Source organism: Mustela putorius, unplaced genomic scaffold (genome assembly GCF_011764305.1).
Source record: "Mustela putorius furo isolate JIRA1106 unplaced genomic scaffold, ASM1176430v1.1 tig00537227_pilon_pilon_pilon, whole genome shotgun sequence".
NCBI classification, from domain to species: Eukaryota; Metazoa; Chordata; class Mammalia; order Carnivora; family Mustelidae; genus Mustela; species Mustela putorius.
The window spans coordinates 33410955-33657502 of record NW_025422368.1 but is presented as its reverse complement, the minus strand read 5'-3'; the positions used below and the strand labels follow the sequence as shown (position 1 = coordinate 33657502).

Genomic DNA, 246548 nt, shown 5'->3' with positions numbered 1-246548 from the left:
TATAATCAAAACTTCTAATTTTTTAATTGTTAAATTTCTTCCAAGTTCGGCTATTGTGAGTTCCTTCAGGTCGGTTGCTGTTTCGTTTTGAGATGCCCACAACTACTTCTCCTCCTCCTTCTCCTCCTCCTCCTTCTTTTTTGTCCTCCAAGCCCTTCATTACTTTCTGGCAACACAAAATCCTCCAGGCTTATTTTGTAGTTTTCCTGCCCTTGCCGTGAAATCAATCACTTCTCCTAGGATCCCTGACCGCTTTTTTGAATGGGGTATACAATCTGTAATCTGGACATTAGTTATGTTCATTTCTGTCGGGACATCACCACTTCTAGGTCCCAGCAGTGGATCAGTATACAGACACACATCTATATCTATCGTGGTCTCTCTGTCTTAAAAATCAACATGATTATTCATAGTGATACCTCTGATCTAATATAACTCCTTAAGGTTACCTCTTTATTTGTAACTTCTTTATCTGAATGTGGAACCTGTTGTTCTTGTGTAAAATATATTTCCTTATTTATCCAACTTTAATATCTGTTCAAAGGAGTTTCAAAATTTCTAACCCATGCTTTTCTAAGAAACAAACTGATCAACTAGACCACAATGTTTTGTACAGTTGTTTTGTTTTTAGTCTTACAACATCCATTTGCAATGCTGTTTTCCAAATTTACTTCTGTCAGCATCTTTCTTTACCACCTTCTTTAGTGAGATTTTGCCATTCTTTAGAACACATTTGTTGGTCACTGTCTGCATTCCATCTTGGGTTCAATCTGCATCTGGTTGCATTTTTTAAAAAATTGCTCACAGTGAAAGTCTTTCCTTTGTACAACATAGTCCTAGCATTTTGATAAATGCACAGAATCAGGTATTTACAACAGGACAGTTATATCACTCCCTCCAAACCCCCCGGCACACCCCAGTTCATTTGTTCTATCCTTTTGTAGTCACATCTCCCCTCCACACAGTTGATAATCATTTTCTCTTTACCAGAATAGCATATGAATAAAATCTTATAATATAGAGTCTTTGGGGTCTGGCTTCTTTCACTAGGGAAGTTGCATTTAAGATTCACCCATGTTGTCATGTGAAATAGTAGTTCATTATTTTTTTATTGCTGGGTAGTATTTCACTGAGTGGCTTTCTTGATCTGTCCACCTATTGAAAAAATCTCAGTTGTTTCCAGTTTTGGTGCTTATGAATAAAGTTAATATAAACATTCAGAAACATGTATTTATGTGAATGTAGTTTTCATTTCATTTGTATAATTACAAATCAGGAGTGGGATTGTTGGACCCTATGGTAAATGTTTAACTTTATAAAACCCACCAAACTATTTTCAAATGTTTCTGTACCATTTTATGTTGTTGCCAACAATGTGTTCTGCATCCTTGTCAGCACTTGATATTGTCAGATTTTTAATTTTAGCTATTTAAATAGTGTGTTGTATTATCTCATTGTGACTTTAATTATCTTTTACTAATGACTAATGATGTTTTACATCTTTTCATATACTTTTTGCATTTATATATCTCCTTTGGTGCAAAGTCAAAAAGCAAATCAAAATAAAGCTATAATTTTTCTAAATCTACACTGTACAACAGGAAACTGAAAACATGAAGGTAAACACAAAAATGGTTTTAAGACTATTAAAAATAGGAAAAAAAATTTGACTTTTTTATATTGCATTTCCAGTATTCTTCATTTCTTTTTAAAAGTCCAAATTTCTATCTGATACCATATGCATTTAACATGCATTGTAGAGTAGGTCTACTGGTGAATAAATTCTCATGTTCTTTTTCTGAGAGAGTCTCTATTTTTTATTCAGGTTTTTTTGTTTTTTTGGCTGGGTATAAAATTCTATTTTCTTTCTTCAGCCCTTTAAATATGTCATTTTGTTATCTTTTAGTTTGCATAGTTTTAGAAGAGAAGTTGGCTATAATTTTTAACTTTGTTATTTTGTGTGTAATGTGTGTCTCCCTCCTCACCCCCTCATGCCCTCACCAATCCCAGACTAACTTTACAATTTTTTCTTCATTCTTAGCAGTTTGAATATACAGATAGATTAGGGCATTTATTCTATTTGGTGTTCTTTGTGATTTTTGGATCTGTTATTTGGTGTCTTGCCATTACATTTGGTCCATTTTCAATCATTATTTTTTCAAATGTTTCTTCTGTATTATTCTATATTTAGGATTCCATTTACATACCTGAGGCCATTTAATATTATCTCACAGTTCTTAGTAGTTCTGTTGTGTTTATTTTTTCTCTTTGGCTAGTTTGCAGAATTTCTTTAGTGCTACCTTCAAGTACAACTATTCTTTCCTCAGCAAGTCTAGTAGCGTCATTAAAGACATTCTTTCTCTTTGTCACTATGCTTATTTGTAGTATTTCCATTTGATTCTTTCCTATTGCTTCCAACTGTGTGCTGAATTGCCCATCTGAACTTACATGTTGCCCATGTTTTCAGAGTTTTTAACGTACTAATTATAGCTGTCTAAAATTCCCCATTAGATAGTTTCGACTCCAATGTCATGTGTATTTCTGGGTGTCTCTTGAGAGAGTGAATGGACTCTCTTGCTCTCTCACTTAATCTATAATTTCTTTTCCCTGAAAAACAATGTCCCCCAGGTTTTGGCATTCTAAAGTGATGCTATCGAATTAGTAATGACTAGTGATTCATGACTCTTAAGCACTCTAAAAATCACTAGTGTGAATTGAGATTTTCTGTAACAGTAAAATATACGCAAAGGCTTACCACAAAAAATGAAAAATATTTAATAATTCTATATTGATTTCATGCAGAAATGGTAACACTTTAAATATACTGGTTTAATTAAATATATTATTAACATAGGTTACGTGTTTCTTTTTAAAAATGTGGCCATTAGAACATTTAAATTGCATATGTAAAAGGAGATATAAATAAATGGCAGGACACATACCATATTCATAAATTGGAAGACTCAACATAGCCAAGACGTCAGTTCTCCCCAAACTGACATACTGGTTTGATACAAATGATATCAAAACCCTAGCAAGTTTTATTAGAGCTGTATATAAGCTTATTCTAAAACTTACATGGAAAGGCAAAAAAATAAATAAATAAACTATAATAGCTGGAACAATTTTGCAAAAGAAGGATAAAGTGGGATGAAGCACTTCACCTGATTTTAAGATTCAGCTACAATATCAAGACTATGTGGCATGGAAGGAGGGATAAATGTGTAGGTTCATGGCATAACATAGAAAACCCAGAAACAGAATCACCCAAGTATATACAGCTGATTTTAATAAAGTTGTAAAGCAGTTTTCTTGACTGGTTAAAAGTTGAAAAATGGGGGCGCCTGGGTGGCTCAGTTGGTTGGACGACTGCCTTCGGCTCAGGTCATGATCCTGGAGTCTCGGGATCGAGTCCCACATCGGGCTCCCAGCTCCATGGGGAGTCTGCTTCTCCCTCTGACCTTCTCCTCGCTCATGTTCTCTCTCACTGTCTCTCAAATAAATAAATAAAATCTTTAAAAAAAAAAAGTTGAAAAATGCTGGGTCTGACTTGCCTTCTTTTGTAGAGTGGAGGGGAGTAAGAGACTATGTTGCAATGTTGTTCTGTAGGCCTTGGGGTCCCTAACAAGTCTGTTTTCCTCTTCCCATGCTCTTTTGTTCTCCTTTGCTTGTGTTTGGCATTGTATCACGGACTTACAGTTGTACCGAGAGGGGCAGATCAGGGAGAAATGAGTCTATGCCATCTTGTCTGGACCAGAGGCCCTCCTGTACTATTCTTGTAACTTCCTATGACTTTATTATTTTTTCAAAATAAAAAGCTAATAAATGTCCATATGAGGCTGACATAGTTCTGTTGGGCTGCACTGAGTGGGTTCCATTGAATGATTAATGTAGCTCCCAGCTGAGTCCTTTAAAACTGCTATGGAAATTATTGTCTTCTCTCCCTCCTTTCTCTGCTCTACTTCTGGCATCTTCTTCCAGTGGGATATTATGTTAAAGACCTTATGTCGACATAGTTTCTATTTTCTATTTCTATTTTCTCTGCCACTCTGAGGATTTCAAAATATTTACAAAGTCATTTCTTGCTTGATCATGGCCTAGATCTATCTGGTCACCTAACCTATAGATCAGCAGATTTATAGATCAGCCTTTTATGATGTGAGATTAACTTTGAGGGAGATCTCTTTCCTGCTTGAGGTCTGAGGAAGTAAGAACTGTTCAAGTTTTTTCCTTTATTTTTATCCCAGATATCAGTTTTTGAACAGTTATGCATATATATATATATATGTATATATATATTTAAAAGATTTATTTGACAGAGATCAAATAAGGCAGAGAGGCAGGCAGAGGCATGGGGGTGGGGGGTAGCAGGCTCCCTGATGAGCAGAGAGCCCCATGCGGGGCTCGACCCCAGGATCCTGAGATCATGACCTGAGCCAAAGGCAGAGGCTTAACCCACTGAGCCACCCAGGCGCCCTGCATCTATATTTTATATATTTAAAAATCACTCATCTTTAATTGAAATTGAAGTTTAAAATCTTGAGTATTTGCTTCTTTAGTTGTCTCCTCTATAATTTGTTATGTTCACTGTTTTCTAGGGGATTATAAAAAAGGAAAATAAGGTAAAATTGCCTTTTTCATTTAAATCATAATTCCTTTCTTGATACTGGATATTTGGCACTAAACAGAAAAAACACACAGCTATTAATTTAGTTTATTATTACTTCAATATATTTTTTTAAATTTTATTTATTTATTTGACAGAGGTCACAAGTAGGCAGAGAGGCAGGCAGAGAGAGAGGGAAGCAGGCTCCCCACTGATCAGAGATCTCGATGTGGGGCTCCATCCCAAGACCCTGGGATCAAGACCCGAGCTGAAAGCAGAGGCTTTAACCCACTGAGCCACCCAGGTACCCCTACTTCAGTATTTTTAAGTCAGATCTTGCATGTCTCAAGAGGAGTATATATCAAAGGTATAAAAAATTGATTCTAGGATTTCCTGTATTCCTCTTGAATTTAGTTCTTGTTTCTACCCAGTACTTCCCCTTGTACTTTTTTCACATGGAATTTTTGGGTCACAAACTTTCTGAGCTATCTTGCATGTATGCAAACAATTCTTGCTTTATAAGCCTATTTCTTTGGAATTGTGAAGCCATTGCAGAGACGCCAAGGCAGAAATTATAAACTTCCAGTTTCCAGGTAAGGACTCTTGCCACATATGAAGGGCTAACCCTATACCTCAGGAGATAATTTATTATTTTTGATTTTACCCTTTTCCAGGTGAAGGAGAAAATATTGCGTGTTTCCTGATCTCTGGTGTGGTTTTTGTGGTAGAGGCGGGGCAAGAGTTATGTGATCAAAACAGTTTCCTTCAGATGAGCAACAGAAGTGTTACATTCTTGCCTTTCTGATTCTAATCTACTTCACACCAGCTGCCCTTTGCCATTCTTCCCGAGATTTCAAGCAAATGAGTCAGGCCGGGATGCCAGAAGAAGGGGGAGCAGAAGATGGCCTCTGGATGGCAGGAAGGGGATATTTGCAGAGTTTCAAGTATTTGTCTTTTCTAGTAAATAAGATTTGACCTTTATCTCAGATTGGAGACAGATGTAGGCCCTGCCTCCCATGGTAGAAGGCTAGACATAAAATCCTCTTGTGTGTAGCGGGCGATACTGAACATCCAGGTTCTTAGCACTGAACGACACTGCTAGCTTTGCCTCGCCTCTGCGCTGGGGGCTGTCATCCGTTGTCCAGTGAGCACAAGTGGTGGCCGGCGAAGATGGAAAATGGCTGTGGTCGCTGGAAACACACACAGACTCGGTACCTTTTTAACTTTTATTCTTGCCTACCATAGAGCATATTTTCTGCAAAAATTATGAGTTAAATATAATTTAATGGAGATAGGGTACTTAAAATATAATCGTGACAATTTAAAAACGCTCATGAATACAGAAGGAAAAAGAGCCAGCCAGTAAACCAAACCCAAACAAATGGAATAAGAATACAATCTCTTCAGTTTCCAGACAGTCCATCTATTCTTCTTCTTTCCCAGGGGGCAGCTCCGTGGAGCCACTGTTGAGATCAGACTCCAGAGTAAAAGGTAATTTTTGCACAGCGTGTGCACATCTGATTCACAGAAGCCAGTCTGTGTTCCCGCCCTGGCAGCCACGGCCAAGCAGAGCGCATCAAAGTCTGCCGCTGCTTGGAGGTCTCTGGGACACTTGAGGCCGCTGCCTTAGTGCAGCTGTGCTTAATTCGCTTGGCTGCTCTCCTTGTCGGTCGTGTTCAGCTGCAAGTACTCCAGAGTGCCCCGTTTGTAGCTGGCCACCCGTGTGGGTTTTCGGCTTCTTATCCCCGCCGCCTGTCTTTTCTGTAAAGAGTTCGCGATCATGTCAGAAAATTCGGCTTGCAAGCGCTGCTGATTCTCCCTGGGAAGAGAGGGGGGAGGGAAAACGGAACTTCTCAGCAATTCGTACAGACTATTTCGTAGCTCCAGAACAATCAGTTCCGTTTACCAAATACTTATTTGAGTGCTTAGTCCGTGCTAACCACGGGAAGCCCAGAGAATAGAGAAAGAGCCTTGCTTTTGATGGGCTTATAAGAGCTATCATCCCTGCTCTGTGCATTTGTGGAAAAAGCAGGATACATTTCAAACAGAAGATTCTATTTCACCTTAGGTGAGCCTGGTGATGGGTACTAAGGAGGGCACGTACTGCATGGAGCACTGGGTGTGGTGCGTAAACAGTGAATCTTAGAACATTGAAAAAAATTAAATTAAAAAAAGTCTATTTCAATTTCAAAGTGGAATGACAGGTGCTCGGCTTTGGAAGAGTGGTTACGTTTCCATATGCCACTGCAGGGAGGGCAAACAACGCCAGGACAGTAGCGGTGGGGCCCTGCACCAACCCTGAGGACTTGCTCCCACACCTTCTGGGGTGTGGATCTTGTCTGGGGAGGCCTCTGAAGCGATGGAGGGTTTTAGGAGTTTGGAGTGGACCTGGGGGCTCCAATAAGGGGCCAGCTCTGCTGTGGCCCCAGGGAAGATCTGGCTTGTTTCGGCTTTCCTAGAGGCTTGCCACATCTGGGTCCAGCATCTGAGAATCTGCAAGCCAGGGTCTCTTGACCATATCAAAAGCCACCCCAACAGCCATGTGACTGACTGCAGCAACCAAATGTGCAATGGGGTGACCCTCTTGGTCACCATGAAGAGAACTGAAACCTGTTCGTTAAACCTGAAACTTGGTCTTCCACACTTGGTCTTCCTCATCTGTGGGAGAACATAGCTTCTATGTGATAACCCAGAACCACAGGCCTGGGGGGAGAGGCGGGGGAGGGGAGGTCCTGTTTCCATCAGGCAGCCTAGCAGAAAGCTGCCGGCTGGGGTCCAGTTGCAGAGTGCCTCTTGACCGCCAGAACGCCCTCCTCTGGTCTGAACCAGATCTGCGGGAGGTGAGCTCTCCGCTCTCCTCCATTCTGAGCGTGCCTGGAACACCCAACTTCTGGCAGCCAGAGAAGGGAGGTTTCTAGACTTCTCATGTAGGTAGTCCCTGGCCGTGTATTCAATGTATCATTGCCACAGACAGAGCACTTGCCAACAGTTATGGCTGTACACAGCAGGAATGATAAAGCCAAGACTTCCGCAGCCCTGTCCCGCCCCACCACACCCAGCAGCTTACACAGTAGGAGGGGTCGGCAGGTTGTACTCCTGGCCCTTCACCCCTGTTAGCCAGTAGGTCGTCTCAGTTCCTCTTCCCTGGGGAGAAAAGAAAGGTGGGCGCCATGGAGGTCAGTGAGACAGGTCTGTTCCAGCCCACTGCGCTGACAAACATCCATTTCCAAGAGACCCCTCACTTCCATGTTTCTCATGAGTGTCCACACTTTAGCGGAACCCAGGTTCTGATAGGATTTGCATTCCCTCCAGACACATCTTTCTTTCCAAGTGTCTTTTTAAAAATACATCTCTCGTTCCCCAGATGTATTTTTTTTTCAAAGTACAGTTCTCTTTTTTCCCCAAAAGATATTTCAAAGTGTTGTTATAGCAACATCAAAAGAACTCTCAATGAAAAAAGAAGAAAATTTGTGTCCAATCTTGCTTCACTAAGACATCCAACTGGTTTTCGTCACCCACTTTTTCTTCGAGCCCTTTTTGCCACAAGATTTCATCACAAACCTGCCAGTTTCCCCACCTGAAGCATGTAAATTACAAACACGTGTTCATCCTAAGACATGCTTATTAAGTGACATTTGCTGGACCCATCTGGAGACTATAAAATGAATGGAAATGTATTGGAAATCCTGTTTTCGCTAAAGCTTATATTTGAAAAGGAGATGGGAAGGCTATATATTTAAAAAATTACTCTTCTTTAAAGGTTTATTTATTTGAGAGAGAACGAGAGTGCATGCATGGTAGGGAGAGAGAGAGAAAGAATCCCAAGCAGACTTCAGTGTGGAGTCTGATGCGGAAATTGATCTCATGACTCTGAGATCATGACCTATGCCTAAATCAAGAGTCAGACACTCAACTGATTGAGCCACTCTGGTGCCCCTAAAAATCATTCATCTTTAAAACCGGTAGTTGGCTGGCTGGGTTTGCACTCCAGTCATGCACACACCACTCTTATGTTGGGGGGAATGCTCTGTGCAGAATTGTATGGATAGTGAGTGTGATATTAGGGCATGTCTACACGAAAAGAGGCTTTTCCAAGTTGTAGTCACATTGTAAAGGCCAGAAGCACTGTGGCTTCTGGAGACAGATCATCGTAACGATCAGTAGTTGTCTTCAGACCATTTGTGAAAGGACTCGAATGACACTGGAAAAGCAGTCCAAGAGCCAACTAGAGACACTTGGAGAGCAACAGCCTGGGGAAGAGAGACTGGTGATTCTCCATCCTTGGCATGCTTCCTGATCACCTTGAATACTCACTAAAAATCCAGATTCCTGATCTACACCCACAGAGGGTCTTTCTCAGCAAGCCTGGAGCCGCAGGTGGCAATCACAGGTCCAGAGCTCCCGAATGGTAAAGCAACCCCGGGAGAGGTGGTTTTTGAGAGAAGCAGCAGTGAGAGTAAGGGAGGGAGGCATGGGGGCTTTGGCTTAAGTTAAATAAATCCCAGGGCACCTAAGCGGCGCAGTGGGTTGAGCGTCCGACTCTTGGTTTCACCTCAGGTCATGATCTCAGGTTGTGGGATCGAGCCCTGTGTTGGGCTCTGTGCTCAATATGGAGTCTACTCGAGTTTCTCTCTCCCCCTCCTTCTGCTCCTCACCCACCTCCCCAGGCTCGCTCTCTCCCAAATAAATAAATAAATAAGTGCCATCCCAGACCTTAGCTCTCGGCTTTGTGGGAAGATGTGGAAGCAAAACCTGGAGGTATGTGGAAGAAATGGTGGTAGCATTTTATAACATATCAGTCTTAGTTCAAAATATGAAAAAAGCTCTGAGTTTGCATTCCTCTGGCAGTGGCTTCTTGTACAGGGGGTAATGGGCGATCACCGTGGAGAGTCCAGAAAAGGATTCTTCATCTCTTTGCTCCTTGACATTATTGACCATGGGATGTCCCGTCTCCAAGGAGATGACCCACAAGTGAGTGCTTTTTCTGGGTCCCCTCCCTGTGGACCCCTTACCTTTAAGTATGTTTCCCCTCTCACTTCGTACAGGAACTGGCATTCGGTTCTCTTCAGGATGGCTATTGTGGATCCGCTCACATGAATTCTCAAGGCTGGAAATGCAAAACAGTCAATGAAAATCTCCATTTTGAAGTCTATTCTAGGAACACGTTTGTTTCCACTTGATTCAGGACACTTGTTACAGGAGTTTTTGACAACTGAGATATTTTGGTGAAAGGGCCCTTAAAAATATGACCTGTGAGGGGTGCCTGGCTGGCTCAGTGGGTTAGGCCGCTGCCTTCGGCTTGGGTCATGATCTCAGGGTCCTGGGATCAAGTCCTGCATCGGGCTCTCTGCTCAGCAGGGAGCCTGCTTCCCTCTCTCTCTCTCTCTGCCTGCCTCTCCATCTACTTGTGATTCCTCTCTGTCAAATAAATAAATAAAATCTTAAAAAAAAAATACGACCTGTGAGACAAATACTATCACACATGGAATGAAAGAGGACCTGGCATTGCTTTTTGGCACTCCTTCTGAGTGAAGGGGCTCCCTAGGTGTGCTCAAAAGATTCTCCCTCCTGCTCAGAGAGGTGCCTCCTGTATCTTGGTTTGGATTTAGTTTGTGGTGCTGAGCTTGACAGCTGCAATTTGGTTTAGGGTCCCTGTTGTGAAAGTTCTAATTAGCAGCTTAAGTGTTGGCAGCAAGGTGGCGATTCAGGAGAGAGTGATAGGGTCATGACTTTCTTAGGTGTTACTCTTTTGGGGTACTGTCATCCTCCTGACAAGCAGTTGGTGAAGTCACTGACATTCATGGTCCACCATTGGTATACCACTGTTCCCACCATGGGGGCCACAGACAATGACAATAGTAAGGATAATGGCAGTCCTATATTATACACCTGCCATGTATCCGAGGATTACTAAATGTTTAACATATATCATGTCAACTCCTTCTGGAGACCCTTCCAGCAAGACTGGTATCCCATCCTCTATTTATTCCTTCTACCTTCTGATGCCTAGAAAGATGAGGTAACTGCCCCCCACCCCCGGCTTATACAGAGAGTGATCTGTACAGTTACAATGGTAACCCAAATCTGTCCTTTCCTTTATACCATGACTTTCCTGTACAAACCAGTAAGTTTGTCAGTAGACTGCCAAGATACCACTCTGCACCTGTGTTTTTGTCAGCCCCACCTACCAAAGCTTGCTTTCTCTCTTATCTAGATTTCTGTTTCATGGTCCCCAATATTTATTGAGCATTGGGGCATGTGGGTGGCTCAGTGGGTTAAGCCTCTGTCTTCTGCTCAGGTCACGATCCCAGAGTCCTGGGATTGAGCTCCACATTGGGCTCCTTTCCCCTTTTCCCCTCTCTCTCTGCCTGCCTCTCTGCTCGCCTGTGATCTCTGTTAAATAAATATATAAATAAATAAAATCTTTTAAAAAAAATTTATTGAGCATCTACTACACGGAGCTCATGGTGCCTCCACCTTTTCAGGTGAATGCAATATAGGCTTCCGCATATAATAAATACTTATATTTTCCTTTACTAAAGCCAATTTTCAGGAAAACAAAAGAGGAATAGGAAAGCGAGCCAGTGTATGTTCCATATCTAACCCACTGAATTTTTTTTTTAACTTACATGGATTTATGCTAAATTTTATGACTATTCCAAATAGAGCATGCCTGAATGCATTGCAAATGAACCAAAACGAACAGAAATAGTCTACTAATGAGCTAAAAAGGAAGAACACAGAAATTCTCAGGCAGTGGCAACAATGAAAGCAAATGCTGCAAGAACTGGACTGACTGCGGCCCATGTCCAGTCCATGTGGAAGGTGACTCTTCATCTCACTAGTTCTTTGTAGCTCCTTATTGTGCATTTTATGTTATAGTTCCCCTCTCCTACAGTACACAATCGTTACAGTTCCCCTCTCCTGCAGTACACAATCCTCTATGAAAAGCGATCTCCTTTCTTACGGAGGCCGGTGGATTCCATCCTTGAGGCTGTGTTGACGGTGTCTCCAAATAGGCAATAACGAGGCATCTTGATCCCCACGACTCCAGCAGCGCAGGGACCTGAAATGCACAGAAGCAGGAAGTGGCAGCAGAAGCAATCACGGTGTGGAGTTAAGGTGGGGAAGCCTTTTCTCAGCGTCACAGTGCTGAATCCTTCATTCTATGGAGCTGTGAGAAGTGAGCTGTGACTTTTGTTAAATGGATATAATCAATGAGGAAAGCATTACAGCCAGACAAGCTTCTAGAAGATATTTTGCTACAGATAGCACAGAAAAGTACATTTGCACAAAATAGGAAGGCATCCAGAGCTCCAGGCTGCTAAGGTGGGAAGTCCTTCTTAATATGTTTAATAGGAGGTTCTTGGGGAGGATGAAAACTCTCCCGCGGCTGGCCTACTGTGCCAGGCCACACAGCTCTGAGCTCTTAAAGGCTGGAGGCCATGCTTCACTCAAAGGCTCAGGGGCCACATTTTGTTTAATTTACTCAGACTAGCATTCTCAGACTGGCGACACAATGATGGGAGACCCAGAAGACAAGGACTTGCATGATTGTCCCCGGGCACTTCCTGTGCCGCTGCGTAAATGCAGACGGACTGCAGAGCCTGCGGCACAAGGGCATTCTTACAAGAACCCAGAAACCAAGGAGAGACCAGGCCCAGCAGCATACTGGGGAAGGAAGGAGGGTGGTTACCCAAGTATTTGTGTGGAGTGACCTAATGTGAGGAGTGACAGATTTTAGACGTTAAAGAGTAACTCAGAAATTGCAAAACCGGTTTTGGATAAAGGGAGCTTGATTTTCTAGTTGGCTTATTGGGTTTTGACCTACATGAGTTTCTTTGTAGGTTTATCCTATAGATTCTCTGTGATTATGAACACTGAAAAAAAAAATAAAAATACCAGATCTTCCTTCGAGTACCGAGCCCTTTGTTAGGTTCAGTGCAAAACATAAAACAACCGAACAACAGCAACGAGAAACAAAAGCAGCAGAAGCCTACGGAAGGGCAGGAGCAGGAGAGGCAGCTACTGATTCAGATCTCTGATCTGTGCCCGACGTCCGCTAGGTCCAATTACGTTGCCTCTTTAACACGGGAGTGAAGCCGGGAAGGGCCAAGTGGCAGAAGATTCCTGCAGAAGTCTTGCCTTCAACTATCAATAATTTAACTGCCACTTCTTAATTTCTGAGGGCTAGCCCCCTCCAGGTATGTGTGCCTAATATCTCTGCTCACTCCAGCCCAGTGTGGTGAACTCGGGGCACTGGTGGTCGCCTCAGGTTTGCGTTGGTCACAGTGGGAAAGAGATGGGGCTGGAACCCAGAGCTCCGTCCTCCCTGACTCGGCTCAGTCACTGTGCTGCTGGCCCTCCGTCCAGGCCTGGCAATCTGTGATAAGTCAGAAAAGGGATAGCCTGCTGCTGCTGGCTGGGGAAACGACCCAGAAGTCCCCTCATGTACATATGGAAACATCTCGGATAGAGAGCTGTGGACATGATTGTGGCAGAAATTTTTAACTTCTATTTACTTTTACTTTGAAAATCTCCTGGATCATTATCAAATCAGTAAGTGTTTACTGCTAGGCTCTCTGCCAGGCATTGTGGACAGAGAATGACTTTTGCAATGCAGTTGTCTGGTCCTCACCACACAGCCTGGAGTGATCTTGGGCTTTCTGTATTTTGTCTTCTGTGAGCCAGGGAAGACAGAAAAAAGTAATGACAGAAAGTGTAGGGAGATGTGATTGAATTTAAGACAAGGAAAGGCTGTCTAATAATTATCACTAGTAATGGAGTGAGTTGACTTTGGAAACAGTGAGGTTTCAGGGAATCCTGGGATTATTCCAAAGGTAGCTATAGTATTACTTGTCTTGGAACCTCTAAAAATAAGTTGTGCCCCATAAAGGATTATTCTAGATGACTCCTGAGTTCCTTTCCAACTTCATTTTTCTATAACGTTTGTAGCTCATTTTCTCAAATCTCTACATTCTAGGGTGAGTATCTTTCTTGGTCTTTGAAGTGATCCATTTATTTTCTATACCATAGACGGGGAAGGGGAAGACATAAATGCCCTTGCATTGTAGGATTTTACCAGCTTTTTCCTCCCTGTACATAATCCAATCCGTGAAAGATATTATATTAGTGTAATGGGGAAAACAAAATAAAACAATAACAGATGTTAGGGGCAGGGGAGAGGGAAGGAATGGGGAGGAAATAAATGAAATAGTAAATATAGGGACTCAAATAGGAGGAAGTCTGGAGGCTGTCATTTTAGTCTGTGGTTGGTGTTTATCATTCCAGGAGCGAAAGGTTGCTACAGAAGGTGTTGTTCCCTAGAACTCAGGAAGGAGGTTCGACTTATGTCAGGCTGTGTAATGGGATGTCATATTTGGCAGGCAGATTCAAGAGGAAACTTCATGGGAAAATCGATCCCATCTGGAGACCCTTTATCCTTTCTGATTTAGTTGGTGCACAGAGATTCATACAGTTCCCATTTGGTACCCTGCTTAACTCCGTACCAGAGTGAACTCCAATGCGAATCCATATGGGGAGGCCGGGAAGATGCTCCAGCTCGAAGGTCCCCATGAAGCTGAGGATGTCCAAGGCCATCTTGGCAATGTCGATTGCATGCCTGTTGCCATTCCTTTTGGGTAAACCACTGGCCACCATGTAGGCATCACCAATGGTTTCCACCTGTGGAAATAGCTGCTTGTTAGTGGTCCTACCCCTTCAAAAGGCAGAAGAAATAAAAAACAAGCAGTTGATGGCATATCAAAACAAAAGCTTTTGAGAACTCAGTGTGAACATAGCCCCATACTACTTTTCCTGAGACTAGCTCAAGAGCAGGTCTCTGCTAATTTCTTTATGGTTTTATAGTCTATTTAAATGAATGGTAAAGCAGCTATAAAATATTTTGACCTATAAAAGTACTTCATAATAATATAAACCACCTAGATGTGGTGACACTTTTATAATGTTTACATAGTCTGAATGGTTGTATATAATTTCAGGAACATTTGTAATTACCAGAAAAGTCACCTTTAACACTGAACATTTTTTCTCATGTCCTATTTGACAAAAAATAATTGTAGGCTCCTTCAAGATGTAATGTACATTATTATAGTATAGCAATTTCAAACCCTTTTCACAGTAAGTAAAATTGTATCAACAGTATCCTATAAACATAATTCTTTGATAAATGACCTCTCTTAATTTTATTTTCATAACCATATAGTTCATGTTTGTTGGCCGTCAACTTCTCTTTGCCAACCATCTCTAAAATACATAACCATTTCCTATCCAACAAGAACTATATGCCTTTCTGACCTACCACATAGGGTGAAGACAGTGCTAAGACAAACCCTAAAAGGGACATCTCCTCTGTGGGTAACAGGCATTATGACAGACTGTTACACGAGTGACATCTAAGTTTTGCTTGAGCAGATAGTATTTCAGGCATATTGTTTATCTCAGTAGCTTTCACAGTAACCCGCTGAGTTCGGTGTTATGATCATCCCATTCTACAGATAGGGAAACTTTAACTTGCCAAAGTTAAATGTACTTTATAAGGTCACACAGGTAGGGCCAGTTGGGATTTGAACAAATAGCTCTAAGTTATGTGCTCCATAAGCTCTGCTGCTTTCCCAACATGAAAATGTGGGAATTCAATCAATTCTCCTTTACTCTTCTCAGACATTATGAGCCCAAAATGTGTCTGCACTCCAGTCAGAGTACTGAACTTACAGAATGTTCTCCCTGTTCTTCTTTAGTCTTCTATGAATGCTGCTTGCTATTTCAACAACAGATTCCTATTCTTCTTTATAGCTCCAGTGTCTTCTCTGCTTCCTTGGCAATCAGTCTACACACTGTCCATTTTTTTAAAAAAGATGATTTGAGAGAATGCCATCTTCTCTCAGTTTAGTACCCAAAGTTCATTCCTGATGAACTTTATGTTGTTTCTTTCAAACTGCTTCTTAAAATTACAAGGGCATTCCGACTTCTGACCCTTGTTACTCTTTTACTTCCCTGCATCTTTAGCTTCAGATTCAACCATGAATTCATGAAATCTTAAATTAGGACAAGATCTGAATAATAATAGGAACCAACCAACTTTGGCTGCTGGCCAGGGGTAGTACAACCATTTCAGCCTGTTAGGTGAAGTGGTTACCTTGTACACATCATGGTGATCAAGAATGTGGTCAAAACTCTTGTAGATGTCATTGAGCATGTCCACCACTTCCATGGGGGTGCTGTATTTGCAGATGGTGGTGAAACCTACAATGTCACTGAAGTAGATTGTCACTTCCTCATACAATTCAGGCTCCACAATTCCCTTTTCCTTCAGAGACTTTACCACTAGCCTAGATGAGAAAGGGGAAAAAATGACTTCAACTTCAGTAATTTTTTTTAATCTTGCATAAATTTTTGAGACAGTAGTAACAACACACAAGGAATTCTAGAATTTGGGTGGGGGTGACCAGGAAGCAAAGACTGGTTGCACATACTGACTGTTGCAATATATTACTTACACACACATTTGAACTCAGAGGAATATACACAGGTTTAGCATCAACTTGATACTTGATTATTAACTCTAATAAGCATGTTAATATAACTCTAGCACAGATATAACCCTCATATGTATACACACTTGCCCACTTTTTGCCACTCTATTGACATTCATCTTCTTCTAGATGCTGACTGTCAGAAGTTGAGGACAGTGTATCATTAATGTAAGAGTTTGAATCACTGCAGCTGTCAGACCTGACTTTTTTTTTTTTAATTTTTAAAAAGATTTTATTTATTTGAGAGAGTGAGTGAGACAGAGCATGAGAGGGTTGAAGTTCAGAGGGAGAAGCAGACTCCCCATGGGGCTGGGAGCACGATGCAGGACTTGATCCCGAGACTCTGGGATCATGACCTGAGCCAAAGGCAGTCGCTCAACCAACTGAGCCACCTCGGCGCCCCAGACCTGACTTTTTTCATTAGAGCCAAGTTTTGCCTCCCAGGCATATTTTACACGGTACTGTTTAATATCACCATAAAAGAATAATGCATTTAAAAATTAAGTTTGATATATTCTGAGCAAGAACTTATTTGATATATTTTTTGAGGTAGATTTGGTCCTTTAAAAAGCAAAGTCAGTCACTATGTAAACAAGTTAAAATTATGGTAAAACGGCAGAGGTCAGATAAAAACAACTTAGAATATCTTTGTTGCACAAATCAAAGGAGTAGTATATCAGACTCAGAATTCAGAGAGAACCACAAAGAAGGAACTCCACACCATACTTTCTTGACATGCCAAGTTGTCCTTTCATTGAAAAATGGGTGGGGCCAACATGAGACTTGCTGCTCCCTGTCTGCCCTTAGGATCTCTCTGTAAAGGATCCAAGTATGGAACCACTAGAATCAGAACATGGCTGCTGGGAAGTGCCATGGAGGTCACTGAGATCACTGAGGCTTAAAAATAAAGTATGATGCTCACAAGGCCCCACAGCCACTAAGGGCAGATCCAGTACTCAGTAACATCTGCCTTTCGGTCTTTTTACTGCAGGGCATCTCCTCCACAACCCAGACCTTGGGTATTCATGGAGACAAGGAAGATCTGGAGGTAAGCTGATTGTATCGCAGGAGGCATGTCTGCCATTCTCCCAGAAAACAGTTCATTAACTACAAGGACATGCAACACTCGTGGTGAGAACCTCCAAAGCATCGAGGGAAGGCTTTTCAATTGGTGCAATGATAAAGCCTGGGACTTTTGAGAAACATCCCGGTGATGTGGTTGGTTCGATTCTCAGGGCTCTTCTGGGGTGGTTGTTCTTGACCTGCTCAGTATAAGGGTGCAAATTTTTTGAAGGCTACAAAAATGTAATGATAAAATTGGACATTTCACCATCTTTACCCTTCCTATTACTGCTTATATCTGAAAAGTCATATGGCTTGGAAACTAGTACATTGCCCAGAGAGAGAAACTAATGTTGTAGGATAAATGAAGAGCGGTGACTCAACCTGGCGAGCTTTGGTACAGGCTGTTGCTGACGCAAACAGATTAACGAACACAGTGGATGTCTTGGAGAGGCCCCCCACAAGAAAAAAAAAACTTCTATTTTACTGTCTCAAAAGTCAAGGGGCACTTTAAATAAGTTAAATAAGTGTTTAAATAGTATCTGGTTCCTACATCCTGTCTTTGTTTATTTGCAATTTTGCCAATAAATATTTCTTTTTGATTCTTGTAGTTACTGTTGGTGTATGTTTTAGTTTTCTTGTACAAATATACATGCTTTTTACATGTACATTTTTTAAAAGTGACGTGCACTGGAGGCACAGCGTGTTGCAGGTGTTGATGAGAACCATGTTATGTCAACTTTGACAATCCAATGAAAACATCTACCCACGGAGATGAAAAGTAGAACACAGGGAATACAGTCAGTACTGTGGTAATACTGTTACATGATGACAGATGGTAATTAAACTTACTGCAGTGAGCACTGAGAAATGTATAGAATCATCAAATTACTATGTTGTACATCTGAAACTGATAAAACACTGTCAACTGTACTCAATAATTAAAACAAATAAAACATCTACCATCTAGTAGTCGAAGGGGCACATTACACCAGGAGTAAGATTAAAAGTCTGAGGTGGCGAGCCAGCTATTACGAATCCTCTGAGTATCCTTTTGGTTAAGACTACTGAGGAGGACACCCTGGGAAGGCAGCCAGATGATCTGGATGTTGTTTTTTGTCACCACTCAGCATGAAGGGCCAGGCAAGGAATTCTGCATCATACAACTAGCATTTATGAAGCTCTGATAGAAACGGCCATCTCTGATGGGAATATTAAGGGCTCCAGCCTATGCTCGGGGTACAACTCCCAGCCTGCTCCTTGGCACTCTGGGGACACAAGGATTCTGCAGTAGGCTCCCTTAGGGCACGCGTGACTGAACAAAGCATGTGTGTGTCTCCTACTTCTTCACTCAGGTTTACCAAAGAGAAACTGTCTCTTTATTTAAAAGACAGTTCCCATGGACTCAAAATCATTCCTTTCATAACGCAGAGTTGATATTCCAAATGAAGCATGGGTTCAGAATAAAATAATAATTAACACAAGTTAAATATAAAAGTCAGACATCTCACCAACTGAGCCACCCAGGTATCCCTCTTCTAGATATTTAGAGTACAAACCAGACCAAGTTTTAACAAAGTATTTTTTTTAAACTCAGTAATTTGCTAAAAAATGTGTAAAAGGGAATGATCCTATATACATATAAAGGAAAAAACAATATTAGACAAAGATGCTGATGCTTTCTTTCTGCTTGAGGGAGTAAGGCAGACCTGCGGAATCCTGTGAAACTTACCAGGCAGGAGGACTTGCCTTACCTTGGGAGCAACATAAAATTAAGTCTGTCGGCTCTGTCCCTCTCTGCCTTGTACAGCTGGGTCCTTTCCTCCACCAAGTGTTCCAGATTCCGAGAATAGAGCTGCAGACGTCGGATTAAAGTGTCCATATAACTTTCACTTTTCTGGTCGTGAAATAGGCTGTATGTGGTAATAGATAAAGAGCATAAACATCCAGCAACACAGTGGGAAAATATGATACGACAGTTAATGGAAGAAAAAAAATAAAAATGGCCAACACACATTTAACAAAATCAACCTCTGGAAAAATCAAATAGAAATAGATGTAAGGTTTTTCTTTTTTTCTTTTCTTTTCTTTCTTTCTTTTTTTTTTTTTAAAGAAAACCAAATGTTAGAACAATGGTAATCAATGGAGGTAAGGAGGTAAAACATACACTATGACCTTTCTGGAGGGACGGACTGGCAAAATGTGTCATGAACTTAAAATGGACACACACTGATCAGTCCACCAGCGCTACTTCTAGGAACTATCCAAAGGAAGCAACAGGAATGTGCTGAGAATTAGCTACATGAGAAGCCGCAGCATTCTTTACAATAACAAACATATTAAGGAAAAATGGCAAAATGGCAAAAATGATTGTTTTTAACTTCTGAAAACCAGTGGTCATCTACTGACAAATGGGTAATGTTTCTTCTTTCTTGTTTGCTTAAACCTGTTTTCTGAAATTTTAATAATTTACAGTACAGGGAGAACTTTTTTTTTTTTTTTTTTTTTGAAGATTCTAGCAGTGGTAAATGCAACGATAAGAGAAGGATCAAGAAAAGCAAAGCCAAGGGGTGCCTGTGTGGCTCAGTCAGTTAAGCATCTGCCTTCAGCTCGGGTTGTGATACTGGGGTCCTTGCATCGAGCCCTGCATTGGGCTCCCTGCCTCACTGGAAGCCTTCTCTCCCTCTCTCTCCTTCTGCTGTTCTTCCTGCTTATGCGCTCTCTCCCTCTCTTTCTCTCTCCTTCTGTCAAGTAAGTAAATAAAATATTTAGAAACAACAACAACTCTGAGCCTTCTATTACCTCCTTAGAACAGAGAGCTGGGCTCCCATAGCAAAAAACCCAACTTGAATGATTTGTTAGGCCAAGGAGACTTAGACCAGATGCTAGCTTTTGGCAACGCCAGGCAGGTCTTGGCGCAGGGCTTGTCGGGATGTACACTGAGTGCCCGCAGGGTTGTTCAGGATCGAGATAATGTTTATAACATAAATGGTGCCATTGAATGGGCTGAATAAACCCTACCACTTACTATTACAGCAACAATTCTAAGTTACTACTTCCAAGCTCAAGGAGAAGATGGCCTCCGTCATAATCCCCTGGGTGGGGAGGGGTGTTTGTTAAAAATTCGATAGGTTTCTGAGTCCTACCACAGACCTAAATGACTGGAAACCACTAAGCGTGGGATTGTGAAATGGTGTTTTTTAACAAGTTCCCCAGGGGTCCTTCCTTGAGGCTGGTATAGCATCTAGTCTGGTAAGGGAGCAGGTGTAAAGGATGAAGATAGATTACCATCCTTCGTGATGAATTGATTCAATTAAAACAGTTTTCTCAACCTTGACTGCATATTTTAATCACTGGAGAAGCTATTAATCCTCCCGATGCCAGCCTGCTCCCTAGAGCAATGACATCAGACTCTCTGGGGCAGGACTCTGGCACTGGTTTTTTTAACCCCCACCCCACCCCACCCCAGGCCATCTCGGGGTGCAGCCAACTTTGAGAACCACCCTATTCAAGGCCAAGTACTGGGGGCCCAGTTTATCTTCGTGAGTTTACATTTCATCTGTCACACATACAGTCTCATTTGATCTCAGTAAAAGGTCTGCGAAAGAATGAAAAATGGGCAAGAATTACATCGTTTATTACTTTCTGCTCCTTTCACACAAATGAAAGATTAGATGTACCAATCAATGACCACCCTTCCATGATTTCACTCGACTTCATCTCAGATCTGGGCTTTTCGGCTCATTAAGTATCTGAATCTTTGACTTAATGACAACTATGGAGAATTAGAGCTGAAAGGAATTGCCAAAATCGTCCTATTCAAATACGGTTTTACTAATAAGAAAACTGACATCCAGTTAGGGTAAGCATTTTGCTCAATGTCCCACAGTAAGCTACTATTAGATCCTAGTCTAGAAATCAGAACTAATGTTACTTCACGGTTATTTTTCTCACTCTGCACTGTATATAACTGAAACATGGAAAATCTAGAATTGAACTTTACTGGGTAATTGTGTGCTTTTTTGTTTTTGTTTTTGTTTTGGATCCTGAATTATAATCTGATTCAGGGCATAAGTCTTAAGTATCAAAGGTCAAAGTTGCTGATTTTAACATCTTAAGAAACTTCTTGAGCTTAAGAATTATTCAATGGCTTTGCAGATTCATAGGGTCAGGGAACTTATTTACATTTAAAGATTTTACTTATTTATGAGAGAGAGCATGAGCACACGAGTAGGGGGGGAGGCAAAGGGAGAAGCAGACACATTTCTGAGCACAGAGCCAGACACGTTGGGGGGAGGGGAGGGCTTTATCCCAGGACCCTGGGATAAAGACCTGAGCCAAAGGCAGATGCCTAACCAACTGAGCCACCCAGGTGCCCCAGGGAACTATATTTTTAACAGACATATTTATGATCAGTCAGAATTTATTTTTTAATCAGGCAAGAGCTGCTCTCGAGTATTTAACTTTTCAAGTGATTATTCCATGAGAAAATGGTTTGTCCCCATCTCCTTGTATTTTTTTTTTTTTTTTAAGATTTTGTTATTTATTTCACAGAGAGAGAGAGAGAGCAAAAGAGGGAACACAAGCAGGGGGAGTGAGAGAGGGGGAAGCAGGCTCCCTGCAGAGCAGGGAGCACAATGTGGGACTCAATCCCAGGACTCTGGGATCATGACCTGAGCCGAAGGCAGACACTTAATGACTGAGCCACTCAGGTGCCATCCTTGTAATTTTTTTGAGACCGGTGTTGTGGCCTGAGACTTTTCATTAGAACAGGCATTCCAATCTAAGGTGCCACTGAATGCCAACTCTTATTAGAAAAATCTGAAATTAGTAAGGAAATTTGAAAGTTTCGATAATACCCAAATATCTTGGCCAGTGTAGACTCAATTTTCTTGAAATCTGGTCTCTTCTCTGGATCTTCCTCCCAGCAGTTTTTTACGAGTAGATAGACCTGAAAGAAAGAAGGGGTGGTCTGGCTTAGGGGGCAGCATCCAATCCTACTGCCTTCCCTCCATGGGAGTAGTTGATGCAGGGAATATTTGCAAAATAATTCAGCTCTGACAATGAGGATGAGATTTCTGAGTTCCCCTGAGTCTGTCTCTGCCCGGCCTGCCCCCCACCCCGCCCCACCTTGCCTCACTGTTCTAATAGAACGAATGGAAGGAGGCATTTCCCCCCTGAAAGGACATGTGACAAAAACTACAGATCTCTCAGTAAGAACTACAAAATGGCTGTTTTCCCACTAGAGTGGTCTAGTTCAGGTGTTAAACATACACACATCCTAAATTAATGAAAAATGTGATTTGGACCAGGCTAGATTATTGGGAGAGACAAAATGCTTTACATTTGCAAGGTTTCTGTTGCCAAGGACAATAAATTGTTGGGGTTAGTGGGTACGTGGCAGTGATTCTTATAGGAGGCTCTTCCACAAGGGTTTATATGGGGAATCATGTAGGAAGGTTTCCAGTTTCTTATGCCCAGACCCTGCCTCAGAAGATTCTGACTTCCAGTAGTTCTTCTGTGTCTGAGTCAACCACGGTCCGGAATCAGATGACCCTCTTTCTGACCTACCAGCAGGGTCAATAGTAACCTAACAATACCTCACTATGTCTGTGTCATTCACTTCACTCTGTCTCATCATGTGTCACTTTATCATCTCATGTCAACACAAGAAGGATGAGTACGGTATAAAAGAATATTTTTGAGAGAGAGAGACCATAGTCACATACCTTCTGTTTCACTATATTGTTACAATTGTTCTATCATTATTGTTGTTGATCTCTTACTCTGCTTGATTTATAAACTAAACTTTACCATAGGTATGTATTTGTAGGGGAAAAAAAGAACAGTATTTATAGGACTCAGTGTTATCCGTGGCTTCAGGCATCCACTGGGGGTCTTGGAATGTATCCTGTTTCTAGATGCTAACATATCCATTTGTAAATCAGTAGGTAGGATTTACAAGCCTAATAAGGGTGTCACACGGATATCTTGATCTTTTAGGTCCTAAAAATTGAGAATGTGATACGGGTTTCAGGAGCCAGCTCTTTCTTGAGTTGGGAGAGGTGAGAAAGGACGGGGAGTGTGGCAGGCTGATAATGGTACCCAAAGGGAATGTCCCAGATCTGGCCTCTGGAGCCTGTGAATATCACCTTATTTGGAACAAGGATTTTTGAAGATGTGATGAAGTAATGGGCCTTGAGATGGGAACCTTACTGTGGAGTATCTTGGGAGGTACCTGCAATCCCATGAATCCTTGCCCACGGGGGAAGTGGAGGGAGATGAGACCAAAGAAGAGATAAGATTGTAACCATGGAGGCAGAGATTGGAGTGTTGGGGCCACAGACCAAGGAATGTCAGTAGCCCCCAGAAGCTCCTGAAAGAAGAAAGGAATGGAATCTCCTCCAGAGCTTCTGGAGGAAGTATGACCCATTTCAGACCTCCGGCCTCCAGAACTATTAGGCAATAAATCTCAGTTGTTTTAACCCACCGAGTTGCTGGCAATTTGTTAGAGCAGCCCAGAAACTCGTGTAGGGGGAGGCACTCACTTCGAGTTCTTTTTCCTCTGCCGTTTCTAGGAACAGATCTGGGCGGAAGGGCTTTACTCCGTAGGCATTCTCCACTCTGAAAATCTTCTCTGATGGGATGAGAATAATTGAAATTACAAGAAAGAATGCAGCGTGAAACACAGTAGCAGCAGCCAGACTGAGTTGGTCCCCGCCCCGCCCCACAGCCATGGGTGCCCAGGGTGAAGGTCACAGAGCCAAGGCCAGCATTCCAAAGGATGACTGCGCCACCAGGTAAAGGGGTCCGATGCCCACTTAAACCTGGGAGGTTAGCTTAAGTTAAGGTTACTAAGCCTTTAAAATGTAACTCAGATACCACCTTTAGCAGTTTCCCCTGAGACCCTAGCCCTCCCTCCCTCCATCCCTTAGACACCCACCCTCCAGAGAGTCAAGACCCGGGACGTAAGTGCTCAGTGAGTAAGCAAGGACTGGATGAAAGCGAGGAAGCATTTGCCCCCGCGCTGAAAGGACATGTACAAAAACTATAGATCTCCTCTCAGTAGGAACTGCAACACTTATGTCCCACTAGAGTGATCTAGTTCAGGTGTTAAACAGACACATGTCTTTTGTTAGACTCAGAAGGGAAGGGGGCGGGGACTATAAAGAGCGTCTTTAACTGACAATAATAATACTGCCAGTGACAACACCTGGCATGTTACACTCTTCCGAGCGCTCTAACATTCACACTGTTGACCCCTCCGAGGCCCTGTGCTACGTGCAGGGCAGATATGCCGTCAATTCTGCAGATGAGGGGACTGAGCTGTGGTCACAAAGAGGTGAGGTCAGCCTGGAATGCAGGCTCCCTGAGAGCGCAGATGAATGAGTTCGACTCCTACCGTTCTGGTCCCGGCAGCTCAACGTGTAGAAGGTTTCTCTACGCAGGATGATCTCCTGGGCAATGATCCCGTAGCTGTACACGTCTCCTTTTTGGGAGATGTTGGCTTGGCGGAGGTGCTCCGGGGCTGTCCACAGGTCTGTGCATTCAGCATTGAGATTGCAAAGTCAAGGGAGATGAGTGGCCCATGGGTCTCCAACCCACTTTTGTTCTTTAAGTCTCTGTAACATGTACCCTGAATCCGAGTGGCCTTGAATTTATATGTCCCAAACTTTGGGGGAGTTTATGCTAATGCTGGTGACAGTGGTGGGGCGGGGGGACACACACCCTTGCCTTTTAAGTGGACTATGAAATGTCAGGATTTGGGTGAGGTCACCTAGCAATGTCTTCCACAAAACTTCTGGGATCAAAGTGCCGAAAACCCTCCAGCCTACCTAGAGCAGCTCCTGGGGTACAGGAAGTGCTCGGGAAATATAGGTAGAACGAGAGTGGTAGAATATGAGCAGCTGAGGATTTAATAGCTTTTGGGGCATACATCTATGAAAACCTTCATAAATAAAAAATATATAAATTTATATGTTTTTATTGTAAAATATAAAATGCATTTATATATTTTGTGTCGTAAAAATATTATGTTTAATATATATGAATGCATGTTTAAACACATTTAAATATAGAGCCTATCACTGATCTTTTGCAGATGGGACCTATTGGCAGCCTCTAAATCCACCATTGCTCACAGATGTGTTTTCCTGGATTCCCAAGGTATCCTTTAAAAAATAATTCATGCAATTTGGATGCCTGGGTGGCTCAGTTGGTTAAGTGTTTGCCTTTGGCTCAGGTTATGATCCCAGCGTTTGGGGATCGAGACCCGAGTCAGGCGCCCCGTTCAGCCAAGAGTCTGCTTCTCCCTCTGACCCCCACCCCACTCGTGCTCTCTCTTTTTCTCATAAAAAAAAAATAATAATGCAAACGATTTTCTCACATTTTGTGCCTGCTACTTCTGAACACTTCCCATGTAGTTCACTTTACACCAGTGAAGCGCTTCTGTGTTCCATGCTTGGTTCCTACAGACACTTGGGTTTTGAACCCTATTACATAGCTTATTTAGTAACAATAAGGGCATACCATTAACTTTCCTCCATCCCATGTAAATTTTCTAGGATCACCTAGCTAGCTCCTTCTAAACTTCTTGCGATTCCTGTCTTCAGCGGTTTCAATGAAAAGAACCTATGGACCCATGTTGTGAGGTGCAGCGGCACGCCTGAGCTGAAGCAGGTTTTCCTCATTTGGTTTGCCATCTAAATGTTCACTACCTTTTTGAATTTATGTCTCCTTAATTTAGGTGACTTGTGATTCCTATACGATTGATCCTAATGGTTTGGGGTCATAGGAAAGGCAAGTAGATCTACATGTTAACATTTCAGGTAACCAACAGCACAGACAGGTAGGTATAACTGGCTGGTGTTCAAGAGAAGAGCATCTGACCAGCAATCCATCTGATTTTGTGTTGTGGTGAGTCCCTAATGAAGGAGATTTGTTCCTCCACATGTAGATACTTATGAAGGATTTACTGGAGTGAGTCCAATGTCATGCTCGATGTGACTGAAGAACTAAGAGAATTGTAATTTTTCTTTCACTTATTTGTTTTTTAAAATTAATTTATTTTCATTTATTTATTTTAAGTGGGCTCCATGCCCAATGTGGGGCCCAGTGTGGGGCTTGAACTCCTGACCCTGAGATAAAGAACCGAGCTGAGTTCAAGAGTTGTACGCTTAACCAACTGAGCCGCCCAGGTGCCCCATGATTTTTCTTTTATGAAGGGAAAACTGAAGGATTGCCAAAGAAAATTAGAAACAGAATTTAAGTTTTGGATCTAGGTGGTATTTTAAGGCATTATATATGAGTGCTAGATTTCTGAGGCTGTTTGACCCTGAGTTATAGTAAAAACTGGATAAATATTCAACATGAAAGACCCTATAAACACTGCAAATCACTTTGCTTTGTGTTACTTTTTTTGATGCTTATTACAACCCAGAAAGGGATAGGTAAGAATAATTTTACTAGTAAGAGGGTTTTTCCCCCTTATCATTATAATTTCTTATCATTATCACAGATAAATGAATGAGAGTTTGGAAATAGGTCTTCAGCCTTGAATTCTATCTTCCTGGGCAAATATCTTGGGCTCTTGGAGCTTCAATTCTGTCTCCTACAAAGGAAGAGGTTGATTTCTATGTCTCTTAAGACTCTAACCTTGTCTATTTTTTCACCCAGTTCTGCTTCCACAGCCAGTAATTTCTTGGTGATTTCCTCCCTGATAATCAAGAACCACACAGATGAAGGAAACCCACAGAGAGGGTTTGCTCCACTCAAGAAGGACTTGTTGGAAACAGACAAGGGTGAAGTGTTGGAGGACCAGCCAGCTCTTTCCTCCTGTGGCTCCAGGTCTTTATTTTCTGACCAGCATCAACACCCCTTACATGGACTTGTGAGAATTTTTTTCAGGGAAACTAGTAAAAATGTCATTCATTACAGACCTTTTTTGGGAGGCAAAATGGAATTGCAGCCAAAATCAGTGATCTTCACCACCATTCTACTGTCTACCACACAGTTGGTGGACTTCAGGCGGCCATGGACTTCGGTCTTACTAGAGTGCAGGTATGACATACCCTGTAATTTTTCGGATAACAGGGAGACAGATAGGACACTCTTCAGCTTCTTGATTATTTAAAGAAAGAAGTGACATTCTGAAACCATTTCAGCATGCCGATAGAATCACATGACCAGATTTTAAATTTAGTTCCCTTAATTTTACTTTAAAAATACTAATGCCTTCCTATTTGCCTCAGCATTGCATCTTAAGAGGCCATTGTCTAAAGACTGTGGTTAAATGGTTACATCTAATATGAAACAAAGTGTTGATCCTAATTTTTTTTTTAAGCATTTCTGCTGACCACTTATTCCATCTGTGATCGTGGGTGTATCTCTGGTCTTCTACTTCAGTTAAAAAAATATGAATAATACATCCTTGCCTTTCTGAAAGGATGAGCTAGGCTTGTTATGTTTTAAAATATATTTGGTCTCTTTCTATTTTGAGAGAGTCTGTTTCTTTCAGTTATGAAAGGGGAAGTCCTCCCCTCCACCCCACCCTAGGTTTTCCGGCTGCGGTGTTTCCCTCTGGTGGCCAGATGTGTCCTTGCAGAAATTGGTTTTCAGCCTGGATCTCAGGAATGAAAAGTGGCAAAGAGGGTGGGGATTCTATAATGTTTTAAAAAATGGATTCTGATCCTAGATGACTTTAAGGCGATTTAAGACTGTATCGAACAGCTCAATCTTGGGACGGATTTTTCTTCATTCTTGAATGAGGTCCTGGTCACTGCTATCCACTTCCTTTTTCATATCTTATCTGGGAATATTCACGTTCAAAGTCATTATTGCCTTGTGCAAGAGGGTTGCCTGCCCTTAACAGAGTCTTGTAAAAAGTTGAATATTGATTTTGCTTTCTAGGAAGTCTAAGAAAATGAGTGCCCCAAACTCAGAGAAGAAAAAATATGAACATAAAAAGTAGAGCTTGTGTATAGAACATTTACTTGTACTAAGCATCATACGAAGCACATGCATTATTTACAAAATCCTCACAACAACCCTCTGACATAGGTTCTATTTTTATTATCATTTTACAGGTTAAGAAACCAATGCTCAGAGAGGTTGAAAGCCTGCTAGATCTGTTTTCCTTTTTCATTTTCATAAACTTCATGTTTGCAGGTCTCTTACCTTAGCAATATCATACAAGACCGAGATCTTAAACTCCCAATCCATGAATGTACCATCGGGGTAGGAGATGGTGTCATTTAAAACTTCCTGAATGACAGAAAAAGAAAAGAAGTTGTCGCAAGGAGGGATACTGTGGAGAGACGGTTAGAGGTTAATAATGATCTAATCACGGGGACCTGGGGCTCAGAAACAAACTGAAAAAACTCTGTCACCCTGGGTTTCTTAAAATGTATTTCTTTTCTTCCCTATGAAACATCGGGCGGCTCTCACAGCAATGAAATGAGCAGGAGATACCCCGAGTACCCCAAATCCTGGTTCTTCTACCTGCCAGGGATAAAGGAATGAGCAGACACCGCCTGGAACGTGGGTTGTTGGTCCAATTCGCAGGTGGCTGGGCTGCAGGGTCTTGCTCACTGAAATCCCACTAGTGTGTTTTAACCAGGAATTGCTATTCAGGAATCCCTTCCTTAGGCTTATGTTCTATGACCAGTTGCATCCATTAGCTTACAGCCCTAAGTTTTCTTTACGTTTACCAGGTCTCCTGTCAATAAGAGTGAGATCTTGTATTTCGCATGCATTGTTTCACCTAGAATTTTGCACTCACCATTTTAATACGACGATGGTTCTATCAAGATACAGGGTTTTAGCCAAGATATTAATTATTCTTCACAGTAAAACTCGAACAGCCAAACAATAGCTCCATCTGACCTTTAGTTTTAACTCAGACACTGCACCAATAATTTCCAAAGAAGGGGCCAAAGTCATTAATCATTTCAGATAAGGCTGCCTTGGCTGTGGGTTCCAGGCCAGGCTAAGGGAGGGAAATTAGGAGCAGACAGACTTTAAAGTAATTCTTTCCCTTAGCACCTGACATATTTTGTATTTTTATTTATGATCTTTTCTTCCTATGAAAATGTAAACTCTGTGATAATCTTTGCTCTGTATCTGCAATATCTAGACCAACGTCTGGCATGAATAGATGGCTCATAACTATGTGTTGCCTAGATGAATCAATTGTTCCTAATAAGGTTAGCCAACGTGTTGTATATTTATGAGACGGGAAGCATATTGTCTTTATCTAGGGAGAGACTGGTCCATTTGTTTTCTCATAAAAGTAGTTTCGGATGGGATTTGCCATGGATGGAAGCCTAAAGGGATTATGTTAGGGAAGGAACTATAAAATTTGCATCGGCACAGCCTTTGCTATGAGATTCAAGACACAAAGGAGTGACTTCCTGGAGAAGGGTCTGCTGTCTGCTCCCAACATGAGTTAGCAATGCCACAAGGGGGCCTAGGACCGCTCAGGTAATAGTCTCTTCCTACTTTAGGGCAGAGCGCCGAAAAAGGCTACCTAAATATTGACTGGGCATTTTAGGGATTAAAAGGCCAAATGAAACCCTTGACTAAGCCCTGTGAATTGGTATTCTAAAATTTCATCTCACAGAAATCAAATGAATCAGTTTTGGTCTAGCCCTCCTATGAATAGCATTTCTATAGATGGTCCCTGACTTACAATGGTTCAACTTACAATTCTTCTACTTCGTAACAGTGGTGTAAAAGTGGTATGTATCCAGTAGAGACCATACTCCAGATTTTGAATCTGGATCATTTCCCCTGGGCTGGCAATTCATGATGCTAGGCAGTGCGCCAGCCACTTGATCATGGGGTAAATAACTAATACACTTGCAACCGTTCTCTGCTCATAAAGCCCTCCCGTTTCTCATTTTCAGTACAGTGTTCAGTACATTACATGAGATATTCAACTCTATCATGAACAGGCTTTGTATTCGAAGACTTTGCCCAGCTATAGGCTAATAATGTAAGCATTCTGAACACATTTAAGGTTGGCCAGGCTAAGCTACACTGTTTGGTTGTTTAGATGTATTAAGTGCATTTTTGACTTGAGATATTTTCAACTTAGGATGGTTTTATGGGATGTAACCCATTGTAAATCAAGGAAGCTCTATAATTTTGAAAGACCTGAAGCTGTTATTATTAGGAATGTATATTTATTTTATATCAGCATCAGTTTAAATAATAATTTTCAGCACTGATTAAAATGATCATATGAGTTTTCCATGACCTTTTGATAATGATGTATTATATTAATATTTTTTTCTTTCATAGAATTAACCATATCTGACAATATTATGCTTTTTATACACAACTGGCTTAGAGTTACTAGTATTTTATTTATAACTTTTCCACCTAATTTCATAAATGTGGTTAGTCTTTAATCATATTTTACCATCAAGTTTATGTTAGCCTTGTTGAATATTAAATGAATTTAGAAGATGTTCATTTTTCATTTAACATTAGAATAGTATTTATGTGGACAACAAGAATTATTTTTTGAAGTTTTAAAGAATTAAGTTGAATCTGGTATTATCTATAATGGAAATTATAATTTCTTATATCTTTTTTTTTTTTGGTTAAAGAAAGGTAGACTGTCATGTGCAGCGCCTCATTTGTTGGGAGGTTCTAGCCAGGGAGTGCAGCTATTTGTAAACCCTTGACTGAAGGATGGTCCTCTCCTTTATCGGGGAAGGTTGTTGTCCTCTCTGATGGAGCGTGCAGCTTTGGGAGGGATGCACATGGAATGGTAAGGAAGGAAGGGGACACCTGTCTAGCCAGCCAGATCAGCTGAATCAACCCTGGTGATCAATGGGGTGACAGATGTCACAGCCAGATGGCCCTCACATCCTCTTGTAATATTATTGTCCTAAAGTTTTTAGTTTTTGAGTCAAATTTCCATGATTATTTATATTGCTTCTGAAATTTTTCTTTTTTTTAAGATTTCATCATTTAGATAGTCATGAAGTAATCTTTCACAACTGAAAATACCTTTTTTTCATAGTTTTATTTTTTATTCCCATTTTCACGTATTTTTGTTTAAAAATTTTAATTAGAAGTGGGAGAGGCTTTTATGGGCTTTTTTTTCAGTCAAAGTTCTTATTTAAATTCTAATTAGTTAACGAACAGTGTAATATTAGTTTCAGGTATAGAATTTAGTGATTCAACATTTACATATAACACCCAGTGCTCATCAAAACTCCTTAATCCACATCACCCATTTAACCCATCCCCACCCACCTCCCATCTGGTAACCATCAGTTGATTCTCTACAAAGTCTTATTTTAAAAATCCTCTATTTTAAAACTGGATTATTAGGTTTTTGGGTGTTGAGTTTTAGAAGTTCTTTATAGATTTTGGATACTAGCCCTTTATCAGAGATGTCATTTGTAAATATCTTCTCCCATTCCATAGGTTGCCTTTAATTTTGCTGCTTGTTTCCTTCACTGTGCAGAAGCTTTTTATTTTGATGAAGTCCCAATAGTTTATTTTTGCTTTTGATTCCCTTGCCTCAGGAGACGTGTCTATTAAGAAGTTGTTGGGGCCAATGTCAAAGCTTTTATGTTTTATATTTAAAAAACCTCATGAAAGTAATTTAAAATTCTTTTTAATAATAATTAAACTTTGTAAGTTGCCTTTCCTTAGGCCATAGTTATTCTTCTAAATTTTGCATTGAATAGATTATTTTTTAAAGAGAAAATAGCACTTAGGGCTATTATTTTTTTCCTTTAGGGTAGTTTTGAGTTTATGCCACACATTTTGAAAGCTACTCTACTTTTTTTGTAAATTGAATCAAAGCTTATTTAAAAAAATTCTAAGTAATTAATTTTAAAAATTTATTATTTAAAAATTATATTGTATTGTGACTATTTGGACCTCTTTGAAGTTGCTGCTGCCCCGATTCTTAGTATTATGGCTTTGTTATAGGGCAGACAATGAAGTTATTTTTAAGACAATTAAGAAATGTCTGAATGTAGCCCAAAGGCAGTGACCACACATCCTTGCTTGCTTGGATCCCGTTACAGTTTTTATCTGCTGTTCCAACATAATTGCTATAGTATCCCTTTCCTTCTCAAAGCATTCTGATAAACTATATGGTCACTCTACTCAAAGGTATTTAGAAGACTGAAAGCTCTTGTAACATACGCCTAGAAGGTGCTCAAGGTGACGTGCAAATATTTCCATGCTCTTTGATCCAATTATCCTGGATTCCTTCCTGCTCCTGCCCATTTCCCCATTCCAGTCCTGTTTCTCCTTGAAACCTGACTTCGTTTCTTGTATGTAAATGGTTCTCATGTATGCTTTCTTGTATGTAAATGGTTCTCATGTATGCCTGCCCTTCCGAACTACCCAGCGATTTGATATTCCTAGCTTGAAGCTTTGTTCTTCCCAAGAACTTGGTTCAGTCCTGTCTTACTTGTTCTTTCTGCTTTGGACTTGCTCAACCAGAACACCTGACCACATCTGCCAACTGCTGGGCCACCCTTAATCCCTCCCAAAGGAGAGAAAGGTGGGAATTTAGCCTGTAGCAGAACCAGGACTTATGGACAAGTCTCCGGTGCTTATCTGATGCTATCATAATGACTATCCATTTTTCTCTTAATACAAAAGCAAGTTTGTAAGTATAATAAAATGAATTTAGAGGTACTCACTCACTTTCCCACATCTGTTCTCTGGCTTTTCAATCTACACTCCTATTTTTGGCTTGGTTTTTGTGTTTTGTATTTTGGTAAAGATGTAATAAGACTGGTTGAGAGAGTCTAAGTGATCTAATTGGAAAGCATATGGACCTACCAATTTTCCTAATAATTCTCTGATATTCTTTCACTGGGTAAACAATTTAACATTTCTACTCAATACTGTTTTTCCCATATGGCTGGCCAGTTAGGAAACTGGAAATGATCACGGTTCTTACCCGGAGGGATCCTCTCTCGCAGTATTCGATCACCCCGTAGATCATGGTATCAAGCTTCACTGTGCCGTAGAACTTGGTGAGGTTGTAATAGTCAATCTGAAGCAACTAAGATAATGTGTTTAATTATAAAGCAAGTCAGTCAGAGACCAGGGCCACTGTAAGAATTAATACGCTAATAAGACATGCCCGCCGTCTTTGGGAAGACGTACTGTTCCTGGTATATTGGAATGTCAGCACATTCCTCATGGACACTACGTCTTCCTCAACAGTTTTTCTTTTATCAGCAAGGAGACTGGAAGATGAACCTTTGACAATGCTCTAATAATATCAGGGCCGTTTTCAAGGACATGCTAGTAGATTTCTAATATGTTTTACACCAGTAAACACCACTCTTCAACTTCTGTTGGCAGAATTTTCGACAAGGAGAAGTAGAGTCTCTCCCATTTCTTGGTCTGAGGGTTTTTTTTTTTTTTTTCCTCCATCCCCCATAAGCATCTGTATTCACCGGGGACTTGAGTGCTCGGGAAAGATGGAGTGAAGCTATTTCTCACTTAAGAATTTCAAGTAAGGGACACATACCTTGTTCAATTCTATCTTCTGTTTCTCGGTGAAATTGCCATCGTTGTGCTTGAAATCCTTTAGAATGACTCGCTGCAAAGATCATTTGAATTAAGGAGATAATGTTGTAGCATGACCACTATGTGCATATTATAATAATTTGCTGTGTGTCTATCTTCCCCGCATACTTCAAGCTCTGGAGAGCAGTGACGCGATTTTATTGATATTCACATCCTGGGTGCCTAGCCCCTGGCATAGGCTCAGGTCTGCATGTTTCTTTAAGAACGGTTAAATGAAGAGGGAGGGTCCAGGGAGGAAGGAAGATACAAAACCCCCTTACAGGATTATATCCCCACTGTAGCGGAGCCACGGTGTCATCCTAGGGTGGTTTGGGCAGCTCTCTTTTTCCTTCCTACTCTCTACCCCCCTTAAAAATTTTATTTGTCCTTCAGTTTGTTCAGGACTGTGAGTTTTCTAACTGTGAAGCAGAGCCCTGCCCATCCCTGTGAAAAGCTCCAGAAACAACCCGGTGGGTCAACCCGCACCATTACACGGTCAACGTCAGGGACCAGGGCAACAATGAGCAGAAGGCCTGGAACACAGCCTGACTGAGAGTTCAGAGAAGCAGAGGAGACTAGTCACCTTTTTGTCGTATTTGCACTGTCGGAGTCTCTGAATTGTATCTCGTCTCTTGTCATCATCGATCTGGCACAAGAAAAGACTGATTATTATAGAAACTTTCTATCTTGTCCCATCTACTGCAAAGGCAGAGAAAGAGGCTCTGTTTGGTGGGTTGTTGGTTCACAGTATGCTGGGCAGGCTCCCAGCAACACTGTGACAATTGCCTTGTTTCCCTGTCACTACGCACCTTCCCTCCCCACCAGGGTCTTCCCTCCAGATATCTACCTCTCCTGGCCCGTTCTGCTGGGAATCATAGTCTGTGGCTACAGACAGGTGCTCCCAGAGGAGCCTGTTGAGCCCTTGAGTTTCAAACTCACACCTCAGGGCCCAATTAGCAATGCAAGTGAGGACACTGGGTGGGGTGCCTCAGGGGGCAGCCATCAGCTCTGGGTTTAGCCTCGAGTTGCCAGATCACCTGATTTGTCAAAAGAAGCTGGTAATATGGATTTTCCTATGCCATTTCCCAAATTTTTATATTTGGCAATTAATTTTAAAAGATGTTAAATAGTGAATGAAACAAGATACACACACACACACACACATACCACTGCAGGCTAGATATGGCTCTTGGTCTGCCAGACTTCTGGTGTCAAGGCAGAAAAAAAGATTGAGAACTACAGCATCTTTTAATTTGGTTCTCATAGAAACCTGTGATGTATAATGATACTGGTTCAAACTTACCCCACAGGACCTTTTGAAATGGGAGCAAGATAAACTCTATCAAATTCCAAGCATGATGCCTGGCACAGTGCCGATTCATAAATGTCAGATGTCTTCTCTTCCTCTTCTCATTTTACTAGTGCGCCATATGCGGGTTAAATGACACTAAGTGTCACATACGGGCACGTTAAAATCCGAGCTCGCTGCCTTGTCTCATATTCTTTTTTCTGGGCCCTCGATTAGGTTATTTAAACCATTTGAACCTCAGTACTTTCTCTGAAAGAAATTCTAACTGACACAGATATTGGGCATCAAACATAACAAAGTTTGTGAATTTTTTTTTTTTTTTTGCAAATTTAGGTATTTTATCCTCAAATGAGTTATTTTCATCATTGATTTCATCTGTCACTCTTCCCTTTGACCTTTCTCACTTCTCTCCGTGTCTGGCTGCTATGGTTTTCTGTCCCTTTCTGAACTCGTACAGGGATGTAGTCTTTCTCATCCCATTCCTTGGTCTTGTTTCCTTCTCTCTGCCTTCAGCATGCACCGGGCACTTGAACCACTTCCTGTCTGGTGGTGTGGCATTTCCCCTCTGGCTGACCTTCTTGGGCTTTCTCCCTGTTCCACCTGACTCACAGCACTGGAAAACCTCTCCTGACAGCTCGTCCTAGTCCACATGCTTCCCAGCTTGCCTGAAACAGCGTGACCGTGACTCCCCATGCCCCGAATCACCTCTCAGGTCCTAAGCTTATTGTCCCAAAGACTCTCTTGGGCAGGTGACTGGCTAATCTGATGAATTAGTGCATAAAAGTTCTGTAATGTCTGATGAGGGATGGATGGGTTCTATGTCTAGGAATATCTATATTTGAAGAAAACAGACACACAGTATTTTAGGCTTCACTGAAAAGAACAATTATGAAATGTGGGCTTTGAGGCAGCAGGGGAGGCTCATGAGGAGGGGAGGCACAGCTGGATGTATGCGGAGGTGGGCCACGTGGGAGCCCATCCTGGTCCCATACCAGAGATGGAGGAGCACGCACTTCTTCTAGAGGTCTCCTTCCTGCTTCCGGGGGTACTGCCAGTTCATCACTTAGGTCTAGAAATTCTCCCTCGGGGAGTCCAATAATGTTATGGTCATTTGCACCTTTCTATGAATTACTGCAGGATGGATTTTATCCTGATGCTTGCCTGAGGTAAAGTGGTCTTTGCAAATAGGAGTTTTATGTGTGAGGTTCCCAGCGCCACAGAGGGTCATTCAGAACAGAGCATTATTGGCGACAAGGGAGACCTAGTCCTGGTACAGCATGAGGGGCTCCTAGTTCTTAGAGGATGACTTGTAGGGGACGGATGGAGTGCCAGGAGCTATGCACACACCCTACCCAGGCTGCAGTTTTTCTTTTGCTGATTTTAGGCAGGGAGGCAACTCAAGTCACACTCTCCTGTTGACTTGGCCCTGAGCTGGGGAACCCCGCTATGCCCTTCATGTGGAGGTGCTGGGTCTCCTTCTTCTCTTAGTGTGCTTTGGTATAAAAACTCTGTAAGAATATGGTGAATGGTAGGTTTTAGGATCTTAGACTTCACAGTGAGACACACTAGGTTCAAACTATGACCACGTTCTCCAGGTTCTAACCCTGTTACCTCACAGGGCTTGGGGGAAGACAAAACGGGTCTAAGAAGGGTTCAGTAAGTGTCCACTCTTATTATTTGCAGTAATCCTGTTCATCCTGCACTGCTTTCTAACCCCACATCCTTTGGTTTCCTCATCAGCAAAGTCGTGATAAAATGTAACTCGTGAATTCCTTGTGGTAAGCACCGCAGATGGGACCACTGGGCTCCAGCACTGGCTGCCCTGAAGGCAAGTGATTACTCCTGGCTGCTGTTGCATGTCCTGGCCGAGGGAGATGCAGACAAATGTCAGCAGAGGCCTTTTTCTTCCACGGCCAGCAAGATAAGCCATACATCCTTAGCATGGGCAGAGTCGCAGCCAAGGCTTAGGGGAGCACAAAAGCTCTGTCCGTTTCTACATTGCTTCCATGACAAATGCACACCATATGCATTTCCCTTCTGCATCAGAGGCAAAGAGGAAGTAACACACCAAATCTCGGCCTCCATGAAGGGTTCATTGGATCCACCAGCTGACATTTAGGGCACTGGAGGATCAAAGGGAAGACGGGAAGCTAAGAATCAGAAAATGTCTAAGTCTTAGATTCCTAAGCAATTCCAAGCAAATGATCCCTGCTTGGCCCATTTCTTACTGTGCTACCAGTCTTGTCAAATACCTGGCAAGTTGCACCAGCCCTAGGATGCCTCAACAGGTGAGGTTTGCCTTACCTTCAGGCTAATTTGGTTGGTCTCATTGGTCTCCAGAGGAAAGATGTTTTCAGGAGGAATGTGGGACCATTTTTTCTGACGAAGTTCATATTCTTTTTTATATTTTCTGTGAGAGGAACAGAACCAGTCAATAGGTATTTATTAACATTCATGTCATTTAGCTTCTGGACACTAAGAGAAATTTACAACCCTGATTTTCTCAGGTAGATATGTGGTGAGAGTTGTTAGCCCAATGGTATGACTCCGTGTTCTCCAAACTGGTGAATGCTGACCATTAGGTCAGCTGTAAGGATTTCTGATGATGGTTTATTTTTTTCTTCCTTCCTTCCTTTCTTTTATTTCTTTTCTTTCCATTTCATTTCATTGTCTCCGTCCTTCACTAAGGCAGCCCTTCACTATTACAAAGAATCAGAACAGATGATATGGAAAAAGTAAGGACAAAACAGACACAATTCAAGACTGGTAAGCCTGAAAAGCAAATATGTTAATTTTTAAGCCACCAGAGAATACACTAAATTCCTAAACAATCCTGTTCTTTTTATGCATTTATGCCTTTAAGAAACAAGTATATAAAGAAAATAGAAAAGCACAGAGAAAATGTAACATGTATTTAAGCATTCAAAATGTCACTATTTTACGTGTTTCCCCAGATAGTACAGATAAAGCAGAATTCTTGGGTTATAAGATACACTTACAACTTTGCAGATATGGTCAAACTGTTTCCCAAAGTGGTTATACCACTTCCAGCCTTCCAACATGAGAATTCCCATTTCTTCCAGATTCTTAACATTTGGTATTATCAAACTACTTTTTTTTTTTTTTTACCATTATGATGTATGTGAGATGGTGTTTATTGTTTTGTGTTTCATTTTTTTTTTATTATAGAGAGATTCAATATATTTTCAAATACTTTCAAGCTATTTTATAGAATAGTTATATAAATTCATTCAAAATTTTGCCCATATGTCATAATTTCATGAGTTCCCTATATATTCTACAAAACAGATCTTTAGTCCTTTAGAGTTGCAAGTATTTTCTTCTTGTTTATTGCTCATTTTAACTTTATTGTATAGAACATTTAGTTTTTATTGTGGCTACATTTATTTTGTTTCTTTTATGACTTTTCTTTTTTATCTTAACTGAGAAATATTTTCCCACTTGAGATCATAAAGTCTTTTTCTATTAATGTCCTCTTAGTTTTGAAGTTTGAATTTCACCTTTAAGTCTTTATTCCATTTATAATCCATATGGAGTGAATTCTATATTTGTGTGTGGTTTCAGGTAGGATTTTAATTTCATTTTTTCCATGTTGCAAGCTTACTATACCAACATCATTTCCCAATTGACTTGTAATGTCACCCCTAGCATATTCCAAATTCTCTTGCTTGCTATGTCTGCTTCTGGAATCTGAATTGGCCTCTTTGTCTTTGAGTTTATCTTTGCTTGTTTGCTTATCGTTATTTCACAAACTTCTACCTACGCACCTTCTTAGGTCATTCATGATGCCCTTCTTAATGGATTCTAAGCAGAAATGACTATTTTCTTCCTATGCTTCCATCTAACTCTGAGTATTCCTCTATTAATCACATATAAAGCAGCATATCATTGACCAATGATTATGATCCTGGAGCCAAGAAAGCTTTTGGCCTTAAAGGCTCTCATCTCTTCATTCCAAGAGAATCTACATTCCAAGAGCCATGTGTCATTCATTTGAAACAGAGGTTGCCATAAATCATTCACTACTTTCCATATATAAGCAGTTGTCATGGAAAACTCTAAGGATAACATGTATCTACCAGATCTCCTTGTGGACACACCATTGGGAAGACCTGTCTCTGCCTGTTTCCATCTGTTACTATCTCTCACCTTTGATTTCCCCTCTACCTTAACCTGACACTCATTTGGACTTGGTTTCTGAAGGAACAGCTGCCTCTCTGACTTTGCTCTTGACTGGCTTTATTCTCCTCAAATTTTGGTTTCTGGTTATCTTCAACTAAATGGTCATCATACACAGTATATGTGTATTTACAGCTCAAATTTGGGGTAAGCAGTTACAGCAGTCAAGTTCTGCCTTCAGACTGAACAGAACAATTGACTTCCTTTCTTGGAGAAACCATTACCTGACATATAATAGACTGGACTCTCTCGTGAGACAGTACAGTGCTATACAGATCAAAGTGTGTGACACGAAGAGAAAAATTATTGTCCGGTTCAGTTAGGAAATGGAGGTGATCCTGACAATATAATGGTATGGAAAGTTTTATGTATTTAACATACACAGATTAGTGTAGTGTGGCATTCACCCATTCATTTATATGTTCAACAAATATTTCTGAGTATACACTGTGCCTCTAACACTGTGCCGGGCATTTCCTCTGTCCAAATTGAGTAGAACAACCATGAAATTGAGGGTCAGAAGGCTTGAGTGCTAGTTTCGGTCCTACAGCTACCTGGTGATGTGACACCAGACAAGCCATTGGGTTTTCTGGGTCTCTTTCCCCATGCTACAATGGGAGGTTTGAGGCAGGTGATTTCTGGACTTTTCCAGCCTGAACACTATATAATATAGAGATTTAAATTTCCCACAAAATACCAATAAGACAGCAAAAGAGCTATTTTCACATATAGGATGCCTATTGTATGGTGGTCACTATCCACAGCTTATTTCAAGTTCTCACAACAGTTCGGATGAGGATAGTAACGTGTAATAATACACTAAAACCCCACAACTAGTAAGTCACAGAACTGAGACAGATATGAGTTCAGGAGTCTCAAACTGATCCATTCAATACTATTCTGCCCTTGGTGTAGTCTTTGATGCAGAATGCCTTCATGATCTTAGATCTGTCTAGACACCTTCTTATGAATATACATTATCCTTGAATGACATCAGAATTACCCATCTCCCCGCCCTCCCCCACCCCAGCCCACTCTGTGGACACAGCAAGACAAAGCAGGTGGTGGGTACCTCAGCACCAGAAGAGCAATGAGCAGGAGCAGAACCACAGCTCCTGTGAGAGTGAAGACTGCAATCAACAGGACTTGAGGGCCTGTGGCAGAAAAGACAGTGAAAAATGCATTAGTAAGGAAACACATTGAAAGGAATAAGGAAACACATAAGGAAACACTTGAAAAACATTTCAAAGATTCTAGATGTATAATCTAATTTGAAGAAGGGAGAAGGAAAGAACTTTGAAAAAAAAAACCCTCATCTTTTATGAATCTCTTAATTGGTAATATAGGTCCTGTATCTGTGGTCTCTGAGGAAAACTACCTGGATTATGCTAGGGGAAGTGGTTTAATGTCGGCGGTCCTTAGAGTCTGTACCCTGTGTCTCTTATGGGAATCACCAAAGGTTACAAGAACATGATATAGTTTCCAGTGTGTAAATAGTTTTGGTGGAAACCCACCTGATGTCCTTGAAACCAATATACCTAAGAAGAATTCACAGAGGAAGAAAGAGTCAACTATTTTTTTTAAAAGATTTTATATATTTATTTGAGAGAGAGGGAGAGAGAGAGAAAGAAAGAGGAAGAGAGAGACTCCGCAAGCGGTGGGAGGGAGAAAGACAAGCAGACTCCACTTGCTGAGCGTGGAGACTGATGCAGGGCTTGATCTCACAATCCTGAATCATGACCTGAGCCGAAATCAAGAGTCGGACACTTAACTGACTGAGTCACCCGAGGCCCCAGAGTCAACTATTTTTTTTAATACCAAGCACAATCAGAGGAAAAGACAATCATTGTGGAGTATTAAAAGTCAGTGTTGCCTGCTGGTTCTTCCCAAGGGCTCCTGGGTCATTGACAGAAGTCAATGAAGGATGTAAGTGATTTAATTTATTGGAGCACACGTATGCAGGTGGAGTTGTAAAGATGAAGGAATTTAAGAGACTGACAGAAAGGCAAGTGGAATTCAGGAAAATGGGGATCCAACCCAAGGAAGCATTGAAGCAGAAACTGAAAACGCAGAGGAACAGGCCTAAACTGAGAAGGACAACAAGAGTAAAACTGTACAAGAAAGTCATGGTTCATATATGCTACAATGGACTCTGGTTAGAATAGGAAGTTAGTGAGTCCAAGAAGGAAAAATGGAATGGACTCTAAGCAATAGAGGCTTATTTCGCTTTATATAAATAATAATGATGAAAATGTTACTAATTTTCAACTTACAGAATCAACTTATAGGTAAATGACAGAGAGTTTATATGGCTACCAAATAAATATTATCAGCTATGACAAATTAAAAATACAGGAGAATCTGGGAGGTAGGAAGGAGGTAGTAGGAAGGATAGAGATAGTAATATCTTCCTCTTACCAAGCTGGGAAGCAAGAAGCTTTTATTTTATTTTATTTTTTTAAGATTTTGTTTATTTATGCGAGGGAGAACAAGTGGAGGGAGAAGGAGAGGGAGAGGAACAAGCAGATTCCCCATTGAGCAGGGAGCCCAACATGGGGCTTGGTCCCAGGGCCCTGGGATCATAACCTGAGCTGAAGGCAGATGCTTAACTGACTGAGCCACCCAGGAGCTCCATGAAGTTTTTTATATAGTTTGGTAGAACAATACTAGAAGCTTATGCATATTAACTAAAATTACAAAGGTACCCAATAAATGTACTGACAAATATAACTATATTGAGAAAAGGTTAGAAAAGAAGTAGGGCTGGTGAAGATGAACTAAATCTTTCATCAATACAAGAAATAAACAGATAAGATCCAAAGCTTATGAATAATGAATATATGCATATTATTTATAAATATGCAATTATGAATATATGCATACTATTATACATATAAATTATGAATATTTGAATATTATTTGGAAATATGCAATAAACTAAAGGCAGAAGTGACTCAGAGACCAGATCTGACAAAGGAGGGACCAGGCACACTCACATTCCATTATGAACATTTTTACTATTGAATTTTAACAGCATGTGCATGAATATTTTTCACTAAAAATGTCTCCATGCTTTCTATAAGGGGTGACTTGGAAGGATTTATGCTTTGCTAACTAACATACCCCTTGGCCTCTGCTTCTTATCTTGTTTTCTGCTAAGAGGAATTTTTTTTATTATTATGTTATGTTGGTCACTATACCAGTACATCATTAGTTTTTTTATTTTTTAAAGATTTTATTTATTTATTTGACAGACAGAGATCACAAGTAGGCAGAGAGGCAGGCAGAGAGAGAGAGAGAAAGAGAGGAAGGGAAGCAGGCTCCCTGCTGAGCAGAGAGCCCTATGCGGGGCTCAATCCCAGGACCTGGAGACCATGACCTGAGCCGAAAGCAGAGGCTTTAACCCACTGAGCCACCCCGACGCCCCACATTGTTAGTTTTTGATGTAGTATTCCAAGATTCATTGTTTACATATAACAACCAGGCCTCCATTCAATATGTGTCCTCCTTAATACCCCAAACCAGGGTCACCCATCTCCTCACCTACCTCCCCTGTAAAACCCTCAGTTTGTTTCTTGGAGTCCACAGTCTCTCATGGTTTATCTCCCCCTCCGATCCCCCCCCCCCTCCACTTTTCCCTTCCTTCTCCTAATGTCTTTCATGCTATTTCTTATGTTCCACATTTAAGTGGAACCATATGATAATTGACTTTCTCTGCTTGACTTATTTCACTCAGCATAATCTCCTCTAGTCCCGTCCATGTTGATACAGAAGTTGGGTATTCTTCCTTTCTGATGGAGGCATAATATTCCACGGTATATATGGATCATATCTTCTTTATCCATTCACCTGTTAAAGAGCATCTTAGCTCTTCCCACAGTTTGGCTATTGTGGACATTGCTGCTATGAACATTGGGGTGCATGTAGCCCTTCTTTTTACTACATCTGTATCTTTGGGGTAAATGCCCAATAGTGCAATTCCCAGGTCATAGAGTAGATCTATTTTTAATTTTTTGAGGAATCTCCACACTGTTTTCTGAAGTGGCTGTACTAACTTGCACTCCCACCAACGGTGTAAGAGGGTTAAGGGGGAAATTTTTAACAGTGAAGATGTGAGCTCTGGATTTATCTCTCATCATGGCAGAAACAGATTAGTATTTTGGATTTGGATGAGCATATCTGATGGTGCGAATTCTGATTATCACTGTAATCATCACTCCTATCACTCCCCGCCACCAATGCTATTACCACCACTCTCAAAGTTGGTGCGAGAAATAAATTTCTAGGTATCAGCGATTCTACTCATCAGTCTACTGAAATGACACATCCCCTAGACTACAGCGTGAATTGGTGGAACTGGAGGACTTCTGTCTGCTGGGTCCTCCTGCATCTCAATTCCTATCTACCCCTGACAGCACACACATCTTGTCACACTAAAAATACTTATGATATTTAAATATACTGTATACTATTTAAATATAATGGTTGTTAATTCAACATATTTTTCAGTTTTGCTTGAATTAGTCAAGTCACAGTGGGACATTAGTTCAAAAATTAAGCTTTAGCTGCCTTCTGGTGGCTGCTATGGTTATTACAGTCTATTTAATTAGATTGACAGTGATGGTAAAATGAGTTTATAAAACCAAGTCATACAATCTGATAGTTGGAAAGAATCTTGGAATCAGTTAACAAATCTCCTGATCTGAAGAAGGAAGAAACTCACACTTAGTAAATTGACTAAAATTAATACAGTGTGGCTATGTGTTGAGTAGAAACTCAGGTTTATAGTTATTGTCCTTCCTTCCTTTGTTCCTTTGAAGGCACTTTGTTGGGCAGATGTGAATAAAGAATAGACCCAAAACCACAATGAGATACCACTTCACACCAGTTAGAATGGCTAAAATTAACCAGTCAGGAACAACAAATATTGGTGAGGATGTGCAGACAGGGGAAACCTCCTACACTGTTGGTGGCAAGCAAACAGTATGGAAGTTCCCCAAGAAGTTAAAAATAGAGCTACCCTACGACCCAGCAATTGTACTACTAGGCATTTATCCCAAAGATACAAATGTAGTGATCTGAAGGGGTACCTACACCACAATGTTTATAGAAGAAATTTCCACAATAGCTAAACTATGGGAAGAGCCGAGATGCTCATCAACAGGTGAATGGATAAAGAAGATGTGGTATATATACACAATGGAATATTACTCAGCCATCAAAAAAGAATGAACTCTTACCATTTACATTGACATGGATGGAATTGGATGGTATTATGCTGAGTAAAATAAGTCAATCATAGGAAGATAATTATATCATTTCACTCATATGCAGAATTTAAAAAAATTCATAGGGGAAGAGAGGAAAAACAGAATGGGAAGAAATCAGAGAGGGAGACAAACCATGAGAGACTCTTAATCATAGGAAACAAACTGAGGGTTGTTGTAGGGGAGGTGGGTGAGCGTATGGAGTAACTGGGTGATGGGCATTAAGGAGGGCACGTGATGTGAAGAGCACTGGGTGTTACATGCAACTGATGAATCACTAAACTCTACAACTGAAACTAATGATGTTCTATATGTAGGCTAAGTGAATTTAAATTAAAAAAAAATTAGACCCTAAATTTAAACAGTGTATGGTTTAAAAAATGTGTAAACAAGTAAGTATGATATAAATCTTATGTTAGAAGTCTGGTGGGATGTAAGCAAGATCAATAGCCTCCTGGGATGCTAAGAAGCTTACACAAATGAAATTTAAGTTAAATGTTGAAGATGAGAAGCTTCTCATCTTTAGGGGGAGTGATACATTTTAATCAGAGAGATTAGTATCACTAAGGACACGGGCATAAAGTTGCAAGACTCGTCACCCTCCCTTTTTTTTTCTCTCCCTCTTTTTTTTTTTAAAGATTTTATTTATTTATTTGTCAGAGAGAATGAGAGAGAGAGAGAAAGCGAGAGTCCACAAGCAAGCAGAGGCAGAGGCAGAGAGAGAAGCAGGCTCCCCGCCGAGCAAGGAGCCCAATGAGGGAATCGATCCCAGGATCTTGGGATCATGACCTGAGCCGATCATGACCAGCAGCTTAACTGACTGAGCCACCCAGGTGTCCCTCACCCTTCCTTTTTTTAAAGAAGTAGGTAAAAATTGAAAGAATGGGAAAGGGATTTCAGGTAAGAAGAAAGATAAAGCTGGAGAAGAGGGAAAATTAATGGACATTTTGTGCTCTAATAAGTCACTTGGACTTTATGGTGAAAGGGGAGCTGCCAATTGAGTGTTAGCAAAATATAACGATATGATTGGATCCACGCTTTCATTCTGGTGGCAATGTTGTTTGGATGGAAGGTAGACAGGAAGCTGAACTGAAGCAGGAAGTCAGGTGGATGTTATTGTAACCCAGGAGGCAGATGATGATGGTGTGGATGAGGAACAGAAACAAATGCGCCTTGTCCATTGCTGTGTCCCAGGTGCTTCGAACACTGCCTGGCACTAGTAAATCTTTGTAGAATGAATGAAATGACAGTGATGGTGTTATCTCAGATGAAACATTTGGTTACTTAGGGGGCTGTTGTGTACCCAGATAAAAGACCAGAGGAATATCTTATTGGTATACTATTTGAAAGACTGAGTTACTTTATTTTTAAAGTTTAAAATTAAATGTAGGAACAGGTGAGTAATGAAAAGCTCCGGCTAACTGAATTTTCTGGTTAAATGAGGATGAAGTGAAGTTGCTCAGACTGATACAATGTCCCTGTAATAAGAATAATATAACATGAATATTTAATGTGATCTCTTTGGGGTAAATAAGGAGAGCTCTCTCAAAAACTGCTTTTTGAGGGGTGTCTGGGTGGCTCAGTTGGTTAAGTGTCTACCTTTGGCTCAGGTCATGATCTCGGGGTCGTGGGATGGAGCCTCACCTCGGGCTCCCTGCTCAGTGGGGAGTTTGCTTCTTCCTCTCCACAGCTACCCACTCATGTTCTCTCTTGCTCAAATAAATACATAAAATATTTTTTAAAATTTCTTTTTGAGAAGTAGAGCATTTTACAAAGAACAGATCATTCTACTGAGTAAAAAATACCTAAAAACTCTTTTTTTTTTAAGATTTTTATTTATTTATTTGACAGACAGAGATCACAGGTAAGCAGAGAGGCAGGCAGAGAGAGGAAGAAGCAGGCTCCCTGCTGAGCAGAGAGCCCAATGTGGGGCTGGATCCCAAGACCCTGAGGATCATGACCTGAGCCGAAGGCAGAGGCTTTAAGCCACTGAGCCACCCAGGTGCCCCAAAACTCTTAAAGAAATACATTAAAAATACAAACTAATATTGTCACTATAATTAAGGGAACATAAAAAATAAAAAAATAAAAATAAAAATATATAAAATAGCAAAAAAAAAAGAAAGAAAAAGTCCCAACCAACCAACCAATGAACCAAACAAGAAATACAAGAAAATAAGAAATATAAATAAGAAAAAAATAATTGTAATTCAAAAAGCTACAAAAGAAAAAAGCAGAGAGTTGCAGAAACCCATGTAAGTTTGGTTTAAACCTACAAATCTTGAAGTTGGTTCTAGAGATAATTAAGAAAAAAAGCTTGTTAATGAAAAAAAATCAACTTTAAAAGGCAATGTTAGTTTTGCTTTTCTTTTTCAAGATTGCTTTGGATATTGGGAGTCTTTTGTGGGCCCATACAAATTTTAAGATTGGTCTAGCTCTGGAAAAATGCTGTTTGTATTTTGATAGAGATTGACTTAAATGTGTAGATTGCTTCGGATAGTATGGACACTTTAACAATATTTGTTCTTCCAATGGAATGTCTTTTCGTTTCTTTGTGTCATCTTCAATTTCATCAGTGTTTTACAGTTTTCAGAGTACAGGTCTTTCACCTCTTTGGTTAGGTTTATTCCTAGGTTTCTTATTATTTGGAATAGGATTAAAGACCTAAAGATGAGACCTGAAACCACAAAAGTCCCAGAAGAGAGCAGAGATGGTTACTTCTTTGATATCAGTCATAGCAATTTCTTTCTAGGTATGTCTCCTCAGGCAAGGGAAACAAAAGCAAAAGCAAACTCTTGGGACTACATAAAAATAAAAGTCTCTGCAGAGCGAAGCAAGCAATCAACAAAACTAAAGGCAATCTACAGAATGGGAGAAGATATTTGCCAATGACATATCCAATAAAATGTTAGGATCCAAAATACATTGAGACCTTATAAAACACTGAAACGACAATCCAATTAAAAATGGGCAGAAGTGGCACCTGGGCAGCTCAGTGGGTTAAGCCTCTGCCTTCAGCTCAGGTTGTGGTCTTAGGGTCCTGGGATGGAGCCCTGCATCAGGCTCTCGGCTCAGCGGGGAGCCTGCTTCCCCGTCTCTCTCTGCCTGCCTCTCTGCCTATTTGTGATGTCTCTCTCTGTGAAATAAATAAATAAAATTATTTAAAAAATATTTTAAAATGGGCAGAAGACATGAACAGACATATATTATTGTAATTATTATATGTAATATATATTTTATATAGAAATTTATATATGTATATTATATATTATGTGTATATATGTATATGTATAGATATATATAAATTATATAATATATAAAAATTCATATATAAATATATAACAGTATAGTATATGGTTAACATAATTATAAAATATAATTAAATAAATATATATTTATATGTCACATCTTTATATGAAATGGAATACCAGTCAACCATAAAAAAGAATGAAATCTTGCCATTGGCAATGACATGGATGGAGTTAGAGTAGAGAGAGTTAGAGTTAGAGACGATAATGCTAAGCGAAAGAAGAGAAAAAGAAATACTATATTATTTCACTCATATGTGGAATTTAAGAAACAAAGTCAACAAGCCAAGGGGACAGAGAGAAAGAGAGAGACAGAAAGCAAGAAAGAAACTCTTAATTATAGAGAACAATCTTATGGTTACCAGAGGAGAGGGAGGTGCGGGCATGGGTGAAATAGGTGATGGGGATGAAGGAGGACAGTTGCTGTGATGAGCACAGGGGGATGTATGGAAGTACTGAATCACTATTCTGGACACCTCCAACTAAATAACACTGTATGTTAGCTAACCGGGCGCCTGGGTGGCTCAGTGGGTTAAGCCTCTGCCTCCGGCTCAGGTCATGATCCCGGAGTCCTGGGATCAAGCCCTGCATCCTGCTCTCTGCTCCGCAGGGAGCCTGCTTCCCTCTCTCTCTCTCTCTGCCTGCCTCTCTATCTACTTGTAATCTCTCTCTGTCAAATAAATAAGCAAAACAAAACAAAAAACTTGAAAAATGATAACAGTCAACCTGAAATCAGCTCAGGATTGCTTATTGTTTAGAAGAGTGGGAACCTCACTTTCCGCCTCTCTCCTTGCTTCTTTGCTTTAGCCAACTGCTCATGGCTACTGAATAAAAATAAAAGAATCATTTTTAACCATATTTGACTCATGGGATGCAAGAGGACTGAAAACATACGAAGTGTGTCAAACACATTAACACAATCAAGTGCATCAAACCAGAACTTTTCTCTTTATATCATATCAGCTTCAGTTTCTGGCTACAGACCAGGACTGGGAGAGAAATAGTTCTAGTTTATTTTTTAATATTTAAAAATGGTAAATTAATATACTCATTATGGAAAAATTTGGAAAATTAAGAAAAACATAAAATAGCAAAAAAAGAAAAGAAAAGAAAAAGTCCCAAACTACCAACCAACCAATGAACCAAACAAACCGACAAATACTTAATATTCCTAAGATCCTATTACTCAGAAGCCACCACTGTTAACATTTTAGCATATTTCTTTACAGGCTATTTCTAACATTGTTTTACAAAGTTAGAATTTCATTAAATAAAAAAGTTGTTTATTTTCCTGTTAATTTACCTTATAAGTTTTCCTATGTCATTTAAAATTCTTTGTAAATAATTATTTTAATTGGCTTGTGATATTCTATTTGGGATATATCATCATTTGCTAAATCATTTTGTTAATGTTTCTTCCATTTTTTTTTTTTTTTGCATCTTTGGGCATAAATATTTGTCCAAATTTAAACATTTTTTTTCTCAAGAAATAGATTAGTAACATGAAATTACTTAATATTCATTGTAAGAAGCCTTGGCTAAGCCAGATTTTCCTGAGACATTGTTGTCCAGGACATACCTGGCTGGTCCTGTCCAGTGATGGCAAATGTTAGGTGGTTGCCTCGGTAGTCACATGGGTGAAGTCCTGCTCATGGTAGGGCTTTCCATGACATGATAGGAACTCATTTTAAGTAGGTGGGTAGCCATCATGATAACCCAAGTATGTATCTGATGAGGAAATGGGGGAGACTTTTGAAGCCATGCTCACTGATGACCAATGGCTGAAGGCATCTTGTGTTCCTTGCTGAAATATGTATACTTTGAGTTTATTGCGATAAAATGGAATAATTGGCATTAAGAATACATGTCTTGGCATGCCTAGGTGGCTCAGTGGGTTAAGCCTCTGCCTTTGGCTCAGGTCATGATCTCAGGGTCCTGGGATAAAGCCCCGCATCGGGCTCTCTGCTCAGCAGGGAGCCTGCTTTCCCCTCTCTCTCTGCCTGCCTCTCTGCCTACTTGTGATCTCTCTGTCAAATAAATAAATAAAATATTTACAAAAAAAAAAGAGAAAGAAAGAATACATGTCTTTGTGTTCATTTTGCCAACTGTCAAGTTTAATTTTCTATAGGATAAATTTTGTTGGTAGGTAGGACATATATTAAAGAGAGGTATAGCTAAATTAGATTAGGGATATTTTTAGTATTTAATCAGAAAGGTAATATTCATTAGGCAGGGAAGTAAAGTCCACATTTTACAAACTTGGCAAATCTAATTTAGACAACAAACAAAACAAATGAAAACATAAAAGCACATGCTAATTGCATAAACCATTGAAAGTACTTACCTTACCCTGAAAAGCAACTTCATGGAAACAAAATTCACTAAAGGATATCTTACCCTGGCCTGGGAGATCATTAGGAAGTTTGTGGTTCATCCAGATGAACATGGGGTTGTTAGCCACTGGGGTAGTCTTATTTATATGGGTGTCATAGCTCAAGAGAACCCTGTACTGTGTCAGGGCATGAAAAAGAAGAAGGATGAGCAGAAAAAGACATTTTAGAACGACTTCTGATGAGACGGTCTTGCCCAATGACACTTGAATTTCATAGTAACAATTTTCAGTGAAACAAAGTCATGTTTAGCAGCCAGGAGCTAGCTAGTTAGCAACCATTTATTAGTTCACAGCATGAAAGTAGAGTTAAGCTTCAGGTGGCTCAATTATTTTTGTTTCTTTATAATCATATGCTACTTTATGCTCAGACCAGTAACTCCTACTCAACATGGATTCCTTGGGTCTTTAGAGAACTAGTTCAAGTCTTTCATATTACAAAAAAGTTTAAATAGAGGCCAAAAGAAATTAAATAGTTAGCTCCAAGTCACAAGATAAGTGAAGTACCAATGTTTTTCACAATATTAAGTTGCTACTGAAAATAGTATCTTGAGAAAATGCACTACAGCTAAAATCCATTCATTATCCATTTTGGCAAATCAAGAGGCTCTGAAATAATTCACATTTAAATTAGTCAATTACATAATTTTCAAATATCTTCTATCCTTTTGTTCTAATGTGCTATCTTATATGTGATACTAATTAGGTTTCTGAGATAAAAGTTTTCTTTTTCAGCAATCTGCTGATGGGATGTATTAGCACATCCTTTTATTGCTGCTGCATATAATGACCATTGTTCTAAATTCAACACCATTCCCTCAAAACTTCCTGGATAGAAGTTTTCCATCTTTAGAAATACACTTTTAACTTGTGAGCATGATCTGTAATTGCATATAATAAGTGTAGTAAATATCCTAATATTAGAGGGCAGTACATTGATCTCTATCATTGAGACTTCCTCTGGATACAGAATAACTTATTTATATCCCTGTGTTTTGAGAATGAATACCTGGTTTCCCTATATATACATATAATACAGCAGTTGATGGCATTAAATTATCAAAAGCTTCAACTACATTTGCCTTCATTGAAAAATTCAGCTAGATTTTCCTTCAGACAGAATGAGTGCACAGAACATTTTTCATACTGAAGAGCAGTTATGAGGCTGATGTGGGATCTTTCTACATGCATTTGCTTCTCTCCAAGAGCATCATCCCAGACATAAATAACTCAAAGAAGAGCATAGTTCTCTTTATAGTTACTATAATAACAGGAGCATTGATGAGACTTTATTTTAAGGTATTCCCATGAAGTATATGTGAAATAGAGCATTAAATTCAAGGTTTTTATAGTAACTGAAAACTACGGAGTACTTTTCTGAAATGTTGCCCCCAAATTTCTGGTTTAACTTTCTCAATCTAGACATCTTCCATCTAGCTTTCCATTACAGATATTTTTTAAGAAAGTGGGCCAGGGCGCCTGGGTGGCTCAGTGGGTTAAGCCACTGCCTTTGGCTCAGGTCATGATCTCAGGGTCCTGGGATCGAGCCCTACATCGGGCTCTCTGCTCAGCAGAGAGCCTGCTTCCCCTCTCTCTCTGCCTGCCTCTCTGCCTACTGTATCTCTGTCTGTCAAATAAATAAAATCTTAAAAAAAAATAAAGTGGGTCAATATATGCACTAAATATATGACTTAAAGATGTGATAATGATGACATCAGAAAATCACATGAAAAAATGAATAATTTTTTTCTCTTAGATTCCTAGTTATGTCAGGACATGATGTCTTAAAAAAACTTTCTACTGATCATTTGGTTGGCAGAACAGGGGCTTTCGTACTTTGTGATGGGCACAACTTTGGGTGACATAAAGACAGGTGTTTTATTTTTAAATTAAAAGCTGATTAGTCATCAACTATATGGCATATAAGAAGCCAAGCACTGGAGGCATACAGAAGTAAGACCCATTCCCTTTCTTTAAAGAACCTATATGTAGGTGAGGAGAAAAGAGATAATGTGAATAAGAGCATGACATCATAGGACTGTTTATATGTGTCAGAAAAATGCAGAATTAATGATTTTCATGAGTTCAGATGGAGAGAATAGAGAATGTTTCTTTGAAATTTTTATCTGTGGAAATGAATAAACAATTCTTAGGAGAGCACAGTCATCCTCTCTTTGTATTCCATCAATAGTTTGGTCTTTATACCAATGTATTCTGGGTGGGTATTTTATATAGCCAATAGAGTGCAGACATTCTAAATAAGGTATGGGTCAAAATGTTTAAAGGATACAGTCCTAAGTAGGTCATAATTGTGACTGAAATAAATAACTTGCAGATTTTAAACACAACTTCTCTGATTCCTAAGTAGGTCATAATTGTGACTGAAATAAATAACTTGCAGATTTTAAACACAACTTCTCTGATTCCTTTGCTATAACTCGCCTTGTAGTTATCCTTCTTCATCTAGTCCCTTCACCCTAATTTCCTGAAAAGAAGTTAGACATACTTTGTTGGTTTCCACAGAAGTATACAGAAGCACCATAGTGTTGTCAATATCTCCACAGTCGTCCAAAGTCACAGGACCTGCATGCCCTAGGGCAAAGTCAGAAAAAGCTGGAGTTATTCTTTGACTTTTTGACTGAAAAATGAGTTAGATCCTTACACAGTGTATAAAATAGGTTCAGACTACTCTATTTTACTGAAAAACTATGTTAGTGAGCTAATCAGAAGGAACATTCATTGGCTCTTGGTCCTGAGATCTCTGATGATATTTTTAAGAGACATGCTATTTAGTATTTAGTTAGAAGAGAACATTTTTGCATTGCAGTTAGGATGAAAATATAATCAGCCAAGTAAATCTACTTATTAGTGAAAAGTTTTTGCTAAGAATATTTACTGAACCAGTAAAAATTCTCCATTTACCATGTGATTTCTAGGATTATTAGAGTCAAATTATTAGAATTCAAATATCTAGATTTCAACAAAAGTATCACAAGGCAGACAAAGAAACACGAAAGTGTTGCCCAATCAAAAGAAAAAGGAACAAACTATCCCTGAAAAAGACCTGACGGTGGATCTAATGGACAAAGGTTTTAAAACTGTCTTAAAGATGCTCAAAGAACTAAAAGAGGATGTACATAAAGTCAGGAAAATGATGTATGAACAAAAGGGAAATATTAATAAAGAGAAGGAAAACCTAAAAAGGAAACCCAGAGGAAATTCTAGAACTGAAAAAATACAATAGCTGAAATGAAAAACTCACTAGGGAGATTCAAAGGCAGATCTGAGCATGTAGAAGAAAGACTCAGTGAACTTAAAGATAGGACAATGGAAATTATCAAATCTGAGGAAGAGAAAAAAAAGTGAACACACCATATGCACTGTGGAAGTCGAAGAAGAAGAAGAAAAAGAAAAAGAAAAAGAAAGAAGAAGAAAGAAGAAAGAAGAAAGAAGAAGAAGAAGAAGAAGAAGAAGGAGAAGAAGAAAGGGAGAAAGGAGTAAATAGAATATCTCAAGAAATAGTGGCCAAAAATTCTCAAATTTGATAAAACAAACACTTTCATCCAAGCATTCTTTATCAAATGAATCTGTCAAAAATGAGGGGGAAAGTAAGACATTCTGAGATAAGCAAAAGCTGAGTTTGTAACCACCAGAACCTGCCCTGGGAGAAATGTTAAAGGTTGTCCTATAGGTTGAAGTGAAAGAACACTGGACAATAACTTGAAGCCAAACAAAGAAATAAAGATCTCAGTAAAGGCAGATATAGGGGCTGTTATAACATCTAGCATTAATACAACAATAGTCTTTAATTCCACTTTTTGCTTTCTATATGATTTAAGAGATGAATATGGTTTTAAAAACTACCACTATTGTAACTTTGGTTTATAACTCTACTTTTTTGATATAATTTAAGAGACTAGTGTTTAAAACATCATGAGTTTATATTTTTGGACACACACATATAAAGATGTAATTTTGCATCAATTTGCGTCAACATCAGAAGGAGGTGGGTATGGAAGTATTAAAGGAGTAGAGGTTTTGGATATTATTGAAGTTAAACTGGTATAAAGTCAAATTACAATGTAATAACCTTAGGGTGTTAACTATAATACCCACAGGAATACAAAGAAAATGGTTGAAGAGTATAAACAACACAGTAAGACAGGAATTCAAACATTCCACTACAAAATAAATCAATTATATACAAATGAAGACAATAATGCAGAAAATCAGAGACAAAAAGCTCTAAGACAACAGACAACAAAGAGCAAAATGATAAAAGTAAATCTCCACTATCAGTAATTACTTTAAATATAAAATAGATTAAATTCTCCAATCAAGGATAGAGACTAGGCAATATCTTAAAAAAATAATTCTATATAATATCTATAAGAAATGCATTTTAGATTCAAAATCACAAATAGGATGAAAGAGAAAGGATGGAAAAGGATATTCTATGCAAATAGTAACAAAGAGAGTGACAGAAACAGTAATATATTCATATGCTAATATCAAACAAACTAGACTTTGTACAAAAAAAAAAAACCTACAAAGTATTTCTGCAGACAATTGGAGAAGATAAAAATAAATGGAAACCTCCATGTTTCCATTTTGCTCCATATTGTTGGAAGACAATATCATTAAGAAATCTGTATTATCCAAAGTAGTCTACAGATTTAATACAATCCCTGTCAAATAATGATTTTTTTCTTTTCTTTACGAAAAGCCATCTTAAAATTCATATGGAATCTCAAAAGACCCTAAACAGTCAAGACAATCTTGAAAAAGAAGAACAAAGCTGAAGGACTCACTTCTTAATTTCAGGACTTGCTACAAAACTACAGTAATCAAAACAGTATGGTACTAGCATAAAGTCAGATGTGTATACAAATGTAATAGAATACGATGTCCAGAAATCAACCCTTATATATATGGTCAGGTGATTTTCGCTAAGAGTGACAAGACCATTCACTGGGAGAAAAGAGAATCTTTAACAAATGGTGCTGGAAAAATTGGATATCCATATAGCTCAAAATGCATCCATGACATAATTGTAAACCTACAAGTATAAAACTCTTAGAAGAAAACACAGAACAAAAGCTTTTTGACACTGGATTTGGCACTGATTTCTTGAATATGATACTAAAGGCACAAGCAACCAATGAAAAAATAGCCAAATTGGACTTTGTGAAGATGTAAAAACTTTGTGCATGAAGACATTATCAACAGGGTAAAAAGGCAACTCACAAAATAGAAGAAAATATTTGCAAATCATATATCTGATTAGCTATTCATACCCAGACAAAAGCCAAACAAGTCAACAAGTCAAAAGGGGGCAAAGTCTTGAAGAGAGATTTTCTAAAGAACATACACAAATGGCCTATAAGCACATGAACAGGTGCTTGATATCACTATTCAATAGTAATTAGGGAAAGGCAAATTAAAATTACAGGTTGAGTGTTTTTTTTCCCCAAGATTTTATTTATTTATTTGACAGACAGAGATCACAAGTAGGCAGAGAGGCAAGCAGAGAGAGAGGGAGAGAGGAAGGGAAGCAGGCTCCCTGCTTAGCAGAGAGCCCGATGTGGGGCTCGATCCCAGGACCCTGAGACCATGACCTGAGCTGAAGGCAGAGGCTTAACCCACTGAGCTACCCAGGCGCCCCTAAAATTACAGTAAGCAAACTTCAAACTCAGGAACACATGTTGGGAACTTTGGGGTAATATTGTTATGAGAGGTTTTGGTAGTTTGAGGGTAATACAGGGTCCCAGATCCCTAAAGGATAGAAAAGAGATATGGAAGGACCAAAATCAAACTGCAGAGATTTCTCTTCTTGCTAGTCTCCAAGCACAGTCAGGACATCACTGTCCAAGATGACTTGTGAGGAGTTTGTTCATAAGTACAAAGTCTAGGCCATATGCTCTTTCTTTAGTACTGAAAGGTTCTGAGATCCTGAAGCATAAACTGGGGTCCAGATATCAATAACAGCAACCCCCAAATGTTTGCAATGGTGTTTGTGTCCGAGTAAACTCAAAGATTTAGCTGTCAATCTATCTATGACCAACCCTCCTCTTTGCTTCCCAAAGTCCATCCATAAAGCCTGAATTTCTTCAGCTTTCTGCAGAAAGTGTTAAGTTTTGTTGCTGTTGTTGTCTGCTCTTAGGAAACCAGTACCTTCAAAAGTGAGGTTCCTGAAAGCCTGAGCAAATTTGGGGGTGGTAATAGCTTCTCCATTTTCAAGATATGTCTTCAGCACATGTCCAAATAGCAAGATTCCATTCAAGTAGGCAAGAGCAAAGTTATTTTCTGCCTGAATGGGAAAGAAAAATCTTAAAATGAGTTCCCCAAAAGAGATTCTGGTCTTGAGCCTGGAGTAAAACATTCTTGGGGTCAGTAGAGTAACTGGAAAGGTAAAGAGATATTAGGAGAATGGTAGGGATGACATTAAAGAAGTCTTTTGGAAACTATGTCCTTGAGCCAGGGCTCTTTTATTAGCCCTGTGTCAAAATTCTGCCTTTCCTTGGCAATCAATAAAACTGGAACACTGTCTTTAGGGAAGTAACTAAAAGAAATGGTATTTTCTTCCCATGATCCTGAAATCTTTCATTTTAATGAGGAAGAACAGCATGAAGCACTGTCATAATTCTTGTGAGATTTTATATAGAAGAAATATTTGCTCGTAGTGTAATAATGTTCTCACAAAAAGTAAAAGAGAACAACAGTAAAAACAACTTTTGCCCTTCAGCACCCTGAATGGGGCAGGAAGGGAGTTGACTGGATAATATCATTGAATTTGCTTTGAAGACAGTTCTCAACAGTTGCATGGTGGTTATCATAGAGTTGGGCTGGAGATTAAAAGTCTTATGCCCCTGAGACCAAGTGAATTCTGTCAGCTTGGGCATTTTAGACTGCTCACCTGTGAAGAATCACACTTTTGCCAGAGCCTAGCAGCTGGGCAAGTGATATTGGACTATTACACTCAGAAGTATATTTGTTAGAAATATAAAAAGAAAAAAAAAGAAAACGTCTCTCATTGGTTTCAATGTCTTTTGCTGAAATCATCTTTTCATGAAACCAAAAGAATCCAGTTAAGATCTAACCCCAGAGGTGGTTTCAGCTCCTAATTTTGGCAGGGCTGTAAAACAGAGGGTTTAGAACTGCTAGTCCAGGAAAAAACTGTGAGACTCCCCATGGTACCCAACTTCCCCTATAGCTCTTTGGGCCTGGCCTGTGGCTTGCCATCTCAAGGTTGTTGATGGTCCTCAGTATCTTTTTCTCTTCCTTTCTCTTCCCAGTCCAAACCTGCTCTCAACTGACACTGAGGGCAGAATATATCTGATGAAGGTGCAGTGACTGACAAGGCCCAAGTCGGTATTAGGGTCAGGGGCTCCTGCATTATAATAAGGTGGCCAGGATTTAAAGTCCAGTTAGAGGTTCTTTTTTCTAGGATAAATGCTACACCAGATGAAATGCTAGACTCTGCTGGACAAATTCACACAATGGTCAGCTTAATTATAATAGGGGACAATGTCTCAACCTAGGAGTACCTACCTCTAAAGGTATAACTTTGACATTCCTGACAGCAGAAAGTTGCTTTAGGGTGTAAAGAACGTCATTTTTTTTTTTTTTAAAACACTGTTTAGTTTCTACCCTCCTTCAATTAGCAGGATTTCTTCCTGTCTTCCCACAGTGTCACTTCCATTCTGATGTAACAATTGTTATAATTGTTGTGTTGGTCCAGAGCCCAGCACAGTGACCTAAGGTAAAAGCTTTAATATCAGTAATCTTGCACATAGTTGATCTCAGTTAAAATTTGTTGAGTGAATGGGAGTAAAAAAAAAAAAAAATTGCTACTTTAGAATTTGGGTCTTACATAGGAGAATAATATCTTACCCTTGACAAAGAAAAGAATAGTACTCATGAAACCTACCTGTGATAAACCCCTGGAGAAAGAGCTAATGGAGGTGAAATTCCCAGGAGGCAATGTCAGGACAAGGACATTCTTCATATAGTCAGGGGCTGTGACATTTTCCGTGAAGTAATGGTTACTGTAATAAAAAACAAGTTCCTCATGAAAACTAGGTTCCTCCAAAAATCATACAGAGCTTCTACAACTCCCACAAACTATAGCATCAGCCTTGAAATAGTTGAAAACATTTTTTTTTCTGGTATCCTGGACAACTGTCTACCTTCCCAGATAGGGTTACTGATGTATGATGTGCTAGGCTGGGTCAGAGGGCTGTGCTTGCTTCACACCCACAAGTGGGAAGGAAAATCCGAACACAGAGACTTCTTTGAGGGAGGTTTTTTGGGCTCTGGACATGTGAGCTAGTGCTTGCTTTCAAGGCTTACTGACTTTTAGTTTATATGTGGAAAGTTTCTTCTATGTGCTCATAATACTTTAGATATACTGGGACAGGATACAGAGAAATTTTATGAATTAAATTTATGGTGAAACATGAGCATGAAAAGACTAAACATTTTCTCTAATGCTGTAAGCTCTTTGACGTTAGAGTATTGGTTGTGTATCCCCAATCCCAGGCAATAGTTGGCCCACCATGGACTGTCAATACGGTCTAAGATTGTGCTGTAATTCTAAACTTCCAAATCATTTGAGTGTTTTAATATGCAAGAATCTGACATGTTTGAACTTCTGTAATAGGATAACCATCATTTACTATGCAAACAATAGGTGAACACATCTATGCTCTGGGGACGAGGTTGAGTATTTTGCTCATATTATCACATCTAATCCTAAAAGCCCTCCTATGAAGTGGGCCTCTTTATTCTCATTTTACAAGAGAAGTTTTAATCTCAAGATTCTAAATAACACCCAAGAGTCAAATGAACTCCAGATAGACAGTTTTAAAAAAAAATTGTTTAACTGAGGTGTGATTTTGGGAAACCCAAGAAATAAATTAATCAACTGTCCAGAAAAAAAAAAAAAAGAGTCAAATGAACTGAAGTGTGAGAATTAGAATTTGAAACCCAGTTAATGTCAACTTTCAAATGAATCTTCCCCAAACATAGCCAGGTGTCCTTCGAGAACAGTGACAAACGGATGCCAACACTTTGTCAGCTGGTTGAAGATTTGCTAAAGGTAAGATTACACCAACCTGGCTACACCAAGGACTCCTTCCAGAGGGCAAAGCAACTACTGAAAGAAGCTGTCAATGTGACTGTAGGAATGAAATATCAATAACTTTGCCCTCTTTCCTGTATTTTGCAGCTACAGTTGATTGATTAGATTATCTTCATGAAAACTAGTAATCAAATAGACCTGCAGTTCCTATGCTTCATTCCTCTGTATGTACTGAGACAAGTACATACAGTGTGCGGGAGATGACTAGGCAAATATGGGAGATATCAGTGCAGTAACAGTGTCCAGTCTGAGTACAGACAGGTAATGATTAATGATGTGGTCAGATAAGTGAGGTCATACGATCTAATTAATGGGGCAAGGGGCACAGGTGCACCAGAGACACCTTCTATAAACTTACTCTGACTCAGACACTAACTATCTTGGCATGGTTTGTGGGCTTTCCAACCATATTAGAAGATGAGTGGTAAAATATAACACTGTTAATTATACTCAAATTTAAAAAATAAAAATTGAAATATAAGGAAAGGAAGAATGAAAGAAAGAGAAAAAATGAAGGAAGGAATGAACAAACGAAAAAAGGAAGAGGTTTGTATTCTCCAGAACTTTCTCTCCTTAGTTCCAGAGAATTACAGAGGATAAAATCACCACTGTGGCTGTACCACAGAGGGCGAAAAAGCAAATTCATTTTTTTTTTGAAGATTTTATTTCTTTATTTGACAGAGAGATAGAGAGAGAGTATACAAGTAGACAAAGTGGCAGGCAGAGGGAGAAGAAGAAGCAGGCTCCAGACTGAGCAGGGAGACTGATGTGGGGCTCGATCCCAGAACCCCAGGATCATGACCTGAACCAAAGGCAGACGCTTAACCAATTGAGCCACCCAGGTGCCCCAACAGCAAACTCATTTAACTAGAACTTTCTTCTTACCAAAGGTGGCAAAAAAAAAATAATCTAGGATCAAAGGTCATTAGCAATAGAAGGCAGAGATATGGTCCACATTCTCAAAAATAATGCTACTGGGTTATTAGTTGATTTATCACTGCCTGGAAAAATACCTTACAATCAGGCTGGAGACCAGGGTCTGTGTAGATGAATGGGCATGTGGGTTTAATGGGTCATTACACTTCTGTTTTAGACATGATAGTGATGTCAAAGGTATAGATGCCTGCTAAGGCTACAGTTAATTAAATCAAAATGATGGCGTGTTGAAAGAATAAAACACTGATTAAAATATTATCATACTGAACCCCATGCGAGTCTGTGAGAAACAAGAGAAAAGAGAATGCATCTTCTGGAAATCCTGGGAGTCTTTCTGAAAAGAGAAGAGTTCTTTCCCATATTGTACCTACTTGAATAGATCCACTAGAATAATGACAATGTCTTCAGCCACTGCCCGGTCCCCCTTGAGGTTGCCAATGATGTCTGGTGAACCACACATAACAATCACTGGAGGAGAGAGAAAAAGACAGGGAGGGAAATACACAACGGTCTATATACAAACAGATGGGAACCAGTTACCTGAATCTGAACCCAGTATGTCCATGCTACATTTATGTTTTAAGATTAATATCAATTCTTCAATTACTGTCTTCCGATTTTTGTTTTGTTTTGTTTACAGGTGTAGAGTCAGAGTAGAGCTGTAAAGGATCTTAAAGAGAATCCTCTGGTCCATTCCCTTAATTTTATTGATTTAAGGAGACTGGAAGCCAAGATGTCAGAGGGTTAAAAATGAGTCGATGGCAGAGCTCTAATTGTCAAGTTTATGAATCTGGTTCAGTGTTTATTCCATTTTACCAGGTTGGACTAGTTATAAAAACTATTTCATTGATAAGTGAAGTGCACCTCAGCAACTGTGAAAAAGATAAAGTTGAGTGAATAAGAGAATTTACGTAGGGCTCCTAAGCAACTTTCTTTGGGCTTTGTTTATAGCTGTTGCTGCTGCTGTTACTGCTTCTTTTTCTTCTTTTTTAAAGATTTTATTTATTTATTTATTTGACAGAGAGAGAGAGACAGTGAGAGAGGGGACACAAGCAGGGGGAGATGGAGAGGGAGAAGCAGGCTTCCAACTGAGCAGGAAGCCCGACATGGGGTTCAATCCCAGCACTCTGGGATCATGACCTGAGCCGAAGGCAGATGCTTAATTGACTGAGCTACCCAGGCACCCCTGTTTATAGCTTCTTAACTCAGAACTCAGTCTTAGGGATTCAGTGTTAGAGTCCAATCTGATTCTGTGAGCTTTACCACTCTTTGCCACCAGATTTCCTGAATGTGTGAAAGAGGAGTTGGGGGACACTTCACTGGAACTTTTTATTTTATTTATTTATTTTTAAGATTTTATTTATTTATTTATCTGAGAGAGAGAGTGACTTTTACCACTCTTTGCCACAGATTTCTCCAATGTGTGACTATGAGAAAGAGGAATTGGGGGACACTTAACTGGATCTTTTTATTTTTTTTTTAATTTTAAAAAGATTTTATTTATTTATTTGAGAGAGAGAGAGTGAGAGAGAGCATGAGAGGGGAGAAGGTCAGAGGGAGAAGCAGACTCCCCACAGAGCTGGGAGCTGGATGAGGGAGTTGATCCTGGGACTCTGGGATCATGACCTGAGCTGAAGGCTGTGGTTTAACCAACTGAGCCACCCATGTGCCCACTGGATCTTTTTATATACTATATTGTCTAGTTGAATTGTAAACACCTTAGAGACATGAATACTTCTTTTAAGGGGCATTTATGCTTCTTTTCCCCCCATATCTTGGCAATGTTTTGTACATGGAATTTTCTTTTTTGTTGTTGCTACTGTTGTTGTACATGGAAGATTCTCAATATGGCAAAAGCTTAATAATGACAGCAGATGATGATTGGAGTCATACTAGGAATTCCCAGTGCTTGCCAAGCAAGCACCTTCCCTTGTAGGAAAGGTCCGCAATTGATTCCTTTGCTCCTGATATATTCTTATTTGTAAAGATAATTCTTGGAAAGTGAAACAAAGTAAGGATGATTTTATCCCACATTTGACCTGTAACTGGGAGATCCCTGGGCCCATAAGTACAGGGACAGAGGAAAGTGAGATGATCTGCTAACCTTGTAATTTTAATTGAGGCCAGATATCAATAAACATCTCCTCTTGGTCATCATGGGACCAGGGTTCAGAATATGTGAGGATTAGTCACAAATCCAATAACAGATGGCACTGAGGTCAACGTAAAAAGCAGTTTATCGATGGTGGGTCACGATGTCATTTTGGCTTATAAAGGCTAGGCTTTCATTATTACTTTCACATTATATTTAATTACCTTCCTCCTTTCTCTCATAGGATAAGGTTTTAATCAACAGGAGGAACAGTATGGTGGAGTTGCAGGCAACTCGAGATCTCCTCAAGTGAACAAAATATATGGAGGTAATGACGGCAGCATTATTATCTACAGTGGTAAATCTGTCAAAACGACTCAAAAAACTTCAGTAGTTGTGAGGAAGAAGTTGGCAAAAAATTATTTCCACGTCTCCTTACCATTGCTTTTCCGGTTCTGGTTCGTTAAGATATCCTGAAACTGGTCATTTCCCCTCAGAATTTCCTTGAAGCTGAGTTCCTGAGAAAAATAGGACACTCCAGCCTCCAGAGCATTGAGGTACCTATGCAGATAAAAGACAAACTCTAAGAAACCAGCTTAGTTTCTTCATGGCCTCAAATGTTGTTTGCTCATGGCTTACAGATCTCTCCTGGAACTTGTTCATCTAAAATTCATTCACTATCAACACAACAGATGATATACAATATGGTATCAATGGTCTGGATTGCGGACATGTAGTTTAGTAAAAGTATAGGAGAAGTTTTAGGGAATCTTCATGTATCTATACAAATGGTAGATATTTGGCAGGTCCCTTATAATGGTTTCCTGCTATGTGCAGGAGGAAGGCCGCTCTGCTCTATAAACCCCATTATCACAGACAAGTTGAAACCCATTGAGTCTATAGTATGAAAATTCAGAGTTGATAGAAATCTTTTATCCTCCCAGGGAAATGGACTTTCCTGGGTTCTAAGTTCACCCCAAAGTTTCTAGGACAAGGCCTTAGGGTTGGTTCTTGCCATTCCCTAGATGTATGTTCCCAGTGGTACCCTTAGTCTTTTGCATTCTTGGGTGGAGAGAGTGCGGAGCTAAGCAGCAGCCTGGTGGTGCTATGGTAATCCAACCAGAAGATTCTTTCTGCCACCTCTGCTAGAGCTGTGTGAATCTAGTAATTTTATTTTAGCCATGGTGCCCAATGTCCCGTTCTCCTTCTGCCCCACTTGGTCCTCTGAGAAACTATGCGAAAACTATTTCTAACCAGTGGTAAGTATTGGCAGATGCATATTCTCTGGTATTGTGTCTTGGACTATAATGTGAAAGCAGTAGCCACTGGTTTTCATGGTCCTTATGTGCAAAATGGAGGTCATAATACTTATTCTCTTTTCTGTAGAGGATTTACTGTAGGGAGTCCACAAACGTAATGTGAACATACTTAGAAAAGCAGTGTTGCAAATATCATACATGCTAGTTACATTTATAGTTTCCTTTGACCCCTTTGCTTTCATGTGTGTAAGAAAGTGGGCTAGTGTCCATTCCCTGTGCTTTTATAGATGGAAGGAGCATCTGATAATAACCAGCCAGGATTCTGTGGCTTCTCTCCACAGCAAGGGCCAGAAGCATATTAAAGGTCTTGCTTACCAGAAGCAGTCCTCGGTCTCGGTGCCATTCTTGAAAACATATGCAGTGTTCCAGGAAAAATCTTTGAATGGCAAATGATTGGCCTTCCAAAAGTTAACCAAGAAGTACAACAGCTTCCTAGCTGGAGACATCAGCCTGGTTAAAGTCTCTTTATAGTCACATGACAAGCCAAAACTCCCAGCTGAAATCATGGGATAGGTCAAATCTGTGTCAAGGCTATGCCAAGAGGTAAAAAAAAAATGTCAGGATTAACATAAGCAGCACAAATACGGTTCTTCTTTAACCTGTTTCAGCCTGTGATTGGTAATAAATGGTAAGAATAAAATAGGGTCTTCAAGCCGCTTTCTCCCTTAATAAAGAGGTGTCCCTCCCACACAGGTAGATTTTAAAACAATATTTATCAAGCAATGTATTATGTTTTAAGAAACTCTGGGTATTTTCATGTATACAGGGTGGCGTGGTTACTTCAATTTATTCTGAAACGAGTTGTCATAACATCTAGGCTGGGACATATGCCTTTGAAGAGTAGGGCTAAGGAACCAGAGCATGGCCATCACAACCACCACAGATATTCTAAAACCCCAAAATTGTCCCCCATATTTCTCCCTCTATGCATTGCCTCACATCTGGCTCTTCTTCGGACTACTTTGAGAAACACATCACCTGATGACTTCACAATTTCCCTTCCCTGTTTAATACATGGATCTTCTTGTGGTCCTTACTCACCCATTGGGTTCTGGATTAAATATCTCTTTACCCATGAGAACGTTTCACTGATACCTGAAGTGGGTATGTGTTTAAAATCTATCTCTTCCACTAGACTGTAAGCTCCATGAAGGCGGAGATCATGGCTAGCTTGTTCACTTCCATATCTCCAGTCCTTTGGGGTCCTATGTAGGCCCTCAATGCACACTTGATAAAGGAAGCAAAGCAATATCCCCTTTTCCATCTTGGGCCTTGCACTGAAGGGTTTCACTTGGTGTCCTGCTTGCATCTCAGACTCCCCATGTTCACAGTCAAAAAGACCTTTTATTTTTATTTCTCAAAACTGCTTTTTATCTTTATTTCCCTATATCTTTTAGTGTTTTTTGTCTGCCTTCCATCCCTCATTCCAATATCCAGTTGTCAAATGCTATTGATTCTACCCTTAAATATCTTTAAAGACCATCCTTTTCTTTCCATGTCAACTGCTTTCATGCTAGTTCTGCCCTCTTCCTCCCCCTCATGACTTTCCCATCTGTGTCTCCTGAGGGCTCTGGTCTTTCCTGTGCACTGTGGGCCCCTATTCATCCCAAAGTTGAGCTGCCGCTTATGGCACTTCCCTGCACAATCTTAATTGTTTCTGATGCAAATCTAATTAAATATACCCCCCTCACCTGGAACTCATGACCTCCCAAATACAGCCCTACTTCATGTTTCCGGTTTTCTCTACTTCATGTTTCTTATTATTCCTCTGCTCATCTCTTGCACTCCAGTTAATACAGACTTTCACGAAATTTCTATACTTATCTTGCTTCTTTGCTCTTATACCTACTTCTCCCTCTGCCTGCATGGGATGCTTAACCGTTCATTTCTACCCATTAATATTTCACCTGTTCTTCAACACTCAACTCATACACCATCCCCTGCATGAAGTCCTTTTTTCTCTCTTGAGCTTCATTCTTCCAACCAGCGGAGGCTCTTTCCTTCTTTCCACCCCAGAGCAGCCTGTGTTTCTTTGGTGGAGTGTGCTGTACTCTGCCTTGTACTGGTTCCCTGGGCTCTTGTCCCCTTCTCTATTTCACTGGGCAGGGGCTGTGTTTTACTTAATGCTCTCTACTCCGGCAAAACCGAAATGCTTCTTTGTATAAGGGAGGCCCTCACAAATAGTGAATCAATTTTCCTGCTCCTCCTTTCCTTCCGAGCGCATTCACGGCATATCCATAAGTGGTTGGATAAGACAACAATTGGGAATGAATGCAAGGAAGACTAAGAGCCTGAATTTGCCTGTATTTCGGTTTAGAAGATGAGCTGAGACGGGACACCTGGGTGGCTCAGTTGGTTAGGCAGCTGCCTTCAGCTCAGGTCATGATCCCAACGTCCTGAGATCGAGTCCTGCATTGGGCTCCTTGCTCGGGAGGGAGCCTGCTTCTCCCTCTGCCTCTGCCTGCCATTCTGTCTGCCTGTGCTTGCTCTCTCGCCCTCTTTCTCTGATAAATAAATAAAATCTTAAAAAAAAAAAAAAAGAAGATGAGCTGAGAAAGGGCTTCTGTGGTGTTTCTGTGGCACGTGGTGGGTCTGAACACCCGAGTGTGTTTGTCCAGCTGAGAGGACGTGTCAGAAGCAGACTTCATGACAGAAATTTCAGAAACTTAATTTTACTTTTTCCGGAATCTATTGCAAGGGAAGCGTAATTTTCTCCGTGTAGACAAAGGAGATCCTTGATTCAGGGGAAGACTGAACAGATAAAAGAAAGGCATGGGAGAGGGATTTTGATTTGGGGAAGAACAAAATGTTCTGTGCTGATGAGAATTACACTGAGTGAAATGAAAGGAAAGGATGAGGGCGATTTTCCCAAAGGCAGAGAAATATTTTCATCGTGGTATTAATATATTGGCAGCTTCTTCCCCCTAAGCTGATAAGGGCGCTGGGCAAGGTGCCTTCATATATTAAGTATATAATCCTCTGTGCTGTGAAGTCAGTACCTTGCTCCTTCACTTATTCCTCTGGCCTAAGGAGGAGAACAGACCCCCTGCTAATGCTCCGGGTACAGCACTTTTCCTGTGTGTTTCCATACACTGTGCTCACACCTTAGCAAAGATGCCCCTTTATTAAACTCCTCAGATTATCCAAGTTCATTGTCTTCTCTGTCTCCTGAGGACTCTAATATTTTACCTGTCCGCTGTTGCCTCTCAGGCTCAGATGTTAGTAACTGGACCTGAACAGCTATGGTCATTCACCCCACGGTAAGCAAAGGTCAAGTTACCTGGATAAGTATTTTGCTACAGAGAAGTAGCAAAATGCGAGGGCCCCAATACCCCTCATGGCACTGCCTTGACCAGCTGCTATTTGATAAATCACTTAAATTGGTATCATGGCCTGACTTCGACTCACAGTGGCATTAAAGCAACAACCAACCAAATTACTTACTACATCTGGAAGGTAGAGTATGTACATGAGGGCCCCATGAGGACACAGCCCATTCGTTTGTTTTTCTGTAGGGAAAAAAAAAAAAGAAAGAAAAAAAAGAAAAATGAATCTCTAAAATGAAAACAATGGGGGCGCCTGGGTGGCTCAGTTGGTTAAGCGCCTGTCTTCAGCTCAGGTCATGATCCTGGGGGTCCTGGGATCAAGTCCAGCATCGGGCTCCCTGCTCAGTGGGGAGTCTGCTTCTCCCTCCCCTGCTCCCTGCTACCTTCTCTCGCTCTCCCTCTCTCTCTCTCAAAAAAATAAATAGAAGCTTTTAAAAAATTAAAAATAAAATGAAAAAAATGAATAAATGGGTAGGAAAGAAATGGTAAGGGAAAAAGGCCCCAGAAAATTTTAAAGTGAGCCTGTCAAGAAAGGAGCAACGCAAGGTGCCTTGAGGTGGGCAAGGGGCGCTAAGGGGTAGAGAAGTCTGAGGAAGCGACGATGCTGTGGGCGGAAGGAAGGAGATTCTGTTGGAGGTGAACTTGGATTCTTCGTCAAAAGGAGAACGCAGAGTGGGGGAGAAGGACTGACTATAACTTGAGCAGTGTCTGTGGGCCGGATTGTGGGCAGACTAGACTTGCAGGTGCTTTGGGGGAAGAGGGCAGGTTGCAGTCTTAAGGAGAGCTACAAAACAGGGCTAAAGAGAACGAAGTGCAATGTGACCAGCCGGGTGATTACAGACGGCGTCTCGAACTATTTCTCAAAAGGACCATGATTAGGAACATGCCATCTCTGGCCTTAGGATACCAGGATACGCCTCTGTCCATAGAGATAGAGGGATGGAGGACACAACTTGTGCATCATAACGTGGAGTCTGTAAACTCCCCCTCCTCATTCCCAGCCCTCTCAAGACTGGGAAGGACTGCTGTCGTCAGTGTCTCTTCCTGACAGGAGCCGACCTGTCTGGTCAGGGTCATGCTACTGATTAAACTTCTGTGTGGTTCTATGCCTAGAATTCTGCTTCTAGGAGAGCCTTGTCTTGGGTTTCTGTGGTAAAAAGGCTGCTTGCATACCTAATTACCTTTCAAGAGCTTGGAGTATTCTTTCATTCCAGAAAGCCCTGGCTGGGATTGGGAGCTGGGAGGAAGAATTAGGCAAGAAGCCCTCCCTTTCTGTCTTTTTTTTTTTTTTTTTTTTTAAGATTTTATTTATTTATTTATTTATTTATTCATTTGACAGAGAAAGATCACAAGTAAGCAGAGAGGCAGGCAGAGAGAGAGGGAAGCAGGCTTCCTGCCGAGCAGAGAGCTGGATGCGCAGAGAGCTGGATGCGGGGCTCAATCCCAGGACCCTGAGATCGTGACCCAAGCCGAAGGCAGAGGCTTAACCCACTGAGTCACCCAGGCGCCCCTCCCTTTCTATTTCTACCCTTTAACATTACTGTTACTACTTTAAAATTCAGGTTTCAGATTCAGCCCTGAAGCCATTAACCTGTGGCCCCATGTAGGGTGACAACTTGAAACAGAGATCTCTGGTGTAAGACTTTGAAATACCTCAGGCACTTCCTGAGGGATACACAAGAAAACCAGTTAATGTCAACATTTAAAATTTTTAAATGTTTTGAAGACAACTTAAAACAAAAGAATTCCCCTCCTTAATACTGGAAGTGCACAAATAGAACATAGAAAGTTCTCCCCACTTTCCTGGACTCCCAGAAGGCCCCTCATCACTTGGGAAACATATGGGGCTGAAGTCAAATTACCCTCTCGCCAAAACACTCAGCTATGCGACTAGAGGTGACATACAAAAGGCTCATGGACAAGTGCTCATGGACACTGTGACTTTTGTGTGCCGAGAGGCATGAGCTCTACCTACGACGAAAGTGTTTACTTACAGAAATTTCCCTGAGTAGGTCAAGGCCTTCACAGGTGCTACTCCGGCAGTCATTTGACTTATAAATCACACTATCCGAATAGATGAATGTAGCATTCACAGTCACATTTATGCCTGTTTCCAGAAATGAGGGAAAAGAGAAAATGTGTTATTTTCCCATAGTTTGTAGCCATGAAGTTTACTTTTTTACCAGTTGATCCTGGGAAAAAATAGATATTCCTCTTCAGGCCCAAGAATATTATATATAAGAATATATTTTATATTACTTCCTGTCACTTCTTTCCTCTGTCTCATTTCTTTCTCTCTCAACAGCCCTATTGAGGTATAATTTACCCTCCATAAAAATCACCCATTTAAAGTGTACAGTTCGATAATTTTTATTAAGTGTGTATATTTGTGCAATCATCCCACAATCTGGTTTTATGACATTTTCATTCTGTTCATGGCTCTCTTCTTTTCATGCTTGTAGTCCCAGCAAGTTTCTTCTACACATCTGCAGAGTTTTAGGACAGCAAAGATACAGACAGTCTGATACTTGTTCTTTCATGTTCCCAAAGTGCTGATTCTGTCTGCTGCCAATGTGCACACTGGTGCCTCTGTGGTCAGCCCCCAAAGCTAAAGTGAAATGTGTCCATCAGGGTCTAGGGTCTTCAGATAATGGGTCATCTTCAGGTAAGGGCAAGAGCACTGATGGTGATATCCCTCATTGTTAGATTGCTAGAAATTCTGTCTTGGAAAGGAATAAAAAGATAACACAACCATATGATCAAGGTCTGTCTCTTCCATTTCATTTCCTCCCAATAAAAAAAATATTCAGGACAGATGTGTGATTCCTAAGCAGTGGCATCCTTCATGTGGCCAAGCATTTGCACAGGAAGTCTGGAAATCTCAGTTGCTCGTCACACTGCTGGTTGAAGGATGCGTGACTTTCTGTGTGTGCTTGCATAAGCCATCTGAACTTCTCTAACTGGGTGCCTTCCATACATAAAATGGGATTAAAACCATAACTGTCAAACATAATAATTTTGATACCTCTACAAGAGTAAAACACATCAACAACAGAAAAGGCTGTTGTTCTTCTGAACGTCCAAATAACAGTGTTTTTCAAGACTGAGAATGAAATAGTCTTCACACTCTTTAGCTGCCTCAGAGATGTGTCTGTCAACTAGGGAGCATTTTACCTCTTGCCTTTTTGGGGTAAGGAGGGTTGATTCAAGAACACGTGTCCTGATACTTTGTTCAGTAAGAGATCTAAATAAGAGTTGGCAGTAGGTCTAGTCAAATAGAAGAGGTCCATGCAAGAAGACCAGTCAGAGAGAATAAAAAGAAGAGGTGGGGCTAGCGATGGATAGAAGAGCGATTAACACCTGAATGTGGCCCTGTGCCAGCCATAAGACAGAACACTTTATACCCTTTTTGTTCTTGAATTCTCACGGCAATAGGGAGACTATAGAGTATATGAAGCTGGGGGGGGATAGTACAAGTTAGGCTGTGGGGGGCCCAGGAGAAAAAGAGAGTGCATGTTGGGACCAGGGGAAAATAGTACCGGAGATGGGCTTATTAGAAAGCAGCGGGAGGAGTGGGAGGGTGGAGTGGAGGCCAGCACAGAGTCACACAACATAAACAGGGCTTGGGAAGATGGCCACACCCACAGCTGTTAATGTCTAAGCTAGCTCTTCCTCCTCTTCCCCCATGAGGGCTCTGTTCCCTCCTGCCACCAGGAGGGGCACTGAAGATGACCCACTTCAAAATCCAGTGGTCCAGGCAGCCCGTGGCAGACAAATATAAATCCTGCACAGGATCTAGAAGAAGGGGTGCCATCATCTAATGAGTGTGACCTCAGGCAAGTGATCCCCAGTTCCTTATCCATTTATAGATAGAACAGAATGGGGCGATCTCTGTTACTATATGCCTAGCATTGGGCTCTGGATTTTTGCATGCATTATTTCAATCCTTAAGCCTCCCTTAAATCCTAGGAGGTTAGTTAAAATCCCTAATTTAAAAATGAGAAAATGAAGGTCTAGAGAGGTAGACTGACTTGCTTAGGGTTACACAGCTGGGGTTTTGAACCTAGGACTGTCTGATTCTAGAATTAGACATATTGTAGACTGGTAGTTCACAATGTGTGGGCCACAGAACCCAGAGGTACCTTGAGAGTCTTTCAGGAGGGCTAGAAGGTCAAAGCTAGCCTAAGTAAATTAAGACATCTTTGTTTTTTCCACTCTTCTCTCATGAGCATATAGTAGAGTTTTGAAAGCCTACATTATATTAACTGTATTATCACAACAGATTAAATGCAGAAGCAGATATGAGAACCCAGCCATTTTCTATGAAGCCTGACATTAAAGATGTACAAAAATGTAAATTGATACCATTTTTCCTACCTATTTTTATTTTTTGGCTTGAGAAATAGAGGTTTTCTTTAGTAAATTTTATTTATGTGAGCAGTTAAGGTGTTTGTAATTATTTTAAATTAATTAATAAGCAAATATTTAAACCATTTCTCAGTCTTAATTTCCAATATAGTAAATGTCAGTAAATGTAACTATATATACAGAACTCTACAGAGCCTGCAATTATTTTGAAGAGTATAAAGAGGTCTTGAGACCAAAAAATTTGAGAGCCATTTCTGTAGAACATATGTTGCATGCTACTGTCTCTCAAAAATTTTCTGGTTATGTGAACTGTTTCTGCTTTTGTTTTTTAATTGGGTAGGGGAAGATGAAGATCCCTTCTCTTTTATCTTCCCAAATACCAACTGATTTCTCAAGAAAACACTGAAAAATTTTCAGACAATGTAATGACTTCAAATCAAAGCTTAACTTAAAATAAACAGCTCCCCCAACTGCTATTCCTCATCTTTATCCTGCCTGCACCTCCACCCCACCAGGATACCTCCATCCTGGGAAGATGAGTGGAATGCTATAGAATACAGAGAACCCTGTCTCCTTATCTAGGGCTTTGAGGATGGGATTGGACCATAGTGAAACTGAATATAGGTGCTGGAGTCTAGGAAAGGGACCCCTCAGTGCATGAGACCATTTGGCAGGGATGAACAAGGTGTGCTTAGTCATGGAACACACATCCTTGAGGAGCTGATGTCCTTAAGTTGAAGGAACCTCTTTTTTCCATATTTTCCACCAAATCCTATCTATTCTTCAAAACCTACAGGAGTTTCCTAAGTACTAGGAAAAAAATATTTTTTTCTTCTATTTGGACATCACCCACATTTGGATTCTTAATTTTCTGCAATTTAGCTCTTTAAGTGTAGTGACTTAGAATTTCCCCCAGAGAGTAATGCTCAGTGTGTTTAGAACATGAATCTATCTTTCCATCACAACCTGCACTTCTGGAGTTTCCTATGCATGAACACCCATCTAACAAAAGGCATCACCATGTGCAAAAATCTGGGCATCATTGTTTATCCCCCCCAAATTCTCCACTTGTTTAATTTATTCAACCACCTCACCATGCCTAATTCTATTTGGTAAAGGAGATGAGTGGAACTTAGAATAAACAACCCAATAAAGCATTTATAATTACTAGTGAGAGATAGATCAGGAATTCAAATTCAGGTTATATGAGTCCAGACAAGTTATGAGTCCAGAGATCAGATCTTAACATACACTACACTGTATATTTTATACCCTGGTAACTTGTTCAAGTAACAGCAGCAACAACACGACAGCAATAACATAATATTAATGTCCTCGACCAAAACAACAGTGACAACGATGAAACAACTGCTACTCTCTGAGTTCTTAGTATGTTTCAGTCTGTTTATTAGGTACTTTATACGAATTTCCTCATTTAATTCATACCATAGCCAACTACCGTTTATTGTGATTTCAAACAATAAGGGGATTGAGGTTCAGAAAACTTAATTTGCTCCAGGTCACTGGTGATAAACAGTTGGTTAAAAAGCTGGAATATGAATCAAAATCCGATTCCAAATCTCTGCTTCTAACCACAGTGTTCCACTGCCTTATTTTAATGGAAAGTTAGTTCATGATGGCCAACGATCTTAGGGTGGCAATACGATATGTTCTTTGGAACCAGACAGATACGGGTTGGAATCTCATTTCCAATAGGCAACCTGTATGACTTCAGCAAAGTTAGTAAGCCTCCACTGTGAAACTGTGCCAATAATGCCAATCTTACAGAACTGTGATGACTAAAAAGCTTATATATCTTACCTAAAACATGACAGGTACTCAATAAAGAAGGAAACCAAGGCTCAGAGAGACTAAGGGAAATTGCTTGTCCAGGGTCACAAAGCAAGAAAACTCTAGGACAGTGACTCCAATCCATGTTCTCAGATTTCAGATCAAATACTCCTTCCATGATGCCAGTCTTGGTAAATAAGGGGCTTTAATTAAATGACCTTATAGTTTCATTACAGCTCTAGATCGGATCCATCTATCTACACCAGAATTGGTCTGAGGCAAGTCAAAGAAATGTATATTGCACAGCAAAAAGTTATCACACATATGTGATGTATGATACCTCTTGCTTTTATTACCATAGCATTTTATTGCATTTTTAGTGGTTATTCAAATCTTACTTATGATAACTTCTCAGAACACACACGTCCAGTCTAGGAACAGCGATGTATAGCACGAGGGCTTAAATACCTTCCAGACACTATGTAAAGTCATTGGCAGAGGTACCAAATAACATATAACATATACATTGTGCTAGCCACATGGCATTACCACAAGGTAATGAAACCATGCAGCTTGGGCACTAAAAAAGAGCTGATTACCACAGAATTTTAAATGGAGGAAATGAAGACATACCTTCTTTAGAACTACAAATAAACATTAAGATGTATGCTCTAGTCATTGAGTCAGTAATTATACTTTTGGCAATCAAGTCTCAAGAATAGAAAAAAAGTATACATAGATCTATGTGTGTGTGTGTGTGTGTTTATTATAGTATTTTAAAATAATCATGAAAATTTAAAAACAAAAGGAAATCATACAATAGGGAATAATTAGAAGGTTTGACTCCAAGGAATATTCTATATCCACTCACATGATGTGATGAAGATTCACATGAAGATTACACAGTTTTAGGAAATTCACTTGCGGAATAATGTGACATAAAATCAGAAGGATAGAAGGTTTTTTCTATACCATAGTGATCCCAACCATGTTCTTAAAAACAAGAAACTAAGAGGCATATATTAACAGACACTGGAAATGAAATATCCAGGTGGCTGAAAATTATCAGGCATGATTTTTTCCCTTTATGTATTTTATCTGATGTTATAAAGTTTATTTTAATAACTACTAGATACAATAAAGAACCACAACACTGAATTTGGTTACAAATTTGATTGTGTCTTATAATAAGAGCCAACAGAGATGTAAGAGTGAACAGATGGATTAAAAACCCCAGAAAAAGAGTCCACGTCTGTACGAATTTAACTCTCTTAATTCATCTTCTTGACTGTAAGCCTGTAAAGTCTCAGGTCCAGACCAAATACCGCCTCTGAGCAGCTTCAGAAAGGAACAAAATGCCCTCCTGAAACTGAGCCATCAATCGAGTTTTGTCTGGGGCAGTTCACTGCTGTGAACATATGCAATTCCCTGGGTTGGGGCCATTCCAAGAGCAGGGTGGATTATGATGGAGCACAATGCGGTAGGACCTAAATCCTTCTCTCTAAGAGCCTACTGCCTTGAAACAGAAAGGGGTTGTGGGGCCAGCCTTAGAGGAGAGTGGGTGATCAGGCAAATGGAAGGTCTTGGCTAAGCAACCATTTGACCCCAGAGGTGGTAACAGGAAGGAGATGGACTCTTTGACCATGTTCTTACCAGCAGTAAGCAGACGCTGTTTCACTATTTCCACTCCCTCATCCACCGCTTGTCTCAAGTTATCCAAGGACTCTGGGAAGGCTGAGTTGTTCATCATCAGGACGCTGATCTCGTAGCTGCCATTGTTGCAGTTCTGACTGATCTCGGAGGCCCAGTACGTCAGTCCTGGACGGAGGAGCAGTGACCACAAAGCTAAGCCCAACAGTGTCATCTTCGTGCCCTTGCTTACCTCAGAACCATACCCCTTGTGCTCACTTGTTTTACTCTGTACCTTTAGGGAGGCAGGGACTCCAGCTGGGCAGCCTCTAGCTGGGTCCTTTGGTCCACTCTTCCCCACGCTCCTTTCTGGTCATGCCCCACTGGTCACGTGGACTATGGAATACAGCCTCCCTGCCAGCAATTAGGAGCTACATTATGATAGGAGATAAACCAAAGTTCACTTTGTGTGTTTGCTCACAGAAAGGCCAGAGTTATAAACAGGGAGATTGCCTGGGCCTCACCCAATAAAAATACATCAATTTGTGACACATCGCTGGGAAGAGGAAAAAGGGGAAGCGAGAAGTCTAGTATGTACATAAAAAGATGTGTAAAATGAAAAATAAGGGTCAAAGGGCTTAAATGAAAGCACAAATATCATGGGCTATTGGTGTTTAGGTTATATCTGCACACCGGAACTGAATCCTTAACTAGGAAGAACTGCGTTTCAATCACTGGTCAGCAACTGTTTACTGAGACTTGACTGGGTGCTGGGCGTTAGCAAGGCACTAGGTATACAGCTACAGGTGGTGTGGGTACTTTAATGTCTTCATGGAACATGCATTCTGGTGGTGAAGACACACATTAAATAATTGTGAATAAACAACTGAAAAAAAGGGCAGAGTGCTCTGGGACACAGGGCAGATTAACAGCGTATTCTAGAAAGTCAAGGAAGTTTTCCTGAGAAAATGCCCTTTAAGTTAAACCCTGAGGGATGAACAGGAATTAGCTCAATGGAAAGAGGAGGAGCATATGGAGGGCAGGGGGACAGCATGTGCAAAGGCCAGAAGAGGGAAGTAACATGGATGTCTGAGGAACTGAAAGAAATACAGCATGGTTGGAGTAGAGAGAGCTAGGAGTCTAGAGGCGATAAAGTTTCTCAGTGGAGGGGCACCTGGGTGGCTCAGTGGGTTAAAGCCTCTGCCTTCAGCTCGGGTCATGATCCCAGGGTCCTGGGATCGAGCCCCGCATCGGGCTCTCTGCTCAGCAGGGAGCCTGCTTCCTCCTCTCTCTCTCTGCCTGCCTCTCTGCCTACTTGTGATCTCTGTCTGTCAAATAAATAAATAAAATCTTTAAGAAAAAAAAAAAGGTTCTCAGTAGAGTAGAGTAGACAAGGGTAGGCCATAGGGTTTCCTATAAACCATTAAGGATCTGGAACTTCACCCTAAAGGTCAAGAAAGGAACATGATCTGATGAATTTTGTAAAGACCTCTTAGGCTGCCATGACAAGGATGACCTAGAGAGAGTGGGGACATGGAGTAAATTAGGGTAGTGTTTCTGTGGTCCAAATGCAAAGTAAAGGAGACCTGGATGAGGCCAATGGCAGTGGAGATGGGTTCAAGAGGTATCTAAAAGATGCAGACAAACCATAAGAATCTCAGGAAGCAAACTGAGGGTTGCTGGAGTGGAGGGAGTGGGGGATGGGGTGGGTGCATGATGGACAATGGGGAGGGTATGTGTTATGGTGAGCCCTGTGTATAGTGTAAGACTGATGAATCACAGACCTGTACCCCTGAAACAGATAATACATTATATGTTAATAATATAAAGATACCATAAATTAAAAAAAAACTAATTAAATTTAAACTAACACAAGCTGAGAAAAAAAATAAGTAACTAAAATGTATATGAAATAGTTTTAAGGATGCTCTTAATATGTATTTTCACTGTTTCAAAAAATAAAATGTTTTAAATATAAAAACTAAAGGCAATTTCTTTAGTGTGAATAAAAAGATTTCCTACAAAAGAAAAAAAAGAGAGAGAGATATCTAAGAAGTAAAATAGATGAGACTTGGTATTTATTGGATGTGGGAGCATTAGAAAGAGGAAGGAGTCAAGAGTGGCCCCTGATAAGCTCAGCTGGGTAGGTGGGAAAGCTGTTAAGCAAGCTCTAGGATTCTGGAAGAGGAGCAGGTTTAAGGAAGAAGATCATGACATCTGTTTTTGGACATGCTGATTTTAGGGAACCTGTGCAGATGCGGAGTAGCCTAGAGTTTTGGGAAGAGGATCTGAATCTAAATGGAGGTTTGGAAATATAGTCAGAGATGTAGTACAATTGACAAAATAATGTCATTATTTACACCACTGACTTGATGACCACTCAAGCCAAGTTTATGTTTCAAACTTAAAGCAAGTAACATCAACAAGATGGAGGGCTAGGAAGCCCCAGCTTTCATCCCTCCACGAAAAAAAATTAACAACTGCCCACAGATAAAAATAGCTCTGGGAAGGCTTTGGGAGTGCAATGAAGAAGCTGCAGCAACCCAGTGGATCAAAAAAATCAAGATGGCCCCATAGGAAAACACAAGCATTTTATGTGTGTCATTCCATCCTCCAGTGTGGCCCTGCTCCACATCAAGAGGGATCCCCTTGGCCATGACATTTTACTGCAGGGAAAGGAGAGCAAGAGGACCCCAGCAGCCTTTGCCACTGGTAGAAAACCTGCAGTTTTCACCATCAAGGTCCTCTGTGGTGTTTGCTGACACTAACTCCAGCTGACAGAGATGCCTAAAGTACACACTGCTGTACTGAGAAGTACAGAGAAGGGCCTGTTGGTGCACCCTCACTGTGACCGGAGCCACTGCACCACCCTCCCCAGTGCCTTGGTGCCTGCACTGCAGACCCCAGGACCTTTTTTTTTTTTTTTCAGGCCACAGTATCTGCCACTGAAGACCGATTTTAATTTATTTTGACAAATGGAAAAGCAGCACACCGCATTTACTTGCACTTCTGCAGTGTATCTCAAAGCAGCTCAGTTCAGGAGGAACAAGGGTCTTGTCAGAAGACAAAAGAATTCTCTTCCTTGTTGGAATTTTTGTAGCTTCCAAGCACATCTGCAGGTGATTCTGTAAAAAGCTAGCAGCATTCTCGAAAGCATTCCATGAGGCCGCTTCTCTCTGCATTGATTGTGATGGCTGGTGAGGTCAGCTTGAACACGGACCTCATTGGCCAGGACCTCCCCTGTCGGGTAGGAGAGCAAAAGAAGGCTAATGGAACTTGCTGCTGTAGTTTTGGTATCAAGGATACTTGCAGTCTTTACCAGTGCTGACCTCAGCTGACAGAACTGCCTGTTTTTAATGAGTACATGCTATAAAAAGAAGCACTCATGATAAGAACACAAAATGTAGGGATAGGAGAGTAAAAGTATAAAATTTTGCATGCAATTAAAGTCAATAAATACAAAAAAAGAAAGAAAAAATAAGAGCAAATCACTACAAAAAAAATAATCACATAGCAAAGAAGAAAAGAGTGGAAGAGAGGTACAAAACAGGAGCAAAAAAACAGAAAACAAAGAAGGAAATGGCAATAATAAATACTCTCATATCAGTAATTACTTTTTTTTTGTTTCAGGTTTTTAAATTCTACTTAGTTTAACATATAGTATAAATATTAGTTGAAGGAGTAGAATTTAGTGATTAGCTTAAATATAACACCCAGTGCTCATCACAACAGGTGTCCTCCTTAACCCCTCCTTAACCTCCTCACCCATTTAGCCCATCCCCCACCCATCCAGCCACCCTCAGTTTGTTCTTAATAGTTAAGAATCTCTTAGGCCTGCCTCCCTCTCTTAAGAATTACTTTAAATGTAAATATGCTAAGCTCACTAAACAAAAGGCACAAGTGCCTGATTGAACAGATCAAAAAACCCCACCAATACTCATCACCATGCAATGTACAAGAGATTCACTTTAAAGACACAGATAGGCTGAAAGTGAAGAAGAGGAAAAGATATTCCATGCAAATGGTAACCAAGAAAAAGAAGGGGGCTATACTTACATCAAACAAATTATACAAAGAAGGACATTATACAATGATAAAAGGGTTAATTCAATAGGAAAGTATATTATAAACACATGAACTCAACACAAGAGCACTTACATATATACAGCAAATACCAACACACCTGAAAGAAAAACTCAACAACTGACAAATTGACAACAATCTAATAGCAGCAAGGGACCTCAATATTCCACTTACAATAATGTATAGAATACCAAGACAAAAAAATCAATGAAAAAACAGCTGATTTGAACAATACTACAGACCAAATGGACATACACCAACTTTCCGTCCAATAGCAAAGAATTCATGTTTCTTAAGTGTACAAAGCTCATTTTCTAGGATATATCAATGTTACATCGAAAAAACAAGTCTTAACAATTTCAAGAAGATTAAAACCATTCTAAGAATTTTTTTCTGACCACAGTGGAATAAAACTAGATGTCAATAACAGCAAAAAATAAAATAAAATAAAATAATATTTTAAAAAGAGAATAAGTAAATAATGGAAAATTCATGAATGTGTGAAAATGAAACAACACACTCTAAAACAACCCTTGGGTAAAAGTGGTAAGCAAAAGAACTTAGAGTATCTTGAGACAAAAAAGAAAACCAAACCCATACCAAAACTTATGGGATAGAGCAGAAGCAGTATTAAGGGGGATTTATACCAATAAACATTTACATTAAGAAAGATCTCAAATAAACAATCTAATTTTATACATCGAGAAACTAGAAGAACAAACTAAACCCAAATTTAGCAGACAGAAGGAAGTGATAATGATGAGGGAGCACAGGGCTGGCTGAAGACAAAGCAAAAGCTGGCGTGTTGCACCCCCCTCTCCATCCGCTCCCCCTCAGTCCTAAGTGTAGCATCCCTCAGGCAGCCCAGACTGCCATGAACAATAAGCAAATAGTTAACTTGCAGAGCTCACAATCCTGCTAGACAGGAGTCTCCCTTGGCTTGCAAATGTCCTAAATCTCACTAACAAAGACGATGGATAGCAGGATTGTGACATCCCACCAAAAAGTCTTCCAACTATCTTAATGTTAATGGCTGGCCTAAAGACAATATTGATAAAGCCACAAGGGCAAGGCCTGCAAGGGCAAGGCCTCTGGTAGGCCTCCGATATCCTGGCACCTTGTAGGCCCTCTTTAGCATATGAAAACTCCCGTTGAAACCTCCCTTCTCCTCACCTTCCCCCAACTGCAAGGTATATAACATGCCTACCCTCACAACCTGGGGCAGCAGCTCTTCCTGTCCCCATGTTTTAATAAACCACCATTTTGCACCAAAGATGTCTCAAGAATTCTTTCTTGGTCATCGGCTCTGGACCTCAGCCCACCTAACCTCACCTAGGTTCTAGAACTTCATCAATAAAAATTAGAGGAGAAATAAGTCAAAAAGGGAATAGAAAAATATCGACAGGGCGCCTGGGTGGCTCAGTGGGTTAAGCCGCTGCCTTCGGCTCAGGTCATGATCTCAGGGTCCTGGGATCGAGTCCCGCATCGGGCTCTCTGCTCAGCAGGGAGCCTGCTTCCCTCCCTCTCTCTCTCTGCCTGCCTCTCCATCTACTTGTGATTTCTGTCAAATAAATAAATAAAATCTTTAAAAAAAAAAAAAAAAGAAAAATATCGACAAAACTAATAATTGGTTTTTTGAAAAGATAAAACTGACAAACCCTTAACTAAGGAACAAAGAGAAAATGCATATAAATAAAGTAAGAAGTGAAAGAGTGGACATTACAATGGATGTCTCAGAAATAAAAAGAATCAGAAGGGACAATTATAAGCAGTTATACACACTAGTAAACTGGGTAACCTAGAAGAGTTGCATAAATTTCTAGACACATACAACCTACCAAAACTGAATGAAGAAAAAATGAAAAGCGTGAAACAAATAACAAATAAGGAGATTGAATCAGTAATTGAAAACCTCAACAGAGAAGTCCAGGACCAGGTGTCTTCATGCATAAATTCCACCAAGTATTCAAAGAAGAATATCAATCCTTCTTAAACTCTTTCAAATACAGAAAAAGAGAGAACACTTCCAAACTCATTTTATGAAGTTAGCATCATGTTAATACCAAAACCAGATAAACAGATCAGAAAAGAAAATTACAGACAGCATTCCTGATGAACAGACATGAAAAATCCTCAATAAAATATTAGCAAACTGAATTCAATAGCACATTGAAAGGACCATACACCATGATCAAGTGAAATTTATCTCTCTTATGGAGGGATAGTTCAATATATTCAAATAAATGTGATTTACCACATTACCAAATAAAAGGGAAAAAAAAAACCATGATCATCTCCCTAGATTAAGAAAGAGCACATGACAAAGTCCACTGATTCATGATTACAATTCTTGGGGCTTCTGGGGGGCTCAGTCAGTAGGACATGTGACTCTTGATCTCAGGGATGTGAATTCAAGCTCCATCGCTCCATAGTCCCACACTGGGTATAGTTTACTTAAAAAAAGTACATGATTAAAATTCTCAATAGAAAAGTATAACACAATAAAGGCTATCTATGAAAATCTCACAGCTAAAATAATTAACAGGGAAAACGTGAAATCTTTCCCTTGAAGGTCTGGTACAAGGCAAGGATGCCCACTCTTGCCACTTCTTTTCAAAATAGCACTGGAAATCCTAGCCAGAGCAATCAGGCAAGTAAAAGAAAAGACATCCATAAAAGAAAAATTCCCTTCTATTTCTCCTTTACTCTCACACTACACCCATATTCTGACCCCAGGTATGTGGTCTTTCCCCACACAAAGTAATCTTCCCACATTGCAGGGCCTACAGGGAGAATGGACTTCCTTAGGTCATGAGAGAGATCCTGAGAGTGATGATAAGAAGTCAGTCTTCAGGCCTTTGGGGTAGGACAGTGATTGCCTGATGTAACACTCTGATTTCCCTGATTTAGCCTACCTGGTTCTACTGTACATCCCAGGTAGATTAAGAAATGCATTCTGGGTACTCAATTAACCAAACCTTAGTAGAAGGGATTAGTAAAACTGAATGGTACTAGTTGTGATTCTCATCATTTTATAGTAGATAGGAACCTGAAGGAAAGGCTGGTTCTGGAAATGTATTCAATTATTGAAAACAAGCACAACTTAAACTTCTCTTACCAGAAGCAGAGGGGAGAAAAAGATGGGTAACCAGAAAAAGGTAGGGTTATGGGAGGATCTATTCATGTAACAATAAATGAGTGAGAACAACCAGTATTTTAGCACTCAACAGGGGTTGGCCAAAAGGGATGGAGAGTACCATAGCTGGCTGGTGTTTGCCTCAAAGAAACAGAAGTTGGTTTTTTAAAAAAATTGTTAAATTATGAAGTAGATAATTCATATTAAGGCATAGTCTACAATGAATATATACAAATTAAAAAATTAAAAAGTGAACACTCATGTACCTACATTATAGTTTAAGATACACCATGTCACCAGGGCCTTTGCACCTGTGTGTACCCCATCCCTAAGGTGGCACCTCTCCTGATCCCAGCATAGCCAGGAGGCTGAGGGAAGAGCCCATAAGGAGATCAAGATATTGAGGCATTTGTTGATCATGGCATATTAGTATGGGGATGAAACGTGCTGGAGAAGTTGGGACACAAAAGGCCCATGTTGGTGGGATGGTTGATGTGGAATAGGGCAGCTTTAGTCATGGTGTCTCCTGAAGTCTCTGACTTCACCGAACTTAGCTTTGATTTAGATTGAAGGTGCTGGGATTATTTTATAGGTGGGGCAGGTGGTGGTGGGTGACTGGTAGAGGTCAGAAGGTCAGGTCAGGAATGGGTGTTCCCTGGAGGCTTAGTGGACGTCAGGAAGACTGGAACACCAGGCTGCAGAGAGGCACATGGCCATACCAATGTAGATTAACCTCTGCTACAGGCAACGGTTTTATATGTTGTGCATCTGGCGGCCAAGCTGGAACCCAGCAGTGGCTTTCTATCTTGTTGCTCTTGCCACTTCCCAATGGTAGGAGGAAGAGCAGACCTTTTGCTTTTGTTCATTTGATCTAGAAATGAATGCAAGCCATGTCTAGGGTGGAGAAAATGAGGTAGATAACTGTCCAGTGCTTTTTAATTCAGATATGAAAACAGGAGCATGTGGTTCTGGGAATCCTGTGATTACGGCATGTAACCAGGAAAAGATTTCCAAATGGCAAGACCAAGATAACAGCCCTTCCCGGATCCTAAAACCACTAGCGCATAGATCATAATTAAAGGGAGGCAGGTTTGCTGGGAGCGTTTCAAGGGTCAAAAGCAAATAATAAAACACTGGGGCTGGCAGAGTTAAAGATACACTCCAACGGGAAACAAAACCTCTCAAAGACAGGAGAAAAGAAGGGAAACAACTCCATAGGGGAAGGGAAAACTGAATAAGCTGCTTGCCCGTGGCACTCTCTGTTTCTAGCAACACTCTGGGTCTCTCTTACAGGCTTCCTGCTAAGCCCACCTTCTCACCTTCGGGGCTGGAGTAGCCCAGCACCACCGCACTCCACAGCAGCCCGAGGCTTCCTCCGTCTTGTTAGCTCAGCAGAGAGGCAAAAATGAGTTTTTCTAAAGGAATTTTACCAACTAAGGGAACTAAAACATGACCATTTTCCTAGTAAGTACAACATTAGAAGTTCTGATCTGAATTTATTGAGAAGAAATGGCAACAGTGACATATTTCTTTTCTTTTTTTAAGTTTTAGTTATTGATTTGACAGAGAGAGAGCGAGCGAGAGAAAGCACAAGCAGGCAGAGAGGCAGGCAAAGGGAGAAGCAGGCTCCCTGCTGAGCAGAGAGCCCAATGTGGGGCTGGTGATCTAGGATCATGAGCTGAGCCCAAGGCAGACACTTAACTGACTGAGCTACCCAGGCGCTCCAGTGACGTGTTTCTCACCTGATGACGAAATAGACTCACGAGATTAACTGAAACACACACCGGATGCCGGGAGCCAGAAGTCACAAATGATTCTGCTCCCTTTAGTGAAGTTGTTTGTTTAGTAAGGGTCCCTTGCATTTGGGTCTAAATTTGCCAAGTTTACTTATGAAGTTATATCCTCAATTAAATGCTATATAATCTGATACAAATAGCTATGAAAAATGTTGGAAATCTTAAAAGCAATTTACTAAAAAAATTGTTGTGGCGAGATTGCTATAAAACACTGGGGAATAACATAAAAAAAAAAAAAAAAAAAAAACTAAAAATAATCTGCCCTTACAGAAGTCATCAACTGTCTTCAAACAGCAAACACTAAAATCTGCAGCAAATACCCGAGGGGTTTGGTTTACTTAAGAAAGCTGATTCAGAGCTCCAATCAAGAGGACTCCTGCTCCAAGAGAAGTCCTTGGCCTAATGTTAACCAACTGGCGAATAAGTGAACGTGAATATGCTTTGACATAAAATTAAAAATTTAAAAATTTAAGGTGTAAATATATACTTTTAAATGATTCCTGCCTTCACTGATTTTTTTTTTTTCCCCTGCAAAGCAAATACTTCCTGGTCTTGTTCACACAGGATAACATAATGCCAAGATGTATTAGGTAGCAAAAAGGCTAAGAGGTTTTGCTGAGTACTCAAGTGGTTTTGGATATGTAAACCATGGGAATTAGAGGGGAATACAAATTGCTTTCTTTTCTTTTCTTTTTTTTTTTTTTAAATATTTTATTTATTTATTTGACAGCCAGAGATCACAAGTAGGCAGAGAGGCAGGCAGAGAGAGAGGAGGAAGCAGGCTCCCTGCTGAGCAGAGGCTTGATCCCAGGACCCTGAGATTATGACCTGAGTCGAAGGCAGAGGCTTTAACCCACTGAACCACCCAGGCACCCCACAAATTGCTTTCTATAATAAGATGCAGAAAGTTTGAATTCCCCAGCGCCAATCCAGGAAAAAGGGAGTGAGGAGGAGAGACGGGAAGAGGAACAGGAAGAACGGCTCACAGCTGGAAGTGATACAGGAAAAAGGGGCCAGTGAGAAAGGCCTAGTGGGATGAGGCTAAAGACTTGTAAGAACAAAGATGTATAACATAAATAGAAGTTGCTTGTGTTTTCCTTGAAGACAAGATGCCTCACTTTATCCATGCAGCTGACTCTCTCTGAGCGTTCTCTTGTTGTTTTCAAAATTATAGTACGCAAGACCAAATGTCTGCCTTTGGGATCACCGTATGCTAGTGGGAATCTAAAACTGAAAACCCAAAACTTCAGTCAATTCTGTGCCATCCACCGCTTGTCTGCTTTGTGGGAATTACGGAAAGGTGCTTGGATCTGCATCCAGACTGACAGGGTAAGGACAGAAACAGGATGTCTGGGTGATCTGCTGATGCAGGAGTCTGAAGTCAGAGATGATCACGGTAACTCAAGACTTCAGGATTTACCACAACACTGGGGAGGATTTTTAGACTTTCTACCAGAATGGAATGAGATTCAGAGGAACCTTATCTAGGTCACAAGGTAGGGTGATCCCTGAATCACTATCACAGACCAGGGCTGCATCTCCCAAGTTAGCACCAGAGCTTGAGATGGGTCAGGCTGACAAGTACATTTCTTTTTCTTATCAGAGTCCTTTCCTGCGTTATTCCCCCTACCCCATCCTAAGAGAAACTCTATTTAATCCTTGAGCAATGTTTCCTCTGCCACCTTCCTAAGACCATGTTGTACAGTATTCCTTGGCGCTCAGGAAGGGCTGGCGTAGGTGATGGTTACACACTTGCCAGGAGTAGTTAGGAATCTGTTCAATTTCCTTGTGACTCTTGGGTCCCTCCAGGTGGCTGTGTCTGTATACTATGAACGGGAGGTAAATGTTGGAGTCAGTAGTAGTCGTGTTTCTCGGCTGTAATCACGTTGTCTACCTTCCAGAAATGGCTTGATTTGTCTTCTCTTACCTCAAACACAACAGACAAAAAAGGGCACAGTCCATTTCCTAGGCTGCCAAAGAGGGGTTGGCTGGGCTGATGTGTCAGTCCTGAAAAAGGAACGCTGTATTTTCCTATAGAGAAGTCAGGTATTACTCTTGTTTTTTCTCCCTGGGGTGGCTGAGGGAGTACTTTCTCATTGTTATATGGGTTAAAATAATAGCTTGGGAAAGAAGGAAAGAAGACAGTGATCAGTTCCCTGAAGTGTAAACTCCTCATAAACAGAGATGGTTTTATTTATTGGTGCTCCCTTAGCAGGTGGTTGGAAAGGCAGGAAAAGCATTTAAAGAACAGAATGGTATATCTGAGATAAAGAAGAGCTTGAGTTCCAGGAAGTAATTTGATATTCTTAAACAAAACCCCCCTAAACCCACAAAACTTGGGGCTGGATTTTGAATCTTGTTTTGGTTATTTCCTAAGCCTATGAGCTCAGGCAGATAATCTACATTTGCTGATCCTTGTTTTTCTCATTTCTAAAATAAATTAAATTTCTCTTCCAGCCAATAAGCCTAGCGGGGACCCTTGCTGGAATCTGGACATGGATCACTGTGCCAGATGATTGATGGGATCTGCCCAAACAATATCCACTTACCTGGTATTGAAGAGCCACGTTGGGGGTAATTCATTCTCAGGGACACTGCCCATCACTGAACCATAGAGCTTAGTGGCCATATTATTCAAATCTGATTCTGCACCGGCCCATAAATACATGTTTTAGTTCAGGAGAGAAAAAGGCCTGGAATGAAAAAGTGAAAGAGCAATGTGACAGTTAGCAGAATATTCAGCTTGAGTTATCATTTCCTAGCGGCCCCGTAATAGACTCCGTCACATACTGGAAAGGGATGCTATTCCACACTTGGTCAAGATGGACACACCGCTCGAGGACTCTGGGGATCCTGGATGGTTGTGTCAGGGCCTGCTGGAGCTGTGGCAGCACCTGGGTGGGGACTTCTGTGTGTTAGCAAATTGTACCTGCCAGAGGCCAGGACCCACTAGGGACCCTCATACATTGTGCACCTATAGCAATACGCAACATAAGTAGGCTTACTGGACAATATGCAAGGCATGCCCAGCAATTTTCAGAAACATGGGAGCAACAATAAGTAAAAATTAACTTACTACTGTTGCTGTGAACTTTGCAGATTCCAGTGTGGAGAAGTTTAGGTTAAATAAATTAGAAAATGGTATTATAAAGTGCTTATCACACCCTAGGTCCTCAACAGCTGTTGGTTATTGTTATTCCAAATGCCCTTCTCTAAACAGCAGAACTGATTAATCTTCCCTTTGCGTCACTTCTGTGCACAGCAGGTATTGCTTCTCTCACTTCAATTAAAATCGTGTTTAACTGAACTTAACTGAAATAGTTAAGCATATGCCAGCTTCACTATATTAGAAAAAAAATATGATAGTGAAAAGAAACTTCAATTGTGTCCAAGAAATGATGATATGCCCAGATGTGGTTTAGAAATGATCCCTAAAGCAAATATTTGGAAATCGACTACGTTTATGTAGATAGACTTCTTTATTGCCTGAAATATATTTACAGTGAACCAGGATATATCTGAAAGAAAGAAACAAGTTCTGAAATGTAGAGTGGTAGATATTTCTTTTCATGTTATATAGGAGGAAAAATTAATTTGTTAAATGTTTAAAATTGGGCAAAATTTGAAGGATTTGTTCATCAACAAATGCCTGATGAAATAGGACTGGATTCAAAGTGGTAAGAAGATAAGAGGGGAAAAATTCTTCTTAATGCTTTAAGATTGCAAAAATCAGTTGCCCCTGGGGCGCCTGGGTGGCTCAGTGAGTTAAAGCCTCTGCCTTTGGCTTGGTTCATGATCTCAGGGTCCTGGGATTGAGCCCCGCATCAGGCTCTCTGCTCGGCAGGGAGCCTGCTTCCTCCTCCCTCCCTCTCTCTCTCTGCCTGCCTCTCTGCCACCTACTTGTGATCTCTGTCTGTCAAATAAATTAAAAAAAAAAAATCAATTGCCCAAAGACAGAACATATCAAGTGTACTAAATGGAAGCACATCGCACACATACGATTTTTCTTTTGAAACTTGAAAGAACTTTTATAGTTTTGCTACTGGAATAAAATATAAAATATCAGTTTTGACTTTACAGTTATTTTATTTTTGTATTTCAGAGCCAAGATTCTTTTCTCTCTGGTCTCAAACATCTTTATAGGCTTTTAAATTCTCAGAGATCTAGACAGTGATTAAATGACCCTGATAAGTAAGGGTATAAAATAGACATGAGAAAAAAGCCAAGCCCATTTACAGCCATCACCCACAACATCCCAGTGAAATAAGCAAGAGTGTGTGAGGTTTTTCCCAGAGAAGCAGAAGCTGAGTCAACAAAACAAAGTACAAAGCTGTAGATTTGTCTGGAAAGAAAATACAATCACACTCATGATGGGAATGTGGGACTGTGAGAATTCTTGGGAAAATTTTAGAGCGAGAGCTTTAAGGGGTAGATGGAAACATAAACATGAAATTAGCAGGAATGGTAACGATGAGGCAAGAGGTTTGGATTTTATTATGAGGAAATGGAAGTCAGTCGAGTTTCTGGTGTCAGTCTTCTTGGTGTTATTTATTGTCATATAATGCGTGTGGTGCTGCTGATGGAAACTTGAGTTTAACTTTAAAAAGGGAGTCAGAGATGACAGCAGTTGAGATACAAGTTTCAAATTCTCCCTGTTCAAATTGAGGGATTCCTAAAATGGTATATGCAGATGAAGAACAAGAAATGCCCCAGTGGAACATGTGAAAAGCATAGTGAAGGATGGGGAGGATTGAGGACCTAGGATAGAAGCTCAGGAAAGATGAACAGAAGAAAAGCATGAAAATAGGGGGCAGGGGACAGAACTGGACTTCATCAAACCAAGCTTTGCCTCATTTCCTGATAAGTGTTCACTTAAAAGATTTCTCTATGTGAGGCAGACAACAAATAGCATATCTATATTTAACATAGATATTATTGGGCTTGAATAAAAAAGCCTGAAAAATCATGGGAGGGTCACTGAAATATAAGAGGGAGGAAGCTTAAGTGGCATAAGAATTAACAACTTCCTTTCACTGAGCACCTACTGGGCACTTGCTACTCCAAGTGTCCTGTTTATAGTCATTATTTAATTGACACACCAATCATTATTTTGGAGATTTTATTATCTTTATTTTGTGGAAGAAGGAAGCTCTTTGGGTCCAAGATTACACATGTGCTAAGTGATAGAGCCAGAATTTGGATGGATTTTGCCACACTCCACAGGCAAAAGTCTTTCTCCTCTGAGCCTATTAATGGAGACTGGAAGTTGGGAGCTGACTGCGGGGCAAGAAATTACACCAACTCAAATAACAAAGAAAGAATTTAGAATTTAGTCAAGTTGTGGAAGCAACCAAAGTATCCATCAATAGATAAATAGGTACATAAATATACATTATATATATATGGTATAGCTATAAAATACAGTTTTATATAGGAAAAATAGAATATTATTCAGTCATAAAAAAGAATGAAATCTTGCCATTTGCAGAAGACCTAGAGAGTAAATTGCTAAGTGAAATAAGTCAGAGAAAGACAAATGCCATATGATTTCACTCATATATGGAACCTTAAAAAAAAATTATTTATTTATTTTGGAGAGAATTTGGGGAAGGGAGAGAGAGAATCTCAAGCAGTCAGCACTGAGCATGGAGCCTGACTTGGGGCTCTGTCTCACGACCCTGAGATCATGACCTGAGCAGAAACCAAGAGTCGGATACTTATCTGATTGAGCCACCACATATGTGGCATTTAAGAAACAAAACAAACAATAAAGAAACACTAAAAAACAGACTCCTAAATATAAGAATCTCTTTTTTTTTTTTAAAGATTTTATTTATTTGACACAATGAGAGAGAGACAGAGAGAGCACATGCAGGGGGAGTAGCAGGCAGAGGGAGAGGGAGAAGCAGGCTTGCCACTGGGCAGGGAGCCCGATGCAGGGCTCTATCCCGAGACCCTGAGATCACGACCGGAGCCAAAGGCAGATACTTAACCAACTGAACCACCCAGGTACCCCCAGACTCTTAAATACAAATAACAAACTGGTGGTTACGAAGGGGAGGTAGGTGGGAGGATGGATGAAAAGAGGCAAGGGGATTAAGAGTACACTTATCTTGATGAACACTTAGAAATGCACAGAATTGCTGAATCACTGTATTGTATACCTGAAACTAATACAACTCTGTTTGTTAATTATATTAGAAAATAAAATTAAAAAAGAAAACCTAAATAAGTTTAATTACAAATAATAACTTTAAACCCATTCTTTTTCTTTTTTTAAAAAAGATTTTATTTATTTATGTGAGAGAGAGAGCATGAGAGGCGAGAAGGTCAGAGGGAGAAGCAGACTCCCTGTGATGCTCGGAGCCCGATGTGGGACTCCGGGATCATGATGGTAGCTGAAGGCAGTGGCCCAACCAATTGAGTCACCCAGGCCCTCAACCCATTACATTTAAGCATCAATATATTTTAATGGAAAAAACTGTATTTTCTAAAACCAAAAAAAGTTGATGGGAATTATGGCATTGTTTTATATTTTTGTAAATCTTTTAATAGAAGACAGCTGGATTCATTTCTTCTTTTTTATAAGCAACAGAAATTTATTTCTTGGAGTGCCTGGGTGGTTCAGTAAGTTAAGCATTCAACTCTATTTATTTATTTAATTAACATATTTAATTAACATATAGTGTATTACTAGTTTCAGAGGTAGAGCTGGACACTCGACTGACCCACACAGGCATCCCTGACAAGTAACAGTTCTTAAATGTTCATTGCAGTTTGAAATCTTGAACCATATCAAGGTACATTCATATTCTTATATATTAAAATCTATTGGGCTATCATATATATCATGTATCAGTTAATTTGGAAAATATTGTTTATACTCATGCAGATCTTTCAAATGTTAACACATTTCATTATCACATTTCAATATCAAAATATCACATTTGGTGTCACCTGGGTGCCTCAGTGGGTTAGGCCTCTGCCTTCGGCTCATGTCATCATCTCAGGGTTCTGGGATGGAGCCCCGCATCGGGCTCTCTGCTCAGCAGGGAGCCTACTTCCCCTTCTCTCTCTGCCTGCCTCTCTGCCTACTTGTGATCTCTCTCTCTCTGTGTCAAATAAATAAATAAATAAAATCTTTAAAAAATATATCACATTTGTTATATCATCCTTGATCTCATTAGAAAAGTCAGAATCAGGAAGATGTCAAGCTCATAGTAGCTGATCCAAGTTTTCCAAAATTTTAATTTTCACTTGTGTGCTCAAATTTCATCAGTGGTAACAAATACTGTCAGTGTGTTCTTAAGGTGACAAGCTCATTGGATTTACTTTTTGAGAAAACGTCTGCTAAACCCCAAGTCTGAATAATCATAATTTTTCTTTCAAATACAAATGGTTTCCACAAAAAGGTGAGTAGTTCAGCTTGCAACTCGGTCACACAAATGATATGTGGTGAGTGAAGAATGCAATGACCACTAGTATCATTTGGGGATTTGTGTTGAGGTACAGTAGTCTTACCTACTGTTGTTTCTGAGCTATTAACACTAATATCAACAGAAGAGAAAAAGACAAAAAGGCAAATGTCATCTTAGTATTCTTTTTTTTTTTTTAAGATTTTTTATTTCTTCATGTAACAGAGAGAGATCACAAGTAGGCAGAGAGAGGGGAAGCAGACTCCCCACTGTGCAGAGAGCCCGATGTGGGGCTCGATCCCAGGATCCTGAGATCATGACCTGAGCCGAAGGCAGAGGCTTAACCCACTGAGCCACCCAGCCGCCCTGTCATCTTAGTATTCTTATGAAAATAGTTTTCCCTTTGCTGACCCCTTAAAGTATCGTGTGGACCCCTACCCAAATGCACCAGACTTTGAGAACCACTACTCTATGTGATAATCCTCTTGCCACGTTGCGGGTCTCATTTCCTATCACTTCACCCACTTGAGGGCCTTGGCATCAGCTGTTCCCTCTGCAGGCAGCTCTTCACAAGATGGTGTCCCTACTGTTAACAGATTACAGCTCAAATGGCACCTCCTAGAGGCATTTCTTTTGATTACTCCGTTTAAAAGATATCTCTTTCCCTTAGTTATTCTCCATTATATCACCTTGCTTTATTTTCTTTATGAGTTATAACCATTTAATTATTTAATACTATCTTGTTAATGAATTAATTTGCTTCCCCCACTAGAATTTAAGCTCTGTTAATTCAAGGAATTAATCTCTTACTCATTTCTCTATTTCCATCTCCTCAAACAATGTAGTCATACTTTGGTAAACATTTATTTAAAAAACAGATCTTTTAAAGGACTCTGAGGAATTAAAAGGGTGGACTTGGCGGTAATTTGAAAAGTACAAAGTCATATAAAGTTAGTTTATTGTAGTTTTCAATATTAATTTCTTGATGACTATAATCTCCTATTTCCCATTTTTAAATGATTACAATCAGACTTTCATATTGCCTTCAAACAAATATAGAACTTATATTCTTCTATTTTCCCCTTCTCATTGTTACACTTGGGTGAAGTGCAAAATATTTTAGGATATAGATGATGATAGAAAGACACTTAATATACACCTCTTTACTCGTTAAAAAAAAATTTCTTCTGTAAAGGTTAAAAACTATGAACATAATCAAACAGGAATATCTGAAATCTTTACTATAAAGAGACTTCTTATTCAAGAACATGGTTAGTCTGTCCTTTTATTTCTATCTTTATGGATGTATCTAAGTGAAGTTTTATAATTATATACACAAGAATATCATACATTATAATTATTCATAACTTGTATATATTTGCTAATTGTAAGTAAATAGCAAATCATATTTAAATCTGTAATTGTTTGTGGTTAGAAATTAAAAGGTTTTGGAGCCCCTAGGTGGCTCAGTGGGTTAAAGCCTCTTGCCTTCAGCTCAGGTCATGATCCCAGGGTCCTGGGATCCAGCCCCGTGTCAGGCTCTCTGCTCGGTGGGGAGTCTGCTTCCCCATTCTCTCTGTCTCTGCCTGCCTCTCTGCCTACTTGTGTTCTGTCTGTCAAATAAATAAATAAGATCTTTAAAAAAAAATTATTTTATATTGATCTTATATATATTATATATTGATCTTATATCTGACAACCTTGCTAAACTCTTATTACATACTAATTAATGTAGTTGATAAAATAAATTTTCTGTATGTGAAAACATTGTTAACTAAATAATATTTTTCTCTTTTTTCTTTTCTTATTATGTTGTTTTAAACTGGAGTGGGGAGATAGATTGTGCATTTTAGTTTGCCTATGTGGGAAGGTAAGGCAATTTTTATATGATTTCCCCTCCTTTCTTATTTCCTGTTTTTACCCGACAGTATACATATTGCATTGTTTTTTATTTTAAAGATAATGCTTTTTAACATTTCATCACTAAGTGTGATGTTTACTCAGAGGATTTAGTTTTGATTTATTTTATTTAAATTCTTTTATCATGTTAGTGATATTTTCTTATATTACAAGTTTTCCAAGTTTTTAATCATAAAGCAATGCTTTAATTGTATTATGTTTCTGCATCTATTGAGATGATCAAGTACTTTTTCTACTTTTATTTTTTAATGAGAAAATTATCAGCATAGTTTATCATGTTCAATTTTCCTGCAATATTTGCATTCCTGGAATATATCCCCCTAGGTCATAATATATTTATTTTCTTCTTTACAGATTGTGAGATTTGGTTTGCTGATATTGTACTTGGATTTTTGCAGCCATGTCTTGAGTGATACTGGTCTGTAATTAACCTTCATATGAGAAAGGACTATTTTTATCTGGTTTGGGGTGTCAACATTGTTAAGAATCTCATGAGTTGAGACATTATTTCTCTTTTTATTCTTTGAAAGAGTTTGTATAAGATGGGAATGATCTGTTTTTAAATGTTTATGGAAGTTATGTTTTGTAAAACAAACTCAAAAATGTAAAAATAACAAAGGGATAGCTAGATTTCCCCTTCTGCAATAGAATTAAGAACTTCTACTCATCAAGTACACTCTAATGGGAGTGAAAATACAACTCAGAGAACTAACTGTACTATGTGTAATTGCCAAAAGATTAATATGTGCAGATTACCTTAAAACATCTACAAACACAGGTGCCTGGGCAGCTCAGTTGGTTAAGCATCTGCCTTCAGCTTAGGTCATGATCCCAAGGTCCTGGGATGAAACCCAACGTCAAGCCCTGCTCAGCAAGGAGATTACATCACCCTCTCTTAAAAAAACCCCAAACATCTACAAATCAATATGAAACAAGCAATAAAATATTAAAATGATCTATATAACTTGATTCTAATCATTGTCTCCCTCTATTCTGTTCCATTCATCTTTCATAGGTAACAATTTTTGTTAGTTTTACTTTAATTATCTCAGGTTTTAAAATGCATATGTATATGTATTATATTATGAATATATATACTGAATATAAATATATATATATTCTTATTTAACCTACTTTCTTATCTACTGACATCACTTAATTGTAAAAATCCTAGAAGTATTTCCACATCTGCACATAGACAGCTTCTTCATTCTTATTTTTAAAACAGCTGCACAGTATTTCATCCTGTAGATTTTTCATTTATATTGTATGAGCCAGTCTCCTATATTATGAACATGGATTTCCCATCTCTGTCTATTAGAAATATCACTACAGAGTGACGTGCATGTGTTATTGCACAGTTGTATAAGTGCTTATGAGAAAAAGATTCCCAGAAGGGAGATACTTGGGTCAAAGAGTAAATGGAAGCTATAGTTCTAGTAGATGTTGCTGGATTACCTATCTTGGCCTTAGGTCATGTGAGGCAATAACCCCTGGAATATGCGAGAGTACCTGGTTCTTCATAGCCCCCATACAGAATCTGTTGTTCAACTTTTAGACTTTGGGTTACTTAATAGGTGAGAAATTATATTTCAGTAGAGTTCTAATCACATTGCTCTTATTAAGAGATATGTTAAGAGGTACCTGGGTGGCTCAGTCGGTTAAGCAACCCGGGTCCTTGGGATCCAGTCTCACATTGGGCTCCCTGCTCAGTGGGGACTCTGCTTCTCCCTCATCCTCTGCCTCCCCCCTGCTCGTGTTCTCTCTCTTGCCCTCTCTCAAATAAATGAATAAAATCTTTTTTAAAAAGTTATATTAAGAATCTTTTTAGATGTTTAAAAAAATTCACAAGCTATACAATTTTAGGGTGACAGGACTCTGAAGTCTCCTGTCTGACTTCCATTGATCTTGTCAAGAATTCATCTGTCTAATCATGATTCTTTTTTTTTTTTTTAGACTTTATTTATTTATTTGAGAGAGAGAGAGAGAGAGAGCAAAAGCAGAGGGAGAAGCAGTGGTAGGGGGAGAGGGAAAGGGAAAAAATCTCCAGCAGACTTTATGTTGATTCCCCTGTGGGGCTCAATCCCAAATCCCACCACCCTGAGATCATGATCTGAGCCTAAACCAAGAGTTGGATGTCCAACCAACTGAGTCACCCAAGCATCCCAATCATGATTCTTTTTAAAATTTTCTTTCTAAAGGTTTTTAAAAACCATCTTTTTGTCTTTTGGGTTCTACAGTTCTACCACAAAGTTTCAGGCTATTCCTTTTTGTTTTTCTATTTGGGATTCATTGATAATTCTGATTAGGAGCATTGGTTTCTTTGATCATTCCTGGATTGTCCTAAGCAGTAGCTCTTCAAATATTCTCATTCTCTCTATTCTTCCTTTTTTTAAAAGTTCTATTAGAGGTATACCTTCTTATTTTAGTTTCTATAGTTCTTTTTTTTTTTTTAAGATTTTATTTATTTTTTTGACAGAGTGAGATCACAAGCAGACAGAGAGGCAGGAAGAGAGAGAGGAAGGGAAGCAGGCTCCCTGATGAGCAGAGAGCACGATGTGGGGCTCGATCCCAGGACCCTGAGATCATGACCTGAGTTGAAGGCAGAGGCTTAACCCACTGAGCCACCCAGGTGCCCCTAGTTTCTATAGTTCTTAATACCACTCTCATATTGTTTTATTTTTCCATATCTGTACTGCATTCTGGGTAATTTCTTCAAATTCATCTTATAGCTCTCCAAATCTTTTTTCAGCTATGCCAAAGACTGCTTAATCTGTACATTAAGAGTTTAACTTTAGGAGCTGTATTTTAATTTCTCTAAGGTTTAGCTTTTCCCCCCTAATTTACTAAATAAGTTTTAGCAGTTTATCATGTTTTTAAACCCCTCTTTTATTTTTTTTTCTTTTTAAAGATTTTATGTATTTATTTGACAAAGAGAGCACAAGTAGGGGAAACAGCAGGCAGAGAGGGAGAAGCAGGCTCCCTGCTGAGCAGGGAGCTCACTCAGCACAGGGCTTGATCCCAGGACCCTGAGTCAAAAATGGCCACTTAACAACTAAGCCACCCAGGCACCCCTCAAACCCCTTTTATTAGAAAAATAAAACTTACTACTCTTGTAGTGTGTGTGCAGAATCTGGAGTGCTATCCCCTATTTCATTTTTGATACTAGTAATTTGTATTTTCTCTTTTTTTTTATGAGTCTTGCTAGAGTTTTATCAATTTTATTGATCTTTTCAATAATTGTTACCTTGATTTCTGTACTATTCTGTTTTTAATTTCATTCATTTATTGCTCTTATTCTTGGTTTTTTTTTTTTTTTTTATCCACCTGCTTTGAATTTACTTTGCTCTTCTTTTTCCATGTGAAAGCTTTTTTACTGGAGACTTCCCCTCTTTTCTAATGTATTCATTTAATCTTATAGGTTTCCCTTTTAGTAATGCTTTAGTATATCCCATAAATTGATATATTTTCATTTTTTAACAATTCAATGCATTTTTAAATTTCCTTGAGGTTTCCATTTTGAGATACAACCATGTAGAAGTGTTTTCAAGTGTTTAGAGATTTTCTTGTTTTCTTTCTATTGATTTTTAGTTTGATTCCATAATAGTCAGAAAAAATACTCTGTATGATTTAAATTTTAAAAAGTATTTTGAAGTTTGTCTAACGGCCCATGAACACTTGAAAGTAATGTTTGTTGTTGTTGTTGGGTGGTATGTTCTATAAATGTTGATAAGATCTTGTTGTGTGATGGTGCTATTGACTTGCATATCTTTGCTAATTTTCTGTCTAGTTGTTCTAACAATTATTGAAGGACGGATGTTGAAATTTCTAGTTATTGTTTTCCCTTTCCTTTCCATTTGTTTTTGCTGCACATATTTTTCAGCTCTATTATGTGGTGCAAACACATTTAGCATTAATATGTCTTCTTGGTGGATTAGCACTTTTATCATCATACTATGTTCCTCTAGCACTGGCAGGGTTTTTGGGGTTTTTTTTTTGGCTCTGAAGTTTACTTTATCTGATATTAATATAATCCTTTATGGTTTCTTTTAATTAATGTTTGTGTGATAGAAATGTTTGCATCCTTTTACTTTCAAACTAACTACACCTTTACTTAAAGACCTAACTACACCTTTACTAAAAGAAACTTAAAATGAGTTTCTTTTAGATATCAAAGTCCTATTTTCAGATCTACTCTGCACAGATTACTTTTAATTTGTTTATTTGGACCATTTACTTTTGATGTAATTACTGGTATGTTGGGGCTCATGTCTGACATTTTTTTGTTTGTTTTCTACTTATTCTGTTTTCATTTTTTGTGTTTTATTTCTCTTGTATTTCTGTGGGTTTCTTGAAAGTTTTGTGGAAGTCTATTTTGGTTTATCTATAGTTTTTATCTCTATGTATAACTTTTTTTCAGGTTGCTCTAGGTATTACCTACAAATAACTTATCATAGTTTACTAATGTAACTGTTTGATCAGTTCAAGTGAGTAACAAAAACTCACTCCCATTTACAATTCTTTTAGCCTCCCCCATTCATAATATAATTATCTTAAATATTTACTTTGCATATATATTTGGAACCAAATTACATAGTGTTATAATTTTTGTTTCAACCATCAAACATAGTTTAGGAAACCTAAAAGAAAAAACTCTATTGTAATTATTCATATTTTTGCTTACCATATTCTCTCTTCTCATGTGATATTTCATGATTCCTTTAATTGTTTTAAGTTTAAAGAACTTCTTGAGTCATTATTTTAGAATGGGTCTGCTGGTGACAAATTCTACTAGTGTTCCTCAATTTGAGAATGTCTTGAGTTCCCCTTCATTCCTAAGTGTATTTTCGCTACAATTCTGCGTCGTCTGTTCTTTTTTTTCAGCACTTGAAAGTTGTGCCACTTTCTTCTGGCTTTCATAATTCCTGATGTGAAATTGTGCTGTCTTCGGAATTTTCTCCTGAATACAAGGTGTCATTTCTCTCTCACTGGTTTTTTTTTTTTTTTAAGATTTTATTTATTTTATTTGACAGACAGAGATCACAAGTAGGCAGAGAGGCAGGCAGAGAAAGAGAGAGAGAGGAGGAAGCAGGCTCCCTGCTGAGCAGAGAGGCCGATGCGGGACTCAATCCCAGGACCCTGAGATCATGACCTGAGCCGAAGGCAGCGGCTTAAGCAACTGAGCCACCCAGGCGCCCCTCTCTCTCACTGTTTTAAAGAATTTTTGTCTTTCAGTGTTCAGGAGTTTGACTTCAATGTGCCTGGGTAGAATTCTTTTTTGGTTAACCTCTTTAAAGTTCACTCAGCTTATTAAATTTTGGTTTATGTCTTTTGCCAAATTTGAGAAGTTTCAGATATTATTTCTTTGAATACTTTTTCAGCTCTCCTTTTTCTTTTCCTTTTGGGATTCTAATGACAAGAATGTTGGATTTTTGCTATATTCCTATAAGTTCCTGAGGTTCTGTTTGTTTTTCTTGTCTATTGTCTTTCTGTTATTCAAACTGGGTGCTTCTATTGATGTCTTCAAGATCATTGATCCTTTCCTTTGTCCTCTATGTTTTGCTTTTCTGCCTACCCACTGAATTTGTTTGTTATTGTAAAAATACATTTGTTAATGTATTTTTAGTTCTAGATTTTACATTTGGTTCTTTCAGCAGGCCTTATTTTTTAAGAGCAATTTTAGGTTCATAGAAAAATTGAGCAGAAAATACAACAATTTCCCATCTGTCCACAGCCCCTCCACCTCACCACATGCATAGCCTTCTCCATTATCAACATCACACCAGAGTGGTACATTTGTTATGAGTGATGAACCTAACTTACACATTATTATTACTCAAAATCTATTGTTTAAGTTAGGGTTCACTCTTGATGATATACATTCTATAGGTTTGGACAAATGTACAGTGACAAGTATCCACCAACATAGTAGTATACAGAATAATTTCACTGTCCTCAAAAAATCATCTGTGCAGTTCTTTCTTATACCTTCTATTTCTTTGATGAAGTTTTATTTTTAAATTTGTTTCAAGTGTGTTCATAATTTTACATGAAGTATTATGGTGGCTGCTTTAAAATACTGGACAGATGATTCTAACATCTCTATCCTTTCATTGTTGGCATCTATTGATTATCTTTTTCATTTAGTTTGAGATCATTCTGGTTCTTGGTATGATGTGATTTTTCTCTTGAAATTTGAACATCTGGGTATTATATTATGAGACACTGGATTTTATTGAGACTTCTGTTTTATCTGGCTTCCTTAAACATCACTCTGGCAGGGAAAGGGAGAAACACAGCCTTATTACTCCTCAGTGGTGGTAGAAGTCTAGGTGTTCACTCATGCCTCCTGACAGCCTGACAATGGTGGAAATCTAGATTCCCTACTCGATTTTTGGGGGTTTTTTGGTGGCAGGAGTGAGGTGAGGTTATAGTTTTTCTATGATACTTTGGCTGGAATAGAGCACTTACCATCTAAAAATGTTCTGTCTTGCTAGGCTGCCCTTTCCTGGTCCTCCAGCTATAGAGAGCACTTTTTTGGGCACTTGTTTTGTTTGTACTGTTAGGGTTTCCAAATTGCCAGCTTCTTAAGTTCCATGTCTGGATATATAAGCCAAAAATAAACCAAAAACCAAATAACATAAAAGGGAAATGTTCTATACTTCTGGGTAATTACATCACTCACTCAAATTATGAATTGCTATGTTTCTCCAAATGGATCTTTTCTAAAAATCAATAAAGTAATATGAATATATGGTATTAAATCAAACAGGAAAAAAAATCTTATGATGTCCCTACATTTCAGTCCCACTTGACATAGGAAATTTTAAGTTTCAACTCATGATGTTGTAAATTGAAAATATTATTGCCTCTTTCATTGCCTCTATGGTTCCTGCATATCTTTCATTCCAACAGTGTGAAAGTGATATTGTCGAGATTGCTAACATGTATCATATGCCCTGCAAAAACAAAGAAAAAGAGCTCGCCGTGTGACTAGCATAGCAATCTAGATTTTACTATCAATTTTATATGAAGCCACCTGCCTTGGACACAAATAAAAATATCTATATTCCTCACATTGTTCGAATTTAAGACACGTGAAAAGGTAAAATTTATGGCTGAACAGAGTTGACATACCTCGCTTACATCTAGAGCTGGTAGAAGAGTCAGTCACTAAAGGAGAGGTTTAGATCTTGTTAGCAAAATGAAGTGTGGTCTTCTATGCAGAAGGACTAAAATGAGTTAATTTTAAGTTCTTTCTTGATTTTAGTAATTTTAAATTAAAAGCCAATGTATAAATTCAAGACTGTTTAGAGCAGCATCTATGGATGAACAAGTAAAAATAACTTTTACCCCTTCCCTAATATCACCACTCTTCTCAAAGTAGCAGTGACTACCAGTTAAACTTTTTCTGATCTTTTAATATTTACATTTAGGTACTTTTCTGTTTACCTTATTTCACCTTTCTACCCTTAATTCCCTTTCTACTTATGTCAAAAAACTTTTTTTCCCAGAAGGAACAATACCACATCCAAAACTCGGCAGAATTTTTTTTTTTAAGATTTTTCTTTATTCGACAGACAGAGATCACAAGTAGGCAGAGAGGCAGGCAGAGAGAAGGGGTAAGCAGGCTCCCCATTGTGCAGAGAGCCCGATGTGGGGCTCGATCCCAGGACCCTGAGATCATGACCTGAGCTGAAGGCAGAGGCTTAACCCACCGAGCCACCCAGGTGCCCCTGACAGAATATTTATACAGCAAGCAGATATACTAGATGAATGCTACCTTTGCATGTATCAATATTCAAGTTACAACAAATTATTTTTATTCAGTGGTATCTTAAATCATTTTGATGTGTATTAGAAAATGAATTGACCTTCCAAAATAATGGATCAGTCTTTTTTTAAAAAGTTCATAGTTAAAAAAGGAAAATAAAAATGACTGAAAGAAATGTTCTAAGTAAAGCCAAATAATCAAGTGGACAATAAGCAACATATCTTTTTGCTATTTGTGATTTAGTTTTAGCACAACATCATTATCAGTTCCCCTAAATTTTGTAAAAATATGATTTATAGTTCTTTTGGTAATTAATTTATCAATTCTGTTCAGTTTTATAGTTTTTAAGTAAGAAATGTGAGCATAGAAAGTAAATCTATCTCATTGTTGGCATTTATTTGAGTAACAAGAACATAAAAAACAAACTAATGCAGGGAATCTGTAAAGAATTTTTTCCCTTCACTCAAATTTTAGAGTCCTAGGTTGATGTAATCTTTTATAGACACAAAAAGACAAATGGAAGAGGGGCCCCTGGGTGGCTCAGTTGGTTGAGTGTGACAATTCATTTCAGCTTAGGTCATGATCTCAGGGTCATGGGATCTCAGAATCATGGGATCAGGCCTTGTGATGGCCTCAGTGCTGGAGTCCACTTGAGATTCTCTCTCTCCCCTTCCCCCTGCTCTTCCATCTGCTCAAGTGCATGTGTGTGTAGGCACACTCTTTCTCTCTCAATAAAAATCTAAATAAAAGTCTAAAAAAAAAAAAGAAAGGTGGAAATACAAAAAAAAAGAAAGAAAATACTGAATGAATGAGATAGCTGAGGAAATGGACAGTGAAGAGAAATGAAAAAATACTCTTAGGCCCTCTTACACTGTTGGTGGGAATGCAAGTTGGTACAGCCACTTTGGAGAACAGTGTGGAGATTCCTTAAGAAATTAATAATAGAGCTTCCCTATGACCCTGCATTGCACTACTGGGTATTTACCCCAAAGATACAGATGTAGTGAAAAGAAGGGTCATCTGTACCCCAATGTTCATAGCAGCAATGGCCACGGTTGCCAAACTGTGGAAAGAACCAAGATACCCTTCAACGGAAGAATGGATAAGGAAGATGTGGTCCATATACACTATGGAGTATTATGCCTCCATCAGAAAGGATGAATACCCAACTTCTGTATCAACATGGATAGGCCTGGAAGAGATTATGCTGAGTGAAATAAATAAAAGTCAAGCAGAGAGAGTCAATTATCATATGGTTTCACTTATTTGTGGAGCATAACAAATATCATGGAGGACATGGGGAGATGGAGAGGGGAACGGAGTTGAGGGAAATTTGAAGGGGAGATGAACCATGAGAGACTATAGACTCTGATAAACAATCTGAGGGTTTTGAAGGGGTAGGGGGGTGGGAGGTTGGGGGAGCCAGGTGGTGGGTATTATGGAGGGCACGTATTGCATGGAGCACTGGGTGTGGTGCATACACAATGAATTCTGTTACGCTGAAAAGAAATAAATTTAAAAAAAAAATATTCTGCTAAGTGAAACAAGTCAGATACAAAAGAAAAAAAAAATGTCACATACAAGGGAATGCCCATAAGGCTTTCAGTGGATTTCTCAACAGAAACCTTTCAGGCCAGGAAAGATTGGGATGATACATTCAAAGTGCTGAAAGAAAAAAAAAAAAACCGCCAAAACAAAATAGCTTACATAGCAAAGTGGTCCTTCAGAAATGAAGGAGAGAGAAAGATATTCAGAAACAAGCAAAAAAAAAAAAAAGGAGTTTATGACCCTTAGACCAGTCTTTTTTTTTTTTTTTTAAGATTTTATTTATTTATTTATCATAGAGAGAGAAGCGAGAGAGAGCACAGGCAGGGGCAGAGGGAGAAGCAGGCTCCCTGCCAAGCAAGCAAGGAGCCCGATGTGGGACTTGATCCCAGGACACTGGGATCATGACCTGAGCCAAAGGCAGTCGCTTAACCAACTGAGCCACCCAGGTGTCCCCCCTTAGACCAGTCTTATAAGAAATGCCAAAAGGAGTCTTTAAAGCTGAAATATGAGGGGCGCCTGGGTGGCTCAGTGGGTTAAGCCGCTGCCTTCGGCTCGGGTCATGATCTCAGCGTCCTGGGATCGAGTCCCGCATCGGGCTCTCTGCTCAGCAGGGAGCCTGCTTGCCTCTCTCTCTCTCTGCCTGCCTCTCTGTCTACTTGTAATCTCTCTCTGTCAAATAAATAAATAAAATCTTTGAAAAAAAAAAAGCTGAAATATGAAACACTGTTAAAGTAAGAATAATGTCAAAATTTAGAATACTCTAATCCTGAATATGATGGTGTGTTAATCACTTAACTCTAGTATAAAAGTCAAAAACAAAAGTATTAAAAATAACTGACTATAATAATTTGTTAATGGATATACAATATAAAAGGATGCAAATTGTGACAAAAAATGTAAAATATGAAGGGGGAGTAAAAAGGCAGAATTTTTGTAAGTAATCAAAGTTATTATTAGCTTAAAATAGGCTCTTATATCTATGTTATGTTATGATGTTAAAATGTTACGTAAACCTCATAATAACCACAAAGCAAAAACATACAGTAGATACTCAAAAGATAAAGAGAAGGTAGTCAAAACATACTACTACATAAAATCATCATTGTAACCGTCCTTCAGAACAACGTATTTCTTAAAATATAACCCATAATAAATTATACTAGTTACCAAGCATGCTTAAAGAGAGCCTTAAGAAAAACATGTACTAGCTACAGGCCTCTGGGGGAGACGATGATATACGTCCTTGAAGCCAAGCAGCTGGAAACACTTGGTTCACTCAGGGTGGAATGCCGAATGCTTCATTTTTCTGATATCTCCCCTTCCCCAGAGAGCACCTGCAGTTAGTCAGACAATCCCTTTTGTTTGGGCTTGCTCAACTACAGGTTATATACTAGGTGACCAGACATGTTTTGCCTGTCTTCTTACTTATCTACAAGACTTGTGGTCAATGTGTAACCTACTTCGGCTTCTTTGCTTGTTGTACCTACTTTCCAGTAAATATGAGACTGAAGGGTTGTTCGGGGGACAGTCTCTTCTACTGTCACCCCCCCCTTTCTTTTGCAGCTGACTTGTTTGTGCCTCATTCTCCCATGTGCTGTCAGGAAACCCCACATCAAATCACAAAGAATGATAGGAAGAGAAGAAAAAAGAAACAAGGGAACTGGAAAACAGCCAGAAAACAACTAATAAGATGACACTAGTAATTACTTATCAGTAATTACTTATCAATAATTACTTTACTTATCAATAATTACTTTAAATGTAAATGGGTTGATTTCTCTAATCAAAAGGCACAGCATGACTAAAAAAATTGTAACAACAAAGAAAAGCCAACTATATTCTGCCAATAAGAGACTCCTTTCAGCTTTAAAAACACACAGACTCAAAGTGAAGGGATGGAAAAAGATATTCCATATAAATAGAAACCAAACCAGAACAGAGGCAGTTATATTTCTATCAGACAAGATAAACTTCAGGTCACGCTGCCAAGAGATAAAGGAGTCACTGTATAATGATAAAGGGGTCAATTCATCAAGAGGACTTAACAACTATAAACATATATGCACACAACATTGGAACACCTAAATATATTAAGCAAATGCCAACAGATTTGAAGGGAGAAATAGCCAATAATACAATAATAGTAGGGGACTTCAGTACCCCACTTTAAGAATGGATGGATCATCTAGACAGAAGAGCAATAAGGAAACTTTGGACTTGAACTATACTTTAGATCAAAGGTTACCTACAAGACAAATATAGAAGATTCCATCCAGCATTCCCTAGGATAGATCATATTAGGTCACAAAACACATCTTAGCAAATTTAAAAAGATTCAGATCATACCAAGTGTCTTCTCCAACCACAACAGTATGAAACCAGAAATAGAGAACATAAAGAAAACTGGAAAATTCATAAATATGTATAATTTAAACAACATACTCCTGAGCAACCAATGGGACAAAGAAGAAATCAAAATTAAATCATAAATATCTTGAATCAAATGAAAATGGAAGCACTACATATCAAAACTTACAGATGCAGCAAAAGCTAATCTAAGAGTGAAGTTTATAGTAATAGATGCCTATATTAAAAAAAAGAGAGCTCTCAAATCAACAACCTAACTTTACACTTCAAGAAACTAGAAAATAAGGAACTAAGCCCAAAGTTAGCAGAAGGAAGGAAATAACAAAGATTAAAAAAAAAAAAACAGAAAAGATCAATAAAATTAAGAGGTGTTTTTTTTTTTTAAAAGATAAACAAAATCAACAATTTTGGCTACACTGAATAAGGAAAGACTGAAATGATATTAGAAAGAGGAGGTGTTACAACTGATACTGCAGAAATAAAAAGGATTTTAAGAGACTACTATGGGGCACCTGGGTGGCTCAGTTGGTTAAGTGACTGCCTTTGGCTCAGGTCATGATCCCGGAGTCCTGGGATAGAGTCCTGCATGGGGCTCCCTCCTCAGCAAGGAGTCTGCTTCTCCCTCTGACCTTCTCCCCTCTCATGCTTTCTCTCTCTCTCAAATAAATAAAATCTTAAAAAAAAAGAGAGAGAGAGAGAGAGAGACTACTATGAATATTACATACCAACAAATTGGATAACCTAAAAGGATAAATTACTAGAAACATACACCCTAATAAGACCAAATCAGAAGAAACAGAAAATCTGAATAAACTACTAACAAGGAGATTAAACCAGTAACCAAAAACCTCCCAAGAAAGAAAAGTCCAGAATCAGGTGATTTTCACTGGTGAATTCTACCAAACACTTAAAAATAAATACGAACGCTCAAACTCTTCCAAAAAAATTGAAGAGGAGGGAACACACTCAAAACTTATATTACAAAGCCAGCATTACCCTGATACCAAAGCCAGATAAGGATACTACAAGAAAAGCAAACTATAGGCTAATATCCCTGGTGAATACAGAGGCAAAATTTTTCAACAAAATACTAACAAAACAACAGTATATTAAAAGGATCACATACCCCATGATCAAGTGAGATTTATCCCTGACATGCAAGGATAGTTCAACACATCAAATCAATAAATATTATACTGATACAATGAAAAATAAAAAATCATCTTATGTTCATCTCAGCAGATGCAGAAAAAGCATTTGACAAAATTCAACATCTTTTCAGGATTAAAACTGTCAACAGATTAAGTTCACAAAGAACATATCTCAATGTAATAAAGGCCATATATGACAAGCTTATAGTAACATCATATTCAGTGGTGAAAGCTGAAAGATCTTCTAACATCAGGAACAAGACAAATGTGTCCACTTTCACCACTCTTATGCAACATAGTATTGGGATTCCTAGCCAGAGCAATTAGGTAAGAAACAGAATTAAAAGGCATCCAAGCTTTAAATTTTATTTTGTTTCCACACCAATTACATATTTGTATGCCTCCTATACTCCTAGTTTCAGAAAAAGTAGCTAGCTACTTTCTTCCTTGTATACTTTGGACTTACTGCCATTGTAGTTTCCTCATATTGTGTGTGTGTGTGATCTTCTTCAGGGGCTTCCTGGCATCCTCAGAACTGAGTTCCAAAGGGCTTCCAGCACATTCTGCTGACCTGTGACCAATCCTTCACAAAACACCAGAAGCTTTATTCTCCTGCTAATGATCATAGTCACTTATCTTCCCTTCATTCCTCCACAGCTGAAAGCCTTTGTATCCCCAGGACCCAGAAAGAAATGGTTGGAAGGTAAAACTGCACTGTCACCATGGACAATCCTTAAATGATTATTCTGGCCTGGATTATTTGTTTATGTTGTTTGGTGATATTAATTGGTAATTGTTTTTCCTTTGCCATTTCCAGTATGATTCTTTTATTTCGTCTCAATTTACTCATTAGGCACAGCGATATATACCCATGTCCTCTGTCAAAAATATAGTTCAATGCAGAGTACTCTCCTAAAATACAGTTATTGGTTGTGTTTTTCCAGCAAGTTAATTGGCCATAATATATTTTGAAGAAAATTCTACTCATCTGTAATCCTTTTCTCCCTTACTTACAGATTTATAAAGACTTCACTGCAAAGTAACTGATAGTCAAATAATTACTTAGCAAATTTCTGTACTTTTAATCTTATTTATTGAATTTCCAGAATGCGTAGCCATTACTCATTTAGTCCTTGAAAGTTTAACCCGTTTTCAAAGTCAATTTTTAAACTTCCCTGAAAAAGTCAGTAACTGATATTATCAGGCACAATTGTTGCCAAATCTTTCTGCTATATACCACTATGACAGTTCTTACACTTTTATATCTTTGATTTTTTACACATTAACTTTTTGCCATTAATGAAAGCTAGACAAAAAAGAATGCTTTACTCAGCTTTATAGCCTCTGTTACTAGGGCAGTCTCTTATTTTTTAAGATTTTATTTATTTGAGAAAAAGAGTAAGCGAGAGAGAGAGAGACAGAGAGAGAGACAGAGAGAGAGAGAAAGGAGCAGGGGGAGGGTCAGAGAGAGGGGGAGAAACAGGCTCCCTGCTGAGCAGGAAGCCCAATGCAGAACTCAATCCCAGGATTCTAGGATCATGACCTGCGCTGAAGGCAAACGCTTAACTGACTGAGCCACCCAGGCTCCCCCCAAAACTTACTTTTTAAATCATGAGATCTAGTACATTAAGACATATAATGCCTAAAACCTTGCAAATTTCCCTTCTCCATAAATATTCAAATAGAAGCTACTCGTTATTTTTTGGAGATAGGGTAGAAAATATCACTTCATTATAAATCCTGCTAAACTAGAAAAACTGTAAGGATCTATATAACATTAAAATTTGCAGGTTTTTCAGATTCAATTTTATTTTTTATTTCAATGTTTAAATTTTAAATTGTCTTCAGTTTCTCTTTAGGTCAGTCATTGTAACTATTAAGTAAATGTGCTGATTGATTTTTCATGTGAATCAACTGTGTTCTTTAATATGTAATTTTTTTTTTTTTTTTTTTTAAGATTTTATTTATTTATTCGACAGAGAGAAATCACAAGTAGGCAGAGAGGCAGGCAGAGAGAGAGGAGGAAGCAGACTCCCTGCTGAGCAGAGAGCCCGATGCGGGACTCGATCCCAGGACCCTGAGATCATGACCTGAGCCGAAGGCAGCGGCTTAACCCACTGAGCCACCCAGGCGCCCAAGAATTTTTCTTTCTTTTTTTTTTTTTAAAGATTTTATTTATTTATTTGACACAGAGAGATCACAAGTAGGCAGAGAGGCAGGCAGAGAGAGAGGAGGAAGCAGGCTCCCTGCTGAGCAGAGAGCCTGATGCGGGTCTCGATCCCAGGACCCTGAGATCATGACCTGAGCCGAAGGCAGCGGCTTAACCCACTGAGCCACCCAGGCGCTCTTTAATATGTAATTTTTAAAAAATACAAAAAATCCTTCCTAAATGAAGTTTTGGAAATCCTGAGAGTCATACACACTATCTTGATATTTCAAAGTAGATTAATAGATTTTCAAATCATTTAAAAACAACAACAAAAAAAGAGAATTCTTTGATGAGTCTGTATTTCCAAATCTTGGTATTTACCAAACAATACCAGATTCATTGTAAAATTCTGGTGTGTGCACACATCTGCCTCTTTGGTATTTGACAAAGTATAAGCCTATACCCAATAAAGACTGTTGGGAAGTTGAGAACTCATCAATAGGAATATGAACTGGTTACTACTTAAGAGAGTTATATATTCCATGTACAAGGTTATGAATTTTAATCTTAAAACCAGACTGCTTAGTTCAATTCTTGGCTATACTACATCTATCATCTAGATGACCTTGGCTAAATTATGAATCTTTATGTCTAAGGGTCATAGATGTAAAATAAATTGATATTACCCACTTCATAAGGTTATAGAGGGGATTAAATAAGTTAAGATTTGTAAAGTACTAAGACCAGTATCTTACACATAAATACCATAGTGTTTTTTATTAAAAATATAATTAAAAAATAAAACTTCCTGTTTGATACTAATGAAAAATGCATCAGCAGAAATTTTTAATGGAATTGGAGTCAGAGCAAATGTTTTGCTCACTTAGATCTTATTTCACACTATCTTTATTTCACCCTATTAATTAAGAACAGTTAACAAAGAGACCTGTGTGAAAGACAGCTACCAATTTGATGAGCAAGATGCCATAGGATGGTTCTACCTGAATCAAAGGGTTAAATTTTATCGAGCAATCTGTGTGCTCCCTGAAATAATCATGCTATTTCTTTACAGAAAATGATGGATTAGGTTTTTAAAGATTGAATTGCAGAACTTACTAAAACTTTTCAAATTTAATTAGTCAAAATGTCCAAACTTAACCATTCACCTGGCTGCAAATGACCTCTTTCCTCTTAAAACTGGAGAGGAGAAGTGAGTTGGGGGTAATCTGAGGGGAGACCAACCATAAGAGACTGTGAACTCTGAGAAATAAACTGAGGGTTTTGGAGGGGAGTGGGGTGGGGGGTTGGGTGAGGATGGTGGTGGGTATTAAGGAAGGCACGTATTACATGGAGCACTGGGTGTGGTGCATAAGCAATGGATTTTGGAACACTGAAATAAAAAATAAAAAAAAAATAAAGCTGGCCGTCAGCATCTATCTAATAGAGACAAACTTTGGCAGAAAACATATTAATATCATAATCAAAACCAACAAATGTTAATATATTTTAAAATATTTTAACAATAATTTTTAAAAGCTGTTTATACTCATTGTACAAAACTGGAAAAAAATATATAGAAGGAGTGAAAACTTCGCCCTAATATTACTCCTCAGAAAAAGATAAACTCTAACATTTGGTAGATTTTTATGTATTTTTTTTCATATGCATATTTTCCTCAGTTGAGATCACACTCTGTGCTCCATTGTCCATGTGGCCTTTTTCATCTGAAATTATAACCTGGTTATTAATAATAATGATATGAATTTTTGTAACTATTAAACTAATGTTGTTTTTTCTATGAAGCACTATATTTTATCATTTTCATTAATATAACATTTAAATTGTCTTTTTTTTTTTAAATACTGCTGCAGAAAAATTATACTGTGTGGAAAGTTTTTTTTTGTTTAAGATTTTATTTATTTATTTGAAAACAAGAGCAAAAGAGAGTGTACAGCAGCGGGGGAAGGGCAAAGGGAGAGGGGAAGCAGACTCCCTGCTGAGCAGGTACCCAGCCTCAGGACCCCCCCATCCCAGTACCCTGATATCATGATCTGAGCCAAAGACAGATGCTTCCGACTGAGCCACCCAAGCACCCTGTGTGGGAAGTTTTCTACCTGTATTTTGGATCCTTTCCCTACAGCAGATCCCTGAATGCAGAATAGTTAAGCCTTACCATGCTTATTTCAAATGTTAGTTGTGACTCAGCTAAATAGATTTCATGTCATATGATTGATATTTAAATGGTTTCTAATTAGAACCTAAAAATACAGCTAATAGTTTTAATTGTTATTTCAGCTTTGATATGTGAATTTTGTCCTCTTTCTACTTAAGAATTCAGCTTCTCAGTTTGGAAGTAGATACATTCACAAATCTAGTCAGACTTAATACCTGTTTTTAAATTATGTAGGAGAATCAGATTTTATATTTCTACAAGTTTCTATTAATTTTTCGAAGGCCTTAAAAAGAAGCCTAACTCATGCCATGATGTGAAGAAAAAAGCTGAAATGGAAGATTTCGGTTCCCATATGTTTTCACTTGAATTATTTGGATAGATTACAGTATTGATAGGGGAGTCAATAACTATAAAGATTATGGGGAAGATAAACAACATTATCCTTACCTTTATATTCACAATCAATAATGCATTTCTTTTTTTCTTTTTCTTTTCTTTTTTTTTTTTTTTAAATTTAAAGAGTGAGCATGGGAGCAGGGCGGGGGGGGGCGGGGGGCGGGTGGGCAAGGGAGGGAAGCAAACTCCCTGCTGAGCACAGAACCCCATGGGGATGGGTAGGAGTGAGGGGTTCCATTCTACCACCCTGAGATCATGACCTGAAAAAGCAAGAGCATCAAGGATGCTTAACTGACTCAGCCACCCAGGCACCCTCAAAGGATTTCTTAAAATTGTGCTCTCTTAACTACAGTAACCAGCTTGGGCTTTGATTATATGAATGATTATATGAATGACTGCGTCCACTTTGGCCCTAAAGTGGGATTTATGCAAGACTTCATATTCAACAAAAATGGGAAATGGTAAGAGTAATAAATTTGGACCATAAAAATGTTCCAATCTGGCTTCTGTTAATCGGTGCGAAACCAGAGAATTCACAGATGAGATGGTGACAGCTGTTCCCACCTATGGCTAAGCAGCCAATAAAAGTTCCAGAAATGTGTTTCATTCTCATCTCAGAGTCCCCCTTTGAAAGAAGAGTAAGAACTGATGTGGAATCTACTGGTGAGGTAACTACTTAACAACTTTCATCAGTTTCTATTTAAATTAGCAAAAGTGTGGCTCTGTCTCTAACTTGGTCAAACCTACAAGCTGTTTGGAACAGAAATCAAAATTTCTGACAAGAAGTTTAAAAAAAGGTAAAGAGCAAACCATGTTCCTTAAGAATTCAAGAAACTGAGGAAGGAATTGAAATATTTATGAAACATGATTCACTTGAAAAATGAGGAATACAGGTATTGTTTATGGGTACAACCTTGGAGTGGGTAAGTTTATAAGCCCCAGAGAAGGCTCCATATGATGAATATGGACAACAATGCTGTATTATAATCATCAAACTTGCTAAGAGACTGGCACTTAAGTATTCCAACCGCTAAAGAAAAGGATAATTATGAAACATGACTGAGGTGCTAATTATCACCATAGTGGCAATCATGTTAAAATATATAAAAGAATTAACATGTTGTGTGACTTAAATTTACACAAAGTTACACATCCAAATATATTTGTATCAAATGGCATTTTTGAAAAAAAGAAAAGAAAATGGAGAAGAATAATTCCATTAGTAGAGGAAGAAAGCAAGTGACGGAGGGTAAAGAATGAAGAAGTGGTAGAAGGCATATTCTTTGCCAGCCCCCAACCAAGAGGGTAAGATTCAAATTCCATCCATTGGAAGTGAGCTTTTGTCACTGACTTCAAAGTGTTCCTTAATGAATTCCTAAAACTGCAAGTCAAAACAACACTTACATGGGAAACATACTGTGGTAAAGTCATTTTGACAACAACAAACATTTGAGTCCAAAGTAATGTCAAGCTGCTCTATAAACTTCACATGCTGTCGAAGGTAAACACAAGAAGATTGCCGTTCCTACATAAATTCGCAACATACATTTTTCTGAGCTCAAATTACAGTCCTAGATAGCATTTTTTTCTGATCTTGATGTGGGTGCAAAAGCTATTTCCATACTTCAAATTCCATTTAATTATGCAGTTGAGGAATGTCCACCTATACTTCAATTGGAAGTAGTAATTAAACTGCAATGTAGTGACGGGGCTGCAAGGTCAAAAATGCCACCTGACTGACGAGTATGCTCAACTGAAATCAGATGGTTGTGAGTTAATGCCCATACTTGGCAGTGCCTATGTGGAAAGTAAATTTTCAGAATTAAAATACATAAAATCTTAAAACACATTAACAGATGAACATTTGTAATTTATTTTGATGAGAATATCAACTTTGGAATCCCAAATAAGCAGAAGGTCATCTTCCTGGCTTCAGAATTCCATTTTTCTCCTAGTAGAGCTATACTACCAAAATATTTTAGTCAATTACTAGCTTTTGAAATTCATTAATCAAGATTGTGGAAATTTATTTTCTCTCTTTTTATGTAAATATTTACATAATATCCTTGGCTTTGACTCTTATCCAGCTATTACAGCCTGAAGTAGGTAATATCTGGGCCTTCATAGAAATTTCTTCTTAGAAGTTTGTCAATCCCTGACATAAAATATTATCAATATATGTAGTTCTCTTATTAAGTATGTGCTTTAGGGTACCTGATTGACTCAGTCAGTAGAGCATGTGACTTTTGGTATCATGGTCATGAGTTCAAGCCCCACGTTGGGTGTGGAGACTACTTAAAAAAAAAAAAAAAAAAAAGTATGTGCCCTGATTGTAGTATTAAACATGAACATATTTCCAAACAAGTCATTGTCAAGAGACTGATAAGTTCTAGTGATGATTTTTCTACGCTCCTTGTATTTCTATGAATATTTTATGCAGAAAGCAGGAGTTACATTTATAGCTATTTAAATTTTATTTAATAAACATTTACTATTCTAAATGATAAAATTATCTTTTCTATTAAGAATGAAGTATATAAAAATTTTTACATTAAAAATGAAGGCATAATATTGATACAGGATAGGATAGAGATAAAGAAGCTTAAACAACTAGAACAGTAGAGAATAAAAGACACTTGAAAATATTGCATATTTTATGATAAATGGAAATTATATTTTGCTGTGGTAGAGCAAAACCAAAAATCTATCTTTTGTGTTAAGAAAAATAAAGTTGAAGGGTACGTGGGTGGTTCAGTTGGTTAAGTGTCTGTCTTTGGCTCAAGTCATGATCTCCAGGTCCTGGAATCCAGCCCTGGATCAGGTTCCCCACTCAGCAAGTGGGGAGTCTGATTCTCTCTCTCCCTCTACCCCTCCCTCTTTCTCTTTCTCTCTCTCTCAAATATTAAATAAAATCTTCAAAAAAAAGTTTATAATATTATGAGACATTTTCAGCAAATACATAGTGATTCTGATAAGTTATTTCCATCAAAAGTTAAAAAAGAATTGATAAAATTCATTAGCTAGGACTAGAATTAAAAATAATTTTAATAATAATTTTTAAGACCTCGAATAGCCAAAGGGATATTGGAAAAGAAAGCCAAAGTTGGTGGCATCACAATTCCGGACTTCAAGCTCTATTACAAAGCTGTCATCATCAAGACAGCATGGTACTGGCACAAAAACAGACACATAGATCAATGGAACAGAATAGAGAGCCCAGAAATAGACCCTCAACTCTATGGTCAACTAATCTTCGACAAAGCAGGAAAGAATGTCCAATGGAAAAAAGACAGCCTCTTCAATAAATGGTGTTGGGAAAATTGGACAGCCACATGCAGAAAAATGAAATTGGACCATTTCCTTACACCACACACAAAAATAGACTCAAAATGGATGAAGGACCTCCAGGTGAGAAAGGAATCCATCAAAATCCTTGAGGAGAACACAGGCAGCAACCTCTTCGACCTCAACCGCAGCAACATCTTCCTAGGAACAACGCCAAAGGCAAGGGAAGCAAGGGCAAAAATGAACTATTGGGATTTCATCAAGATCAAAAGCTTTTGCACAGCAAAGGAAACAGTTAACAAAATCAAAAGACAACTGACAGAATGGGAGAAGATATTTGCAAATGACATATCAGATAAAGGACTAGTGTCCAAAATCTATAAAGAACTTAGCAAACTCAACACCCAAAGAACAAATAACCCAATCAAGAAATGGGCAGAGGACATGAACAGACATTTCTGCAAAGAAGACATCCAGATGGCCAACAGACACATGAAAAAGTGCTCCATATCACTTGGCATCAGGGAAATACAAATCAAAACCACAATGAGATATCACCTCACACCAGTCAGAATGGCTAAAATCCACAAGTCAGGAAATGACAGATGCTGGTGAGGATGCGGAGAAAGGGGAACCCTCCTACACTGTTGGTGGGAATGCAAGCTGGTGCAGCCACTCTGGAAAACAGCATGGAGGTTCCTCAAAATGTTGAAAATAGAACTGCCCTATGACCCAGCAATTGCACTACTGGGTATTTACCCTAAAGATACAAACGTAGTGATCCAAAGGGGCACGTGCACCCGAATGTTTATAGCAGCAATGTCCACAATAGCCAAACTATGGAAAGAACCTAGATGTCCATCAACAGATGAATGGATCAAGAAGATGTTGTATATATACACAATGGAATACTATGCAGCCATCAAAAGAAATGAAATCTTGCCATTTGCGACAACATGGATGGAACTAGAGCGTATCATGCTTAGCGAAATAAGTCAAGCAGAGAAAGACAACTATCATATGATCTCCCTGATATGAGGAAGTGGTGATGCAACATGGGGGCTTAAGTGGGTAGGAGAAGAATCAATGAAACAAAATGGGATTGGGAGGGAGACAAACCATAAGTGACTCTTAATCTTACAAAACAAACTGAGGGTTGCTGGGGGGAGGGGAGTTGGGAGAAGGGGGGTGGGGTTATGGACATTGGGGAGGGTATGTGCTTTGGTGAGTGCTGATTCACAGACCTGTACCCCTGGGGATAAAAATACATGTTTATAAAAAATAAAAAATTAAAAAAAAAAAAAGATTTCTGGCACAACACTGGCTTAGAGAAAGCAACTGATAGAGGAACTTCTTTCTCCAGTCTTCCTTTCAGACATTCCTAACTGGGACCTACACCAGTCTAATGACCTTTTTCCTAACTCCATAAGTAAAGGATTTGACCCCGCAATCACTGTGCTGGAGTTTGTTGTACCTGTGCATATGAATAGTTAAATAAAAACCCATTGTATGAGAAAATAATAATAATAATAATAATTTTTTAAAAAAATTATTTTAAGATTAATTTTAAAATTAATAATAATTGAAAAAAATAATTTTAAAAATAATTTAAAAATAATCTGAGCTTTTAACCATTAAATTAAGCTTAGTTGTTACACAAAAAAATAATTTTTAGGTGGAGAAATGGGAAGATACATTATTATTTCAATTATGAAAATTTGGTAGAAAATTATGAGAAAAAGACTTTAAAAAGGTATTTCACAAAATGTGATTGATTTCAATTAAGCTACCAAACAACTGCCCGTGGAATGCAAAACCTTTCTATAACATCGAGGATCAATGGATTCAAACTTGGGAAAACTGCAAGAACTTGTCCTTAGCCTCTTGCCTGTAGATGAGGCATGGAATGTAGAATCACCACCAAGTAACACTGGATACGCACTTCTCAAGGACAGCCATATTTGCGTAGAAACGTTGTTAATTCATGGCCTAGCAAATAGAACGAGGAGCATAGCTATTTTTGAATTTCATATGTCAGCCAAAGAATTTTAGATATGGAATATTATTTTCTATCACAACAGAGAATCTCCAACTCTCTTAAGCCAAAAGTACTGGTTTAATGAAATTTAAAAAAGAAAACAAGTTTCCCTTCCTGCTTTGTTTCCATCTGTGATGCAGACTGAAAATGCATACGCCCTGGTATTCTGAAGAAAACTATGAACACTGCCATAGCATTTACTGCATTTAAAGTCATTCAGGGAATATGTACAAATGCTATGAGCCATCAGAATTTTTTGGAATTATTGAAAGAAACAGAAGACAATGAATTTAATCATCTTGTGTTCTTTGCCACTCTTGGTTGAACTGTGGAAGAGTTGCACAAAGATTAGCTGCATTGTTAATTCCAATTCAATATTTTCTTAAAAGAAAAAGGACTGCTTGGCAAATACTCACAATTAATCACAATTTCCCCCACAATTTTCTAAATAATATATTTCTAGGTGGAGAGATGTACATTAAAGATTTGTTTCTGAATATTCTATTAGTTCTGTCTTTAAATATTCCAAAAGATTAAATACTTAGATGTGTTGGGAATGGCAGGGATGAATTCCCTAGTGGAATATAAATTTGGTACATTATAGAGTGGTCATATAACTTTTATCATCATGCCTTCAGGTTTCCTTTTTTCCCCCAGAGACAGAGAGAGAGAGAGAGTGAGCCTGAGAGCACACAGGGGTAGGAGTAGGAGGGGCAGAGGGAAAGGGAGAGAGAGAATATTAAGGTCTGCGCTGGGCATAGAGCCAGACACAGGACAATCCTGAGATCATGATCTGAGCCAAAACCAAGAGTCAGATGCTTAACCAAATGAACTACCCAGGTGCCTCTGCTTTTTGACTTTTTAGTAAACCTCTCTTTTCTTTCTTTTTTAAAATTTCATGGGAAGAAAACAACCCAACTGTACTGTATCAAGCACCCTCATCTTAGACCTGCACAGATTTCATGGCCCTACTTCTAATCACCCCAACAACTGCATGGTCATAGTACCTCCACCAACTCCACTAATAAGCAACAAGTCATCTTTTAATATTTCTTGAAACCTAGTTGTTTTATAGGAAATTTCTTGGATCAATATGTATCAGTAGTATTCTTCATTATTTAGCAATGCCCCATTAAGTTCTGTTTCACTTAGGTGAGAAGATAGGTCAGTGTTAAAGAAGACTTTCATTTAGCTTCACCTGAGTAAAAGCGAAGTGTACTCACATACACACCTAAATCAAATCAGGAAAGAATGCTCTCTTCTGGGCGCCTGGGTGGCTCAGTGGGTTAAGCCGCTGCCTTCAGCTCAGGTCATGATCTCAGGGTCCTGGGATCGAGTCCCACATTGGGCTCTCTGCTCAGCAGGGAGCCTGCTTCCTCGTCTCTCTCTCTGCCTGCCTCTGCCTACTTGTGATCTCTCTCTGTCAAATAAATAAAATCTTAAAAAAAAAAAAAAAAAAGAATGCTCTCTTCTGACCATGCATACCTGTCCTCATCGGACTACCATAATAGCAAGACGTTCTTTTGTATTGCATTAAGCCTCTGAATGTCTGGGATTTGTTCAGTATCAACATTTGTAACAGAAAATATTGTTCACAGTTATGATTGATCATAAGGGTCAGTTTGGAGGAAGAAGATATCTGCTAACTTAGAAAGTGTATTTGTGAAAAATATTACCCAGGTAAACCAGATAAAAGAAGACAAAGAGAAGATGGATAGAATGCTGAAAAACACTTGCATTTAAAAGGATAAGCAAAGAAATAGAGATAGAAAAGGAGATTGCCCAAAAGTAAAGGTTACAAACATGGTTGTGAAAGACAAAAGATTAAAGTTCCCAGAAAAAGACAGCTGTTAACTGTGCAAAATGCTATAGAGAGAGCAAACCAAAATATTCTGTTCCTCTGCCTCTCAGGCACACATATTCTTCCTTTCTCCATATCACACAGCCAAATAGAAAGATAAGATTTTTGATGTGACCCCCTGAAATGGCCTACCTTTCCCTTTCTATTTTTAAAGATTAAATGTTTACTATGAAACTTGAAGTCAACCACAAGAAAAAATATGGAAAGTCCACAAATTCAAAGAAGTTAAAAAACATCCTACTAAGGAATGGAATGCGTTAACCAGTAAATTAAAGAAGAAGCTAAAAAAAGATACGGAAGCAAATGAAAATGAAAACACAACAGTACAAAATCTTTGGGGTTCAGCAAAGGTGGTCCTAAGAGAGGAGTATATTGCAGTACAGGCCTACCTCAAGACGCAGGAAAAGTCTCAAATATACAACCTAACCCTACATTTAAAGGAGATAGAGAAAAAAACTTCAAATAAAGCCTAAACCCAGTAGGAGAAGGGAAATAAAGATTAGAGAAGCAATAAATTATAAAGAAACTTAAAAAAAACAAACAGTAGAGCAGATGAGTTAAACTAGGAACTGGTTCTTTGAAAGAATTAACAAAATTGATAAATCCCTGGCCAGACTTATAAAAAAGAAAAGAGAAAGGACCCAAATAAATAAAATCATGAATGAAAACAAAGAGAACATAACCAACACCACAGAAATGCAGTCAACTATAAGAGAATATTGTTAGCAATTATATGCCAACAGATTAGGCAATTTGGAAGAAATGGATAAATTCCTAGAAACACATAAATTACCAAAACTGAATCTGAAAGAAATTAAAAAATCTGAATAGACCTATAATCAGCAAAGAAATTTAATCAGCACTCAAAAATCTCCCAACAAACAAGACTCCAGGGCCAGATGGCTTCCCAGGGGAATTCTACCAAAAATTTAAAGAAAAATTAATACTTACTCTTCTGAAACTCTCACAAAACATAAATGGAAGTAAAACTTCCAAACCCATTCCATGAGGCCAGCATGATTACCTTAATTCCAAAACCAGACAAAGATCCCACTAAAAAGGAGAATTATCATATGGTTTCACTTATTTATGGATCATAATGAATAACATGGAGGATACTGGGAGTAGGAAAGGAGAAGTGAGTTGGGGGAAATCGGAGGGGGAGATGAACCATGAGATTCTGTGGACTCTGAGAAACAAACTAAGGGTTTTGGAGGGGAGGAGGATGGGGGGATGGGTGAGCCTGGTGGTGGGTATTAAGGAGGGCACATATTACATGGAGCACTAGGTGTGGTGCATAAACAATGAATCTTGGAACACTGAAAAAAAAAATTAAATTAAATTAAAAAAATAAAATAAAAAGTTCGTTTGAATTAAAAAAAAAAAAAGACTTACAGACCATTATCCCTGATAAACATGGATACAAAAATTCTCAACAAGATACTAGCTAATCAAATCCAACAGTACATTAAAAGAATCATTCACCAAAATCAAGTGGGATTTATTCCGTGCAGCAGGGGTGGTTCAAAAGTCACAAATCAGTCAATCAACGTGATACAACGTGATACAGCACATTAATAAAAGAAAACTAAGAACAATATGAATCTCTCAATAGATGCAGAAAAAACATTTGACAAAATACAGCATCCATTCTTGACAAAAACCCTCAAGAGGGATGCCTGGTGGCACAGTTGATTAAGTATCTGACTCTTGGTTTTGGCTCAGGTTGTGATCTCAGGGTCTTGAGATTGCACTCTCAGGGTCGGGTTCTGCACTCAGTGTGGAGTCTGATTGGAGTTTCTCTCTCCCTCTCCCTCTGTCCCTCCCTTCATTCAAATAAATAAATAAATAAATAAAACAACTATAAAAAGCCTCAAGAAAGTAGGGGTATTAGGAAAATATCTCAATATCATAAAGGTCATGTACAAAGACCTAAAACTAGTATCATCCTCAATGGGGAAAAACCTGACAGCTTTTCCCCTAAGGTCAGGAACAAAACAGCAATATCCACTCTCACCACTGTGGTTAAACATGATACTGGAAGTCCTAGCCTCAGCAATCTGACAACAAAAAGAAACAAAAGGTATCCCAATCAGCAATAAGAAGTTAAGTATTCATTCTTTGCAGGTCACATGATACTCTATGTAGAAAATCTGAAAGACTACACCAAAAAACTGATGGAACTGATACAGGAATTCAGGAAAGGTGCAGGACATAAAGTCAATGCACAGAAGTCTGTTGCATTTCTATACAACAGTAATGAAGCAGCAGAAAGAGAATTCAAGTAATCAATCCCACTTATAATTGCACCAAACCCCATAAGATATCTAGGAATAAACCTAACCAAGGACGTAAAAGACCTGAACTCTGAAATCAACAGAAAAATTATTTAAGAAATTGAGGAAGACACAAAGAAATGGAAAAACATTTCATGCTTATGGACTAGAAAAACAAATATTGTTAAAACATCTATAGTATCCATCTATAGTATCCAAAGCAGTCTACACAGTCAATGCAATCCCTATCAAAATAACACCAGCACTTTTCACAGAGCTAGAACAAATAATTCTAAAATATGTATGGAACCAGAAAAGACCCAAAATAGCCAAGTCATGTTGAAAAAAAAAATCAAAGCTGGAGGCATCATCATTCTGGACTTCAAGCTGTATTACAAAGCTATAGTCATTAAGACAGTATGGTACTGGTACAAAATAGAGAGCCCAGGAATGGACCCACAACTGTATGGTTAATTAATCTTCAACAAAACAGGAAAGAATATCCAACCCATCTGTTCAACAAATGGTGTTGGGAAAATTGGCCAGCCACATGCAGAAGAATGAAACTGAACCACTTTCTTACTCTATACACAAAAATAAATTCAAAATGGATGAAAGACCTAAATGGGAGATAGGAATCCATCAAAATCCTAGAGGCAAACAAGGCAACAACCTTTTTGACCTTGGCCCCAGCAACTTCTTACTAGACATGTCTCTAGAGGCAAGGGAAACAAAAACAAAAATGAACTACTGGAACTCCATTAGGATAAAAAGCTTCTGCACAGCAATGGAGGGGTAGGGAGAGGGAGACAGGGTTATGGACACTGGGGAAGGTATGTGCTATGGTGAGTACTGTGAAGTGCGTAAACCTGGTGAGTCATAGACCTGTACTCCTGGGGCTAATGATACATTATATGTTAATAAACAAAATAAAACAAAACAAAACAAAATAAAAAGCTTATCAAACACCCCAAAATTTAAAAATCTAGTTAAGAAATGGGCAGAACACATGAACAGGCATTTCTCCAAAGACATACAAATGGCTAACAGACATATGAAAAAATTCTCAACATCACTCATCATCAATGAAATACAAATCAAAAACACAATGAGATACCACCTCACATCAGTCAGAATGGCTAAAATTAACAAGTCAGGAAACAATAGATGTTAGTGAGAATGTGAAGAAAGGGGAGCCCTCTTACACTCTTGGTGGAATGCAACCTGGTGCAGCCACTCTGGAAATCAGTATGAGGTTCCTCAAAAAGTTAAAAATAGAACTACCCTATGACTCAGCAATTGCACTACTAGGTATTTATCCAAAGGATACAAACATAGTAATTAGGAGAGGCAGATGCACCCCAATGTTTATAGCAACAATGTCCACAATAGCCAAACTATGGAAAAAGCTCAAACGTCCATTGAATGATGAATGAATAAAAAAGATGTGGTACACATATATAATGGAATATCACTCAACCATCAAAAAGAATGAAATCTTGCCATTTGTAAGGATGTGGATAGAACTAGTATATATTATGCTAAGTGAAATAAATCAAAGAAAGACAAATGCCGTATCATTTCATTCATATGTGGAATTTAAGAAACAAAACAGATGAACATAGGGGAAAGAAATGAGAAATAAAATAAGATAGAGAGGGAGGCAAAGCATAAAAGACTGTTAACTAAGGGGAACAAACGGTTGCTGGAAGGAAGGTGGGTTTGAGGTTGGGGTAACTGGGTGATGGGCATAAAGGAGGGTACTTGTAATGAGCACTGGTTGTTATATGCAAACGATGAATCACTAAATTCCACCCCTGAAACTAACACTATACTATATATATATATATACATATATATACATATTAACTAACTTGAATTTAAGTAAAATCTTGAAAGAAAAATAAATAAAGATAAATGTTCAAAGATCCCACACCTACACAAATCAAACAAACACATAATTTGCTATTTGGAGGGGCAAATATTATTATTGAATTCTGAGTTTAAAACATTAATGAATATTTATTTTATAATGTTCACATAACTCAATATCATGTCTCAGGCTTTTAGTTAAAACCTGTGTAATTTTTAAATGTTTCTTTCATTAATCAAGAAAACTTCTAAATCATTCAAAAAGTCTGTTCAACTTTTGGTTTTGTTGAAAACTAAAATAAGAAGGAAAAGGAGAATTGGGAAAATAAAGCTGAAAATATTGACATACCAGTGATCATATTTCTAATATATGGAATGATTCTTTAAAGCAATTTCAGGGCACCTGGATGGCTCAGTCGCTTGGGTGGCTGCCTTGGGCTCAGGTTATGATCCCAGGACCCCAGCATCAAGTCCTGCTTTGGGCTCCCAGCTGAGCAGGGAGCCTGCTTCTCCCTGTCCTGCTTGCTCCTACTCTCTCACACTATCTCTGTCTGCCTCTCTCTCAAATAAATAATACACAAAATCTTAAAAAAAAAAATTCAAAAACACTAACATTCCTATTGGAAATAAAAGATAGCAAAACCAAAAATTCACAAAAAAAGAAAATTCAAATGACCAATCAATATATGAAAGAGTAATCAATCTTTTTAAAATAATTCCTTTCAAAATATTTCCAGTTTCAAAATAATTAATCCAACAAACACTTATTGAGACATATTTTGCAGCTTTTTCAGATGAAAAAGCAAAATATCACTTTCAGGTAAAAAAAAAATGGTAGTTTTAAAAATATGACTATTCAGGGTTGATAAGAGTGTGGAGAAATGAACACTCCACTATCTAAATGGGGGAATTTCCGAAAGGTATAATATTTCTCCATGGCAGGTTAGCCGCATATTTCAAAAGTTGGGCATTTTTCTTCACCTAGAAATTCTACCTCTAGGAATATATATTCAAGTAAATAATCCGAGATGTTCACTGGATTTATGTGCAATAATATTTACTGTGGCATTATTTATAGCAGCTCCCAAGGAAATAAGCAGAATGTCAAGCAATGAGAAATTGGTTAAATAAATCATCGTATGTTTATAAGACAACTAATAAAAGTCACGTTGTGGGAAAATAGTTAATGACACGGAAAATATTTTTGGCATGCTGACAAGTTTAAAAAGCAAATATTAAAATAATACATATACTCTCAACCTGATTTTCTGACTGCTTATAAATGTTTGAATGTTCTCCTAAATATAAACAAATATGGTTACATGTGAATATAATCTTTATGTATAATACTATAATATAAACTAAAATGTTGACAGTGATGACCACTGAGGGCAGGGCTTAGGAGAGTCTTTAAAAATTTGTTTCCTTATGCTTTTTCTATACATTCTGTTGTTTCCCTATGAAATATGCACTGCTTTTATAATAAGAAAAAAGTTACAAAACTGGATTTTTAAAATTAGGGTCTTGATAACCTGAGAGTCATTTCAGTATGGTATGAGGGTGGAAGATTTTTAAATTTGGGTAAGTAGTGAGTGTGAGTTGAAGAAGTGAAGGCTGTGCACCTCGGAACAGCTGACATTCAAGTACAAGAGGGATCCAAGGATAGATTTAGGGGGAGGTCAAGATGAGGTCAAAGAAAATATTCTAGTTATATACACACATACACACACACACACACGTATATATAAAATATAGTATTATTAAATAGTAATTATACACACACACACACACACACACATACACACATATATGTTACTAGGATAAAGAGAAAAAGATAAATGTTTGTACACAGATTATGGACCTCTAGAGATGTACTGTCTCCTTATCCTTGTAACTTTACCTATAGGTAGAACAGAAAAGAAAAGGAAAAATGCAAAATAGTGTGCTAACATATAGTAAAACATGTGTAAACATGATGACATGTTAGGCTGTACTAGCCAAGAGTCTCAGAGAGACAGAACTGATAGAATGTATATGTACACACACACACACACACACACACACACACACGAAGAAAAATTTATTTTAAGAAACTGGCTTTCATGATTATGCAGGCTGACAAGTTCAAAATCTTCAGGGTGGGCCAGCGAACTGGAGACCAAGAAGAGCTGATGGTTTCAGTTCAAGTTCAAAGACCAGTCTGCAGGCAGAATTCATTCTTGCTCTGGGAAGGGCAGCCTTTGTTACCATTAAGAACCTTCAAATGATTGCCCACATTATGCGCAAAGTCCACTGATTTAAATGTTAATCTCATCAACAAAAAATCACCCTCACAGAAACATCCAAAGTACCATTTGGCCAAATTTCCTGACCCCATCAAGGTGACACATAAAGTTCATCATCACAGAAATACTATGAAAAATGACAATAGTTCTGCAGGATAGCAAGACCGTGAGTTTCTCTTAATACTGTCTTTAATTTTGTTACCTTAAAGGTTAACTATAATTTTTTCCATAATTAATTCATACACGCTATTAAAATTCAGAAGGACTTCAACTTGTATAATGCCTTATCTTCAACCACGTAAGAGGTAATTATACTATCTATATGTTATCACTGACTCCTAAAATTTTTATCAAACATCAGTATGTAATAACATTCCTGACCTAATTTGAATATGTCCCATCAACATTTCATGGAGTGGTCATATTTAGTTACACATATATAAGCATATGCAACACTGGTATAAATATGTGCCATTTATATCTTTTGGGAAGCAGAAGTCAAGCAGCATGCTGCAGCCAGAATGTGACTTACCAATCGGCTGTGGCAACTTGAACAATTATTCAAGGGACAGGAGTCTGACAAACTACAAGAAACAAGAGGGACACTTGCACACAAGCCTTAATGAGGTGTTTTAAGGAACAGATGGAATAACAGATTTTGCTTTGAAAATATAAAGAGGTCCAAAAAGAAATAAGTATTTCTCCAGGGGCTTAGGGATAAAGAGGAATGAAAAAGATGTTAAAGAGGAACTTAACTGTAATCTCTCTGTGCTTGAGTCACTCATAACCTAGTCAGAACACCCAAACCAGAGTCAGACAATGTCATCCCTTATAACTGTCATTAAATCCTGAGAGGTATTTTTTTTTAAATATGTGGGTTGGTTTTTTTTTTTTTAAAGATTTTTTCATTTATTTATTTGACAGAGAGAGAGAGATCACAAGTAGGCAGAGAGGAAGGCAGAGAGAGAGGGGGAAGCAGGCTCCCCGCCGAGCAGAGAGCCCGATGCGGGGCTTGATCCCAGGACTCTGAGACCATGACCTGAGCCGAAGGCAGAGGTTTAACCCGCTGAGCCACCCAGGTGCCCTTAAATATGTGGGTTTTTTAAAAAATATTTTGTTTATTTGTCAGAGAGAGAGAAAGCACAGGCACAAGTAGGGAAAGTGGCAGGCAGAGGGAGAAGCAGGCTCCTTGAGCAGGGAGCCTGATGCAGGGCTTGATCCAGAACACTGGGATATGATTTGAGCTGGAAGCTGATGCTTAACTGTCTGAGCTACTCAGGCGTCCCAATCCTGAGAGATATTACTGCCATGTTATATAGATGTAGAAAATGACACTCAAGATTTGTTAAGGAACTTACCCAAAGCAAATACATGTGGCATGATGCTTACTGGAACTTTCCTGTGCCCCACAATTGGTGTAAAGGACCCCCAATGCATTCCAGGTTTCTAATACTGGGAAGAAAAGTGGAAGCACAAGCCATCCCCTCCCACTCCAAATCTATTGAGCCTTCTCGTAGCCAGTCATGGAGGAAGGGAAAGTTGTTTATTATTCTTTTTAAAAGATGACTTATTTCAGAGAGAGAGAGAGAGAACACACTAGCAGGAAGGGCAGAGGGAGAGAATCTCAAGCAGACTCCACATTGAGCACAGAGCCTGGCACAGGGCTGGATCTCACCACCATGAGACCATGACCTGAGCCCAAACCAAGAGTCAGCTGCTTAACTAACATGCCCCCCAGGCGCCCCAGTAAGGAAAGTTTTTTATACTGAGTAAGAGATTGAAGCTTTAAATAGATTTGACTTTTAATAACTGGGAGTGACAAAGAAGTAATGGAATCTTTTCAAAATATCATGAAATGAAAAGACAGAGAATGGATGAAGTTTTCACATTTATCCCCTGAGTTGAGAATATTCAACAAACTGGTTACATTTGGGGGTGGGAAATGGAGCAGTTATCCAGGATCTTTCAAGAATCTCCACATGGACATAAATATGTATCCTGGGTTCATCAAAAAATTCTAGACACAAAATTGGAATGGGAACTATACCACCATACAGAGATAAGAAGGGCCAATGGAAAATATTTAAAGCTGTATGTATTATGAACAGAAATTACCTGTGGATTATAGTATTTATGAGGACGTCAGAAGATGTTGGGTGAATCTTCTTTTGTTGTCCCAGAATTGATAACTAGGGCCCCAGCCATGGCTAAAGAGGCATCACGTACCTCAAATTCCAGAGCCATCACTGCTATCAGACGTTGCCATTCTGGGCTTACTAAAAAGGAGGCTGCCTCAGCTGCAGTTCAGTGAGAAGAGAGGGATAATCACTGTTATGCATTGTCAGTCTGGAGAGGCGTTTTACAGCTCTTTCCTCCTCCTTCCTTAGGGGAGCCTGCAAGAAGGGAATTAATCTGTTCTGGACAGACATCTGCACAGGCAATCAACTTACTGTTTTGCCGGCAGCTACCAAAACAGGAGAAAAGAGAATGGACACAGATGGTAAGGTTGACAGAAGGGAGGGCCACAACCTGAAACTTGACCTGATTATCTTCTTTCTTTAACAAGTGAATTTAGAAACCACTGCAAAAATTCTACTTCATTATATATTTAAGCAAGATCATTCTCCTGCAGAATTTAAATGTGAATGATTACATTTAGAATCCTTATCTCCCTTCAGAGTCTCCCCCTATAATTCAGGGAATCTCTTTTTTTTTTTTTTTTAAAGATTTAATTTATTTATTTGACAGAGAGAGACAGCAAGAGGGAACACAAACAGGGGGAGTGGGAGAGGGAGAAGCAGGTTTCCTGCTAAGCAGGAGTCCAGCATGGGACTTGATTCCAGGACCCTGTGATCATGACCTGAGTAGAAGGCAGATGCTTAAGGACTAAGCCCCCAGGTGCCCCCAGGGACCTTTTTTTTCAAAGGGACGGCTGACATATCTACTTGAGGAAATTAAGTCTGTTCATATTCTTACCCCTTACATGTGAAATGTAAGCTAGGCAAGAGATACAGACAAAGCTATTTTGGTAAGGTATATATAACCTATAGATAGTATCATATATAATAGAGTCCAGCAATGTGAAGGATATATTCTTCCCACTTGTAATATACACATACATATGTATGGAAATAGGTACTACAGGACCTTTCCATTAATCCTCTAGTCACGGCATGCCTGGGTGGCTCAGCTGGTTGAGCAACTAACTCTTGATTTTGGCCCAGGTGTGATCTCAGGGTCATGGAACGAGCCCTGCGTCAGGCTCCCTGCCCAGTAGGGAGGGAGTCTGTCCCCCCTCACTCATATTCTCTCTCAAATAAATAAATTCGTTTAAAAAAAAAAAATCTTCTGGGCATATTGTGTTTGTGAAATTCATTTCAAACTGAAAATTTTTTCAAATACTGATTTAATTATGAAAATATTCTTGTAGAAAACATAACAATATTTAAAGATGAAAATTTTAAAAATCATAAACCTCAGGGACTCCTGGGTGGCTCAGTTGGTTAAGCATCTGCTTTCAGCTCAGGTCAGGATCCCACGGTCCTGGGATCAAGTACCACATTAGTCTCCCTGCTCAGTGGGGACCTTGCTTCTTCCTCTGCCTCTGCCGATCCCCCTGCTTATAAACTCTGTCTGTCTCTCTCTCCCTCTGACAAATAAATAAAATCTTGAAAAAAACCCATAAACCTCTACCCATTAAAAACTCCTTAACATGTTGGTAAAGGGAAAGACTGTACTATTTTACTATATCAATATTATGCAGTTTTATATCCTACTTTGAAATTCTTATATACATATTTGTGCTTATGAATAAAAGACCTGAAAATAAATGTTTATGAATGCAGAATACTATCTATAGCAATAATAGCTCTGGGGTGGTAACACAAGATGCATGAAAAATAATATGTTTCCAGGTTAAAAAAGAGACCCTAGAAATCAAGTGATATTTAAAATATTTAACAAATGGCTATGAGAAAATCATTGACCAATCAGAACTGACATCAGACACAAACAACTGGTTTGTCTCCACACTCATGTGTCTGTGTTACTCGTGCAGAAGAGAAGACAAAAGCCTCGAGAAGCCAAATAATCAAAGGTCACACTGATATTTGGCAACAGAACTATGATTACCATCTAAGACTAATTGCCCAACCAGGATTTTTCCTTCTACATCAAGTTGGTTCCTTATATGAAAGCTCTTTTAAATATATAAGGTGTTATTTAAGTACATTCTAATTAATATTATGAACACGGTCAAACAAATACATGGAAATTATCCAGGCTCCAAGGTGCTATTAGGCAAAGCAGTGTACATGTTTTTAAGAAAGTGTTTTTCATAAAGAAATCTGAAAATCCATATGGCTTTTATTATAGGTATGTTATATATACCTAATATATAGTATATATTATTATATACCTATAATTTATTTATTCTATATTATATAATTATTTATAATAAATTTATAATCATTTATAATTACATATGTTATATACATATATAAATTATATTATAGTTATATATAAATAATGTGTAATTATTTATAATTATATTCTATAATTATTTATTCTATATTCTATAATTTATTCTATATAAATTCTTTTTGTACACATTTAGTATTACATAGTAATGTTATATAAAATTTCAATTATAACTGGTCATGTCATGAATAAAATACATTTTTCCAAGTTCTCTGTAAATTCATCTTGATTTAATATTTAAGTCAAATATTTAAAGATTTAAATGTTAAATCTTTAAATATTTAAAAAAATATTTAGCAAACTGTTTCTTTCCTTTCTAATAAAATACAAGCTAATTCATTCTTATACGTACCTGTGAATTTTTCCACTTACAAGTATAGTGCAGGGGTTTATTTACTGTATTGCCAGAAACCTAACCTGATAGGAGCAAACCTCATGCATTTTCAGGGAACAGTTCAAAGACTGTATTCACTGGACAAAGTTGATTGAACACCTGCTTTGTACAGAGCATTCTGCTAGGTGCTCAGTATAAAGAGGAAACAAAGTTAGGTCATCCTTGTCCTACTGGAGCTTAAGGTCTAGGACATTAAAAAACAAACTATCTAGCTGACAGCAAAACTCTGAAATACTACGCACATTGCCTAAAGTATCAGAGCTTTGGAGAACTTTCATCACAAACATTCTCCAGTCAACATCATTCTAGAAGGACACATGTTCCAGTCATTCGATATTATCTTCCCATGCATAATAATTGTCCCTCTGCGAAACTATTAAAAAACACTGTAAAGGAAGTAGGAGGTGCTATCTGGGGGAGTTGAGTTGTAAATACTTCCTGTATTTGTTGATGATTTTATCAAATGGAAGTAGATGTTTGAAACCATAAGGGGGATACTGTTGGGAGAGCTCTATGAGAGTTGTCACGGACTCTACTCTTTTGAAATTGAGTTAATTTCACCATCATTTAATGGTATTGTAAAGAGTAGTCTATTTTCTATTAACCAGGGTAACCAGGGAGAGCATTGATAGCCTTAGTTAGGTGGCCTTTCTTAGTTAGTGTCATGGACTCATGACACTGTTTCTCCTCTTCATACTATTTGACACACTGCATTATATTTTCTCACTTCCTTGTTTGTATCTCCCACTACTAGATTTATATTCTGTGAAGGCAGCCACCTTGTTTTGCTCACCATTGTGTATCATTATTTCTTCAACGCCTAACGTGGTCTGGCACAGATTAAGGGCTTGGTATGTATTGACTCAATGAATGGATGGATGGACAGTATTGCGTGGACTCTGAATCCCAAGAGAATGGGGAACATACATGTATCCCCAGCATCTAGCATGTTACCTGGAACTTCATAGGTATTCCACAAAAGTTCCAACTTGAAATGATAGAGTTGTTCAAGCTCCTTCAGATCAAAGATTTCGAGGTTGCTGGAACATAACAGTACATGTTATCAGTTTCCAGGTAGTTGAGCAAGTACATTGTCCTACAAAAGATAAAAGTCAGAGCAAACTTAAGGTGATAACTGATATCACTTGAGTGATAACAGTTCTTTGAAACTGTGAGATAAAGCTATATCTGGTGTTAAAAACAAAAGTTTAAATCTGCCTCAGTTCTCTTCATTTCATGAAATCTGGATGGGGAAAAATTACTCCCAAAGATTTATGGTTTTCCATCTAAAAGATCTTTTTGCAATTTCATTCTCCTGCATATAAATATTCTGTATATTAAATGAACAATAAAAGGCTAACATAATTTTCAGCTGAAGGTCACATTGTAGGGTTGTTAAAGGAAAACACAAACTTTAACAGTTATACTGGGAAGAATTTCATATAGAATAGCTCAAGACAAACATGTACATTTAAGAAGCTTGTGTTTTCTTATTTTAAAGAATGAAATCAGTATAAATTATATCTAAATTAACTAGTGTCTCTGTGAGGCCACTTACTCTTTGTGCTGCTTAAATTATTGCATACATATGTTCTGCACTCCCCTCCCCTTTATTTTACTGAAAAGGTAATGAATACTGTAAATTCAAAGCACATGGCCCATGCCCACAATTTTCTCCCCTCCTTCCTCCCTTTTTTCACTTCCTTCCGCCCTCTTTCTTTCGATTTAGAGAGTGTGTGTGCACAAGTGCATGTGATCAGGAGTGGGGGGAGGAGCAGAGGGAGAGGGAGAGAATCTTAACCAGGCTCCATGCCCAGTACAGAGCCTGAGGTGGGACTCGATCTCACGACCCTGAGATCATGACCCAAACTGAAATCAAGAGCCGGATGCTCAAGTGACTAAGCCACCCAGGCGCCCCTCAATACACTTCTTATTAACAGAATCTTATTTTTTGTTCAAGTATCAAGTGTCCCTGAGCAAGACAAGAGGTAGGATGCCTTATAGCTCCAGATGTAAATCTTAATTAGGATAAGAAAAACCACTCAATTCCCTTTATCTATGATTGACTTAATCTTTGACAATAAATGAAGATATTCCTCCCTTACCCCCATTTCACATATTCATTACTTCAAGGATTACTTATCAAGCGCTTACTATGTACCAGATGAAATCAGTGAAACTCTGGTTGCAGATTTTATAGCTGTCCCATCCCAAGTGTTTGATATAACCAAAATTCTAATGTTAACTAGGGACTCCATGAAGTAATGAAATACTTAGCTGAATGATTTTTTTTAAGATTTTATTTTATTTGTCAGACAGAGAGAGAGCATAAGTAGAGGGATCAGCTGGCAGAGGGGAAAGCAAGCTCCTGATACAGGACTCGATCCCAGGACCCCTGGATCATGACCTCAACCAAAGGCAGATGCTTAACTAATTATTATTTTTTTTTAAGCAGGTCCCACTCCCAGCACGCAGCCCAATACAAGACTTGAACTCACAACCCTGAGATTAAGACCTGAGCTGATCAAGAGTCAGACACCTAACTGACTAAGCCATACAGGTGTCCCCTGAATGATTCTTTGTAGAATGATCTTGAAAAAGTTACTCATTTTGGGTAGGAGAAATAAAGCCATACAATACCTAACAAAACTGTATCAAATAATTTAAGTTTTTCTAATGTTGTAAGCCAAACTGTTCTTATAATGTTACTGAATTATAGGTGTAGATATTTTATGCATTACCTAAATAATCAAAATAGTTAAAATGGGGAGTCATTTTAATTAGTGTATTAAGAATTAGAAATTTTTTAATTTTTTAATTTTAATTTTTAAGAATTAGAAATATTTTAATTAGTGTATTAAGGGTTGCAGATGCCAAACAGGACTTGAGTTGAGTTCATAAAAATTTTATGTTCATAAAAATTTAACTAACTGAAATTCAACTTAGTTGATACATAGGGACCAAAAAAAGGGGGGGGTGGTCAAAATAGTTATTCATATTGATTAAAGGTATAGCCCATAGAGAAGGTATGACGGTCATACCAAAAATACCAAATCATACATGACCAAATTATATGAAATAAATATTATTTAAAATGAGGATAAATTGACAGAAACAAAAATATAGCAGGAGGCAACACAATAATATCATCAGGCACAATATACACTGAGTATGCAAAAACAGAGATCCAGGTTGTATTTTTGGAATATAATTAATAATTAACAATGTTGAACAGGGGCTCCTGGGTGGCTCTGTCAGTTAAGCCTCTGCCTTTGACTCAGGTCATGATCCCAGAGTCCTCGGATGGGGTGGAGTTTTTTTTTTTTTAAGATTTTCTTTATTTATTTGACAGAGATCACAAGTAGGCAGAGAGACAGGTAGAGACGGGTAAGAGTGGGGGGAACAGGCTCCCTGCTGAGTAGAAAGCCCAATGCACAGCTCGATCCCAGGACCCTGAGATTATGACCTAAGCCAAAGGCAGAGGCTTAACCCACTGAGCCACCCAAGCACCGCCCAAAATTTCAAGTTTTTAAACGGATAAATTGACTAATTTTTTTCTTTGAAGAAGCTAATATATGCCAGACTTCTGAAAAATATAACCAGAAGACAACACAAAATTCAAAATAAGAAAGATAGACAAGGTTTTTAATATTAGAATGTGATATGTGTATAATTTTCTATTTTTTAATAAAATATATAGCTTTAGGGACGCCTGGGTGGCTCAGTTGGTTAAGCAGCTGCCTTCGGCTCGGGTCATGATCCCGGCGTCCTGGGATCGAGTCCCGCATCGGGCTTCTTGCTCGGCAGGGAGCCTGCTTCTCCCTCTGCCTCTGCCTGCCATTCTGTCTGCCTGTGCTTGCTCTCTGCCCCCCTTTCTCTCTGATAAATAAATAAAATCTTTAAAAAATATATATATAGCTTTATAGGAAAACAAATTACCAAACTAACTCAAGAAAAAGTAGAAAGTCTAAATAGACAAAAGTAAAAATGTGAAAGAATCTGAAAATGCAACTAAAACAAAACTTTCAGGGCAGGACTTTAAGGCAAATAGTTTACTAATTCAAGGATCAGCTAACTGTCATGGTATATAATCTTTTCAGAACATAGAAATGTTTGGAAAACAACTCAATTTACTTTGTTACCATATTATCAAATATACAAATAGACAATCTTCCCAAAACATTAATAAGTGCCTGTGTCAATTAAAATTCTAAATCAGAGAGCTATTTGAGGGGTACAGATCTGAGTGATTCCTGCTCTCAAGGAGTTCAGAGACTGGTGAGGGAAGACATATAAAATCAAATGTTATCGTTAGCAAAATCCACTGCAAGTAGTTTGGCAAACAACACAGTCTGAATGAACTTTCTAGCACAAATGTTGCATTACAGTGGTCCCAGGAAATAAGGAAATAAGGAAAATCTTCAAAGGGCAAAAAATTAAAAAATAGGGAAATTACAACTGAAAACAAGGGATAAGCAAGCATAAAATTTAGGACGGTAAATAATAAGTCTTGGGGCTCCTATAAGGATGTGAAGTGGAATCTGAGACTCTCCCATCAAGCCGAGATACTCAAAGAGGGGACTCGAGGGGTCAGAAGTTGATAGAAGCATCTGGCCCAAAGGCGAAGCAAATGTCAATTTTCTTCGGAGGGCAACATGCTCCATTAGTTCCTCAGGGCTCCCACAGATGGTAATCAAGCGTGTATTAGTTCAGAATAAAAATTCACCAAATGAAGGCTTAAGTTTTCATGTGTATCAGCAGAAGAACCAAACACTGGATGTAGACCACCCTAAGTTTATATTGTGTTTATCAGTTCATTCTGATTGCCAAATCCGATTTCACCATCATTTAATTCATCCACTCTCTCGTCAACATGCATTTGGTTTCTTTGTTTTTGCTACTTCGAACAGTTTTTTTTTTTTTTTAAAGACTTCATTTATTCATTGTGAGAGAGAGACAGACAGAGAGAATGAGTGGGGTGTGGGGCCTAGAGTGGAGAGGGAGAAGCAGACTCCCCGCTGAGCTGGGAGCCTGATGTGGGTTCAATCCCAGGTCCTGGAGATCATGACCTGAGCTGAAGGCAGATGCTTAACCATCCGAGCCACCCAAGTGCCCAGCTACTCTAAACAGTTCTAAGGTAAACTTTAGCCAACATGGGTCCTCATATATGTGGGCAATAATCTCCCTTAGATAAACACCCAGAAGTGGAACTGCTGGGTCAGCATCTATGTGCATCTATCTTTATTTAAGTTTACAAGATAATGACAACCTTTTTGTTTCAAAAATAGTTGAATGTGTATTCTTACTAGCAATTTAAGAGATTTCGTGCAGCACTTGCTATTGTCACTTTGTTTTTATTGATCTAGAGAGTGCACAGTTACATTTCATTGTGTTCTTGGTTTGCAATTCCCTGATTGACCGACTAATCAAGCTGAACATCTCTTTTTGTACTTATTGGCCATGTTGCTCCCCTGTCTCTTGTCCACTTTTGTATTGGTTTGTTTGGACTTGGTTTCAGTTTTTATCCAATTGTTGACCCAGTCCATTGCACTATTCTTGGACCACAGGACAAATTAAACATCCAACATTAGGAGGTCCCCAGTATAGCATGCCTGGAAACTACTGTGGCATTTGTTCACGGTCCCCTTCTCCAATGGACCTTCAGCTCAGAACAACTACCATCTGATCTTTGAAGATAGCCCAAATCTGACAAAATCTGTTCTGTACACCAATAGCACTTAAATCATAGGCCTCCATTAGAATAAACCACATGTGTACAACAACCCAGATGATGTTCTCCTCCCTCTCTACTTGGAAAACAGAAGCTTCTCAATAGCAGGGACTATGCTTATTTATCTCAGAATCTTCAAGAGTTAATGTAGTTGGAACAAATGAGGCATTAAATGTTCAAAAATCAGAAGAGATGACTTTGCTAATTTCAAAAGCGTCCCATTCACACTGTTAAAAGAGACCCATTACAAATTTAAATTCTTTCTTTAACAAACATTTGTAGTAAGGCATTTTATTAGTCAATCAATCTCAGTTTCAATTTCAGATACATTATTGTGTTCTCAATCATGTGACCCAGTTTAGGTTTGGAAAACATGATTACTTTAGGACTGGATACTACTACCATGGGACTTACACAGACAAATATAAAGATTTCCTGTGCTCAAATAATTTGTTTACAATTTATAAGCAGCATAAAACACGAACAAAAATAGCTATGTTATAAGGGCGGATATAAATTGTATTATGCAGCTAGGAAGAATTGAGGCCATCACCAAAAATACAAGCTAAATAAATAAATAAAACAACCAATTCCTTGTAAGATAAATACTTAAGGAATAGATACATTGAACTGCCATATAAATACTTATTTCCATGCTCCACTGGGGTCCTAATCTTCATCCTTAAATTTTTTTAAAGGATTTTATTTATTTATTTGAGAGAGAAAGAAAGCACAAGAGGGGAGGAGGGGCAGAGAGAGAGGGAGAAGACTCCCAGCTGAGCAGGGAGCTGGATGAGGTGCTCAGTCCCAAGACCCCCAGATCATGACCTGAGCCAAAGTCAGACACTTAACCCACTGAGCCACCCAGAAATCCCCTCAATAATTTGATTCATATTAGATTGGAGATTTGATAGGTACATTATCTATCTATTCAAATTCACTCATTCACACTCAACAAATAGAGAGGCACAAAGGTGTGCCAGATTCTGCTCTTTTAAGTAACTTTTTGCACTTCGATTAAAGAGAGCAGAGCTTCTGGGACTCAGTGCCCTAAAAATTTAATTAATACCTGAATCACGAACACACTTCAGTCTTTATGGACTAGAGAGAAGTACTTACAACTAAAATATCAGAAAGTAGGGCCAAGAGGCCTCTATGGCAGAAGCAGAGTCATAAACGGGTTAAGGTCAAAGGGTGCGGGATCCAACAGGGTTGGGATCAAATCCTGCCTCCAGTCCGTACACCCCCGCCCCCCACCCATTATCAGTTTCCTCACCTGTAAAACAGTAATAACAATACTTCATAAATTTGCCGGAGAATCAAACGCAGTAACGAACACAAAGTGCCAAAGCGCCTGACCCCCGATAAACGGTAGAATGCCAGCCTCCGCTAAGGAACAGTAGAAATGTTTCAAACTCGGTCTCAAGCTCGGTTCCCGCGGCGCCCCACAGGCGGCCCCTGCAGGCCCACCCCGCGCCGGGTCCCCCTGTGTCCCGCCGCCTGGGCAAAGAGCCCTCAAACTTGGCCGTGCCTGGCTCCGGGTGCCAGGCTGCCGCGCTGAATCACGGAGCAGGAAGACCCGCGACCACACAGCTTTCTGGCCCACGCCATTTGCGCGGAATTTATTAGAACGCGGCCCTCCACTCATCTCCCTCCTCCAGCCGCACCGGCAGCTCAGAAAAGGGCCATTTCTCCTAAGCCAGGGCTTATCTCCCGGCTGCGACCGGGTCACACGACACTGACTCCCGAGCAGCAGCAGGATGCTGCCCCGCGCGCCTGGCCGCACTGCAGGCACCTCCGTGGTCAGCGAAAGTTCGAGCACCCCTGCCAGGTACTCGGGCCGGGACGCCCACCCGCCCGGAGCAGCGCAAACCCCGTGGAGCCGCGGCCCCGAGCTAGGCCCCTCCTTCGAAATCGCCCGCGCTCTGCCGCCTTCAATAGGCGTCCGGACTTGGTCCCCTCCTACTCAGACGTCAGCAAAGAAATAAAATACTCACACTGTGCGGCACTCCGGGGCGCCACTAGGACAGCACCAGGCACTTTCGCGCCATCCCACTCCCGCGTTCTCCGGGGGCGGGTCTACCGTGGGGAGCCGCCCCCTCTGACGCGCGGCCCTCCGAGCCAATCGGAGCCAGTACCAGCCAGCCCTATTTTGCATAGAAGCTTCTTTATATAGGCTTGGGGACAGAGGACGGGGCTTCTTAGCCGTTCGCTTACACCTCTCTTACTCCACCTGGAACCCGAAATCACGACGAAAGCCCAGTCTCTATGTATGTCCCAAGCCCGCCATCCGCAGACCGGAGCCACCCACAGACCAGAGCCACCCGCCAGGACAGAGCTTCCTCGGACCCTTTTATCTGCACCTAGGTCCCATTCACACGGTAAACAAAGTGTTGGCTCTTTTCCTGACGTTCTGGGGGCCCTTAAAAGGGCCTTTATGAATTCGAAAAGAAGCCGCAGAGACTGCTCAGCCGCCGAAGCCGTACAAGGTGCGGCCCTGGCGTTTCAGCGCGTACACCACGTCCATAGCGGTGACCGTCTTGCGCTTGGCGTGCTCGGTATAAGTCACCGCGTCGCGAATCACGTTCTCCAGGAAGACCTTCAGGACTCCCCGGGTCTCCTCGTAGATGAGCCCAGAAATGCGCTTGACACCACCTCGGCGGGCGAGCCGGCGGATGGCGGGCTTCGTGATGCCCTGGATGTTATCCCGGAGGACTTTCCGGTGCCGCTTGGCGCCTCCCTTCCCCAGCCCTTTGCCACCTTTCCCGCGACCAGACATCTTCTCAGACAACGACGAGCTCCAAACCTCAGAACAAGCGGCTAGTAACGGGCGGCGTGGAGTCCAGAACTTATATGTCCTGGTAGCGGACCTGTTTGAAAACCTCAAGAAAATGGGCGGAGCTCTAGGCCCCAGGAGGCTTTTGTCTTTCCACCAATGGTGAGTGAAGGAGCCTTAATCAGAACAAGACTGATTTTTGTTTGCTTTCTTGGAAATACTTTTTATTTTCGCCATAAAATTGAGGAAAGAGTCAATGGGATTTATACTGCGTTTTCTCAGTGCTTCAGTACAAATCCCCTCCCTCCTTCCCATCTCCCCTCACCCCGATATCGCGCGCGCGAATTTTAATTGCTTATTTTTCAAAAGGAATGCTTCCTTTAACAATACCATTCCTAGACTAATAGGAAAATAAATAGTAACCAGAAATGCGTTACATCTTGTTAGATTTCAAAGCAATTGTTTTATACCTTTTCTTCTTCAGTCACTAGTGGGGGGAGAGGACATTTTAAATAATAGCTCTTTTTTCTCTTTCGTGACGCCCCGCAAAGAAAGAATTAAAGTTCTTCCAAAAAGTCTAACCTTACCCCTTCCTCCCGTCTCCCAGACTTTTCCCTTTCAGAGGCCCTTGCCTCATGTAGATTATCTGGCCTCCTCTGCGCACTCCCAAGCCGGCGCATCTTTGCTTTTCAACCAAATACTTATTTCTTTGTTTTTTTTTAGTTGAAATCTCGTAAATTTCTTCTTATTGCATTCAAACCTGAGGTTCTCACATCTCCCAGTTACAAATTTAAAGTTCTTAAAATATGAGATGCCACGACGGTAGCTTTAAAAGGTGATTTGTACTGCAAATCGCCCATCAGGAGGCTCTCAATCCTTTCTTGAGAATCCCTGAACAAAAATGAAACTTTCAGTAATGTCACTGCTCTAGAATGCAGGACTCTCTCTTCCCAAACAGTTTATTGCAATAAAAGGTAACAGTATTTAGAGGATGATTCATAATTCTTATTTTAGTTAATTGTGCTCCCTGTCCCGAATCTTCAAAGATAAGCCTTTCCAGGAAAAGCTTTATAATAAATATTTGTCTGTCTAAATGCTTATAATTTACCCATTCTTAACCATTTGCATAACACAGAAAGTACTTTTTATTGTTAAAGATAAATTAAAAGTGCTCTCAGAGGGGTGCCTGGGTCTCTCAGTCAGTTAAGCCTCCCACTCTTGTTTTCAACTAGGTCATGATCTCAGGGTCCTGAGATTGAGACCCAGCATGCCCCCCACTCCCAATCTGCTTGTCCCTCTCCACTCTCCATCTCCTCCACTCGCACACCCACGTGCATTCTCTCTCTCTCTATAAAAAGTAACTCTTAAAAAAAAAGAAAAAAAGAGCCCTTAGAATACTATTTGTATGGCTGCAAAAATCCTGAATAGTCATATTGTACTGCATGATTTTAATTTTTGACTCACAGGGAAGAAGAGAAGTCTATCTGATCTGGAAGAGGTCGGGATTCTTACAAGGGTAAATTAGTTGATTATATATATTAAGACTAAAAAAGGTTAAAACAAAATTTTCAAGTTAGAAAACCTTTTTGCTTACAAGAATGAAAGGAAAAAGTGTCCAAAATAACAATAATTGTTAAAAATTTCCTTTGAAATGAGCAAAAATTTAAGCAAAATTTACAAAACTTATTTCAGGAACATGTTAATAACTGCATCAGAGACTTGTATGTCCATTTATCTAGTTCATCTAGCAGTTATTGGATGCTTACTAACGTATTTAATCTTCAAAATAACACTTTGGGGTAGGCACCGAGCTTATCCAGGGTCAGCTGGTAAATGGTAGAGCCAGGATTTGGACCATGGCAGTCCGGCTCCAGGACAACTGACTTAATCATGACAATATGCTGCTTCTCAACTCTAAAGACATATATTGAATTCGTACTGTATATAGATTAATCAGTGTTCTAGGCAATAAGAACATGTACGGATGTCTCTGAAAATGTGATTTCACTCAAATCAAATCTTTATTAGGATGGTGGGAGGGTAAATTTTACTTTTAAACGGATACTATAATCCACACAAAATGACACTTATTTTTATGTGCTTACGATACATAGCAGTGTAATTGTATAATTATGGGAAGTGTTGAGATAAGTGAAATTACATCAATGAATTAGTAAAAAGTAATTTCTAATTTAAAAAGGAATTTATTTTGTTCCAAATGCTATGGCTCTGCAATTGGTAAGGACGGTCACTACCGTTCTTCCTCTAGTATTTTCATGACCTCTGAGCGTCGCATGGGCAGTAGAGGGCTGGAAAAAGGGACAGCTAAGTGCCACCACAATGTCACAATGTCTTACGCGACCTTGTATACCTCTGGGCTCCCAAGTCTCAGTGGAGAACATGATCAGCAGCGCGGTGATCAATAAGGAGGAAGCCAAGGCCAAAACTTTGTGCCTTATTGCAGCCTCTCCCTGGAATCCAGAGACTCTTTTCAGGCTCATAATCTCAAGGGACAGTAGATGTTAAGTTTTGGCCAAGCGACTTTGTTCCGCAGTCTTGAAGACAGCATTCACGTCTGGTGTTGCACTCTGGTTTCACAGCCTCTGGAAGCGAAGATTGGTAGCCTGTGAGCGGCAGAACTGCGTCAGGGGTCCCGTGTCTTCTGGGCTGGTTAAGAAAGTTCAGACGGCCAGTTCAGGCCGAGGCATCTTTTGGAGCCAGCTCCCCGCGCTGCTGAGTAAGAGCAGACGCACCTGGGCTTGCAGGAGACAAGACGCTTGTTTAAAGAAACGGCAGGCAGAGGGGTATTGTGTGTCTGCAGTCAGACAAGCTGGCTAGGATGCTATATAATGTGAGAAAACCCACCTGGGGGACATAGCACCATAGGGATCATCTTGGACCTCAAGTGCTTGAGGCATTTCTTGCTTGAGTGCTTTGTACTTGTACCGGGTAGCTCTCCCGGAATTTTCTGTTTCTAACCGTGGTTCCTTAATTCTTAAGACGGTCTTTTCCTAGGAGCGAACTTGAACGTTGAAATATCAGGAGCCAATCAATTCAACGGAAGCCCCAAATGCGGAGCGGTCGGTCCTGGCTATTCATATGAGAGGCTATGTAAATAAGGGCTAGAAGTTTGCTCTTTTGACTGGACAGAGCTGGAGAAGGCGGGCCCTCTGCCGGAGCGCTGGTTGGAAGCGGAGCCTGCCTGTCATTGGTCACGGATGTGTCGCTGCGCCCAATGGGAAGGCGCTGCCTAGTGTCAGCAAAGTGATAGAGGCAGTTCCGGTGTTGGCACATTACATTCACTTACTCGGACCCGTTGCTGTGTTACTCCTCTCGCTGGAGTTTTAGGGGAGAGGTAACCATGTCTGGTCGCGGAAAGCAGGGCGGCAAAGTGCGGGCCAAGGCCAAGTCTCGGTCCTCCCGCGCGGGCCTGCAGTTCCCGGTGGGCCGAGTTCACAGACTGCTGCGCAAAGGTAACTACGCGGAGCGAGTGGGCGCTGGGGCGCCGGTGTACCTGGCGGCGGTGTTGGAGTACCTGACCGCCGAGATCCTGGAGTTGGCTGGCAATGCCGCTCGTGACAACAAGAAGACCAGGATAATCCCGCGCCACCTGCAACTCGCCATCCGCAACGACGAGGAGCTCAACAAGCTGCTGGGGAAAGTCACCATTGCTCAGGGCGGTGTGCTGCCCAACATCCAGGCCGTGCTGTTGCCCAAGAAGACGGAGAGTCAGAAGGCGAAGAGCAAGTGACCCTGACGCCACCGCCACCGGGGAGCTGGCTTCCCCAGCAAAGGCTCTTTCCACAGCCACCCCGCAGTATTTTTCAATATACTCGATGTCATGGGAGTCTGCGGCGATCTCTTGGGGAGGTGGGTGGCGAGGGGCCCGCCGAGTCCGGGGCCAATAAAGTCGGTGAAAATCATGTGGTCGAGAGAGCTATGTAGTCTCGGGGACCTTCCGGATGACTCGGGGGGCAGCCAGGAGAGCTCTGGAGCAGGTACTGGGGGATTGGTTTCTGCTGCTTTGTGGACTACTTTGGTCAGCACCCTCGAGGTGTTTTGTGGGTGGGGCGAGGGAGACCACGAGGAACCCACTGGCTGGAGGTGGCAGAGTTGGGATCTCTCCCTGCTTGCCTTAATGCAAAAGAGAGGCAGAATAGAGTGCAGGGGCGTCAGGGGGGTTATTTTTAATGTCATTCCCGGGGCCTTCACTCTCCTGTCTTGTCTGGGCAGTTCAGGAGGACCCAGTTGTGCAGAAGCAGTGGGGGCCAGCTGGTGTCGCGCAGGAAGTTGGCTCTCTGGCCATACTTTTCAAAGGTGGAGTAACTTTCCGTCTTGGAAGAGTGCTTCTGATGACACAGGGCCAACATATTTTTCTTAGCCCAATAGCCGTTGTGTTTTCAGGTTTTGGATATCAGATATTTTTGTATACACACTTATGTTCGCATTTCTTTAAAATGAAGGAAACACCCAGTAATATGTGTAATACAGAAGCATGAGTCAGGAGTAAATTTGTTCCCTGACACTCATGTTGCGTAACCGTGCAGTGTCTTTAGTCATGAGTTACATGCTTAGGAGCCGTTCAGACAATTTTCTCAAGATGGTTCTGTCTCCATCATATGGTACTCCTTTGTAATTGTAATCAGTTTGATTTTGCTTCCTAACAACAAGTAACCTGCTTGAAGTCTCTTCATGTTCCTTCCCCCACTAAAGTCCAGTAGGAGTCACATTGCTTGATTGTACAGCAGCGCTTTAATAAACATGAAATGTGAGAATATGTAAGGATTAATGACCTAAGTGCCAGAAGTAACACATTTCAGACCCGGAATCCACATTTAAAAGTTAAACAGTAGCCATCCTAGTCTGTCCTTAATTGACCCTTCCATTTCACCCTTTTCCACAAGCTTCATCCTGGCCCACAGGGCCCACAGCACAGATCCCAGTTCAGATTTCACATCTTCGGAGTCATCTTTCGTATGAGTCAGAGTTGAAGTCTTCCTGAAAAAAACATTATGGTATTTCTTCATCCTTAGCAGTGGGTGGCCCATTTTCCCTCATAGACCTTCTTTATTTCTTCCTCAGTATTGAGCTTTTCAATGTGCCATGCTCGTTACCAGATTCTGGGAATACAGCTGTGTATAAGGCCAACTAGATTTCCACTCTTGTGGAATGCACTTCTTTTTCTTGGTACTTGATGACAGAACAATGAACAAATAAGTTAATATCGGAGAAAGGATTCACCTTCAGCTTCCTTTAATACTTGTGTCTCTCTGCTACTTGTGCAATGAATGTTGGGATCACTTCTCCCATGTGGTCATCTTTTTGAGGTGAAAAAGATCAGGCTGCAAATACCTCTGTTAGGGGGGTAGATTATTGCCTCAGATTCCTGAGGAGAATAGATTCTGAGGCTGCCATGGGCAGCAGGTGCCAAGATGACCACAACTATTTAGTTCACTCCCAGCTTCCATATGGGAGGCTTCTTCATATGTAAAACAGTCCTAATGCCAAATTTGAGGACTGAGATTGTTCATTTATACACATATAAGGCATATAATAGGTGCTGAATAAATTTAAAGAGGCTCCATTTCCTACAAGGTATGGGCTTACCCTTACAGATTAAAGTATAGGTAACTGTAATTAACAGGATTTTGTTTTGTTTTGTTTTTAATGCTCAATCATTAAGATCTCAGTATTACCACTTTGGGGACATAGTGGGCAGTGGAGGGAAAAAAAAGTCATATATATATATATATATGTATAAAATGTAGATGTCCAATGCTGGTTTTGAACTTTAAGTGTTCATTTTCTTAAAGATTTCAGGCACCTGAAAGATTATTACTAAAAGCATGACATTTATAAGAAAAAAGCAATTATTCCTTTCTTTCTGAAGATTCAGAGGAGTCTGTCTGTCTAACCCTGTTACCTGAAGAGCAAGACAGACATGATAGAAAGTACAAAGACCACCCCCTTCACCACATCACCTCCACTGGCACAGGGATTCTGTTTCCTCTCAAATCCTTTCCCTGCCGCAGATTTCTGTCAGTCTCTCACCATTTCTGTTTCACCATTTCTGTTTTTGAGGGGTTTCTAAAACCTGAATAATTTATTGGCAGTTAAAAATGCATACCTCCTGCAAAATCAATTCAGCTTCTGATCCTTGATGAACAAATAGTTCTTGCCAACAGATGATTGTTAATTTAAAAGGACAATATTTCTTCAATCACAAGACGATGTAGAAGACGACTTAGGACAGAACTGGGTGGGACCTGGATTCTGATTCATAATCCATAGTTGTATTTATAGACACACATATTCTTTCCTGCCAAGATTAAGCCATTTGGGTGGCAGCCTGTGAATTGGGCAGGTTTCATGTTTTGTTTTTCCTGTAGGGCCAGTCTCGTCTTTGTGTCTCTGAGAAGTGGTCTGTTCAGTTTTGTTTGCCTGGAACCAAAAGGTTTAGTTTGGCCCCATAATTGGAGATCCCTGGCCTACTGTATGCAAACTTTTCACAAATGGAATGTGAATGACATATGCCATGGTGTCTAAGGACTCCAGCTCTCTGGAACAACACTCAAGTTCAAAGCCATTCTGTTCCCTTACTAGTTAGATGATTTTGGAAATATCGCTCAATTTCCTCAAACCTCCGTTTTATTTATAAAGGGGTCATAATAGTAGAGTTTACATCAGTGGATTTTGCAGAGGATTCCTTGAGTAAATGTGAATGCGAACACTAGAGTTTCCCATGTAGAAACACGCTCGGCGAAACATGCTCGGCGAATAGTAACTATTCTTATTTTTATGTGCAAATGGATTTAGAGTGGGTTGCAACAATTCTGGGACCTACTGAAATAGAAAAACATGGCATTCTAGCAATCCTGTGACTTTTCTGGTAGCAAACCATAAAAACAAGTTTAGTGGTTGTTCTACTAATTACAAGACATCCACCACTAATCTGTAACAATAAAGAGAGTAATAAATGGTTTGAGCTTGTTAACCATTCAGGTTAAAACCTTAATTTGCATTTCCTCCCTCCCTAAAGATGACCTAGTTTGGAATTAATGGCTTACCTACACGCAAGCAAATTAAAAATGGAAACTTTTGGTTCAACAACGTATTGAGTATATATTATGTGTGAAATCTGTGATTGATAACCAGCTATTTAGAAAAGTGATTATAATAAAAAGGTGATTACAATAGAGTGGGCTACATGTAAAGAAAGGGAGATGCCCAGGGTGTTAACAGTGACAGGGAGTGGAGGCACCTGTATCACTCGGCCTGGTGGGGAACGGCACCTGAAATAGGTCTAGGTGTGCGAGTTAGCCGAACATGCTAGAGTTTTCTGGGCAGAGAGGCAAGGTGCACCAAGGCCCAGAAATCAAAGGACAATAGGGGCAGTTGGATGCCAGAGAATCTAGGGGATGAGGTCATTTGGGAGTCCTAACTAAAAATAGGCATCCAGAGGGAACATACATAGAGAATATACGTACAGATATGTAAGCGGAGGTGTAGGAAACAGCCCCGCTGCACAGGGGCTGTGAGGATCTCCTGTGACCTCATGGACTGGCAGAGGAAGAGGAGCCACTGAGGGCATGGAGGGAGGACACGGCCCAAGGAGAGGGTCTGCCAAAGGATGGAGATTTCTCACAGTTTGGATCCCTGCACTCCCGGACACCCCCTAATTTGCTTGTATTGCCGTATAATTAGAAAATGTTCTTTGAAAGTTATTATGTTCTCCTATCCAAGAAACGCTGACTGGCTGGCTCAGCTTACTAACGGTGTTGGAATGGATATGCATTTTTTTACCCTTTGCATTTTCACTTTGCACATGGAGAAACTCTGGGGAGATATGGTGACAAGATCATTTTTTTAAAAAGCTGAGAACAATGTTGGTAAAGAAACCCTTTAAAAATATGTCTTTTATTATCATTCCATTCAGTTGAATAGTTCTTTTTTTACATGTTTTAATTTTAATTGAAGTTTTAATTTTAAAGAGTTATAGAAACAGTAACTTATTAATTCATAAAACCAATGTAGTTATTTAATTAATTTATTTGCCCTCTCAAGGAAAAATACATTGCTTGTAAGTATCATTTGTAAAAAGTTACAGTGAATTTTATTGAGGTGTAATTGACATAACATTTTCAGGTATATAATATAATGATTCAAGATTTGTGTATATTTTAAACTGACCATCACAATAAGTCTAGTTAACATCTGTCACCATTCATAGTTACAGTTTTTTTTTCTTGTGATGAGAACTTTTGAGATTTACTCTCTTAGCAACTTTCAAATATGCAATACAGTATTATTAACTATAGTTATAATGTTATAGAGTATAACATGTTATACTCTATATCCCCACGACTTGATTATTTTATAACTGGAAGTTTGGACATTTGACTCTCTTTACCCATTTTGCCCAACTCTCCCAAGGTACCCCCCGCTCTGGCAAACCACCAATCTGTGGTCTGTATCTATGAACTTCTTCTTCTTCTTCTTTTTTTTAAATTTCATACATACATGAGATCATACTGTATTTGTCTTTCTCTGTCTGACATATTTCACTTATTGTAATACCCTGTAGGTCCATCCAGGTTGTCAGAAATGGCTAGATTTCATTCTTTTTATGACTGAATAATATTCGTGTGTGTGTGTGTACCACATTTTCTTTATTCACTCATCTATTGATGGATGCTTAATTTGTTTTTAACATCTCAGCTATTGAAAATAATACTGCAATGAATATAGGGGAGCATATATCTTTTTGAGTTAATATAATGTAGGTATTTTCAAATTTTAAAACAAGAGAAATTTGACTTGAATAAATTAATTTTTTAAATTAGCTAATATTTAGTTTTCCAAGGGGGGTAACTGGAGTTAAGAGGAGCAGAAAATAACAAACACAAAACCAAAAAAAAAAGAGGGAAAAGAAAGGAAGCCAGTTGGCTTCAGTCAGATATGAAATTACCACTGTAAAGCTTTATTTTGTCTTCTCTATAAGGAGAGGAAAGAAAGTTAAGGTGTTGAAAACAGATTTTTAACATACACGTACAGAAAAGAGAATGGCTGCACTCTTGGATAGTAATTCAGGTCCTTGATAATATTATCAAGCCATGCAGTTTAAAAGCCAGTATTGCTTAACTCTAATTTATGGAAGCAAAGGAGGGATAAGCCCTATATTCAGTTATCTATTTTTTAAAGACAAATCAGACCAACCAGTCTGCTCACGAGGGTTTATTTGCTTTCTGTTTTAAAGTACTTCTCAGTGAACCATCTTGTTCATGTCAAAAGCCCATGTAGCAACTGCAACTCTGAAATATCCCTGGTGAGATTGTGTTTATTAGGGAGAGAGGTGTACTAATTCCTATGAAAATATGAACACATGAAGGAAACAAGTGGCCTACAAAAGGTGCAGTTTTAGATTGTGATGGCTAGGAAAAATATTCTGTTTTATAAAAATGGATAATTTCTGATCCCCAAAGTTTGGCCAGGGACCAGTCATCCCTGTTCATAGGTCCAGACAGACACAACTAAATGGACCAGTCTTCAAGGACACAAAGACAAGAGGGAGGCAGAACTCTTGCTCTGATTTAGAAATGGTGACCCAAAGCCAAGTTTGCCCTAGGGTCGCTGGTCTGAAGAGCCCTAAGTGTTTCAGCTCTTGGGCAGGGGTGAGTGGGGGTGTTAGCTTGAAAACAGACTTGTCAGACTTCTGTCTGCTCTCTCCCTATGGATCGTGTCTCTTTGGACAACACGGAATATCTAACAAGCTAACAAGCAACAAAAGCAAAGGATAGAAGACTAAAGAAAAGCTTATCAAAGAACACTAATGTGATCAGACAATAAAAAAAAAAAAATTCCAAGAGCTCTTCTTCCAGGGAAAACAAAATTAACACTGAGGCTTAAACAAAATATAGGAACTCAGTTCAGCATGAACTCACCTCCCAGCCCTGAGCAGGTGGCACTTTACCCAGATGGAATCACGGGAAGTCTCCGATGGGCGCCATCTTAACTGAGTTAAGTGTCTTGGTCCAAGCAATGGGAGCTTTAGTGGAATCTATACTGCACTTTGGAATCGGTCTGCACTTTGGTCTGTGCCCTCCAGCAGACACCACGAGGAACACACCTGTAGTTGAACAAATTGGGGTTTTGCTCTTTGCAGCTTGGAAGACACACACTGCGGGAAAAATGTGGGGGTCTCTGACTAAGAGGATGTCAAAAAGGCTTTATTACAGGTTTTCAGTTTGTGGTCACTGGTTTGCGGGCATTGGCTAGGACTGTGTGCTGCTGCGGGTAGGGATTAGTCTATGATTTGGTAGCTTCGTGCACTTAATAAGCTGTGAAGAATGAGGTGAGGCCATAGCTGTGACCGGGTACTCTGACTAAGGCACATCAGGCTGTTTGGGTATTGCTGTGGTTTGGATAACATTTGTGCTTCTGGGTTCAGAACATTCCAGGGTAGTCTTAGTTTTGTTTTGAATTTTCAGGGTCACAGAATGGCCTTGTCTGGTGTTATTTGTAGCTGTCAGGCCAGCTCCCAGAAGCACCAAGGCCTGGCTAATAGTCCAAGCCGGTAACAAGCTGTCATGGGCTGCTCTCCCCTCTCTCAACAGCCAAAGAAAATAATGGGACACCCAGAAGAGGGCTTGCTGAGCTGTGGAAGTAGACAAGGACGCCTCAAGACAAATGTTGACAGAGTCCAAGCACCGTGCAAAAGAGGAAGCTACTGCCTATCGGTATTTCATTTACATACTTCCAAAATCCAAATCCTTTAATGACATCCCCTTGTTTTCATGTTCATCAAGGAACTTTTTGTCTTGAATTTCTCTTTTTGTGTGTCTCTTTATATAGGGTGAGACTGTTCTGGTTTCTTTAACATGATAATCCATGTATTGCTAATCATAATTAATGTTTTAAATGTAAATTTATGTTATATTTATATATACTTATATATAATTTTTATGTATTTAAATGTATATATTAAGTAAACACCATGATCTTACTTTCCTCCTGTCTTCCAATATGCTCCTGCCCATTGCCCAGCCCAAATACAAATCAGTAAGTTATTCTGATTTGAATTCATGTCAGGGAAAAAAAAAAATTCAACCCAATAAAAATCTAGACATTTATTTGTAAACTTGCTAAGCCTCTGTTTTCTCATGTATAAAAATAGGATGATCGGGGGCACCTGGGTGGCTCAGTGGGTTAAAGCCTCTGCCTTTGGCTCAGGTCATGATCCCAGGGTCCTGGGATCGAGCCCTGCATCAGGCGCTCTGCTCATCGGGGAGCCTGCTTCTCCCTCTCTCTCTGCCTGCCTCTCTGCCTCCTTGTGATCTCTGTCTGTCAAATAAACAAATAAAATCTTAAAAAAAAAATAGGATGATCAGATCTATGCCTATCATGAAGCAGTCGGTGATGAGTGTATGGTAAGGGCTCAGTAAATTTCTGTGATTGTTATGATCATTACCCTACATTTTTCAGGTGGGTTTTCTCTTTCCCTTTTGTGGTGCCATGTCTCTGGGTCAGTGTTGATGATTTAGACCCCCTACCTGCCCGCTGTGCTTCATACTTCCTCTGGTTTCCATGAGGTCTTTCTCCCAGGGACCTCAGCCTGAGCCTGTTCCAAACTAGCCCAATTCCCTTTGTGGTATTCCCCCTTCCCTTCGTGCTACTCCCCCTCCCTAGGTCTGAATTTCTGCTCCATTCACTGTGTACTCTGGACAAGTGACTTAATCCTCCCGTGCCTCAATTGACACATCCGTAAAGGAAAGGAAATGACAGTAGCTGCCTCACCAGGTTGCTCTAATGACTGAACACATTAACGCACTTGAGGCAGAAGGCATTCGAAGGATGCCTGCCACAACGTGTTATCATGTTTCCTAATAACCCAGCACCACACCCTTTGTAAGTCCCCGGAATAAGGTCCCTGCTGCACAATCAGAGCTGTCAGCTAGGGACTGTGTTCTCATTTCTCGTGCTGCCTAATCCCCTGTACCACACGGATTTTCCAGGGTTGTGCTGTCTCTGAACTAGATCTTCAGCATCTCTCCTCCACTCTCCTGTGCTAGTCCAGGGGGTCTCCTCACGGGTCTCCCAGCTCTGGTCTTTCACCCTGAGGCCAGCCTGTCCCCTGCATCACAGCCCTGGTCTCATTCTGAAACCAAGTGTTATTCTGGAAGCGCGTTCTATTTACCATGTGCCAGATGCTGCTCTGAGAGTTTTATGGTGTTACCTCGTTTGTTATCTGTGTTCAGGGACTTTTCCCTTGTTCATATAGTATTTATTTATTCCATAAGTCTTGCATCTATTCAATACATCAGGAGCTCAATCAGTCAGGATCCTACCAGGAAACAGATGGCATGGCCAAATGCGGTGATTTGAGAAAAGTGTAATAATGGGCTTATTTATGGTGATGTGCATAGTGTGCAGGGAAACCACGCGGAAGGAGGTTAGGGACAGCTGGGCTCCATGACCACGCCTAGGTGTAATGGAGTGAAAGGAGGGAGTGCTCACCAGACCTGGTAGGGGAAGGTTGTGTGGAGGGGGTCTGCTTGACTAGAAGAATCAAGGTAGTCTAATCTAAGAGAGCCAGCTTCCTCCCTTCCTCCAGTATCTTGCTTCTCACTGGCCAGCTCAAGGGAGAGCCAAAAGACAGAAAAGGCCTCCTGATGCAATCTCGACAATTCAGTCTTTTAGGGCCTTCGAACAGAGCAGATACATGTAAAGAGGGGCTCTGGAGGCCCAGAGCTCTTAGTCATCCAAACACTAGGTGAGCAGGTGCCCAATGCCATAAGGGAAGAAAGTAACTGGGCTTTGCTTGGCGTGACAAAGTTTATCTCCCCACCCTCCAACGAAACCTTTGACTTATAGAGAGTGCTAGCAAGAGCAAACAGAGCAGATGAGATCCGCATGTTTCTGAACCTCTCACAAGAGTAGACCTTAAATGAAATCTATAAAACCTAGAGATTCCAGACTGTTCTGCCATTTTTTTCATGTACATACCACTCACCAACCATACCAAGCTACCTTCTGTCCCTTCCAGCAGCAGACGCAGGAGCATAGGGAACTGTTGCCCACTCTTCTTTGCTTCAGCCCCTTGAGTAGAGCCAGCCCCCTGTTTCATCTGACTGCAGAGAAGGCTGGAAATTGTAGAGGAATCGTTGGAAGATTTTAGTGAGTACCACTGTCTGTCAGTTTCTCAGAGCAGCTTTTGCTTACCTCCTAGTTCTTAGCTTTGTTCTAGTTGACGGACTCCGGGGCTCTCTTGCAATGTTTTAAGAACAAAAATGACCAACCAAGAAAGCCTTTTATTGTTAGCTGGTACACATAAGCTAACAGTGCCTAACCCATTACCTGGCAGAAGGAGCTTGAGAAATACTCCATTTGTTTTTGTCAAAGGAATTGGTACTAATAATTTCGTAAGTAGGTTGTGACAGGAGACTGGATTCTCTTTGCACTCACGTGTGCCAGTTATAAATTTCTTGCCACTGAGGCCCACTTTCAAACTTCAGTACCTGCTCTGAGAAGAGAGGCAGAATTCCTTTGATCATTTTCCCATTTTGGTAAGCGTGTTAGTCTCTTAGTAGAAGGCACTAGAAGGACTTTGCATGAGAAGAGGACAGCTCTTGCTGGCTCAGGCTGCCAGTGATAGTGGTGGGAAAGAGGTGAGGTGTGAGGTCATCAGATGGCAGTCTGCCCCAGCCATGTGTCCAGAATGCAGTCTCTCTGTGACCTGGCAGCCCCCACTCACTCTGGGGACTACCTTCCTGCAGCCTCCTACCAGGGAAATCACACTCCAGGCCTCTGGGCTTCAGCAGTGCGCAGACCCCCTTACACACCCACCTCCCGGAGCTGATCTCCTGTAGTCCTTTCTTCGAGGTCAGGGAGTGTGACAGGCCGCCTGCCTGCAGTGCAGAGTTCACACTATGAAAACAGTATTGAATCGTGACAGAGATTGTAGGGCTCACAAAGCCCCAAATACTTCCCATCTTGGCTCTTCACACAAAGTTTGCTGATCCCTGTTCTAGTCTAATAGTGGAAACAAATAAAATACAAAATAAAAAGCCGAGTGAACACAAAGCATCTTTTTAAATCACTGAATTGTCCTACTAATTTTTCTTCAGAAATATGGTATTAAGTTTTTTCATGAACATGTATTTTATGATTAAACTCTCAGAGTACAAATACAGATTTTACAATCGCTCCTCCTGTGATGTGGGTTACTCAGCAATAGGAATGGTCATAGGAGATGCTGGATTTGTCCTCTGCCTGCATTTTGATTCTCTCAGCACTCTAAAAAACCGCAATTATTATTTGAAGTATGAAGTTTTTTGGTTTTGGTTTTTGTTTTGCAGTAAGTCCCTAAATATGGCAACTTTTATTAACTCCCAGAAAAGAAGTCCCAACTTTCATAATAGCATGGCCTTTTCATTTGTGAGTAGTACATTTTATAAAATCAGGTAAGATTTCAGAGCTACCTATATTCATGTTTTCCCCTTCCCTGCCTGAACTTTGGCTGTTACCATCTTTCTCTACCTCATTCCCCATTTTATTGGAGCCAAGTTTGCTGGGTGCAGTGGTAAGGGTGGAGTTGTCTGTTTTTCCTCAGACTCTAATTTTTCTTGAGATTCTATGGATACAAACACTATTGGATTCTCATTTTCCTCTGCTATACAAATCCTTAAAACACTGTTTTTTTTTTTTTTTTTTTTGCATCTCACAGCATTCTTAAAGTGTTAATTCTCCTATTTCTCAGTTATTTATCTCCTGTAAATGCAATTCTTAACTAAATTCTTACTAAATAAGGATTCATTAGGGTAAAGTGCAATAGTAGACAGCTTATTTTTAGGATTCAGATGCCTAATGAGGGGAGATAACATTTGAATAGGATAACAGGTCAAGGAAAAACAGTGTCTTGGGGGAATCCATGGTCCTTTCTTTGCAAACTTATTTTTTAATGTTTTCTCTTTGGTTGCAGTACCATTAAGGTCATTGGTTGATATTTCAGAGAAAACATTTCCATTTTTTAAGAACTTTTAAAGGCTTTTAAAATGTAAAAAGACTATAAAGTTCTGATGAATTATGTCTTCACTGGCGGATAGCATATAATGGCCATCCGATTATTATTTTTCCAAATTGTTCACTAGCACAGGTTAAATGAATTAAATTCTTTTAAAAAATTAGCATTGATAAATACTGTATTCAAGGTATGAGACAAGTGATATAGACATTGATGCTTCTGTCTTGAAATTTACATAAGCACCCTGAGGGTAGGGACCTCATCTGATTCCGCTTGCCACTGTTTTCCCAGCACCTAGCCCACAGCAGGTGCTCAGTGACTATCTGCACAATAGTTGATGACTCATATGGCTCCCCAAGCCCTCAGGTAGCTCATTCCATCAATCACTCTTTTCATTCTCCAACCTGTCCCTCTCTCCTGGCTAGTAACCCTCAGCAAACTTGAGCATGCTGACCAACCAAAACCTCTGCTCACTCAGTCCTTAGCCACCTGCCCTCTGTCCTATCTACTTTCCTTGACAGCCAAACTCAAAGCCATCCTTAAAAAGAGAACTGTGGTAGGGAGAGTAATTTTGGTCTCACGGAAGTCCTAGCTCCAACCTTTGCTAAAAGCCCTTAATTCCAGGAAAATAAAGAACAGGAAAATTTCCCCACAGCTCGTTTATAACCTCCTGAACCCAGGACTGAGTGTGCAGACATTTTATCTACACCTCTGCTCAGTGACAGCTTTGAGTTCTGGAGTTCTGTAGGCCTGTCCTCCGAACTAGTTCTGGCTGAGGAACATTTTCATGTATTAGACCTGCTGCAGTTGGACTAGAAGACATGTGTGCAGTTCTGTATGGGGTGGTGATTGTGGCATCTTGTGGCCTGAAGCAAAAAAAGTTTAGTATTAAAAAATGTCTCCCAACTACATTTAAATAAAACAAGTTTATGAAGAGCACAAACTAGAATATGCAAATGAGAATTGAATCTAAACAGAACTTTGGAGGTCATCTAGGGCTTTATGCTGACTCCACACCATGAAGAGTATTTTTGTGGATCCGTAATTCATGTTTTATACCTTAAAGCCCAGGAAAAAGAGTAAAAGGAATTTCAAAATGACTTTAAGGGGCAATTAATGCATAATAAAGTGACACCTTGAGAAGCAAACAGTATTGATCCATATTATCTGATTAAGGATCTGTATCAAGCTTAGCAGTGGTCCATTTTTTGGAAATCATAAGGTCAATTACGATCATGACAACAAATGCCTACTCAGAATCTACCCAAATTATGAACTGCTGATTCCCCTTTCCTGTGAATACAGCTAGCATAGGAAAGTGTCAGATTTTACAATTGACTTTTCGGAAAATAAAACAAGCAATACTAGGAAATGACTCTATGATAAACTGTGAACAGCTTTCTTAATGTGAAACAGAATTCTCAGAAAAAATGTAAATTTCAAGCAAGAACATTAAAAATATTGCAGAACAAATACCAAAGAATGATTGTTTACATTTAAATTATATTATTGACTTGATGATGAGCTAATTGTGTTCCATCCCTGCATCTAAATGGTAAAAAATTCAATTCACTTACTGGCCTGTAATGATTATACTTTAAAAAAAAAAAAAACCAGGAAAAAAAGAAAAAAATCCAAAATGATCTATAGACTGCTTTGACAGGACTTGCTTTAATCTCAGAGTAACTTCCAAGAACAGTCTCATACACAAAGGATCTTAGCACAGAAATCTAAATATCCATCAAGGATAAATAAAAGCAAGAAAGTAAAAGCCTTATTGTGTTATGTATTATCTTTTTAGGATACCACCAATATTTGATGACATGGGATTCACATGACAGGTGTTTAAGATACAATGGAAAGTAAGACTAGGTATGCCTAGTCTATAGCCAATGCACACATTTACTCGTTGTGCATGTGTGTATGTCTTTGTTCATAAAAAATATTCACTTTGGGCCACTGGATAATCCACACACCATTAGCTTCAATAGTCTCATCTGTAAAATGGGGGAAATATCTGTGAAAATCATTTTCCAGGATTACTGCCTAAATGAATTCGTTATTAAAGCACTTTTTAAAGAAAATGGTATCAATGAAAATTAACAGTATTGAGCATTCTTCATTTCAGGTCTTTTAATAATAAAAGCTTATACAACTGACAAAGTCAATAAAGTAAAAGTAACCTTTTCTGGCTATCCAATAATTTACACATGGTTTAAAACAAGCTTTCCCTGTTAATTAGTGTCAGTTCATAGAGCTCTGGAAAAATACACAATCTTTAAGAAAAAGATTCATGTTCTATGCAATTAATAACCTCTCAATCTCTCCAAAGCCAGTATGATAATCTTGAAGGAAAATAATTCTCTTTATCTCTTAAAATTTAAAACTTAGTTTTAACCATATTTTCAGTAAGATTCTCATTGTGTACCAGCAATGGTAGTTCCTTAAAACACAATTTTTAAACACTTGCTTCTTTTCTACCCATAACACAGATACTGTATTTACATATTATCAGTAACACAGAGGATATCTTGGTGTAGAACATTTATTTATTTATTTCACGAAACACTCAAAGTTTAGGTCAGTGGGAAATAATTTTAATCAAAGAATTGTACATTTTCTTCCCACGTATCTTGCTTTGTATTAGGAAATGACACTGCGATCCATTTCACTAAAATATTACAAAATATTTACAAGAAAATATTAAAATAATCAAACACAAAAGGCAAAATGAGATAAAATAAACTTTTTTTTTCAGAAATCTCTACTCCAGTGCCCACTGCACACAAGAAGAGAATCAAAACAAGTAACAAAGATCCCCTGATCACAAGTTTCCAAAGAATTGGAGAAGGGGAACAAATGGGATGAACACGGTGGTATGAAAGGGAATGGTATTAGCAGCACTGCTTCAATAACCAATCTATTCTGAATGAAATAATCCTCTCTTATATGCAATAAATTCTGAACAAGGCTAAACTTTAGGATATTCCTTGAACTCAAATTTAAAAATACCCTGACAGTGAAAGTCGCTCTTTCACAAAGTTTAGAAAGAGCCTCTTTCCCCATGAACCACTGATATGAACAGAAACCTGCTCTGGCATTAAAAGCTGTTACAGGAGCCCTTCCATCTCTTTCATGAAAGCTTCATAAACATCATCCTTAGTCTGCACTGAGACAGGAACAGATGGACCAGACTTGGGAGCTGCTTTGGCAAGAGGCACAGCAGAATCATCCTCTGACTTTCTTTGGGGAGCAGCAGTGGCCCCTTTATTCTCCCGACGTACCCTCAATGCAGTGGGCACGAATCGAGTGATCTCTGCCTTGGGATTAGTGATCTGTGGCTTGGCACTGATGGTTGCTGTTGCTTTCTTCTCAATGGTGGCTGCACTTGTATCATCCGCCTTGGGTCGCTGAATCAAGTTGGGTGGAGCACTTAAAACCCCTGGGTTCGGCAACGGAGCTGGTGGGAAAAGCCCAGGTGGGGCAGGTCCAAGTGGAGGCACCAAAGGTGGGCGCATCATGCCGGGACGAGGTGGAGGGATACCTAAATGAAGGAGAAAACGGGCAGATGAAGACTACGAGGATAAACTGTAACTACTATAAAGGATGTGAAAAACAGGTTGACAATTTTTTAAAAATTGGCAATTGACAGAAAATAAGCTAAAACCATGCTGCTTATTACTATCTGAAACTCAGGAATATGTTTTGATACTAAGGAGTATTTTATTATGAATTAATATTCACTTTCAATCTGTACCCCTGTACTTAGGTTTTCTTCCTGAGTAATGTGCTAAATAAATAGAAAGTTAAACAGGGGCGCCTGGGTGACTCAGTGGGTTAATCCTCTGCCTTCGGCTCAGATCATGATCTCAGGGTCCTGTGACTGAGCCATGCATCAGGCTCTCTGCTCAACAGGGAGCCTGCTTCCCCCCCCCGTCTCTGCCTGCCTCTCTCACTACTTGTGATCTCTGTCAAATAAATAAAATGTTTAAAAAAAAAAAAAGTTAAATACAAATCTGACAATACCAACTGTTTTCAAGTATCATTTCAAATTTGTCCAAATTCAGATCTGACAGCCCAAGACTTTAGTCTAGCTGTATAGTGCAGATACCATCAAGGCCAAGGTGGGGGGTTTGATCCTCCTGCATTATTTACTGATTTCTACACCATTCCTCCCCTGAAAAAGGTAACCCAACAGACAGGAAATGGAATTTTAACCATTAGGGGACATGAATATAACTAATCATAGTATGTTACCACTACTGGAAAAGAATTCATAACCTTTGATGATTCAGACATACCATTGTCATTTACCCAAAACTGCAGATTTAATTTTCTTCAAATGCCACTTTTTAAGACCAAATATAAAATACTAAATTTCACTGAACTTAAGATACTACTGCTTATACAGACTCATAATTATTCCAGATACCATTAAGAGTCCAAGCTGAGCAGTTTAGGAGGAGGTTTTCACTTTAAACCGGGACAGTGTAATGAACTGGAAATACACCTACCACATGTAATAAGAGCACAAGGTAATCTGCCTTTTATTTTCAAACTTTAACTCTGTACTCATGCAAATATATGGAAATATGTGGAATAACTTCACAATTGCTTTCCCCCTCCCCAAACACTCTATTCAAATGGCAAATTTTATCCAAGGTGGTCTCTGCCTGGGAAAAGTCCCTCACAGGACAGGCAGAATCCAGTGCATATACCCTGTGGAAGAACTCAACTTCAACCTAGGCCAAAAGCAATTAAAAAACATCATTTTAGGATACCCCTTGATTTTAGGAAACTAAAATGTGAAAATATGTCTTAGAGCAGATGAAATATATAGTGGTCAAGTTTTTGTACTAGAAATCAAAAGGTTCACCTGGAGGAGCAGGGGGAGGTAGCCTTGGTGGCGGTCCCCGAGGAGGAGGGCCAGGAGGCAGACCTGGAGGTGGCCCTGGGGGAGGGCCGGGGGGTCGGCCTGGTGGTGGGCCTGGAGGCAAAAGTCGGGGTAAAGGCCCTCGGAGTCCTGGCATTCCAGGTGGTCTCAGGAATGGAGGAGCTCCTGAAAAGAATAAAATGACAAATTAAGAGACATACATAGGAAGTCATAACTTGATATAAAGGTAACTCAAGTGTGGCTTGATTTGGCAACTTGAAATCAGGTAACATCAAAAACTGATCAAAATGTAGGTGGAAAAAGAATTCATTCAACAAATATCTGAGCACCAGAGACCTGGAACTGGATTTGTTACAGATCATTTCTCTTTATTTGCCAGTACTGACAAAAAGCATAGCTGCTGCTGCTGCTTTTTTTTTTAATAGCTCAGCTCAACTGGGCTAGGAACTATATAAAGAAAATAATTCTTAAACGGGCTCTTAAAAGCTGAAAATGGAATATAAAGCAGGGTGCTTTAAGGATTCCCCCTGAAACACCGGAAGACATAGCAAGGATGACTGAAGATGACTTAAGAATGGTAATGTGCTTCTGCAAGACCAATCAGAAAATGATGAACTCAAGTGAGGAAAATCTAACTTGACAACTATAGGATGAAAGACTATAAAAGTTCAAATTTCAAGTAACCTTTTCATTCTTACATGCCAAAGATATTAATACTGATTCCTTTTGTTTCTAAAGACCGACATCCAACAATTCCCAACCGAAGAAGGATGCCTGTTAGTATTTACTGTGCCCTAGTCCCATTAGCCATCAATTTAGAATTGGGTCATCTTGTCATATTAAAAAACAGTACTAAAGAAAACACCAGTTTCATATCCAGTTTCTGCCCGTTAACCTCAACTACATGACCCTGAAATGAGAAGAGCTTTGGAGAAAAAGATGGCTGTCAGAAGTACTATGAACTGTGAACAGTGCTATAGGAAAAAATGAACTTATTTCCTTTATCTCTTCGTGACTTATACTAGGATTAGAAAAAACATCGATACCAATGATGTATATTTTTGGAATGAGTTCATCACTCTGATCACAGGTAGACTTGGGTTATTTCCTCACAATGTAGCAGTGCTGACTTACCGGGAGGTGGTCCAGGAGGAAGGCCAGTGGGAGGTCCAGGAGGCCGTAAGGGTGGAGCCGGGGGTGGTCCAAGAGGAGGTGGTCCCGGCATGGGAGGTGCTTGAATCTGAGAAGGAGGAACAGACTGTGGGGGGGCTTGCTGCTGTGAAGAAGCAGTAGATGTGCCATCAGAAAGAGCTTCCTCTTTATGCTGTTTTTGTGATTGCTTTTCTGCTTCAGAATCATCAGAATCATCTTCGTCGTCATCCTCTGAAAATTCTTCTACTTCTCGTCCCTCCTCGGGGATTTCCTGACCTAAGAGAAATATTAAACCAGGTAAATGGAGTTGATTCATTTTTTACAGCCCACAAAATAGTGATGCCTGAAGACATGTGCTCAATTAAGTGCTTCCTTAAAATGAACAACTGAAGAGCCTTCTTCAATAAACTACTTGGATGTGGAGCAATCAAACAATATTCTACTCATCTGTGCTAGTGGAGCACAGTGAAACAAGCTCAGGCTTTAGAACAAGGACCAGGATTTAAATGCCAGTTTAACCACTTATTAGCTGGGTAACTTTGGCAGCTTAGTCTCCAAATGTCTCCAAACCATAATTTCTGTAAAATAAGGATTTATTACTCACTTCAGGGTTGTTGATATACTAAATGGGAAAATGTACACAAAGGAACTGGCAGGAAGAAATACTTGAAAGGTGATTCGATTACTCTTCTATCTCACCTGCCATTCGAAGCATCATGGCTTGAAGAGGAGTCAGCTCCTTCATGTTCTTTTTTTTCTTCCTTGATTTTCCAGGCATATCTGCAAACCTTACACTCAGACCTAAAGGGTGGAAGGAGAGAATGGGGTGGATTAGGAACAACAAAATTCAGCAAATGCACAGTATATAATACTAGAAAGCAACAGATAGGACTGCTGCCCACTATGTGGCAGAAATTAAGTGTTGGAAAGAGTCAGCCATATAAAAGATAGTCTAAGAAGTGCCAACTGGTTGGTAAACGGCTATTGTGATTTACGATCTGTAAAATTCAAAGAATACTATTAATAATTTTATGCCAGTTAAATTGGAACACCCAGATAAAATAATAAGACATTTAGAGAAATATAAACCACAAAAATTAGCCATAGAAGTGATAAAACCAGAACATATAAAATTGAAATGGTAGTTAGAAATCTATTTTTAACTGGCCCAAATAATTTTATAAGGAAGTTCAGCCAAACATTAAATAAAAATTTCCTGTAAAAAGGCACAGAAAAGATGGAATGCAATCTAGAACTAATGAAGCCAGCACAGCCTTGATTCTAAAACTAACCTACTGTAAAATACAGTTGACTGTTGAACATGGGTTTGAACTGAGGGGGGTCCACTTACACATGGGTTTTTGTGATAAATATAGTATAGTACCGTGACTGTATTTCCTTATGAATTTTCAACATCATTTTCTTTTCCCTAGCGAAGTTCACTGCAAGAATGCAGTATATAATACATGCAACATACAAAACGTGTGTTAATCGACAGTTCATCTTAACAGTAAAACTTCTGGTCAACAATAGGCTATTAGTAGTTAAGTTCTGGGGAATTTGAAAGTTATGCATGGATTTTTGATTGTGTAGAAGGTTGGTGCTCCCTGTGTTGTTCAAGGGCCAATTTTATAACCATACTGAATCCAACAGTGTTTTAAAAGAAAAACACATCATAAACATTTAGGGTTGGTCCCAGAAATGTAAGATAAGGGTGAACATTAGAAAAGCCATGAATACAGCTCATTATAATAAACAACTTAAAGAAAAACCGTAACAGCTCTGAACAGACACTTAAATATTTACAACAAAAAAACCTTAGCAAACTAAGACTGGAAGGGACCTTTTTTTAACCCGATAAATGAAGCTATCTGCTATTAAACATTATGCTAAATGGTGCAATATCAGGAGCAGTCTTAGTTGGTAAACATTTACAAAGTTCCACGTGGGCAGGGCTTTAGTTTTCTTTACTTTGTACCCTTTGTCTAGGAAAATTCCTTGCACATAGTAAAAACTCAGTGTAAATATTAGATAAATTGTCAAATCCTAGTAGGAGAGCCACATTAAGCACATGTACATTGGTGAGTACACGTAAGTAAAACAAGATGGCAGAAAAAGAGAAAAATGAGGCAAAGGATCACACAATGCCAGAGAAAAATGAAGCTGCCGTGGCTTTAAGGACTTTCTTTTTTTAGTACTGGCTTCTACGTAAGTCCTAGATAATTCTTTATTACCAGCTCTATGCACCCTGTTAAGATAGCTTTTGGTTTGCAACCATGACTCTTTTTTTAAGATTTTATTTTTTTATTTGAGAGAGAGACAGACAGAGCAAGAGCAGGAAGGAGGAGAAGCAGCTCCCCACAAAGCAGGGAGCCCAAAATGGAGCTTTCATCCCAGGACCCTGGGATCATGACCTGAGCCAAGGCAGACACTTAACCAACTGAGCCACTGAGGTGCCCCTGAAACCATGGCTCTTAAGAAATATCAGGACAGGGGCACCTGGGTGGCTCAGTGGGTTAAAGCCTCTGCCTTCGGCTCGGGTCGTGATCCCGGGGTCCTGGGATCAAGCCCCGCATCGGGCTCTCTGCTCAGCGGGGAGCCTGCTTCCTCCTCTCTCTCTCTCTCTGCATGCCTCTCTGCCTCCTTGTGATCTCTGTCAAATAAATAAATAAATCTTAAAAAAAAAAAAAAAAAGAAGTATCAGGACAAAGATTTGTCATCATTACAAATATGAACAACCACATAAATATAGTGGTGCACACTATAAAACCAATTTCTTTTTTAAAAAATAATCTTATTTATTTATTTTAGAGACAGAGAAAGCACAAACATACATGCACAAGCAGGGGGAAGGACAGAGGGAGAGGAACACTGCATTGAGGGCAGAGCCCAACGCAGGGCTTGACCCCACAACCTTGAGATCATGACCTGAGCTGAAATCAAGAATTGAGACACTCAACCCACTGAGACATCCAGGCACCCTTACACGAACAATCTTAAAAGAAACTCAAGACTTAAAAGACTACCAAGGTGTGACACATCATGTATTTTGTACTGTTCAGTATCTATCACGACTCTTAAAAATTTTCTTGATGAATGTCATGACTTTTAAAAGTACAAGTAACTCAGTCTGATCTTATAATAATCAAATGGACATACATCATACATTATGGATGCTTCCATTAGATGATTCCACTCACAGGTTTAGCTAAATTATAATTATGGTCTGGGCTGATGTGAGAGACAATGAACGCAGAAAATTTAAATGGCTTCAAATGTAAATAAGCAGACTTATCAAAAAACAATAATGTGACTATGGCTTTCTCAATATGGTTATGTGGTTATTCTCCTTTTTTCTTATCCAAACCCACAAATGTCCACCAAGTATTACATGTCCGGAACTTTTAAAGACTTTTGATGTAAGAATGAATAGAGCTCAAAATTACTTTCAAAGATGCATTAATAAATCAGGACCCTCAACTTGTGTGCTACTTATGGATCAAGCCATGGTACTTTCATTTGCACATACCTGACTTTTTTTCTTCATTGTTGTCTCTCTCATTATCATCACGGTGCACAAATTCATCCCCTTCACTTTCTCCATCTGATCGGTCAGTGTCGCTGTCATCAGTACTGTCATCATGCTTATCTTGATCCATGTCCTCAGGATACCCGTCATCTTCACTGGTGCTGGAAACATCATCATCATGGCCCCGTTGAGCTGAGAAGGAGAAGGGATCAGGAAACAAAGATGATTGGACCCTGCTCTATATGGTATACAAAGCAGAGAGAACTGTGCTATTTAACTTCATTATGTAAAATGATTCTGTATATGATAGTTCTTCACATAGTCTGACAATAGTATTTCCATTTGGTAACAATTTTTTAAAAATCTGCTCTAAAAAAAAAAAAAGCCTAATTTAAAACACAATAAACACTTCTGTACTTCCTTATGTATGCTGCTTTTACTTGGGTGAATTCTATGATTTATCCATCTTGTTAGTATGTACATGTAAGCCTCATTTATTTCCCAAGTTCTGAGGACAGTGAACCAGATGTTAAACAGGGCAAACAAAAAAAAAGGGCACTGGAAAGGTCACAAGAGCAAAAGGAACAGTCACTCCTTACCAAGTTCTGGACTATATAACATGTCTTCATCCCGCCTACGAGGGGGAAGATCTAGGGCAAAGCCCACTTTACGGCCATACATTTGCAAGACTTGAGGAGGTGGTGGACCCGGGGGAGGACCAGGAGGTTTTCTGCCAGGGGGCAAACGTGGCACACCATGTCCAAGAAGAGGAAGTATAGAAACTGCCCGTGTTGGAGGTCTGAAAGAAAATTCCACAATAATCACATTCACAGTAATGAGGTATTTATTTCCTCTTCTAAAATATTTTCGAGGGATTTCTTACTCTACATTTACTCAAGTGAGGCATTGCTTACGTTCACACTGCCTTTTAATTCCCACTGCAATAATTTTGGCACTGGACAGTTAAAAGGTACTTTTAAGAAGTGTTATTTAATTATGCTACCGCTTCCTTACCCATAGGCTGAAGTCTTTTTAAGGATGGAGGGTGGCTGGGCACCAGGAAGTGGAATGTCCTGGATCAAGATGTTGGAAGGAGCATGTGGCATATCTGGCAAGGGAATGCTCTCCACTTCCACATGCTGAGCATTCTGAAACAGAGAAAAAAGTTCAATAGTATCAGTGCAATCCACAAACTCAACACTAAAAATTCAGTATCTGAATTTATAATAATCTGCTTTATAACCTGGATTTGCTTCCCACCTAACACTAGTATCAGGGAAAAACAATCCAAAGTCGGTCAATGAATGGAAAAAATTCCTATCACCTTTAAAAGAAACAAAACTCCGCTGTTTTTCTCCCATCATTAACTTTTCCTTTTGGGTTATGGTTTGAAATAGCTGTTTATAGAAATCCCAACTGTTAAAAGTGTCTAGGACCAATGCCACTCTATTAAATATTCTGGATGATAAACAGCATTTATCAACTGACTTAGAAATAGTATATATTCAGTAGTAGAGCTTGGGTTTCTAAAATTAGTCTTCTGAATTTCTGCCACATAATACCTGTATGACTAAGCAAGTTCCTTAGTTTCCTTATCTGTAAAATGGGGCCTATATTACTTACCTTGCAAAAAATGATACAATTAGGTTTCTTTTTTTTTACTTTTTTGGACAAATTCACAATGAAATATATAAATTAGGTTTTTTAAAAAAAGTTTGTATTTATTTATTTGACAGAGAGAGAGATCACGAATAGGCAGAGGCAGGCAGAGAGAGAGGGGGAAGTAGGCTCCCTGCTGGGCAGAAAGCCTGATGTGGGGCTCTATCCTAGGACCCTGAGATCATGACCTGAGCCGAAGGTAGAGGCTTAACGCACTGAGCCATCCAGGTGCCCCTAAATTCTGTTTTGACAAATGCATACAGTTTACACTTCTCAATCAATCCCCAAAACAATCCCAAAGCAAATACTTTTACAAATACTTTCATCTGGGGTGCTTGGGTGGCTCAGTGGGTTGAGCCTCTGCTTTGGCTTGGGCCATGGTCTCAGGGTCCTGGGATTGGGCCCCGCATCAGGGTCTTTGCTCAGCCGGGAACCTGCTTCCCCCCTCCCTCTGCCTTCCTGCTTGTGAACTCTCTATCAAATAAATAAAAATCTTTTAAAAACAGAACAAAACAAACCAAATGCTTTCAACTATAGCTCTGCCTGTTCTAGAGTTTCATACAAATGGAATCCTAACTATGAAAGAAGTTCAACATGCTTTGAGATTTATGTTAAAAAATTTTTTTTCTTAATCTCATGCTGTTTTGAGTATTAGTAGAGCATTCCTTTTCATTGTTGAGTACATATAATTTTACAAATATACTAGTTTGTCTATTCATTATCCTATTAATGGACATCTAGACTATTTCCAGTTTAATCCATCTGTGTTGGCAGATGGATTAATTGCTCTTGTAAGTATGTAACATTAAATTTGCTGGTTCATGGGATAGGATTAGTTTGACAAAAAACTGCCAAGAGGAAGAAGTTCATCATGACCAGTTCTCCCATTAACAATTTTAAGAGCAAATCTAAATGTAACATTTTAGTTTATCTCTCTAGTTAATCAAGAAACTTGATTACCTTGACAGCATCAAAATATTGGCTAAGTTGTGCCCTTTTCTGTTCATATTCTACTTCTAGCTTTCTCAGTTCTTTGTAAATATCTGGATTCTCTTTTTCATAGAGACGTAGGATACGTTCAAAGGTTTCACGCAGCTTTTTACGCTTGTCTTTCAGCACCTTCTCGTTTAACTGTGGTTGCTGCACCGGGTTAAACTCTAAGAGAAAAGAGGAGATATTGAAATCCAACACAAAAAGTCACTTCATTTAGGTTATCAGCTCTATCATTTTATAAAATCTCCTTATACACTAAAACTTCTAAAAGGGCTTTAGTCTAGGTATACACTTTTAAAGTTTTATTAAAAAGAAGTGCAATGGATATTTATTGATACTCCACCCTTTTAAAGATAAGACATTAATTTTACTTTCTCTTCTAAAAAAAGTCTAACATTACCTAATTCATTTTTATCATCACTGTAATAAGAATCAATCTTCATTCCTTTACGCTAACAACTTGGTATTGTGAGGCTTCAGGCAGACCAGTCATTTAATTCTGAGATCTTACGCATTTGAATTCTGTGATCTTTAGCTTCTTCATCTGGGAAATGGGGACATCAAGTACTTCACAATGAAACTGAAGACTGAACGTGACCACAAAATATCCAGTGGTGTCTAGCTCACCACTTTTAATTATTTTTTATAACAAACTGCTGTTCTCTAACTACCATACAATCTTTTCTTTTTCCATGTGTTCAACACAGGGCTTAATTTCAGGTCTTTTGCCCCAAAAGGGATTGCTAGCACAACACTCCCAAGCTCGCCTGGTCAATTATACCTTCTTCCCTACATTTCCCTCCCCAGTGACAGACTCAGAGATCAACTGGCGCATGATCCAAATCGAAACTAGATCCTTTCCTGAGACTTTAAATGTGGATATAAGAATGAAGCTTATAGGAGGAAGAAAATATACCTCAAGCTTGACCTTGTTTTGCACTAATTTTTTACCCATTTTCCACTTCCAATCCCAAGAAGTTCATTAGTAATATGTTGAATGAAACTAATAAGAGTTCAGACCAGACAGATGAATAGTCTTAATAATGATACCCATGCTTGCTAGGAGAGTTTTCCTCTGGGATTTGCCAATTATGGGAGTCAATGTATTGTCTTTTTTTTTTTGCCTTAACTAGTTTGAGTTTCATAAATTGTATAAAGTTTATACATTACACATTATAATTAGAGCCCTGATGAACAGTGTTCCCTTCTCCCTTTTCCTTTTTTTGTTCTTTTAACAGATAACAAGTTTAATTATCTTCTTCCCTACCTCCTTCTACTTTGATTTATTCCAAAGGTAGTCTTACATGACATACTATTCTTAGTGTGATTAATAAAAATGTTGAATGCCTGAGTTTTAATCCCAGCTTGCCAATTCCTAATAGCATGACCATGACGAAAGTTTCTCTCTGTGCCTGAGTTTTCTCGCCCATACCCCAGGTAGGGATAATACACCCACCTAAAAATTGTAACATCTGGAAAAAAATTGGTGCTTAGCAAGATAAGAGCTCAATAAACCCATTACCCCTATTATCTTCTGATAAAACCACATGAATCAATCTGAACTCATTTACTAGGTCATTTAATGTCTTGACGTCCCAGGGATAACAACTGCCCATAGTAGTATTTAAACCAGAGGCAACAAATGGGATCAGTTACAGCAGAATTGGGAACGATTTGGGATCATCCAATCTGACCCAGAACTCTTGCTAGACTAAATGCATGAACTGTGCTACATTATTTAAGAGACCACACTATATAGTATACACTATAACCCCACACAGCTGAACTTTTTTTTCAACCCATTTAATATATTACTGAAATCCACTGTACCTCTTTCACTTACTGATTTTTGGCAAGCCACTTAAACTGAGTAACTTCTGAAAACAAAACTTGCGAAAATCATTTAATTATGCAAAAAAATAAAGGGCAGAAAAATTAAAAATTCTAGTATTAAAAAATGGGTATTTATGGGTTGCGGTAAAATTTCCAGCAGCAGCATCACATAGACAATTCTCAAGCAACTCAGATGCCAGGAAAGATAACATGCAGTTATCTTGTGATTCCAGTTATGACAAAAGCAGTGATACTGAAAATGCGTATGAAGAAACTGAGTAAAATTATTCAAAGAAATGTGAAAAAAGAGAAATCCCAATATGATACATAAGATATTCTATAAAATTAGATTTTAAGTATTTTATGATTTCTTCTACCACTTTAGTGGGTCAATTGTCTTTGTCTTCGTGCTGGAAAAAGTGGGGAATTGATAAATTCATGGTAGTCTAATATTTAGATTTACATTGTAGCTGCCAACATTAAAAAAATAAAACAAAAACTCCCAGGTTCAGTCTTCCCTCAATAACTAATTCAGGCTAAATAACGGCATTCATCTAACTCTAGAAGAGATCCCCAGAGTGCAAATGCTCCCCATCACTCAATTTTGTCTGACACTAAAACTAAATCCAAGTACCATATGTTTTCATGCTTTTTTCTGTTTTTCTCATGCCTATGCTGCTTTGTCATTACCTGTTTGCCTGCCTTTGTGTATCAGACCGTTAGTCCTGCTCTAAAATCTAGCCTTTTAAAACAAATTTTTACCCATTTCATCCAATTTCTCCATGTCCCGTATAATTTGCTTGGGATCCTTCATCTTCAAAACTGCAGCTCGTACCATCATGCGCTGTTTTTTGTTCTTAGGAAGAAAAAAGCACTATGTCAAGAAACTGGACATTCCTGAGTTTTTATTTCGATTTAAATCAAGAATCTACTGAAACTGAAGTTGAACTTATCCTTGGTTTCTGATCACTTGTTTCAACCACCATAACCAAGGCTAATAATTTTTGGCTCTCAAAAAATGTTTTAACTTTACACAAAAAGATAAACACGATTTATTATATGAACTTTCTCAGGCAGGTATTTCTTTAAATTTTGTGATATCTTAAGTAATTACTTAAAAAAAATTAAGATTTTTTTAGGGCTAAATTCTAAAATTATAAACTAAAGTTTTGTAGGATTTGATGCTAAACAATGAACCAGGAAAACCCAGTTAAAAACTATTAAAAATCTGCAATATTTCAGTGTGTTAAAGAATGATACTAAAAAGTAAATACTGTCTTATTCTGGGAGAACACTTTGCCACAAACTCAACGGCTACACAATGAGGAAAATGAACCCACAGAGTCATTTAGAGTCACATTTTTTTCCATTCACTAATTCGGTTGCTTTTAACAAAGCAATATGCTTAACAGAAAAAAAAATTCCTTTCGAAGATATTTATTTAACTCAGTGGGAAAGATAATCAAATATATAATGTTATGATAACCATCATGAACATATCTGCAAAGTTATTTCGGTTAAGTTTCCAAGTATAGCATTTTGGCTTAATAAATTTTATTGTTTGTTGTGAAAAGCATGAAGTATCTTTTCTGATAAATAACTGTAAATATTGTTTGGAAATCTGCTAATCCCAAATAATAAGATGTGCCAAACATCACTTAAGACTAAGAAGATGCTTCTGAAATCCTACCTTCTTTAATTCTCTCTTCCGGGCTTCTTTTCCTTTAAGAGAGAGAGAAAATACAAAACTTTTCAAATCTTGAACACTAGCATTTTGTCCAACTTAATACAGATAACAATAATGTGGGAGGCTATCCTGTGCATTGCAGAATATTTAGCAGCATCTATGGCCTCTACCCACCAGATGCCAACAGCAACCCTTAATTATGCCAACCAAAATCTTGAGATATTTTTGTTGTAAGCTCTCAAAACTAATCTGTCCAAAATTTCAAATACAAAAAGAAAGTTTCAAGCCAATTCCACTTTGCAAGTCAATCAAATTAAAAAATGGGTCTTAGGGGCTCCTGGGTGGCTCAGTGGGTTAAAGCCTCTGCCTTCGGCTCAGGTCATCATCCCAGGGTCCTGGGATCGAGCCCCGCATCGGGCTCTCTGCTCAGCAGGGAGCCTGCTTCCTCTTCTCTCTCTGTCTGCGCCTCTGCCTACTTGTGATCTCTGTCAAATAAATAAATAAAATCTTAAAAAACAAACAAAAAAAAGGGTCTTAATTTTTTGCATGTTTAAAGTTTTCATCATGTGCCCACAACAACACTGGATAACTTTATACAACTGACACCTAGCAATGAATGCTGACTTTATAATTAAGATGTAACAGATTCTCTAGTGTTTGCAAATTTATCACTCCTCTTGTTTATCATTCCACACTAATGGACACTTACGGGCTTGGTCTGTGGGGTTCATAAATTTTCCACTCTTGGTGGATGATGTCGATCTCCGTCCCATGTTGACAATTTGTATGGTTTACTTGTTCATTAAAACAGAAAAACAAAAAAACCTGCAAAAACAAAGAAATAGCTATTCTTCTAATATTTACAGAATTTCTTTTTTTATTTTATGAAATTTCTTTCTACCAATCTCTTGAAAAGTAACATTCCTTTGATTATTAACTTTTTTTTAAAACAGATCACGACTGACTCTGAAACTAAAAAAAAAAAAAAAGTCAGAAACTGCTTCAACAACATGGATAAACCATGAATATGAAAAGCCATTAGTCCTTTCCCTACACCCTTCCTTTCTTTACATGTAGAGTGAAAGAGGAATAAAAAGGAAATGGAAATAGTGATGTGGGTTGAACAATAATGTCACCCTTGTCCCTCTCTATGGTTTTTCTTCACATGTATTCACATCTGTAAGATAGTAAAAACTCATTAATTTAAGCCTGCTTAATGCAAGTTTAGTTCTAATTCACATATAATTCTTGATTCTCAAGAGCTTAAAACATAACTAAAAGTGCAAATATTAAAAAAAAAAATCAAAGTATTACATGAAGGAGTGTCCAAAAACGTCCAGATACATATTTTTCTACTAGTACCTACTTGGCTCCCGATTTCTATTTTTTAATGGTATCTGAAAGGGATGACTGAGAAAAAATGCTTTGCAAGTCTAAATCTTTATTACCCGAAGATACTACTATATCACTCCTTTCTCTTATTTCAATTGTGTAACTTTTAAATACTTATTCTTCCCAACAGTAAAGTCGACAAATTTACTTCCTTTTGAAAGGAGACTTTTAAAGGGTGTGAAAGGGAAGATCATGAGGTGTAGCCCATACAATTAATTATACCTTTCCTTAACGATTTTTGTCAGAAAAGTTCATTAGTTGATGCCTCTTTCAGCAAGCCTTCAAATGCCTTGATTTCTGCTAAATGCTTCGGAGTTGTTCCAGGGGCAACTAATTTATCCTGTCCAGGGTTTCCTTCTCAGAAAACCCGGGGAGTGGGGGAGAAGGGAGGCCGAAACACGACTGGTATAAACACAGGCTCTCCGGTCTTTGATGGCCCGTTACCATTTTTGCCGTCCTCTCTCAAGGACCCTCGGGCTCCTGTTTTGACCCTCTTCTCCCACAAGGGAAACAAAGGACGGACGGGCATTCGAGTTTCTACAGAAGACCACGGAGCCCAAGTCTGCACAAACTACTTTTAGCCCGAAAGCAGTAACGGCAGGGAAATCGGGCGACAGAACCGAAGAGGCTGCAGCGGGTCGGGGCCCAGATCCACCAAGAGAAGCAACAAGCAGCAACTGCCGAAACCATAGCGACGGTTGACCCGGACTCGAGGTACAAGAAGACGTCAAATCTAAAGCAACCGGTCAACGAGCACAGGTAGGAGGCGGCGCTAACCGACTCGGGAGAACAGCAGCTTAACTGCTGGAAGCCGCGCGGCCCCTGGCTCCAAGATCCCCCCCGGTCCGTGACCAGGGAGACCCAAGCCGCGAAGAGGAGGAACCGGGCAGAGAGGGGCCTGGCGTCCCCGAGGCAACTGCGCGGGCCCGGAGCAGGGCGGGAAAAGACGAAGAAACGGAGTGAAACAGTCCTGCACACTCACACTTCTGCTGGACTCCTGGCACTGCGAGAAGCGGGGAGGGGACGATTCTCGGCCTCTTTTACGTCGTAGGGGCCTTCACCTCTGCGTGCCGGTCAGCCACCCAGCCACCGCCATCTTGAAAGCTCGCGCCCCTCCGCCATCCTTACGTCACTTCCTCTGCCTAAGAGCTCAGATCTTAAGTGTTTCTCCGCCCTGCCACCATAGAGAGTAACCAAGAACTCTCCGACCAGAGTCTCTTCCGCTGCAAATCAGTACCAATTAGTTGACTCTCCGCTAAGATCCCGCCCCCAGGGAGCGGAACCAGGTTGATTGACACTTCTTTAGATCAATAGAAAGAAGAAAAACGAAGCGGGTCGGATAGGTGATTGGCTGGTGGGAAGACGGCCCGAGACAGTTTGACCCAATTTCCGGAAGTTCAATTTATAGGGCTGAATGAGAGTGCCCGATCGCAGTGCGGGAGCGGTTTTGCAGTCTCTGTAGGCTAGAGTTGTATTAGTTTTTGAGTTTTTTTCTTCTTGATGTAAACGAGCGCGATCTCTATCAAACAGATAGTGTCTGCTTGAAAGTGGATCCCTGCATAACATTTGCTACTGCACTTGTTGCGCTTTCCCAGCGTCAAGCCCGTCTGGAAGTTTCCAGGCGCACAGAACATAGGTAGACCTGAGCGAAGAGATCAGGTCCCGTGTTGGAGTCCCAGATTGTTCATCTACGAGAAATTATAGTAATTTCAATGAGTTTTTTGGAGGAGGAGATGTGGGGATACACGTGCAGTCAGTTTTAAATTTACGAGTGGTGAGGTTGCTTTATATTGGCTGCTTTTCCCTTTTGGTCTTTTCATCAGCTAGAAGTCCTTTATGATGTCACTATACGTACATACAGATTATCACTTAGTTTCTAGTCTTAGTCCTTCCCTTCTCTTCTGTCCACTTTTTGTCTAAGCCTCTTATCCTGTCTTTTCCCCTTAAGGGTAAGTTTAATATTTAAACATTATATTTTTAAGAGATACCCTTGGTTATTTCTGATCTTAATATCCCTTCTAGGAAACTATGTTAGGTATTGGTCAGTTCTTACTGTCAATTATAAGTGCTCCAAAATACTGAAGGAGATACACATTAATTTTTAACAATATTTTAAATGTGCACTTAAACATTTAAGGTGAGTTTCTTACCTAAACCACCCTTTGTCCTAGAAAATTCATGATTTGGTTTTAGACTGAATTTTGAGTCCCAGAAAGAGCAATAACAAGGTCTTGTAGTTTAGAACTTGTAAGTTAGGTAATAAAATTTGATTTTGGAGATGAACTAATTTAGTTTTGCAACTAATTTTAAGAAGCAGTGACGGAAGAGAAAAATGAAGAATACATTTGAAAAATTAGTCTTTGATCTAGCTTAATTTTTGAGATATGCTGAGCTTTTAAAATTTCAACACATTTCTTGTACTAAGATGCAAGAATCAATTATAACAAACACATTCTTACATCAGCAACTTAATGATTATGTAAGTAGAACCCAAGAGTCACAATGGGGAGTCATTAGTTGGTGAAAGATTTAGAAAACCCTGTGTCTGCAGAAATTAACTGAACCGTTAGGCCTCCTTAGCCTCTGGATTTTTCTGAAATCAGGTATTTAATGAAATGAGGCACCTAAAGTTCTATGTAGCAAGGACAGTTTCATTATGCTAGTATGGAAAAGGAAGTTTCACTTTTTGGAAAAATTATAATAAATTATGACTCTCTTTTAAATGACAAATTCTTAAAAGAGTAACACCTTCCTCCCCTGCATCCCAAATGTATTTTATACATGTGTAGCTGGGATTTGCATGTTTGTTTGTTTTTTTTTTTCAAATGTTCCAGAGTGTTCAAGCATGTTTGTTTTTTTAAAAATGTTCCAGAGTGTTCAAACATTACCGTGAGGAATATTTAAGCATCACACCACAGTTGGTCAGGGTTGATTGCAATTATAGAAACAGAACCTTTATCTGTTCAGTTTTAACTTTTATCTTTTTTTTTTTTTAAAGATTTTATTTATTTATCTGACAGAGATCACAAGTAGGCAGAGAGGCAGGCAGCAAGAGAGAGAGGGAAGCAGGTTCTCCGTCGAGCAGAGAGCCCGATGTGGGGCTCCTATCGGGCTCAATTCCAGGACCCTGGGACCATGACCCGAGCTGAAGACAGAGGCTTTAACCCACTGAGCCACCAAGGTCCCCCTGAACTTTTATCTTTTAAAAATCCATTTGCATTTATAGGATGTACTTAGTGGAAGTTACAGAACCCTTGCATCCTTTGATCATTAAAGTAAACTGTTATAACCCATACTTCAGTCTCTTCTAGTTTATTGAAAATTGAGCTTAAGCTCAAGGTCAAAATTAGAATTTCCATTTAATTCAAAGGCCCACAGTTTGTGTCTAGGCAGAAGTTACCAAGTGCATCCCCTTAGAACTAAATGATGTGTGAAGCTAGTGGTAGGAATGAAAGTTATTCTTTACTCAGAGTAAATTTTAAGAATTTTGGGGAAAAGAAAAGGAAGAAGTAACACCTAGACTTGCTCTTCTCCAATTGCATTTAATGTAATGTTGATCTGGTAGAGCAGAGTAAGAAGGTATCCTGGGATATATCTTTTGCCTCACAGGGTCTAGACCCAGCTGATAGAAAACTCTGGAGTCTTCTAGTTTTAGCATCTCTTAAACCACCTTGCCAACTTATTAACTATATTTCTGTCCATGTTGGAAACTTAACGGAAAATGAACTTAATCCAAGAAGCAAAACACTATTATTGAGACACAGAAAAATATTCCAGTGGCACCGTGGCTGTTCATTTCATTTGGTGTTTCACTGTGTTGGTGACCTCAGTAATGGCATGATGATACTTTTCTGAAGCTGACTTGAATTCCACAAGATGCTTCTCATAACTTTTAATGGCTGCTTCAAGCTGCATTTTCTCCACTGCTCCCAGGATGGCACGGAAGATCATATCTATGCCAAGGCCAAGAACGGCAACCCCTATACTACCAAGGAGAGAAGCACCAATTTGAGCTAACACAGTGACCAGCTTGTTAATGATGCCAGTTGTGACGTTTGAGCCCACAAGTTTAACAGCTACTGCACTGGCTGCGGAAGTAGCTTCTCCCAGGATGACTGAAATGACCTTTTGTACTATTGCAATTTTGTCTGTTTCCCTTTCTTTAATATCCTGAAGTTTTCTGTAGAGGGTTGGCTCTAGCTTATCTTTTAGTGCTTCATCAACCTTTTGCAGGTAAGTTTGGATTTTCATAATGGCTTGGATGATGATATCACAGTTTTCTTTGATGGTCCCATCTCTTTTCATCTCGATGGAAGCCAAGTTGCACCCCAAGTGCATGTTTAAGACCTCAATCAGCTTATTAGTAGCATGGAAGCTATCAGATAAACAATCAAGAAGCTGCTGGTGAAGATGGTTTACTTCCTGCCTTCTCCGTGGATTCTCTGGGTAGAGGAAGTCACTCTGAGACATGTTTCAAATATAATTTCTGAAAAATAAAGTAGTAAATCTTCACTAAAAATTTTGAAAAATACCTGCTGTCTGTGTGCATTTGACCAAGAAATCTTTTACTTTATGAGTAGAAAAATAGCACTGTGCTATCTAAGGAATTTCTTAGAAAATTCAACAGGTTCTTTAAAGCAATTATTTTTATGAAACTTAGAGTCAGTGTATGGGAATGGGGGTGACAATGCCACCTACCGATGCAATAAACGAGGCATTAGCTTTTTTTGTGGTAGAGAGAAATCCTAGATAAGAAGATCTGTGTTTATCAAGCATCTGGTTATTAGTAAATAAATGTGATTATTTCTAAGTTGTATTTAATAAGGTTTGACATAGACTGCAGTTTGATATGGTTGATTCTTGATGACCGGCACTCCTTAATTTTTCCAGACCCTACTTAGCACACTGAATACACCTACCAGATTGATTTCTCTAATATTGGAAGATAAATTAGTAGAGCCAGAAGAATATTAAAAATCTCTGAATTTACAGGGTTATTAATGTTTAATTTTGTTTAGAGACTAACTTAATTTCTAATATTAAAGTCACTCTGTATGTCTTTACAAACAAATTATTTGTTCTCTAAGCCTAGGGGTCATCAAAGGCAACACACAGAATCTTTACAAAAACTTTTCATGTTAAGGGTATATATGAAACATTCTTTAGATTAAAATCTCACTGGGGGAGAGAGTGGGCATGGTGCAGGGACAGCGCCATTATGACTACCTCTGTGGTCTCATTTGCAAAGCTTAGAAGTTAAATTATTTAGAATGGTTTATAATGCACTTGGGCACAGTGAAGATTAGCTAGAATTGGCCTGAGAAAGGAAATAATGCCATTTCATGAAAGTATTAAAGAGTAAGTGGCAAGAGGATGCAGTAGAATGAATACAATGAATCAGGCCGGAGCCTTCTTGTGTTTGTTCTCGCTTAGAGTATTATGCAGAGAAAATAGGAACAAGCATGTTCAGAGTTTATTTGGTTAAAAAATTTGAGGCCTGTGAGAACAATCTTACAATATGCATACGTTGCATAGTCTTCCTATGTGCTTGGCACTTTAATTTTTAGTTGAAACTCTTAGAAGAAAAGAGAGAATGAAATATCTGTGGTGTCTGGCACATTCTCTCTTGAGTAAACAACATCCTAATGAACTTGGGCCCTATCCACTCTGAGACCATGGCTTTTAGCCTAGATATGGGGAATCTCACAAGCATAGAATGAAAGAATGATATTTTTCTCTCAAGAAAGTAAACATGAAAAGAGCCTGTCCCTCCAAGCCATAAAGATATAATTTAGAAATAGGAAGGGGATTTTAAGTGGATTGAGAACATAATCATTTATGCTGTTCAGTTTAGAAAAATGCCTTGGTATCCCTAATAGAATAAACTTATCACAGTCAGAAATTCATTTGCATCTTTGTTTCAAATCCAGCACACACACACACACACACACACTCAAACCCATGTGTTACACAAATTTCCACAGCAATACTTAGAAAATATCTCAATTTCATTTAAAGAAATTGTTGAGGATTTATTAAATATTCCCCAGCTCACCGTTGGGTGACAAAAGTGTACTTTGATAACCATGAATGTGGACTTTGTTTCTCCTTTTTTCTTCCAGAAATTTTCCATTCAACCTTTTCCTTTTTTGGTTTCTAGTTTTCAGATAATATCATGAAGTGAAAACTCCAGTTTCTTACTTTGAATTCAGAAGATCATCAACTACATTCCTATTCAGATATTTAGGTGAGAGGAGTCTTTGTTAGCTTGCGAAAGTGTAAAATATCTCTAGCAGTTATCATTTGCCTTTATCTGAAGGCATAGCTTCCAGAAAAAGGTATGTTGTTCTATTTACCTAAAGATGAACAAATGGAGAGATGAGACTTCCTCCAGGATAGGAGGCTGAATACTTCCAAGTGGTCAGTTTAACTTACTGTTTTAACACACCTTGACAAATTAATCGTAAAATAAATAGTCAGGGTGTTATTTACTTGAGGAGAAATGTACCCAGGTCCCACACAGATGTAGAGGACTCCATTTTCTTTTTCTTTTCTTCCAAGAGTTGAAACAAAATCAAACAAAACTAATAGATGAGATTTTTTTTTCAGGAAAAAGTAATGATGGGACTTTATCCTCCCCAAATATTAAAGCATCATAAAAATAATATTAGTATTGTACAGGTTGCAGGAGTAGATGGAATCATGGAACAAAATAGTTCTGGAAACAGACTCTTCTATACATTTAATATTAATAATATTACATTATTAATAATAATATTTAATATATGATAAATATAGACTTTCAAATCAATAATAGTTGAAAATGTTCCTGGCACAATGAGCTAGTTTTGGGGTTAGAAATTAATTTTATTTTATTAAAAATTTTTTAAAAAAGAGTTTATTTATTTATTTGACAGAAATCACAAGTAGGCAGAGAGGCAGAGAGGCAGGCAGAGAGAGAGGAGGAAGCAAGGTCTCCGCTGAGCAGAGAGCCTGAAGCAGGGCTCCATCCCAGGGTCCTGAGATCATGACCTGAGCTGAAGGCAGAGGTTTTAACCCACTGAGCCCCCCAGGTGCCCCTATTTTTAAAAATTTTAAAAGGTTATTTATTTATTTGACAGAGAGAGAGAGTAAGAGAAGGAATACAGTCAGGGGGACTGGGAGAGGGAGAAGCAGCCTTCCCACTGAGTAGGGAACCAACCCAAGGTGGGTCTCGATCCTAGGACCACAGGATCATGACCTGAGCCGAATGACTGAACCCAACGATTGAGCCACCCTGGCGTCCCTAGAAATTAATTTTTTCTTAAAAGATTGTATTTATTTATTTGACAGACAGAGATCACAAGTAGGCAGAAAGGCAGGCAGAGAGAGAAGAGGAAGCAGGCTCCCTGCTGAGAAGAGAGCCTGATGTGGGGGCTTGATCCCAGGACCGTGGGATCATGACCTGAGCCCAACGCAGAGGGTTTAACCCACTGAGCCACCCAGGCGCCTTTAGAAATTAATTTTAAAAAGTTAGTGTAATATTTGTAAAAAAAAAATGATAAAATAGAAGAAACTTGATCATTTTCAAATGTCTGTATGGAGGAAGGCTTTATAAGCTTAAAATCAAAGGAAAAAAGTCACACAAAAATTTGACGAACAAGGATGGCTATGTAAAAAGAATTAAAAAGAAACTGGGAAAAATGCAAGAAAAACGAAGTATGAATTTCTAATGACAGTTGCTATCAATAAGAAAAACAGTAGTTATCTAACAGCTAAATGAGCAAGCAACTCAGTACAGTAAAAGCATGGTAGCAGATTGATAAAAAGACTCAATCTTACCAGAAATCAAAGACCCAAGTACTCTTTGAATTGTATTTTCTTTCTTTTACATCCCCAAGGCCTGACACGTGCACTTTTATACCTTCCTCCCAGTTTCCAGATAGCAGTCTATAATTCTGTGTCAGTAACAAGTTTGAGTAAGATGTCGTAATGTGCTTAGAATTATTTTTCAAATCTAACATAAAAGGACTTGTATTTTTCTGAGTTGGGCTTACCTTCCTAGCTCCTTTTGTGTTGGGGAAGGACTTTGGAAGGATTCCTTATGCCTTGCAGATCTTCAGCAGGCCTGCCCTCATACCTTCCCAGGACTGAACACAGTTCAAAATTATTTTCATCCCAACAGTGAGATAAACAATAGAGAATTAGGTGAGGAAGAGGTAGGGTTTGAAGGTGAAACTAATGAATTATTTTTGGATAGGTGAAATTTGAAGAGCCTGGTGAAGGAAGCAGTTTAATAATTCAGTAACAAATTATCTAATGGACTAGTACCTTACTATGGATAAGGTAACATGCCGAACTTTATAGAGCACACAAAATGAAAAGGACATGGGTCCTGCTTTTATGGCATTTTTAATCTAGTTAAATAGTTAAGCCAGACTTCAAACCACTTGTTGAGCTGAAAGTATTATGTCATTTGAAATTATAAGGCTCGTGCTTCATTTGTGCAAATTCAAATTTTCAACAATCTGCAGGTTAATATGTATTAACATTAGGGCTATATGGGAACATTTAGTAATTTAGGGAAGGTTAATAATTTGTTCCCTTTCAAACTGTTATTCTTAGATATATACTTGATACTTAGAGGAGAGGTTATACACCACGCGGAAAAAGAGTTAGCAAAGTGCACATTTCCAGTATTGCCTCTGACAATTAAACTAAGCTCTGACTTGCAAAGTGTTTACTTCACTCAGCAAAACAAAAGCCTTGCAATCAGTTGGAGCCGCCTTCCTTGAAGATCCTAGTTGTTACTTCTGCGCGCCTTAAGGGATGTCTTACCAACAATATATAATAATTACCTAAAAGATGTCTGGGCCATACGTACTTTTCCCTATCTTACTACATTTTCAGGCATGACCTTTTAAATATTGACTTTAAAATTCAGTCTTTTAAAAATCATTTCTTGGGGCACCTGGGTGGCTCAGTCATTAAGGGTCAGATCCCAGGGTCCTGAGCCCGGAGTAGGGCTCCCTGTTTGGCAAGAAGACTGCTTCTCCCTCTCCCACTCCCCCTGCTTCTGTTCCTTCTCTCACAGTGTCTCTCTCTGTGTCAAATAAATAAATAAAATCTTAAAAAAAACCAAACAAACATTTCTTTTGGGGTGCCTGGGTAGCTCAGTTGGTTGTGTCTGGCTCTCAGTTTTGGCTCAGGTCAGGATCTCGGGTTCTTGAAATCGAGCCTTGCATTGCGCTCTGCACAAAGCTCGAGATCCTCTTGTCCCTCTCCCTCTGCTCCCTGCCCCTGGAATGAATAAGTAAAATCTCTAAAAATAAAATAAGTTTCTTTTTTCTTTTTAGTTAGGCTCTGTGCCCAACACAGGGATGAACTCATAACCCTGAGATCAAGAGTCACATGCTCTACTGACTGAGCCTGCCAGGCACCCCTTATAAGTCATTTCAAAGTCACTTTATAAATGAATTTTAAAGATTGGTGCTTATAAGTAGCTAAATGTTATTCTTAATCCAGTTCTTAATACTTGCACCGTTGGTGTGAAAAATGTGATTTTTACATTGTTTATTATCAGATGATAGTGCTCATTGTCTGTGAAAAGTTCACTCTGCACAGTTAGCATCCACTGCTGAACTGCTGTGTTTCTACCATTATTTGAGTATTTTGTTGTCGGGGTTCATATGAGGTAGGTCCTAAGAGCGGTAAGGCAGCCTGATGAAGAATTGATGGCCAGCAGGTGGTGCTCTTGCTCCCCAGCATGCTTTTTTCACCCTAGCCTTTGCTGAAGCCCCAGAGCTTGCTTGTTGCTGTATTTGGACCGTGGGTGCTTAAAATTTAATTTAATGAGAGTTCTGTTGCTTTGTTTCCAAAGGAGGTTCGGAAATCACATGCACTGTTATTGTATATGTAATATTACTTGTTATTTCAGACAATAAAAGAAACTTGGAAAGGCTGATTCCAGTGGTCAGCATATCTTCTGAAACTGGAATGGAAACAAAGACTAACCTGAAATGGATTCTCACTGAAACTAACCTTGTCAATTTTTTTGAAATGAGAAGATCAACATTCAAGATCAAAGAGTGTATAAGAAATAGCAGAGATGTATTGATGTATTGTCTGTAAAAGTTAAGATTTATTTAGAGATACTGTAGAGTTGTTTTAATTTTGGGGGGAAAGGAATCACTTTCCAAAGTGAAAATGTATTGATTATCACATATTCAAATAAAAAATTCTCAGGATAATTTTGTGAATAACAGTAGCTAAATGTCAAGTGTTATAGAAATTTAAAGAAGGAAATTACATTGAGGTGATTAGAGGAAGCTTTGTGGAGAAAGTGACATGTGATACATGTTTTGATAGATGGTAGAATTATAACATGAAGAAATTATACGTAAAAGATTTGATAAAAAAGTACTTTAAAGTATAAAGTCAATTCAACTAATATATAAACGCTTTAAAAATAAAGAAAGAAAAACCCATAAACCTACCATCTTAAATTTTTTTCGTTGTTCCTTCCTAAAGTTTGTTTAAATGTGTAAATATTTTTACCAAGTTGAAATACATTAATTTATCTTACATTAATTTTCATCTGACATTAATTTACTTAAACACCTGCCTAAATTCTTAGTTTTCTAATAATTTTATTATATGAAATATTCCATATGATATCAACCATAATTTAATAAGTACCCAGTTATTTCCCTATCACAGTATTGTAGTGGGCATTTTAATACAGAGTTTTTTCCCCATTTCCAATTATCTCAATTATTTCCTCAGGATAAATTTCCAGAAGAATTGTATAATCCATGAGAAATAAAGTTTTTATTATGGTTATCTTTTAATATGTATTGCAAATTGCATTCCAAAAACTTTTATACCACCATCAAAAGTAAATTTTTATAGCAAGGCACTGTGTATGTTTCAAAGCCAAAGATAGTTCTGTTAAATATATATTGTTAATTTGGGAAGCACAGAGTTAAATTTCAAAAAGAAGAGTTTTTGCTTTTGCAGAAATACATGGTGGTGTGTGAATGATGATATGATACACATGATCTATGAGACTGGCTTCCAAAGAATCTGGAAGGGAGTGCGGAATAGAGTTACAGAGGAAATAAGATCAAGTTTGTTTTGAAAATTTTTGACACTAGGTTATGGGTATATGACACTTGATTATTTTATCATCTCCACTTCTGTGTATGTTTGAACTATTCCCATAGCAACAATTAAGGAAAAAGAGACAAAGAAAACACATCTCAGCCTCCAGTGTTGAGTCATTCATACTCTCTGAGTTTTTCCATTTCTCCCTGCTGTCATTTTCCTCACTGTCCTATTATTGGGTCCAGCTATCCTGGGAAGTTCACTTATTTGGGAGTTTGGGAGTAGGGGATAGGTGAAACCACTAGCTTTTCAAGAGAAAATAGCAGTTACTGACTAGTTCTGAGACTCCTCCTTTAATTTAAATCAAAACCCTGGCCTTTAATTAAAACAAAACAAAACCAAGAATTTGTTGATGGTGGGATGACACTCTTTCTGATGTAAGTTCTAAAGAACGTTTCTGGACCAGAAAGCAGAATATCAGTGACATTCATCAGCCTTTGTTAAATGCTCAGGGGAGAATCCTCTACTTCTATGCCTTAAGACATTAGGAAAAAAAAAAAAAAAAGGGTAGACAATGTTCTGTGCCCTCAAGAAGATAACAGTCTATTTGGAGACAGACAGCATTTAAATGTAATATAGTTTATGAGAAAGCAGAAACTCTATAAATTAACTAGTATTAGATTGTACATTCCTTCTTTCACAGATCCTGAGTACTTATATTGATGTTAGAGACATAAAAAGAAATGCTACAATCCATGTAAACAATACACAGGTGTTGTCTTGTCCTCAGTGCTTTCTAAAACTGCTATCTTTACTGCTTTCTCTTCCCCTCAGACTTAATCAGTTACATAAATTGTTCATTTTCTTCTTTATCTGGTGTCTTCAGAGAAATAAATACTCAGAAGGAAGCGGCCATTGGATACTCTTAAAACAAAGTTGTTTTGTGACTTTATTATATTCATGGCTAGGATTCAAGACTGACATGTTATTTCAAATACCCTTTAATCCAGAGAAACAGAATATCATACCAATATTAGTAGAAATAGCCATATCGCTTACCTTGCTGTGTTTCTGAGTTCAGTAGTCCCAGTGGTTGTTTAGGAATATTGTCAAAGGGCTTTTTCATCTGGATGTTTCCATGGAATGTGATGACTTACAGCCTTTGCTGGTCTCTGCTGGGTCCCTCTGCCTGTCCGCTTTATCTACTATTTCTGCAATCCTCATTCTCTGAATTCTTCTATTTCCTATATTAATATAAAATTAGTATGTATTAAGTCATCTAATTTGAAAGGCAAATAAAGAGGCGAGACATGTAACTGTCTATTCCTTAATGGACTTTATGGTTGAAAAGTGCTGTACGACCGAGCTAATCCAGCTCAGCAGAGACGATGGCTCTGCGTAGCTCCCAGGTTCTGCGATTCTGTCTTGCCATCTATTCCACACATAAGTTTCCTTTACCTTCTGTTGCATTCAGACCTCCATCTGTTGCTGATGGAGAAAAAAACAAATAACTCATAATGTGGGCTTTGTTTCTGTTCTCAAGAGATAAAAACCCAGATATTTGCAACCAAATGTGGTTTTTGTGCGTGCGCTCTTCTTTCCTGCTCTTTATCACCATCTCTCATGGTGTCGGTGAATGCCTTGACCATAGGAAAGCCTTAAAGACTAACTTGACTCCTTTCTCTTAAAGCTTAGAACAGTCTTTCGTGCTTTTCCCTCTACATTCTGTCCTCACCTCCATGGATTCCTCTACAGCAGGGACACCTCAGAAGCAAACAATCACCCCAGCCCCCATAACTTAGTGGGGAAAAAAAAACATGGGCTTTAGAATTGGACGGTCCTGATTTTGTGTATCCAAATATCTCTTACTAGCCATGTAGCCCTGGAAAAGTCACTTAATTTAATTTTTTTCTTTCTTTTTTTTAATATTTTATTGATTTATTTATTTGTTAGAGAGAGAGAGCAAGAGCGAGCACAGGCAGACAGAGTGGCAGGCAGAGGCAAAAGGAGAAGCAGGCTCCCCGCCAAGCAAGAAGCCCGATGTGGGACTCAATCCCAGGACGCTAGGATCATGACCTGAGCTGAAGGCAGCCGCTTAACCGACTAAGCAACCCAGGCTTTCATTGTGTGATGTATTAGTTTGTAATTGATGGGTTGTCATATGGATTAAATGAGATAATGCATGTAAAGAATTTGGCAGAGTGCTTGATATATGGCAAAACCTTCCTAAATGGTAGCCATTTGTCTTAACGTTAACAACACTCATTTCTGTTGTTATGGGGTGGGTAGAGGATACAGCACTGAGAGTCCAGCTAGGAGATACATAAAATCTAAAGGCGCTGTTCTATAGTTTTAAAGGAGAACTAAGTGGAGTACTATTTTACTTCTGTCCCAGTGGATCATTTTGCACTTGACATATCCTGGGGCTTATGAGGTACGGGGATAAAAGGGAAATAGGATGTGTGTAGACAGTGTATCTGAAGTAACGGTGGATGGACAAGTAGGATTTCAATAGATGTGTGGGGTGGGGTCGGGAGGAGAGAATGCAGGTGGAGGGAATACTATGAACAAAGGGGCTAGCAAAATGTTGGGAGCATTTTCAGGGCATAAACTTAGTCCATTACACTGGTGACCCAGGATATACGCGAGAGCAGTGAGGGAAGGGAGTAGTGGAAAATTGAGAGCAGTCTAGATGATCTTAAACGCCATGCCAGCAAGTTGTGTCTTATTCACTAGGCAATAGTGAATCATTGAAGCTTTTTTTTTTTTTAAGATTTTATTTATTTATTTGACAGAGAGAGATCACAAGTAGGCAGAGAGGCAGGCAGAGAGAGAGAGAGGGAAGCAGGCTCCCTGCTGAGCAGAGAGCCTGATGCAGGACTTGATCCCAGGACCCTGAGATCATGACCTGAGCTGAAGGCAGTGGCTTAACCCACTGAGCCAGCCAGGCACCCTTCATTGAAGTTTTTTATTGTGAGGTAATATGAGGAGGATTTCAGGAAGCTTCCTTCATATAAACTATACTAGTGGGTAGGATGAGATGCACGTACTTGAAACACTTAGTGTCAGACCATGGGGTGTAGATGGTAAAAGCCAACTTTGAAGAGGGCAGCCATAGATCTAGTCACTTTTCCTAACTCATAATGTGGGCTTTGTGCTGCCAATTAATCTCATTTTTTTTCAATAAGCAATAGCAATCCAGATTTCTATCTTTCAGTTTTTAAATTTAGAAGTTGATACAAGCAATTGTTGGGTCAAACAAAGCACATCTGCGGGTTGGACTTTGCCTGTGGATTTCTGGTTTGGGACCCCTGGGGCCACGTTCACAGTCCTATCTTTTTATGTCTCCTCCAGAACTCTCCTCATGAACATTGGTTAGAGACATCAACACTCCTCTCTATGGCAGAAGAGGATGAGTTGTACTGAAAGTACAGAAACATTCTCAGGCAAGACAGACATCTTGGGAGTTGGCGTTAGATGGCCTTGATCATCTTTGAAGTGCAGTACACTACCTCTTTGGTCTGCTGTTACTCACCTTTCAGAGTTATCTGATGGTTACTTAATTTTTCTGTCCAGGATTTTTAGTTCTACTCCGTAGGAAAGATTGTACCACATCTGCTTGCTCTATCTTAACTGGAACCAGAGCTCTTCTATGTAATTTTTAAGCTCTGTACAATCTTCTCCACTAGATCGGATAGTTATTGAGGATAATGCCTGAGAACTGGTTACTCTGTATATCAGCATATCCAATGGAGGGTCCAGTGCACGATATTCAATCTTGGCTGAAAATCTTTTAATTATTATCTTTTTGTTATTTTTATTAAAGCACAGGATCAATTCCTGCTCCATAGCTGGTGTAGCTTTCCTACCCTTGACAGCGGTTATTTTCCACATTTAGATTTTAAGATCAGTCTCTTTGCGGTTGACAAATAAATAAGTTTTTATCTGGATTACTACTTTGTTTTGCAGTGCTGAAACTTTTGTGCTGGAGAAATGTCTTCAGAGTCAGAAAAGGATAAAGAGAGGCTGGTGCAAGCTGCCAAAACATTTTTCTTTCACATGCAAGATCTTGTTGCCTTCACTAACACACTTATAGAATCGTTTAACAGCACTATGAATGCCCAGATCCACTCCCTGGCTGTGAAGGAAGATGCTAACGTTAAGGATGTCTTTGAACAACTATTCACAATCTTTAAGGAGTTACAGTGTGTCCTGGAGGCAAAGTACGACCAGATGCAAAAGGAACCTTTAAGTTCCAAGATTGCGACAGCGATTTGCTCTATGGTTGAGAAGAGTACCAATGTCAAGGAGCTGCAGCAGTCAGCTAGAGAAATGTTCAAGAATGTTCACACACCAGTCATCGTTGCTGCACTGAATAGCAGTAACATTCTTGGCACTTTGGAATCTTCTCTTTCACTCTTGATGACATGTCCTATCATGAAACTTCAGTTAAGTGACTTCTATCAAAAAGACACTGAAGACCAATCAGGGGCCAACACCTCAGAGAAAAACCAAAGTCCGGGTCCATCCAAAATCGGTACAGCAGACATCTTGAAAAAATTGCAGGATGTGTTAAAAGCTGAACATTTCAAGAATACCATGGAGTCAGTTGTAAATCAGTTGGAGCAAATTGTCAGAACTCTGGCACCAATCTTAGAGATCCTCCAAAAAGCCATAAATATTATGGAATCCAAGATTCCCGTGCCCTAGAAAACCAATGACCAGTAGGAATGCAACAGAGGGGCTCATTTCTGTAAGAACATCAGTTCATGTCCTGAGAATTTTGACAGTATGTTCTAACACCTTTGCTGTCAGAAAGGTGTTATATTAGGATGTAAGTGCAAAAAGTAGTCACCTGGAAGACCATTTACCTCAAGTTTTGCTTTATTCAAATAAAACTAACCAAAGAAAGCCTGCTTGTCATGGCAGTTACTAAAAATAACATGTTGTTCAGAAAATCAAGGTAGTGTATTACATTTGGGGATGTCTCTAAACATTACATATCATCTTAATGCATAATTAAAATAACCTTAAACTAATTTCCACTCTTGGTAATTCTATTTCTGGATACTACAGTGTGAAGTCCAGGTAAATGTAAACATTATTGTTAAATAATCTGGCAGAAAGTACTGTTCAGGTGCAGGAAACATGTAAAATATCCTTCTGCATTTTTAAAAAGATTTTATTTACTTAAGAGAGGGCTAGAGAGAAAGCGAGCGAGCGAGAGAGAGAGAGAGCACAAGCACGAGCAGGTGTAGCAGCAGAGGCAGAGGAGAAGCAGACTCCCTGCTGAGCATGGAACCCGATGTGGGGCTTGATCCCAGCATCCCTTGGATCATGATTTGAGTCAAAGGCAGATGATTAACAGACTGAGCCACCCAGGCACCCCTACCTTCTGCATTTTTGTCAATCCTATACCAATCTCTGTATCATCAGTGCCTTACCTATCATAAGCCATCACTGAATACTTTTGGTATGATTTATCCAGAAGTTAGTAAGAACAATGAATGAAGAGTAATAGTTTTCTTGTTTACTTGAATAAGAACAGAGCAGGTGATTTATTCTTGTCTGCCTCCTACTGAGGTCTTATGATTCGGAGCTATTGGAGGTTCAAAAACGGAGGTGTTCTAACCTTTCGCAAATAAAAAACTGCAACATTTGTAGAGTAGGATTTCTGAGATGTGCTTGTATTGACAAAGAGAGGTTAGATAAATCCCTTTGCCTAGCAGAACGTCTTTGGCTCTCATGCAGCAGGAAAGAGTGTGTGTGTTCACGGTTGCCCTATTCTACATGATAAATAGGAACATTGTTGAGAATAAGACAAGCCATTAATAATTCCAGTTCTTGAGTGGAGTTTTTCTTCTGAGAATACCTAAGTTTTGTCCTCCTTGAAACATTTTCTCCTCTAAGTTTTAAATGCCATTTTCTCCTTTAAAAACAAGGAGATGCTTATTTCCCTACACTTAAAAATAAGGCTACAGCATGAGGGGCACCTGGGTGGCTCAGGGGATTAAGCCTCTGCCTTCGGCTCAGGTCATGATCCCAGGGTCTTGGGATCGACCCCCTCCTCGGGTGCTCTGCTCAGCAGGGAGCCTGCTTCCCCCTCTCTCTCTGCCTGCCTCTCTGCCTACTTGTGATCTCTGTCAAATAAATAATAAATAAAATCTTAAAAAAAAGAAGAAGAATCCCTTCCTTGCTCCCTAACAGTTAAGACCTTGAGAGGGTCCTGTGGTAAGGGCCAAGGGGATTTGGGCCACTTCCAGGGCTTAGAGGGCTTGGAAAAAAGATGAGTTTCAATACATGAATTCTGTATTTTCTCTCAGCTCCAAACAGCTGCTTATTTTCAGGATGTTCTTGAGTGTATCCATTTGCTACCCTGTCCTCAAAAACACCTTGTAGAAATGGGAGGTGGAAAGTGCTGCTCTCACTTTTTCTGAACCTATGTGTGTTTCAGGTTCTCACCTGCCTTCTCTTGGTTTTAAGATTGTGTCCCAGCAGGGGCACCTGGGTGGCTTAGTTGGTTAAGCGTCTGCCTTCAGCTCATGTTGTGATCCCATGGTCTTGGGTTAGAGCTCCACTTCGGGCTCCTTGGTCAGTGGGGAGCCTGCTTCTCCCTCTCCCTTTGCCCCCTCTCTGCTTGTGATCTCTCTTTCAAATAAATAAAATCTTACAACAAACAAACAAAAAAGATTGTGTCCCAGGATATTGCGACAGCTAGGAGAGTCATGGGGAAATGAATGGAACAAGGGCAAAGAAAAGTCCTAATCATGGGATGCCTGGTGGCTCAGTTGGTTAAGCATCTGCCTTCGGCTCAGGTAATTATTCCAGGGTCCTGGGATCAAATCTGGCATTGGGCTCCTTGCTAAGTGGGGAGCCTGCTTCTCCCCTTGCTTGTGCTCTCTCTCTCTCTCTGACAAATAAATAGAATATGAAAAAAAAAAAAAAAAGACTGGAGGCATGACTGGGGGCATTTTGAGGGAGGTCCTTACCACACATCAATGGGAATGGCAGCTAGGATGAGCCAAGTTTCTTCAGTAACGGTGGGTGGTTTTCAGATGCTCGTGGCTCCTCTGAGGCCGATCATCACTGACAGTGCCTCTCACAGACATCTTACCACCGAGCACCACTGGTCTGTCCACTCCAATGACTTCTGCCCACCCTGTGGACGTATGGACATATTTGGGGGTGGGGGAGCTACACTCTTCTCAAACCCATTACTCTTATTTAGTGTTTCCCTCAAATTCTTTGTTTTGGGTTCCTCTCATTTTCTCTTCCTTCCTTCTGGTTTTGAAAAGCAGAACTCACTAGTTTCTACCTTATATCTAGTTCCATTCCTTCTCCAGAGGCCATGAGCACAGTGTGACCTAACGGAATGAAGCAATAGTGGGGAGTAGAAAGTGAACTGTCAAGAAGCACAACAAAATAAAATGCAAGGGTACTTACTATATGAAGATAAGGAAGGGAGGAGGGGGGGAGGAGGGCAGTGTAGGGGGGAGGGAGGAGGGAGTCCTGTAATACTGCAATACCTCTTTTTTTTTCACATCTTATCACTTGCCAATGTTTGGCATGTGTTAGCGTCTCTGAAAGCATCCAATTCAATAAAGGTTTATTGAATTTTGCCAAGTCAAGATCTGGGTTCATAAAGTGTAAGTCAGTTTGATTCAGATCATTAGACACCTCAGGCCAAGAATCCTATCTCTCTCAATAAATCAAGCTCCACAGAAAATTTCTTTCACTGGTTTATTATTTTTAAAGTCAGAGCAAATAGGCATATTAGAACACTGAATCATAAAGATGCAAATAAAACAATAAGTGAAGCTAGAGTATTTTTTACATACACAAAAAGGAGAGAAGCATTAATAAAAATTACCACAGGAGATAAATACTCTGCAACTTTATAGGGCTAGCTCTTTTAACCACCCAGGTGAATTTATCCATTTTACCTTCAAAGATCTCCCAGAAGGAAAAAGCAGAAATTACAATGAAGTTTTTGAAACTGGTCTCCTCTAATGTTTCATGAACTTTGAATCATGTCAATTCTCTACCAAATAATTTAGGAAATCTCTGTAACCACAATAAAAATTTCATTTGATTTTTTAAGTTACTTATCTAGATCAACTCTGAAAAAAGAAAAGTTCAAAAACTAAATCAACTCTGAAAAAGAAGAAGAAAGAAAAAGATTGAGAATTTACCAAAGTTATAATTACACAATACAGATTCATGTTAGAGGGAAAAGTAGACAAATAAAAATGAAGCATGTAAAAAAAAAAAAAGTAGCAGCAGGAGGAAGAATTATCTTTTTAAAAACCTGGTAATTCCTTTATGGATCATAATCCCATCAGTCAAAAGCCTGGAAGGCTTCTTAACACAAGTTCTAGGTTTCTGATTTTATAGATGTGGGATCAGGCCCTAGGGTTCATCCTCCTAACAAGTTCATAAGGGACTCTGGTGCTGCAGGTGCTGGGTACATGTGTTAAGATCACCCAGCTAGCTTCTTACTCAGAAGAATGATCTCTCATGGAGATCCAATGCGTTTGGCTGGCCTTTTAGCTTGATCAGGTAGCTCTTTCCTCCCCTGCCCACATTACAGTTTCACTCTGCCAGGTCTATTTCCTGACCCTTGTGTACACCCATCATTCCTATATCCCCTGTTTCTCTTCTACTCAGCTCTCCTTTTCTATCTGAAGCCCTCTGTTGAGCTTTATTTCCAATAGAAAGCTGTATCCAACCGTAGGACAGAGGGATCTCACTTTTCTCGAAACTCAGCACTTTTTTTGCATCCTTTTTGGCACTAAACGCTTGACACATACCCACACTGACTGTCTTCTTCCTCTCACTCCTTGCTCCCACCCCAAGGTTCCAAGACCTCACCCAAATGCTGCCTCCTCCCTGAAGTCTTCCTGGCTTCTTCTTTTGCCTCAGAAGCCCTTTTGAGCTCTCGTGAACAGAAGACTTGATATTCCCCTTTCTTTTGGTATTTCCTCTATCACTTGTTGGTGTTCTGTTCTTCATTTCCCCCAAGAGATCGTAAACTCATGGATGATCTGGCTTACACTACTCAACTTTTTAAAATTTATTTATTTTTATTTATTTATTTATTTAAAGATTTTATTTATTTATTTGATAAATAAATTTGATAAAGATTACAAGTAGTAAGAGAGGCAGACAGAGAGAGAGGAGGAAGCAGGCTCCCTGCTGAGCAGAGAGCCCGATGTGGGGCTCGATCCCAGGACCCTGGGATCATGACCTGAGCTGAAGGCAGAGGCTTTAACCCGCTGAGCCACCCAGGTGCCCCCATTATTCAACTTTTAATCCCCAAAGTGTTTTGTACACAGTATAGCTCAAAAAGTGCATTTATAAAGCACAAGAAAAAAAATTTGCAACATGTTCGGAGGCTTTTCTGTTGACTTGCAAAAACTCACAGCAAATCTTTTTCCCAGAGCCATGCCCATGGGACTCTCTGTTCAGTAACCACTAACCTACCAAGGTCCCTGGGCAATAAATCATGAAAATTGGGTCTATGGAAATTTTATGCTTGCCTTATTAGGAATAGAGGTCAATGTAAGCTAGGTGTCTGAGGTGCATGTGGCCCTGTTCTCAAAATTCTGTGGAAAGAATGATATACTAGATACTCGAATTCTCAACTGGGTGATTATATGCAGCAAATTCCCCACTGAGTCTCTTCTCTCATGGCACCGTCCCTTTAGAAAGTCCTGCTGGGGTCAAATGAGCAGACTTCACTTTCGTTGTTTCTTTCCCAACTCTCAGAGGGGCATGTATTATGGACTTCCATAATTTAAAGTATAGAGCTAGTCCTCCCCTCGACCCCCTGTAGCCCAGTATCAGGGTCTTTGGAAATCAGGTAAAACAACTCCCATTGCCTCATTTATATTGTAGGCAACTGAGGGGAGTTGGAGAACATTCCCAGCTGTGAAGTTTGGTGATTTATACTTCTTTTTATTTAATTACTGTCACATAGTGGGGACTCGATTTATCTTTGATATTTACTTGGTTATCAGATTCCCCCCCCATTTTTTCCTTTATATCCACATATATCCACATGCTTTCCTAATAAATGTACCTAAATTTCTGATGACAACTTAAAACCCAATTTTCTATAAAGTCCTTCTATAAATTAACATATGGATTTAAATTCTAACTTTTGTAATATTTTAGAAACATATGTAGCACTCCCTTATAGATACCAGTGAATGAGATTTCACTATCTTTTATTAACTTACCCTTTTATTTCTCAAGTTTTAATATTTTCTCTTATCTGAGTCTACACTGCTTTGGTCTTGAATGCTGATAAAAATCTTGGAAGAAAATCTACACTTTAATTATTTCTCCGGGGTTCAAAGCTTTTCCATTTGATGAAGAATTTGTTCTGTGCTTTCAAACTCAAGCTTCTCTGTTTGTTCCTATTTAGGCTTGTTAAATAAAAAAAAATAAGTATTCATAAACTCTTTGCTTGAGATGGGAAATCTGATTCAAATTATTTATGCAAACATATAATTTATTGATTTATGTAATTTTTTAAAAACTCAGGATTCCAGTTTCAGGCATAGTTGGATCCAGGGGCTCATATTCTTTCATCAGAACTGTTTCTTTTATTTTCCTCTTATTTTTTAAAAGATTTTATTTAGGGGAGGAGTCAAGATGGCAGAGAAGTGGCAGGCTGAGACTACTTCAGGTAGCAGGATATCAGCTAGATAGCTTATCAAACCAGTGCAAACACCTACAAATCCAACAAGAGATCAAAGAGAAGAAAAGCAGCAATTCTAGAAACAGAACACTTGCTGAAAGGTAGGACTGGCGGAGAAGTGAATCCAAAGCCACGGAAGATAGACCGTGGGGGGAGGGGCTGGCTCCAGTAAGCCGCAGAACAATGGAGCACTAAATCAGGGCTTTTAAAAGTCTGTGAGGGACATCGCTCCAGAGGTTAAACTGGGGTGAGGCCCATGCGGGGTCAGCACGGCCCCAGGTCCCGCAGGGTCACAGAAGGATCAGGGGTGTCTGAGTGTCCCAGAGCTCACAGGTATTAGAGCGGGGAAGCCGGCTACAGAGACAGAGCGAGGAGTGAGCTCTCAGCTCGGGGTTACCTTGAACCAGTCACAGGCTGGGTGAGCTTGGAGCGCAGCTGAAGGCCAGGGAGATAGGAGTGACTGAGTGCTTTTCTCTGAGGGCACACTGAGGAGTAGGACCTCGAGCTCTTGGCCCCTCCGGGCCAGAGACTGGGAGGCCGCCATTTTCATTCCCGTCTTCTGGAACTCTACGGAAAGTGTTCAGGGAAAAAAGCTCCAGAAAGCGAACCCAAGCAGATTACTTAGCCTGGCCCCTGGTAAGGGCAGTGCAATTCCACCTCGGGCAAAGACACTTGAGAATCACTACAGCAGGCTCCTCTCCCAGAAGATCAACAAGAAATCCAGCCAAGACCAAGTTCACTTACCAAGGAAAACAAGAATTCCAGAGGAGAAAGCAAAGCATGGAACTCATGGCTTTCTCTTTATGATTCTTTAGTCTTGCAGTTAATTTAAATTTTTTTAATTTTATTTTTTTTCTTCTCTAAAGTTTGTTTAACTTTTACCCTTTCCTTTTTAAATGTTTTTAAACTAGTTCATCTTAACAATACCTTTCATTAAAAAAAATAATAATCTTTTTTGAACCTTCATTATTATAGTCATATTTTATCCTTCATTGTATCTAACTTTATTTTTTGTATACACATAGGGTTTTTTCTTCTAAAATTTTTGGGGTACAACTTTTTCTAACAGATCAAAATAAATCTAAATCTAAATAAATAAATAAATAAATCTAAATCTAGCTCTGGGCTTGTTCCAGTCTCCAACCTGAGCAAATTCTCTACACTTTCTTTTTCTTTATTCTACCAACCAACCTACTTTATCAACTCATTTTTTAGAAATTGAAAAAGTTTTTTTTTCATCTTTATAGGCATATTCCATCCCTTCATCTTGTTTACTCTTATATATGATTTTCATTCTTAAAAATTTTAGGAGGTAGTTTTTTCTAAGAGACCAAAATACTCCCAAAAGTAAGTGGGTGGCCTGGTTCTAGTCACCAATCTAATATATATATATATATATATATATATATTTTTTTTTTTTTTTTTTTTTTTTCTTTTTAAAATTTTTTTTCCCTGAACTTATTTTTATCCCCTTTATCCACCCCACAATTTGGGGTCTCTTCTGATTTGGTTAAAGCGCATTTTCCTGGGGTCTTTGCCACACTTTCAGTATTTTATTTGCTCCTTCATATATTCTTATCTGGACAAAATGACAAGGTGGAAAAACTCACCACAAAAAACAAAACAAAACAAAACAAGAGGAAGTACCGAAGTCTAGGTACTTAATCAATATGGACATTGGGAATATGTTAGATCTAGAGTTCAGAATGATGATTCTCAAGGTTCTAGCCAGGCTCGAAAAACGCATGGAAGATATTAGAGAAAACCTCTCTGGAGATATAAAAGCTCTTTCTGGATAAATAAAAGAACTAAAATCTAACCAAGTTGAAATAAAAAAAGCTATTAATGAGGTGCAATAAAAAATGGAAGCACTTACTGCTAGGATAAATGAGGCAGAAGAAAGAATTAGTGATATAGAAGACCAGATGACAGAGAATAAAGAAGCTGAGCAAAAGAGAGACAAACAGCTATTGGACTACGAGGAGAAAGTTCAAGAGATAAGTGACACCATAAGATGAAACAGCATTAGAATAATTGGGATTCCAGAAGAAGAAGAAAGAGAGAGGGAAGCAGAAGGTATATTGGAGAGAATTATTGTAGAGAATTTCCCTAATATGGCAAAGGGAACAAGGATCAAAATCTAGGCGGTGCAGGGAATACCCCTCAAAATCAACAGGAATAGGTCCACACCCCATCACCTAACAGTAAAATTTACAAGCCTTAGTGACAAAGAGAAAATCCTGAAAGCAGCCTGGGAAAAGAAGTCTGTAACATACAATGGTAAAAATATTAGATTGGCAGTGGACTTATCCACAGAGACCTGACAGGTCAGAAAGAACTGGCATGATATATTCAGAGCACTAAACGAGAAAAACAGGCAGGCAAGAATACTGCATCCAGCTAGGCTATCATTGAAAATAGGAGGAGAGATAAAAAGCTTCCAGGACAAACAAAAACTGAAAGAATTTGCAAACACCAAACCAGCTTTACAGGAAACATTGAATGGGGTCCTCTGAGCAAAGAGAGACCCTAAAAGTAGTAGATAAGAAAGGAACAGAGACAATATACAGTAATAGTCAACTTATAGGCAATACAATGGCACTAAATTCATATCTCTCAATGGTTACCCTGAGTGTTAATGGGCTAAATGCCCCAATCAAAAGACACAGGGTATCGGAATGGATAAAAAAACCAAAACCCAGGGGCGCCTGGGTGGCTCAGTGGGCTAAAGCCTCTGCCTTAGTTCAGGTCATGATCCCAGGGTCCTGGGATCCAGCCCTGCGTTCAACTCTCTGCTCGGCAGGGAGCCTGCTTCTCCCTTTCTCTCTGCCTGCCTCTCTGCCTACTTGTGATCTCTGTCTGTTGAATAAATAAATAAAATCTTAAAAAAACAAAACCCATCAATGTTCTGCCTATAAGAAACTCATTTTAGACCTGAAGACACCTCCAGATTTAAAGTGAGGGGGTGGAAAACAACATACCATGCTAATGGACGTCAGAAGAAAGCTGTGATGGCAATCCTTAGATCAATTAGATTTTAAGTTAAAGGCTATAATAAGAGATGAAGAAGGACACTACATCATACTCAAAGGGTCTGTCCAACAAGAATATCTAACAATTTTAAATATCTATGCCCATAACATGGAAGCAGCTAACTATATAAATCAATTAATAACAAAATAAAAGAAACACATCGAAAATAATACAATAATAGTAGGGGACTTTTTCCTTCACTGAAATGGACAGATCATCCAAGCAAAAGATCAACAAGGAAATAAAGGCCTTAAATGACACACTGGACCAGATGGACATCACAGATATATTCAGAACATTTCATCCCAAAGCAACAGATTACACATTCTTCTCTAGTGCACATGGAACATTCTCCAGAATAGATCACATCCTGGGTCATAAGTCAGGTCTCAACTGGTATCAAAAGATTGGGATCATTCCCTGCATATTTTCAGACCACAATACTCTGAAGCTAGAACTCAATCACAAGAGGAAATTGGGAAAGAACCCAAATACATGGAGACTAAACAGCATCCTTCTAAAAAAGGAATGGGTCAACCAGGAAATTAAAAAAGAACTGAAAAAATTCATGGAAACAGATGATAATGAAAACACAACAGTTCAAAATCTGTGGGACACAGCAAAGGCAGTCCTGAGAGGAAAATATATAGTGGTATAAGCCTTTCTCAAGAAGCAAGAAAGGTCTCAAATACACAACCTAACCCTACACCTAAAGGAGCTGGAGAAAGAACAGCAAAGAAAGCCTAAACCCCGCAGGAGAAGAGAAATCATAAAGATCAGAGCAGAAATCAATGAAATAGAAACAACAACAACAAAAAAACCCCAATAGAACAAATCAACGAAACTAGGAGCTGGTTCTTTGAAAAAATCAATAAGATTGATAAACCCCTGCCCAGAATTATCAAAAAGAAAAGAAAAATGACCCAAATAAATAAAATCATGAATGAAAGAGGAGAGATCACAACCAACACCAAAGAAATACAAACAATTATAAGAACATACAATGAGCAACTCTATGCCAACATATTTGACAATCTGAAAGAAATGGATGCATTCCTAGAGACACACAAACTACCACAACTGAACCAGTAAGAAATAGAAAACCTGAACAGACCCATAACCAGTAAGGAGATTGAAACAATCATCAAAAATCTCCAAACAAACAAAAGCCCAGGGCCAGATGGCTTCCTGGGGGAATTCTACCAAACATTTAAAGAAGAACTAATTCCTATTCTCCTGAAACTGTTCCAAAAAATAGAAATGGAAGGAAAACTTCCAAAGTCATTTTACGAGGCCAGCATCACCTTGATCCCAAAACCAGACAAGGATCCCATCAAAAAAGAGAATTACAGACCAATATCCTTGATGAACACAGATGCAAAAATTCTCATCAAAATACTAGCCAATAGGATCCAACAGTACATTAAAAGGATTATTCACCATGACCAAGTGGGATTTATTCCAGGGCTGCAAGGTTGGTTCAACATCTACAAATCAATAAATGTGATACAATACATTAATAAAAGAAAGAACAAGAACCATATGATACTCTCAATAGATCTAAAAAAGCATTTGACAAAGTACAGCATCCCTTCCTGATCAAAACTCTTCAAAGCATCCCTTCCTGATCAAAACTCTTCAAAGCATCCCTTCCTGATCAAAACTCTTCAAAGTGTAGGGATAGAGGGCACATACCTCAATATTATCAAAGCCATCTATGAAAAACCCACCACAAATATTATTCTTAATGGAGAAAAACTGAAATCTTTTCTGCTAAGGTCAGGAACACGACAGAGAAGTCCATTATTACCACTGCTATTCAACATAGTACTAGAAGTCCTAGCCTCAGCAATCAGACAACAAAAAGAAATTAAATACATCCAAATTGGCAAAGAAGAAGTCAAACTATCACTATTTGCAGATGATATATGTGGAAAACCCCAAAGACTCCACTCCAAAACTGCTAGAACTTGTACAGGAATTTAAAAAGAGTCAGTATATAAAATCAATGCACAGAAATCAGTTGCATTTCTCTACAACAACAAGAAGACAGAAGAAAGAGAAATAAAGGAGTCAATTCCATTTACAATTGCACCCAAAACCATAAGATACCTAGGAATAAACCTAACCAAAGAGTCAAAGAATCTATACTCATAAAACTATAAAGTACTCATGAAAGAAATTGAAGAGGACACAAAGAAATGGAAAAATGTTCCATGCTCCTAGATTGGAAGAACAAATATTGTGAAAATGTCTATGCTACCTAAAGCAATCTACACATTTAATGCAATCCCTAACAAAATACCATCCAGTTTTTTCAAAGAAATGGAACAAGTAATCCTAAAATTTATATGGAACCAGAAAAGACCTTGGATAGCCAAAGGAATATTGAAAAAGAAAGCCAAAGTTGATGGCATCACAATTCTGGACTTCAAGCTCTATTACAAAGCTGTCATCATCAAGACAGTATGGTACTGGCACAAAAACAGACACATAAATCAATGAAACAGAATAGAGAGCCCAGAAATAGACCCTCAACTCTATGGTCAACTAATCTTCGACAAAGCAGGAAAGAATGTCCAATGGAAAAAAGACAGCCTTTTCTACAAATGGTGTTGGGAAAATTGGACAGCCACATTGAGGAAAATGAAATTGGACCATTTCCTTACACCACACATAAAAATAGACTCAAAATGGATGAAGGACCTCAATGCGAGAAAGGAATCCATCAAAATCCTTGAGGAGAACACAGGCAGCAACCTCTTTGACCTCAGCCGCAGCAACTTCTTCCTAGGAACATCACCAAAGGCAAGGAAAGCAAGGGGAAAAAAGAACTATTGGGACTTCATAAAGATCAAAAGCTTTTGCATAGCAAAGCAAACAGTTAACAAAACCAAAAGACAACTGACAAAATGGGAGAAGATATTTGTAAACGACATATCAGATAAAGGGCTAGTGTCCAAAATCTATAAAGAACTTAGCAAACTCAACACCCAAAGAACAAATAATCCAATCAAGAAATGGGCAGAGGATATGAATAGACATTTCTGCAAAGAAGACATCCAGATGGCCAACAGACACATGAAAAAGTGCTCTATATCACTCGGCATCAGGGAAATGCAAATCAAAACCACAATGAGATACCACCTCACACCAGTCAGAATGGCTAAAATTAACAAGTCAGGAAATGACAGATGCTGGTGAGGATGCAGAGAAAGGGGAACCCTCCTACACTGTTGGTGGGAATGCAAACTGGTGCAACTACTTTGGAAAACAGCATGGAGGTTCCTCAAAAAGTTGAAAATAGAGCTACCCTATGACCCAGCAATTGCACTACTGGGTATTTACCCTAAAGATACAAACATAGTGATCCGAAGGGGCACGTGCACCCGAATGTTTATAGCAGCCATGTCCACAATAGCCAATCTATGGAAAGAACCTAGATGTCCATCAACAGATGAATGGATAAAGAAGAGGTGGTATATATATACAATGGAATACTATGCAGCCATATAAAGAAATGAAATCTTGCCATTTGCGACGACGTGGATGGAACTAGAGCATATCATGCTTAGTGAAATAAGTCAATCAGAGAAAGACCACTATCATATGATATCCCTGATATAAGGAAGTGGAGATGAAACATGGGAGTTTGAGGGGCAGGAAAAGAATAAATGAAACAAGATGGGATCAGGAGGGAGACAAACCATAAGTGACTCTTAATCTTACAAAACAAACTGAGGGTTGCTGGGGGGAGGGGATTTGGGAGAGGGGGGGTGGGGTTATGGACATTGGGGAGGGTATGTGCTATGGTGAGTGCTGTGAAGTGTGTAAACCTGGCGATTCACAGACCTGTATCCCTGGGGATAAAAATACATTATATGTTTATTAAAAAAAAGATTTTATTTATTTATTTGGCAGAGAGAGACACATTGAGAGAGGTAACAGAAGCAAAGTGAGAGGGAGAAGCAGACTTCCTGCTGAGCAGGGATCCCCATGTGGGGTTTGATTCCAGGACCCTGGGATCATGACCTTAGCTGAAGGCAGATGCTTAAAGATTGAGCCACCGAGGTGCCCCAGAACTCTTTTTTTTTTTTTCCTTCCATTTTTCAGTTCTTCCTTCATTGTGTTTGCTCCATTCTCAAGGAGATAGAGTCTCCCCTCCTGGTGGCAAGAGAGTGGCTAGCAGCTGTGGGCTCATACTCATTCTGCTTTCATCCATCTCCACTCAGTTAAAAGGCTCCCATCCCACTCCCAAACCCAATTCCAAAAAATTACCATGACCGTATCTCACTAGTTCTGACTGGGTCCTTTTCTATTCCTGATAAATCTCTCTATCCATGGAGAAGAAATACACTGAGTTCCAGGTCTGCTCTCAGGCAGTGAGCTGAGCGAGTGTTACATCAGTTGATAACTGGGCAGAGTGGTTCCCCGAGGGTATTCAGGATGCCCTGACTGGCATCAAGCAGAAAGGCACAGAGAAAGCAAAACCCCAAGTTTCCTTTACACTCCACTTTTGGAAGAGGTGACGACACTGGTCAAAAAGGAGAGAGAAGCAATAACCACAGGAGCGGGGTTGTACTTTTTGCTGGAACCTGTAAAAATGAACACAAAGAGAACTTTTAAGGAGTAGAGTTTATTTTTTTAAAAAGCAACCTCATTTCTCCTTTGATTCACTTTTTTTTTAACTTAGAAAATTCCTAATAAAAATATTTGAAGTTCGCTACTTTATAAAAGTATCCTCTTAAAATTTTTTCTTTTTTCTTTTTTTTTTTTTAAAGATTTTTATTTATTTATTTGACAGAGAGAGATCACAAGTAGGCAGAGAGGCAGGCAAGGAGAGAGGAGGAAGCAGGTTCCCTGCTGAGCAGAGAACCTGATGTGGGACTCGATCCCAGGACCCTGAGATCATGCATGACCTGAGCTGAAGGCAGCGGCTTAACCCACTGAGCCACCCAGGCACCCTTAAAATTTTTTCTAACCAGCAGAATTCAGCTTGCTCATTTTGCAGATGGAACAGCACCAAGGAGTTCAGAGATTTACTCCAGGTTCCCGGCTAGTTGGTGTGTGAGAGCTCATGATTTTCCATCTTTATTGTCCCCAGTGGCACCATCACCATTTTAATTATCATCACCTTCCTCACCGTTATGAAAGCTGACATTGATTAGCAACTTACTCTGTGCTGTGGTCTGTTTTAAGCACTTCTTATCAATTAGCTCATTTAATCTTCACAGGAAATGTACGAGGTATTTATTCTCATTATTCTCATTGTCAGTGTCATCAAACAGTGACACAGACATGTGGAGAAACTTACCACTAAGCGCACATCTAGTGTGCACTGAAGGCAGCATTCCAGCTCAGGCAGTCTGGCTTAACTCTATCTTTTTAGCTACAGTATCATTTCTCCATATACCACAAAATGTTCTAAAGAGAGGGATTTCCTTTTCAACTAGACTTCACTGACTGTTTAAGGTAGAAAAGATGCTTGGGTTCAGGAAGACTTTTAACTCTGTGATTGCCTCAATATTTGAACATATTGCTTGATAGAGTGACCACATGATGGAGAAATATTTTCCCATTACTTTCACATAATAATGCATAAAATCCTTAGAGTTTCCTGGAATTTCTTGGAATTCTGTAAATGCAATTTTAAAAATCCATTTTTACCATTAACAGTAGACAAGGAAAAGTAATAATGCATAATGTTTCTAAACTTCTGTTAAAGTTCCTGTTAAAATTTATTATTTTAAATTTTAGTCTAGTTTATTATCTGAATTCTCACAGGGACCTTGAGACCATTAATATGACTTGAGCAGCTCATTCACTACAGTAATTCCCAAAGTTTTTGTTTTGTTTTCTCTTCACTGAGGCTGAGATCACAAGGACCTCTGACTCTGTTCTTTCTAACTTTTTAATGGAATATGATTTTACTGAAGAGTTATCAGAGAATATTGACTGACAGTGAAACAATGTAGTGGGTAGAAATTATGGTTACTGGAAGTGATTAGCTGGAAGTGTTGAAGCTTTGTCCCTAAATGACCTTTATGTTAGGTACTTTCATTGGACCTGTTAGGTACTTTCATCTGTAAAGCGAGAGCATCTCATCTCAAGACTGTTGCAAATTCTAGGGTCACTACTTTGCTTCATGGCTGCTATAATGACTGAAGCTCAAATAAGGACAAACATACAGATATTACTATTTTGTAGTCATATTCGTTCTTCAAAACCACCTCTTCAGCCCCCTTTCTCATAACTAGGATATTAAAAAAGCTTACTTTAATTTTATTTTCTCAGGTTAATGTAACTTTTCTTTCCTCTCTTGTTACTTTTTCTCTTTCTTACAGTCATTAACATTTCTACCTCACACTATTATTATCATTATTTTTACACAGACAATATCTTTCTTTAGGGGAATAAATGAAAAACATTTGTGAATTAAATGTCTATGAAATCTTTTATTTAAGGATAACTCACATTAAATTTACTTTTGCATTTGTTTTTGCTTTTCTTCTAGACTATCTATTCAATGCTTTTTTCCCCCTCTGTATCTAGTAGAGTATTTTTCAAATTGGAGGTTGTGATGCATTAATGTTTTATTATGACCTTCATTCCAATAATGTGATAAAAAGCGTTAGAATAAAAAACCCTAGAGTTAAATGACATGTGTACTGTGAATGATTGTCTTGTTATACATATGTGTGTACTTGTATGTTTACGTGTGTATGAAGTGAGTTATAATGCAGTTACAGTCACAGAGGACTGAAACGAATAGTAGGTTCCTAACAATATTTTTGAACGGACAAATAAATCTCCTGAAAGCAGTCTATAGAGAACATTGTCCTGGGCTTTTTGTCATAAAACATGGGAAAAGGTCTTACTTTTGTCATTTATAAACTGAATAATCTCATACAAACCACGTAACCTCTCTCAACCTCAGTATTCCCACCAGTATAGTTGGGTCAGTAACCAATGCACAGCATGGATATAAGAATTAAACAGATAGTGTGTGTGAAAACCTTCTGTGAATGAGATTTGTTATGTAAGTATAATATTTTTGTGGATTATAATTTAATCTGATCAATCTGGCCTTATGGTATATAGTTTAGGGAGAAATACATAATATAGATTGTATTTCCTGAACTCTGAATCTGTGAAATATCAGATTGTTCAGAAAGAAACACTCAATCCCTTGAAAAAAGCAGAAAAAAACTAAAACTGACATACAGTATACCTATTTAATCTGATATTTGGAGGCAAATGTTATCTACAGCCTTTTTCTGTCAAAATGTGGAGATTAATGAGTATTACTTTTAGAGAGTTATCTAGGAAATAGTTGGCACTCAGACACTGATAAACATTGTTTCTTCTGTCTCTTCCTTTGTTTTTTTCTTCACTGTCAATATCACTGAAACACACATTTGTGCCACTGAACTCTTATACCACTTCCATGTGCTAAGTACTTGCCTAGAGTTTTTCAATTGTGTTTGAGAGGGTGGATGCCAAGTACTGCCACAATGCTCCCCTTTGCCCCATTTTATAAATGAAGAAACAGGCTCATAGGTTGTTATTCACACAAGGCCACATAGCTACTAACATATGTGTCCAGTGCTCCCTGACTCCAAAGTTTATTCTCTTTTTTCTACCATGCTGTGTGGTCTCCTAGATTCATTCAATTATTCATTCTTTCCTTTTCTCTTTAAGATTTTATTTGTTTGAGAAAGAGAGAGACAGAGACAGTGACAGAGATAGCGAGAGAGAGCTTGAGCAGGGAGAAGAGGGAGAAGCAGCCTCCCTGCTGAGCAGGGAGCCCAGTGCGGGACTCAATCCCAGGACCCTGGGATCATGACCTGAGCAGAAAGCAGACGCTTAACAGCCTGAGCTACCTCTCAATTACTCATTCTTTCATCCATTCAGCAGAGACAGACACTCTACTTCAAGGTTAATGTGCTGCCACAACTAGGGAACACTAAGTTGAGATAAAGCCCAGGGCAAGAGAAAACAGGAAACAGGAAGTAAATAAAATAAATAATATGTAACAGTAATAGTAGCAGCAAGTTTTGAGTACTTACTAATGTCAGAATCTGATCTAAGAGCTTTTACATGCTTAAGTCACTTCGCACTTGCCAGAATCCTATAGGGAAGGTTTCATTACATTTCCCCCTATATTACCTATAAAGAAATGGAGACACACAGGGACCAAGCCTTTGCCCACATTCTCACTGCCAGTAACTGGCAAAGTTAGCATATAAAACCAGGCTTACTACAAAAACTGACTGTATTTTTTCTAGAAAAATTCTTAAGAATTTTGATTATGTGAAACATTTCCATAAATAAATCCTTCTTTGTGAATCCAATGATACAGAACAGAGTATGTATTTGTGTGTTTACAGATTTTTGGCACGGATTATTTTCCTGAACAAAGCAACATTTACGGACAAATAACTAACATATTTTGAGTCTTTCAATGGGCATGAAAATATCTGTTTCTATGGTAACCAGTATAGGTCACAAGAGGGGTGAGAGAAGAATTAGAAGGGAGGGCTGTTAGTGTAGAATGTCTTAAACAATTTTTCCTTTGCAAATGCCCTTGCTTAAATATATTATGCTACCAATTTGACCTATTTACTCTGAAGGCAACAGATTTATGAATACTCTTTAAAACTGAGAACTGTAGGTTCAAGTTAACAGAACCAATTTCGAAATAAATCTAAGGTCTGGGGAAGCTATACTCTCTATTGTCTTTTTTTTTTTTTTATTCTATTGTCTTTTCATTGGGAGAGTTCTGGTGTCTTGGCTGACCAATTTTAAAAGTGTTAGTATTGTCTTTCAAATATGATGTCTGTCAGATTAAGAGGGAACAAGAGAGGAAACAAGTCATTGGCTCAGAGGGACTTTTTATATGTAGAATAGCTTGGGGCTTCTGCTTGGGAAAAAAACTGAAGGCATAAGAAAGAGTCTCTTGAGAGGATACCAGTTTCATGAGGAATTGGATATCAGTCCTCCAGAATACCTTCTGGGAATCCCGACTGGGAGGTTGATGGCAGACAATAGCAGTTAGCTAGAAAAGCAGGTCTGGGGAGGGTCCACTGATCTTCCTCCCTCCCAGCGAAGGACTCCCAGAAAAGAAAAATACAGCACTTCCCTCCTCCCATTGTTCATATATGAATCAACCCAATACTGCTCCACGATGTTGGGATAAGTAAAGTTGTTATTTGTCAGTTAACAGAAATGTCTTAAGGAAAGTTTCAGAAACTGCTTACTTTTTGAGAAAACAGACACCATTGCAGCAAATAGCTGAAAGCATCATGAGGTTAATCAAACTTTTTTTTTTTTTTGGTAATCCATAGAGATAGGTGGATCTATATCTCGAGATAATATAGTCTTTTTATCCTCAACTAAAGTGTCTGTGCTAACAACCAGCCAATGGCAGCCTTGAGGCTTCCCTAGTGGGCTTCCATGTGAGGTTTAGGGAAGGCAGAACCGGAGAATGGAGCAGCCTTCTCTGCAACTTTCAGCCAGAGCCAATGAAGTCAAAGGAAGAGCAGCATCCCGACACCTCGAGCTGCTTCCTCTCCCTCTTTCAATCTCCCAAATAGTTTTGTGGTTGTGCCGGCTGGGAAGACACTCCAGCTCCAGCTCTTGGCCTACCACGTGATGTCTCTGACCAAAATATCACCTTCTACGACCAGGGGTCATTTTCTTCTGCCATTTACAATCTCTTCCCAAGACTGCACAGTGGTGAATTTCCAGGAAGAATTTAGATGTAGTAACTCACATTGCAAATGACCACATTCCAGATCAGTTACATCATGGCTATAGTTCCCTATATTTGACTAAGGGTTGAGCTTTCTAGAATACTTTCTCTTTCTAGCAAATATTGAAATTGTCTTTAGTCAATTGAGTTATCTGGTCATCTGACCCAAAGACAAGACCACTTAGAAGCATTGAAAGAGAATGCTTTATCTTTTGCTGTTCAACAAATACAGATTTTTTTTTTTTTTTCAACAAATGTAGATTGAACATTTCTATGTGCCAGGAGACTGAAGTTGATAGTGGTTAACACTTATTTACCCTTTATTACATGCTAAATCATGTAGAAATATTTTTGTATTTTGTTTTATTTTCACAAAAACCCTGTGGGGCTCTATTATGATGCTCCTTACATAGTAGAAGAACATAGGAAGTTTAAACAACTGGACTGAGGACACAGCTGAAAAATGGTACAAGTTGGATAGGAATCGAGACAGAGTAGATCTGGGGTCAAACTGCCTGGATTAATGCCAGACTCTTAAATACTATGTTGTCACAGGACTGCCCATAAAGAACTTACAGAGCAATATGAGTTTACTGACTCCCTTAAGTATGATTTGTGATTTCAAATACCCAGTCAAGACCAGCCAAGCTTCCAGAGTCTAGCAGTGTGCATGGCTACTCGAGTTAAGCCTCAACTCCCAGTTGTGTTTGAGTAGCTTTCTGACAGGCAAGCAAAGATCGTTAATTTGGTGGGAAGAACCTTGAAATAGTTTCCTTTGAGACTTACAGAGTTGGGAGTATGGGTAATAGTTTCTATTTTATATTCCTTTTTCTCAGTTTCCTACCCTTTGATGTAAATGTACTACAACTTTTTACTTAATATTACTTAATACTGTGCTTATCAACCTAGTACAAAAATTTTTCTGTCTCAGCTTCATTCTATGAGGATGAAGCAACAGTATAGTTCTAAAGGACCCTGGAAACTGATTACGCATGTTCTTGTTTGGTATCAAAATCTCACTGCTTCATACTCTAGTTTTTCTTTCTCTTCTGCAAATACTAATCTCTTGGTTCTGTGGAACAGATATTCATTCCACCCTTATTGTTGCCTGCCACACTTCTAAGGATAGGCAAGAGATAAAAGTATTGAGTCACCTCTCTCCTGGTCTGGGTTTGCAGATAGGCCTGAGTAAGCAGGCCCAAGACCTCAGCATGGAAGCCAATTTCAGGATCACTGTAACACTGCAGCCCCAAAATGCTGAGCAATGCTGATAGCCTGAATTACTAACAATAGCAATAATGACAGACTCGAGAAAGAGTCAGGGATATTCTGAAGGTAGACACTGCAGTCAAGTGTGAGTGTGAAGAAATGTACGTGTGGATAAGGACGATCTTCTTTCTGAATCAAACAGGGCATAGCACTTGCCACAGAACTACCATTTTGTGCAGAGACTGTGGCTGGTAACATACAGGGACAGAGTGGAGTTGGCTACCTATTTTTCTACAAAAGATCTTAGCAATATATTTTTGTTGTTGTTGTTCTGTGGTATCTTCAGTTTCTCCTGTTTCAGTTCATTTTCCACCATATCATTAGAGCCCTTGCTAAAATACTGATCTAACTGCTGTTCCACTCCTTAAAATTTTCCAGTGGCTTCTCATTACCTATAGCATGAAGTTTGAAAGTCCTTAGCATAGAATACAAGAGTTTTAACCATCTGGCCCATCAGAAGTCTCTCCACCCCAACCCATCCCGTATTCCTTTTTGACTCCCATGCTCCTCCCGTGTCCTGTACCTCCTACATTCTAGCCATCCAGAATTGTGGAGATTCCCTAAAGACACTGGCTGATTGAAAGCTCTGTCATTCAGCATATGCTCTTTTCTGCTTGAAATGACTTTTTCTCTCTTCTTTCACTGAAAACCCCCATTCCTACTTCAAGTCCCATGGGGTCCTTGATGGTGAAGACTTTCTCACAGAAAGAATGAGTAGCTTCCTACACTGAGAAGCCACATCCATTCCTTGAACGTCTGGTGTATTGCTTAGTGCTTTCAAGTGTGGACATTTGCTCATATTTCCATTTCTTATTAGACTAAAACTCCTCCTGGGATAGTGATTTTGCTTTATTCATCTCATATCACATGATGCCTCCCATCCCAGTTCCTGGAACATAGAAGATGGGTAAGAGATAAGAGTAAGTGACTAAGTCATACCCCCTGCTTTACTCACAGCACTCCCTTTTCCTGTAATGACCATGACAAAAACAAAACAAAACAAAAAGCAAAAGAGAGTTTGAGGGTGAAGGTAAAAATGCTATATTTTATGTGCTATCTTTTCCAGTAGAGGTTTACTCTCTGTGTCTAGAATGCCCCACATATTAGCACTGAAGAAACACATTTTTTCCAGAAGTAGTTGAGGAGAAAGAAGGGGAGGGAAACCAGGAATAAGGCAAGTCTTCTCTAATCTGTCAGTTCCACCATTCCTGAAGGCCAATTTCCATATTTTTGGCCTGGTCCCCAATAAGCCCTACTCAGAAAAATAACTTTTTAAAAAGAATAGTTGTTTGTGATCCTGATAAGAATAGATTCCATTTATGGGGCACCTGGGTGGCTCAGTGGGTTAAGCCACTGCCTTCGGCTCAGGTCATGACCTCAGGGTCCTGGGATCAAGTCCCGCATCGGGCTCTCTGCTCAGCAGGGAGCCTGCTTCCTCCTCTCTCTCTCTCTCTCTGCCTGCCTCTCTGCCTACTTGTGATTTCTCTCTGTCAAATAAATAAAAATAAAATCTTAAAGTTAAAAAAAAAAGAATAGATTCCGTTTAGATGGATAATATAATACCTTTTAGCAGCTGACAGTTGTATGTGCTCATGTTCCCAGCGGATCGTAACTGCAACCAATTTCCCCTTGGATGATGGCTCATATTTACAACTTTGAACAACTCATAGGGAGGGACCAGGACCTCCTTCTTGCGAGAGTCTTCTGGTATAGGTGCACCCAGGCAGGTAAATATGGTAAATAGAGTTTGGTTCCCAAACTTCTGTGCCTCTTCTTTTAGGAGAGAGGTGGAGAGGAATTGGCCAAATCGGATGGTGGCACCACTGTAGGCTTCCAAATTGATACCCTTCATCTTATGATACACCTCAAAACACAGAGAGTCATTCTTCATGACCATTTCTTTCCTTAGCAGCTGGATCGCTGAGGTCAGGTAGTAGTGTAGGTACTTGAAATGGAATGAACGTTCATAATGCTGTGGAGACCTCCCAGCATTGGCCATGGCTCTGGTGAAGCTTGTGTGGACACTGTTGTTTGATGTATAAACCAAGATGGCCAGAACATGTGTAATATTCATGTTCTTGGGGATATCTTTGGCTCTGTTCAACCAGGTTAAGTGGGCTTTCTTCCAGACCCCGTGGTAATCTCTATGTGCTTCTATTTCTTTTGTGAAATAATCCCCTTGGCGTAGCTTCTCCATGACCTGTGGGCTACAGCCTTGGTACTGATCATCAAAGGAATCTGGTGCCAAGTCAAAGTCGATGTTAACTGCAACCTATAAAAAAAGAAAAATCTCGAGTTTAACTTTTCAAATCAGGTGGTGGATGTTCTGGTTGACTTGCTATCCTCCATAAAGCCACGTCTTCTCAAAATGTATTTGCTAGAATAAGTTTCACTCATAATCATTACCCTGCCCTAGTATATCCTGCATCAGTGATCTGTGCCAGAGATTGAATTTGGTTTGATAAATATTACTAGAAGTTCAAAAGACTCACCTCCCCAGGGAGGAAGTGACCCTTCTTGTATAACCAAAACCAGTATTTTTGCATAGTACTTTGAAGAAAAAAAATTATAATCTTAAAGTTTATGTATACTTTCTGTTTCTCCTGTTAAAGCCCTTCACATTCTGTCATAGGTGTTAATAAATATCTCTTTTATGAATACCTAAAACCCGTATTAAGTCTTTGAACTTCACCTAAGAAAAAACTTCAGTGATGAGTAATGTTGGGTTCTCCCAAAGGGTCCCCAGTAAATAACAGCCTTCTCTTTTGACCAGGATCTGATTTAAAAATTGAGGAAAACAGAGCATGTATGAAGGTTAAAATATCACCTTCATTGCTGAATTGTTGGGGCACACATCTTTAGGTTTGATGGCAAGTAGACTTGTTAAGACTATACCACAGAACAAGGCGACTTGCCCACTGAGCTGCAGACAGTGTTGGATTGTGGCCAGCACAAAGATAAGACTCTTGTCATAGAGAAACACAGAGCTCATGCCCTTTTCTGTAAGGCTAACTCCCAGGGGGAGGAAGAGCAGAGTCAAACTCAGAATGCCTAGTTATTATTCCTGATGTTACCAATCAACTAAAATTGCCCACCACCAGGGGAGTGGTACAGTGCTCAGGACTGTGCCTAGGACAGTCCCTCCTCCTAGAAACCAGGAATGAGAAAGAGACAATTTCCCATGGGTAGTCAATTGAATGTTATTTATTAATATCTAGTCCATATTTTTAAAATTTTAATTTATTTTTAAAATTTCTTTCAGTTTTCCAGAATTCATTGTTTATGCACCACACCCAGTGCTCATGCAATACGTGCCCTCCACAATACCCACCACCAGGCTCATCCATCCTCCCACCCTCCTCCCTCCCAAAACCCTCAGTTAGTTCCTCAGATTCCACAGTCTCTCATGGTTCGTCCCCCCTTCCAATTTCCCCCAACTCCCTTCTCTTCTCTAACTCCCCGTGTCCTCCATGCTATTTGTTATGCTTCACAAATAAGTGAAACCATATGATAATTGACTCTCTCTGCTTGACTTATTTCACTCAGCATAATCTCTTCCACTTCCGTCCATGCTGATACAAAAGTTGGATATTCATCCTTTCTGATGGGGGCATAATACTGCATAGTATATATGGACCACGGAATGGGAGAAGATATTCACAAATGACAATACAGACAAAGAGCTGATATTCAAGATCTATAAATAACTCCTCAAACTCAACATACACAAAACAGATAATCATGTCAAAAAGTGGGCAGAAGACATGAACAGACACTTCTCAAAGAAGGCATAGAAATGGCTAATAGACACATGAAAAAATGTTCATCATCACTAGCCATCAGGGAGATTCAAATCAAAACCACATTGAGATATCACCTTACACCAGTTAGAATGGCCAAAATTAACAAGACAGTAAACAACATGTGTTGGAGAGGATGTGGAGAAAGGGGATCCTCTTATACTGTTAGTGGTAATGGTTACAATGTTGGAACACAGCCACTTTGAAAAACAGTGTGGAGATTCCTTAAGAAATTAAAAATAGAGCTTCCCTATGACCCTGCAATTGCACTACTGGGTATTTACCCTAAAGATACAGACATAGTGAAAAGAAGGGCCTTCTGTGCCCCAATGTTCATAGTAGCAATGGCTACAGTTGCCAAACTATGGAAGGAACCAAGATGCCCTTCAATGGACGAATATCTAGTCCATATTAAACTGAGGTTAGAGATTTAAATACAAGTTCATTAAGTATCATCAGTCTATTTTTTAAGAGCCATATTTTCAACTATCCAAATTCCAAGATGTTTTCTTCTTAGCAAAGAAACAATGCATTTGTAATAAATAGCACTCCTTATATTAAGAAATAAGATCCCATCTAGTCAACATCAAAGATGTTGCAGCTGAAGCTCAAAACCACAGCATTTGGTGTTTTACTATTACTTATGATGAGAAGACATCTAGGTGTGTGTAAAATGGAGCAGATTTTTAAGACCGCTTACATGATTTTTACCAATAACTCTTTACAGAAGGTTTACAAATAGGCCTACAGAATCTATTTAAGCCAAAACAAAACAAAGTCAACCATATCATGTTCTGTTACATCCTGTGAGCTCTAAACATTTTAATATATCACTACATCTCAAATATGTACTCTGTTATCTCTTAACATTAGGTTATTTTTTATTATATAGAACTTTAAATTATAATACTTCTTTTGAGTTGATCCCTATGAAACAGTCGAAAGCCAAATAGACTATATTTTATATCATTTGTCCTACAGAAGCAATGTTTTACTTAAATTTTATGGGGAATCAAGAAAATCACATTATGCCTCTAGCTTCCATTAATGCCAAATTTATAAACTCTAAAGCATTCCACAATCTTTAAGAATTGCTTTCAACACCTTCAGTAGCATTATTGGTTAAAAAGTCTGAATGAGGGGTGCCTCCGTTGTTCAGCTGGTTAAGTGTCTACTTCCTGCTCAGGTCATGATCCCAGGGTCCTGGGATCCAGTCCTGCATTGGGCTCCCTGCTCAGTGGAGAGCCTGCTTCTCCCTCTCCCACTCCCCCTGCTTATGTCCCCCCCAACTCTGTCCCATAAATAAAATAAAAAATCTTTTTAAAAATGTCTGAATGAAATTAGATCCCAAGTGACCAAAGGTCACTTAAAGATTGTCACCAGGAACGCGCCCCAGTGAAGCTCGGACCATAAAGAAATCACCTCCTCAATTGCGCCCTACCTCAGAACTCCAGGTGGGGGTCTGCAGGCCAGAGAACAGCAGTAGGAGATGAAGGAGCCAGAGTCTCATTGTGGGGTCTGCGGTAGTAGTTGGGAGAATCCTTCTGCCTCTGTTGGTCAATGGTCGATATTCATTTGTGTTACAAATCCTTCCCGCTCTTGCTGCTTCATTGTGAAATAAGGGCTCAGCATTCTCCTCCGGGATTTCCTTTGGGTGAGTCTCAGCAAGACCTTTCCTTGTTCATGTCTTGTGGAGATTTCTGTTGACTACCTCTAACCAGCAGCTTCTCCGAGGGAAGCTATGGTCTCCAGTTTATTTGCAGAGCTGAAATCTCTGTGAAATAGCCAGATCGCTGCACCAAATAAGGGATTGTAAGAGCGAACTTGTTAGTTTCCTATTAAAAAAAAAAAAAAAATCTCTTATCTGGTCTGTGTAGGGGGGAATTCCAAAGGCCTGTTAAGGGTCAGGCTCAGCAGTTCAACCCTAACTTTCTCAGGAAGACAGGAAAGGCACATGCTGTACAGTGTTTGGGGCCAAGTGACATTATCTGCAGCTGCAGGTTTCCATTGCGAGTGATTTGATTGGCTCACGCAGGTTGCTGGGGAGATGCCACCTCAAGGTGGGCCTATGTCATGCTCATTTGGTGCTGCTGATAGGCCCTGCCCAGAAGGGGCTGATAGGAAGCAGCACACCTTTGAGGATTACTGTCAGAAAGAAGGCTCTTGTTGCTGCTTTCCACTGTTACTTTGAAAGTCTCCATCCCAGAAATTATAACTGTTGGGGTCACAGCTCTTCCCTATTTTCTCTTTGGAAGGCATCAGAGCCCTGTCCACACTAGTTCAGTCTATAGTGAATCCTAATGACTACTGTCAGAAGACAGCCTTGGAACAGCTGACACCGATCAAAAGTAGGGTCCTGCATGCCAAGTTAATGCCTCACATGTGCTCTTTAAACACCCTCTCTCGGGGCACCTTGGTGGCTCAGTGGGTTAAAGCCTCTGCCTTCGGCTCAGGTCATGATTCCAGGGTCCTGGGATCGAGCCCCACATCAGGCTCTCTGCTCAGCCGGGAGCCTGCTTCCCTCTCTCTCTCTGCCTGCCTCTCTGTCTGCATGTGATCTCCATCCGTCAAATAAAAAAATAATAAAAAATTTAAACACCCTCTCTCAGGCAATTCCCTTTCATTTGAACATCCTGCCTCTATCTCCAGTCCCTGGGGTAATTGTTTTTCTTGCAAATCTTTCCCAGCTATACTTCCCGATTCAGTATTTAACTGTGAAGAGAAACAAAATCCCGTTCTTAGAAATTCTGGCATTTTTAGCACTCTAAAGATAGTTTTTCATCTAACAATTGTGGCAGTTCTGTCTCATTACAAAAGTTCAGAATATTTAGGGGTACCTGGGTGGCTCAGTGGGTTAAGCCTCTGCCTTCGGCTCAGGTCATGATCCCAGGGGTCCTGGGATGGAGCCCCGCATCGGCTCTGCTCCGCGGGGAGCCTGTTTCCTCCTCTCTCTCTCCGCCTGGCTCTCTGCCTACTTGAGATCTCTGTCAAATAAATAAATAAAAATCTTAAAAAAAAAGTTCAGTATATTCAGACAAGTATTAAAGAGGACACAAAATTATCCATAACCTATCCCCTGGAAAAAGATACTATTTAGATTTAGATTTTGGTGCTACACACACACACACACATGCACCTACATGCACACACCTGCATACACACACACATTTAGGACTGAAATAGTATGCAATTTTTCATACTGTTTTTTCTCTTAACGTTTTTAATGTAAACACATCTCCATATAATTTAATAATTACCAAAAACATGATTTTTTTTTTCACTGTTGAATAATGGTCCACCTGAGGGCTACCGTGCAGTGAAATGTGGAGTGGTTCCATGGAGCTCTCTCAGAAGCAGATGATCAGTGAATAGAACATAATAGCATCTACCTCATTGGATGCTTTGATCTGTTCCTCATTCTTAAAACAGCATCTTGTACCAAGAAGTAAATGAAATAAATAAATAAGAACAATTATCATTATTTGTACAAAGGTGTGTTGGATAAATATACTTAGCTTGATTTCAACTTTGTACTGTTGTAATGATTCGTGGACAAAAATCTAAAAAAAAAAAGATTTTATTTATTTATTTGAGAGAGAGAGAGTACAAGCAGGGGGAAGGGCAGAGGGAGAGGAAGAAGCAGGCTCCCTGATGAGCAGGGAGGCGGATGCTGGACTCGGTACTTGATCCCAGGACCCTGGGATCATGACCTGAGCCGAAGGCAGATGCCTAACTGCCTGAGCCACCCAGGCGCCCCTGAACTTAGTATCTTTGTGCACTTCTCTTCCTGCAACTTTAAGACCCAATTCTGGAGATAGGACCAGAGATCATTGAAATGCATATTTTTAAATTTAATGGAAAACACAGGTGGTGTATGAAATATCCTTTTAATCCTTTTAAAATTCTCAAGATTCCTCATTATCAGCTATCCATTTGGGAGATCGAGGTGTGAGGAAGAGCACTAGCGTCTGAAAACTTGAATTATGGGCTTAGTCCTACAGCTCGCTGGCTGAGTTAATTAAAGAAAATAAGTAAACAGTGCTGAGTCTCCATTTTCTACCTTACAGATCTGTCAAAAGTAAATAATAGTTCCCTCTTATTGGGAGTGTACTGTGCTTCAAGACCCTTTAGTATAGGTCTTATCTCAACCCACAAGACAACTGTGAGAAGGGGATAATCTAACTTCCCTGTCACAAGAGCATTTCCTGAGGCCGTGTGAGGTTAACTAGACTGTCCGTGATCATAGATTCTTTCCTCTCACCCTGTTGGCCCCCTGCCTCCAAAAACTCTAAAGGTTTTAAAGTGTCATTTTACTCCTACTGTTTGCAGAGTTTTGCTAATTTTCCTTATGCGACTGCCACTTCTAGACACTTAACACTAGGGGGAAGCAGGAACCTTTGTAACCTTTTTATAAGACTGTCCAGAATTTCAAGGAGGAGGAAGAGATAAAGGGAAAGAAGGGAGGGACAGAGAGATGGGGACAGAACCAGTGAGAGGGAGGGGGAGGGAGGGATGGAGGACGGGAAGAGAAAAGACTGAAAATAAAATGGAAGAGTGAAAGACGAGGTCTTCACACACATGTGAGTGTGTGTACATTTTTGGATTAAAATGAAAACACTCTTTCCCCACAATGTTTAAAGTCAGTTAAAAAAAAAAATCATCTTTTACCTTGGGAGCTGTTTTAGGAAAGTTCCCATGTGATAATTTAATATTAGTTATTTTAAAGCTTGGAGTTCCCTCAGGTATCATTTTCTTGATGATACCCAATTCTTCAAAATGCCATCTATTTCTGCTATCTTGATGGGTAAAAGGGATTAGGGTTTTTTAAATTGCACGTAACTGTGTTGGAGTTTTGCCTTCATCTGTTCCTAGTTTTTGTGAATTTGAACAAATTATGTTAGTTCTCAGTCTCATCTCCTTCATAGGTAAAAATGGAGATGACATCACTCTTACAGGGCTTGGACAACAGTGAAACTGAGATACTCCCTAAAATATGGAATGGATTCATGAACCATACTGCTTTGGAAGCAGATTGATTAGTGACTAGAGCACACGCTCTTGAGAAAGACACCTAGTATTACTCGGTTGTTAATGTTTGACCTTGGGCAAGGTATTTTACCTCTCTATTCCTCGGTTTTCTGTTTCCAAGTGCCTCTGATGGCAACTTCTCAAGGCATGTTGGCTCTTATGCTCTACTGACATTTGCAAAGACTAATTCATAGGGTATCCAACAAAGTGAAAGATAATTTTTATTAATGTTTTAAATAAGCAGCTTTTTAAGGAAACATTTTTTTCCATTTTCTGGCATAAATTCTAAACATTCTGGACTAATTTTCTACAGCTACTTTTGGAGCATAGGTTGAAGTCATTGCTAGAGGTTATTGTCCAGGGGGAAATCGTATATTTTGCCACCAGCCTAAAGGTTTTGAAATGGCACTTAGTATTTCCTGTTTGGCTCTCATTTAACTCCTTGGGACCTGTGTCAACTTAATGGGGGTATTTGACTTCAGAAGTTCTTGTTATCCAAAGGAGTATTGTTTGATAGAGACCCCCAAATTTGGCAATTCAGAATGGTTTTAACATGTTAACTTGTCAGTTTTCTTTTACCCTCAATACCCTTACAAAAGTGAACAAAACTCAATTGTTTCATATTTTTGACAACTTTTATTTAGATAAAATTTTAAACTTACAGTAATGTTGCAAGTTTGTACAAGGAACATGCATACGTCCAAGGAACTCTCATATCCTGTATCCACATTAAATAGCACATATGTTTAGATTTCGAGATTTTGCCCTGTTTGATCGATTATTCTCTCATATTTCTCTAAACCACTCGAGAACTAATTGCAAACATTTTCTCCTGATGAAAAGATAAACTGAGGCACATTAAAATTTCTAAGAGCTTATTTGAGCAAAAATAAATTCAAATCAGGCAGCAGCAGCCTGGAAGTGATTGGAGGAGCTTGTGCCACTGACAGGAACCAAGGGGAAGATTTTTGTAGAGGAAAAAGTGGAAGCAAAGCAAGACATTATTTAATTGGCTGTGGCTCAAACATTTGTCTCATTTAGGGAAGGCTAATTGGCTGCTTGTGATTGGTTGTCTTTAGGTTTTGATTTCTTAACATTGAGGTCTTTAAATGCTTAGGTTTTGGCTTGCTTATGTAGGCTGGTAAGGTACTAGAACCATCTCAGTCAAATGGCCTCCTTGTTTAATTAACACACTTTACTGTTAAATACTTAAGAATTTATGTCTTAAAGACAAGGACATTCTTTTATAGAACCACAATACAATTACTGATATCAAGAAATCTAACATTTATAGAATACTATTATCTTACGCATAGTCCATTAACAAATTTCATCAGCCTTTTCTATAATTTCCTTTCTGGCTATTTTCCAGGATCACCATTTGCATTTAGTCATCAAGTTTCTTTTAGTCTCTTTAAATTGGAACATCTTAGTGTCCTTATTGCTTTTTGACCTTGACGTTTCTGAAAATCATAGGCCAGTTATTTTGTAGATATCTCTCAGTTGGGGGCTTATCTGTTATTTCTTGATTAGATTCAGGTCATACAGTGCTGGCAGGGAAATCACAGAAGAGATGGGCTATCTCAGGGGGCACATGTACCCTTACTTCTATATATTTGTAACAAAAGTTGTTAGATCAATCCCTTCATGCTGAAACATGTTATCCAAACTTTCACATTTCTCCTCCTCCTCCTCCTCTTTCTTCTTTTTTAAGTATAGGACCTTAGTGTTGGGGGAGACTTTATTTTCATCATCTTCTACCCACTGTGAATTTCCTCCTCAATATTCTGGACAAAACAACTTCTGTTGTGTGTGTTCCTGTGATGTTGACATGTATAATAAATATATATTTGCTCTTGTCTGTGGTTTGTGCCACACACCTCCTAAAATCTTTGTAATTTCTTAAATGCTAAGAGCTTTAGGGACATCTTTTCCAATTCCTGAAATAGCTCCAGAGCCAAAAAGAGGAAATGTGTGTCTTTTGTTATTCCAAATCAGGCCCTTTCAACCATACCTCCGTTAAGTTAATGAGGTGGTGCCTTCCAGTCCCTTAGGAAGTTCTGGTTCCAGATGTCTATGTGGGAAGACTCTGAACTCACCTCCCTCAGGGCACACACCAAACTACACCTATTAATAGGACAGTTACTCCTGAAGAAGTAAGGACTGACTCAAGAGATCTGGGGCAACCAAAGGTAAGAGAATGGCAAGTGGAACAGCAAGAGAGATGGAGACCCAGCCACAAAGGGAACTCCCACCCCTGGGGCTGCAAATGCAGTGGGGGAGAAACAGTACTGAGGACTTGGGAATAGACCCCTCTGTCCTTGGGCACAGGACGAAAAGGCCTGGTTTAAAAGAGCAACTGGCATATAAAAGCAACTAGCATATAAAAGCACTAGAACTCTGCTGTGGGAAAGCTTTCTAGGTCAGAGGGATATGGTTTATATTCTCACCCCACGTAGATAGGAACAGGGTCTGGACACCGGAAGGGGCAGGTCTGCCTGTATCAGGGAACTTGGGACTTCAGTGAGCCCAGGGTCCACAAGCCCACATCAGCACTAACTGCGCTGGGGCATAGAAAAGAACCTGGGATTTAAAAGGTCCAAGGAACTGTGTCCAAGGAGCTCTTCCCAGGCCACTTTATAAGCCTAGAATGGAGCAGGGTCTGAACATCATAAGGCATTGGCTGGGATGCCATAATTAGTGGGTCCTGATGCCATAACTGGTGGGTCAGATTGGCAAAGAAATTTTGCGACTTTGGCAAGCCCGGGGTCCATAAGCCCACAACAGCTCTAGCTGTGCTGGGACCCAGAAAAAAGAGCCATGGTTTAGTATCCCCCAGGAACTGCAAGAACATTCTCTCCCATCCATCTTAAAAGCAAAGACTGGAGCAGGGTCTGGACACCATAAGGTGCAGGTCTGGTTGCCATAAAAGGCAGATTCAGACTCTGTAATTGGAGGGTCCTGAGGAACTAACAGGCCGGTCCGGACACCATAACTGGTGGGTCCATTCATTACAGAGAGCTTGTAACCTCAGCAACCCTAGGGTCCTTAAGTCCACACCAGCACCAGTTGTACTGAGGCACAGAAAGAAAGCTGAGGCTTAAAAGGGCTGAAGAACTGTGAGAATGCTCTTTCCTCATCCACCTAAAAAGTGCAGACCAAAGTGAGGTCCAGCTTCCAGAGCACTTGCAACCTCAGCAATACCAGGGTCCACAAGCTCACCTCAGCCACCTTGTGGTGTACAAAAAACAGGCTGTGGTTTTGTGGCCTTTTAAAATTTTTTTAAATTTTATTTTTCATTCAACTTGCTAACTTTTTTACTTTAAAAATTTGTCTTTTTTGTTTTGTTTTGTTATTTTTGTTCTTATTCTCTTTTTCTTCTTTCTTTTCTTTAAAAAATTTTTCTTCTTCTTTTTTTTAATCAACATCATCATTACTTATTTTTCTTTATTCTTTCTGTAAAAAAACATGGTTTAAAAGAATAATTAACATATATAGCTACAAGTCCAGGCAGCCAGCAAAAGTCATCAAGCATACACAGGCTGCACAGGGAACACGATATACAAGGTCACTCCTTCAAATTTAGGAGAAGTAGCCTTTTCACCTAATCTGTAGAAACAAAGAGAGTCAAGTAAAATGGGAAACAGAAGAACATGTTCCTAAAGAAAGAATAAGGAAAAACTGCAGAAAAAGAACTAAGTGGAACAGAGATAAGTAATATGGCTAATAAATAATTTAAAGTAATGATCATAAAGATACTCACTCACTGGGCTGGGAAAAAAGTGGAAGGACTCAGTGAGACCTTCAATAAAGAGAAGATATTTAAAAAAATCCAAAAATGATCAGAGTTGAAGAATATAATAGCTGAAATGAAAAACACACTAGAGGGAATCAGCAGTAGATTACAGGATGCAGAAGAATGGATCAACAATCTGGAAGACAGGGTAATGGATAACACACAAGTTAGATGGCAAAAAGAGAAAATAATTTTAAAAATTAGGCCAGACATTATTTGGACAACATCAAGTGAACAAACACTCACATTATAAGGGTCCCAGAAGAGAGAGAGAAAGTTGTGGAAAGCTCATTTGAAGCGTCCCCTCCTGACCTAGGGAGGGAAACAGACATTCAAGTCCAAGAATAACAGAGAATTCCAAACAAGATGAACGCAAGGAGGTCCAAACCCTGGCAAGCAATAATTAAAATGTCAATAGTTCAAGATAAAGAACAAATCATAAAAACAGCAAGGGAGAAACAAAAAGTTGCCTACAAGGGGAAGACAATAAGGCTGTCAGCTGATTTTTCAGCAAAATTTTGTAAGCCAGAAGGGAGTTGCACAATATATTCAAAGTGCTGAAAGGAAAAAAAAACCTACAACCAAGAATACTCTATCCAGCAAGGTTATCATTCAGCTATGAAGGAGAGCTAAAGAACTTGCCAGACAGACAAAAGATAAAGGAGTCTATCACCACCAAGCTAGATGTACAAGAAATGTTAAAGGGACTTCTTTAAATGGAAAAGAAATGGCCATATTCAGACATAAGAAAAATATGAATAAAAAGATGTAAAATATGACAATGTACTTAAAATGTGGAGAAGGGAAGAGAGGAGGAGAAATAAAAAGAAAGATTTTTTTCTTTTTTCTGTATTTTTTTAAATTTTTGTTTTCTTATTTTAGAATGTGATTGTACTTAAATGATCATCAAAGTAATATAATATGTTATTTACTTAAGATGTTATATTTGAACATCATGGTTACCACAACTCCAAAACCTATGACAAATACACAAAAAATAATGAGAAAGAGCCTAACAGAACACTATAGATACTTGATGACCACAAAGAAATAGAGTAAGGGAAGAAAAAAGGGAACAAAGAAGAACTATAAAAACAAGAAGATACATTTTAAAAATGGCAGTAAGTACATACTTATCAGTAATTAATTGAAATGTAAATGGCCTAAATGCTCCAATCAAAAGACATGGCGTGGTGGAATGGATATTAAAAAAAAAAAAAGAAAAAAAGAGAAAACCACAACTTATCTATCTGTTGTAAAAAGACACTAATTTCAGACCCAAAGATGCATACAGACTGAAAGTGAAGGGATAGAAAAACATTTGCCTTGCGAATCGAAGCCAGAGAAAGCTGGGGTGGCAATACATTCATCAGACAAAATAGACTTGAAAATAAAGACTGTAACAAGGGACAAAGAAGGCTGTGACATACTGATAAAAGGTTCAGTCAATTAAGAGGATAAAGTGATTGCAAACATCTTTGTACCCAAATACATGAAGCAAATATTAATAGACATAAAGAGAAAAATTGATGGTAATACAACAATAGTAGGGGAATTTAACACTCCACTTACAACAATAGTAGATCATCCAGACAGAAAATTAATAAGGAAACAATGTCTTTGAAGGACACATAGGAGCAGGCCAGCATAACAGAAATATACAGAATACTCCATTAATAAAAAAAAAAAACCAGAATACACATTCTTTTCAAGTAAACATGGGACATTCTCCAGAATAGATCACATATTAGGCCATAAAACAAGTCTCAAAAATTTAAGAAGACTGAAATTAAACCGTGCATCTTTCTTTAACCACAACGGTATGAAACTAGAAATAAATTGTAAGAAAAAACTGGAAAAAACCACAAACACATGGAGACTAAACAACATGATATTAAACAACCATGGGTCAATGAAGCAATGAAAAAAGAAAGCAAAAAAATACATGGAGACAAATGAAAATGAACTCCCCACAACCAAAATAAATAAATAAATAAATAACAGTCCAAAATCTCTGGGACACAGCAAAAGCAGTTCTAAGAGGGAAGTATATAGCAACACAGGCCTACCTCAAGAAATAAGAAAAAACTAAAAAAAAAACCCTAACATTACACTGAAAGGTACTAAAAAAAGATGAAAAAATAAAACCCAGGATGAGTAGAAGAAAGGAAATAATGAAGACCAGGGCAATAAAGAAATGATGTTAAAAAATAGAAAAAAATCAATAAAAGCCAGAACTGGTTCTTTGAAAAGATAAACAGAATAGACAAACCTTTAATTAGATTTATTGAGAATAAAAGGACAGAGGACCAAAATAAAATCAGGATGAAAAGAAGTAACAAAAGACATCCCAGAAATATAAGAGATTATAAGAGAATGTCATTAAAAAACTATATGCCAACAATGTGCACAACAATGTTTATAGCAGCAATGTCACAATAGCCAAAATATGGAAAGAACCTAGATGTCCATCAACAGATGAATGGATAAAGAAGATAAAGAAGATGTGATATATATATATATATATATATATATATATATATATATTATGCAGCCATCAAAAGAAATGAAAGCTTGCCATTTGCAACAACGTGGATGGAACTAGAGGGTATTATGCCAAGCAAAGTCAATCAAAGAAAGACAATTATCATATGATCTCCCTGGTATAAGGAATTTGAGAGGCAGAGTGGGGGGTTTGGGGATAGGGAAGGAAAAAATGAAACAAGATGGGATTGGGAGGGAAACAAACCATAAGAGACTCTTAATCTCACAAAACAAACAGAGGGTTGCTGGGGGGAGGGGGTGTGTGGAGAGAGTGGTTGGGTTTTGTACATTGGGGAGGGTATTTATTTATGTAAAATGTGTAAGCCTCACGATTCACAGACCTATAACCCTGGGGCAAATAATACATTATATGTTAATTAAAATAATTAATAAAAAATTTATATGCCAACAAACTGGACAACCTAGAAGAAATGGGTAAATTCTTAGAAAAATACAGTCTTTTGTGGATTTGTATGTTATCTCTGTGCAGGGACCATGCTAATCTTTTCTTGGTCATTCTAATTTTAGTAGTGAGCATGAAACACGCAAACATCCTTTTTTTCCCCCCTAAGATTTCATTTATGTATTTGAGAGAGAGAGAGAAAGAAAGCACGCTGGGGTTAGGGAGAGGGAGAAACATGTTCCTGCTGAGCAGAGAGCCTGATGTGGGGCTCAATCCCAAGACCCCAGGATCATGACCATAGCTGAAGGCAATGCTTACCTCACTGAGACACCCAGATGCCCCTAAAATCTTTCAAAACTGAATAAAAAAGAAATAGAAAATCTGAACAGATGGATTACAAGTAACAAAATTGAATAAGTAATAATAAAAATAAAAACTATAAAAAAAATGTCCAGGATCAGAGGGATTCACAACTGAATTCTACCAGACATTTAAAGAAGAGTTAATACCTATTCTTTTCAAACTATTCCAAAAAATAGAAGAGAAAGGAAGGTCTCCAAATTCATTCTATGAAGCCAGCATTATCCTGATACCAAAACCAAAGACACTACAAAAAAAGAAAACTACAGGCCAATATCCCTGATGAACATAGAAGCAAAAATCCTCAACAAAATATTAGTAAAATGCATAAAACAATATATTAAAAATGATTTATCATGACCAGGTGAGATTTATTCCTGGGATGCAAGGATGATTCAATATTTGCAAATCAATCAACATCATACACCACATGAACAAAATGAAGGATAAAATATGATCATTTCAATAGATGCAGAAGAAGTGTTTGGCATGATTCAACATCCATTCATGATAAAAACTCTCAACAAAACAGGGTTAGTGGGAACATATGTTAACATAATAAAGGTCATATACCGAAAACCCATAGCCAACATCGTTCTCAATGGTGGAAAACTGAGAGTTTTCTCTGTAGGGTCAGAAACAAAACAAGGAAGTTCACACTCATAACTTTTATTCACATAACACTAGAAGTCCTAGCCATAGTCAATCAGACAAGAAAAAGGAAAAGAGGCATCTGTATTGATAGACGTTAAACTGTCACTATTTGCAGATAACATGGAAAAGAGAAAATTCTAAAGTTTCCACCAAAAAACTAGTAGAAGTAATAAACAAATTTATTAAGCGGCAGGACAAAAAATTAGTACCCAGAAATTGGTAATGTTTGTACATACTAACAATAAAGTTGCCAGAAGAGAAATTGAAAAAGCAATCCCATTTACAATTACAGCAGAAAGAATGAAATACTTGGAAATAAACTTAACCAAGGAGGTGAGAGACCTGTACTTTGAAAACCATAAAATATTGATGAAAGAAACTGAAGACGATACAAATAAATAGATATTCTATGCTTATGAATTGGAAGAATTAATGTCAAAATGTCCATATTACTTAGAACAATATGCAGATTCAATGCAATCCCTATCAAAATATCAACAGCATTTTTTCACAAAACTAGAACAAATAATACTGAATTTGTTTGGAATCACAGGAACCCAAATAGCCAAAGCAATCCTGAGAAAGAACAAAGTTGGAGATATCACAATTACAGATTTCAAGATATACAACAAAGCTGTAGTTATCAAAACAATATGGTCCAGGCACAAAAACAGACACACAGATCAAAAGAACAGAATAGACATAGACATTTATGTCTGGGAAGACATAAATCCACATTTATATGGCCAATTAATCTATGAAAAAGGAGGCAAGAACATAAAATGGGGAAAAGACAGTCTTTTCAATAAATGGTGCTGTTGGAAAAACTAGACAAGTACATGAGAAAGAATAAAACTAAACTACTTTCTAAAACCGTACACAAAAATAAACTCAAAATGGATTAAAGATCTAAATGTGATGCCTGAAACCATAGAAATCCTAGAAGAAAACACAGGTAGCAATTTCTCTGGCATCAGCCATAGCAGCTTTTTCTAGATATATCTCCTAAGGCAAGGGAAACAAAAACAAAAATAAACCATTGGAACTACATCAAAATAACAAGCTTTTGCATAGCAAAGGAAACCATCAACAAAGCAGAAGTATAACCTATTGAATGACAGAAGATATTTGAAAATGATATATCTGATAAGGGATTGATATCCAAAATATTTAAAGAATTTACACAGCTGAACACCGCCCCCCCCATAATCTGAAAAAAATGGCCAGAGGACCTGAATAGACATTTTTCTAAAGAAGATATCCAGATGTCCAACAGACAATGTGAAAAAATGCTCAACCTCACCAATCATCTGGGAAATAGAAATCAAAACCACAATGGCATATCACCCTATACCTGTTAGAGTGCCTAAAGTCAAGAAGACAAGGAAGAGGGGCGCCTGGGTGGTTCAGTGGATTAAGCCGCTGCTTTCAGCTCAGGTCATGATCCCAGGGTCCTGGGATCAAGTCCCGCATCAGGCTCTCTGCTCTGCAGGAAGCCTGCTTTCTCCTCTCTCTCTCTGCCTGCCTCTCGCAACTTGTGATCTCTGTCTGTCAAATAAATAAATAAAATAAATCTTTAAAAAAAAAAAAGAAGACAAGAAAGAAGTGTTGGCAAGGATGTGGAGAAAAAGGACCCTGGGGCACTGCTGGTGGGAATGTAATTGTGACAGCCACTGTAGAAAACAGTATGAAAGTTCCTCCAAAAATTAAAAATAGAAATTCCATATGACCCAATAATTCCATTACTTGGTATTTACCCAGGGAAAATGAAAACACTAACTGGAAAAGATATATGCACCCCTCTGTTTATCGCAGCATTGTTTACAAAAGCCAAGACATGGAAGAGACCTAAATGTCCATTAGTAGACAATGGACAAGGAAAATGCTATATATACATATATATATGTATATATACATATATATAAAACATATAAAATATATAATGGAATATTACACAGCCATTAAAAGGATGAAACTGAGCCATTTGTGACAACAAGAATGGACCTAGAGGGTTTCATGCTAAGTGAAATATCACATGATTCCACTCATAAATGGAATCTTTAAAAAGAAGAATAAATAAAAAGCAGAAACAGAACTTTAGAGAACAAACGTTGTTGCCAGAGAGAAAGGGATGCATGGGGAGTGAGCGAAATGGGTGAGAGAAGAGAAGGAGATATAGGCTTCCAGTTATGGAATGAGTAAGTCACAGGAATAAAAAGCAGAGCACTGGGAATACAGTTAATGATATTGTAATAGTGATATAATAGGACAGATGGTAGCTACATTTGTGCTATAATGTATAAAATTATAAAATCACTTAGTTGTAAATCTGAAACTAATGTAACATTATGTGTTAACTATTCTCAAATAGAAAATACAATACTATCAATAACTACAATAAAGTAAAAAAAAAAAAAAAGAAAAAGCCTTCTGGGTCCAAGTATCTCTTTTATGCAATTGACATTTGGGGAAATTAATATGTCAAGGATTCTTAAACATCGACTCACAGCAACTGTGTTAAATGATGTTGCATGTTCTTTTTATAACCACACAAATTAAAGATAATAATTCCAAAATATGTCATTTTTAAATAAAATTATTTGTATTGCATTAAAAATAAGCTCCTGATGATGGTTTCCAGGGGGAAACAACCAATGTTAGAGGGTTGGAACTTTCAGTCCCACTATCTCCAGGAGTAGAAGGTGGCTGAAAATTAATCACCCAAGGCCAGTGATTTACCGAATCATGCCTGTGTATTGCAGCCTCCGTAAAAATCCACGAGGATGAATTTTGGAGAGCTTCCAGGTTGGTGCACACATCCCCATGCCCAGACGGTGGTGCACCCCACTTCCCTGGGGACAGAAGACAGCTCCGAGGCAGACATAGGTTCAAGGACTATAGTCAGGTCTGTCTGGGTGCACAATGGGCAGTAGAAGATCCATCGTAACTCCGAGACCATCCCAACACTGGGTGGAACAGAGTGAGGATACCAGGCAAGGAAGTAATCACCATTCATGCACTTGTTTATAACATATTAATTGAGCTCTGTCTAAGGCTCTGGTGTTTTAGCAAAAACCAACCAGATACAGTCCTAGCTCTCAAGAAACTTAGATTTATGTAGTTTGGAAGGTCGCTCATAGGTAACAGGAGCTTAACACTTAGGAGAAATTTCAGGCAAAACGCTCCATCTTTCAAAAGGGATATATATATAATACTCATCAGATTGTTTAGCTAGAACATGGGTATTAGAACTGAGGCACACTCCCCAAACTATCAATTTTTAGTAGGGAATGGGAGCTATAATATTTTGAAGACATCATCAGGATTGAAGGTACTGGAAGTTAATTCTCCCTAATTCTAGGGAGAGATTCGTAAATCCCAGATAAATCCTTAAAGCAAGTTTCTGGATGGGAGACTCTGTATCCGACACCAGGACCCAGACCCTAGGTCCCCCTGTGGTCCTCTTGTAAGGCTGGCTAAATGGCAGTCCTGAAATGAGCAGGACTGAGATTTTCGGAGGTGGAATGAGCGGGATCATCTGTGGGAAACAGGCTGGCAGAAGTGGGAAAGGAAGCAAGGAAAGAGAAGCATGATGACAAGAGCAGCCCTGTAGTGTCATTCTAGTGAGATCACTGGCATTTCTATTTGAGGGTTTTAAAAAGTGTGTGTGTGTGTGTGTGTGTGTGTGTGTGTATGATAACATAATATTTTGGAGGCAAGTGTTTTTTTGTTTTTTTTTTTTTAAGATTTTATTTATTTGAGAAAGAGAGAAAACACAAGGAACAGAGAGAGGGAAGGGCGGACTCCCTACTGAACAGGGAGCGCACGTGGGGCTATATCCCAGGACCCTGGGATCGTGACCTGAGCCAAGCAAAAATGCTTAACCAACTGAACCACGCAGGCCCCTCAGAGGCAAGTATTCTTCGTGATACGCAGTTTTCTATTGACCTAGATGCCTTCATTTTCTCCCCTTTCCCCACTTGGGCACATGGTTTGATTGAAGTCCTTGTTGTTTCCCAGGCATGTGCAGCTTGCTAAGTATTGACCAAGGCTTCCCACCAATAGCAGCGACTCCATGTTCCATGCATCAGTCATTGTAAATTCAGTTCCACATATACTTCCCAGACTCCCGGGAAATTAAGGTACTTCTGTTTTGGTTGAATAGTTCTACATCCAAAAATATTTTCTTCATACATTTCCATTTTGTTCATTTAAGGTCCAAGGAACTGGGTTTTGTTTGTTTGTTTGTTTGTTTTACCAGGTTTACATCGGCAGCTTGTGTGGTCAGTCCCTTCCTTGTATGTCCTACATGATGTGTCTCTATGGCTGAGAGCAGAAAAGTCTCATTCAGGGAGGATGAATCTTACTTTCCTCCTGATGCTCACAGTAAGTGAATGCTGCTTATGGTTCAGAAGTCAGCCTCTGAAGTATTCTTTTAACCCATCACTCCACCAAGGATAGGGCTTTTGTTCTGTCTCCTGCTTCTCTGGGTTCACAAACCACTCCCTAGAAACAGAATTAACTTCTACTACCTTGAGTCCTGACTCTGTCTTGAAAAATGTGTGGCTTCTGTTTTCTAGTAAAAATTGATGGTCTTTCTCCTCCATCCAGGCATTATCTATCTGAGAAGAGAGGTGAATTCTGGGTTCACTGTTCATTGATGTCCCTCGAGAGGTGGGCCGAGTGAGCTATCTTCTCCTGGATGGTGGCGAGGATAGTGAATTATCCATGCTGCAGCCATTTTTTCCCTAGGTTCTACGAATATCTGAAATCAAACCCATTTTCAGAATTTAAAGATCAATTTTTTTTGAAAAACACCTATCTTCTACCTGACAAATTAATGTTTGAGTCATAATATAATACTGGTCTTATTCTATAAAATGCATTATTCTGGTTTTATGCTAACAGAACTCTTGCTCTCTTCTTTCTCTGAGACATGTTGCAAATCTTATATGAACTAATAATAAATGGTACAAATAAACCACATTTCTCTAATTATTAGCTTTTATTTCCCCCACTGACCAAAGGAGAAAACATTTCAATCTACTTTACCCCAAATGTAATAACATATTAAATTACACATATTATTACATCAGTTTCATCCATCATTTTGAGTGATCTCTGATAGTGATGGCCAAATTCCTCTTCCCCCATTCTTTCCTAAGTTCGAAGATCTTAGCATTTTCTTTCAACATAATCTTTTCTTTTTCCAGATTCAACATTCTGACTCAGCTGTTCCTCAAACTCTCTATCATCCTGTCCATCTTGTTTCAATTCCAGTAACTCAATGACCCCAGTGAAACGTGGCAATGGGACACCACATATGTGTCTAATCAGTGGCACTAAGGCTTCTTTTGTTCTGAACACGCTCCTTCACTGTTGCAACCTAATGCAAAGCAGATTTGGGGGGCAATTACATCATTTTTTTGAATTCACAGCTATTAGAAATTATAAGCCATTTGCATATGAATTTCTACTGTTAAGTCGGATATCACTAATGCTATGCACCTGTAAGTCTGAAGTAGATTTAACAAGCTCACTTTTAGGACCTTACATTTATGTACACTTAACCACTGTATTTTAACCTCTCAGTGACTTTGTGAATCCTGATTCTGAATTGAAGTGTTATTACAAGAACTCTTTGTTTAATTTCATGCAAAAGTTACTACTCTTTTTATATCTTCATCAAAACATTAATTAAACTATTAAAAACAGCACAGAACTAAGTAAAGATTCCTGGGTATGCTAATTGGTGTTTCCTTTTAGGTTGAAATTATGCATTTTGAAGTTCTAAAGTTCTATTTAGTTAGGCATCGACCAGTTGCTTAACCAGGCTTGAACACATCTAATTCTACTAACATCTTAGCCAGGGACCACAACTTATCAGGTGAAATAAAAAGATATTTTGCATGCATAATATTAATTTTAGCAGATTAAGTATTTAGCACACTAAATATTAATATATTTATATTAATATATAATAATTAACATGCATAATATTAAACATTTTTAAAATGGCATTAAGTGGGTTTGTATTCTCCATTTAGCCATAATTCCCACCTTTTACTCTTAGACTAGTTTAACGACATATATTATGTACCTACCTGGACTCTTCGGACATTTGCATTGGCCAGCCCTATCTGAGTCATTCCAATTAAGATTTAGAAACCTTAAGAGAATATCACTCCCACCCTAAAAATGAAGAAAAAAGCCAGATAATCTACAAAATCATAAATCTCCTGGAATCTGTGGAAGAGCCAAGGTCACATGACAAGCAGGTCAACTGAATTTCAAAGGGTAACAGACCCTCTGAAGAAAGATGGGACATATAAGTTGCCTCATTTTTGTCAGAATAGAGGAGAAAGTGGCAGTTGCCATAAAAGTGGGTAAAAAGCAGGCAGCCAAACTTTAACAAATCCTTAAATGTCAAGTGTGGGATATCAAAACAATTTTTTTTTTTTAATTTGACAGAGAGTGAGAGAGCACAAGTAGGCAGAGCAGCAGAGGGAGAAGGAGAAGCAGGCTCTCCACTGACCAGGGAGCCAGATGTGGGGCTCAATCCCAGGACCTTGGGATCATGACCCAAGCTGAAAGCAGTTAGTTGCTTAACCAACTGAGCCACCCAGGTGCCCCAGCAAAACAATTTAGAATCTGCTAGAGCCCCAGTGTCAAAGAGCAAAATCTCAAGGTCTTTTCTAAACCTCCACTGGGTATTCACAAGAAAAAATGGGGCCAGGACAGGATCGGAGAGATTCCTCCTCCATGGTAATGAAAACAGGTTCACAACTTCTCTCATTTAAAGCAAAAACAATCCTGTGTTCTCTGCGTTTGAGGGACAGGCAGGGAAAACCATCTGGCTCAGGCACCTACAGTGACAGAAAGCAGAGGTCTACCTCCATTGGGAAGGGGCAGGACAGTGTCCATGCAAGACCCTTCATAGATACAAGGCAGAGTTTGACTGCCATGACAGGGGACAGAGAGGGAGGTTGGAGGACATTGACAGGGTGCTGAGATAGACCCATCCCAGAAGCCAAGCTAAGAGTCCTTCCTAAGTTTGAGGCTGGACCAGGAATACAGGGAACCCTCTCCTGCCCCACAAGGGCTTCATTGTCTTAATTCTCTCAACAATTTTATGAGGAGGTATTATAATCCCTTTTTCAGAGATCATCATATCGGGATGCTAGCCCAACATCGCTAACTTAGAGTAGGGCAAACAAAAGATTTCAACCAGGTCTCCCGACTCCAAGTTAATGAGTGTTTGCACTAAACTGCACTGTATTAAAAAATTGAAGGCAAGCATCTAAACCAACAAGATCACCACTAACATTTATTCAATACTCTCTGTAACTAGAGTAATGTTCAGTCTTCTTCCATAGTTTCTTTTACCTCTTGTTCTCTAGAGCCATTTTTGGGGTAGGGGGAGTTGGGCCGTGTTTGGTTCTTTTGTCCTCACTCTTTTTTTTTTTTTTTAATTTAAATTTAAATTTTTTTTCAGTGTAACAGTATTCATTATTTTTGCACCACACCCAGTGCTCCATGCAATCCGCGCCCTCTCCAATACCCACCACCTGGTTCCCCCAACATCCCACCCCCCACCCCTTCAAAACCCTCAGATTGTTTTTCAGAGTCCATAGTCTCTCATGGTTCACTGTCCTCACTCTTTTGACTTGAGTTGTTGACCTCTTGTACTCTGAATCTTGCTCTCCTGGAGTGGTGGTACAAGCCTGTTTTTCTCTGTTTGATTCTCATCCATATGAAACTGTAGTACCTAGTATCTCCTTTCTGACTCAGCATATTTCTCTGAACTTGACAGAGTATGTCAGTTCACAAACCATGATGGACATGGTTGTGATTCTCTAATCCAGTCTTGATGAATTATAGCCACAGTTTTAATGCCTCTTGGCCAGACTTAGAGTCTTGATGTCTAAATTTGCACTGGCATTATCTCTTTCAAGTTCCTATAGGATCAAAGGACACAGTGCTTAAGAAACAGGCAAATGTAGGCTTCCCTCCTGATTCTGCTTTTCCTAGTCTGATGACACTGAGCAAATTGCTTACCCTCTCTGTGTCTCAGTTTACACTTTTGGCAAATGGTGATAATACTACCCACCCCATATGGTCATTATTAGGACTGAATGGACAAAGTTTATGAAATATCTAGGACAGTGTTATACAGGGAATTCTCAAGGAATGACAGTTACTACTGTTGTTTTTATTACTATGATTATTATGGTTTACAAGGAGTTTGCCTAGACCTAAATTGATATCTTTATTTTTCTTAGCACTATAGGTTAATCACCAGGTCAAACCAGTCAAAATCCTCTATCTGTGCAATAGTTTCCTGACAAATGGACCTCACTTTTCACATATATCCATGTTTTCATTTGTATTCAGTTGGTTAACTGCTTAGCCAAAATCCTGGGGAGAGGGGGTAGAGGGAAGATAGATTAATTACCAGATAAGGGACCATTTGGGTTCTTATAAACTTTAAATCATATAATTCCTTTAAGTTGCTCAGCATTTTATTACATTCACTCTTTTTTTTTTTTTTTTTTTTTTGTAGGCTCCATGTCTAATATGGGGCTTGAACTCAAGGACCTAATATCAAGGGTCAAATGCTCTACTGACTGAGCCAGCCAGAAACCCCCTCACTCTTTCTTATTTACTTTTTTCTTTTTTATTCTGTTTTTAAAGAACTTTATTTATTTATTTGTTATATGAGAGAGAGAGAGAGAGAGAGAGAGAATGCAGGGGGAGGTTAAGAGGGGGAGGGAGAGCGACAATTAGACTCTGTGCTGAGCCCAGAGCCCAATGCTGGGCCCATCCCAGTACCCTGAGACCACGACTGGAGCTGAAATCAAGAGATGGATGCTCAACCAACAGAGCCACCCAGGGTCCCCAACACTCTTCCTTTTTAAAAGAAATTATGAATGTTATGAAGATTATTATTCTTTTCTATTTTTTTTTAAAGATTTTATTTATTTATTTGACAGGCAGAGATCACAAGTAGGCAGAGAAGCAGGCAGAGAGGAGGAAGCAGGCTCCCTACTGAGCAGAGAGTCCGATGCAGGGCTTGATCCCAGGACCCTGAGATCATGACCTGAGCCAAAGGCAGAGGCTTTAACCCACTGAGCCACCCAGGTGCCTCTATTATTTTCTTATAAAAGTAAAATATGTGTACATAGTGCAAATAGATGCTTTGTAATTTCAATGTATATTTAATTATAAGAATGTTAATTGATAGATACCATGTTATTCAAATGGAGAGACTAGTGAGAATATTTTAACTGAGATATAACATAGGTTTTCTGGGCCTGGCGTCCCATTTCATTGCTTAATTAATAGTATTATTTTTCTCTTACTTTAAAAAATATGCCTTCAATTTTTGTTTCAGGCTTGGAGACCTTTGGGTAAAACCTTAATTGCTGTCAAGGAAAACACAATTTTCCGGCCAACTTAATATAACCACACAGTTCTACATTCATGTAGGTTGTGTACAAAACAGAACTGTCTTGTAATACTGAGAAGGAAAGTTTTGGTCAAGCTGGTTCTTCTGGGTTTTGACTGTAGGTGCATAAACATTGACATTTGTGACTAATGACCAGGAAAACAGCTACTCACACCAAAAGTTCAGGATTAGTGTTGTTCACTTACTGGCCTAGAAGAAAGACTTACTATAATTCTCTCAGTGATTTGAATTGGGAGGTCCCAGAGCCAGCTGGGCAGAAAGGGCCAGCAACTAAACACATGAGCTCTCCTTGCTCGCTCACTTGTGCCTGATCTTCCTTAAATTAATCAGGGGGTAGGTTGCAGACTATAGCTAGGGATTAATCTGAAAAGGTAATTATCTATGAAAAGGGTGATGCATTGATTCTCATGTAGCAAGGCACATATGACTGACTGCAGGTTATTTTCCAAGGGGAGATTTTGGATTGGAGTATGGATTAAAGAGGTTGGTGCAACGTTACCCTTTACCTAGAAGTAAGGTGTAGTAGTAGAAGGAAGGACAAACAAAAGAGAGATGAGAGACGGTGAAGAAAAGCAAACCTATTTTAGGATTTTACCTTGAGTAGGTCCTTTTTTTTTCTTTTAAAAAAACCTTACTTGAGATATAATTTGAATACCATAAAAGTTACTCATTTTAAGTGCACAGTTCAATGGGTTTTAGTACATGTATACATTCAAACCATCCCCAGAAGCCAGTTTTTTTTTTCTTAAAGATTTTATTTATTTACTTATTTGACAGACAGAGATCACAAGTATGCAGAGAGGCAGGCAGAGAGAGAGGAGGAAGCAGGCTTGCTGCTAAGCAGAGAGCCTGATGTGGGGCTTGATCCCAGGACTCTGGGCTCATGATCTGTGCTGAAGGCAGAGGCTTTAATCCACTGAGCCACCCAGGCACCCCCACAAGACAGTTTTAAAGCAAGAAAAACTTATATATATGCAAAAATATACAAAAATAAAGGTAAGGAGAGTGAAGGGATGGAATATGTCTGTAAAAATAAAAATTACAAAAGACTCTAAAAAAGAAATTGATAAGATAAGAACTTGATTGAAAGAAAGAAAGGAAAAAAAGAGGAGAGAATGTGATCAGTCTGGAGACTAGCCATATGTTAGATTTAGGGTATATTTTGATCTTTAAGGAGAAACTGTTTCCCAAATTTTAAAGAAAGGAAAACTTATATGTATAAAAAAATAACATTAAATACAACAAAGGGATAGAATATAATTATAAAAATGAAAATTAACAAAGATTTTTAAAAAGGTATTGATAAGGGGCCCCTGGGTGGCTCAGTGGGTTACAGCCTCTGCCTTCAGCTCAGGTCATGATATTGGGGTCCTGGGATCAAGCCCCGCATCAGGCTCTTTGTTCAGCAGGGAGCCTGCTTCCTCCCCTCTCTCTCTCTCTGCCTGCTTCTCTGCCTAGTTGTGATCTCTGTCTGTCAAATAAATAAATAAAAATCTTTAAGAAAAAGGTATTGATAAGATAAAATTGTTAAAATAGTTTAAAATAGGAAAGAGAAGACATTCAAAAAATAGAAAAAGAAAAAATAATGAAGATTCAAAGCATTTAACTTAACTAAAGAATCATGGGAAAGAAGCCATGAAGTCTATGTGCTGTATCCCCTAGCTCTGGAGTTCTGCAGTTCTCATTGATTGGTGAACAAGTTCATCTTGGTTGGATGTTCTTGCTGATCTGGGGGAGGGACCTGATGTGGTGATTCTCAAATGTCTTTGCCTGAGGTGGAATTGCAATTGCACCGCCCTTGCCAGGGGCCAGGCTAAGTAATCTGCTTGGGTTCGCCCTCCGGAGCTTTTGTTTCCTGAACACTTTCCATAGAGCTTGGAGGATGGGAATGAATATGGCGGCCTCCCAATCTCCAGCATGGAGGAGTGGAGAGCTCAGATCCCCACTCCTCAGTGCACCCTAAGAGAAAAGCAGTCAATCCCTCCCAACTCTTTAGGTCTCTGACCGTGCTCCGAGCTCACCCGTCTTGTGACCGAACGTTTCTGTCTCTGGCTCATGGTCCCATTTGGAGTCTCCAAACCCTCCTCCCAGAGGAGGAAGGTGAGTCTCCCTGGATCTGCCACTTATGGGGTCGTTGCTCAAAGAATAGTGTCCTGAATGTGCCTCGGATTATGGTTTAAGGTGACCCTGAGCTGAGAGCCCACTGTTCAGCTCCGTCTCTGTAACCAGGTTCCCTGCTCCGATTTCTGGGAGCTCTGCTGCACTCAGGTACCCCTGGTCTTTCTGTGACCCCCACAGGTCCTGAGACCACACTGTTCCTGCGAGGACTCCACCCCCTGCTTAACCTCTGGAGCAATGTCCCTCAGTGGAGCAGACTTCTAAAAGTTCTGATTTTGTGCTCCACTGTTCTACTGCTTGCTGGGAGTGGACCCCTCCCCTCATGGTCTATCTTCCTGTATATTGCCTGAGATCCATTCCCCGCCAGTCCTACCTTCCAGAAAGTGGTTGCTTTTCTGCTCCTAGAATTGCTGCTCTTCATCTCTTTGATCTTCTGTTGAGTTTATAGGTGCTCAGAATGGCTTGCCAACTATTCAGCTGAATTCCTGGGATCCAATGAAATTTAGGTCTCCTACTTCTCCAACATCTTGCTCCTCTATCCTGGATCCCACTCCTCCCTCTTTAAAAAAAAAATAGATTTTATTTATTCATTTGAGAGAGAAAGAGAGAGAGGGAGGGAGAAATAGACTCCCTGCTGAGCCAGAAGCCTGATGCAGGGTTCCATGTGGGGCTCCATGTGGGTCTCGATCCCAGGGCCTGGAGATCATGACCTGAGCCACCCAGGTGTCCCTTGAGTTGGTCCTTTGTAGATGAAAAAAACCTTCCATTATCAGATTTAGGTTAGAAGTATTGAGTTACCAGAAAATGCAGAGATAAATAAATTAGTATTTTTTCACATTTTTTCTGTTTATAACATATAAGAAACTTCTATTTTAAAGATTGGTGTTAGAAATTTTTTAAAAAAGAAAATGAGTTATGGTCTGCTAAAAAGTATGACTTTTATATTGACTAATATATATTTTTATAAGTTCTGTATCTAGGAATATGTAATAGTGTATATAAAAATATCTGAGTCAAAAATTCTTTTTATGCATGTTTCCCTCCTCATATACCAAATATACACTTAGCAGCTTAGAAATTTTCATTATCTGATTTAGTTGTATTAAGTGATAATGTAGATAGAATATACAAACATTATTAGCCTTATTTTATACAGTGAGAAAACTGGGTCAAATAGGTGAAATGCTTCTGTTAAGTAACATATATTTAGCAGGTATTAGAATTAGGCATAAGACCTTCATCTGTTGTCTATTGCCTTTTTTTTTTCATTTATATTCAAGTTAGTTAACAAATAGTGTATTATTAGTTTATTATATTATATACATAATATATATATTAGATTATTATCATCAGTTGCTTATAACACTCAGTACTTATTATACCAAGTGCCCTCAGTTAATGGCTGTCACCCGGTTACCCCATCCTACCCCCCACCTCCCCTCCATCAACCCTCAGTTTATTCCTTACACTTAAGAGTCTCTTATGGTTTTCCTCCCTCTCTGTTTTTATCTTATTTTATTTTTCCTTCCCTTCTATGTTCATCTTTTTGTTTCCTAAATTCCACATGAGTGAAATTATATGGTATTTGTCTTTCTCTGAATCATCTACTTCTTAAGATTAGATTAAACCCGGATACGTTTCTACTATATCACCTGGACCATAGCAAAGTAAAATGTGTAATATATGTTTATATTAGTTTAATTACATTTAAGATTATGAGGCACAGGGACGCCTGGGTGCTCAGTGGGGTAAAGCCTCTGCCATGCTCAAGTCATGGTCTCAGGGTCCTGGGATCAGAGCCCCACATACGGCTTTCTGCTCAGCGGGGAGCCTGTTTCCTCCCCTCTCTCTACCTGCCTCTCCACCTGCTTGTGATCTCTGTCTGTCAAATAAATAAATAAAATCTTAAAAAAAAAAGATTATGAGGCACGAGATGTTTAGAGAGTAATAGAAGTACTTTTATTTTCTTTCCTCGTCAAACTCCTGAATATTACCCACATTTGACCACATTTATTTCACAACACAGAGTGGTGGTTACAATGAGACCTAAAGAATTAAATTAGTCATCCAAAAAATAAAGTTCAAGCTCCAAATATGTTCACTTTAAATATATGTTATGTGCACATGTGAATGAAGAGTCAAGATGTGGGCTTAAAATCCAAATAGTTACTTTATTTCATTATGTGACCATTTGCCAGCCCAATAGCTCAATTGTCATCATTTCCTTTTTTGCCCATTCTTGTATATTCATTCTGTCTGCCCTGGAGTACCTCACTTTCTTCAACTTTTTTTTTTTTTTTTGGCATATTATACTGGATAATCCACTCCCTATTCTGAACAGAATGGGTGCTAACCGCTGATTTTATGGATATACGTATTGGCTTTGTATATTTCTCCTCTTTGAACATGATAATGTTGGGTCCATTATCAAAGAAACGAGACTGAGACAAAGTTACGCAAAGCCTTATTCTATGCCAAGCATTAGAAGTTAGACTGACCGGCCAGGGAAATGAGGCTGAGACAAAGTGAAAGTTATGTAAAGCTTTATTCTATGCCAAGCATTAGAAGTCAGACTGACTGGCCAGGGCCGCCTCCGAAAAGAGTGACACCCCTTGGTCTTACAGGTCAGTTTTTATAGGGCACAATTGCAGACATCTACCTATGTGGCTTTGGCTGATTGGATGTCTCCTACCTGTGTGTTTTAGTAATGGTTACCTGGAACTGATACTAGTAACTGTTGAGGCATTTATTAAACAACAAAATGGCCTTGTTTTAGGTATGTGTTTTAGTAATAGTTACCTGGAACCGATACAAACAAAATGGCCTTGTTTTAGGTGTGTGTTTTAGCAACAGTTATCTGGAACTGATATCAATAACTGTTGAGGCATTTATTAAACAACAAAATGTCTACCTACCATGGAGTTACTATGGCTAAGTAGGACCAGGCAGGCCCTAGGGGGTTAACATGTTTTAATGTGGAATCGACCCCAACAATAAAAATCAGAGTATTAAGGGTGGGGTGGCTAAGTCATTTAAGTGTACAACTCTTGATTTTTGCTCAGGTCATGATCTCAGGGTCATGAGATCAATCCCTAAGTCAGGCTCCACACTCAGTGGGGATATTGCTTGAGATTCTCTCTCTCCTTCTGCTTCTCTTCCCTACTCCAAGTGCTCTCTCTAAAATAAATACATAAATTAAAAAAAAAAAAAACAACCAGGATACTAAGGTGGGAAGTTTCATTTGGTCTAACCAACAATATACTCCAGGAATCCCTTTCTTGTCCTGGTCAAGTGGTGTTATTCCCATGTTTAAACACAATCTGTGATGAGAAGCTCATTGTAGCAGCCCTTTTCAAATGTGAACTTGTCTCTTCGATTTTGTGGTTTTCAAAACAAAATTTTCCTCCCTGTCTTTTTAACCCTCTGTTTATTGTCCTACCCTTAGGATAACATGTCTTTTTTCTTTTCCCACATGCCGTACCTCTGCATATTTTTACCTAGAGGTCATATAAACCTTCTCTGCATCAAACAAAACAACACTCATTATGTCAGTCACTGATCATATAGCTTAGTTTTAACTGCTTTACTTTTCATATTTATTCTCCTTTAGACATAATGCCCTTGATATCCAGAGCCTGTTTCTAGGCTATAAAATAGAGCCATAAAATGAGCTGGGACAGAGAGCCATTCTGATTTAAGGGACATGTACATCAGAGCTTTCTAAGGAGGAGAGGTGGGTTGCATGAAATTATGGTATGAAGAGAGGTCAAACAAAGGGAGGGGTCTGACTTTCTAATTTTGATCCTCTTTGGCTCTAATGACTAAGGCACAAGAAGATGAAGAGAGGGATACTGAAATTAAGTTCCAGTTAAGCTTAGAGAGGGAGGTATGGTTGGGGTGAAGGTGACTACATTTCTTGCACTTTTATGAAGGGGTAAGCTTTCCAATTCACACTTCCCCCAAAGTCACATGATCATTAAAACATCAGCCAATGATGAATTATGGAAGAAGCATCACCATCAAATGGGGAACATCCACAAGGTTCCATTTTGGTACATCTACCCATCTTTTGAATTATTTTGCATTTCATTTTGTTGTTGAAGACAGAAAGAAGGCATTTCACTAATTCTCTTTGAAAGCCAATATTTATGTGTACCAGGATTAGCATAGTTATCTGTTAGATAAACTAACTATACTGTAGGATAGTCTCTCATGAAAGATCTTGGAAAACTGGAGGCTTAAAAATATGGATACTGAAAAAACTTTGAAGTATACATAGGGCTAATTCTAGAGCTTGAATATCTAAATACTTAGCTGATCCTGTCAAGATCTTATTTAGCCCTGAAGTCATATCTATTTGTTTTTAATATGAAGGTAATAAATCATGTCATTGTTTAACATTGTAAGGTATGTGTACACAAGGCAGTCACAGAGCTGAAATATGACTTTGAAGCTTTTTAACTGCAACATTTAGAAACCTAGTTCAGCTTGTGGAAAACCATGGACATATTTTGGTTTGGCTCAGTGCCCTCTTTTCATCCTTCAGGTCACTGAGTGCAAAGGGAAAAAAATCCTCAAGCTGTAAATATTTTTGAAGTACAGGTTTATTTTTCCCTCTTGCAAAACCAACACTGAATTATTTGATTTTGTCCAAGGGATCTAGTTTTTTCCAAGGCAGGGGATTGAAAAGTGCTTTATCACTGAAAAGTGCTGTTTAGATTGATTACAAACATGTGACTTTGTAATTCCCAAGGGAATCTTATCAGAAACTAAAAGATGACTGCAAAGAGGTTTTTCAGTCTCAACATTTCTTCCTGCTTTAGGGTTGTATCTTCTCTTTTCATGCTGTTGAAAGTCTGGTCAGTTTGCAAATGTTGTCCATTTTTAGTTTTGCTTTTGCAAAAAAACTCCTTAAGCTTCTAACCTGCAGAAGATATCAAAAATTGAGTTTCAGTGCTGGTTTTGTTTTTAACTTACTTATGACTTTAACCCAGTAATGTTTTAGTTTTCACATCTCTTGATTATGGATAATAACCTTTTTGCCTACAACCTATAGATGCTGTTAATATTTGTGGGATTGATGTATATGTACAAAAGTGTTTAAAATAAATTAATTTATAAAAATGGAAAATTAATGCCATATATCCACAGCTCCTTGGGGGAAGGAAGGGCACAGCTTATATAGAGAAGATCTTGAATTGTGTTTGCACTGAGCTGGAAGAAGGCAGGGTTATCAACCCTAAGATTGCTTCTCTTTTTCTCAGGGCATACATGCAGGCATACAAATGCAAATACCATTTCTAGTTAAGTCTACACCCACAGCTGACATTCTAGATATTAAGCTTAGTATGCTTCTCTTTCAAATCAGTCCTGACTTCTTGTATATACCAGGAAAATGTAGGGGCTCCAGAAACAAGTAATTCCCAGGGGGCCAGATAAGACTTAGATTCCCCCTCACCTAAAGAACTCCTCAGAAACCACATCAGTCTGGGCCTCTTTTTACCTTACTCTTGATTGACAGCTTGAGAAACTTGTCTAGCTGTTCAGCTGACAAAGAAAATCCTCTTTACTTGTCCGTAGATTATGTTGCTACTTTGTAATATAACCTGAGATGTACTCTGGGAGCCATGCAGCAAAACATCTGTGTACAGGACCTTGTCTCCCTGCCTTTAAGGTGACTATTTGAAACACTTTTGTGTGTGTGTGTGTGTGTGTGTGTGAAGATAGTCCTCTCCAAATTTTGTTTTTAAAACGCAGACATCTCCTTGGAAAGACAAAGGCAAACTTGTCTGGGTCAGTAGTGGGAAGGGAGTAGATAGAAAAAGAGACACTGGAAAGGAAAAGTGTGGAAGTTTAAGACAATATTTTCTTTCTTTGTCATAGTTCTAGCTTGGACTGACCTGGGCTCAGGTCTTCCTATACCAAAGCACATGTTAGTACTTGCCCAACAAGTACGCAAATCTCTGGGGTGGAGAGGAGTGAGTAAGACCTGGCCTGGGAAATTGTCTAAACAGCACTTCATTTGGAGACTTCGTATGACCTTTCTTTGTCTTCTGTCCTTTTGGCCCAATCAGTGGGTTTATTTGGATTATGTGTTAGCTAATCATTATGCAGCACCTAGGCATTTTGAATGGTAAGGAAATAAAGCAAATGGGGTCAAGAGAATGATCTCAGATAGCACATGCAATGAATTTACTGGCTCCCTAAGTCTGCACTGGGATCTCCAATAAAGCGGGCTGTATTAACAAAGATGCAGGGCTACAGCAGGTGATATGATTAGCTTTGAAGTGAATTTTAATGCCAACCTTTTTTCCTATGGCTGTATTATCTCACCCTTTTTGGTTCTTTCCCTCTGAGGAATCTGTTGCTAATCTTTGTTGGTAAAGATATTTTATTCAAAAGCATAGGTGACTTCCTCATCAAATTTTCAGGTGAATCAGATCTCCAAAAAGAACTAATAAAATAAATGACAAAATTATCTCAACTACTGAATTTAAAGAGAGAACAGGTAAAAAAACAATAAAATATACTTTTGCATTTAGATTATAAAATTTACTCAGAAGGACAAGATGGGGGAAGATATGATTTTCTAGCAATTTATGTCAAAAATACTTAAAGGCTTTTAACAGGGCATGAGAAGTAGCCATGAGAGAAATAAATGCAGGCTCTGACTCCCAATAAGGGCAACAAGAGTTGGGTAATGAGCAGTCACAATTAGTTATACTCTGAAACCATCAGATAATATTTTGCGCTTCATATTAGGTCCTATAGGACAGATATTGACCAACTAGAATGTATTCAGAAAAAGTTGCTTTGGGGGTATGTGACATAAGCAAGATAGTGAAGGGGGAAGCCTTGGACATGCCTTCTCCCCATAAACACCCATTCAATAACAATTTACAAATTCCCTTTGCGAGTAACCCAGAAACTGATTGAAAGATGGCTGTGTCCAGAACAAACAAAACACTCACTGAAAATGGTAGAAAAACTTGGGATTCCCCTCTCATTGGAGTCCTTGTCCCTAGCATAGCTGTATGATTGGGAAGAAAGTCTTTGGCTCCCACTTTCTCCCAGGGGAAGGAAGGTCCTGTTTTGTACATACAGCATCCCAACTTTTCTGAGGCGGCTACCCAGAAGACTAGCTTCTGTGTTACCAGTTATGTAATCTGATGGGTTTGGCATAGCCTAGTCACCTGGGAGAAAATGGAGATGGCAGCTTGGTCTGGTAGATGTGACAGCTTCTTCCCTGTTCAGCACAAAATGATTAGGATCTGGAAAAATGCCAGCTCTCAGCTATACATAATGGGGTGGTGGGGAGTTCATGTGTCCAGTGCCCTAAATTTCCTAAGGATGACCAAAGAATTAACATCTGTCAGTCTTACCAATCTTGGAGGTCTAATGTGTCTGGTAAAGTCTAGCTGCTAGAACTAGAAGAGGATGGGGATGGGAGGTTATGTGTGTGTAAATGCATGCCATAGATTCTCAGCTTAGCACAGGAGAAGCAGATTAAAAAAAAAAAAAATCCCAATTCTCAGCTTCCTCCAGAACAGCAAAAGAGTTGATCAATGCATCTAGCATCCTAACCTCTCTGGGGCTTCCCCAAGATCTGCCATCTATTTTGCCACTCTTGGAGCTTTCATGGGTCCAACAGAGTCTAGCCAATGAGGAGAAATGGAAATAATGATTTGAATGGTTAGTCACTATTGTTACACCTCCTTCTGCTTCCCTAACCCAGCACAGAGCAAAAGGACAAAAAGCACAGCTCCCTGTTTCTTCTTGAGTAGGGAAAGAGTTAATAGAGGCCCCCACAATCTCTAGCTGGGCTGAGTGATGAAGCTTTTCTTCTGTATGAGGCCTGTCCATGAAGACTGGGACAGGTGCTTGCTTTGTCTAATGTCCAGACACCAGCAGAGTATCAAGGGAAATGAATCAGGCAAAGTTGTTCTGAACAAAGAAACTAGATAAATTTTCAGAAACCAACCCTAATGAAATGGAATTATATGATTTATCTGAGAGAAAGTTCAGAATAATTGTCATAAAGATACTCACTGAGGTCAAGAGAATAATGCATGAACAAAAAGAATTGCAACAAAGTGATAGAAAGTATTAAAAAGTACCAAAATAGAAATCATGAAGGTGAAGCACACAATTGAATTGAAAAAGTCACTAGAGGGGTTCAATAATAAACTAGATCAAGTAGAAGAAAAGATCAGCAAACTTGAAGACAGGCCATTGGAAATAATTCAGCCAGAGAAGAAAAAAGAATGAAAAAAGCAAAGAAAGCTTTAGGGAAATAACTGAACATCAAAAGGACCAATATACACATTATTGGAATCCCAAATGAAGAAGAGAAAAAGAAAGGACCTGAAAGTTCATTTGAGGAAATAATGTTTGAAAACTTTCCAAATCTGGGAAAGGACATGGACATTTAGATTCAAGAAGCCCAACAAAAACCCAAGTAAGATGAACCTCAAAAAAATCTATAGATCTTCCTCAACTTATGATGGCATTTTAATAAAAGTATTATAAGTTGAACATATATTTAATACACTTAACCTATTGAATATCATAGTTTAGCATAGCCTACCTTAAAAATGTTCAGAACACTTACATTGACTTGCAGTTGGGCAAAATCATCTAACACAAAGAGTAACAAGTATTGAATATCTCACTTTATTGAAATTTATGTAATTTGTTGAATGTATACTAAAAATGAAAAGAGAATGGTTGTATAGGTACACAATGGTTGTAAATATACTCTTGTGATTGTGTGGCTGACTGGGAACTGTGATTTGCCATTGCTTCCCTGCATCATGAGAGAGTATCATACTATATATTGCTAGCCTGAGAAAAGATTAAAATTCAAAGTTCAAAGTGTAGTTTCTGCTGAATGTATTGTCTTTGCACCATTGTAAAGTCAAAAAATTATAAGTTGAACCATCATAAGTTGAGGAATGCCTGTATTTTGAGACACATTATAATCAAATTGTCAAAAAAGTCAAAGACAAGGAAGGAATCTGAAATCAGCAAGGGTAAAGAAACTTGTCACATACAAGGGAACCCCCATAAGAGGATATTTCAGCAGAAACCTTGCAAGTCGGAAGAGAGTGGGAGGGTATATTCAAAACGCTAAAGGGAAAAACCTGCCAGCTAAGAATAATATATCTGGCAAAATTATCCTCTGAAAATGAAGGAGAGAAAAAGATTTTTCCAGACCAAAACATATACAACACCCCCCTTAATGCATACACAAACACACACACACAAGGGAGTTCATCACTAGATTTGTCTCATAAGAAATACTAGAGCATTTTTCAAGTTGAAATAAAAGATGCTAATAGCAACATGCTGGTATAAGAAAGTATGAAATTCATTGGTAAAAGTAAATATATAGACAAATACAGAATGCTGTATTACTGTATTCTGGTTGATATGTCACTTTAAATTCTAGTTTAAAAGTTTAAAAGGAAAAAGTGTTAAAAATAACTAAATAAAAACATGTTAAAAGATACACAATATGAACAGATGAAAATCGTAATAACAGTAACATAATATGTGTGGAGGGGGAGAAGTTATAGTGTAGGGTTTTCGTATGTGATTGAATTTAAGTTGTTACCAGCTTAAAATAGACTATTATAAAGACAAGATATTTTATGTAAGCTCCAGGGTAGCCAAATATATATATACATATATAAGCTCCAGGGTAGCCAAATGTATATATATATATAAATAATATCTTTATATGTATATATACACATACATATGAATATATATATATAAGTTACACAAAAGAAAAATAGAAAGAAATCAAAACAGGGCACCTGGGTGACTCAGTGGGTTAAGCCTCTGCCTTCCGCTCAGGTCATGATCTCAGGGTCCTGGGCTCAAGCCCTGCATCGGGCTCTCTGCTTGGCGGGGAGCCTGCTTCCCTCCCATTCTCTGCCTGCCTTTCTGCCTACTTGTGAACTCTCCCTCTCTGTGTCAAATAAATAAATAAAATCTTTAAAAAAGAAGAAAGGAATCAAAGCATACCAAGACAAAAATACATAAATAAACATATACATATAAAATATCACAGAGAGAGTCAATTATCATATGGTTTCACTTATTTGTGGAGCATAACAAAAAGCATGGAGGACATGGGGAGTTAGAGGGGGTTGGGATAAATTGAAAGGGGAGGTGAATCATGAGAGACTATGGACTCTGAAAAACAATCTGAGGGGTTTGAAGTGGCGGGGGGGTGGGAGGTCGGGGTACCAGGTGGTGGGTATTATAGAGGGCAAAGATTGCATGGAGCGCTGGGTGTGGTGAAAAAATAATGATACTGTTATGCTGAAAATAAATAAATGAAAAAAAATATTATCACATATATATGCTATATATATATCAACAAACACAAAAGAAGACAGCAAGAGAGGAAAAGACAGACAAAAGAACTATAAAACCAACATAAAATACCTTAAAAAAACAACAATAGTAAATCCTTCCCTATCAATAATTACTTTAAATGTGAATAGATTAAACACCCGGTCTTAGTCTGCTTGGGCCGCTATAACAAAATATCTCAGAATGGATATCCATTTTAATTTAACAGAAATTTATTTCTCAGAGTTCTGGAGGCTGGGAAGTCTGAGATCAAAATGCCAGCAGGACACATTCTTGCAAAGTTTTCTCTCTGACTCATAGCCAGCATTTTCTTGCTGTGTCTTCATACAGCAAAGGGCTAAAGATCTCTTTGGGACCTCTTATCTTATCTCTTTGGAACCTCTTGGGAGCCTCATGAAGGCTTCATTCTTATGGTTTATGCACTTCTCCAAGGTCTACTTGCTAATACCATCACATTTGGGAATTAGGATTTTGTCATATGAATTTGGGGGAGAGAATACATTCAGATGATAATACTCCCAAATCGGAAGATTTGGGGTGACTGAATGGATTAAAAAATCCCAACTATATTCTGTTTGTAAGAAACTCACTTTAGATTTAAAGACATACTTAGGCTGCAAGTGAAAGGTTGGAAAATGATAATCCATGCAAATAGTAACCGAAAGAGAGCAGGAGTGGCTCTACTTATACCAGATAAAAGAGACTTTAGGTGAAAAACTGTCAAAAGAGGTAAAGAAGGGCATTACATAATGACAAAAGGGCCAGTTCAACAGGAAGATATAACAATTATAAATATATATGAACCGAACATCAAAGCACCTAAATTTATAAAGCAAACATTGACAGAACAGAAAGAAGAAATAGACAGCAATATATGGGGTGCCTGGGTGGCTCAGTGGGTTGAGCCCCTGACTTCGGCTCAGGTCATGATCTCAGGGTCCTGGGATCGAGCCCCGCATCGGGCTCTCTGCTCAGTGGGGAGCCTGCTTCTCCCTCTCTCTCTGCCTGCCTCTCTGCCTACTTGGGATCTGTCAAATAAATAAATAAAATCTTAAAAAAAAAAAAGAAATAGACAGCAATATAATAATTGTAAGAGACTTAAATACTCTACTGCAATAATGGATAAAGCATTTAGACAAAAGATTAATAAAAAAAACCCAGAGGACTTGAATAATGCTATAGATCAATGGGACCTAATACATGTATACAGACCATTCCAGCCACTAGAATACACATGCTTCTCAAGCGCTTATGGATCTTTCACCAAGGTATTAGTTCATAAAACATATTAGGTCATAAAACAAGTCCTAACAAATTTAAGAATTGACAGATGAATTGATGAAGGAAGTGTAGTGTACACATCCAAGAGAACACTTTTCAACTTTAAAAAGGAAGGAAATTTTGGGGGCGCCTGGGTGGCTCAGTGGGTTAGGCCGCTGCCTTCGGCTCGGGTCGTGATCTCAGGGTCCTGGGATCGAGTCCCGCATGGGGCTCTCTGCTCAGCGGGGAGCCTGCTTCCTCCTCTCTCCTCTGCCTGCCTCTCTGCCTACTTGTGATCTCTCTCTGTCAAATAAATAAATAAAATCTTAAAAAAAAAAAAAAAAAAAAAAAAAGGAAGGAAATTTTGCAATGTACAACATGGATGAATCTTGTGATATTATGCTAAGTGAAATAAGTCAGTCACAGAAAGGAAAATATTGCATTATTCCACTTACATAAGGTACCTGAAAATAGTCAAATTCATATAATTGAAGAATGATAGTGATTGCCAGGGGTTGGGAAGGTGGTTTGAGAAGTTATAAATTCAGGGTATAAAGTTTCAGTTAAACAAGGTGAGTAAGTTCTAGAGATCTGCTGTACAACATTGAACCTATAGACAACAATAATACACTTGAAAAACTTAAGAGGGTAGATCTTAGGTTAAGTGTGTTTATCATAGTAAAATAAAATATTAAAAAAAATTGTATAGCTTTTCTCTCCTAGAATCATGGCAAATGGAACATAAGCATTGGGCTATTTTTTGCATTAATATAGAAAGAATAGGGGAGCCTGGGTGGCTCAGTGGGTTAAGACTCTGCCTTGGCTCAGGTCATGATCTCAGGGTCCTGGAATCGAACCCAACATCTGGCTCTCTGCTCAGTGGGGTGACTGCTCCCTCTACCCCTGCCTACTTGTGATCTCTCTGTTAAATAAATAAATAAAATCTTTAAAAAATATAGAAA

General features: G+C 39.0%; 7 protein-coding genes and 1 non-coding gene across 13 annotated transcripts; 2 read left to right on the top strand and 6 right to left on the bottom strand.

Annotated features, from left to right (window-relative positions):
• Window positions 1-5818: 5818 nt before the first annotated feature.
• On the bottom strand, window positions 5819-137140 carry GUCY2C (guanylate cyclase 2C). Of its 3 annotated transcripts, XM_045073420.1 has the most exons (30): window positions 136986-137140; window positions 130212-130353; window positions 86424-86567; window positions 74884-75048; window positions 69066-69178; window positions 67190-67254; window positions 64061-64276; window positions 62866-62987; window positions 60706-60802; window positions 58187-58304; window positions 56431-56566; window positions 52763-52848; window positions 50265-50376; window positions 40365-40446; window positions 37397-37502; window positions 34367-34429; window positions 33746-33817; window positions 33167-33271; window positions 28399-28485; window positions 27162-27294; window positions 24626-24763; window positions 23772-23860; window positions 22083-22174; window positions 18978-19136; window positions 15765-15957; window positions 14116-14290; window positions 11574-11672; window positions 9619-9713; window positions 7674-7750; window positions 5819-6425 (listed from the first exon to the last, which is right to left on the bottom strand). In XM_045073420.1, exons 3-30 carry the CDS (start codon window positions 86455-86457, stop codon window positions 6248-6250), a joined length of 3207 nt encoding a protein of 1068 aa, XP_044929355.1. In that variant the 5' UTR covers window positions 86458-86567; window positions 130212-130353; window positions 136986-137140; the 3' UTR covers window positions 5819-6247. The 3 variants fall into 3 exon arrangements, with proteins under 3 accessions (XP_044929355.1, XP_044929356.1, XP_012913324.1); XM_045073421.1 differs by lacking the exons at window positions 86424-86567; window positions 130212-130353; window positions 136986-137140 and adding an exon at window positions 75155-76010; XM_013057870.2 differs by lacking the exons at window positions 86424-86567; window positions 130212-130353; window positions 136986-137140 and having other exon boundaries at window positions 74884-76011.
• Window positions 137141-137402: 262 nt separating this feature from the next.
• On the bottom strand, window positions 137403-137836 carry LOC101681255 (histone H4). Its single transcript, XM_004755789.3, has one exon. The coding sequence runs from the start codon at window positions 137765-137767 to the stop codon at window positions 137456-137458; it is 312 nt and encodes a 103-aa protein (XP_004755846.1). The 5' UTR covers window positions 137768-137836; the 3' UTR covers window positions 137403-137455.
• Window positions 137837-141001: 3165 nt separating this feature from the next.
• On the top strand, window positions 141002-141687 carry LOC101681523 (histone H2A.J). Its single transcript, XM_013057874.2, has one exon. It carries the CDS (start codon window positions 141126-141128, stop codon window positions 141513-141515), a length of 390 nt encoding a protein of 129 aa, XP_012913328.1. The 5' UTR covers window positions 141002-141125; the 3' UTR covers window positions 141516-141687.
• Window positions 141688-155310: 13623 nt separating this feature from the next.
• WBP11 (WW domain binding protein 11) lies at window positions 155311-171061 on the bottom strand. The gene is made up of 12 exons (XM_004755787.3): window positions 170905-171061; window positions 169240-169355; window positions 168534-168565; window positions 167606-167699; window positions 164978-165174; window positions 163373-163506; window positions 162958-163157; window positions 162359-162550; window positions 159529-159630; window positions 158812-159105; window positions 157660-157842; window positions 155311-156327 (listed from the first exon to the last, which is right to left on the bottom strand). The coding sequence occupies exons 2-12, from the start codon at window positions 169301-169303 to the stop codon at window positions 155894-155896; spliced, it is 1926 nt and encodes a 641-aa protein (XP_004755844.1). The 5' UTR covers window positions 169304-169355; window positions 170905-171061; the 3' UTR covers window positions 155311-155893.
• Window positions 171062-171349: 288 nt separating this feature from the next.
• On the top strand, window positions 171350-185980 carry CUNH12orf60 (chromosome unknown C12orf60 homolog). Of its 4 annotated transcripts, XM_004755782.3 has the most exons (4): window positions 171350-171871; window positions 176083-176169; window positions 184362-184453; window positions 184977-185979. In XM_004755782.3, the coding sequence occupies exon 4, from the start codon at window positions 185001-185003 to the stop codon at window positions 185715-185717; it is 717 nt and encodes a 238-aa protein (XP_004755839.1). In that variant the 5' UTR covers window positions 171350-171871; window positions 176083-176169; window positions 184362-184453; window positions 184977-185000; the 3' UTR covers window positions 185718-185979. The 4 variants fall into 4 exon arrangements, with proteins under 4 accessions (XP_004755839.1, XP_004755841.1, XP_012913325.1 ...); XM_004755784.3 differs by lacking the exon at window positions 184362-184453 and having other exon boundaries at window positions 184977-185980; XM_013057871.2 differs by lacking the exon at window positions 176083-176169.
• SMCO3 (single-pass membrane protein with coiled-coil domains 3) lies at window positions 173070-182499 on the bottom strand. Its single transcript, XM_045073422.1, has 2 exons — window positions 182067-182499; window positions 173070-174408 (listed from the first exon to the last, which is right to left on the bottom strand). The coding sequence occupies exon 2, from the start codon at window positions 174390-174392 to the stop codon at window positions 173715-173717; it is 678 nt and encodes a 225-aa protein (XP_044929357.1). The 5' UTR covers window positions 174393-174408; window positions 182067-182499; the 3' UTR covers window positions 173070-173714.
• A 12782-nt stretch (window positions 185981-198762) lies between the features above and the next one.
• On the bottom strand, window positions 198763-211246 carry ART4 (ADP-ribosyltransferase 4 (inactive) (Dombrock blood group); the record flags this gene model as incomplete). The annotated part of the gene is made up of 3 exons (XM_045073190.1): window positions 198763-199340; window positions 207332-208040; window positions 211010-211246. Coding segments are annotated over 3 exons (1038 nt in total), but the record flags the coding sequence as incomplete, so codon positions are not given.
• Window positions 211247-221381: 10135 nt separating this feature from the next.
• Window positions 221382-221484, bottom strand: LOC123390077. The gene has a single exon (XR_006604721.1). It is a non-coding gene; the product is annotated as a U6 spliceosomal RNA (small nuclear RNA).
• Window positions 221485-246548: the final 25064 nt, after the last annotated feature.

What these genes read in the sequence shown, in the direction of transcription:
- WBP11 (XM_004755787.3), bottom strand. Translation starts at nt 169,303, where the DNA reads ATGGGACGGAGATCGACATCATCCACCAAGAGTGGAAAATTTATGAAC. An exon ending in CATGATGCTTCGAATGGCAG is followed by an intron (nt 159,106 to 159,528) that starts GTGAGATAGAAG and finishes TATTTCTCTTAG; the next exon opens with GTCAGGAAATCCCCGAGGAG. An exon ending in TCCTCCTGGACCACCTCCCG is followed by an intron (nt 157,843 to 158,811) that starts GTAAGTCAGCAC and finishes TATTCTTTTCAG; the next exon opens with GAGCTCCTCCATTCCTGAGA.
- GUCY2C (XM_013057870.2), bottom strand. Translation starts at nt 75,094, where the DNA reads ATGACACTGTTGGGCTTAGCTTTGTGGTCACTGCTCCTCCGTCCAGGA. An exon ending in GCGAGAGAGGATCCCTCCGG is followed by an intron (nt 28,486 to 33,166) that starts GTAAGAACCGTG and finishes TCTGTCATTCAG; the next exon opens with GAAGTTTTAAATGACACCAT. An exon ending in GATGGAATCCACCGGCCTCC is followed by an intron (nt 9,714 to 11,573) that starts GTAAGAAAGGAG and finishes TTGCATTTCCAG; the next exon opens with CCTTGAGAATTCATGTGAGC.
- CUNH12orf60 (XM_004755786.3), top strand. Translation starts at nt 185,001, where the DNA reads ATGTCTTCAGAGTCAGAAAAGGATAAAGAGAGGCTGGTGCAAGCTGCC.
- LOC101681523 (XM_013057874.2), top strand. Translation starts at nt 141,126, where the DNA reads ATGTCTGGTCGCGGAAAGCAGGGCGGCAAAGTGCGGGCCAAGGCCAAG.
- LOC101681255 (XM_004755789.3), bottom strand. Translation starts at nt 137,767, where the DNA reads ATGTCTGGTCGCGGGAAAGGTGGCAAAGGGCTGGGGAAGGGAGGCGCC.
- SMCO3 (XM_045073422.1), bottom strand. Translation starts at nt 174,392, where the DNA reads ATGTCTCAGAGTGACTTCCTCTACCCAGAGAATCCACGGAGAAGGCAG.